This window comes from Leucopleurus acutus (assembly GCF_964270905.1).
Source record: "Leucopleurus acutus genome assembly, chromosome: 5".
In the NCBI taxonomy this organism is placed as follows: Eukaryota; Metazoa; Chordata; class Mammalia; order Artiodactyla; family Delphinidae; genus Leucopleurus; species Leucopleurus acutus.
Genome location: NC_139147.1, coordinates 124839527 through 125080910, shown reverse-complemented (window position 1 = coordinate 125080910; position 241384 = coordinate 124839527). Strand labels below are relative to the sequence as shown.

Sequence of the window (241384 nt, the reverse complement as noted above, 5' to 3'; positions counted from 1 at the left end):
GGGCTACAGTTTTATAATCAAAGAAAAAGAAGACCACCTTCTTCCTCATTCTTTGAGTAGATATCAAGCTTCCATCATCAGTTCCACCTCCACATCAGGTGGAGGAGTTTTCTTGTCCCCACATGGTCGAACTGGGACTGTCATGGTGCAATGGAAATGAGCAAAAAGGCAGTAACATATACTAAAATATGATAAATCATCTCGGGTTTCAGTATAATGTCACCTTTTCCTTATATTTTTGTTTTTAGTGTGCACAGAGAAGCATGTCCTAGGAATCATTAATTTACTGACCTCACTGGGCAGGATGTGTGTCTCATGCCACCACTGTTTTGTTTTGGGGCAAGTCATGCTTCTGTTGCATGGTTTTGTTGCTAAGCAAGCCTGCTTTCTTGAGTGATCATTAACTTACAGTGGTCTCCCATACTTTTTCCTTACAATCCCCTAGTGGAATTAACTATTTAATCACCTACTTTGGCCGTTTACTCTGTCCCTATCAGTATTTAGAGAAAACTTCATGTGCAAATTAAGATAATAACTCCATGTTATTATAATGCCTAGTTCACAAGTGCTCAGTAAACCTTACTGTTTTTTTATCTTTCTGTAATTAAACCTAGACTTCTTTAGTACAGCTCATATCTGCCCTCCCCAAAAACCTAACTCCCAAACCATTGGCCAATATAATGGGCTTCCTGAGGAAGCTGAGGAGCATGTTGAATCATTGGAGAATCAGAGAAGGAAGGCCTTTAGCAGGTGTGCTAAAGAGCTGGGACTTTGTACTGGAGGCGATGGGGAACCATAGATGAGTTTTCAAAAGGAGTATAAAATGGAAAGGCTTTTGTTTGGGTCTTTTCAAGCCTAACTTTCTTGCATCCTGATATATAAGTAAAAACTGTAAAAAAAAAAAAAAAAAAAAAGGCGGGGGGAGGGCTCCACAGTGTACAAATATGATCAGTGTTCTTTTTCTCCACAAAAGGAAATCATCTCAATCCTCTCTGTATCACTTTAATAAATTCAGAATCTACAAATAGGGCTCCTTCCCACCTTTTTCAAAAACTCATAGCAGGTTAAGCGATCCAAAAATTCCCAAAGGAAAATCCAGCTGTGACACACCTGAAGGGAAGGCCTGGTGGCCTTTGTCATTGCATCTTATAGCCACACGATGTCACTGTTCGCAACCTGTACTTTCCAATTGGTCAAATGATGCCAGTCTGTAGCACAGCAGGTCCCACAAAGGCCAACAGGGATCTCCCACGGAGGGCATGGTGTCTCTCACAAGGAGGTCTCAGGGTCACAGCTTTTAGGGTTCAACTTTCAGGCCCATACTCAGCCTTCTTCCAGGCAGCTGGAGCCACTATGAGTTTGATCTCTGTGTCTGTCTGCCCCATGCAAACATGTCCTCACCCCACCGCCACCCCCTGCCCTTTCCATACTTAGCTATTCACACTAGCCTGGTTGGCAGATTTTCATTTTCAACACTTGGAACACAAAGAGTCTCACTGCTTGACTTTTCCAGGGTAATATGGTGACTTACCCACTTTTCTGAGTGTAGCTGCCCTAATTATAGCTAGGAGGCCAAACATCATTGGTCAATTAGGATTATTTGCCTGCAAATAGAATACAAAATCTGATTTAAAAAAAAAATCTGATTCAAACTGTCTTCTTAAGCAATAAGGAAATTGATTATCTCACATAACAGGAAGTCCAGGGGCAAGATAGACTTTGGACTTGTTTGATGCAGTGGTTCAACAAGTTACCAAGACAAGTTATTGGAAAGTACAGGATATCAAGTTTATCAAGTTACCAAGGAAAAGTTTACCCTCTAGGGTGGGTGCTCCTTGAGTCACATGGATTACAAGAAGGAAACATGGCTACTTGGGTAAAATTGGAGTTCTGTAAGGATCAAGAGGAAAATGGACGCTAGACGGATGATCACCAGTATCCTTTACAATCTTCAAAGCAAAAAAGGCTGTTTATTCTCTAATTCCTAACAATAGAACCTCTCTCCCATCACTCCTGGATTTTGTATGTAGCAAGGGGAGGGGAGGAAGCTCTAGAGCACTGTCCTCCAAAGGAATCCCTTCTTCTGAACCCCTAAGGCTTTTCTAGCACCTCTCTGCCAGAAAAGGAAAGGGCCCTGCACACAAGTTCAGTCTTTAGGTCCGCATCCTGCTGCACTGGTCTCAAGAGTCTTCTATGGACCTCATCTACCCACCAGGATTCTAATGGTTCTAACACTCATTTAACATTCGTTCACTTACAAAAACTTACTAAGCACCTGTTACGTACCACGGATTGAACTAGATACTTTCTACGGTGGTGAGTAAACCCAACCTCATGGAGCTTACAGTATAGTTGGCAAGAGAAATATGGAATACAAATAAGCATATAATTATAATAATTGTTATGAAGGAAGAGAATAGGGTTACATACAGGAGACCTCCCTGAGGAGGTGACATTTAAGCTGAGAACCAAAGCCTGTCTTCATTTCGTCGTACTGCTTTCCTCTGTGTTTTGATTTCCCAGTATAATTTTTTAAGGTTTTATGTATGTATGTATTTAATATGGCTGCATCGGGTCTTAGTTGCAACACATGGGATCTTTGTTGCCGTGTGCACGATCTTTGTTGCAAAATGAGGGATATTTTAGTTGCGGCTTGTGAACTCTTAGTTGCGGCATGTGGGATCTAGTTCCCTGACCAGGGATCAAACCCGGGCTCCCTGATTGGGAGCGCAGAGTCTTAGCCACTGGACCATCAGGGAAGTCCCCCGCAGTGTAATTTATAGCCTACATTAGCAATTAAAATAGATCTATTTTCTAAATTTCTAAACTGATTCTCAAAATTTCTCCTGAGTATAGAACTATCAGGTGCCTCCCCACAATAAGAAGTATAGCAAATATGAATGGCATTTGGTGAAGAATTCTTGCAGATTCTTCGACTCACAAGTCTTTTAGACTTAAAATCCTTTATTACACTAATACATTTGCTCTGCCTCCCCTGGGGAGGTATGATCCATGGGGACATGGATCATACCTCACTAATCTTTTTCCAGTACCTAGCTTAGTCCCTGGCACATAGTAGGTGCTCAATACAGTGTTGAATTATATTGTTAAATCTGAGTCAGATTTATACAGCAGCATTCACCTTCAGTAGCCATTTTCCAGTATGAAAGACAACAAGTAAACAGCTCAGGTAAATATATTAATAACAAATGCTTAAGAATCCATACAGCATAACAACAGTTAAATGAATTGAGCCCTTAAAATGTGTCAGGCTCTGGGCTAAGCACTTTCATTTTCTAACTTGTTGACGCTTCACAACTTTAATGTAAGTACCGTTATTATCTTTGTTTTACAAATGATCAAATTAGAATATAGAAGTTTAGAGAAATGACTTGCTAAGGTCACACTGCTAGTATGTGGCTGAGCCAGGATCCAGGATCTGAAACCAGCATTCAGGCTCCATGAACCACTTCTCCCAATGGGCATCTGCTCTACTGTAAGATTGGTGTAGGCACTTATTCCAACTTGCAATTATTTCATCTGTCTCTGTATTAGTTATCTATTGATGCATAACAAATTACCCCTACTCATAGCAGCTTAAGCCAAACATTTATTACCTGGAAGTTTCTGTGGGTCAGGAATACAGGAGTAGGCTAACTGCATGGTCTGGACAGACTCTTTCGTGATGGTGCACTCAACGGGTTGGCCCGGGGCTAGAGTCATCTCAAGGTTCAAGCGGACTGAAGGATCCATTTCCAAGCTCACTCATGCGGTTGCTGGCTGGCCTTAGTTCATTCCTTGTCAAGTGGACCTCTCCACAGGCTGCCTGAGTGTCCACATACATAGCCACTTCCCACAGAGGAAGTGATGAAGAGAATGTGTGAGCACCTAAGACAGAAGCTGAAGTATTTTTTATAACTTGATCTTGGATATGATATAGCATCACTTCTGCTGTATGCTACTGATTGCACAAACCAACCTTGCTAACACTTGGACAAGGGCTATACAAGGATGTGGATACTAGGAAGTAGGGAGTTCTGGGAGCCATCGTGGAGGCAACCTACCTCGTTGCATCCGTTTGCTAATTTTTGTGACTGTCTTCTCCACTAGAATGTAAACTTCACGGGTGGGGAAAAGCCATCAGTGATTCTCGTTGTCATATCCCCTCACACGCTGCCTGCCATATAAGAGATTGTCAATGAATAGTGAATAAATGTGATGATGGTGATACTGTTACTGAATTAAGTTGTATGGACCCTACTCAGGCCATAGCCCGGCCAAGGCTCTCTGCCTTGTCAGGGGAGGGTTCTTTTTCCGTTTGGGTTCGAGTGAATAATGAAACAGAAGCTGAGATGAACACAGCACAGGCTTTATTCAGTGGCCAAAGAACAGAGAAGCGGGGAACTAAGTTCACAGATCATCTTCTCACCCACCTGGCAAGAGGAATTTAATGTTAAAGAGTACTGTAGGGCTTCCCTGGTGGCACAGTGGTTGGGAGTCTGCCTGCCGATGCAGGGGACACGGGTTCGTGCCCTGGTCTGGGAAGATCCCACATGCCACGGAGCGGCTGGGCCCGTGAGCCGTGGTGGCCGCTGAGCCTGCGGGTCCAGAGCCTGTGCTCCGCAACGGGAGAGGTCAAAAAAAAAAAAAAAAAAGTACTGTAAAGACAAAGGGAGGAGGAGTGAGGCTAATGATAGGGGGGCATATGCGTAAGTCTACCAGGGAAGGGGCAGGGCTTTTTCCAAAGGAGTGGCATACCACCCGTTTTGATCCTTTTTGTTCTATAATGTCCAGCCATGGTGGCTGGTAGGGTGTATCATTTAATATGCTAAGGTAGTTAAATCAACATATAATGAGACTCAGGGTCTGTTGTAGGTCAGATTCATCACCATCTTGGTCCCAGCTGGTTCCATCTGTTTTTTTTGTTTATAGATTCCTTTCTTATCTCTGGACCCTTTAACTTAAAGATTTAGGTAAACTCGTGCTAAAGGTGGGGGGTTGAAGGGTTGTGAGCAGAGACCAGGATCAGCTCTGGCAACAACAGGAATTCCAAAGGGTGGCTTCCTATAATCCCGTCCCGCTCTCACACAAATTCCCAGTTGCCATGCATGGTACCATGTAAATACTTTTTTAAGGCAGAACTATATCATGCCCTAAAACATGTACTCATGTATGTAATTTCTATATAACTATAGAAGGTGGACTTGGAAGCAAACACACCAAATCCATGAGAACGCTGGCCTTTGGGGAGGAGAAGAAAGTAATGGTGCTGTGGGTGAAAGTCAGATAGGGCTTTATCTTCTACTGGGATTTTTTTTATTGAGCCAATATTTAACGATGGTCAATTCTGGGTGGTGGGAATATGGGTATTTTTCTCTATACTTTTCCATATTTTTAAAATTTCTCAAAATAAACTAGATATAGATTTTTAGTCTTAAGCAATTGGAACATGTGCCTTGGAATGATCCTTAGGCACTTAAAAAGTGCCTTCCTTTGGCTCTTTGCTCTAATTAAGGGTGTATCTACAAACCCCGCTCTCCAGATGACTCAGACCAAAACCTATTTTCTCCTGAAATTGTCAGACTTTTCTGGTTTGAAGTTCTACAAAATCACCTTGGTTCGCTGCTTCTCCACTTTCTGTGTTTTATGTAGACAGAGCCAGAGCCTCCATGGGCTGAAGGAGAGAGACCCAAGCAGCAGCAGCAGCCTGGCTGGCAACAGGAGGCTGTGGTTCCTGGCACTGGTGCTGACATACAATCCTCTGAGGCCAGAGTCCTGGACCCCAGGCTCGTTTGAAAAGCACTGGTGCCTCTTCCTTTTACACACAGACAACAGTCACGCTGGACCAACACTGGAAGGGTGCATGGAAAGTTTTAAACCTGTAGGTATCAGATTATGCAACTTTTCCCTTTTTTTTTTTTTGGTTTTTTGTGGTAGACGGGCCTCTCACTGTTGTGGCCTCTCCTGTTGCGGAGCACAGGCTCCGGAGGCGCAGGCTCAGCGGCCATGGCTCACGGGCCCAGACGCTCCACGGCATGTGGGATCTTCCCGCACCGGGGCACGAACCCGTGTCCCCTGCATCGGCAGGCAGACTCTCAACCACTGCGCCACCAGGGAAGCCCCTTCCCTTTTATTTTGATGTCCATTCACACTGTTTAAGTAGTAAGTTCAGAAAATCAGTCAATCCATTAACAATTTCCTTTTCCAAAGGAGGCCCGACGAAAACATGGACTATTGTGAATGAAACCACTTTTAGCTGCTGTCTTAACATAAATCACTGACGTCCATGGGCAGGTTGGTGAGAGGCAGCTTAAGAGGTTAGAGCAACATTTAGGTACTTCTTGGGTAACAAGAAGACACTCTGAGAGTGGAAATAATGTCAAAAGCAGGATCAGCCAGATGAGTACGTTTCACACTCAGTTCAATACATTTCACAGTATTTTGTTCAGACTTTATTTCTTTCCATGACAATCCTGTTTGATAACAAGCGACTATTCCTATCTCCAGTGTCCTGGACCCAGGGAATGAGTAGGTAGAAAATGCAGCCCAAACTGGTGCGTTCCTTAATTCCAGGTATCCCAGAACCTATACGCAAGGAAGAAACAGTGGCACAGAAGAAGCCACTGGAGAAATCCGACTGCCTCGCCTATTCTGGGGACAGACTTGGGTACACTTCACGAGTGGGCTGACCCCCCACTACATTCTGGGGCCCCTGGGAAGAGGGGCTTCCCGGGCCTCTAAGACAGGACCTATATTTCTGTTCATGCACAATTAATACTTTTCTAATAACAGGCCTTGTTAATATGAACTTTTCAAATCCCACAGGCCTGGCTCCACAACTTCTGAAGGGCTTTGGGTCTCTCTGCAAAATGGGTGTAAGTATAATCACTGGACTGTTGTGAGAACGACAGGCAATGATACACAAGGCACAAAGCAAGCATTCGATAAATTACACATCATTGGTCTTGTAAAAGATATTCTGATTCCCAAAGTTTTACAAGAAAATATGATTCTTCATTAAACAATACTTTTGAGCTGCTGCCCAACCAGGGTTTCCTGGTCCTAGCCCAACAACTCACAGCTGTTTCTCAGAAGAACTAAGGATTGGGAGAAAGGAATTAGGGAGGTATCTTCAGCTAGCCTTGTCTCATCTCTGGAAATCACCACTCTGAGGCCTTTTACCTTTGCCCCCTAATTCATTCTTTTAACAATAATTTATTGAAAACTCTCTTTTCAGGACACTAGTGCAGAAAAAAACACAAATATGAAAAGTCTTTGTCTTCAGGGAGCTTTCAATACAGGGTGGCAAACAAGAAATCAGTGCTCTCTGAGATCCAGCCTACTACTTTGCAGACAGGTTGACCTAATCAATAGATTGTTCTTTATTGTTTCTCAACTCTCCTTCTCTCACATACTTGCTGAGCACCCTCACTACCAATCCCAGAGGTGAAACGATCCTTTTTAACGTTAACATCAAGCTGCAGGAAGAAATTACACAATGGGGCCTAGATGTCCCTGTACCTCCAAATCTTCAGAGCCCCAGGACCCCCGGAGAATCCCTTCACATGTCTCTATTTTGTTGCTGGGGCCCACTCTCCACAGGGACCACTCACTGCTCTTCTCAGATGGCCCACTCACCCACAGTCCTCCCTCCCTGCAGTGATGCTGTCTCTTCCTTAATGTGAAAAAAATCGAGGGCACCTAAAACATTACTCAGGCCTGCTCTTCATTCATTCATTTAACAAATGTTTATCAGAGCCTAATACAAGCCTGCACTGTGCAGACGTGGGAGATGCTAGAGTGAGAACCCATCAGCCACCGTCCCCGCCTTCTCGGACCTCGGTGTACAATTACACTGCACATTCAGCAAAGATTACAAAGAATACTTGCACACCCTGAATGGAGCTGAGAAGGAGAATTCCAGGTGTTGCAAGCCTTAGGGGCCAGCGTAGTTTTCCTTAAGAAATGATATTTGAAGAACAATCTCAACAGCAAAATGGAGGTTAACTAAGGGAAGAGGCAGGGAGGAGCGTCCAGGCAGAGGGAAGAGCACGTGCAGAGGCCCTGGGTGAGAAGAACCTTGCAACATTTGAGGATCTAAATGAAGCCAGAGGAGGCAGGGGCAACATCAAACACAGGGCCTTGCGCCAACCCTAAGGAGTTTTGATGTTTAAAGGAATAGCCAGCAGCCTTACAGGGTTTCAAGGAGCGAATGCCACGATCGGATTTACCTGCCCCGCGGCTACAGAGCAGGTAGGGTTTGGCCCACCTGGTTTTCCCCGGCGTCCGACCAACGCCGGCTATCCGCTGGTTCTTACCGAGGAGCCTAGGGAGGGGGTGAGAACGCAAAGCCGGCGGCGGGAGCAGCGGGGGGGTTGGGTCGCCGCGGGCGGGGTTGGGTCGCCGCGCGGGGAGGAGGAAGGCGGCCTGCGCGGGGCACCCCTGGGGACCTGAAGCGCGACAGAGTCGGCGCGCTCGGGACTCGCGCCTGCCGAGCTCTTGCTTCCGCGGAGGCTGCGTCTGGTTCTCGGCGACGGGACGAGGCCACGCGGCCTAAGTGGCCGAGTCGGCGGAACCCACCGGTCTCTGGGCCCAGAGCCCCGCCGCGGCCCACAGCGCCCAGGTGAGCCCCACACTTCAGGTGGGGAGGCCCGGCCGCCCCGGAAGCCCCTGCCCGCAGCCCCAGGCGACCCCGCCGCGGCGCTGGCGGCCGCCATCTCCGGGCGGCGGCGGCGGCGGCGGCGGCGCGCGCCGAGCGGTGGGCGGTGTCTCCGTGGCCTGGCGACCCTGCGGTGAGGCCCGGGCCCGCACGGGGGGCGGGGAGGGGGCTCCTGGTGTCTCCCGGCGGCGGGGCCGCGGGCGGGGCAGGGACCGGGGTGGGCGGCGGGGCCCCCCTACCCGGCCAGACCCCGCGACCCGCGGCTCCGGCCTCTCCCCGAGTATAAATTCATACTTGTCGCCGTCGGAAAAGTGGAGCAGAAAAGCACAAGCAAGGAAGCGCAGGAGCCGAACCCCCTCTCCCGGGAGACACTCGGGTTAACATTAAGGTGTATTTCCTTCCAGTCCCCTCTTCCCTGCAAGCATGAGCGAGCTGCAGTTTTGCTGAACGTGGATCGTAAAGTGCCGCAGCTCGGCTTCTTTGTCTTACTAATACATCCCACGCGTCTGCGCGCGGCTTTCGATGTTTTTCTCCATCCTTTTCATTGGCCGCGCTAGTCTGTGTTGGGGCCAGGTTGACCGCGCCTGGCCGAGGCTTGACGCTCGCTGAGTGACAGGACTGTGATTTACATAATGGATTATCTCTCTGATGGTGAGCATACAGGTGGTTTTCAGTTCTTAGCTATTACAAAAAGCAATTCGTTGAGCACTGTTCCGTCTGGTTTTTTGAGCACGATTATTTGTGTAGAGAGAATCCCTCGTAAGGCTTGTGGTATACGTTGCAAAAATGCACCTCGGAAAAGTTATTTCCGTTTTTGTGCCTCGCATTTGGGAACACCTGGCTTAGGGAGCTTTCTGACAGACTTTGCTGGAGATCCCAGTGCTTCACAAGGGATCCGCCGGACGGTGTCAACACCTCTTTAAGTTTGACCTGCCTTGTAGCTGGCCTTACCTAGAGCTTTGCTGAAAAGGAACTGTGAGTACCTTAGTAATTTTTAAAACTGACTTAGGTTTAGCTTGGATAAACCATTACAGTCTCCAATACGACTAAACCTAAGTTAAAGCAAAATTCAAGCTGGGGTTAGTTAGATGAACAGTGGAAACTGTTTTATATTTAAGTCATACTCTCTGATACGTGGATGCTGGGTTGCTAGGGGAGGGATTTTAAAGGATTATGCTGATGGGTATGTCACCAGATACTCAGAAAGCTTCCTTTGAAGACATGTAAAGTTTAAAGTGAGTGAGTGACATTGTCCTTATCAGTGAAAATAAATGGAATTTGTTTCTCCATCCTTTTTATTTACATCCTTAAAACTTTGTGTTGAAACACAGGGGATTTTTCTTTGTAATAATCATTTTCCAGTTTGGTCACATGGTCGTGATAATTAAATGTATGTATGGTGGATAAATTTAGAATATGACATGTGTTTATTAAGTCCAATTTGTAGCTTAGAGATCTGTGTGAGACAGATATTTCTCATTATTCATATGAGTAAGGTAGAAATCGGGGACATGGACAACTGTGATCATCTCTTGGTTATAGGTGTAATCATATTCCAAGAAACACTACTGGCAGGGCACCTGGGTTTTTTTTTTTATATATAGTAATCTTTTATTTATTTCTATATTTATTTTTGGCTGTGTTGGGTCTTCATTTCTGTGCGAGGGCTTTCTCTAGTTGCGGCAAGCGGTGGCCACTCTTCATCGCGGTGCGCGGGCCTCTTCACTATCGCGGCCTCTCTTGTTGCGAAGCACAGGCTCCAGACGCGCAGGCTCAGTAGTTGTGGCTCACGGGCCTAGTTGCACCGCGGCATGTGGGATCTTCCCAGACCAGGTCTCGAACCCCTGTCCTCTGCATAAGCAGTCAGATTCTCAACCACTGCACCAACCTGGGAAGCCCTGGGTTTTTTTTTTTTAAACAGTTTTGTTGAGATATAATTAATATAGCATACAATTCCGCCATTTAAAGGGTATAATTCAATGGGCTTTTTGTGTATTACAGTATTAATTTTTTAAGTTGTGGTAAAATATATATGACATAAAATTTGCCATTTTAAAATGTACAGTTCAGTGGCATAAAGTACATTCATGATGTGTAACCATCACCACTATTTCCAAAACTTCGTCAACACCTTAAACTGATACTCTATAAATAAATGTTGAATGTATAAGTGAATGTTGATAGTTGAGGGAAAAAGGTTTTTTCTGTGATCTTGATTTCTAACCTTTCTAATTTGCTGTGTTGTCTTTTATACTTTATATGAAATATAATTATAATTAATATGGTACCATGCCTTATGTTAGTGTGATAATATTTGAAGTTCCTTATAATGGAAAATTGGGCAGTTCTTTCAAGTTTGCTGAATTACTGAACTTTCTAGCGTCTCTAAAAGTTGTAGAGCAAATTTTGAATGATATCCCAAAATCTACTCTGAGTTACAAAGGATGCTTATTTAAGTTTATATTATGCTGTTGGCTTACTCTATTGCTATGTATTCTCTTTGCTTTGATAGTTGCAGGATACCCTCCGCTTTCATAGGAGATATCCTAAGAATTTTTTTTAAAGATTTTTTTTGATGTGGACCATTTTTGAAGTCTTTATTGAATTTGTTACAGTATTGCTTCTGTTTCATGTTTTGGTTTTTTGGCCATGAGGCATGCGGGATCTTAGCTCCCCGATCAAGGATGGATCCCGCACCCCAGCATTGGAAGGCAAAGCCTTAACCACTGGACCACCAGGGAAGTTCCCCTAAGAAATATTTTTAAGACTAGAAAAATCCACAAATATATAAGGTGCTAAAAAAAAGAGGGATTTATTTTAGGTACAGTGTGTTTTGAATCTTTAGCTTTCATTCCAAAATGCTTAGCTTTTCTTTGCCTGTTGGATCGCTTTTATGGATGCTAAGGTCTTTAATATTTAAAAATTTTTTTAATTAATTAATTTATTTATGGCTACGTTGGGTCTTCGTTGTTGCGCGCGGGCTTTCTCTAGTTGCGGGGAGTGGGGGCTACTCTTCATTGCGGTGCGCAGGCTTCTCATTGTGGTGGTTTCTCTTGTTGCGGAGCACGGGCTCTAGGCGCACGGGCTTCAGTAGTTGCAGCACTTGGGCTCAGTAGTTGTGGCTCACGGGCTCTAGAGCGCAGGCTCAGTAGTTGTGCCGTACGGGCTTAGTTGCTCCGCGGCATGTGGGATCTTCCCGGACCAGGGCTCGAACCCGTGTCCCCTGCATTGACAGGCGGATTCTTAACCACTGCGCCACTAGGGAAGCCCTTAATATCTTTTAAAAAACAATTTGTGGTTTCTGGCTGTTTCCAGACCAAAACGATTGTCAATCTCCCATTTTTTACAAGGAGTGAGCACCCTTGGACATCTATACAGAAAAGGCTAGACTGGAGTAGATCTTGGGAGCAAAAAATAGTTGAAATTATTTTTCAGTAGGTTTGGCAGGGGTACAACTGTTAATCCCAAACATTCAAATGTGGGGGGTTTCCTATGTGTGTGAGTATTATGTGTGCTTCTGATTTTAGCATTAAAGCCCAGATACTGTTTAGTTAATTACACAGGAGTTCTGGACTTCAGTTTTGGCTTGGGCTCTTCTAGTGACCTGAGCAAACTACATAACTTTTATGGATTCATTATTGGCATTAGTAAATTAAGTGGGCTTGAGTAAGTGCGCAAATTACGTTTGCTCTTAGAAAGCAAACTGGCATATCCCTGGATGCTTCTTGCAAGCTTAACACATATACCATACATTTCACCCATTTAAAGGGTATAATTCAATGGGCTTTTTATATATTACAGTATTAATTTTTTAAGTTGTGATAAAATATATATGACATAAAATTTGCCATTTTAAAATATACAGTTCAGGGGGCTTCCCTGGCTTCCCTAGTTCAGTGGCATAAACTAGAGTTTATTCTCTGGTTTTAAGAAATTATAAATCCATAACAGGTAAAAATATGATTGCTAATTTGTGTGATTTAACTTCTTTCCCTGAAAATTAGATATTGCAATTCTATTGTATGTAAAGGCTGTTTCATCAGAAACTGCGTGCAATTTAAGAAATGGATTGCAGGGTTAGAAAAACTCTTTGCAGATGTCATCTTTGTTGCTCTCAGTCTTTCTTTGCTGCAATTCTCCTTTTCTCTTTCCTGGCTGCTAATTGGATTAAAGACTGTTTTGCCAACCATGGCATCTGGAGATGACAGTCCTATCTTTGAAGATGACGAAAGGTAAATGTCTTGCATTGCAATAAAACTAGCTTATGAAAATTTCAAGAAAGTTTTAATCATTCAGGAGAGGTATTTATCCAGGCTACTTTTTAAAGGACACATTTTGTAATATTGCAGAACACATAGTTTTGCTTTTCTGTGATTTCGAGCAAGGGTGGTAAACACCTGGCATGGAGGTAGCCAGCACTAATGTGGCATCCTTTCCCATAGGACCTGGAGGTAAGGTCTCCAAATCCATCTCAGCACAAAATTCTTGGCAGTCACTTCAAAATGATATAAAATCCATTTACTGTCTTTGATTTAGACCCTACAGAGGAGATTAGAGTGAATGAAGAGTAGGATGTAGTTAAGAGACAGACTCTGGAGCCAGAGTCCTAAGTTTACATCCCATCTGCCACTTACTGTCATTGTGACCTTAAACAAGCCCTTGGCCTCTCTGAGCCTCAGTTTCCTCATCTATAAATAGAGATAATGATAGTACCCACCTCATGGTGAGGATTCTTTGAGTTAATATATATAAAGCTCTTAGCACAGTGGTTGACACACAGTAAGTACTAAATAACTGTTAGCTATGATCATTATTGCTGTAATAAATGTTACTTCTCTCAAAGCTAAAGATCTATATCAGTATCAAAATAGTACTTACATGTTACATATTCATTATACATAACAGGTTATTCACATAGGACACACATATAATATATATTTTATATTAAATTGTGCCAGAAACTTGACAAAACAGAATCCTTTATATTTTTAATAAGATTTCCTATAATAATGACAAGATTACTATCTTCCATAACATTTTTATATCTATTATAGAACATTTCTTCCATGACTTCTTTTTTCCTCAGTCTTAGTATTATAAATTAGAACCTTTTTTGTTAAAATTAATCCCTAGTTATTGGTTTAAGTATAAAATGTTTTGAGAATTCTTGCTTTAGAGTGACTGGATCTGAAAAAGTAAAACCAAAATTAAATACTGTGCTTTTTAAGTGACGGGAGGGAGAAGTAGAAACTTTTTACTGACCTTTCCAAGCATTATTCTGTGGCCTAGCTTAGAATACTTTCGTGGATAAACTGACTGATTCTTAATCCTATTATATTAAGGTGACTTTGGAATTATCTGACTATATACCCATATATAGTAATTTCATCTTAAAAGAAGAATGCATAAGAGGGAGAAGATAGTTACATGTACTGTAAGTAGGCTTTCTTAGCTAATATCACTTTAATATTTTATAATTTCAGGGCTTTTTGAAATCTGATAGTTTCACCTTGGAAGGATTAATTGGTTATTCTGTTACTGTTCTGGCCTATTATAATTGCTTAATTTTATTCCCTTAGCCCTCCTTACAGCCTGGAAAAAATGACAGATCTCGTAGCTGTTTGGGATGTTGCTTTAAGTGATGGAGTCCATAAGATTGAATTCGAACATGGGACCACATCAGGCAAACGAGTGGTATATGTAGATGGGAAGGTAGGAAAAACTGTTACTTCGTAAATATGGTGTACAGGGAAGCTTGATTTTGCTAATGTAGATTCTTCATATGTGAATGCAAGGCTTTTCTCTTACAGTGGTTATCTTTATGTATTGGCCTGTATCATTTTGCCATACAAAGTAAACTAATAATAGTTGTGCAATTCATAGACTATAACATCTAATGTTTAAACTTAAAATGACTTTATTTTCTAAAACCTTTGTTTCGTGAAAATATTAAATTTTCTTCCATTTATGTGTTTTCAACTTTTATATTTTATTACTTAGGAAGAGATAAGAAAAGAATGGATGTTCAAATTAGTGGGCAAAGAAACATTCTGTGTTGGAGCTTCAAAGATGAAAGCAACCATAAATATAGATGCTGTCAGTGGTTTTGCTTATGAATATACTCTGGAAATTAATGGGAAAAGTCTCAAGAAGTATATGGAGAACAGATCAAAAACCACCAATACTTGGTTATTACATTTGGATGGTGAGGACTTTAGAGTTGTGCTGGGTAAGTGAGAGCCGTTTCTGCAGAATTTGTTGGCTTTTTATGGTGGCCATTTAATTAGTTCCTCTAACTGTCCAGACCTTTTATGGCAGCTTTGAATAGGAGAGAATGTTAAGTGCAGTTACATTTCTCACGTGTCCTGTGGAAATGAAGTATTCATTGAATCGACTGATTTATATGGAAAATATGAGAGCCAGATTTTATAGTGATGGATTCGAGGATTATAAACTTGGGTTTAAAAAAAGAAATATTGATGTAGACATTTGTTATTATTTGATATTTCTCTTTAAAACCATGTCTAAAGGCAGTTGGAAATTAAAGATTCATCAGTAAAAAGGGAATTTTTCTCTAGATAGCAATAGGTTTAGGACTGCAGCAGATCAGAATCATCAGTCCAGATAAAGTAGATTTAAAAATAAAAAGTAAGCCATTGCTCTTTGAGCTAAGTTCTGCTATTACAGATTGCCACCTGTGTTCTCAGTTTCTATTGGGCCTACAAAACTTGCAAGACAAATATTTACTACCTTTTCACTCTTCTGGTTACTCTTAGTATTTCCTGCTTCTCATATCACTAAGTTAAGACTATGTAGATCATCTCATTAATTCATTGATTCATTTATTAGGTAATATTGAGAACCTCTTAAAGGGCAGTTTGTGTACCAGGCCTTGAGGCTCCATAAATGAAGAGACTTTGTCTGTGTCTTTTAAGAGTATATAGTCTAGGGCTTCCCTGGTGGCGCAGTGGTTAAGAGTCCGCCTGCCAAGGCAGGGGACACGGGTTTGAGCCCTGGTCTGGGAAGATCCCACATGCCACGGAGCAACTAAGCCCGTGCGCCACAACTACTGAGCCTGTGCTCTAGAGCCCGCGAGCCATAACTACTGAGCCCACGTGCCACAACTACTGAAGCCCTTGCACTTAGAGCCCGTGCTCCTCAACAAGAGAAGCCACTACAACGAGAAGCCCGCAACAAAGAGTAGCCCCTGCTCTCCGCAGCTAGAGAAAGCCTGCATGCAGCAACGAAGACCCAACACGGCCAAAAATAAGTAAATTTATTAAAAAACATAGTATATAGTCTAGTTGAATGCTAGAAAATACCTTAAAAATTTTTTTTAAGAATGAAAAATGTTTATCAGGTAATAAATGCACATAGTTGGAAAAAAAGGAAACCAAAAAACTCCTGTATGGTTTATTTATTAAAGAAATTGTGTCAATTTTTCTTGAAGAGGATAGGAAACCACCAAATTGTCTTCCAAAATGGCTGTACCATTTTGTGTTCCTCCCAGCAATGAGTGAGAGTTCCTGTTACTACACATCTTTGCCAGCAGTGTTGCCAGTGTTTTGGATTTTGGTCATTCTAATAAGTGAGTAATGATATCTCACTTTTAATTTGCAAGTCCCTAATAATATGTGGTGTTGAGCATCTTTTCATATGCTTATTTGCCATCTGTGTATCTTCTTTGGGGAGCTGTTTCTATAGAGCTTTTGCCCATTTTTCAATTGGGTGGTTTGTTTTCCTACTGTTGAGTTTTAAGAGTTCGTGGTATATTTTAGATAAGGAGTTAAAAAAATTGGAACCATAATCTTTAGTGCATTATGAGATTTACGTATCATGAGAAAAAAGCAGATTAATTTTTTCAACCATTTTGGCTTCAGTTATATTTAAAAGATGATGTCTAGGTTGCCATTTAAATACTTCCTGTCAGTCAATAATTCTAAAAATGTAACAAAGATATTTAGATACACATTCTTTATCGGATATGTTTTGCAGTTATTTTCTTCCAGCCTGTGACTTGTACTGTCATCTTTATTTCTTTTTGATTTAAAAAATTTTCCTCCTCTTCATTTTCTGTTTCTATTAAGGAATTATTTATTGTGTTTGTTTTGTGTTCCTTTTAGTTGAGTCCTCATTTATGAAATTATTTTCATTTCTAATTTTTACTGAGTTCTATACTTCATTTCTCAGAGTTTCTCTAATCATTGTTTAGTCATTCTTTCATATCTTGTATGATTTTCTTAATTTCTTTCAGCTCGTTTTGAAATAGTATTTTGCAGCTTTACCTTTCATGTAAGCATGTCTTTCTGATACTTCTATTATCTATAATGATGGTAGTCTGTTCTTTTTTCTTACAATTTTGTGTGGATCTAGAGCTTAGTACCTCTCTTTGATAATTCTTATATGATCTTAGTTGTTCTGAATTTATAGAAGGGAGTGTGGTTTTGTGTAGCTTTTTAAACTTCAGGTTCTTGAGTTCCCTTTTCTGTCATTTTTGGATGATGTTAAAAATCATTGGGGCACACTTTCTGAGACGGCTACTGTTTCCTTACCCCGTTTTTTCTAGATTTTCTCTTTTACTCTCGTTTCCCTGGGTGCTCAGTTTGGATTGTCTTCCCACCTTCTCAGTGTGGGGTTTGTACTGGAAGGGAGCTTCGGCGGGTTGGTTTGAGGGTTCCTGGGGCCCAGACTGCTGTAGCCCTTTCAGACCCTTCCCGCTGCTCCCACACCCCATCCACTGTCAGGATGTAAAACCCCTTATAAGTTCAGCTGCTCTTCACACATCCCCACTCCGAACGCTCCAGTTAGAACCGGGACTGCTGTCTGGGGATTCTTAGGTCCACCAGAGGCTCTGCTGCTTCCCTCTGCTTCCTTCTGCATGGTTGCCGATACTACAGCTACGGTCTTGGAGTTGCCCGTGGTTCCCCCACCTATTGGTACTGTAGAGTTTGTGGTGTAGATACTGTCTATCGGGTCTTTGGTTCTGTTCTGTTGCCCTGTCTGTTTTAGCAGGGGAAATTTGGAGACAGTAAAAAACTCATGCCTCTGCTACCACTACCACCATCTTCATCATCAGCTTTCAAATTTACTTCATCCCCTGTTGAGTAAGATGAGGCTGTGAACATATAGTTCCCCCGCCACTCCTCTCCCACCTTTACCACCTTCAACTTCTGTCTTCTCTACCTTTTCTTTGACATCATCAGAGTAGTTAATATTTGTATTCTGTTCTGTAGCCATAACTGTGTTCTCCTGTGTTTTTTCTATAGGTTGATTCTAAAATTAAAAACCAATAAATAACGTTTATATTATTGTGATTTTGTAAATATTTTTGGAGTGGGCCAAGGTTACATTCTTTCTCTGTATTATTGTCACACCCCCTGTGCCACTCAAAGGAAGTTGTTTTTAGTGTCAAGGTCAAGTGAGTTTTCTGTTCTATAATCTACCAGTTTCTCAAAATTATACCTCATTTTTTGTTTACTTCACAATTGGACCTTGATTTTTTTTTTTTTTTTTTTTTTTAGTCATTTGTTTTTCTGGGCTCTTCTGGTGGCTTTTCTCTTTTCTTGTTGGAAATGGAAATATATCTTCTTTGCTCATGTTCCTAATGTCTGTTTGCATTTTTTCCTCGTATTATCTATTGCTTTGAAAACTTCTCATTCTTAATGACAGTATTCTTGGGCGTCTGTTGACTTCCTGTTCGAAACTAGATAGTTGCTTCCCAGGCCTGCTGCCCAGTGGCTGTCCTGGGCTTGCTTTCATGGAACCCTGGCTTTAGTTCCATCAGTTATTGAATCCCACAGCTGCCAGTTTTACCTTTGTTTACTGGAAAATATCCTTAAGTGATTTCCTAATAAAGGGTGTCTAGGAGCTAAATATTATATGAACCTTATACGAAGTTGATACTTTTGTGGAGTATAGAGTTCTAGCTTTAAAATGTGGAGTTTTTTTCCCCTGAGAAATTTTGAAAGCCTTGTTCCATGTCTTCTGTTCTCCATTGTTTTGAAGGAGAAGTTCTATGCAGTCTGAATCCCATTAGTTGTTTCTTTCTGGAAGCTTTTGGGGGCTCATCTTTATGTTCCAGAATTTTACAGTGTTGTGTTTAGAAATGTAGTGGCTCACCAGCTACTTTACTTTTAGGTGAAAAATGGTATTTCAGCATGTTTTTTATTTGCCTCTTTCAGAATTGGGTGAGGTTGAGCCTCTTTTCATGTGTTTACGGTCCTTTTGTGTTTCTTTTCTGATAATGCCTGTACGTGTCCTTTGACCTGTTTTCTCTTGGGTTGTTGGTCTTTTTCTCCTTGATTGCTAGGAGTCCTTCTGTTACTAAAATTAGCTCTTTGTATTGTGAGCTTCAAGTATTTTTCCCAGTCTGTCATTTATTATATGACTTTGCTTATACGTATGCATGTGTTTTTTTAATCATGCAGAAATCTTTTTTACTTTCATGTAGTCAGATTTACTTACCCCTTTTCTTTTATGGCTTCTGGATTAGCAATGTTCTTCAGAGGCATGTTAATAACAGCTGTTATAGAAAATCTGAGTACATGTACACATTCAGTTGGCCCACTAAATAAAATTCCGATTGCCACCACCGTCAGGGTTCATTTGAGCACCCTGTGCTCTGATCCAGGTGGCTGAGCTGGGTTTCCCCACAACTGTGGCCGTAGATGCTCCCCACTCAGGCTGCCATTGGGCTTCCCCTCCCATACCTCCTGGGCCCCTCTGCTCTTCTCTTTCCCTCTAGCCCAGTTCAAAGTCCTTTCTCCACTCTCTAAGTGAGGCTCACATCTCGAGGTGCAGGGAGAAGAGACCGTGTTCCTGGAGTAGACGGCTTGTCAGTGTCAAGGCATCCAGCCTTGACACCCAGGCAGGTTTGTTTTTTTTTTTTTTTAATATGAATAGTACTTTTTTTTTTCTTTTTAAGAAGATGTTGGGGGTAGGAGTTTATTAATTTATTGTTTTTGCTGTGTTGGGTCTTCGTTTCTGTGCGAGAGCGTTCTCTAGTTGTGGCAAGCGGGGGCCACTCTTCATGGCGGTGTGCGGGCCTCTCACTATCGCGGCCTCTCTTGTTGCAGAGCACAGGCTCCAGACGTGCAGGCTCAGTAGCTGTGGCTCACGGGCCTAGTTGCTCTGCAGCATGTGGGATCCTCCCAGACCAGGGCTCGAACCCATGTCCCCTGCATTAGGAGTCAGATTCTCAACCACTGCGCCACCAGGGAAGCCCGTGAATAGTACTTTTTAATGATTTGAAATTTAAATGCAAACAATTACCAGAAGAAAGCATGTAATTTTTTTTTGAATTGAATTTTTTAATTTATTTTTTATACAGCAGGTTCTTGTTAGTTATCTATTTTATACATATTAGTGTATATGTGTCAATCCCAATCTCCCAATTCATCCCACCACCACCCCTCCTTTCTCCCCTTGGTGGCCATAAGTTTGTTCTCTACGTCTGTGTCTCTATTTCTGCCTTGCAAACCGGTTCATCTGTACCATTTTTCTAGATTCCACATATATGCGTTAAAATACGATACTTGTTTTTCTCTTTCTGACTTACTTCACTCTGTATGACAGTCTCTAGGTTCATCCACGTCTCTTCAGATGACCCAATTTCGTTCCTTTTTATGGCTGAGTAATATTTCATTGTATATATGCACCACATCTTCTTTATCCATTGATCTGTTGATGGGCATTTAGGTTGCTTCCATGACCTGGCAATTGTAAATAGTGCTGCAGTGAACATTGGGGCCCTGGCAGGTTTTGACCCCTGGGCTCCGTATGCACACACAGGTCCCGCTTCTCTCTAGTCTTCGTTATAACACCCAAAGCTCGTCTTCTGGCTGCTTAATGAGTGCAGTCCTCCCACCTGCCACTCCCTGGGACGCTGACATTCACAAGTGGCTCTAGGGATCCTTCCCCAAAATGCATATGCATTTGTGACACGCGCACACATGTACACACCTCCCTGGAGTGAGCTGCGGCCGCTTAGCTAATGCCCAAGTGTATCGTGGCAGCATTTTGCTCTATCATGTCAGCACTGTAATCTGAACAGTCTATCAAGTACTATGCCTGTGTTTTTTTCTTATGATCCAGTAATTTTCCTCAAAGTGAAACCATAACAAAATGAATAGAGATTACTGTGCTATCCAGTATGAAATTTAAGGCTAAATTGCTATCTATCCTGTATGAACAGCAGGGTAGCCTTTTCTGGCGGTCTCTTTGTGCCATCATCCAGTCGGGTTAGTGAGAGGCAGGAGGAATCATCTAGTCACTGATGTTAGAGGACATTCTAGGAGGGATAAATTAGGAGTCTGGGATTAGCAAATACACACTACTATATATGAAATAGATAAATGACAAGGTCCTACTGTATAGCACAGGGAACTCTACTCGATATTCTGTAATAACCTGTAAGGGAAAAGAATCTGAAAAAGTGTGTGTGTGTGTGTGTGTGTGTGTGTGTGTGTAAATGAATCACTGTGCTGTACACCTGAAACTAACACAACATTGTAAATCAACTATACTCCAATAAAAAAAAGAAAAGCAATACTTGCTATAATCCAAAAAATAAAAATAAAAAAGGGATAAGGTCAAATATTGCATTACTTAAAGTACGTATGTTTTTAAAAGGCCAAAAACACTCTTTAATTTGCTAAAATATATTGGTATCCTAAATGGAAACACACTGTAATCCTGGGAGTGTGTAAACCCTTCTTTGATTCACAACAAGACCTTAAAATTTTATTAAAACATTTCAGATGATATGAAAAAAAAGACATTCTGTGTGGAAAGGTCCCTCTTCGCATTCATTTGTCTGCATCCTCCTTTAAAGATTTTCTTTAACAAGTCTTCATTAATTTGTATTGGGATCATGATTTTTTCTTAGAAGATTGCTTTCATTTTTATTTCGTCTGCGAACAAAAGATAAACACAGTTTCTTCAAATTTGGAAGAATTTCAAAGCCATGAATGGAATTAATGGAGTTTTCAAAATCCAGTGTAACAGACTCTTCTTAAAATAATGAAGTGTTAACTTTAAATCACAGATTATAATTTTTTTTTCATCTGTTACTTTTACAGAAAAAGACACTATGGATGTATGGTGCAATGGTAAAAAAATGGAGACAGCAGTAAGTTGACCTTTTGATTACCCTCACCATGTGCGTGAGTGACCGTTGAAATGTTGCTGTGTTTCCTAACTGGAGATTTTATAAGTAATGAAGGTCCTCTTGGTTAAAAACAAAAAAGAGATGAAGTAATACTGACTCCAAAATCTGAAGAACTTTCCTGGGCAGTGCCTGGGGCAGTGAGAGTTTGGTAACAACTTATGTGTGGCACCAAGCTCATACTCTACCTTTCCTCTCCTGGACCAGCCTCTACCCTGAAAAGAGTTCCCACATTTACAAAATCCTCCCCGGCGCGGTGCAGCACAGCGCAACCTGCTGCACGTCGGGACCGGGGTCCGGTGCGGAGAATCCTTCGTCCTGGGACACGGGCGCGCGGCTAGAAAGGTGGCCGCCCCCTCGCCCATCACGCCCGTTTCATGAGGACCCTGGTGCTAAACCATTCGTAGACGATCTCCTTTTGGGTCTGGGTTTCGTACCTAGCAGAGCAGCTCCCTTGCTGCAAACTTATTGAAAGTCAGTCCTCTACACAAGGGTTTGTAAAAAAAAAAAAAGAAAGAAAAAAACGTCCTCCCCAAAGGTTGAGTCCTCCTGTGTTTATCCAGGTTAAAGGGGTGCTTTATACCACTGCTTCTCAAACTTGCATGCATAGAATCAGTTGGGATCTTGTTAAGGTGCATATTCTAACATGTCCTCAGGTGTTGCCAGAGCTGCTGGTACACAGGTCACACTCTGAATAGGAAGGCTTTACACCATACATTCAAAAAGCAGATAGTACTTTTCTAAAAGCAAAGATTGTGAAAAAGAAATGATGCACACAATGTCAGGTGACACAAAGGCAGGTAGGAAAGGGCACTGTCACGAACCCCAGAAGACAAGTGGAATTTGTAGAGTAGCAGTGCTAAGAGGCTACCCCACCCATTGAAGCCAAGCACAATGAAATCCCCATCCAAACCCCAGTGTGTTGGGCTTTTGCTGCTTGCACTGTTAGGGCTGTGGTGGGATGAATATAGGAGTGCATCTCAAGTGGGAAGGAAATAATGGTATGTACAGCAGGGGAGGAAGTGAAGCAGGGGAAGCGGTCCTGGACAGCTGGGAGTGTGGAAGCAGGAGCTGAAATCTTTGGGTGGAAATTCCCATGTGTTCTGGGGTCAGCTGGCAAGCAGGTGGTATACCAGCCCTGGTGTCCCCTTTCATGGCTTCAGACGTGAACACCAGGGCTAGAGATCGTGAGAAGCTCTCTTCCCCTGGCACAGTTTAGCTAGTTGCAAGTTGTGGTTGCTGCTGTTATCTCCCTTCTCTATTGTAGGTCTGGGAAGGTGAGGAGATGTGCTTGGAGGGAAGGTCTGGGATGAATGTATTCAGCAGACTAGCTGGGTCTTATAGCCAATCTGCTTCTAAGGAAGTGCCCAAGCCAGAAATCAAAGGTTACAAAGATTAATGCTTTTCTCTTTATTAATCCTAGTTTTAATTCTTGAAGGGAAATGTAACCAGGGCTCACTCAAAATTGATCCTCCAGAGTTTGATCCACCCTCTGGGTTAAACCTACCCATCGAGACTTTTATGCAGAGGCTTGGAGAGCTCTTCAGTATTTTATGTCTCCTTTTGGACCAGCTTAAGTTTCCATGCCTACTGTGTGCCCGATGCCACATCTACTAGTCCTTCCTATTCTCTTTCCTACCCTGGAATTCCCTAGATGGAGTCTGCAGTTTGGGATCACATTCCTTCCACCCTCCAGGAATTCTCCAGTGCAGATGTAAAGAGAGATTTAAGAATGTGGTTGTAAATAAGTAGGGAGTTGAAAATAATGTCCATCCACAATGTCTTTGTTCCTCAGTAATTGACAAGAAACTACAAGTGTTTGGACAATAGCTCTGTCTCACCCAGTTGCCTCCTCATTGTAACTACGACCTAGTTTGCTGGGCAGTCTTCCCCAGCACTATGCACACCTGCTCTTGCTGCCTGTGAGTTACAGCTTATTTTCTCCATTTCCTTTTCATCTCAAAGCACCGTGACCAAGACCATGTATCTGTCAAATTACCAAGAAGCTACCAACAAGGATTGTATTACTCAACCCTTCCTCTGCCCTCTAGATTGATTTTTACAGAAGTATGACCTGAGGGATTTTTTCAAAGCTCAATGTGAAAAGGGGTAAAAAGAACACACTAGACTCCAGGGCCAGCACCCCCAGTCCTTGTGGTCAGTACACCTCCGTGTTGGCCAGATTCTTCCCAGAGCTAAGAAAAAGCTTCCCCCTCTGATGCCTCCTGAGCTTTCTTTGGTTAGATAATGTTAGCTACGGGGCCTTGCTCTGTCTGCTTTGGCTGCCAGGAAGCTCATAGCCAAGTTGTGAGTCTGATGGTGCTTGCTTGCATAATCCACTTTTATCCTCTAAGCCTCCTGTTCTTCATTCTTTCTCTGTACCACTTGGCCCCCATCTTTTTACTCTAGATCAGTGCTGTTCAATAGAAATATGAGCCACAGATATGAGCTTCATATATAACTTTTCTAGTAGCCAGATTTCAGAAGTTTTACAGTGAAGTTCATCTTAATAAAAATTTGATTTAAATCAGTATATCAAAAATATTATCATTTAACATGTAATAAATATAAAAAGTTTCTACTAGTCATTTTACATTCTTTCATACTAAGTCTTCCAAATCCAGTGTATGTTTTACGCTTAACAGAGTATCTCATTTTAGACCCACCTCATTACATGCTCAGTTGCCACATGTGGCCAGTGGCTACTGGCCAGAGCAAGTCTAGACTCAGTAGTGTTTGGTTTTATGTTATTTTTTATGTATTTATTGTAAGCCACCTTATACACTGGGGAATCAGATGTTCACAGTGGTTAAGAACACTCCATCCCTTACTGACTGGGGCCTTCAGCAAGTAATTTAACTACTCTGTGCCTCAGTTTCCTCACATATCAAATGTGGATAGTAATCGTACTCCAATCAGGTTGTGAGGATGCAATAAAATAATGCATGTAAACCATTCTTTGTATAGAATAAATCACTAATAAATGTTTGCTATCAGGTTTATTATTTTTACTTTTGAAAATGGTCTACATTGTCTACATAGTGTATGTTATAGACACATAGCCATTAGGTACACTTTTTTTTTTTCTCTGAAACTTAAGATTCTTAAAGATTGTAGGGGGTACAAATAAGAAACCTTCATAACAGAGACGTAACAGCATCTAAATACAAGCTTATAACTTTAATCTTGCCAAGTTTAACATTGAACTAATATGTACTTCATTATACCTCCCTTTTTGGGTGATGTTAATGCTCTAGACAAAGACAAATGTTTCTGGAACACTAATTCCTCCTTCTTTTGTTTGCCCAGGGTGAGTTTGTAGATGACGGGACTGAAACTCACTTCAGTATTGGGAACCATGACTGTTACATAAAGGCTGTCAGTAGTGGGAAGCGGAAAGAAGGGATTATTCATACTCTCATTGTGGATAATAGAGAAATCCCAGAGATTCCTGAATGACTTCATGTTAATGAATTTTAATCTTAAGAAGTAAAGATCAGGACTTTTAAATTACTGTGGTGATTAAATATGTTCAGTATATACTTTTCAGTACATCTAGTCGCCATGTTTTTATTTTTTAGTTACTTGAAACTGTAATAATGTTCCAAAGGTCAGGAAAAAAAATTATGTATCATAAATATTGCAATTTATTTTGTAAATAATGTAAGATGTTTTAACATCAAATGGAAAATAAGATATGGACCAAAAATCACTAGTGTTTTACAAGAGCAACTTTTACTATAATAAATGCTATAAAATAAAATTGGTGCTGCTTGATTTGTATTTCTTAAAATGGATGTCTTTGTATATTTTTAACCTGTGCAGATAGATTGTCTAGTTTAAAGCAATTGGTATACAATGATATTATTAGTTTAACTGAAATGAGAAACATTTTCTATCTGGAAACAATGTTAAGGAGATGTCAAAGAGTGTCACGTAAGAATTTAATTAAAAATAGGCTTCTGAAAAAAAAAAGTTTCTGAAAATCCAATTGTTTAATCAGCATGATCAGGACAAAAAAAAAAAGGAAGAAGCAAACTTCTTTACACCAGACAGCATCAGTTGCATTGTCAGGCAGTGTTTAGAAAGTCAGAGTTGCACACCTGTGTGGAGGTAGCTAGCACCAGTGTTAGCGCTTTGTGACTGAAGCAGACCCACCCAGGCAGATTCACAGAGACGCCGCCTCAGTACGGGAAGTGGTCCAGATTGTGTCAGTACTCGTTTCTGAAGGTCTTTCAGGGCAGGACCTGGTTTAATAGTAGAGCCTTTTATCGGGGTATTTCATGTCCATTATCACATGGGGATCCTCCATAAGAGGGAGAATTCTCCATTTTCTAGACTTGCTCTGTCCACTAGGGTAGCCATTAGTCATGTAGCTATTTAAGTTAAATTAACTAAAATGAAACAATTAAAAATTCCTCTATCACACTAGCCACATTTCAGGTCCTCAGCAGTCACATGAGGCTAGCAGTCACCACATTGGACAGTGCAGATACAGAACATTTCCATCGTCATACCAAGTCTGATTGGACAGCACTGGCCTGGAGACATTGTCTCAAGCTTAGTGAGCTGTTCTGTACTGGAACAGGCAGGATTTAGACCCAGGTTTTTCTGACGCTAAAACCCATGTGCTGTACTACCTTCTCCCTGCCGCTCACGTATTTCTAAGAGATTTGGGGCAGAACAGAGGCACAACCACGCTCTAACATCAGGCACGAGGAACTGCGGGGCAGGACAGCAGCGAGGGAACGTGGCTCAGACAGGCGGGGCCCCCACAGGCAACATGCGTGGTGGCAGAGCATATTAAAATTAGCCTGTGAGTTACCTACTCTGTCATTTGTTTTATTTGAAGTCTTACGACTGGAAGGTTAGCATACCACATGTATAGAAATCATCCCCCTGCTCTCCCCATGCCACCCCCCCGGCCTTCCTTCACTGCCACTGGAAGATTAGGACATGAATGAACTAAGAGGGATTCTTGCGAGGCTTAAACTCATTTTGGGGTTTGCTTTAAAGTGTTTGGGTGTGGTCATTTTCACTTCCCTTGAATAAAGGACGTTATTTATTTATTTATTTATTTATTTAATGGCTGTGTTGGGTCTTCGTTGCTGTGAGCGGGCTTTCTCTAGTTGCAGCAAACAGGGGCTACTCTTCGTTGCGGTGCGCGGGCTTCTCATTGCAGTGGCTTCTCATTGTGGAGCACGGGCTCTAGGCGTGCGGTCTTCAGCAGTTGAGGCATACGGGCTCAGTTGTGGCTCGCGGGCTCTAGAGCACAGGCTCAGTAGTTGTGGCGCACGGGCTTAGTTGCTCCGCGGCATGTGGGATCTTCCCGGACCAGGGCTCGAACCCATGTCTCCTGCAGTGGCAGGCGGATTCTTAACCGCTGCACCACCAGGGAAGCCCCTAAAGGGCGACTTTTAATGGCCATATTTTATCTGGTACAAAAAATGTTTTGTGCCATGTCCAAAAGCAAAGCAATTATTTTTAGGCACTTTGTTTTGAACTCTAGCTATTAGCAGTTAGAACTGTACTTTGCAGTGTGTTATTATGTTCCTCAGCAAACACATGGGGATACAGTTTGATTCAGTCTTTTGGAGACCAAACCTTGAGAATGTAGTTTGCCTTTGACTTGGTGAACCCATGTTTTTTGTTTTGTTAATTTAAAGCAGCTTGGGGAAATTCCCTGGCAGTCCAGTGGTTAAGACTCAGCGCTTTCACTGCCGAGGGCCCGGGTTCAATCCCTGGTTGGGGAATTAAGATCCCACAAGCCTTGCGGTGCAGCCAAACAAACAAACAAACAAAAAACCCAGCAGGGTCACGAGGAAGGTGTACAGCCTGGGTTTGAAGTTCGGCACCAAAGGTTAAGTTCTTGAGCCTCTGTTTCTCCAACCTAAAAAATAAGGCTATTTGTTTTGTTGTTTTGCTTAATGAGATATTTTAAATGTAGAAAAAATAGAAAATAATAAAACAAACACTTGTATTATTTAACTGGGTTTACCTATCATCCAGTTTAGTAAGTAAAGCATTAAAATACAACTGAAGAGCCATATACTCTTTTTTTTTTTTTTTTTTTGTGCGGTACGCGGGCCTCTCCCGTTGCGGAGCGCAGTGTCCCCTGCATCGGCAGGCAGACTCTCAACCACTGCGCCACCAGGGAAGCCCGAGCCATATACTCTTGCTATTCCCATACCCCTCCCTTGCCAAAGTAATCACTATCGTGAACTTGACGTTTACCATTCCCATGCAAGTCTATATTAACTGTGTAGGTATATATCCCTAAAAAAATACAGTATTACTTAACATTTTAAATGTTATATTCTATGAATCCTTCCTGCAACTTGCTTTTTTTCCATTCAGTATTGATTTTGAGATTGATCTAGGTTGGTACACGTAACTCCAGTTCCTTTTAACTCTTGCATTCAACCATATGAATTTAGCCATCCACTCGCCTCAGTAGTTTTCAGATGATCATTATACCATCAAAGCTCTAATGAACATCTTTGTGTCTCTGTGTGTCCCTTGAGAATATGCTCCAGTTTCTCCAGGGCTTTGCTGTTTAAAGTGTGTCCCTGGACCAGCAGCAATAACATCACCTAGGAGTTTGTTAGAAATTAAGAATCTCAGATCTTTCCAGCCTACCGAATCAGAATCTGGGTTTTAATAAGATCCCATGGTGATTTGTATGTACATCAAGGATTGAGAAGCACTGCTTTAGGTATGCTAAGAAGTAGAATTGCTGAATGAAAGAGTAGTGTAAATCATATTAAAGATTTGCCAAATTGCTCTCAAAGGTGGTTGTACCATTATAAACTTTGACCAGCAGCTTTTTTTTTTTTTTGCGGTACGCGGGCCTCTCACTGCTGTGGCCTCTCCTGTTGCCGGACGTGCAGGCTCAGCGGCCATGGCTCACGAGCCCAGCCGCTCCGCGGCATGTGGGATCTTCCCGGACCAGGGCACGAACCCACGTCCCCTGCATCGGCAGGCAGACCTCAACCACTGCGCCACCAGGGAAGCCCTGACCAGCAGAATTCTTTACCTCGAATCTTCAAAGCTTGATACTGTCAGGATTTCAGAGTTTTGCCAATCCAATCGTTTTTTTAAAAATGGTATGTCATGGGAATTCTCTGGTGGTCCAGTGGTTAGGACTCCACGCTTTCACTGCCAAGGGTGCGGGTTCAATCCCCGGTCAGGGAACTAAGATCCTGAAAGCTGTGGGATGCGGCCTAAATAAATAAATAAATAAAATGGTGTATCTTTTGAATTTTCTCTGATTACTAGTTGAGTGTCTTACATGTTTATTGGCCATTCAGGCTTCCTTTTCCAAGAATTACCTTTTCATTTCTTTTACTTATTTTTCTGTTGTCTTCATTCTCTAATAGATATGTAGTCCTTTGACTGTAGGCTTTCCCTCGAAGCAGTACAAAATGTGCAGTAGATCAGCAAGTATCCCAGTCATCCCTTCCATTTCACACAATATATCCTCTAACAAGCTCTGAGGGCAGGGACAGCATACTGCTGTATCCCCCAGGACCTAACACGCCCCTCACAGATGGCGGGCAGTGAGATTTGTATTACTGCAGCTCAGAGGAGAGGTCTGGGATGGAGATATACCTGTGAGCATCATTAACATATACAGGAGATTTCATGCAATGGAAATGAATAACATCAACTAGGAAGGTTGTAGAGAGAGAAAAAAAGAAGGGCCGGTTAAACCCTGAAGGGCTACAGCATTTAGGCAAGGGAGATCTTCATTAGGTAAGAAAATCCTGAAGCTATCAAACAACAACCTATTTGATTATCTAGAAGTTTAAAAGTTGTATGGTAAAAGATACCATAAGCAAAGTCGATAAACAAACAATAGATATGGGGAAGATACTTATAATGTAGATGACAAGGTCCAACATATATATAAAGAGCTTTTAAAAATTGATAAGAAAAGTCAGGCTAATTGTAAAATGGATAAAGGATGTTAATAGCCTATTTACAGAAAAGGAAATCCAAATAGCCAACAAATATATCTTTTAAATGCTCAAATTAATTTATAGCTGGGGTATTATTTTAACAATGAAAACAGCAAAAAATATTTAAAAGAGCAATGACATATTACTGACTGAGATATGGAAGAAAGGGTACCCCTTCACACTTTGGTGATGAAAATAAGTAAGTTCTTAGGAAAGCAATTTATTAAATTGAAAGTTCCATTTATATAAAGCTCAAAAACAGGCAGAAACTAATATATAGTCTTAGAAGTCCACATAATGCTCACTTTAGGGGGTAGTTAGTAACTAGGAGCACGAGAGAAATTTCTGGGATAAAGGTAATTTTTGATGTGAATGCCGTTTACAAAGATGTATTCACTTTGTGAAAATTAATGAAGCTATATACCAATATGATTTTTACCTTTCTGTCTGTATGTTATGTTCTGTATGAATGCTTACATTTCAGTAAAGATTTTAAAGCGTACTTATAAAGTTTTTAAAAACACAACTCACACACACACACACCTCTCACACACCCTTCTCTTTGGGAGTCTATCCCATAAAAACAAAGCCTTCAGTATCAGCATAAGGATATTTTTACAAGGATGTTTACTGCAGCATTGTGCATAGTGGGGGGAAAAAACTGGAAATTGTGAATGCTTATCTACAGAGAAATGATTGAATAAATTATTATACACCATTAACTACAATTCAGCCATTTAGAAGAATGAACTGGAGAGATTTCCTTATTTTTGAATAAAAACACAGTAGGGCTTCCCTGGTGGCACAGTGGTTGAGAGTCCGCCTGCCGATGCAGGGGACGCGGGTTCGTGCCCCGGTCTGGGAGGATCCCACATGCCGCGGAGTGGCTGGGCCCATGATCCATGGCCGCTGGGCCTGCGCGTCCGGAGCCTGTGCTCCGCAACGGGAGAGGCCACAATGGTGAGGCCCGCGTACCGCAAAAAAAAAAAAAAAAAAAAGGAGGGAGGAGACATGGGGATATATGTTTACGTATAGCTAATTCACTTTGTTATACAGCAGAAACACACCATTGTAAAGCAATTATACTCCAATAAATATGTTAAAAAAATCACTTACCCAGGAATCTAACAAAATATAGACAAGGCTCTCCATAGAAAACTATAAATCACAGTGGATATAAACTGAAGAGGATCTAAATAAAAGATACTCCACTGTCATGGATTTTAAGAGTCAATATTCTGAAGATGTCAATTTGACTCAACCTAATCTACAAGTTAGTGCAATTCCCTTTAAAATTTCCATATTTTGGGCATCTCGACAAGCAGATTCTGAAATGTATACTGAGGCATCATTGGTAACTGTGAATAAAGAGCATGGACACTTAAGACAGACTCCCTGAGTTTGAATACTGGCTCCTACTTTGTGGACAAAGTGCCTCCATTTTCTCATTTGCAAAGTGGGAAAGAACAACTGTACCTATCATACAACATTGTTAAAAGGGTTAAATATATATAGTTTAGATGCATGCCTAGCACACAATATGTACTATGCATGAGTTTAATAATTAAGTAAAATAAAATAGGAAGATGAAATCTACTGGATATCTTCTGGAGTCCAGAAGCAGACTCATGCATATATGGACAGATGGTTTATGACCAAGGGGGATATAGAACAGTGGAGAAAGAATGATTATCTTTCCAAATAAAAGATACTAGGAAAAAACACTTCATACTATATATAAAAAGCAATTCCAGGTAGACTACAGATCTAAATGGATTAGGAAAAAAATGAAGCTTTCATTAAGGTATTCCAGGAGAATATCTTCATGACCTTGGAATAGAGAAAGATTTCTTAAATACCACATAAGGGATATTAACCACAAAGGAAAATAATAATAAGTTTGACATTAAAATTAAGATCTTGTGTTATTAGAAGATAAGGCTTGTAGACAAAATATATACAGAATTTCACATAACAAAAACGAAAAAGCAAAATTAAAAAATCCTTCCTTAAAACAAAAAACCAAAATGGCAGGTAACCAAATTAATAAATGGATAAAGGACTTAAGAAGGCATTTCACAAAGCAGAAAATCCAAATGGCCAAAAACAAACATGAAAAAGCAATTCAATGTCATTACTAATCAATCAGGGAAATGCAAATTAGCTCACTATAAACACCAGAACAGCTAAAATTTTTTAAATGTTGGTTAACCGGGTGTTGGCGAGAGTGTGGAGCAACAAGAATTAAGTACCAGGAAAAAATAAATTGGTACAACTACTCATTTTAGCATTACTTGGTTAAAAAAAAGATTATATAATTCTATGACCCATCAATTTTAATCTTAAGTATATACACCCAAAGAAATATGTACATATGTGAAACAGGAGATAAATTATAATTATCACAGCAGCATCATTTGTAATAGCCTCAAACTAGAATCAACCTGTATGTGTCCCAACGGTAGAAAGGATGTGTAAATTATGGGGTATCCATAACATGGAATACTGTACAGTGATGATAAATAATGAACTGGAGATACATGCAACTAAATGGCTGAATCTTAAAAACATGATGTTGAGGGGAAGAATCCTGATGATTGCCATAAAAGAAGAGGTGGTGATTACCTTGGCAGAGAGGGAGTCTTCACCAGGAAGGGGAATTTGTGGGGTTCTGAGGTGTTGTCAATGTTCTTTCTTGACCTGTGTGGTGGTTACCTGGATGTTTGCTCTATAATATGCTAATATTATTTATGTTATTGTTTTATGCACTTTTCTGTATGTGCCTTTTTCCACAATAAAAAAAGGTAGAAGAGAAGAAGGTGGAGAAGATCTAAAAGGCCAGACCTCTAAGTGTTAAAACTGGGCTTTGCTAAAAGTAGAAAGGTATTAAGAGCTCCAAAAATCTATTAGTTATATTATTTTCATGTAGGAATAACCCAGAAAGTGTTGTCAGACAGACAGTTTTTCCATCATTGGAAAAGGGGACAAAACTGCTACTGCTACTGAAAGAGGAAGAGGCTCCAGGATGTCATGACTGGTGTTTAAATCCTACCTGGGAAGAGATGCAGCATTCTGATGTGGAGGAAGGGCAAGAGGCAGTAGAAATAAGCATTTGCTGATCCTGTTAATGCCCATGAATCATGCTTTATATATGCTGTACCTTCCTGCCTAATATGCTCTTCCCATTACCTGTTCACCTAGCTCCTATCTGTCCTTGAAGACTCAGCTCAGAGGCCCACTTCTCCAGGAAACCACAGCCCCTGCTTCCTCCCTCCTAAGAGCTGCTTGTCCCCTATAGTAAGGGTCACATGGCATGGTACCTCTCTGCTTTCCACTTCATGGACCAATCTTTCACCTTCTGCAGACAAGTGAATCCTGCATTACAGGCTGCCTGGCTAAGATCTGGTGCTGACAGTCAGGGATATGGGCTGCACAAGGCAGAACTGAAAATGCACTGGAAGACAGGAGACAAGCATAGAGCTCTGGAAGGGGTTTCCCTTCCCTGAGATTCCTCCCTTCAGGAGGGGGAAGCAGGGAAAGAAATGAGATTGCCTCTGAGTTGGGACTCAGCACACGTTCCAATCACAGTCTTAAACTAGCTTCTCCCACAGAAGTGAGTAGAGCAGTTATTACCAATCCCACTTTACAAATAGGAAGCTCAGATCCTGAGAAAGAAAGTAAATACCTTACTCCAAGGTCAGAGAGGCAGAGCTGGATTGCAAATACTAGCTTCTGCAGCCCAGGGTCTTGAAATATAGACACGAGAAGAATACTCAGGAATTACTTGTTTAACAAAGTCATCCTTTGTCTTCCCAGTCCAGGGTAGACACAGATGCTGTCCTCAAGTATGGAAATGTATAGAGCTTCCAAAATCTTGTTTTGGGAAATAACCAAAAGACAGGGAGCCAAGGCATTGGGTAACCAGCCCCCACACAAGGAATTATTCCTACAGCCCAGACCCCTAATCTGCTCTGTTGGTTGGCTATCCTCTGCCTTCCACCTCCAACTGTCTGGCTCAGGCGGAGCCCCTGAGGATCAGGGACATGCAAGTCAGCAAGTGTGTAGGGAGCACCTGGTAGGAGTGCTCAGCAGCTACTGAGGGCTATCATGCTATCTATGGGGGGTCTACGGCAGAGGTGGGTAAGAGCCATGCTGGCCTCAGGTCCAGCACTGTCTGGGGAGGTTCGTTTCCCTTTCTTACTCTTAAAGACATTCACATTCACCGATTTAGCATATATTTACCAAGGAACCTACGGGCTGAGGAGACCCCTTTGGAAACAATGGTGCCCACTTCTGCCTGGTAATGCTCACCACTCTTCAAACCCCTGATCTGGTACATGTAACCTGGTACAGGTAATGGTGGACTGCTATCAGACAAAGATCCCTGAACAAACCTGTCCTCCTACAGTCCTATTTCTGCAACTCTCACCAAGTCTAGAGCAGCCCTGGGAATGGTCAGTTCAGAGTTCAATCCCCACCATCAGCCGAGTTTCCAAGAAACTGTGCTCTGAGCACCTGCCCGATGGAAGAGAGCTACAAAGTGGCTAGTCTGGCCTTGGGTACCAAGTAACTGAAGGGACGTTCTTCCAGACCTCAGGATACCTCCCAAAGGCATGGAAACTCAGTGAAGACACCCTCTTGCCTCAGACTCCCAACCAAAGTCCAAAAGGCCTCCCATACTGCTTGATGGGGTTGGGAAACAACGAGAGAAGTCATGGAAGAGACCATGAGCCTTAGCTTACCCTGAGGTTGGTTTGTCTATTGACTTGACCATTTCTTAAAGAGTCCCAGTGCCAAGGTCCTGTGCTGCCCATAAAGAAGAGGCCCACACATCCCAAGAGCAGCCAAAACCAGCTCACCCATTTATTTGACTGAGAACATGAAGGAAGACAACAAAATTAAACAATCTTTAATAAAATTCCTATAGAAAACTCAGTCGCAGGGCAAATACTCAGTTCTCTTTCCCATGTTGTTGCGGATTGAGAGCTCCCAATAGTCTTTGGAGAATAAGCAGTAGTTTTGCTGGATGTTGCCAGTGCTCAGGAAGAGCATCCATTTACACATTCAAACCAGTAGTTCCTATTGCACATATTAACATTTTCTGCCATCTAGCACCCTAAATATATGGTACCTCAACAAATAAATTAAAGAATTCCATGTGGCATGAAACATTTCAATTTGAACTAATATCCTTGAAAAATCACATTATTACAAGTTTTAATAAATACAGTAAGAACAGCTGGCATTTTACTAAAATACTGAATTTTAGGCCTGGAGTTTATTCCATAAATAGTTTCCTTTTCATTTGCTTTCTGTCTTGGATACATTTGCTCAAGTATTATGCTCTATGAAGTGAACTCTTTCATAGATACCATGTAAAAACTGTATTAATATGTGCCTCATTATAGAAGCAGCTGGAAGAACTGGATCACATAGTTAACTAAAAAGTAACTTAGGAAAAAGCTCTGCTTTTGTAAAACTTTAAAACACAGGCTGAAGAAAATCAAAATAACATCCTTTTTATATAGAACTCCCACTAGAAATTTTATAAATATATATGCAGCATAAATTATATTTGCCTCACCAAGTAGATTTTCATCAAGTCTGGCTGGGATGATGCTATCACAGTAGATAAGTATCAACAAAAGAATTAATGTTTCCACAGGTTTAAAAGATTTTTGAAAAATCATAATTTCAAATTATATTATAATTTGTAGTTTCCACATTTAAAAAGGGAAGAAAGAAAGCTTTCTTTTAAGCCTCATTTGGAAAGTAAGAACAGCTACTAGTCCCCAGGTGTGGATAAGTTGGCTGAGTGATAACACTTGGTCACAATATGAAAAAGAAGTATTTACACCTTTCCAGAAAAGTACCAAATACTTAAAAAAAAAAAAACAAAAACAAAAAACAGAAAGACAAAAAACAATCTCTAGTAGCATTCCTTGGCGTGCAAAGTCAGCAGGAAATGATTATCCATAATGTTGACAGTTTGCATGATGAATCTTGGAAGCATTCAAAAGCAGAGGGTGGTCATCAGGGATTGTTCAGATTAGGTTTCTGTGGGATGCCATTGTTTTTAATTTAACTCTGGGTTCCAGGATTTCATTCCCTTTATAACATCTCTGGCAGGGTCACGTTCAATTTAGTGCAAGTGCAAAATGAAAACTAAACGAAACCAACAAATACATTAGGAGCAAAGGCTGATCGTTAAGATCTGTAGTCTTTCCGAACTGTGTGGGCCATCCAGTTCACTTTAGTAGTCCAGCTTTCCCTGAGTGCCTCATCAAATTTTTGCTTAAATTGCTTGAGTGCTTCTTCTTCACTCTTCCCTAAGGCAAGAGAGTCCTGAAAATGAAGGGAAAAGATCTGATTTTATATATTCTCTGTAGTGAGGTGCGAATCTCAAAGTCTGCAGGAGGCTGACTTGGCCACACAGCATACCCCATGTCCTTATTCAAATACCATTTATGGGAGAGAGAATGAACACCAAGGTATGGTGATAATATGACCTCTGCCAGAGGCCTTTTGAAGATGAAATGAATTTATGATTACTGCAAGACAACTACTGAGCTGCTTGTCACTACCACTCCTGTGTAAAACTGTCTCACAGGAAATGACTTTGTTCCATTCCCTTTGAACATCTGAATGAAATAGGCAGGTACGGCTGAGCTCTATGCTCACAAAGTCCAATTTACAAAGAAAAGAGGTTTATACCTTAAGATACTGTATATCCTTGACTGATGTGAGCTCAGGAAGCCCTGCAGTCAACATCAGTGCAAAGAGAGTGATGAAGAGATTCCCATGCCGTCGTAAAATCAGATATGCATCCTCACAACACTGGCGGAACCTTTAGTTGATGCAGCAAATCACAAGAGTATGATGTTAGAACGGAAATAGCAAATTTCATAAAGGAAAATGAGAGATATAGCTAGACTTCCCATAAGAGCTGGAAAATTTATACTGAACTAAAGGTTCGTTTCTGAGTTTTACCCTTTTGAAAATTGTCCCAGGACTAAAATTTACATAAAATAAATCAAGCTCTCTAAAACCACACATATCTTTTTCAAAAACAAAATTAAATAGAAATTATGTGATAAAAGGCAATTTAACACTTAATCTAGGCTTTATAATTCTATGTGTCACAAAAATTAATTATAAAAAAGTGGTGATTATAATCCATAAGGATTTCTAACCATAATTCTAGATTCTAGATTTGTGGTCTGACTCCAGAGACTTAATTTCTTTAATGTCCCCCAAACCAGTGTCAATGAATTTGCATTGTACCTTTCTATCATCTTGCCTTCCCTCTCTCTCCTCTTCAAGCTGGTCATTCAAGATGACCACCCAATCCGATCTCCCTAATTTTGCCAAAGAGGAAAATGGATCCAGAGTTATACTCTGCAGAAACCCATGCGGAACTGGAAATGATACTAGCAATCATTTGGTAAGCATATGGATGAGTTGATCACATCATGTAACATATCTCTCATTATCAAAATATCCCTGAAATATAATTATTTTTGTCCCCATTTAAAATGAAGAAGTAAAGACAAGATGACAAGTAATGTGCTTGGAAACCTACAAACAGCAAGGAATAGATCAGAGATTACGAAGTCTTTCCCTGAACCCTGACTCTCTTACTGCACTTCACATAGAATGACAGCAAAATGCCAGTCCCTCTCACCATCTCACTATCAAATGTCTTAACAGTCTCAGAGAATTTTCTAATACAGGTAAAAGGTGGTACACTATTGGAATAAAACAATAATTTATTTCAAATTTCTAGCTTTTTTTTTTGCGGTACACGGGCCTCTCACTGTTGTGGCCTCTCCCGTTGCGGAGCACAGGCTCAGGATGCGCAGGCTCGTTGGCCATGGCTCATGGGCCCAGCCGCTCCGTGGCATGTGGGATCTTCCCGAACCAGGGCACGAACCCGTGTCCCCTGCATCGGCAGGCGGACTCTCAACCACTGTGCCACCAGGGAAGCCCTCTAGCATTTTTTTTCTCTTCTTTGAACCAGAACAGGATCTGACAGGCAAGTTCCCCCAAAGCCTCCTGTTAGCAGACTGACTATCTCCCCAATCTAAATATACCTCTCAGCTAAATGCTAGTCTAGCTGGTCAGCTGAGAAAACATTAGATGTGTTTACGCTGACACAAGGACAATACTCACCGGCCAAACTTTTCCGTGTTTCCTGTTTTTCCTTGTTGAATCACATGAATGAAATCATAGGTAAGAATAAAAGGCACTCTCTCCCTTTTAATGCCAAATTTAGACTTGAAATTTCCAAGAATATGTCCAAAGTCAATGTGGAAGAGCTGGAAAACAAATGGGATTTAATTTCCCCTTTTTTTCTGGTGGGTTCCAAATAAAAATGCAAGGCCTCAGCAGTCCTAGACGCCCATGCACTACATCAAATAGAGTAGTATTAGAGACACTACACGGCCTCCTGGATCATTTGGGAAAAGAGTGCTCTGACATTCGAAGGTCTTTTATATTCAATAATAACCCTGATATTAAACTGTATATACACAGTGGGAAAGATGAATCTTTAAAAAGAAAAATACATCCAAATAATAAACATGTTTGATTTTAAAAAATCAGTTTTACACACAGAAATAAAACAAAGAGAGAGTACATCCTTGCCCCACCAGTTCCCTCACCACCTTAAGCACTACTACTTAGAGGTAACTTCTCCCCACCCGTCCACGTGTTTTTCCTGATATATGTCTCCATTTTTCTAAATAGTATGTTTATAATTATTTTTTACTTCCTAATTTTGGATTATTATGGAAGGTAAAGATTTAGTACTCCTGTGCTGATGTCATGCCTCATAATGCAACACATGATATCATAATTTCTGGTTAAGTCAATATCCAGTGTTTACTGTTCGAAGTACATAAGCCATGTGGTAATAGTATACTATGATTACACTTCCTTTTCTTGCTCATCTTTTTTCTTGACAAAACTATTTTTTGTCTTATTGTTCTATGATCTGGTCATTAATTCTTCACAAAATCTTAAAAATCTAAAAATCATTTCACAACGGTTTTCCACATGGTCAGGTAATCTGTTAGCTCCTGTCTGGGCTGGCTGTTCTCTAAGCCTGCCAAAGAACCATCACCCCGTGCTCAACCTTCACTCTCCTCCCATTTGCAGTCCCTGTTTCCTGGGTTCCACATCATTTCTCTTTTGGTGTAGACCAGGCTTTCTCACTTTTGGCATTACTGACATTTAGGCCCTAAAATTCTTTGTTGTGAGGTTCTATCTTACATACACTATAAGATGTTTGGCAGCACCCCTAGCCTCTACCCACAGATGCCTGTAGAATACCCCCTCCCGCATCCTGACAACCAAAATTGTCTTCAGGCATTGACAAATGTCCCCCAAGGGCAAAAGCACCCCAGTTGAGACCCTTATTCTCATGGATGCCCTTATTCTGGCACCCTCCTGAAAAAAGATGCAGAAGAGATACAGCTTTTGAAACCTTATGTTTGAAAATGTCTTTGTTCTACATTCATACTGAAAGTCTGGTATAGAATTCTAGGTTAGAAATCATTTTCACTCAAAATCATGAAGGCTAATTCCCACTGTCTTATACAGTTTCCAACGCTGCTATTTTAGAAGTCAAGTCTTTCTAACTCCTGAACCCTGGTATGTGGCTTGCTGTATCTCTGGGAAGGTTTTAAGACCATCACTTTATGCCTGATGCACTGAAATGTCACGGTGAATGGCCTTAGTAAGGGTTTTTTCATCTACTGTAAGGGAACTTTCGTGCCCTTTTGACTGGATAGTCACAAACATCAGCTTTGGGAAATGTTTTTGTATTATTTTTGGGTAAGTTCCTTCCCTTCCTCTTATGTGCTACTTCTTTCTGTAACTTTTATTACGCTAGATGGTGAACCTCCCTGGACGGATCCTCTATCATTTCTGGATCCTCTTTCTTCTACTTATCAGATATCTTGGTCCTCTTCGGGATATTAAAGGGCAATACATTGCCTGGTGCCTAAAAAACAGAATCTGGGCCAAACTGCCAGGATTTAATGCTGGTATGTCCACTCTCTGTTGTGTCAATCTTCTCACCTGTAAATGGGGATAACACTACCACTTACTCTGTACGGTTATCATAAGGATTGAAGGAGTTAACGTACATAAAGAACTTAAAGAACTGTGCCTTCCACAAGTTAAAGAGTTCAAGAAATGTTAGTTGATCTTTAGTTTATACTTCTATTTTATTTGTTCCTCTTTTTAATTTCTAGGAATTCCATTTTCTAATTTTTTAAAATAGAATCTTACTACTTCATAGATGCAATATCTTTCCTGTTTTTACTTCTTAAATCATCCTCTGTTTACTGCAGGTACTGTTTTCCCAGAGTTCTTCTTTCCCCCTCCCCCCATTTTGCTTGATTTGGTCTCTTTCATGATGGAGGCTTTCAACAAATGTCTGATAATCTTTGGCTGACCATTCATATTTAAGAATGGGTCACTAAAAAGATGAATGAAAAATCTACGGACATGGTAGGATTGTTGATCAGTGGGCTTCCTTGCAGAGTATCTGGGGAGAGACCTCAAAAGTCAGCATCTGTAAGCCTTTTCACTGGAACTGATCAGTTTCTCTTGAGAAGAATCATGTAGTCTATTGCGAGAGTGGGAATATACACCTGGTTGCTACTGTTCTTGGAGCAAAGCAAGCAGAAATGGCTGGGAATCATACCATTTATCATGCCAACTTTCACTCCATCCCTATTTTTAATATGGCATCTTACCCTTAGCTTCCATAGAAGCTGTTTGTCCTTGAGTCAGAAGAATTGGTTTCTTCAGAGAATAAACCCTCTAGCCCTTCTTGGAGTTGGGAAGGAGATATAAGCACCTAATTGCTCCATATATAAACTGCCAATCAATCCTGTTTTCAGCCTCTTCCCCTTTCCCCACCTTCAGCAGCACCTAGTGCCCCTGATTCCAGAGCTTTCCTCAGACTGACACACCCTTCCACAAGTAGCCATTTTCTCAGTTATGCCGAGTCACTGTTATTTTTCCATTTTGCTTTTGCTCATCCCCAAATCTGTTGATGTCTTTCACCCACTGTTGGCCTCTTTTCCTATTATTTTTGACTTCTTGGATTTACATATTTCTTATTCCTCAATATATTAGAAAGGCATCCAGAAAGAATGGAGAAAAACCTGTGTTTCAGCTTGATTAACCAGAAGTCGGAGGGAATCCTTTTAAGTGTGAACACAAGGTTCAACTCTCAAAACCTCAAGCCAGAACTACCCAGATCTCCAAGGAGGTGTAAAACTCTGAGTCCCACCTAGGGCCAGAGTTCACAGAGTGACTCAGAGTCTTTACTCTGGAATGCCCCTAGTGTCAGGGAATTCTAAGGGTGGCTAAACTGAAAAAGTCTCAAATTATTTCATCTGTCTTTGCTTAATATTAAAGAATTTACAAACAAAAGTCACTCTGAAGAATAAGAAAATTTTCACTTCAAAACTAAGAGCTTCTTTATATTGTATAACCTGGTCTAGCTCCCTAGCTACCCCAAAATGATATTAGTCATACTCCGTATCGCCTTACTCCCACAGATGATTATATTTGATATTCTAAAAGAAAAAATGCCTCAAGTGGGGTTTGTCTCAACTTTTTCTTTTTTTTAACACTTACCTTCTTTAAAGTTAATACATCCTGCACATTATCTGCTCCTTCTGCTCTTAGGCACATATGCGTCCCAAATACAATTTCTTATATTGAAGGAATAGGTCACTTGTAAATAACCTAAATAATTTCTTAAACATTTAAATAAATGCTTATCACCTAACTTCAAGCAAACAAACCAATATATGAAGCAGATGGCATATGAAACAAGGGGTGGGAAATAAAAGGAAAGACAAAGGCATGACTGAGACTCATAAAGAATCTGAGTTTCATAAGAGATTGTGCTGCACATAAGTACCAGCATCACTGAGGCCCTTGGCACTCTGGGAAGTTGCTTACCTGGCCAGTTTTTTTGACCATGATGTTATCACTATGTCTGTCACCAATCCCAAGGACATAAGAAGCTACACAGTAGCCGGCACAGGACAGGGTAAACTCCTCAATGGCTCGGTCCAGGTCATCCCTGAATAAGAGAAAAAAATAGGAGCAAGGAAGGTTTTCAGCCTCCAAATGTGTGGGATGGAGCCAATCCACACTTCTGTTTCCTTTTTAATGTGAGAACAACTGCAACACAGAGCTGCCAAAACCATATAAGGAGAAGATGCTGGATCAGCCAAGAGTGAGGATGATGATCAGAGGAGCAGGGCAGGGAGGAGTCAGCAGGCTTGCTCAAAGACATCAGGTAACTGGACATCAACTATTCAAACTGCTGTGTCCTGGGGCCACATTTCTGTGGGGGACGGGGGTAGGTTCATATGCATAGTAATGAGAGGAGACCATCAGCTTGGCTGAATGATGCTGGGCTTTGGAACATTTTTGTAGTTTTGACTGAAGACTAGAATTCCATATTTAAGAGTTAAGTATTACAGTGCCAACCATTAAAGTCACTGACTTACATCAGAAGTAACTAATACAGACCCTTTATGGACAAGGCCCTAAAATCAAAATTTGAAAATTAATTCTCACATACAAGTTCTTGGATTTTATTTATTTATTTATTTGTTTGTTTGTTTGTTTATTTATTTACTTTTGGCAGCATTCGGTCTTCACTGCTGCATGCAGGCTCTCTCTAGTTGCGGCGAGCAGGGGCTACTCTTCCTTGCGGTGCACGGGTTTCTCATTGCGGTGGCTTCTCTAATTGTGGAGCACGGGCTCTAGAAGCGTGGGCTTCAGTAGTTGCAGCACACGGGCTTCAGTAGTTGCAGCATGCGAGCTCAGTAGTTGTGGCACACGGGCTTAGTTGCTTCACAGCATGTGGGATCTTCCCAGACCAGGGCTCGAACCCAAGTCCCCTGCATTGGCAGGCAGATTCTTAACAACTGCACCACCAGGGAAGTCCAAGTTCTTGGATTTTGCCAATGATAACATTTAAGTCTGACTTCAAAATCTTCAGCCAAAAATACTTGCAGTGTTTTCCCCTCACTGTGAAATTCCTTAATTTCCTTTGTATTAGAGCTTTTCCAACATAATAATTGTAAGTAACACAATTCCTAGCACTGTATTTTTTAGTTTGGAAAGATCAGCCTACAAACTCATTTACTTCTATTTTAAAAATCTATTGAAAATTTACTTAGGTTCATACATTCACATAATTATGGAAGTTCATGCACTTAAAAAGTTATATGTTATTTGTTAAACACTTAAATTCTTAGATTTTTAAACTACTGCCCAGCTCTGAAATTTGATCTAGATGAAGCAGAATTCAATGCTAATCTTCTGTAAGATTTTAGGAAGGCCTATTTGTCATTTTGATCTAACCTGAAATGAAGCAATAAATAACACTAATATTTCCTCTAGGACACTGATGATTTTAACTGTGAGAACAGTTATTTGTTTGGCAGTTTGTTCAGAAGAATGATAATCAAACAAAATACACTAACCCAGAACACTAACCCAGAATTGTATTCTTTAAGCCAGTTCAGAAGGGCATCTTTGTTGAAGGCTGCTGCTGCAGCCACATTGCTACTGTTCAGCTGAATGTCAGCAATTGTTTCAGAGGTGCTCACAACTTCAATGAGGCCAGAGTGGTCTCCTGTTGCTAAACAGCCATAAGGCAGCATCCTGAAAAGAAAAAAAAGGGGCATAAAGAGTCACATGTGTATGCTATCCATAAAATGAAACACTGACAGAGTATGTTTTTTCTTTGATTTTTAAAAAAGTTTTATTACTATTGATAACCTTGCCATTACTGTATCAGTCATATAGACAAATATTAGTTCCACTTTCTATTAGAGTGTAAATACCTTAGTGAACAGATGGAGTAATTTACTAAACTCCAATGTGCTAGCTAAATGTATAATTTGTTATCTAATTATTCTGGTGAAATATTCTATTTGTTTGTGTAGGTGGACACAAGCACATCAGATAAAGGAAAAGTCTTTCATTTTTACCCTAAATTTTGGGGAAGGAACCACCCTTTATGTAGCATCTAGTAGATGCCACACAGCAGGCTAAGCACTCTACACGTTACCTTGGTTAACAACAACTCCATCCTTCCAGTTGTTCAAGCCCAAGACCTTGTAATCTTTCACTTTTCCTCTCATGCCTAATATTTACGTACCTTGAAAATGTACAGAGTCTAAGTAGTTCTCTGTCTCCACCCTTCCTTAAACTACCACCCTAGTCCAGGTCACCATCAACCCCTATTCAAAATTCAAGTTTCCTAATTAGTCTACCCGCTTCCGCAGCATAGTCTGTTCTAAATGCAACAGCAACATAATCCATTTAAAATATACTCATATTATGTCATTCCCCTGATTGAAATTTCAGCCATGACTTCCCACCTAAGTGAAAGCCAACCCGCTTGTTGTAGCTCACAAGGCCTTCAATCTCGTCCCCCTTCACCTCTCATAGTATCTTCCACTTGATCACTTGTTCTTACTATACTGGCTCCATTGCTATTCCCCAAACATATCAGGTACAGTATTCCCTCATTCCTTTATCTGTGTTATTTTCTCTACTTGGAACATTCTTCCCCAAGACATCAACATGGTTTACTCCCTTACCACTTTGAAATCTTTGCTGAAATGTCACCGTCTCAGTAAGGGATTCCTGAATCATCCTATTTAAAATAGCAACACAGTGACATACTAACTGCCATCTCTTCCCTCCTTTATTTAATCCTCTATAGCCCTCAACACTATCCAACATCCTGTACATTTTATTTATGTGTTTGTTTATTGTCTGTCTCTACCATTAGGATGTAAATTCCATCAGCCAGGGATAATTTGTTCACTGTGTATCCTCAGTACCTGAGAATGTGTTTGGGCACAAAGCAGGCACTCAATAAGTATTTCTGAATGAATTAAACAAACAATAACAAAATCCCTATAAATAGGTAAATTCCCAATTTTATAAACGAGACATAAAATTAATTTGCAAAAAAGTCATACATTTAACCAAGTGGAAGATCTAAGACTTAAAACTAGGTCTGAGTGGCTCTAAAACTATCTTTTTAACCTAACACAGTCTACAGAGTCACTGTGTAAGAGGTCTCTCAGGCTGCTTCTTGTGCCAAATAATTTTTGCTAAATCTATAGGTAGGATTTTGCTTTGCTTTGCATTTATATGATCCCTAGTGCAAATAAGCATTTTCTCAGGTCTCTTTTAGCCATTTTATGTAGAATTTCTTTTGTGAATTAGCTAATCACATACTTGGTCTATTTATTAGAGTTTTAAACATTTTCCTTAGAGATTTATATGAGTTCTTCATATATTAATATTATCCTTTTCTCACTTTGGTTGTCAACATTTTCTTCAGTTTTCTAAAAATGGTATTATCACTAGAGCAAATACAAAATGGAATAAAATACCTCGCAAAGTTCAAATAAAAGTCAGGTGACTACAGAAAATGCAATGGATGCAATTCACGGGTTCTATACATATATGAGTGCAGCTATGTGCCAAGCATTGTGTTAGCTGCTGGTGACACAGAAATGAGCCAAAAATGCAGTCCCTGCTCTCACTGATCAGACAAACCACAAATGCACAATGTGCATGTGATCAATGGATAAATAAGAAGTGCCAGTAGAACGTGTCAACAGTCAAGAAAGATCTCTGTGAGGAGGAAGGGCATGAGGGACAGAGGGAAGTACAGGGGGAGCAGGTGAGGGGAAGAAAGAGTCAGTGTTGGAAAGACCATGCAGACCTCTATCTGCCACATAAGGACTTTACCAAAGAGAAAAAATGTGTGAGTGTGAGTGAGTGTGTGTGTGTGTGTGTGTGTGTGTGTGTTGGGGGAATGAATGAGCGTGGTAGTGTGTGTAATAATCAGATAAAAGAGGAGAGTTTCATTTAATAGTTCCTAAATTTCCTTCCAACCAACAATTCAATTTTATGCCTCTTTAAGCACTTCCCTAGTTCTAGCAAAATACGGTTGGAAGCAAAATTGTGAAACTTCATGCTGACAGCCTGATATACCAATAGCCTGCTTTACATATGCATTATTAATTTATTTCTCTTTTTTTAAAGTTTATGCTTCACTAGAAAAGGTAGCTATGGAGCATGAAAGTTTTTAGCAATACCCCTATCCTTATCGTGACACAACACATGTGAAGTAAACACTGTCTGGTTAAAGTGCACTTTGGCTCACTTTCCTACATCTCCTCCTACCCCACTTGCAGTCAAACTGGGCAAAAGTCCAACAATTTCCTCTTCAAAAGCAGACAATGATGAAAGCATTTAGTGTCTTGAGGATGGAATGCTCACAATGGGAAGGAAAAAACATCCTTGTCATAGAGACAGTTTGACAGAAGTCAAGCTGGGGACAAACTCTTGGAGCCCTGACCACCTTACGGGGGCACCCTTTGCACTCAACTTCTTATAAAGGCCATGACAACGCTTAGTAATGTTTATCTTCCTTTCTCAGACTCTCTGACCCAAGGAGCAATTTGTTATCTTTCCATTAAAGCAAGAATTGTAAAATGAGATAAATTCTACAGCAGTGGGGATGGCAGCCCCATCACCCTACTCTGAATGAGTATGTAGAAAGTTTTCTCTGGCCTTGACTCCAAGTCTCAGTGGTACCTTAGCCCATTGCTTCAAAAGGAGGCAAGTATAATTCTTTTACCTAAGGTTTGCATTGCTTCCATCTTCTTCCTTCATCCTTCTACCTACTGAAACCAGTGTCATTAGAACTGCTGTGTAGCTCTCTTAAAAGGGAAGTAAACCCCATTAGTGCAACTCAAATATAAAGTCACAGTGAAGACAACTCTCCAAAATTCAATGTCATCTGTATGGTGGGGGGGGGAGGGCACAAGATGGGACTGTCAAATCTACCAAAAATCCAGGTAGATTTACATGCAACCTATCAGACTTGACAGAAAAGTCTAATTACCTATTTGTTGACCAAAGGTCAGGGTGTTCTAACATATTGATGGCTTACAAATGTTCTAATTTGGCATGGAAGATACCAAAAGAATATTTTGAGACATCAGAGAAAAATGAAAATGAGAAATATGCACTTTCATTCATGCTAACATGGCACTTTTGCAGGTGCTAAAATATTCTGATCAAAACAGTAATTTGTAGAAGGTATCTGAAGATTTGACATTGAACCTAAAAGAGTGTGTGCTACATGAACAGGTTTAACCTAAACAGCTGGCCAAAAGAAAAACACGTACAACAGGAACACTGGGGCATGTATATTTATAGAAACAGTAAAAAATGTTTGGTGGGGAAAAAAAGCTATTGGTTTGAAAATGAACTCAAAAGAATTGAAGTCCTGCATATTTTTTTAAACATGGGGTCAGAGTACAAAAAGTCAGCAAAGATCTCACTGAACACACAAGTTCCTTTTTCTTGTTAGACACATATTGCTTCCCCTCAGACAGATACCAGGTTTATTTCTAGCACTCCCACATGTGGCTGCCTCCCTTTGCCTGAGGTCACAATGAACTTTATTTGATGCTAAATGTGCTTTACAGTTAAATAGAATGGGTAAAACAAAAAACTAAGAGAAAAGAACTTAGTTGAGGCTTTCAATTACTCTGACTGAACTGAAGACAAAGTCTTTAGCTCAGCCTTTCATAATTAACAAGACATCATATGGCCAGAATCTGCTCGTAGCAAAGGAGACCACTATGTAGCTTATGTGCTGACCTTGGAAAGAACCAACAAGTTGCGAGCCTATGCTTGAAAAGTTTTCCCCATTTTTTACGGACAAATGAAGTAAAATCATTTTCACTGCGGTTTACTTTATAAGAAGGGTCAATAAACGTTTACTGGACTGAACCAGATAGTAAATATTTTAATTTTAGGTGCTATAGACTATAAGGTAACTAACTCAATTTTGCAGTTATAGCATAAAAGCAGCCATAGACAATATGTAAACAAATGGGTTGTGGCTGTGTGCCACTAAAACCAAAAGAAAAAAGAAAAAAGGTAGGCCAGAACCCTCTGGGTTTGTGTTCCCCAGGGAGAGTTTCTTAAAATCACCCATTCTCCTCTTATCTACATAGTATTTCTTATGAGTAAGTGACTGACCAAAAGTTTTGCTACCTATTCAAAACTACCTATTCTATTTTTACAGAGCCGTATTAGAAATTACTGCTAATTTAAAAGCAAAGCTCTTTGTCATTTATGGTACTCAAAGGTCCTTTATATATGAACCACAATCTCACTTCTGTATTCCAATACTTCTGTATTCGGTATTCCTACAAGTCCCATTCAAGGAACAAAACCCACAGCAAATTGTTCTTTCTACCTCAATAGCACTAGAAAAGTGTATGCTGGAAAAAAAATCTAAAGACTAAAAACCTCTTAAAAAAATCAATGGACAATTACATATTTGGGGCACCAGAATACTTTGATAAACAAATAGTTACTAGATAGGTCTTACCACAATTTTTCTCACTTACACTACCAAAATAACAGAACTGAAATCAAGTTTAGTGTCTGACAGACCCCAATTTGAATCTAGCTCCACCACTTATTATTTTTGTAACCTTTGACAAACTGTTTAAAGTCCCTTAAGGTTAAATTTCTCATCTGCTAAAAAGGAATAACACAACTTCGTAAAGCTGTAAATTACATGTCATTACACATGTGAAGAACCTAATACAAAACCTGTTTCAGTCAATAAATATCAACTGTTTTAAGTTTTTAAATAAATTAAACTTGAAATCAAGAAATACTTATAATCTTGCAGGGATAAAGTCAATCACAAGTGTAACTGTTTCTAGCAACCTTGTGGACAAAGTTGCTGTAGATACTAAAACATATTAAAAAATAACAGATAAAGTAAAAAAGTTTTTTAAAAGTTATGATTAATAAAGAAAAAAAGGAGACTTCTATATCTCAGAAATATAGATTATTCATAGTAATGGCTCAGGAAGTTACTGACTTGGTTAACATTTTAATGCCCATGAGAAAAGAGACATGGTCTTGAGTCTGAGAGGCAGGATCTGGACATGGCAGGAGCTGGGGCTCTAAAAGGGCTGTCAAATGTATAAAGGGAACTAGAAAAGGTCTGCTCATTGATGAGACGATATACCATGAAAGTCTGCCATCTAACCTGGGCCCTGGGTGGGCAATAAAAATGGGGGGGGGGTGTTCATGAAAGTGCAAAAACACCCAAGCCTTCCCATATTCTTATGAGATTCAAATATAATATAAATACTTATGAAGTATGAGAGCCTGAAGACAAAGAATTAACATAAAAACTGATTGATCGTGCATAAAGAGCTTGGGCAAAAGCACAAACTAGACCAAAATTCATTTTGGGGGGCAAACTTTCACACCCTAGGGAGGAAAGGACCCTTACAGAAAACACAAAACTCACAAATAATGAATTCAAGACCAAATATTATTAACTACACAAGGAAATGAATAAGATTAAGCAGATAAATGAAAAGGTGACACCCTAAGAGATAAAACAGAACAATATGAAAGAGATGCTAAAATGATGAAAGACATGAAGAGGAATAGAAAGCATAAGCAGAGTACAGTATTAAAAAAAGAACAGGTATACAAAACAAAATCAGATACAATTCCTAAATAAAAAGTCATTGAAATAAACATACTACACTGATACACAAGAGATGAGACAATACTGAAGAGATAATTAGTAAAATGCAAGACAGAATAAAAGAAACTACAAAAAAATGCTGCAGAAAGAAGGAGAGAAATAAGAAAGAGGTTAAGAGAAATGCAAGGCAGAACACGGAAAACCAATATACATCTATTAAAGTTGCAGGAGAAGACTGTGAGAGTGAGAGAACTGCAGTGTTGAAGAATATGGATACATTCTGTAGAAACTAAAAGAGGTGATTTTCTTTGATTGAAAAGATACAATAAGAATGGGGAAGTAAAAATAAATAAAAAGAAATCCATACACAGACAAATTACAATAAAACTGCAGAAATGAAAGGCAAAGAGAAATTTTTTTCTGCAGTGTCAGTTTAGACTGACAGCAGGCTTTTAAAAATAACAACAGACGGCTTCCCTGGTGGCGCAGTGGTTGAGAGTCCGCCTGCTGATGCAGGGGACACGGGTTCGTGCCCCGGCCGGGAAGATCCCACGTGCCGCGGAGCGGCTAGGCCCGTGAGCCTTGGCCGCTGACCCTGCGCCTCCGGAGCCTGTGCTCCGCAATGGGAGAGGCCACAACAGTGAGAGGCCCGCGTACCGCAAAAAAAAAAAAAAAAAAAAAACAGACGTCAGAATACCATGGAATAACATCTTCAAGGTTTCTTTGGAAAGCAGCTGTATAACCAGGTAATGTCAGCAAAAACAGGGGTTAAGGACATTTGAAAATCCACTCTTCCATAAAAACAACAAAAAGATTGGCAAAAAATTGTCAAGGATCAACTATTTCAGTAATATGGAAATACAAAAATGGTTTGCAACAATCTGGGGAGTGTTTCTTGAAGAAAATTGCTGAATCTCAGTTGAGTTTTACTGTTACTTATTCCAATCTTACCTACTTCCCAGTTCTGCAGTAGACTTGGCAACAAATGGCACATAATCATTGTGACTACAGCAATCTGGTAGCCACTAGAGGGGGCAAAAATGGGGTTGGAGCTCCTTCAAAGCCTCATTTCTACGTAACTGTCATTCTTTGAACTCTCTAGTAGTTTCCAGGAAGATCCCACTCACACTGTTTCTTTGACCTGACTCAGACCTTGCCTACTGTGAACTGCCTTTTAGCTGGAGGTGTTTCTCAAAAATAATCTGAATCGTTTAACACTGCAGCTGTCTTAGGGATAAATAGTAGTTGGGGTAAACAATAAGCTAACTAAAAAACTTAAAGAATAAACTGTGGAATGAGATGTTCACAGGGGACACTGAAAGACTACAACATTCCCATAGGAATCTAGAAACCATGTGCATGGCGATGGTTGTATGCATTCCTGGGGCTGTGCAAATGGACAGGAAAGAAGCTAGAAGGCCCTAGCTCTCACCTCTTGATAACTCTGAGGCTTACACAAGTTAAGGCTAAGGCACAGCTCTGAACTACCTGGCTGACTCCTGACGGAATGCCCCAACATGCACACAGAACCCCTCAGTAAAGACTGAAAGACTTAAGAATTCCAGGCATTTAGGGAAATCTGTGGTCAATCATTAGCTGACCAATAAACTAACCAGGCAGAGAAATCAGTGACAACACATGACAAGAACAAAAGCCTTACATAATTAAATGAGAAGTCACGAAACAAACAACAAACAGCAACAACAAAAAATCCTGAACAAGGGAGAGAATCTGATTTGCAGGCTTGTGAAATTTAAAACCCCTATTTTAAGTATGTTCAAAGAAGTAAAAGGAACCATGTCTAAAGAACAAAAGAGAAGTACAAGAATGATGAATTACCAAACAGAGACTATAAAGATATCATTTAAATGAACCAAATACCATGACATTTTTCACAGAACTAGAACAAATAATCCTAAAATTTATATGGAACCACGGAAGACCCCAAATAGCAAAAGCAATCTTAAGGAAGAAAAGAACAAAGCTAGAGGTATCACACTCCTAGACTTCAGACTATACTACAATGCTACAGTAATCAAAACAACATGGTACTGGCACAAAAAAAGACACATAGATCAATGGTGCAGAATAGAGAGCTCAGAAGTAAACCCATGCATGTATGGTCAATGAGCCTACGACAAAGGAAGCAAGAATATATAATGGAGAAAAGACGGTCGCTTCAGTAAGTGGTGCTGGGAAAACTGGACGGCTACATATAAAAGAATGAAAACAGAACATTTTCTCACACCATATATGAAAACAAACTTAAAATGGATTAAAGACCTAAATGTAAGACCTGAAACCATAGAACTCCTATAAGAGAATGTAGGCAGACAATTCTCAATTTCAAACTTACTACAAAGTAATCAAGACTGTGCACAGAGACAGACATGTAGGTCAATGAAACAGAATTTAGACTCCAGGAAAAAACCCTCACATTTACAGTCAATCCATGTTTGACACAAGTGCCAAGATAATTCAATGAAGAAAGAACAGTCTTTTAAACAATGGTGCTGAGACAACTGGATACCAATACAAAAAAAATGAAATTGGACTCCTACCACATACCATATAAAAATTAACTAAAAATGGATTAATGACCTCCTAGATAAGGGCTAAACTAAAATTTTCAGAAGAAAGGATAGGCATAAATCTTCATAACACTGGATTAGACAATGGTTTCTTAGACCTGACACCAAAAACACATGCAGCTAAAGAAAAAAATAGATAAATTAGACTTCATCAAAGTAAAAAATTTTGTATATCAAAGGACACTATCAAGAAAGTGGACAACCCACAGAATGGGAGAAAATATTTGCCAGTAATTTATTTACTAGAAGTCTAGAATTCAAAATATATAAAGAACTCACAACTCAAAAGACAAATAATCCAATTCAAAAATGAGCAAAGAACTTGAATAGATATTTCTCCGAAGAAGATATACAAATGACAAGCACATGAAAAGCTGGCCAACATTATTTGTCATTAGGAAAATACAAATTAAAACCACAATTAGAAAATTAACAAAATTGCAAGCAGAAATTGACAAATGCCACTTATAATGGTTGGTTTTAACATATCTCTGAAGTGACAAACAGGTAAAAGTTTGATGAGAATAAAGACTTGGGCATAATTAACAAATTTGATCTAATGGACCAATTTACAATCTTATGGTTAATAATTACAGCATCTGGAACCTTTTCAATCACAAATGTGACAGAAAAACTAGACATGTGGTAAGGCATAAATAATCTTAAGAAATATGACCCTGATCTTATACAGACCACATAATCTGACAATAGTCAGGTACAATAACAACAGGAACAACAACAAAAAAAGTCCAGTGCAATTTGGGAGTCAAAATAATTTAAACTAGTTCAGGAGTTGAAAAATACAAATGGAAATAAAACATTTAGAACTGAATTCCATATAGTGTATTATGAAAATGCATAAATAAGTATATTTTAAAACTTATGGGATGCAGCTAAGGCAGTGGTTAGAGGAAACATGGCTTTAATTTGTATATATGAAAAAAGTGGAAATTAATGTTCTATGTGTTCATCTCAAAAAATCAGAACAACAGAATTAACACAAGTAAAAGGAAGGAAACTATAAAGATGTAATCAATGATAAAACAGAAAATGAAAACATAAAACTAGAAGGCCACTGTTTTAAAATACTAAGATGGAAACCTCTAATACGGCTAATAAGGAAAAAATATTGCATACAAAATAATTTTACAAATGCAAAAGGAGAAAAAAGTTAAACATAGCAGAGGTTTTTAAATTACAAGAGGATGTTATAAAAAAAAGTATGGTAATAAATTCAAAAACAATGATGAACTGGACAATTCTTAGCCTCAAAGTGACTCAAGAGGGAAAACAACCCAAAGAGTCCAATAACCATTAAGGAAAATCAGTAGTCAAAAAAACCTAGATTCCAAAAAATCAATACCAGGACCAAACTTTTGCAGAGACAGACGAGAAGAAAGCATATCAAGTTTAAAATTTGGAAAATAAAATATAAGACAGCATCTTTAAGATAACTGTACAGGGAAGGATTTTTTAAAAATAATAAAACAAAAAGCATAAACCTTGAAGCAACCTAGGTAACTTATAGCAGAGAGAAAACACAATACTTATAAACATTGAAAAATTACTCAACCAAACAAATGCAAATTAAAATTCTATGAGATACTGTGTTGTATCCATTAGATTTGCAAAAAATTAACAAGTCTGATTGGCAAGGAGATATTTCTGGGTAGTAACGTAACACTGGTACAACCATTCTGGAAGCCAGTTGGGCAATGGTGGTAAGGTTGAAAATATGCATGCCTTATGACCTGGCAATTCCACTTCTGGCTATATAAACTGAAGAACTCTTCCAAATGTAAAAGAAGTGTGTAAACTTTAGGTTTAAAAAATAAATAAAAAACAAAAACAAATGAACACAAATAGCTTCTAATAGGGGAATGGATAAATTTTTGTATTTATTCAAAACATTAATAGAGAAGTGACAACAACAAATTAGAACTTCACATATTAATCTTGATATATCTCAAAAAATGTAATAAAAAAAGTAAACTTCAAAAAGTTACATGTGATACGACAGTATTTACTGGAAGTTCAAAGCATTCAATGGATACATAATATATAATTAAAGCACAAAAACATACATATTACAGTTTAGAATAATGGTAAATCCTGAGTTGTGAGAAAGTAGAAGAGGATAAGAATGCATTGATTTTATCTGAATATTTAATTCCTTTTTTAAAGAAGTAAATATGGAAACATGTTAACATCTGTCATTTAATAGCTAAATGTATACTTAAGTCTGGGTTTAAGAACACAAAAAATGTTGTCAATTATCATCTACATTTCATGTTTGAAATATTCCACAATTAAAAAAAGAATTAGGTAAAAGATGAAGTTATTCATTAATAACTAGCATAGAAAAAAATTTTTTAATTGTATGGCCCTGTATTGTATCATGAAATATGCTTAATGTTTTTTCCCCCTTGATTAAAAAAGGAGTACACCATAGAAAACTAGCTAAACAGGTATACCAAAAGGGGGGACAGGGAGGAGAGATTGTATCACCTTTAATCCTACCACCCAGAAGTAATGTCTACTATACATTTTAGTTTCTGTCAACATTTTAGTGTGTCATTTTTCAGGGATTTTTAACTGGTTGAAATCATTCTATAAAAATATTTTTTTGCATCTCACTTATCTCATTTGACATTTGAAGATAGTACTTTCTCTAAATTGTTAGCAATTCTCCATAAACAATACTTTTAAATACCTGAGATGTTTGGTCATATGTGAAAGTTAATCATCTTTTAAACTGTTGTTCTATTGAGCAAATGTTCAAAAGAGTGTCCCAATGGTTTTTTTTACTGTAAATAAGTCAAGGATGAATATCTCTGTGCATAAGTCACTGTTCACATTTCTAATTTTAAATTAAATTCTGGAAATATTGGATATAGGGAATAAATAAACTTGATTCAGAGAGGTTTATATTCATTCAAAATGGTATATGACAATATTTGTGATTTTGTTACTTCAACCGTGTTCCAGACTACATTTCACTTAACAGAATTTTTGCAAGGAAATCAATGCTATATAATTGTTCTTTTAATTCATACTTCTACATTAGAACTGACAGTCTGCGCATAATTATTAGTTTTTTTATTTTATAACTTGAATGGCCTTTTCATATCTTCTCCCCATATGTTTATTTCTATGAACTCTTTAAATATTTAGAATTATTATCCCCCTGTCCTGTTCATTATGAATATAATGCCCAGAGGCTTGACTTTTGTTTGTTGACATTCAAATCTTATATTTTTATGTGGTCTTGTTTGCAATTATCTTCACCTGCTCTTTATCTTGAAAGATTTTATAATAATTAAACTTTAAAATCCGTTATGTTTCCTCTTTCTTTGTCTCCATAAACCTGTTCTACTCATTGTCTACCCCTAACAATGGTGGCCAGCAAAAAACCCTGAAAGCCCACCTAAACACTTTCCTTTCGGGAAGGTTAGAAGAATCAATGTTACTAAGTTAAGTCAGAAGAGAGGCAGGCCCTTCTCTGTCTTATCACTCCCATGACCACCAGTCATCCTTCCTGAGACCACCTTCAAAACCACAGATTGGGATATGACTCTTGCTGTCACATGTATAGTTTTACACTTGATGAGGTTTCAATAAGATAATGTATTTGAGAGCACATTGTAAACTATAAAGCGTTATATAAATATAATTATGAACGACCAATAATAATAGCAGGAAGAAATCAAAAAATCAAGTTTTTATAATTTTTAAATTCTATTGTAGAAGGACTACAACATGAGATAAAAATAAATTCACTAGAAATCTCACCTAAGATCCAGACCAGCTTCTTTCCAGAGTAAATCCATCAAGCGCAGCATTTGGAGTGTCAACATATCCTGCCGTAAATCTAAGGGGAAAGAACCCTGCTATGTTATAAGTGCTTTCCACTTTATGCTTAATAACATTTATTCAAGATTAGCTAATTCAACCAGAATTAACTGGCTGGGAAGAAACATTGACAAATAACTGCTCTGTTAATTTTTTTCCAGAATTTTAATGCTGACCATATTCAATATGTTAAATACTAGGTTTGTTGGTTAGCATGCTCCAGTAACTACTTCAGAAATTAAGTTTAAAAATATTTTTAGTTGTTTACCATGTGCAAGCATTATACTACTTGTACGGGTGCTGTAATACTGCTATAATACAGTAATGCTGTGTTACAGCATCCATACAATCCACATTGCTAACTTTTCTTCTTCTTGTTTGTCTTTTGGGATGCAGAAGAAATTCTTAAGAATCACATAAGTAACTGTATGATGGGTTCACAAAACTGTAATAGTTGATTTTATTTATTATCATGTCCAAGGGTAATTTTTAGGTAAGAGGTGGTGAAAGTACAGACTTCCACATAATGACATTTATACTATCAAGTGGGGTTAAATGTCTAGGAAATACTAAAACTTCTTTTAAAAATAGTTGTAAGGGCTTCCCTGGTGGCGCAGTGGTTGAGAGTCCGCCTGCCGATGCAGGGGACACGGGTTCGTGCCCTGGTCCGGGAAGATCCCACATGCCGCGGAGCGGCTGGGCCTGTGAGCCATGGCCGCTGAGCCTGCGCATCCAGAGCCTGTGCTCCGCAACGGGAGAGGCCACAACAGTGAGAGGCCCGCGTACCACAAAAAAAAAAAAAAAAAAAAAAAAGTTGTAAGCAGAGGAATGGATAAAGAAAATGTGGTAATATATACCATGGACTATTACTCAGCCATAAAAAGGGACAAAATAGTGCCATTTGCAGAGATGTGGATGGACCTAGAGATTATTGTACAGAATGAAGTCAGAAAGAGAAAAACAAACATCGTATAATATTGCCTATATGTGGAATCTAGAAAAATGGTACACATGAACTTATTTGCAAAGCAGAAATAGAGTCACAGATGTAGAGAACAAACTTATGGTTACAAAGGGGGGAAGGTGGGGTGGGATGAATTGGGAGACTGGGATTGACATATATACACTACTATGTATAAAACAGATAACTAATGAGAACCTACTGTATACCACAGGGAACTCTACTCAGTGATGTGTGGTGACCTAACTGGGAAAGAATCTAAAAAAGAATGGATATGTGTATACGTATAACTGATTCACTTTGCTGTATACCAGAAACTAGCACTATAAAGCAACTATATTCAAAAAAAAAAAGTTGTAAGCATATACTATGCTAAACACATATACTTATGTTATCTCACTTAATTCCATTTAATAAACCCAACACAGAGATGCTATAATCCTCATGGACAAGAAGATCCTGAAGCTCAATGAATTTTATGTGATTTGCCTGAAATCACAAAACTAACAAGTGGTAGCAGTCATGACTGCCTTCTGGTTGGTGTGATTACTTCACAGGCATTTCCTTTATGAAGTATGGGTAAGATATTTTAATTAAAACACAAAACTATGAAACAGGATGTATGAATATATTATTGAAAATATTCTCTTGCATTTCAGAAGCTTTTTACCAAAGGAGTAGACAGCTTTGTATTTTGTAGGAAAAAAGGAAGGCTTATTAGAACAACGTATGTAAGTAAGCTGTAGAAATCATTCTCCAAAGCGAAAAAAAAAAAGGGGATTTATGACATGCCAAATTCAAATTTATGACCACTGATAGCTACCTCTTGGCTGCCATCTGTTTGTTATACATTTACACATCACCTTACAGATAAAACAAATGGACAGCAAATGAAAAATACTAAGGAATTTGGCACTGTAAAAACCTCCGTACATACCATCACCATTTTTAAAAATCACTCCAACTGAATCCTCACCAAACACCTTGTTGTTGTACACCAGCCACAAAGGCTTCATTTTGGAATCCATGTATTTACACTTTTCAATACTGAAAGGAAGAAAGGGGAAAATTAGCCCACTTCAATTTAAAGATATGGCAAGACTGTAACGTTGCCATGATATACTAGGCTTGGGAAAACCCCTCACCTGTTCCAGGTATACAGAAGTCAGAACGAGAACATTTCCTCTTGGCAGAAAAGCAACCGCAATGCTAGGCTTGGCTGGCATGTAGTGACGCCAGGTGAGCTGGACTGAAAACCCATATTTGCCCTTCTCATGGCTACATTTAAAATTCCTCCTTTCCTTCCCTTATTCTTCCTTAACTTTATGTTATTATACATAAACAATAAAAATCAGAATGTAACATTGGATTGTAACTCCATTCTTGATTTCTTAAAGAGGGATCAATTTTGCATACTGATATACTGAACATAATTATCACTTTCCCATTATTACTTTTGTAGGAAAAGTAAAAATGAGAAATAATTTTCTAAATTCATTCAAAAATCTCATTTTGAAATAGGAAAGTTTAATTAGTAAATAATCTATGATGGCTGCCAACATTTTGCTTACATAGGATTTTCAACTCTTAGAAACCAGTAATATAGAAAGCAAATTTAATTACATACAATTGAAAGGAAATGAACTTGCATTAACTTTCACTAATCCCACAGGTAAATTTAGCTAGAAGGCATATGTCCTATTAACACAAGAATAACTTTTGAGAACTTTAACATTTTCCTTTTTTAATTATATTCCACTTACTGAGGCTAACAGCTGTCCCTACTGCTCCCCTAAGGCAGTCACTCAGAAATCGCTTCTGCATTGCTATTTAATGGGAGATTCACTAAGCACAGTACAGAAGGTCACTTACTAGAGTTCTGAGAGGATAACACATGGGTTCAGAGGTGATTGCAGGTCAGAGAGGGCTTCCCGATAAGCATTCTGTTTTAAACAAGTGTGCATTGCTTCTTTCCCTTTGGCTCTATTTAGCTTCATTGCATTCAGTTTGATTAAGCTATTTAAAGTTTTTAATTTATTGAGTGCTTCAACCTGAAAAATAAGTTTCCCCACCACCAAAATTCATTTATGTTAAAAATAATATCATGTGATAATATTAATCAATACCATTCCCTCACCACCCTCCTCCCCACAATACACAGGCAGGACAACCAGCTAACGTAAAAACAGTGCTTGCTTTATGACAAGAATATTAGATACAACGAAAAAAATTAATTGTTACCTCTTGTTACTTAAAGCAACATTTTTCAAATGTTCTTGAACCTTTTCTTAAATAAAATCTTATAAATTAGAGAAAAGTAAAGAGACATAGATTATAGGTAAGAAGATAAGTATGAAACTTTACTCAGAACTCTGCAACTAACTGAGTAATAGAATTTGAAATACAATTAATCTGAACCACTGTAATTGGGCAACTCCATAGTACGAAAGGAAAATCGATGTACAAGTAACCCTGGGGTTGACATTCAACCTTACTACCTTTGTCATCACTCTTCTATAACATCTTCTCAGTATATTCTCTTTCCACTAAGAGTATAAAGTAAATTTGTGTGCAATAAAATAGATACGAATATAGACAACAGTAGCTATTGTTCAAGTCTAAATTAACTGGTTTTTATAATAAGGTAACTCTGGCTATCAAAACTTATGCAAAAAAAAAATCATGCAAGTAGTACAAGGGGAATCAACAATGGCCAACTGAATCAAAACCATGTGTTTGGGGCTTCCCTGGTGGCGCAGTGGTTAAGAATCCGCCTGCCAATGCAGGGGAAACGGGTTCGAGCCCTGGTCCGGGAAGATCCCACATGATGCGGAGCAACTAAGCCCATGCGCCGCAACTACTGAGCCTGGGCTCTACAGCCCGCAAGCCACAACTACTGAGCCTGTGTGCCACAACTACTGAAGCCCGCGCGCCTAGAGCCCCGTGCTCCACAACAAGAGAAGCCACCGCAATGAGAAGCCTGCACACCACAACAAAGAGTAGCCCCTGCTCGCCACAGCTACAGAAAGCCCATATGCAGCAACGAAGACCTAGTGTAGCCATAAATAAATAAATAAATAAATAAAACCATGTGTTTAAAAGTCAACTTTACTGGGCTTCCCTAGTGGTGCAGTGGTTAAGAATCTGCCTGCCAATGCAGGGGACACGGGTTCAAGACCTGGTCTGGGAAGATCCCACATGCCGCGGAGCAACTAAGCTCATGCGCCACAACTACTGAGCCTGCGCTCTAGAGCCTGCGAGTCACAACTACTGAAGCCCACACACCTAGAGCCCATGCTCTGAAACAAGAAGCCACTGCAATGAGAAGCCCGCGCACCGCAACAAAGAGTAGCCCCAGCTCGCTGCAACTAGAGAAAGCCCGCACACAGCAATGAAGACCCGACACAACCAAAAATAATAAATAAAATAAATAAATTTATTTAAAAAAAACAAGGAAAGAGAAGTCAACTTTATTGTTTAGTAACTCAAGTTCTTTCCATGTAATATTATGTCAAATTCTGTAAGACCCAGCCTCAGCCAGGTATAAAACATAAAAAGGAATATTTTATTTTATCATTATGTCATTAAAACTGGAAACAACAAATGATAAAAACAGAATACATATATCAACATGTGAATTGTGTATAACAAGCGTATAAAATATGTAGGCAAAAAAAAATATGTAGGCACAAACATTATGAACACCATGGCTTGCATTTTGATGAACAGGAGATTTATTTTACACCATATTTTCATTTTTGAACTTTGCTTCTATGCAAGGAAACCACTACGACTCTGTAGGGAGGTGAATTTGGCATGCAGTTTCTACAGACAGGCTGAGGGCTTGCTCACAGGAAACTGGGAAGGTTCTATGTAGCCTGGTGATAAAATTGAGATTGCTGAAGCTTGCCAAGTTAGCCATCTGTCAAAACCACAGAAACCCCATTTCTCAATAATTTCAGGAGCTGTACAAACACTGGTGAAAAGGGAATTCGCTGAAAAATGGGCTATGCAAACAAGAACTTTTAAAAGTATTTCAAATTTGAATTTCTTCCATGTTTCTACACTTGTGAATTTTCAGGACCTAACTCTAATTATGTTGATATCCATTTCCTGGAACAGCGTTCGGAATATCCACATGGCCATAAGTCAAATACTTTAAGTGTTTCAACACCTTGTCACACTATAGGTTTACAGTGATAACAAGAACTGCCATGTAAAGGGTACAATCTTCCCCTGGCTGTTCATCAGTCAAGAAAAGAGTAAGAATAATGTGATCAGATATATGTCATATGTTTGCTGGTATAAAAGTCAAACTGAGGTTCCCAGAGAACCAAAAAACATCCAGTGCTGTCTGCTCATATGAATGAGGCCAAAGAAGTAGGGACCTCATCAAGTGGGGTCTTAATAGACTTTGTTAAAATTTGGATTTTATTCCCTATGCAATGAATATTACTACAGGGATTTTAAAAAGGGAATACATCTACATTTTAAAAAGATCATTTTATCTGCTGGGTAGAGAATAAAGGTACATGTGTGTGTGTCTGTGTGTGCGTGTGCACACATGCGTGCGTGCAGAAGAATGGAAACAAGGGGCACAATTTAGGAGGTTAATGAAGACATCCAAGTAAGAAAGGATAGTGGGTTGGACAAGGATGGTAGGCATGAACACAAGAGAAATTGATAGGTATGAGATATCTTTAAAAGGACTATAAAATTAAGGGGACTAATAGTATCTGACTATAAAATTAACGGGACTAATAGTATCTATCTCATATTCTTGTGAAGAATAAATGGCCCACAATAAGCGGTGAATAAATGTTAGCTATTATTACCATCATTAAAGGGCTTTCCAAAAAGGAGGGATCAGATACAGTTATTTTAACATGAATAAAAAACCGTAAATATTTTTTTTACATCTTTATTGGAGTATAATTGCTTTACAATGGTGTGTTACTTTCTGCTTTATAACAAAGTGAATCAGTTATACATATACATATGTTCCCATATCTCTTCCCTCTTGCGTCTCCCTCCCTCCCACCCTCCCTATCCCATCCCTCCAGGCGGCCACAAAGCACCGAGCTGATCTCCCTGTGCTATGCAGCTGATTCCCACTAGCTATCTACCTTAAGTTTGGTAGCGTATATACATCCATGCCTCTCTCTCGCTTTGTCACAGCTTACCCTTCCCCCTCCCCATATCCTCAAGTCCATGCTCTAGTAGGTCTGTGTCTTTATTCCTGTCTTTCCTCTAGGTTCATCATGACATTTTTTTTCTTAAATTCCATATATATGTGTTAGCATACGGTATTTGTCTTTCTCTTTCTGACTTACTTCACTCTGTATGACAGACTCTAGGTCCATCCACCTCACTACAAATAACTCAATTTCATTTCTTTTTATGGCTGAGTAATATTCCATTGTATATATGTGCCAAATCTTCTTTATCCATTCATCCGATGATGGACACTTAGGTTGTTTCCATCTCCTGGCTATTGTATATACAGCTGCAATGAACATTTTGGTACATGACTCTTTTTGAATTATGGTTTTCTCAGGGTATATGCCCAGTAGTGGGATTGCTGGGTCATATGGTAGTTCTATTTGTAGTTGTTTAAGGAACCTCCATACTGTTCTCCATAGTGGCTGTATCAATTTACATTCCCACCAGCAGTGCAAGAGGGTTCCCTTTTCTCCACACCCTCTCCAGCATTTATGGTTTCTAGATTTTTTGATGATGGCCATTCTGACAGGTGTGAGATGATACCTCATTGTAGTTTTGATTTTCATTTCTCTAATGATTAATGATGTTGAGCATTCTTTCATGTGTTTGTTGGCAGTCTGTATATCTTCTTTGGAGAAATGTCTATTTAGGTCTTCTGCCCATTTTTGGATTGGGTTGTTTGTTTTCTTGTTATTGAGCTGCATGAGCTGCTTGTAAATTTTGGAGATTAATCCTTTGTCAGCTGCTTCATTTGCAAATATTTTCTCCCATCCTGAGGGTTGTCTTTTGGTCTTGTTTATGGTTTCCTTTGCTGTGCAAAAGCTTTGAAGTTTCATTAGGTCCCATTTGTTTATTTTTGTTTTTATTTCCATTTCTCTAGGAGGTGGGTCAAAAAGGATCTTGCTGTGATTTATGTCATAGAGTGTTCTGCCTATGTTTTCCTCTAAGAGTTTGATAGTTTCTGGCCTTACATTTAGGTCTTTAATCCATTTTGAGCTTATTTTTGTGTATGGTGTTAGGGAGTGATCTAATCTCATACTTTACATGTACCTGTCCAGTATTCCCAGCACCACTTACTGAAGAGGCTTCCCTTTCTCCACTGTACATTTCTGCCTCCTTTATCAAAGATAAGGTGACCATATGTACGTGGGTTTATCTCTGGGCTTTCTATCCTGTTCCATTGATCTATATTTCTGTTTTTGTGCCAGTACCATACTGTCTTGATTACTGTAGCTTTGTAGTATAATCTGAAGTCAGGGAGCCCGATTCCTCTAGCTCCGTTTTTCATTCTCAAGATTGCTTTGGCTATTCGGGGTCTTTTGTGTTTCCATACAAATTTTGAAATTTTTTTGTTCTAGTTCTGTGAAAAATGCTAATGTTACTTTGATATGGATTGCATTGAATCTGTAGATTGCTTTGGGTAGTAGAGTCATTTTCATAATGTTGATTCTTCCAATCTAAGAACATGGTATATCTCTCCATCTATTTGTATCATCTTTAATTTCTTTCATCAGTGTCTTATAATTTTCTGCACACAGGTCTTTTGTCTCCTTAAGTAGGTTTATTCCTAGATATTTTATTCTTTTTGTTGCAGTGGTAAATGGGAGTGTTTTCTTGATTTCACTTTCAGATTTTTCATCATTAGTGTATAGGAATACCAGAGATTTCTGTGCATTAATTTTGTATCCTGCTACTTTACCAGATTTATTGATTAGCTCCAGTAGTTTTCTGGTAGCATCTTTAGGATTCTCTATGTATAGTATCATGTCATCTGCAAACAGTGACAGCTTTACTTCTTCTTTTCCGATTTGGATTCCTTTTATTTCCTCTTCTTCTCTGATTGCTGTGGCTAAAACTTCCAAAACTATGTTGAATAAGAGTGGTGAGAGTGGGCAACCTTGTCTTGTTCCTGATCTTAGTGGAAATGCTTTCAGTTTTTCACCATTGAGGACGATGTTGGCTGTGGGTTTGTCATATATGGGCTTTATTATGTTGAGGAAAGTTCTCTCTATGCCTACTTTCTGGAGGGTTTTTATCATAAATGGGTGTTGACTTCTGTCAAAAGCTTTCTCTGCATCTACTGAGATGGTCATATGGTTTTTCTCCTTCAATTTGTTAATATGGTTTATCACATTGATTGATTTGCATATATTGAAGAATCCTTGCATTCCTGGGATAAACCCCACTTGATCATGGTGTATGATCCTTTTAATGTGTTGTTGGATTCTGTTTGCTAGTATTTTGTTGAGGATTTTTGCATCTATGTTCATCAGTGATATTGGCCTGTACTTTTCTTTCTTTGTGACATCCTTGTCTGGTTTTGGTATCAAGGTGATGGTGGCCTCGTAGAATGAGTTTGGGAGTGTTCCTCCCTCTGCTATATTTTGGAGGAGTTTGAGAAGGATAGGTGTTACCTCTTCTCTAAATGTTTGATAGAATTCGTCTGTGAAGCCATCTGGTCCTGGGCTTTTGTTTGTTGGAAGATTTTTAATCACAGTTTCAATTTCAGTGCTTGTGATTGGTCTGTTCATATTTTCTATTTCTTCCTGATTCAGTCTTGGCAGGTTGTGCATTTCTAAGAATTTGTCCATTTCTTCCAGGTTGTCCATTTTATTGGCATAGAGTTGCTTGTAGTAATCTCTCATGATCTTTTGTATTTCTGCAGTGTCAGTTGTTACTTCTCCCTTTTCATTTCTAATTCTATTGATTTGAGTCTTCTCCCTTTTTTTCTTGATGAGTCTGGCTAATGGTTTATCAATTTTGTTTCTCTTCTCAAAGAACCAGCTTTTAGTTTTATTGATCTTTGCTATCGTTTCCTTCATTTCTTTTTCATTTATTTCTGATCTGATCTTTATGATTTCCTTCCTTCTGCTAACTTTGGGGTTTTTTTGTTCTTCTTTCTCTAATTGCTTTAGGTGCAAGGTTAGGTTGTTTATTCGAGATGTTTCCTGTTTCTTAAGATAGGAGTGTACTGCTATAAACTTCCCTGTTAGAACTGCTTTTGCTGCATCCCATAGGTTTTGGGTCGTCGTGTCTCCATTGTCATTTGTTTCTAGGTATTTTTTGATTTCCTCTTTGATTTCTTCAGTGATCACTTCGTTATTAAGTAGTGTATTGTTTAGCCTCCATGTGTTTGTATTTTTTACAGATTTCTTCCTGTAATTGATACCTAGCCTCATAGTTTTGTGGTCGGAAAAGATACTGGATACAATTTCAATTTTCTTAAATTTACCAAGGCTTGATCTGACCCAAGATATGATCTATCCTGGAGAATGTTCCATGAGCACTTGAAAAAAATGTGTATTCTGTTGAAAACCCGTAAATATTAAAATCATCTATGAAAACCTACGGTAGTTCCTCTGGCAATGCAAATGAGTTAAAAAACTGTAGTGGGGGCTCTCTGGTGGTGCAGTGGTTGAGAGTCCACCTGCCGATGCAGCGGACACAGGTTCGTGCCCTGGTCCAGGAGGATCCCACATGCCGTGGAGCGGCTGGGCCCGTGAGCCATGGCCGCTGAGCCTACGCGTCCAGAGCCTGTGCTCCACAATTGGAGAGGCCACAACAGTGAGAGGCCCGCATACTGCCAAAAAAAAAAAAAAGGCATAGTGGAACTGAAAATTATAATACTACAGAGAGCTGATATAAAATTAGGGTGTGATACCACAGAGGCATAGGAATGAACAGCAGGTTAGGAGTGGTGAAACAAATGGCCTTCAAATGAGATAGAGAAGTTAGGAAAGGTAAAATGGTAGGGGAGTCTTTGCCACAAGGAAAAAACAATGTAGTACCAAAAAGTAAAGTCTGGGAGAGAATATTTAATACTACAGAAAATTTCAGTTAGGTGGACTGAATATACTGATTTCAGTTTATATCAGCTAGATGAAACTACCCTGCTAATACTTACAGCTTACATACTGTAATACTTACAGTCACATACAGCTTATGGTCTACATTTACACCATGACAATAATAAACACCTCACTTCTCTAACATGTACTCATAGGCTTAGACACACTAAAAAGTTAATAAATCCCCCAATACTTTCATCAATGCTGAATGATGCCTGTGAACTCTCCTGTATCAACCAGACTGAAACTGACTCTCCCCTGGCTTCCCCAAAGGGACCCATGGCCTTTTACCATAGCAACTGCACACTGGGGGAAAGGAAATAATCAGAACTTTCAGGGACTTCTGGACACTGGTTCTGAATTGACACTAATTCAAAGAGATCCACAACATCAGAGGTCCACCGAAGTAGGGGCTTATGGAGGCCAAGTTAACAATGGAGTTTTAGCACAAATCTGTTCCATGGTGGGCCCAAGTCCATCCTGTGGTTATTTCTCTAGTTCTGGAATGCATAGCTGAAATAGATATACTCAGGAGCTGGTAGAATCCCTATGTTGTTTCCCTGACCCGTGGAGTGAGAGCTATTATGATGGGAAAGGCCAGGTGGAAGTTATTACAACTGTCTCTTCCCAAGGAAACAGTAAAAACATTCCTGGAGTAACTGTACATATTAGTATTATCATCAAGGACTTGAAAGATGTAAGGTGGTGATTCCCATCACATCCTCATTCATCTTGCCTATTTGGCCTGTGCAAAAGATAGATGACTCTTAGAGAATTACAGTGGATTGTTACAGCATTAACCAGGTGGTACACCAGATGTAGTTGCACTGCATAAACACACCCCCTGATACATGGTATGCAACTACTGATCTGACAAGTGCTTTTTTTCTCCGTATGTGTCAATATGGACCTCCATAAGTAATTTGCTTAAGTTAGCAAGGCCAACAATACACTTTCATTGTCCTAACTCAGGGGTACATCAATTCTCCAGCTCTATGTAATAGTTTAGCTTGCAGGAACCTTAATCGACTTTCCTTTCAATAAGATATCATGCTGATCCATTACAGTGATAACATTGTGCTGACTGAACCTAGTAAGTAACATGTAGCAACTACTCTAGACTTAAAGAAATTTGTCTGTTAGAAGGTGGGAAATAAATCCGACAAAACTTTGAGGCCTTCAATCTCAGTGCATCTTCTAGGGTTAAAGTGGTATGGAGCATGTCAAGATATCCCTTCTAAGGTGAAGAATAATTTATTTGCTTACAACCAAAAATAAGGTACAACACCTAGTGGGCCTCTTTGGATTCTGGAGGCAACATATTCCTCATGCACTCTGGCCTATTTACGGAGTGACCCAGCACCTCAAAAGGTGCCGGTTTGTTTGTTTTGTTTTTTTGGTTTTTTTTTTGCGGTACGTGGGCCTCTCACTCTTGTGGCCTCTCCCGTTGCGGAGCACAGGCTCCGGACGCGCAGGCTCAGTGGCCATGGCTCACGGGCCTAGCCGCTCCGCGGCATGTGGGATCCTCCCGGACCGGGGCACGAACCTGTGTCCCCTGCATCAGCAGGCGGACTCTCAACCACTGCGCCACCAGGGAAGCCCGAGGTGCCGGTTTTGAGTGAGGCCCACAACAAGAGAATGCTCTGCAGCAGGCCCAAACTGCCATGCAAGTTGTGGCCACATGATCCAGCAGACCTAATGGTGCTAGACCTGTCAGTGACATATAGGGATGCTATTTGGAGCCTTTGGCAGGCTCCATAGGTGAATCACAGCACAGGTCCTTAGGATTTTGGGGAAAAACAAAATCTACCATGCCCTACTGATAACTACTCTCCTTTTGAGAAACAGCTCTTAGCTTGCTTCTGGGTTTCAGTAGAGACAACGCTTAACCACTGGCCATGAAGTAACCATGCAACCTGAGCTGCCTGTCATGAACCAGGTGTTATCTGACCCACCACACATAAAGATGGGCAAGCACAGGGCACTCCATCATCAAGTGAACGTGGTTATATACGAGACTGGGCCCAATCGGGTCCTGAAGGCACAAGTGACATGAAGAAGTGGCCCAAATGTCTGTGGTTTCTCACTCCTGTTATACTACCTTCTCTATCCTATCCTGCAGCATGGCCTCATGGGGAGTTCCTTATGATCGGCTGACACAGGAAGAGAAGACTTAACTGTGGTTTACAGATTATTGGATTACAATAGGTAGGCACCATACAAAAGTAGACAACTGTGGTACTAGAGCCCCCTTCTGGAACATTCCTGAAGGACAGTGGTGAAGGGAAATACTCCCAGTGTGAAGAACTTCAGAAAGTGCACCTGTTTGTTCACTTTGCTTGGAAGGAGAAATGGCCATATATGCAATTATATACCAATTCACGAGCTGTGACCAACACTGGTCAGAGACTTAGAAGGAACATGATTGGAAAACTAGTGACAAGGAAATTTAAGGAAGAGGTATGTGATAGACCTCTCTGAATGGGCAAAAAAATAAAAGATATTTTTGTTCCACTGTATGCTCACCAAAGTTTAACCTTGGAAGATTTTTATAAAGTGGATAGGATGACCCATTCCATGTATACCAGCCAGCCTTTCCTCAGCCAACCTGGTCACCATCCAATGGAGAACAGTGGCAGGGATGGAGGTTATGTATGTGCTCAGCAACATGAACCTCCACTCACCAAGCCCACCTGCTATGGCCACTGCTGAGTGCCTGATGTGCCAGCACCAGAGACCAACACTGAGCGCCCAATATGGCACCATTTCCTGGGGGTGATCAGCCAGCTATGGAATGACAGGTTGATAACATGGGACTGCTTCCCTTCTGGAAAGGGCAGTACCTTATTCTTACTGGAACAAACACTCTGGATATGAATTTGCCTACAATGTTTCTGCCAAAACTACCATCAATGGACTTATAAAACACCTTAGCCACCATCATGGCATTCCACATAGCATTGCTTCTGATCAAGGAACTCACTTCACAGCAAATAAAGTACAGCAATGGGCTCGTGCTCATAGAATTCACTAGTCTTACCATGTTCCCTACCATTTAGAAATAGCTGCCTTGATAAAACAGTGGAATGGCCTTTTGAAGACAATTACAGTGCTGGCTAGATGTGAATACCTTGCAGGGCTGGGGCAAGGTTCTGTAGAAGGCTGTATATGCTCTGAATCAGCATCCAATATATGATGCTGTTTCTCCAATAGCCAGGATTCACAGGTCCATGAAGGTGTGAAAATGGAAGTAGTACCCTCTCACTATTACCCCTAATGACCCACTAACAAAATTTTTGCCTCCTGTTCCTGAGATCTTATGCTCTGTTGGCACAGAGGTCTTAGTTACAGAGAGAAGAATGATTCTACTGGGAGACACAACAATTCCATTGAACTGGATGGTAAGACTCCTGCCCAGCCATTTTGGGCTCCTCATGCTTCTGGATCAACAGGCAAAGAAGTACATTATGGTGCTGGCTAGGATGATTGATCCTGACTGCAAACCAGAAATTAGGGAAGAGTATGTCTAGAATATAGGTGATCTCTTAGTATTACCAAGTCCAGTGATTAAGATCAATGGGAAATTACAAGTCAATCCAGGTAGGACTACTAATGGCCTAGACTCTTCAAGAATGAAGCTTTAGGTCATCCCAGCATGCAAAGAACACAACCAACTGAGGTGCTTGCCGAAGACAAAGGGAATACAGGATGGGTTAGAAGATGGTAGTGATAAATACCAGATATAACCACGTGATCAGTTACAGAAATGAGGACTGTCATTAATATCTTATTTTGTTATGAATATGGGTGTATGCACACACATATACACACATATATAACAAATATCTTTGTTTCCTTCTCACTCTTATTCCCTTAACATGTAACATAAGATACATTAACTTTATATCATTACTTAAATCTTAATATTTAAGTATTATTAATTTTACAACATACTATTTAATTTACAGGGAATTAAGGAGAAGAACAAACGCCACTCAAGGAGATTATCTCCTCCTCTGAGAAAGAAGTTAATGAGTAATTGGTGGTACTCAGCCTCCTTGTATCATGTTAGGTGGAATTTTGACCTTGTTATTGGCTTTATTTAGAGATTAAGTAAGGGTTTAAGGAGCTACATATGGATGCCAAGTTGACCTGTGATGGCTAATTTTACGTATCAACTTGACAGGGCCACGGAGTGTTCAGATACTTGGACCAACATTATTCTAGGTGTTTCTGGATGAGATTAACATTTGAATAGGTAGACTGAATATAGCTGATTGCCCTCCCTTATGTGGGTGGGCCTCATCCAAACATTTGAATAGAACAAAAGGCAGACCCTCCTGCAAGAAAGAAGGAATTCCACCTGCCTGACTGCCTAGAGCTGGGACACTGTTCTTTTCCTGCCTTCAGAGTTGAACTGAAACAATGGCTCTTCTTGGGTGTCAAGTCTTTCTGCTTTCAGACTGGTACTCATACTGTTGGCTCTCCAGGTTCTCAGGCCTTCAGACTCAGGCTGGAACTACACCAGCTCTCCTGGATTTCCAGCTTGCTTGACTGCAGATCTTGGGACTTCTTGGCCTCCATTATCACATGAGCCAATTCTTTATAATAAATCTCAATCTCACCCACCTGCCGCCTTCACTCTCTCTATATAGACACAAACACAATTGTCTCTCTGTAGAGCACTGACTACAACACTCTCCAACTAGCTAACCAGATCATCAAAACCCACAACAAGTGTCACCTGCACTGTGACCTCTTGCCTAATGCCCTAAGCTAGAATATGTGCCTCTTTTTTCTGCTACCATACATAATACTACCATTAATAACACTGCCATCATAATATCACTAATTTGTGTACCTACTCTGTGGAATATAAAATCCTTGATGACAGCAACATAGCTAATATGACTTCACATCACCAACAGCAACACAAACCCTAGCATATAGCAGGTTCTGAGTAAATATATATTAAACCATTTTAAAAAATCTTCTTGAGTTATGTTAGATAATACTCAATTTAGGTAAAACTATTGCTAGAGAACAAGAGCATATCGTTGCTATCTGTCAATGAAGGATTCCAGCATTAAGAAGCTAATACAGGGCTGCTTTACCTGACGGCAGAAACGCTCTCATCTCATCCTTCAGGGGACCAAGAAGACACCAACAAATCAAGCTTGGGCCAAGGTTATGTTTCTCATTTGCAAGAAAGCTCTTTAAAAACCATTACTATTTGTAATTACTTAGAGGTATAAGTCAGGATTATCTCCAAAATAAAATACACAACTGGATACTGAGACAACTGTCAACAATAACGCCCGATGAAATTCTGTGTTCAATAAAACAGCATCATGATTCTGTTTAATGGCTTATGTTTTATTTTAGCTTCAAAGATACATTTATACTGATAAAATGACATTGTTGTCTATTTTGTAAAATGGATCTATCTTTGAGTTTTGATTTAAAAAAGAGAGGTTTTGGGCTTCCCTGGTGGCGCAGTGGTTGAGAGTCCGCCTGCCGATGCAGGGGACACGGGTTCGTGCCCCAGTCCAGGAAGATCCCACATGCCACAGAGCGGCTGGGCCCCTGAGCCACGGCCACTGAGCCTGCACGTCTGGAGCCTGTGCTCCGCAGCGGGAGAGGCCACGGCAGTGAGAGGCCCGCGTACCGCAAAAAAAAAAATAAAATAAAATAAAAAAAAGAGATGTTTTGCTTAAAAGGTTTGAAAACTCCCGGTATAATAAAAAGAGATTTAGTTTTATAGTTGGACAGAGAGCTAAGTCTGAAACTTACTCTTTTACTTAATAGTTGTGGGTTTTTAGGCAAGTTACTTAATCTCTTGGAGAGATTGTTTTTTCACCTTGTCAAATCCAGACAGTAACAGTAAATACTGTGGCACATTATTAGGAGAGTAAAATAGCATACTTTAAACACTTAGTATACTTCCTGGCATACAGTAAGCATTTAATATCTCACCTATTAGTATCACTAATAACTCATCACCTGAAATGATTAGAAAATGAAGGCCTAGGAAGAAAATGAGGGAATGTGGGAGAGCATCACAATTTCAGGCATGTATATATAGTTTGAAAAAGCAGCTTGAGGATTCTGAATTCTAGAAGCTGTAACACCGACAAACTTAGGTGTCAAAATATCTCAGTTTAAAACAAATGGCAGAGCGTATGAATCATAAATACTATACTAACTGGAAAGAGTAACTCAGGGGTATGGAAAAACAGCATCTAAAGATTTCATAATCTTTGTTACCATCAAATCCATTGTTAAGCATGTCTAAATAGGTATTTCCTACTAAAATTTAAGGCATGGTGTTAATACTATAAGGAATCCTAATTTTTCAGATAGCATTCAATTAATAATATTCTGCTGAATTTGTTGAAATTTCATTTCTTGGCTTACATTTTGATTAAAAATGTATTAACTGGGTTCAGTTATTGAAATTTCTATGAAATACTGTGATAGGAGAACTAGCATATGACACAATTTATCAAATACCATGTGACAAAGTGAACATGAAGATTAAAATAAGCTGATACCTGCTTGGAAAGCGCTTTCATGTGACCTACGCTTCCCCGGCAGTATGCTTCAAGGATGACACCAAATTGTACTGAAACAGCAGGAATGTGCACTTCTGACCTGCAGAAAGTTAATATTATGAAGATTTATCAAACACTTCAGGTCACCAAATAAAAATACTGACTTCTTTATTCTATTATGAAATTAACTTATTATGCTAATCAAAGAAAGGGAGAACACATCATCTTGTACACAATCACAGATGGGATGCTCAACTTTTAATTCTTTAAACACTACAGTTCAAAAAGATATGTGATTTTATCATTAGTTAATTGTTTACTCCTAGAAATCCAAAGTTATCACATCTTATTTGTTTTTTTGGAGTGAAATGGTAATACTACCAATTTACAGACAACTCAGATGAAACACAGATCTGACTCAGATCACACAATTGGCTAATCCCTCAATTAGCTTCTATGTGATTTTTTTTTTCACTTAAAGAATGGTGTACACATTTGAAAAAGGAAGGAATACCTTATTTTGTTATTCCTTGAGGGATTTAAAAATAAGAAGATTGAAATGGATGAGAAAAGAAGACAAGTTAAAAACAAGAAAGGAAAAACTATGGATAATAAAGAAATCAAGATTCAGAAATATAACTCCTAAAATTAACATCAAAATACTATACAGCTTATTTTCCTTAAGAAGCTTAGCCAAAAAGGAGAAAAGCTATTTTTTTCTGTTAATGATTAGCTTCAGTACTCTGAAGTCCAGATGGAAAAAAATCACAAATGTCCAAGTATAGCGTGAGAAATGAGGAATTGACAACCTTCCTAGGCAACAGAAGAACTTTAGTTCTCTTTCCCTATTTTACTCCTATATAAACTTGGTTTAATAAGATTCATGTATTTCTGAAAATGACCTAGTTAATAAAGAAGCTAAAAATAAAGTTGCTGTTGTTATAGGAAAACTTTAAAATCTTTATTTATGCAATAGTAGTAATGATGATACCACTACCCAATAAGTACGTTTTTAGTCCAAAAATATTAACACAATAAGTAAACTTTACTAGAAAATAGCAGTACATTATAATAATAATTATTATTAATTATAATAATTATCATAATAAAAACTATTAATTTCAGTTATAAATCAAGGAGGCATAAAGGGACACTTATCTCAGTTACTTTGCCAAATCATGAAAATTGAGAGTCTGGGTATCAAGAAATAGGAGTAGATACCAAGAAAGCATAAATGTTATGGATGACTCAGAAACAACTAAAGCAGCTAGACTGTTTTACTACATGCCCTGTATTATGCTGGTTAATATTTACAAAAGCACGTGGTGGATTTGATTTGAAATATAAAAGACTTACCTAAGGTGCCAAAATAAAAACTGCCCTATCCTCCGATTAGCAAGTGCTCTTTCTAGGAGGAATCTAGAGAGGGCACAATCAAGAAAAGGCTCATATTTTAAAACTTGCACCAACTGTAAAAGATATTGAGAGAGTTCTTCATCACTGAAAAAAACAAAAGACACAGTAAGTCACTCAACAATCGGTGCTGGAAAAAGACCCATTCCTATCAAACTTATCAAATACTAACTTACTGAAACACAATGGTTCTTTTGGGTCAAGCTTGGGGCACACTTACATTCACTGTTTCACTGTTACAATAACATAAGAAAAGCTGAGAATTTCTGATGTGCAGAAGAGTGAAAAGGAGCAAAGAACAGATATATGGGGCATTTTTATTAAGTTAACTAGGTTTATACAACTGATGATTGTATTTATAATCAGCCGAGAGTTATAATAAAATTAGGTAATAGTTTTCTGATCATGCTGAAAAAGTTACGTGCTCAGTCAACCAACCAGCTTTTTAAAATACAAATTCCATCAGTACTTCCACTTATTTTCCTTTCATATCATTGGGATTAAGTAATTTTTGCTCCAGAAAATGAATGAACAATTAAAATCTTCAAATAGTTTGAAGGATAAAGAGTGTATTTGTAAGTGGGAATGGATTCATTGAATTGACATACTATTGTAATTAAATGAGCTGAATTAATTAATGTTCGGGCTCTCTATTTTGTATCCATCTCCAAACCATTCACATGTAAACACACTCCCATCAAAGGCAATTCCAGTAGTCAGGTAAGATATGCATCCCAAGTCCTCTACTTGGTGACTATAGTCTTGGACAATAAATGGTTAAGCAGTAGTCTAAAGCAGACCTGGGAATGAAACCTAGGATACTGACCTGGGACTGAAACCTAGGATACTATACACCAGAAAAAACCTCATACCAGAAAATTTAACATAGGAAGACACATTAGAATTACCTATATGGAACATGGGGATCACAGCAATCTCCTCCTAGGGATCAATATATTTAAGAAAAACACTTAGCTCAGTCCAAGGGGGGCCAGGTAGCCCCTCCCCTTCAGATCTCCAATGCAAACAGAGAGACTGAGGAACAACTGGGAGCCTCATTTTTTAAAACTATCTATAAAACCATCTTAAGTTTATTGTAAAATCCATGCCCACTATAAAATCTATAAGTAGTGTAAAAGATAGAAGTATAGAAAAGAAGAGGCTTCCTCTTTCCTTACACTTCTTATTTCACTCCCCCAAAATAACCACTGTTAAAGAGTTTGTATAATTTATTTTGGAGAGCACACAATTTAAAACATAAATGATTTATTTTAAAAAGAAGAAAAGGAAAAAAATGTATCACAGTATCCATAATTTTCTGAGAACTTTTGTTTTTCAAATGACCATATGGTATAACCCCTCATTTTGAGGCTAGTAAGAAAATGGATAAACCTGAAAATGCCCATTGTCTAAGACTGTCTCAATAATGACATTTCATCCAAGAAATCCCATAGATTCTCACACATGTACTACCCTAAAGAGATTGTACAAGCATGTTCACTGTAGCATTGTTTGTTAAGAGGGAAATTTTGAGAAAATTTAAAATGTTCCTCAATAGAGAAATGGAGTAAATACGATACATTTCTATGAAAGAATATTACACAGTAGTGAAAGGAATAAACTACATTTATATGTAACAGGAGAGACTGACCTCAAAAACCTAATGTTGAATAAAGGAAAAAAACTATGTAAAACAATATATATGGCAAGACACAGCTGTGTGATTTTTAAAGGTACAATATTATCCCATATCTGTATTTTATAGATATATAAATGTGGTAAAAACAGAAAATTATGGTATAGAAGGATATACACCAAATTCGTGATAACAGTTGCCTCTGGGAAGTGAAAATAATCAGGATTGAGTAAGGAAACTATGAGGACTTTAGCTGTAACGTTAATTGCTTTAAAATACAAACTTAGGGCTTCCCTGGTGGCACAGTGGTTAAGAATCTGTCTGCCAATCTGGGGGACACAGGTTTGAGCCCTGGTCCGGGAAGATTGCACGTGCCGCGGAGCAACTAAGCCCGTGGGCAGAAACTACTGAGCCTGTGCTCTAGAGCCCGTGAGCCACAGCTACTGAGCCTGCATGCCACAACTACTGAAGCCTGCGTGCCTAGAGCCCGTTCTCTGCAACAAGAGAAGCCACCGTAATGAGAAGCCCGCGCACCGCAGTGAAGAGTAGCCCCCGCTTGCTGCAACTAGAGAAAGCCTGCACGCAGCAACGAAGACCCAATGCAGCGAAAGAATTAAAAAAAAAAAAATTTTTAAGTTTAAAAAAATAAATAAAATACAAACTTAAAAAAAGTCAAAAATATTAACATTTAAAAAAAGAAAAAATATTAACATTTCTTAATTGTGGGTAATGGGCAGAAAAGAGTTAACAGAGGAGCAAGCCTGACTGCTATCCTTTGATAAAGCATGCTTACAAGGTTAGCCCTTGACCGGCATCTGGGAATGTAGATTTCGGAAGGCTTCCCACCACCTTAACAGATAAGAGTGGCTTACTATGCCTAAACTGTTTTTGCAAACAGTATGTTTTATGCTCAACACGCATTTTTGTTCCGGGAGTCTAGAATTTGGGAATATGCTAGGCAGAGGGTGCTCATGTGACTAGCACTGCCCTCCCCGCAAAAAAAACCCTGGCCACCAAGTCTGTAACAAGCTTCCCTGGTAGACAGTATTCAGGTGTGCTGTCACAACTTGTTGCTGGGGGAATTAAGTGTATTCAGTGCGATTCCACTGGGAAAGAACTCTTAGAAGCATCTCCCTGGTTTCCTCCAGACTTTGCCAGTACTGCTCTGTATACTTTTTATGTAATAAATCTTAGCCAAGGGTGACTATATGCTGAGTCCTATGAGTCCTCCTAGTAAGTCATGGAACCTGAGGGTGTTCTTGGGGACCACCCCATGCAGTTTTTGCTTGCTTTTTTGTTTTATCATATAGAGTGGGGACTTCCCTGGTGGCCCAGTGGTTAAGACTCCACGCTTCCACTGCAGAGGGCGTAGGTTCGATCCCTGGTCAGGAACTAAGATCCTGCATGCGAGGCAGCCACGCCAAAAAAAACAAAAAACAGAGAGAGAGAGAGAGAGAGAGCGAGAGTCGGGGAGGATCGGAGGAGATGGGGCGGGTGGGGGGAGAAAACAGGAGAGACTGTGGGAGAGAGTGGGAGGAAGGAGGGAACAGATGCTTTGAACTCGGTCATTCCTATCCTTTTCCTTTCTTACAAGACATTCAAGCAGACATCAACTTCTCTTCCCACCCACACGTTATTCCTTGACCCAAAAAAGCCTCCTGCAGGAGATACCTCATCTGTTGCAGACAGCCCACAGCATATTCTCGCACGTACTGATCTGGATAGTTGAAATCTAGAAGCTCCAGGGCCTCCCGGGGGGGCAGTTTAGGCCAAATCTGAAGTAGTGCCTGAAGCTGTTTAAAAATTGAAACTGGTTCAGAAATTATAGGAGAGAAAAGTAATCTACCTTTCCTTGGTACACAGGAGCAGAGATGGGTCAAAAGAAAGGAGAAGCATACTTGCAGTTACTAAGGCCTCAAAAATCCACTGTTGCTAATACAGATTAATAAAGATTGTCTCTGTTGAAAGATTCTATCGGTAAGCAAGTGAAAAAGCTATTATGTACTTACCTGGAGGTAGAATGATACACTGAATATATGAATTCTACAATCATTAAATAATTTTTTAAGGGAAAAAAAGATGGGGGCAGAAGGTAGGGGGAAAGGTGAGAGGAAGGGGAGAGGGGAAACAGCAGAGGGAAATAATCAAGAAATACTTAAAGGTCAAATTCAAAGTACAAATATAAGCTGCAAGGCTCAAACTAATGAAAGGCAATTTACATATAAAAAAGTGCATTATAACAACATAAAATTATCTTGAGGAAGTTTACTTTTAGTTCTTAATATTTTTAAGAGTATCACTTTACAAAACTTTATTGACTATAACATGTTTAAATCCATTAAATCACAGTACCTAGTTATTTTATATACACAAGATAAATACAGCCAGTTTCCCACTTACAGATGTCGCTTAGAAATGACCTAGATATAGGATAAAAAAGAATCCCATGGCGGAATGAGCTGGGAGTACTGGTGAAGGGTGGGTTCAGGTGGACATGGCCACATCTTTGGAAACCCTAGTTCCAGAAAACCCAAATCTCTAGAAAGGATTCTTACCTGCCTCCCATCAGAACACAGTGAGACTCATCAGGGTTGATTTTTTTTTAAGGGTCAATTTTGGGAAGAGTCCCTTCCTCCTCATGGTTTTGATATATTTATAGCTTACATTCTTATCAGGGATGGTAAGTGGGAAGAAAAGTGGTTATGGAGGAAAGCAAAACATTTTTTGATAATTATGATTTGTGGCCCTCCAAAGCTCAACCTTCTCGGACAAAATCTTATTCCTTAATATCTGATTTATATTGCTGGGTTTTCTTGGGTATCACTTATGTAGCACTGACATCAAGTCCAAGGAAGAAACACAAAATGTATGCAAGATGAGAGCTACAAGAATATGGCAAATAGATGGCAATGGTTGGAGGCTTTTCTCTCAGTTGCCTGCTCAATCTCAAAGTCATGTTGCAAGAGATGGCTTGCAGTACCTGCTGCCTGCCTTGTCGTTTGTCACTTGAGCATCTGCGAGAGACCTGGGCTTTGAAAATTACATAAAAATAATTTACATTTTATTATTTTAATTCTCCAAATTATTCAACCTCTCATTAACTTGTCAAGTGCTCAAAAGTCAATATCTAAATGAGTATCTAGCAGCTAAGTTAAAAGGTATCTTCTCATATGAAGCAAATTTAGAAGTTAAGTTCTCTAATGATATAATTTTTAAAAAATTAATTTTCAATTATTTTACATTAGCAGAAAAAATAACCCTTTTGAGTAATTTTTAAAAGTTGACTGCATTGCCTTTTTAATATATATTTACATAAATTACTAACATGGATATGAAATGTGATACATTACAATTTACATAATGAATTACATCAGTTATTCAACAAATACAACAAAATGTTAGTTTTTACATTTTAACCTTTACCTTAAATTTTGGTTCAATTATTCTTAAACTTGTACTGAATAAAAAGATTGTCTTATACTTGCTCTTTTAATATACAAAGTACATATATGCATACACTACATAGGCAAACATACACTTATCTGTGGTATCAAAATCCCATGGGGATGGGGCTATTGGGGAAAATATGTAAAAAGGGTCCTAAGGAGTGTAATAATTGAACAAAAGTTTGAGCAATACTGCTTTAAAGATATGAAACACCTACATCACCCCACGTTTTATCACTGATGGGGCTCCCTGCCCACTTTCCCCAAGGCCTTAATGGACTAGTATTCCTCCTTATGGATAAAGGGGACTGTTTCTTGAGGGTCTGAAATGATAGCTAAAAAAAACCTCCTAGCATCCCCAGTTAACACGTGGAATATACACTGCTCCACAAAAACAATACTGTAAAGGATAGATAATGTTATGTAATACCAGAGGTTCAACTATGGTATAGGTTAAAAACAGCCCTACTATTGAAAAGTTATAACTTTTGCTAAGATTATTAACTTATTAAATCAATAATATAAACATAAAATTAAATAAATTACCAAAACTCATCTCTTCAGTTTGGAGAAAGCTATGGAAGCAAACAGGGAAGGGAAATCTGACTCAGCCATATAAATAGTGAAAGCAGTGCTGACTAATTAATTACCTGTCTGCTGCAAGAGACTATTGAAACCCCTTCTGCAGTATGCCAACAGAATGTTTTCCTGTGGATTAATGGGAGGCTACCCTTCTATAGAATTTTCACCAGTGGCATATGCCTGCAGAATATGTGCACCAGGTTCTGACTCTCCACTTCTCTTAGGTAGTCAATTCATTGAAAATACAGTTTATATTCTCTTATACCAGTTCAGTGTAACTGGCAATGGGATAGGGCTGGGGGAGAAGCCAAAACACATTACTTTTTATTCCGTTGATTTTCTTTTCTAGACTACTAAAGGGGGGGATTAGGATCGTGAAATTCATGCCTTCCTATACTTCCTTACACACATTTAGGTTTTTCTATAAGAATATTAAGTTACACTACAGACTTTCTTCTACCACAATGGAGGAAGTTAAGTTATATCTGAAAACAATGCTTTAGATTTACTCATGGAAATGAGACAAGTATAGTAAACTAAACTCCTCAGTGTAAAAATTTCTGCCCCTGGGGTTCGAATAAAGAAATATTAAGCCTGAATTGTCTCATTCCATTTTCTGACAGTTGACATACAAAACCTCCCTCTCAGATATCTTAAGAGAACAGCAAGAAATTTTTTTCTATTCTAATTATATGCAAAATAATAATACGATGCATTTCTTGGATAGGCACTTAGAAATGAATGCTATTCATTGAGAAGTAGGCAAATGTGCCAGTTAAAAAATGCTTATATTCAACCATTAGGGGGGGTTCATAGAAAACTAACCTTGAATTTAAATAAATAAATGGTTAGAAGACAACTGTGTCAGAACAATTAAAATCTATCTAGATGACAAAAATAGTTCCTTTTCAGAGTAATTAATTTTCATGTGGTCTGTGTAACCAGTTTAAACAAGGCACATCATATAATTTTGTAACATGATTCCAAAAAAATTGTTAGACCCTAGGAATAAACTCAAAAGAAATACTTTCTAAACTTAATTTACGAAGTAAAACAATAAAATCAAAGATTAAAAAAATATATACCTGATTAAAAGAAATATACATTTCTTGACTAAATTTTTAAAGTCATTATAGATTTAATAAGACAAGAAAAATTTTTAAAAGATCAGTTGAATTCAAGTAAGGTGAATAACATTATTTTAATATGCCAAATGTATTCATTCTGATTAAGAAATAATTTCAAGAATCTTTCTGTAGAGCACTGATAACCAAGTGAATTTAATAATGCCAGTGCTTTTTCACATAGTCTTGAAAATTAAATCAAGTAGCTAAAATTTGGTGGCTTTTTTGGATCAAACATTTGTTCCCCCTTTGCTTTTCTGCTTAAAGACAAATATTCATCAACACTGACCAACTTTAAATAAACAGTAAAATTGATCTGAATGGCTTATGATCTAAAATGTTAACTTTTACAAATAGAGGTAATTTTCAAACAATACATATTCATTTTAGGACACTCACTGCAAAAGGTCTTAAGATTAAAACCTTGGAGTTCATTGATGAAACTGTTAGAAGTAGCCCAGAACCTACCACATGCTGGTAGTAATTACAGATGATTACACCAAGACCTAAGTCTTAATTATCTTTAGTAAAAGATATAGAAAACCTACCCGGAATCTGGGATTTTGAAATCTTAAAACTTTCTGGTTTACCATTTAGACCAGAATATGTAAGAGTTGAAAACCTCAAAATTTCTCCTGCAGAAAATTACCCAACCTTTGGAAACATACCTATATAGGAAAGGACAATTTACACGAAATCAACAAAGTAACATATACTGCTGAATGGAGTTACAGAAATGATCTTTTGTTACCTGAGCAACATCCTCAAGTTTATTCCACTTGATTGACAGCAGTAATTTTGGCAATGACTGTGGGAAATTCTCTCTGCAGTCTTGTCGCAAAGTCCAAATAAGATCCATTTCATTCTCACACAGCTGAGACAACGGATCCCTGTCCAAGATTTCTTTCAGTACAGCAAGAAACTTCTTTCCACCTCGACTCTAAGGAAGTAAAATTACTCATTACAGAACAAAACTGTGTAAACATCACGGGCAGACCTTGAACACAGGGGTTAGAGGCACCAACCCCCAAGCAGGAGAAAATCCCGAAATTCATAGATTCAACCAACCACGGTTCACGTAGTACTGCAGTGCTTGTTTATTGAAAAAAATCCACTTGTAAGTGGATCTGCACAGTTCAAACCCATGTTGTTCAAGGGTTAACTACACAATGAATTTTTCAACAATTTATGAGCTTTAAAATTTGAGATATTAACAATCTAATTCCGTAAAAAGTTGGATACCCCTTTTAAAGTTTTTACTAAACTGAATATTAAATTAGTAAGCTAAGGATGAAGGAAAAAATTATTCTCAGTTTTTTAAAAGAAAAAAGAATACTGTTAAAAAATCCGTATGCAAACACTAGGTGGCAGAATTGTAATTTGGATTAAAAAGAAGTCATTATTTGAACTGAGTTTCTCATCTTCCTTTTTTAATTTTTATAAAGAAAAAAGCAAAATCAAAGATGAACCAAATTTATAGTTTTAAAAAAAGTTAATAGGTGCCTTCTTGGCTCTGAGGCATTAAAACATTTAGAGTAAGGACTGAAACTTGGCTAAAAGTAAACATAAAAAAAATACAGTTATCCCATTTTCTTTCCCAATCCTTATAAGAATATATTAAAATAAAGAAAATGGACCATACTATATTTTGGATCCAGACTCTTAATTACACTAACATTAAAAGAAAAAGGGGGGCTTCCCTGGTGGTGCAGTGGTGAAGAATCCGTCTAGCAACGCAGGGGACACTGGTTCGAACCCTGGTCTGGGAAGATCCCACATGCCGTGGAGCAACGAACCCGTGTGCCACAACTACTGAGCCTGCACTCTAGAGCCCACGAACCACAACTACTGAGCCTGTGTGCCACAACTACTGAAGCCTGCATGCCTAGAGCCTGTGCTCCACAACAAGACAAGCCACTGCAATGAGAAGCCAGCGCACCGCAATGAAGAGAAGCCCCTGCTTGCTGCAACTAGAGAAAGCCCGCGCGCAGCAATGAAGACCCAATGCAGCCAAAAATAATAAATAAAAGAAATTTATTAAATAAAGAAAAGGAAAAGAAAAAGGTACATTTCCCCATACTTAAAGAAAAACTAAACCATTTAGGCGAAAGCATATCCCTTCCTTATCCCCCATCCTCACAAAAAAATCTCCAGAATTATCTGACAAGATTCTGTAAGGATTTATGTTCCATTAGCATATTATTTTGTACTTGAAATTATTTTAACTGGGATTTCATATAAACATTAAAATAAATAAAAGTCATATCACTAATTTTCTAAAGTAGTGAGATTCAAAATAGTATATGCATATGTAAAAATAATTAGGATGACATGATTGTCTATGTAGAAAATATGAAAGAATCAACAAAACCACCACTGGAACTAATAAGCAATTACAGCAATTGTGGGATACAAGGTCAATATATAAAAGTAAATCCTTTTCTTATGTATTAGCAATAAATAAGCGGAATTTGAAATTAAAAATGCAATAATATTTACATTAGCACCCCAAAATAAGGAAACAGTAAGAAATTAACAACATACATACAAGATTTATATGAGAAAACTACAGAACTCTTATGAAAGTAATCAAGGAATTAAACAAATGGAGATATATTCCATGTTCACGGATAAGAATATTGTCAATATTCTTATCCATGAACTGACAATCACAATATTGTCAGTTCTTCCCAACTTAATATCAACAGATTCAATTTAAACCCAATTTAAATCCCAGTAAGTTATTATGTGGATATCAACAAACTGATTCTAAAATTATATGGAAAGGCAAAAGACCCAAAATAGTCAACACAGTATGGAAGAAGAAAGACCAAGGTTGAGGGACTTCCCTGGTGGCGGTTTCACATTTCCTTATTTTAAAACTTACTACAAGGACTTCCCTGGTGGTGCAGTGGTTAAGAATCCGCCTGCCAATGCAGGGGACATGGGTTCGAGCCCTGGTCCGGGAAGATCTCACATGCCGCGGAGCAAGTAACCCTGTGCACCACAACTACTGAGCCTGCACCCTGGAGCCCGTGAGCCACAACTACTGATGCCCGCACGCCTAGAGCCCATGCTCTGCAACAAGAGAAGCCACCGCAATGAGAAGCCTGCACACTACAAGGATGAGTAGCCCCCACTCGCCACAACTGGAGAAAGCCCACACGCAGCAAAGAAGACCCAACGCAGCCAAGAGAGGCCCATGTACCGCAAAAAATAAATAAATAAAACAAACAACGCTGAAGGACCAACACTACCGGACTTAGATAAAAATAAACGTGAAAAGCAAAACTATAAAACTCCTAGAAGAACACAGGAGAAAATCTAGATGACCTTGGGTTTGGCAATAACTTTTAACCTATAACACCAAATGCATAATCCGTCATTGAAAGAATTGATACCTTGGACTTCATTAAATTTAAAATTATCTGCTCTGCAAAAGACGCTGTCAAGAGAATGAAACAATAAGGCACAGACTGGGAGAAAATATTTGCAAAAAGACATACCTGATAAAGGACTGTTATCCAAAATATACAAAGAACTCTTACAACTCAACAACAAGAAAACAACCAGACAAAAAAATATGGATTAAAGACCTGAACAGACACCTCATCAAATAAGATATACGGTTGGCAAAAATATATATATAAAATGATGCTTAATATCATATGTCAGCAGGGAAATGCAAATTAAAACAAAAATGAAATATGACTGCATACCTATTAGAATGGCCCAAATCCAGAACACTGACAACATCAAATGCTACTAAGGATGTGGAGCAACTCTTATTCATTGCTGGCGGAAATGCAAAATACTACAATCCCTTAGGAAGACAATTTGGCGATTTCTTACAAAACTAAACATACTCTTACAATACAATCCAGTAATCATGCCCCTTGGCTATTTACCAAAAGGAGTTGAAAACTTATGCCCACACAAAAACCTGTAAACGGATGTTTATTTGGCTTTATTCAAAACTGCCAAAACTTGGAAGCAACCAAGATGTCCTTCAGTAGGTGAATGGATAAACTGTAATACAGACAGACAATGGAATATTATTTAGCACTAAAAGAAATGAGCTATCATCCCACAAAAAGACATGTAGGAAACCTTAAATGCATATGACTAAGTGAAAGAAGCCTATTTGAAAAGGCTACAGGTAAAATGATGCTGACTACAACATTCTGGAAAAAGGCAAAACTATGGAGACAATAAAAAGATCAGTGGTTGCCAGGGATAGAAGGTAGGGTGAGGGAATGAATAGGCAGAGCACAGATTTGCAAGGCAGAGAAACTACTTGGTATGATATTATAATGATGGATATATGTCATTATACATGTGCCCAAACCCATAGAATGCACAACAGCAAGAATGAAACCTAAGGTAAACTATGGACATTTGAGTGTTATGATGTATTAATGTAGATTCATCCTTAGTAATACACGTACCATTCTGGTAAGTGATGTTGATAATGATTGAGGCTATACATGTGCAGGGGCACGGATATATGGCAAATCTTTGTACGGTCCTCCCAATTTTGTTGTGAGTCTAAAATGCTCTTAGCAAAAATAAAGTCTTACACACACACACACACTCTCTCTCACATACACATACTGTCTCTCTCTATGTATGATTACAGTTTTATATTCAGAGCCTCAATCTAAAAAGGTATGCTTTATTTTACAAAATTGACTGAGTTTCTTTTTTCTTTGCAAAATGATCATGAGAAGTTATCAGAATTTGAAAATGTAACTCCTACACTTACATATAAAAGTGAAACCTGTTACTGCAAACAACAAAAAGTATAAATTGTTCATGCCGGAGAAAGGCAGACTGCTGTTAGGTTAAATAGCGCAAAACCTAGCAGACTACTGTAATTTCATGGATCAAAATTAGATGCTACAGATCTACTGTAAGTAAATATCCTGAAGACCTAGGAATAAATGAAGAGGGAAGAGCAGGGGGTTAGCTGTATAATTGTAGTGTGATTGTTTACTGAGCTATGAAAAGCACAGCACTGGATAAATCCAAGGTAAACAACTACCAGAAATGTGGCAGTAAGCCAAAAAAACCCACAGAATCTTACATCCTTTTACAAAACTCAAAACAATCAGCAATGAAAAATTACACTGTAGTGTAACTGATGAACTTACACACATGTTAAAATGCTTGCGTTAAAATAGTGGTAAAAAGCAATGAAAGTTAACACCTATATTCTCTGCTTTGTTTTTATGTTTAGATTTTTCATAATTATATACACATTATGATATAATAGTGATTACTAACCAAAATAAAACACAACATATATATCTTGCCATAAGCAAATGAAAAAAAAGACTATGGCTCTTTCCCATTCCTTACTGGGGTGGTGGGCCTGGAAAACTCATCTGTCATATTCAGAGGGGCTAGAAACTCAAAACAGCGTGTTAGCCATGTGCTTGTCAAGGATGGAATTAACTACGTGTTGGCCAGACTGACCAACACACAGCTGGGGATGAGACAGCCCATGTAGTCAGGGCTGGTGGGAAAGAGACTGAGAAGATGTTTATATGATTGGGAGATTGATTACAGAGGATTGAGCAAATAAGTAAATATGTTAAGGTTCACAGGAATCCAGACTTCTCACTGTCAGAAAAGGTAATTTAAAATATGTTAAAGCAGAGGCTAGAAAAAAATCCTGTGGTGGTGAATCCAAATTGGATTCATAGTTTTTAACAGACAAAGAAATATATCTCTGTGCTTATATATGCTCAAATAGTATGCAGTCAAACACATACTACCTAGTTCTGTTTCAGGAAAAGGCCTACATGCAACTGCATGCCAAGGGTAATAAGCATACCCAGTGCCCAGAACTTGGATTCTAAATACTTTTAACAAGTAAAAGGAATCAGATCTTCTGGGAAAAATGACTGAATCCAAAGCTAGGGTAGAGAAAATACCAGATGAGCCTTGGAACACTTTGTTGTACCAGAAAGAAGGAAACGCTCAAAGAATGATAAAGACATGTCAAAAAGACTCAAGACGGAACATGAATGGGTTGCCACTGGCCAAATCTAGGTAAAATCTGAACATCAAAATTAATGACAGTTACTAATTATAAGTCATTAAATAAAACAGAAATCACAAATCCAATATTTTTTTTAAGTAAGTAAATAAATGGGGGAGAAGAAAAACCTCGACCCTATGGTATGTCAACTAACAAATCCAAAAGGAAAATAAATTTGAAAATCAGCACAGCAAACCACTGTAATAATACTGGTTCAGGCAAGATATATTAATATTAAAACAAGTGGGTGAAAGTTAGATGTGAAACAGTATGTTTACTTAGTCTCAAAATATGCCCACAAACTACTTACTTATTAACTTTACAGTAGAAAAACCTAGTAGACACTATCCTAACCAAGTGATAATAATTAACGTCAACAGTAATAGGACAGGTTGACATTGTTTGCCTTTGAGTGAAATGCAGTAAGAACAAACTACCACTTCAATCTATTTATGCTAAAAATGCGTAGCTGGAATCTGATCATGACAAAACATTAGGCAAATCCAAACTGAGTGACATTCTACAAAGTAACCGGCTTGTATTCTTAAAAAACATCAGAGTCGTTAAAGATAAGGAAAGACTGAGGAACTATTCTAGAATGAAGAAAACTAAACACACGTTAAAGAAATGCAACAAGTAATCCTGAGTTGGATCCTGGACCTATAAAGGACATTATTGAGACAACTGGCTAAATATGAATGGAATGTGTGCATTAGACAACAGAACTCTATCAATATTATTTTCCTGATTTTTATGAATTGATTCTGGTTAGTTATGAGAATGTCCTTGTTTTTAGGAAATATACACTGAAGAATTAAAGGATAAAATGTCATGATGTATGCCACCTCATCTCAAATGATTCAGAAAGAACTGAATATACACACTCAAAACAATAAAACAAATGTGGTAAAATGTTAACTGTTACGGAAGCTGGATGAAAGTTGTATGGGAATTCTTCGTACACTTCTCCCAAGTTTTCAGTGAGTTTGAAATTTTTAAAAAAATGTTTGCTCTTTCCTTCCCTAAAATTGAAGGCTGTAAAGACCCCAAATCATTCTACTAAGAAAACATTCTAGGTAGATCCCCAGAACCTCTGAACTAAAGGCTGAGTCATCATCTTCATTAACAAAATCCAGCCATTAAGATTTGGTTTCTCAGCCCCCATGCTATCTTGTTGTAGGAGGATGGTCCTGTACATGGTAGACAGTTTAGCAGCCCCTGAACTCTACTCACTACGTGCCAGAAACAACCTCCCATGACTTGAGATAACTAAGAAAATTTTGAGACAATGCCAAATGCCCCACTGAAGGCAAAACAGCCTCAGGTTGAGAACCACTGGATAGGAAGATCAAAAGCTGCCAATTCAATAATCATAATTCACAAAGATCACATTTTTTTCTATTCTACAGACCCACGATCCTTGGCAACCACCTGTTTAAAAAAATGCCAACACTGGGACTTCCCTGCTGGTCCAGTGGTAAAGAATCCACCTTACAATGCAGGGGATGCAGGTTCGATCCCTGGTCAGGGAACTAAGATCCAACATGCCATGGGGGCAACTAAGCCCATGAGCCTCAACTAGAGAGACTGCGTGCCGCAAATTACAGAGCCCATGGGCTCTGGAACCCTCACGCCACAACTACAGAGCCCACGTGTCCTGGAGCCTCCATGTCACAACTAGAGAGAAGCCCGTGCACAGCAACAAAGATCCCATGTGCCGCAACTAAGACTTGATGCAGACAAAAAAAAAAAAAAAAAAAATTGCCAACACCTATTAGGCTTAACACCATCAAAAGAACAGAAGTAGTGGGAAGCATATGGAAAAACTGGAATCCTTTTGCAGTTGGTGGGAATGTAAAATGGTACAGCCACTGTGGAAAACACTGGCAGTTCCTCAAAAAATGAAAAATAGAATTACCATATGATCCAGCAATTCTACTTCTGGGTATATACCCAAAAGAATCGAAAGCAACATCTCAAAAATATATTGTACACTCATGTTCATAGCAGCGTTATTCACAATAGCTAAAATGTGGACGCGAACCAAGGGTCCATTGATGAATGAATGGATAAACAAAATCTGGTACATACACACAATGGAATATTATTCAGCCTTAAAAAGGAAGGAAATTTTGACATGCTATAACATGGATGAACCTTAAAGACATTACACTAAGTGAAATAAGCCAGTCACAGGAAGATAAAATAGTGTATGATTACATTTATATCAGGTTTCTAGAATGGTCAAATTCATAGAGACAGAAAGTAGAACAGTGGATGTCACAGTCTGAGGGGAAGGGAAAATGGGGAATTGTTTAGTGGATACAGAGTTTCAATTTTGCAAGATTAAAAAGTTCTGGATATCAATTGCATAACAATATATTGTGAATATACTTAACATATACTTCACAATATATTGTGAATATACTTAACACTTGTGAACTGTACACTTGAAAATGATTAAGACAGTAAATTTTATGTGTACTTTACCACAATTAAAAAAAATTTTTTTAATTCCAAGAGCAGGTTTAAGTTCCTTAGTAAGGTGTTGGTAAATTCAAAAATAAATTGTATGTGTGTACATATTATATGTATACATGTTTAATATATATATATACCTATAAATGTACACACAATTCAACAAGTCAACTTACCATGATCTTATTAAGGAATGTAACATGCTCTTGGCATATACATGAAAGTGGATTAAACAGTGGAATGAGAACTTAGTTCTCTTCATTCCTTTCATTCAAAAGACCATGAAGTGCCTTAAGTATTTAAAAATACTAATCAGTGGGACTTCCCTGGTGGTCCAGTGGTTAAGAATCCACCTTCCAATGCAGGGGACGCGGTTTCGATCTCTGGTTGGGGAACTAAGATCCCACATGCCGCGGGGCAACTAAGCCTGCATGCTGCAACTACTGAGCCCGCACACCACAACTAAAGAGAAGCCCGCACCACAACAAAAGATCTCGCATGTTGCAACGAAGATCCGTGGGCTGCAACTAAGACCTAACGCAGCCAAATAAATAAATAAATATAAAAATATAAATCAGTAACAGTTCTAGGATACAAGGGAAAATGCATAACATAGGAATCCTTTAATGAGAGAAAGTAGATAGCATCAGGGATCAGATCTGCTGAGATTCAAGCGGTAGTGAAACACACAGTTCCAGGAGGCATTCCAGCTCAGAATCAGAGGATACAAGGGATGAGAGGAGGCCAGGGGGAATCGTCAGGGGAGTTATCACAGGATCTGCATATGGAGCAGCTGCTTTGGTCAGGCATGCCCCTTGCTCTGTTTATGCTGAGCTGAAACAGCAATGGGATCAGCCCTAGACTGAGGTGAGGAGCATGGGTACTGAGTCATAAGGAGCCACCTGATCTCAGAAGGTATGGAAATCTTCATACAGGAGACCCATTTTCAGCACAGTCTACCCTAAGTCTTACAGATATTGAACACAGATTACAGCGAATAAGCAAACAACCAGGGAGTCACAAGTACAAAAGAGCTAAACTAAGAATCACCAAATATTGAGAAAAACCCATATGAAGATAGATAGATGTCAAAAGCAGAAGCAAGACCACTTCAAAAACAAGATTATTTAATTCCTCAGAGAGAACTAAGGTGACATTATAGCCATGAAAAAGGAATTAACAGAAATCTTTTAAAAGATAAATAAAATTTTAAAAAGAAAACAGAAACAAACTCCAACCTGACTAATAAGAAAAGAATGCAAGTTAAAATAATGTGCCACCATTTTTATGTTCACAGTGTGGGTGTGTTGTAAATTTTAACTCTTTTAGGGTATGCAATTTGGCAGAATTCTTATTAAAAAGGGACATACCTTTCAATCTATAATTTCATTTCTAGGAATCCATCGTACAAAATACAGACATGTATATAAAGATGTACAAAGTATTCACTGCAACACAGCTTCAGTGGAAAATAATTAGAAATAAGTAAAACATCCATCAGTAGAGGTATGAATATTTAATAACTAATGGCTACCAATAATTAATGCCATGAAATATAAACAAGGCTTTATAAAGAGAGCAGTGGAGCTCTTCATACAGACATGACAAGATCCATAAAATTCGTTACATGAAAAAGGACGAAACTACATATATAAAGATCTCATATATTTTTAAAATATATAGATGTTTACACACAAAGCTAAACTGTTTATATAGTTATCTCTGGGCGAGAAAGGTAAGTGGCAGTTATTTTAAAAACTTTCATTTTTGGTTTCACACGATTTATTAATGTACCCACCAAAAAAAAAAAAAAAAAGTACATCAAACCTGGGCAAGAGGGACTTCCCTGGTGGTCCAGTGGCTAAGACTCCACACTCCCAATGCAGGGGGACTGGGTTTGATCCCTGCTCAGAGAACTAGATCCCACATGCCGCAACTAAGAGTTTGCGTGCCACAACTAAAGATCCCACATGCAGCAACTACAAGATCCCACATGTCACAACTAAAGATCCCACATGCCGCAGCTAAAAAAGATCCCACATACCACAAAGAAGGTCTTGAACATGGGATTATTTAAAAAAAAAAAAAAATCCGGGCAAGAATATTGCATTGTCAGTAAGGAGGGAACTCTCTGATTTAGGTAAGGTAGCAGTAGCACAGCAGAAATAATAAAAATTAATTTACGCTTCTGATGTTCAAGGAGCAATATTAAGACTAATAAAAGGTAACTAAAAATAGGCATGAGAATGAAGATAGGCCTATATAAGTGTTATTTCTTAAACTGTAATTATATGTTTCAGTAATTGCCAGACAAGCTGGTAAGTGTATACTTATAATAAACTTATTTCATTAAAGAGAGCTACGCTTGACACTTGAACATGGGGATTAGGGATGCAGACCACCTGCACAGTCGAAAACCTATGTATAATTTTACAGTTGATACTCTGTACCCAAGGTTCTGCATCCATGAATTCAATCAAACTGCAGATCATGTGGTACTGTAGTACCTATTTAATGAAAAAAAATCTGTGTTTAAGAGGACCCACACAGTTCAAACCTGTGTTGTTCAAGGGTCAACTGTACTCTTAAAGTATTTGTAGTAGCAGATAATTTGCAATGAAAGGCTACTGAAATTTTTGAGAACTCTAATGGTAAAGCAGAAGACAGCCTGTGGAAAAGCCAAAACAATTCTTGAGAAAGAAGAATGGAACTGGAGCAATCACGCTCCCTGACTTCAGACTATGCTATAAAGCTACAGTAATCAAAACAGCAGGGTACTGGCACAAAAACAGACACATAGATCGATGGAACCGAACAGAAAGCTCAGGAATAAATCCGCACACTTATGGTCAATTAATCTACAACAAAGAAGGCAAGAGTACACAATGGAGATGACAGTCTCTTCAATAAGTTGCACTGGGAAAACTGGACAGCTACATGTAAAAGAATTAAATCAGAACATTCTCTAACACCACATACAAAAATAAACTCAAAATGGTACTATAAAAATCCTAGTGGAAAACATAGGCAAAACACTCTGACATGAATCTGAGCAATATTTTTTTGGATCTGTCTCCTAGAGTAACTGAAACAAATGCAAAAATAAACAAATGGGACACAGTTGAACTTAAAAGCTTTTCCACAAAGGAAATCATAAACAAAATGAAGAGACAACCTACAGAATGGGAGAAAACATTTTCAAACGATGCAAGCAACAACGGATTAATTTCCAAAATATACAAACAGCTTATACAGCTCAATATCAAAAACAAACAACCAACCCAATAGAAAGATGGGCAGAACACCTAAATAGACATTTCTCCAAAGAAAACGTACAGATGGAAACAGGCACAAGAAAAGATGATCGACATCTCTAATTATTAGAGAAATGCAAATCAAAACAACAATGAGGTACTACCTCACACCAGTCAGAATGGTCATCAACAAAAAGTCTACAATTAATAAATGCTGGAAAGGGTGTAGAGAAAAGGGAACCTTACTACACTATTGGTGGGAATGTAAACTGGTGCAGCCACAATGGAAAACAGTATGGAGTTTCCTTAAAAAACTAAAAATAGAGTGGCCATATGATCCAACCATTCCACTCCTGAGCATATATCCAGAAAAGATGAAAACTCTAATTTGAAAATATCCATGCACACCGATGTTCATAGCAGCACTATTTACAACAGCCGAAACATGGAAGCAAACTAAATGTCCAATGATAGACGAACGGATAAAGATGTGGTATTTGCATGTACACACGTACACACACACACACACACACACGCCACAATGGAATATTAGTCATAAAAGAATGAAATAATTCCTATTGTATAACACAGGGAACTACATTCAATATCCTGTGATAAACCATAATGGAAAAGAATATGTGTATATATATGTATAACTGAATCAGTTTGCTGTACAGTAGATATTAACCCAACATTGTGAATCAACTATACTTCAATAGATTTTTTAAAAAATGAAATAATGCCATTTGCAGCAACATGGATGAACTTAGAGATTATCATACTAAGTGAACATACAAATGAACTTATCTACAAAATAGAAATAGAAAGAGACATAGGAAACAAACATACAGTTACCAAAGGGGTAAGGTGGAGGGGATAAACTAGGAGTTTGGGATTATAGATACACACTACTATATATAAAATAGATAATCAACTATATTCAAACTATTGACTATAGTTTCCTGTGTATAGCACAGGAAACTATATTCAATATCTTGTAATAATCTATAATGGAATAGAATGTGAAAAATATATATAAATATATATGAAACCGAATCAGTTTGCTGTACACCTGAAACACTGTAAATTAACTATACTTCAATTAAAAAAGAAAACAAGGGCTTCCCTGGTGGCGCAGTGGTTGAGAGTCTGCCTGCCGAAGCAGGCGACACGGGTTCGTGCCCCGGTCCGGGAGGATCCCACATGCCGCGGAGCGGCTTGGCCCGTGAGCCATGGCCGCTGAGCCTGCGCTGCTTAACGGGAGAGGCCACGACAGTGAGAGGCCCGCGTACCGCAAAAAAAAAAAGAATAAAAGGGAAGCAAACAAAAAAAGAAGACAGCCTGGGCCAGATGTTTCTCCAACTAACCAACATTAAATAGTGCTTTCATTCTGTGCAAATAACAAAAGGATATACATTATCTCCATTTGCCTCCTGGCTTCTATCTAATTACCATTCTATATAGAATGGCATTACTAAAGTCACTCGAAAGTTATAAACTGGTGACATGAAAAGAAAAAAACAGATGAAAACTCAGCCAAGTCTTAAAGTGAACGTCAAAAAATTAAATTAAAAAATATAGATGGTAGAAATATTATATATATTGTAAACTAAATAAACAAAGTCATCTGTTTTGTAGTCTTTGGGCAGAAACTATGGGAATGGTGTATGTAGCAGAGCCTGCTATTTGTCTCTCAATATGCATTCTCCCCTTCTTACTTTATTAACTACAATCTCTTACTCTTAGCCAAGCCCAGGACTGCCCAGCTAACGACTACATTTACAAGCCTCACTTATAGTCAGGTATGGCCATATGACTAAGTTATGGCTAATGAGACGTGAGCAGAAAGGAAGCATATTAATGATATCCTCAAAAAGAATGGGTACGGCCTCTAGTCTTGCTTTTCCTGTTCCTGTGGGCTGGAAAGTAGTAATGTAGGAAGCTGAAGCACCAATATTACATGAGACAAAAACTACATATTAACATGAAAGAGCGCCAAGATGCAAGAAACCTGGGTCCCCAGCATTGTGAAACCTGCCTTGAATATACCTGCTCTGTTATATCAGGGAAATAAAGAAAATTACAGCCTCCTCATTCAACTGAATAATATTTAAAAAGATGGTATTGTTAATCTATGAAGTGTCATAGCATCCCTTACAGACTACCTGCTGAACCTGTGCTTGTATCAGAAAAGGGCTTACCACCTGAACACAGACCAACCACAAACAGCTGCCATTTAACAAAATATTAGCATGTTCATACTCACGCACACTCAGACTGTTCTTGCATATGAGTATGGTCTCCTGTATGACATGAAGGTAACTAATAATGAATACAACTTTGTAATAAGGGCTATTTTAAAACCTTGATACTTACTGATACATTAGCACTATCACTGCTTGCAATCTCAGCTGCCTTTTCAATAATCTGTTTAAAAAAATTAAGAAAATTAAAATTTGGCTCTTGTATTCATAAAATTTTAAGTGTAAATTACTACACTTGTACATACACTATAAGGAGCTACATATGATCTGGCATTTCTATGGTTTATAACGTAAGCATGAATTTTAAATGCAAAATGGTATTATGCAGTGATTCCCAGTCTTCAAACTCTTGACAACCAGGAAGCAATGGTATTACTATAAAGGACTGTTAACTCCCAGGGTACACTAGGATTGTCTATAGATAAAATAAGCAGTGGCTTGTATATGTGAACAAAATTTTAATATAGGTAAATATTTTCTGGTTAAGAAAATGCAAAGTTATGTAAGAGTTATAAAACAAAGAATAAGTTTTTGTCATTTGTCATGTTTTCTTCTGAATTAACATATCAAAAGTAGAAGTAATGTCAAGGGAGAACCTAAAAATATTTTTTAAATTCATTAAGTTCAAAAGAGGCTCTGATTCTTGAAAAGATGGGGAACCCACTAGTCTACTGGGAAGACTCAGCAGGTAAAAAAATCTGAAGATCCATGTCCAGTTACTGAGTTGACTAATTCTCCACAAATAATTTAATTGAATCCTTATGTGTAAAATGTACTGGTAATTTCCATCCTATTTCATAAGGTTCTTATGTGATAAAATGAGATTATATTTAATAAAATTAAGCAATAACCATAAAAGTTGATTTGAAAAGCAAAATGTATACAAGTACAGCAAAAAACGTTAAATAAAAATACAAGTAACTTTCACTTTTTATATCTGCATTATATTTTTAATGATCATATATAAAATTGTACAATTAAAAGAAAACCAATAAATATAAATATATTATACATATTTAAAGACTAAAATCTCCATCCCAAGTAGATCTTCAAAGACAGACTCTCCAAGGGATCAGAAAGGCAAAAGGAAAGTTTAGTGGCCAGTTGTAGACGACTCTGTTGACAACAATGCTGAAACAGAACATTTTAAAGAAACTGGACTTATCTTGAAATATTAAATTAAAAATACTTAAATTTGGCCAAGATGTTATATTTGTAAAAACACTTCAAAAAGCACCTCATTTGATCCAAAAGAAACTATAAATGACTGCTAAACACATACCATAATTGAACACAAAAAAAGTCAGAGCTTGGACTTTTAACTGTATCACAAGTAGCTATAGTTTATGGATAAATTCCTATTCTAAGGAATAAAGCCATAGCAGAAATGTAATGGATGCATCAAAATGTACCTTATTCTACTCTGTGTAACACTAACGTATATGGCTCTTGACATGCGAGATTTCTACTATTGTAATAATCACAAATTTTAATTATGTTGTATATTACTGATCGGAAGAACATTTTTTAAAAAATGAAATGAAAAATTACTTCTAACGTGGATAAAATTCAACTAAATTGAAAGTAAAGAAACATTTGAGTTACATTAATTTAATTTACATACTATATTTAAAATCTACTCTGTATAGGTCTGATAGTGCTGAATGTTAAATACAATTAAGTGTATAGGTAGATTAGTTGAAATTTTAGTATAATAGCAATTTTTAAAGGCAGCTTGGTCTCACATGGATTAAGTAAATCAAATAAAATTCCTGTTTATTATGTGAGAATTTGCTCAAAGATTTCCTCACGAAAATCAGCATCAATCATACCTGAATCAAAGAGGCCAAACCTGAAGGTACAACATATGACAGCTCAGCTCTCTTAACATATAAATGATCACAGCCCAGTTTTCAACCCCACCAGACACTCTCCATATCCCCAAAACATGCAGCTTGTAGACTAAGGAAATGTGTTGAGAAATAGAAGTCCTTGCTATAGATTCTACAAAAATAACAGCACCTTAGGAAGTCTTATTATATTTTCAACATAAATAATCTGTTCTTTGAATACCAACTCTAACACAGTAGTGATTGTCTTTAATCTGAACCAACATGCTGGGCATGTTTCACATGTTTATTAGAGTTACATATGAATGCATTTATAGCCCCTGTAATTGAAAAGGACCTCAGAGAACAATTATGATTTCCTCATTTTATAAATGAGGAATCTGAACTCCAGAGGGGCCATGTCTCACTTGGTCAGTGATAAAGCCAGTACTAAATACAGTTGGCTTCCTGCTCAGTGGTCTTTCCACTGAACCAAGATGTAAATGTATTTGATGTCTTGAAAGAGAAAGACATATATCGCTTAAATGATAAACATATAGAGCCGAGAACTAATAATCCAATTATTTCATACACAGTGGACCTTTAAATAATTAGCTTACCTTATCAAAGGGAGGATAGTAATAAGGTTGTTTTTTATTCTCTGGGAATCTGATGTGCAAAGCTGTTGCATTTTCAGTATATGGATTTGTTTGAACAGTTCCCATTGGATTCAACATTTCTTCAAGTTCATCTAAAACATGCAAATAATTTTGATTCTTAGGAAATGTTTTTGAAACTAAAACAAAACTTTAATGGATTTCAATCCATTACTTTAAAAGTGTGTCACCTAAGGAAGTTTGGCAGACAGTATCAGTAAGCCTCTAATTTTCTTAATGCTTGGCACAAAATTTGAATATGAGTTTATATACATCTTTAAAATGAAAAAGTTAACAGAAATTAATACCTATCTCACCTCTTTCTTCAAATGTGTTCAAGTATTCTCAATCTACAAAAAAAAAAAAAATTGGAACTGCTCTCGTCCCCTCAAAATTAGGTGGTCCATAGGAATTTTTATTATTTCATCGCTATATATCAATTTCTTAATCACATATGTTCTGATTTCCATCGTCATCACAGTACCCAAACTGATATTTTGAGAGTCATTAATAACATTCCTTTTGACAAACCTAATGTTGGTAATGTTCCTCTATGATCTCATAACTGCTGATGTAGTTAAACACCTTCTCTGGTAGTTTCTCAAACATTCCATCCAAGTGGTACTTCTTTAACCTCACCAACTGTGACATTCTTCAAAGCACTCCTTCCTCTTCTCTACCACCCTAAATATGTTCCATTCACAGACTGGGCATGTGAATCAGAATTTCAATGTTATCTTAAACCCTAGAGCTCATCTAACTTTCTCATTTCACAGAGAAGTAAACTGTTGAAGAGACATTAAACTCTAAGAAAACAAGAGTTAGCAGTACAACTAAAGTCTCCCCTCTGCAAACTAATTTCTCTTTTCTTATAACTGATTTTTTGCACAGTTGTCCTTTTGTACTTCCTAAGGAAATAAAAGATAAAAGTACATTCTGTCCAGGCCTAATGTCCAGGTAGTACGCACACTGAGAATTATCTCCCAAAGCTAGAAAATCTTTACAAAGTACTGGGTGGTCCAAAAGGTTTGTTCAGTTTTTTCCGTAAGATGGCTCTAATAGCACTTAGTTGTCTTTAACTTCATTCGAAACAATTTTGTTAGACTGTATGTGACAGCTGTCATATCAGCGTGCATTTAAAAAAAGACATCAAAATTGGTGAATTTTTGTGTAGACATTTTAATACTGAAGATGGAAGAAAAAAAGCAACATTTTCAGCATATTATGCTTTATTATTTCAAGAAAGGTAAAAACGCAACTGAAACACAAAAAGATTTGTGCAGTGTATGGAGAAGGTGCTATTGACTGTTCGAATGTGTCAAAAGGGGTTTGCGAACTTTCGTGTCGGAGATTTCTCGCTGGACAATGCTCTGCGGTCGGGTGGAACAGTTGAAGTTGATAGCTATCATATTGAGACATCAATTGAGAACAATCAGCGTTATACCACACGAGAGAGAGACGACATACTCAAAATATCCAAATCAAGTGCTGAAAATCATTTGCACCAGCTTGGTTATGTGAATTGCTCTGAAGTTTGGGTTGCACGTAAGTTAAGCAAAAAAAACCTTCTTAACCATATTTCCGCATGCAATTCTCTACTGAAACGTAATGAAAGCATTCCGTTTTTAAAACAAATTGTGACGGGAAATGAAAAGTGGATGCTGTACAACAATGTGGAATGGGAAAAATCGTGGGGCAAGCGAAATGAACCACCACCAACCACACCAAAGGCCAGTCTTCATCCAAAGAAGGTGATGTTGTGCATATGGTGGGACTGGAAGGGAGTCATCCATTATGAGCTCCTTCCGGAAAACAAAACAATTAATTCCAACAAGTACTGCTCTCAATTAGACCAAGTGAAAGCGGCACTCGACAAAAAGCGTCTGGAATTAGTCAACAGACTGATCTAAAACGCATAATCTTCCATTAGGATAATACAAGACTGCATGTTTCTTTGATGACCAGGCAAAAACTGTTATAGCTTGGCTGGAAAGTTCTGATTCATCCAGCTGTATTCGCCAAATATTGCACTTTTGGATTTCCATTGATTTTGGTCTTTACAAAATTCTCTTAATGGAAAAAATTTCAATTCCCCAGAAGACTGTAAAAGGCACCTGGAACAGTTCTTTTCTCAAAAAGATAAAAAGTTTGGGGAAGATGGAATTATGAAGTTGCCTGGAAAATGGCAGAAGGTGGTGGAACAAAAAGGTGAATATGTTGTTCAATAAAGTTCTTGGTGAAAATGAAAAATGTATCTTTTATTTTTACTTAAAAAACCGAAGGCACTTTTTTGACCCATCCAATATTTACAAGTTTCAGCTCCTTAATCAACCCTTTGCTTATCTTGTTTAATACTCTCACAACTCACGGATTCCATTTTGACCTGGACTGAAGGAATTCTCATAATTTATACACTTCTGAAGCTGATTTCTCAGCAAATTAATATCCTATATTTGTGCTATCTAGTAGCATTATATTTATTAGTCCTATCAAATGCAACCTATCTAAAGTCAAGTGTACCAATTTAGTATTATCTGCCCCAAACATATGGAGAACAGAACACTGCACAGAATATGCTATTTTATTTAAGAATAGGGAGAAAAGTAGAAATTTATATTTGTATTTTCTTCTATATACATGAAGAATTCTGGAAATACAAAAGCAACCAATAAATGTGATTATAAACCTTCTAATGATGACCTAGGTACTCTAGAAATTAGAGTATTTGTAGTTCCTGTGTTTCTGGCTTGCTCGTACTAGGATAAATGTGAATTCTAGACCCAAACATGCAGAACAAACATCTCTAACATTTTGTTAGAGATAAATTCAGGTCCATGATATGCCAAGTTAATTGCAAAAAATTGTCAATTTTTCTAAAAATATCAGTTAAGTTGCTTACTGATTTTGGAGAACATGTGTGAGTCTAAATTAAGATTTTCAAAAAAGTTTACTGCTGAAATGAATAATTTTTACTCTAACTGTGAAACTACAGTTCCTCTTAAGAAGAGCACACTGCTCTCCTATATCTGGGGAATAATGTGATTAGTGAAAATTACTGGAGGTATATGCAGGAAAGGGTAGGAATAAAAGAATATACACAAATAAAATGCTAGGATATGAGCAGTTTATAAATATGTTCATGGATAACTGATTATCCAAAAGCAATTTCTCAGGTAGCAGCTACTAAAATAGAACATTTTTAAATGTCTGTCACCCACAAAATAATTTTTAAATGCAAGTAAGGGCACAATTTTACTATATATATTAACCAACTATGAAGACCAAAAAAAAAACCCTCACTATTATAATGCAAAGATAACACTGAAAATTTCCCACATTTGGGAAAGCAGTAGGAACAATGGAAGGAGTCAGGCAATCTTTTGCACAAATCCTAGGTTTGAAGAACCAATTATGTAAGACTGACTTATGGCTGAACTTCACTTTTCTCATCTATAAAATGGGACAAAGCCATCTACCTCACAGGGATACTCTGAGTAGTATTTGAGAAATATAGGCTTATGAAAGGTGTTCCTCTTAGCTCAAATTTCAAGATAACGCCAACTAAAGAGGAAGTGTCTTTACTATCCTTCCCATGTTAGTTAATGTTCCTTCTAGTGCAGAAGCAGAAATTCAGTACAACTAGGAACCACAGAGATTGTTATAAAGAAGACATTGTTCCTTAGAAGAATGTCTCAAAAACCTGTAACAATAAAACATTTAAAGTGAGAAAACAGTTATCAAAATAAATACATTCAGATACAAATCACTTTTAAGTATATTAAAATAATCTTGGGAAATCTGTTTTAGAATAAACAATAAAAATATGGTTTCTTAACTGGACTGAAAAATGAGTGAGTCATAAAAAAATGTTAACTAGTCCACATGCCAAAAATTATTCTTTAACACTAAGGATTAGGATGTAAATCTTACCAGGAAATGAAGACCAGCTGTGCAATATTATATCTCCAGATCTCAACTGTCCTTTAAAGTCAAAAACCATCGTATTTACCCAGGCTACAGGATAATCCTGTTGAAAAGATACCATTGCATAAATATACTAAGAATAAACTTTAAGGTGTGAACACGCACATACCCTTTGCTTCAATAATGTTAGTTCTAGAAGTTTCTAGCTTTCTAGATGATTTCCTTCAAAGCCATCCAATATAAAAACAAGATGTACATGGAAAGATGTTCAACATCTTTATAATGGTTAAAAAAAATCCTAAAAGCCAATTAATGTCCCAGAATAAAATACAGTATCCAAAAAGTAGAATATTTATTGTGCAGCCATTGCAAATGGTGAGGAATTTTTAATGATTCAAGAAAATATGTGCGATGTTAGATTATATGTTTTAAGATCTTTCAGTCTATATAAATCTTAATTTAGCAGAAGGCAATGTCTCTAGGTATTGTAGAATTTATTTATATTTCTAAAAAGGAGGCACCAAGCTAATAGGACTTTTATGTAGACACTCAGACTAATTAATCTGGTCACAGTCTATGAAAAAACTATAAATACTTGAACACTCTGAGTAAAATTCTCCATCAGTGGAGGGAAAAAACTAAGGAAATAACTCTTATGTGACTTTTTAGACAATAAAATTCATTTTTTAAAAAACTATATGATAATAACCAGAGGAAAGGCTTATATTCTCATGTTAAGAATAAAAGGATACAAATTCATGTAGATAAATATAGTCACCAGACTTTTTAAAATGCATAAAATTCATGTCTCCATCCTCCAAAAAGAAACGTTCCATAAAGAAGAAAATTAAAAAGACTTGAATAAAAATATGAAATGGAAGATGAGAACATAAGAACACGTTCACCATCCTTTATCCACAATTTCAAAGTCCAAGAAACTCTGACAACTAAAGGTTTGTTCATAACTCATTTAACAGTAAAACATGACCAGAAATAACATGAAGCTAAACGACAGCCTTCATTTGTCTCATTTAGTGTGAATATTCATATATTTCACTGCTAGAAACTGATGTGTTTGATTACAGAGTTGTGTCCCAGACCCTACAAGGTGTGTTGAGTGATCTATGATCTTTCTAAAATGCATAAAATTTTGAATTCTCAAACATATCTGGCACCTGAAACTTCAGTTAAAGGACTGTGGACCTGTAATATTTTAAATCTCTTCATTCTTTTTAAACTATTTTCTAAAAAGGATTACATTTATAATAGAACACTTACAGTATGACATATACTAAAATAAAGTTGCCAAAAGAAAAATGACAAGGACATAAAATGGAGACTTACTGTCTTTTTTAGAAATCAGTTCTTAGGGACAAAAGTTATATGACATAATTTCATTTATATTACTCTATTATTTCAAAGTTTTTAAATTATTCCATTATGTTATTATTAGTCCATTATAAAAAATTTTCAGAAGTTAGTATATAATTACCACTTTTCCAGATTTCCTGATGGTCTGATATTTAGAGGGATTAATAGCTTTAGTTGATTTCTTCGTTTTCACTTTATCCAAAACTGCATAAACAGCGAAACATAATCGAGCCATTCGTGGCAGATCACAAGTATTGATATCAAATTCCAGTGGTTCATTCCAAATATGATCGTTTTTCCCTGATATCTCTGAGCTTACGATGGTTTTACACAGGAGTTCGGTACCATGAAAAAGGCCAGCCCTAACATGAACCTGTAATGATGGAGACAAATACAGAATCATGAATACTGCACCACTAAAACACCTTTATTTGGGAGAATGAAGAAATGCATACTGGCAGAAGCAGACAAACTCTAGGAAAGCATATTCGTCCACAGAACCATTAGACTATAATTCATCAGCATATAATTCACCACACTGTTAGTATAACCTATTTTTCACTTACTAAGCAGACCAGCTAAAAAATGCAAAAGGTCTCAATGGTATAAATGGGTCTAAAGAAACCAAGACCATAAATATAAAAACTACTATCGGGCTTCCCTGGTGGCACAGTGGTTGAGAGTCCGCCTGCCGATGCAGGGGACACGGGTTCGTGCCCTGGTCCGGGAAGATCCCACATGCCGCGGAGCGGCTGGGCCCGTGAGCCATGGCCGCTGAGCCTGCGCATCCGGAGCCTGTGCTCCGCAATGGGAGAGGCCACAACAGTGAGAGGTCCGCGTACCGCAAAAAAAAAAAAAAAAAAGTGTATGTACCATGTGAAAATAGAGAATGGAACTGAATAGATATCTGGGCTGGAAGCAAAGGCTTGAGAACCATAAGCAAAGGTAGGACAGTTTTTTCAATTTTCTTACAAAGAAGGTATTAGTTATTGTTTTCCAAGATCTGAAGAATATGAGCAGGAGGTAAACCACTAAGAGGTATTGAGGTAGGGTCCACATGCCTGAAGCAAACAATCCATCTGACCTCTGAGGACCTTGCCATCAAGATCTCCACAGTACTTTCTCTCACTCCCTGAAGCCACACAATCCACGATCTCACCCTGAATTTGACTTTACCACACCCTAGCACCTCCAAATCAACAACTCCTACATCTTACTCTCTAACTATCTCACCTTCCAACTCACTCCAACACTCCCAAAGGAACACTTCCCTGCCCTCACTAAGGCCTCCATTTCAATAATCAACACCTCCCCATTTCTCCATTAGCTTTGTTTGCCTTCACCCTCACCGAAACCCTCTGCCAGTGCCTGTCTCTCCTTTGCCATACTCATCTGAGGCTCATGTCCTGGATAAACCTGATTACCTGCCTCTCCTCCATGCCAAATATTACTGGGCAGACCAGCACTATGACCGACCAAAGCCAAATGTAAAATTATTCTTTCATCACTACAAGAACTATTTCTTACCTTTCCTTCACTGCTGAGAACTTCCACAGAGTTACTCTCCTCTGAAAGCCCTATTTAAGCTACTTGTTTTGTCTGGTTGTCTATTACTTGAAGATGACATGTTCTGAAGGATATGTCCTATCTGTCAATCTACTCTATTCAGAAGTTATGAAACATTAGGGCAATAAAATACTAAACAACTATTATTTATAAGGAAAACAAGTAATGAGGAACACCAAATTATGTACCGACTATAAAAATCAGAATCCAATACTTACCAACTACAGACAGATCATTGTTACTAAATTCTGAAGTCATGTGGGTGGGGCAGATTGAGGATAGGGTGTATGTTACATGAAGTAGAAGGCTTAAAGTTTATTTTCTTCCTGAAAAATGCAGGTTAATTCATAGACACCTGACACTCCACAGATCTCCATGCAAAGGTGTATGGCTGATGGGATGGGGTTGTCATCTATTCATATGTAAAACCCACGTAGGAAATTCATGTCTATAAGACTACTTTAATTCCACTCTAGGCTTTGATCGTATATATATATATATATCTGAGCTTAAATGGCCACAACAAAGTCTCTGCTGCCCAATCTTTATCCAAACCCATTTTTGAGTAAAAATACATATATGGAACTTCCAGAAAGTCATGCAATATATTTATTTCTTTGGAAAGTCCAAATATTACCATTCAACTAAATACTCACATGGTTGAGTATAGCACTTAGACTGAATTACACAGAATGACTTTGGTATCACACAGAATGATTTTTTCTGAATTGCACTGTCAATATTATATTTTAAGTCTACCCAGTGAAAGACTGGGTAAGAGACGGATATGTGAAACATTATTTTACCTACTATAATGATGTTGGCAGGGATTTTGGTGCGCACTTTATCACCCACTGTGTCTCCTTCATAAGGAACTGCTAAACATCTCTCCATTTCCAACGTAAGGATGAACTACAACCATATGAATAACTAGATTATTTTTATCTCAAGAGATTCTAAATATTATAACTGATCATGTTTCCTTTGCTTTGGCTACTATCTATATTGCCAGCAGGGAGTGAAATCGGTAGTCCACATCAAGCAGTTATACAGGATCCTATTATATAACTACCTGCTGCAAATCTTGCTCTTGGCTTTTTCAACTAATAAATATCCTCGATTATTTTTTAAAAAGTCACACTTTGTATATTTTTTTGTGTATATATGAGAGACTGGGTGTGCGTGGGGGGGTGGGGGGACACGCAAGCGAGTTTACCTCAAACCATTTGTGAAATGAGATTGGATAAATCATAAATAAAACAAAACATACATAAAACTTTCGTATGATAGGATGGAAGATAGGCATTTCAGAATAAAAATGATATTCAATTCTTACTCTCAGTGACATTAAAGACTTATGAATTTATCACCTTTTGGATACAGAATATATAGTTTATTCAGAAAAATCACAAGTTTAAAAATAAATATTTTTCCATGTTTTTGTGATAAAAACAAGCTACTTAAATTGCTGAGCTTAAAAACATTTGCGTCTCTTGGTTTTTGACAGTTTCTGAGAAATAGAAACAAATGAGCCCACTACATTATAAGTACTCAATAAATGTTTATACTTAAAAACCAAAACAAAAAATGCTGGTTATAGTTCTATCAACCAAATTCTGGCAAAATTCAGATATATGGAACACAGTAAAATTATGGATCGGTTGGATACAAAGCTAAAAACAGAACTCAAGTATAATGACCTAGGAAAGTCCTATACTAGCTGTAAACAGCAACAGCCAAGGGTGTGGTGTGGAAAAGAATAACAATAAAGAATGAATCTAACTTGGGTGGGGTAACAATAAACAAAAATGACCCTGCTCATTCTGAAGAAAACTGTTGAAATATCATTCTCTAATAGTCAAAGTGTGATATATTTAAGACCAAGTCATCAGGACTATGTCTGATTGCGAAATCTCCTGGTAATTCACTAAAATGACTGAAGTTCATACATGGTTAAAAACAAACAAGAGAAGAAAAAACTATCTACATTTAAAATAAAGTGAAAAAATCTGTGTTTTCTGAGCTTAGAATTTCCTGTAGTAGAAGACATTAAAAAAAGGGTTTTGTTTTCAGAAAAAGCAGTAAGAAAAACCATTCTCTAAATTTATATCATGTGAAATTTTGTCAAAATTGTCACATTTCCTGATGCTTTGTCTCAATCACCTTCAGGCTCTGAAAAGTTGAGAATTTTAAAGGACCATCATGTTTAATTACAGTCACATGTTTCATTGTCCAACTTCAGTAAGGTTCCAAAGACACTTTTTCACAAGTCCCAGAATACTTGGAGATGAGAGAAGGCAGGCTTTGTTATGTAAAGGACGTTCAACTGTGCCACAGCAAGGGTGTGCCAAGCCTGCAGAGACCGCATTCCTGAACTCACCAATTAAAAATGTTATGTTGGCCAAGATGTGAAACTTTTTCCCAACATCAACACCTAATTTCCTTCTTGTTCGACGATATGGCCAAAATCCACTACATTTACCCTTCTGATATTAGACATCCAAAAAAAGATCAGTAACATGAATAGGCTGAAATTCCCAGGGTTTCATGAAGTATATTACAATCAAAAGGCAGGTTTGTTCTGGCTTAGTGGGAGGAGTCCTGTGCTACCTTTAACTAAGGATATAAAGATGTTAGACACAGTTACATTAAAATGTATTCATTCATTGCACAAATATTTATTGAGTGTTCTAGGTACTGAAATAAGAAGATTAAAAGATTAAGATAGTTTTTTCTTTCCTAGGTTATATCTATTTTAACAGGTTAGGAGTGGCGAGAGCCATATAACTAGGCTTATGAGGTGTTATGATTTTTAACTAGGAAGAGTCAAGTTATGAGTTTTGATACGGAGTATATCTGAGCTTGGAATTCTCTGGGTTTATCACGCTTAGGGTTCGTTGGGCTTCTTAAACATGTTATATTTATGTCTTTTGCCAACTTTGGAAAGCTCCCAGTGATGATTTCTTTAGTTTAGTTTTTCTCAGCTTCATTCCTTCCCTTTTCCTTTTGAGATCCAGATTACACACGAGTTAGACCTTCTGATATTGTCAAACAGATATCTGAGACTCTGTGAGGTTTTTTCTCCTCCAACCATTTTTCTCTCCATTCAAACTAGAAAATTTTATTGATTAATCTTCAAGTTCACTACTCTTTCCTTTCACACTACTTCCATTATTGAGTCCATTGAGGGTTTGTTTGGGTTTTTTTTTTGCGGTACGCGGGTCTCTCACTGTTGTGGCCTCTCCTGTTGCGGAGCACAGGCGCCGGACGCGCAGGCTCAGTGGCCATGGCTCACGGGCCCAGCCGCTCCGCGGCATGTGGGATCTTCCCGGACCAGGGCACGAACCCGTGTCCTCTGCATCGGCAGGCAGACGCTCAACCACTGCGCCACCAGGGAAGCCCCATTGAGGGTTTTTTTTTTCACCAGAGTTTTTTAATTAGCTGGCCCTCCTTATCCACAGGTTCTGCAACCACAGATTAAACCAACCACTGATCAAAAATATTTTGGAAAAAAACTTCCAGAAAGTGATAAAAAGAAAAACTTGAATTTGCTGCACTCCAGTAACTATTTACGTAGCATTTACATGGTATTGGGTATTATAAGTAATCTACAGATTATTTAAAGTACAGGATGTGGGGCTTCCCTGGTGGCTCAGTGGTTGGGAATCCACCTGCCAATGCAGGGCACATGGGTTCGAGCCCTGGCCTGGGAGGATCCCACATGCCACAGAGCAACTAAGCCTGTGCGCCACAACTATTGAGCCTGCACTCTAGAGCCCACAAGCCACAACTACTGAGCCCGTGTGCCACAACTACTGAAGCCCACACACCTAGAGCCCATGCTCCGCAACGAGAAGCCACCTCAATGAGAAGCACACGCACCGCAATGGAGAGTAGTCCCTGCTTGCCACAACTAAAGAAAGCCCAAGTGCAGCAACAAAGACCCAATGCAGCAAAAAATAAAGTAAGTTTATTAATTTTAAAAATAATAATAAAGTACAGGATGTGCATAGGTTGTACAAGAATACTATGTCATTTAATATAAGGAACTTACTTGAAATTCTGAGGCTTTTGGTGTCCTCTGGGGGTCCTGGAACCAAACCCCTGCAGATACTGATGGACAATTGTATATGCTGGCTGAGACTTTCTATTTTTCCATTCCTTTTCATTGTTTGTGTTTCGCCCTTAGTTGTTAGAGCATTTTTATAATAACTACTTTAACAGCTTTGTGAATAATTCCAACATCTATGTCATCTCAGCACTGATGGCTGTTGAGTCTCATGGTCCATACAACTTGAGATTTTCCTGGTTCTTTATATGCCAATTAATTTTGAAATATATCCTACACATTTTGACTATTATAAGACACTCGGTTTTGTTTATATTCTACAGAGAATGTTGATGTTTGTTTTAGGAGACAATGGTTAGGTTCAGGCTGCAAGTTCCAACAAACCTTCTGTGAGTTGTGGTTCCAATACCAGTTCAGTTTTCAAATCCTTTGCAGGGCTATCTGGATCTGTCCTGTATGTGCACCATACAGTGACTAGTCGGAGACTTGGGTGGTGGTTTAGGCCACAGTTCAGTTCTCAAAGTATACAGGCAGTTATGACTCTGATCCATATATGTACAGCTCAGGAATAAACCTAGAAGTTTCCTGAGCTCGTCCCACTCTGAAATCATCCAAGTATTTTTTGGTTGCCTGGGGCTCCCCTCTTCTTGTCACCTAGCCAGAAAACTGAGGCGTTATTCACCCACATTTCCTACAACTATGCCAAAAAGAGAAGGACAGAAAGGGAAAGGGGGGAGGTCAATCAGGACATGTCCCATTCTCTTAGGGCTACAACTCCTCTAGTCAAAGAGGAAGGCTCAACTCTGCATTTTAGGCCTGTCCCCAATGCTGTTGCTTCTGCCACTGCCGCTCTGCTACTGCTGCCACAGGACTTCTTGGGATACTAGGGCAAATAAGAACAGAGAAAAGAACAGAAAACAAAAAAGAGAGGGAAAAAATGGGGAGATCCCCACTCTCTCTGAGAGTTAGAAGAACCCATTCCAACTAGTGCTATAATTAGAGGGCTTTCTGAGTTCTACCTGCACTAATACCATCTTCTAGATTTTGAGCAACACTGATATAAGGCTTCTGCTGAATATTAAGATGCAGACCTGAAAAGGGAAATGCCACGAGGTGGGGAAAAGATCAACCAGGAAGCTGTATACTACAGAATTCTAAGCACTTTAACAGTGAAAGACATTCAAATGCCAGCCAGGCAGAGTAGTGAATCTTCACCGAACACCTAGGGTTTCATTACAGACTCCAGAGAATCATGTGCCCAGTAAGATCTCTGGGACTGCCATTACAATGCATTTCACTACCGTGATTACGTTTTACTATATGACATAGGTTACTTTAAGGAAGGGAGGGATTTCCCTGGCGGTCCAGCGGGTAAGACTGTGCTTCCACTGCAGGGAGCGCCAGTTTGGTCCCTGGTCTGGGAACTAAGTTCCCACATGCTGAGCGCCATGGCCAAAACAAAATAAAACAAAGGAAGGGAGATTATCCTTCAAGGGCCTGACCCACTGGTGAGCCCTTAAAAGGGATCAGGATCTTCTGGCAAGAGATTCAAAGCAAGGAAAGGATTTAATGCTTAAGAGAGCCACACAGCTAGGACCTGAAAGGTGCTTCTAGTAACTTAGAGCAATCCCTAGCCAAAAGCCATCAAGCAAAGAAAACCTCAAGCCTACAACTGCAAGGAACTGAATGTGGCCAATAACTTGAATCATCCTGGAAGCAGATTCTTCCCTAGAGCTTCGGGAAGGAATGTAGCCCAACTAACACCTGGATTTCAACCCTGTAAGACCATAAGCAGAAAACCCAGCCACACCATGCTCAGACTTCTGAACAACAGAAATATGAGCTAATAAATAGGTGTTGTTTTAAGCTGCTAGGTTTGTGGTAATTTGTTACACAGCAACATAAAACTAATTTGAGGGGTTATTATGAACTTAATGCCAAAAAATTTATCAACTTAAATTCTTCAAAAGACAAAAATTATCAAAGCTGACACAAAAGAAACAGAAAATATGACTATCTATATATCTATTAAAGAAATTAAATTTCTAATTAAAAACCTTCCCATAAAAAAAACTCCAGGCTCAGGTGGCTTGGAGTAAATCCTACCAAATATTTAAGGAAGAAATAATACCAATCCTACATAAACTTGTTCAGAAAATTGAGGAGGGGAAGGTTTCTCAACTCAATTTATAAGGTCAACATTTTCCTGATTCCAAAACCAGAGGAAGACATTACACAAAAAGAAAAGTGCAGACCAATATTCCCTGTGAGTACAGACATAAAAATTCATAACATAATATTAATAAATCAAATCCAGCAATATATAAAAGGGCTACTACATCTTCAATGTGTAGTACATATTTCAGAAATGCAAGGTTGGTCTTAACTTCTGAAAATCAATCAAATTAACTGACCAAAATATAAAAACTACACAATCACCTCAATAAATACAGAAAAAGCAGTGGACAAAGTGCAACTTTTTCTATCCCTTTCAGGATAAAATCTCTTGGCTAAGTAGAAACAGAAGAGAACTTCTTGAATAAAGGGCACGTACGAAAAACCTACAGGTAATATTATACTTAAAGTTGAAAGACTAAATGCTTTTCTTTAAGAACAAAACAAAAATGTCTACTGTGATGGTTAATTTCATTTGCCCGTGTGACTGGGCCTTGGGGCATTCAGATATTCTGGTTGTTTCTGTCAGAGTGGTTTTTTTTTTCCCTGATAAGATTGACATTTAAATGGTGGCCTGACAAAAGCAGATTACCCTCCTTAGAGTAGGTGGTGGTAATCCAATCAGTGGAAGAAATGAATAGAACAAAAACACTTGTCCTACTTAGAGTAAGAAAGAACTTTTGCCTAACTATCTAACCTCAGCTCTTCCTGGGTCTTGAGCCTACAGAACTTCAACAGGAACTTCATGATAGGTGCCTCCTGGTTCTCAGGCCTTCAGACTCAGACTAAACTATCCGTTCTTCTGGATTTCCAGTTTGCCAACTATTTACATGAGCCAATTCCTTAAATAAATCTGTGTGTGTGTGTGTGTGTGTGTGTGAACACAAACATGCATGCACACACACACCCTATTATTTCCCCCCCCTTTGGAGAATCCTGACTAATACCATCTACTCTCAGCGGTTCTATTCAACATCATACTGAAAGTCCTAGCCAGTACATTAAGAAAAGGAAAAAGTTTGGAAAGAAAGTTCCCTGCTCCGCATCTACCCCTTGTCTTCTTTTTCCCCCCAGATTTCTCTTCAACTTTGTAAAGGAACTCCTAACCTGTGTAGCAATTAAAAAGAATGAGGTGTACCTACAAGAAAGTCATGCCATAATTGCATTAATTTACTTAAATTCAACTATGTAACCCCACTGGAAAGAGAAAAAGGTGGAGGAGGGGGAACTAGAGAATTAGCTGGAGTGGGGGGGGAGGGTACTTTAAACTAAGCCTATTATTCCTATGAATATATGACCACAAACAATAGAATGAATCCAGCTTGAAATAGCTGATGGAAGTTGTTAAAACCTATGAAAATAAAATGTCACTCACAAATAATGTGTCAATGACAAAAATAAAGCATAATGCTCAAGAAAAATAAAGCATGTAGTAAATGCTTATTTGGTCCTCCTTCAGGAAGAAACTAAGTAACAACAAAAGGCTGTAGAGAAATAATAACTACAAAAGCATTAAATAAGTAATAAATACAATAACCTAAAAAATGGGAACAAGTAGGAATTTCCATTTTTAAAATGTAAATTATACATGTATACATACAAACTACTAAACAAAATCATACATATATGTTAAAAAAAACACTCCATATGACTTGAGGTATATTTGCCTATACGTGATTTCTGCCTTTAGAAATATAATACCCGAGGGAGGAACCAAGATGGTGGAGTAGAAGGATGTGCTCTCACTCCCTCTTGTGAGAACACCAGAATCACAACTAGCTGCTGGACAATCATCGACAGGAAGACACTAGAACTCACCAAAAAAGATACCCCACATCCAAAGATAAAGGAGAAGCCACAATGAGATGGTAGGAGGGGTACAATCACAGTAAAATCAAATCCCATAACTGCTGGGTGGGTGACTCACAGACTGGAGAACACTTATACCACAGGAGTGCACCCACTGGAGTGAAGGTTGTGAGCCCCACGTCAGGCTTCCCAACCTGGGGGTCTAGCAACGGGAGGAGGAATTCCTAGAGAATCAGACTTTGAAGCCTAGTGGGAATTGACTGCAGGACTTTGACAGGACTGGGGGAAAGAGAGACTCCACTCTTGGAGGGCAAACACAAAGTAGTGTGCCCATCGGGACCCAGGGGAAGGAGCAGTGACCCCAGGGAAGACTGAACCAAAACTACCTGCTAGTGTTGGAGGGTATCCTGCAGAGGCGGGGGGTGGCTGTGGCTCACCGTGGGGACAAGGACACTGACAGAAGAAGTTCTGGGAAGTACTCCTTGGAGTGAACCCTCCCAGAGTCTGTCATTAGCCCCTCCAAAGAGGCCAGGTAGGCTCCAGTGTTGGGTTGCCACAGGCCAAACAACCAACAGGGAGAGAACCCAGCCCCACCCATCAAGAGTCAAGTGGATTAAAGTTTTACTGAGCTCTTCCCACCAGAGCAGCAGTCAGCTCTACCCACCACCAGTCCCTCTCATCAAGCCTCTTGATAGCCTCATCCACCAGAGGGCAGACAGCAGAGCAGAAGCAAGAAGAACTACAATCCTGCAGCCTGTGGAACAAAAACCACATGCACAGAAAGAGAGACAAGATGAAAAGGCAGAGGGCTATGTACCAGATGAAAGAACAAGATAAAACCCCAGAAAAACAACTAAATGAAGTGGAGATAGGCAACCTTCCAGAAAAAGAATTCAGAATAATGATAGTGAAGATGATCCAGGACCTTGGAAAAAGAATGGAGGCAAAGATCGAGAAGATGCAAGAAATGTTTAACAAAGACCTAGAAGCATTAAAGAACAAACAAACAGAGATGAAAAATACAATAACGGAAATGAAAACTACACTAGAAGGAATCAATAGCAGAATAAGTGAGGCAGAAGACAGATAAGTGACCTGGAAGACAGAATGATGGAATTCACTGATGCAGAACAGAATAAGGAAAAAAGAATGAAAAGAAATGAAGACAGCCTAGGAGACCTCTGGGACAACATTAAATGCAACAACATTCACATTATAGGGGTCCCAGAAGGAGAAGAGAGAGAGAGAAAGGACCAGAGAATATATCTGAAGAGATTATAACTGAAAACTTCCCTAACATGGGAAAGGAAACAGCCACCCAAGTCCAGGAAGTGCAGCGAGTCTCATACAGGATAAACCCAAGGAGAAACACACCGAGACACACAATAATCAAATTGGCAAAAATTAAAGACAAAGAAAAATTATTGAAAGCAACAAGAGAAAAACGACAAATAACATACAAGGTAACTCCCATAAGGTTAACAGCTGATTTCTCAGCAGAAACTCTACAAGCCAGAAGGGAGTGGTGTGATATACTTAAAGTGATGAAAAGGAAGAAACTACAACCAAGATTACGCTACCCAGCAAGGATCTCATTCAGATTCGATAGAGAAATCAAAAGCTTTACAAACAAGCAAAACCTAAGAGAATTCAGCACCACCAAACCAGCCCTACAACAAATGCTAAAGGAACTTCTGTAAGTGGGAAACACAAAAGAAGAAAAGGACCTACAAAAACAAGCCCAAAATGATCAAGAAAATGGTCATAGGAAAATACATATCGATAATTACCTTAAACATGAACGGATTAAATGCTCCAACCAAAAGTCACAGGCTTGCTAAATGGATACAAAAACAAGACCCATATATATGCTGTCTACAAGAGACCCACTTCAGACCTAGCGACACATACAGACTGAAAGTGAGGGGATGGAAAAAGATATTCCATGCAAATGGAAATCAAAAGTAAGCTGGAGTAGCAATACTCATATCAGATAAAATAGACTTTAAAATAAAGAATGTTATAAGAGACAAGGAATGACACTACATAATGATCAAGGGATCAATCCAAGAAGAAGATATAACAATTATAAATATATATGCACCCAACATAGGAGCACCTCAATACATAAGGCAACTGCTAACAGGTATAAAAGAGGAATACGACAGTAACACAATAATAGTGGGGGACTTTAACAGCTCACTTACACCAATGGACAGATCATACAAAATGAAAATAAATAAGGAAACAGAAGCTTTAAATGACACAATAGACCAGAGATATTTAATTGATATTTATAGGACATTCCATCCAAAAAGAGCAGATTATACTTTCTTCTCAAGTGCACAAGAAACACACTCCAGGATACATTACATCTTGGATCACAAATCAAGCCTCAGTAAATTTAAGAAAACTGAAATCATATCAAGCACCTTTTCTGACCATAATGCTATGAGATTAGAAATGAATTACAGGGGAAAAAAACGTAAAAAAAACAAACACATGGAGGCTAAACAATACGTTACTAAATAACCAAGAAATCACTGAAGAAATCAAAGAGGACATCAAAAAATACCTAGAGACAAATGACAATGAAAACACGACAATCCAAAACATATGGGATGCAGCAAAAGCAGTTCTAAGAGGGAAGTTTATACCTATACAACCCTACCTCAAGAAACAAGAAAAATCTCAAGTAAACAATCTAACCTTACACCTAAAGGAACTAGAGAAAGAAGAACAAACAAAACCCAAAATTAGTAGAATGAAAGAAATCATAACGATCAGAGCAGAAATAAATGAAATAGAAACAAAACAAGAGCAAAGATCAATAAAACTAAAAGCTGGATCTTTGAGAAGATAAACAAAATTGATAAACCATTAGCCAGACTCATCAAGAAAAAGAGGAAGAGGACTCAAATCAATAAAATTAGAAATGAAAACGGAGACGTTACAACAGACAACGCAGAAATACAAAGCATCCTAAGAGACTACTACAAGCAACTCTGTGCCAATAAAATAGACAACCTGGAAGAAATGGACAAATTCTTAGAAAGGTATAACCTTCCAAGACTGAACCAGGAAGAAACAGAAAATATGAACAGACCAATCATCAGTAATGAAATTGAAACTGTGATTAAAAATCTTCCAACAAACAAAAGCCCAGGACCAGATGGCTTCACAGGTGAATTCAATCAAACATTTAGAGAAGAGCTAACACCCATCCTTCTAAAACTCTTCCAAAAAATTGCAGAGGAAGGAACACTCCCAAACTCATTCTATGAGGCCACCATCACCCTCATACCAAAACCACATCGAGATACTACAAAAAAAGAAAATTACAGACCAATATCACTGATGAATATAGACGCAAAAATCCTCAACAAAATACCAGCAAACAGAATCCAACAACACATTAAAAGGATCATACACCAGGATCAAGTGGGATTTATCCCAGGGATGCAAGGATTCTTCAATATACGCAAATCAATTAATGTGATACACCATATTAACAAACTGAACAATAAAAACCATATGATCATCTCAGAAAAAGATGCAGAAAAAGCTTCTGACAAAATTCAACACCTATTTATGATAAAAACTCTCCAGAGAGTGGGCATAGAGGGAAACTACCTCAACATAATAAAGGCCATATATGACAAACCCACAGCAAACATCCTTCTCAATAGTGAAAAACTGAAAGCATTTCCTCTAAGATCAGGAACGAGACAAGGATGTCCACTCTCACCACTATTATTCAACATAGTTTTGGAAGTCCTAGCCACGGCAATCACAGAAGAAAAAGAATTAAAAGGAATACAAATTGGAAAAGAAGAAGTAAAACTGTCAGTGTTTGCAAATGACATGATACTATACATAGAGAATCCTAAAGATGCCACCAGAAAACTACTAGAGCTAATCAATGAATTTGGTAAAGTTGCAGGATACAAAATTAATGCACAGAAATTTCTTGCATTCCTATACACTAATGATGAAAAATCTGAAAGAGAAATTATGGAAACACTCCCATTTACCACTGCAACAACAAAATACCTAGGAATAAACCTACCTAGGGAAACAAAAGACCTGTATGTAGAAAACTATAAGACACTGATGAAAGAAATTAAAGATAATACCAACAGATGGAGAGATATACCATGTTCTTGGATTGTAAGAATCAATATTGTGAAAATGACTATACTACCCAAAGCAATCTGCAGATTCAATGCAATCCCTATCAAATTACCAGTGGCATTTTTTATGGAACTAGAACAAATCAACTTAAAATTTGTATGGAGACACAAAAGACCCCACCCCAAATAGCCAAAGCAGTCTTGAGAGAAAAAAACGGAGCTGGAGGAATCAGACTCCCTGACTTCAGACTATACTACAGAGCTACAGTAATCAAGACAATATGGTTCCGGCACAAAAAGAGAAACGTAGATCAGTGGAACAAGATAGAAAGCCCAGAGATAAACCCACGCACCTATGGTCAACTAATCTATGACAAAGGAGGCAAAGATATACAATGGAGAAAAGACAGTCTCTTCAATAAGTGGTGCTGGGAAAACTGGACAGCTACATGTAAAAGAATGAAATTAGAACACTCCCTAACACCATACACAAAAATAAACTCAAAATGGATTCAAGACCTAAATGTAAGGGCAGATACTATAAAACTCTTAGAGGAAAACATAGGAAGAACACTCTTTGACATAAACCACAGCAAGATCTTTTTTGATCCACCTCCTTGAGTAATGGAAATAAAAACAAAAATAAACAAATGGGTCCCAATGAAACTTCAAAGCTTTTGCACAGCAAAGGAAACCATAAACAGACGAAATGACAACCCTCAGAATGGGAGAAAATATTCGCAAACGAATCAACGGACAAAGGATTAATCCCCAAAATATATTAACAGCTCATGCAACTCAATATTAAAGAAACAAACAACCCAATCCACAAATGGGCAGAAGACCTAAATAGACATTTCTCCAAAGAAGACATACAGATGGCCAAGAAGCACATGAAAAGCTGCTCAACATCACTAATTATTAGAGAAAGCAAATCAAAACTACAATAAGGTATCACCTCACACCAGTTAGAATGGGCATCTTCAGAAAATATACAAACAACAAATGCTGGAGAGGGTGTGGAGAAAAGGGAACCCTCTTGCACTGTTGGTGGGAATGTAAATGGATACAGCCACTGTGGAGAACAGTATGGAGGTTCCTTAAAAAACTAAAGGATATGATCCAGCAATCCCACTACTGGGAATATACCCAGAGAAAACCATAATTCAAAAAGACACATGCACCTCAGTGTTCACTGCAGCACTACTTACAATAACCAGGTCATGGAAGCAACCTAAATGTCCACTGATAGACAAATGGATAAAGAAGTTGTGGTACATATATACAATGGAATATTACTCAGCCATAAAAAGGAACGAAATTGAGTCATTTGTTGAGACGTGGATGGATCTAGAGACTGTCATACAGAGTGAAGTAAGTCAGAAAGAGAAAAACAAATATTGTATATTAACGCATGTATGTGGAACCTAGAAAAATGGTACAGATGAACCAGTTTGCAGGGCAGAAGTTGAGACACAGATGTAGAGAACAAACGTATGGACACCAAGGGGGGAAAACCATGGTGGGGTGGGGATGGCGGTGTGCTGAACTAGACGATTGGGATTGACATGTATACACTGATGTGTATAAAATTGATGACTAATAAGAACCTGCAGTGTAAACAAACAAAAAACAACTAATATTAAACTTTCTTTGGGTTATCTGTATGGAAATATGTTAATATAAATGTTTCAGACATTACATGAAATTTCTAAAAATCTTATATGTTCTGGTATAATGTTATAAGTCATAATTCTAGTTATTACTTTAAAATATATATCTCAGAAATAACTAAATTTCCTTGTCAATTGCATTATTATGAACTTTCATCAAATCTTTAACCGTGGTCATTTTTAAGTCTTTTGTCATTTACAGACAGTTCTGAGTATAGTCTGATGCTTTCACAAAAATGTTCCTATAAAGGGGTTTCATCTTCAAGGAATTCATGGAAAAGACTCTGACAAGTACAGGTTTCGGGTAACTGACTATACTGCTGAACTGAATGAATAAGCATTTTCAGAACTCTAATGGAAAACTGATGAATTAATAAAAGTGCTAACAAAAGATCAAGATGAAAAAAAAATTAATTACATGGGACTGAGTGAACTGATGAGGATGATTATAATTTTTGTGACTTTCTGTTTGAATAATAAAAAAAAAATCCCACAAGGACTCAGAGGCAAAAAATATACAAATCAATTTTCACTGCAAAGTAAAGGAGCTGTTACAGTGGAGGATTACTGGACTGAATGTCAATATTATGACATTGTATAAGTGTGTTTAGTGTTTGCTAACTGCAATCATTGTTGCTTTTGTGGTCATCCATTTACAATGCTTGGTGTCAGTTTATCTCTTGTAAAAATAAAATACAGTGTGTGTGCATGAAAAAAATAAAATAAAAAGTCAAAAAACCCCAAAAACCATAAAAAAAAAAAGAAATATAATTCCCGAGGAACTCTACTAAATATTTAATAATCCAGAGGACCATCCAAGATATAAAGTGAAGAAATCAAATTATAGAATACATATATATAACATCATCCCTTTTCTTTAAGAAACCGACCAATCAACAAAATAAACACAACCATATGTTTATATATATTTGTATAAACCATATGTGTGTATATATTTGTATAAACATGGAGGTCACTCAAGGCCTGTTGACCTTGAATCCCATATGATGGTAAAGAGATGGGGAGGAGAGATCAGCAATTTTTTTCTTAAATAATGTTTGGAATTTTTTTGCCTGTTTCAACAATCATGCTATACTTTTGCCACTGGAAAAAATTAATAAAGAAAATTTAAGTTAAAGGGAAAAATTAAATTACCACTAAAATAGAAAACAAAGGCTAATTGGCCATAAGCATACTCATTAAGAATTAAAATCTAGCTAAGAATAAAAGTGAAAAAAATCCCTTATTTTAATGACAGCTACCCAAAGAATCTTTAATGTCCATTTATAAAAGCAAGCCACTGGTAATCTTTGGCAAGGTGCTCCTGAATATATCCTCATGCCAGCAAACATCTTAAACTAACTGAATCTCTTTCTTGGATCACAAAACTATTCATTTAATTTCCTGCCAAGCTAAATAGGGGAAAATGTATGCTTTACACTTTCAGACAAAATGCCTTGTTAAGTCTTAACTGTAGGGGTGGTGCAATAAATCCTCATGTGTTAACAAGTTGTGGTCTACAACAGAGTCATGTATTTTATTTCAGGAAAAAATATTACATTTTCTGTGTTTTCAGCAAGTTTAAATGGAAAAAAAAGGGGGAGGGGGTAAGAGAGGCTATTGTGCAGCTCTAAGCAAAGCTGAGAAAGGAGAGTAAGCCTGCCCAGAAATATGTGACCTATAGGTTTGGCTTAAATTTCACTTGCTGAATTCTTGATCTAAACCCATTTCTTTTCCATAATATATACTGGGAAAATGTCAATCTATCCAGTACATCTCAAACTATTCAAAGAATATTTTAAAACAAAAATTCTTAACTGTCCTATATACCATACTCTATCGCCTGTAGTTAACCAATATGGGTAAAATTCGTCTCCAATGTGACTTTCACTGAGCGTATCAGTGACTTATTCAAATAATGGAGCTGAAGATAAATTCAAATCTTAACAAGTACTCACTTTTACAGTTTCTTCTGTATTAAGTTTATTTCCCTTAACCAAGACAATTTGGAAAGGGTTGTTATTTTCCCAAACATGCTGTAAAAAAATGAAATAAACAGAGTATTTTAATGAAAGAAATGAATATTCTATGCTAGCAATGAAATCGTCTTATCAGTTCTCATTTCCATTGGTAAAAGAATGAAAATACACCTCTGAACTAACAACTGAAAATCATATATATTAAAATAACCATCACAACCACTAGCACTTAGTTCTCAAGGCAGAACAGGCAGCATTCCAGTATTGCTAAGAAATTCACTAAACACCATTAAAAAATAGTATTAAAAGTTTTGCATAAATTAAGAATTGACCAATAAATTAATATAAAGATAATAACTTAATCATCAAGGAATGGTTAAACATTCAATTTCTTAAGACTGAAGAACTATTTTAAAACTGTCGTGTTCTGATGAATACAAACTTAAGATTTGCTTTATACAAATATATTACATTCTAGAAAAAAGTGATGGCTTTGTTACATTTAAAGTCTAAAAGTATTCAATAAGAAAGAAAGAAGAAAACAGACAAATTATACCAAAACACTATTATAGATAAACTGAAAGAAATGAGATATACCAGAAAATCAACTGTCTCTGCACATCTAACTTTTCTACTAGAATGCTCAACTTGCTCTTTGAAGTCCCATTTAGCTCTAATCTCAACATATCTCAAATTTGAGGGCATTTTTCTTTAGCACCAAAAGATAATCGAAAACATAAATGGCCTGTTTACAATCATATGTAGCCTGAGTAAGGAAAAAGAAGGGTAGCTAAAAAGATAATTACTAATAAATGGTGATGGATCTTTGGCAAATATGCATTAATATTCTGGGGAATATTAATATTAATTCATATTAATATTCTGTGGAAAATAGGCTTAAGCATACAACCTAACCAAAAAAATCGCGTGCGTTCTGGGGTTACCAAAGGTTCATACGTGAAACTTACAGAAATAATTCGAGTTTTCTTTGGTGGTAAAGGAAGAGGAAGGTTAGATGAATTTCGATTTATGGCAGCCTCTATGGCAATCATTTCCTGTTCATACAGCTTCTTGATCTTGCAACATTCCACAAGTATAAAATGGGGCAAGGTCCTATTCATTACACAGTTCCGGATATACTACAGTGGCAAGAAAGAATAAGGTAAGGATTTTCAAGCAAAACTTAAATCAACAGAAGAATAAAATTAAGCTGAACAACACTAGAACAAATGCACTGTGAAAGAGTATCTTAAATAACAACTCAATGTCAAGAATATGAGAAATAAAAATCACAACATAAAATTGCTACAATTAATTGAACATCTACATACCTGAGAACTGAACTAGATACTTCTTATATGTTAGAGCTAATCATCATAACTCTAAAAGACAGATTTTCCCCTTTTAATAGACGAAAGAACTGAAAATCAGAAAGCTAAATTACACAGCTAGTATCTTTAACACCTGGATTTAAATCCATTTGTCTGACTTCTTTTCTGTTTGCTAAACTTTGGAGAAATATGTGCCACAGTATAGATGTTTTATTTTCTCTTCTCTGCACTTAAGACCTGACAGTATGACCAACTGGCACACCTTTCCAGGGGCAGGACTTGATCGTCATAGACTGTGATGCCACACTGCCACCTCTGACCAGTAAGTCAGGAAAGGTGAATATGTAGTACACATGTGGCCATTTTTTATAAGTCTTGAGGTGGCCACATTTCCATGGATCCCTGAGGCAGACCTGGTACCTTTTCAGCACAGGGCTCCAGGCACCCATTACTGCCTTTCCATCAAAAACTTAACTGGCCATTTGAGCTTGATGCTCTGTTTCATTTCCATGAAACCAGAATGATTCTCCAGAGGCATAAAAGAAGAGGGGTGGTTATTCACATTACCAAAGATTCCTAACATAATGAATAGAAATCCAATGTACTCCTCACTATAATAAATTTCCTATACAGATATAAAGTGTGACTCAGTATATTGTATTCAATTCAGAACCACTGAAAATACACTTCTGGAAAAAAGAAAATTTCCAGAATGGCCTATAAGTGGGAGTTAACATGATACTATGATAAATAAATTCATTCAAAAACTTTTCACTATGAAAGATGTATCATTTCATTTCCTTCAGGTTCCTTCACCTTCATTGTATATTTTCTTTCTCACATGACCTTGTACAAAAAACACACGTCTTTAGTTTTCTTTGTAATAACAAATTCCAGTTTGAGCAAAACAATGTACTTTCTTCCTATTAAGGTTTAAAAAAAAAGTGTTAAATTAAAGAAGCAGTAGGCTACTTAAAAGATGGCAGAGGGCTTCCCTGGTGGCGCAGTGGTTGAGAGTCCGCCTGCCGATGCAGGGGACGCGGGTCTGTGCCCCGGTCCGGGAGGATCCCACATGCCGCGGAGCAGCTGGGCCCGTGAGCCATGGCCGCTGAGCCTGCGCGTCTGGAGCCTGTGCTCCGCAACGGGAGTGGCCACAACAGTGAGAGGCCCGCGTATCACAAAAAAAAAAAAAAAAAAAAAAAAAAAAGATGGCAGAACATGAAGGGAAGAAGTCAGTACTTAGATGTCACCACCAAGCACTTTTCATCTTCCTTCTTCCTCTCATGGGCTAGAGTTCAAGCACTTACTGTCAGAATGTCACAGATCCCAAAGCTGTGCACAGAGGTTATAACTGCTGCTAGACTTTCTACCTACTAAACCAAGGATTAAGGGCTACACTAAAAATCTGAAAAAAAAAAAAAAAAAAAAAAAAAAAGAAGGGGAGGACACAAAATCCCCTGTTACCTGGTAATAAATCAGAGCTCCTTCTCAAACAGACATCACTTAATAACTGGCATGCCTGTATCCCTCTTGCTTAAAACAAACAACAAAAATCACAAATAAGAGTAATCAGAGGTTTCCATGGTGGCACAGTGGTTAAGAATCCGCCTGCCAATGCAGGGGACACAGGTTCAAGCCCTGGTCAGGGAAGATCCCACATGCCGCAGAGCAACTAAGCCCATGCGCCACAACTACTGAAGTCCGGGAGCCTAGAGCCCACGAGCCACAACTACTGAGCCTGTATGCCACAACTACTGAAGCCCATGCGCCTAGAGCCCGTGCTCCACAACAAGAGAAGCCATGGCAATGAGAAAGCCGCACACCGCAACGAAGAGTAGCCCCCACTTGCTGCAACTAGAGAAAGCCTGAGCGCAGCAAGGAAGACCCAATGCAGCCAAAAATAAATAAATTAATTAATTTTTAAAGAAAGAGTAATCACATATTTTCCTAAAATTCTGTTACTATTTACCTCTAACTTGGCACTTAACCCAGTATTCTTTATGTAACAACCATTTTTTGGTCTCCAAATGTAATTTTAACAAAAATATCCTCAAGTTCCTTGAAGGCAAAGCTTCTTTAAATAGCATACCTTATGCTGGGGGAAGGGGTGTCGCAATGCACATATCTTATTTAAACTCCACTATACTCCAAAAATAACCTGAGGCACATCAATTCCCTGCATAAAACATCTACACAAAGAATTCATGACTAAATGTAAATAAATGGTAAATTGACAGTTAAAACACATACCTGGAACTGAATTAGTGGGTGATCACCAAACACATATTCTACTCTCCCACTGACTTGCAACACATAGTCATAGGGGCTAACTTCATCTTCTTTCCCATGAATAGTCAAACGTTTTTGGATTGCCAATTCATTTATTTTGATAGGATTCATATTAGGAGATACTTGAAAGCTAAACACATCCTAAAAAGGGGGGTAGAAAAAAGAAGCAATTTTGTATTTACACTGGAAAAAAAAATCACTCTTTACATTTGTACTTATTATTAAGTACTACAGTGTACACAACTATACATAATGTTTACACATGTACATCCTTTACATTTAATTTCCAGTAAATTTTCTTTCCCCCTACCAATCCTGGAAAATCATTTTTTAACCTAAATGAATACCTTGTTACAGTTCATCTCATTTTTAGTTTAGTGTTCCCACATGCTGCTTCCCAATGCTGGTTATCAGCAGTGATGGTGAAATGGCCAAATGAGAATTTAAAGAATTTGAGGGGGGGTGGGCGGGGTGATGCATGTATGATGGAGTCGGTTGCCAAACATCCTTTATTTTGAGATTCTGTCATTCCTATTTTTTGATGGTAAAATGTTTATTCACTTATGAAATAGTGCTGGCAATAAATTACGGTATGGGGTTTGGGTTTTTTTTAAAGCAATAATAGCCTAAATAAAAATCTATAAACTCGGGCTTCCTTGGTGGTGCAGTGGTTAAGAATCCGCCTGCCAATGCAGGGGACACGGGTCCGAGCCCTGGTCCGGGAAGATCCCACATGCCGCGGAGCAACTAAGCCCGCGAGCCACAACTACTGAGCCCACGTGCCACAACTACTGAAGCCCGCGTGCCTAGAGGCCATGCTCCACAACAAGAGAAGCTACCGCAATGAGAAATCCGTGCACCACAATGGAGAGTAGCCCCCGCTCGCCGCAACTAGAGAAAGCCCGCACCCAGCAACAAAGACCCAACACAGCCAAAAATAAATAAATAAATTTATTTTTTAAAAAAATCTATAAACTCTATGTGACTTTCTAAAATTATTTCATGACTTAAAAATTTACTATTCTGTATGATCAAAAACTCTAAGAATTTTTGGTTTAATCCCTGGGAAGTATTTAGCCGAAAGAAAAGGAGACTAAGGAGACATATGATAGCTATATTCCAATTACCTGAATATCTGGCATGTAGAATAAAGGGAGATTGAATGGATACATATTAAATAAGAAAGTATAACCAGATAAGCAGAAGTCACAGAAAGCTAGTTTGAATTTAATTTTTTAAATTCAAAATTTAAATGTGTGCTTGCTCACAGTGAAAACATGCTACTTCAGTAGGCAGAGGGCTCCCATAGCAACTGGATGTATTTGGTTAGAGACACAGGATATAAAGGATGGTGAAAAGAATTATTATGTTATATAAAGAGTCTGCCTAGATGATGTCTAAACTCCTTTCACCGTTAAGTTCTATGACTGCTTGAATCCAATAAGATTTTACATCTATATTTCTCTTCTAACTTCAAAACACTTCTTTTCACATATACTTTGTTACAATGATGATCACATTAAAATTTGTATATCCAGTAGAGGTTTGACCCATATGTGATGAAATTCAAACTGACCTAGATGGACAAATTGCCCGGAGCAGGTATTTTCAAGTTGAATTCTAATCACCTTTTAACAGTAAAATTCCCTATTTCAACTCTTTCAACAATGCAGAATTCCTTAAACAGTATTTTAAATTTGATCTTTACACTTTATGATATCCAATTCTTGGCTTAAATTGAACTTGAGTCTCAACATATCTCAGTATAGAGTGGCAAATTGTTTTCTTTTTTTTTTTTTCTAGACAAACTTCCTTTGCAAAATGCCTGAATGTAGGATCCTTTTTTTACATCTGACCTAACAAATACTTAATAACATGTTTTTGGCAAGGAGGCCGACTTGATAAAATGAGAAACACCTGGAAAAAATCCTGACTCTACCACTGACCAGCTATGAAGCAGGGCACAAAAGAACTCAAACTTCTCTCCCTTTCAGTTTCTTCACTATAAAATGGGGTTAAAATAACAACACTTTATTGGGTTGTTGTGAGAAGTAGACAATATATTTCAAAAATACCTTTCATAATTCCTGGCATAGTAAAGTGCTCAACATAGAAGGACTACTGATAAAGGTTTTCTTATTGTTATCACAGTAACTGAAGAACAAAACAAAATATCCCTGTACTCCTACCCTAATTCCAAGGCCAGAGACTAGATGATAAAATGAGCACACTTCATACAAAGGCAGTAGCATAATCTAGTTTGTAAAATTGCTATGAACATTCAGATACAGATCAACTGTATATACACTCTATTATAATGCCCAATTCCGAACCGGCACTTAGTTCACGTACTCACAGAATGCAAATGTAAGAAAATGGAAAAAAAGAGCTCTTTGATCAAACCTTTCATTTTATAGACAAGAGAAAAATCACAAGAGAAAATAAAATTATATCCACATTAAACAACATTATCTATACCAGGGGTTGGCAAACTTTTTCTCTAAAGAACTAGGCTTTGCTAACAACATATGAGTATCTGTCGCATATTCTTCTTTCTTTTCTTTTTAACATCCTTCAAAATTCTTGGAGTTTTTTATATCCCACAAAAAATATAAAAACCATTCAAAACCACTGCAGTTTGCAGACCTCGATCTAGACAAAAATGCATCAAAAAACCATATATGTGCAAAGGATGTGTCACTTTAGGTTGTCACATATAATCCTAAATATATTTCCATCTTAAATCTAAAAATGATCTATGTCAGTCTTTACTAGGTGAGGAACAGCCTCCTCTAACATTGGTGCTGCATTCTGGTAAAATTCACAAATTTATTGTAAAGTATTTCTTAAAATAATATAATACTACCTGACAATTTTCAAAATGAACAGCCACAATGAGCTTTCCTCCGTAAAGTTTATCTTCTAGATTTTCAGGGATGGATGGTTCATGCTCTGGTGGATAGGTTTGCTTTAGCCAATCCATCCAAGACAATCCCACAAGCGACTGAATCTTTTCCTCACTGAATCTGCGCATTTTTATTCGGAATTCATTCACCTCAGGATCCTTCAAGGCATCAAATTCATGCAAACCTAAACAAAAATTTTAAACGTGTCATTTTGAGTAGCTAAGAGAATACAAAATATACTCAAAAAAAGATAATTTGGATGCTTGGTTTTTATGAAGCCAACAAAACTGAACAGGAAAATATTATGAAAGATAAAGAGAATATTATGAAAGATAAAAAAATATTCAAGATAAAATAACGAACTTCATGTATAGAAGATGAACATACAATTAGATTTCTAAAGAATACAAACTTGAAACCTCTTAAAGAAATATAGCTGGTTACCAATTTTAAAAAGATAATCACTGAAATTCACAGTACTATTTTAAAACCACATATGAAAAAGCCAGTTTTTCTTTACAAATCAAGTAAATCACATTTAAAATATTTAAGAAAGGCTAAGAATCTGAAAACTTTACAAATAAGCCTAAAACTCAAGTTATTACTTAAAACTCAGTAAACTTCAATTTTATAAACTTTCAGTTTACTGTGATTTTTCAACAATGGTTATAGCATATCAGCTAGTCAAAAATCTCATAAACATAAAACTACTTTTTGTTGTACTGAATTATGAACCACTTCTGCCATGAAAATAACTATATAACAGCCTGTATAAGCTTATAATTATTCTAATAAATAATTCTAGATATCTAAAATAATAGAACATGTATAAATTTTTATATGTGCATTAATTTTTACCTATCAGATTGGCAAACATTTTAAAGTTGGACAAAACCTTAAGCTGGAAGGGACAGAAGAGAAATAGGCATATTTAATATTTATTAGAACACACACACACACACACACACACACACACACACACACACACACACACACACACAGTTTTGACCCTGGTATTCCACCAAGAGGAAGTGCAACCTGAGCGACTCAGGACCAACTAGTGAAAGTCAAATATGTTCCCCAAACCAGTCACGTTAAGATGCCCAGCTTCTCGTGAGCCCACCTTGCGCTTCCTCCTGCCAGCAACTTCCATCAGGCATACATGAAAGCCATCCACTTTCTCTACGATAAAAGTTTATCACTCCCCTGCCTGACTCTGAGTCACTGCCAAACACAAAATTCCTTTATTATAGCAAGCTCTGAGTAAAAAGTCTGTTCTCATTTGCATGATTGTTTATTTCCACAAATCTATGGAAATAATTGTACAGATAACATGATATCAGTACAAGCATGTTCACTGTAGCTTTGTTTATAATAAACAAAAAACTGGAAACAACCTAAAGATAATCATTAAGACCTGGTAAAAAAAATTAAGATATATCCATATACCATGATAGAGTGGTGCAAGTGCTAAAATGAATGAAGTAGATCTGTGTTGTTAGGATAAAAGTCCCAGATATATTAAATATATAAAGCAGGAACACAATAGGTCTCTCAAGATTCCTTTTATGCAAATTCAAAAGAAAGAATATAGAATGCATATAAATTTTTGCCTTGAAAACTGAGATAATATTAACAGCATTTCATAGTGTTGGAGAGGGAAGCACAGTGTGGCAAGCTGTTACTTTTCATTCTGTAGGGCCAAATCAATACTATATCATTTGAATATATGCACGTCAATGAGTGTTATCTTGATAGTAGACTTACCTGCATTGTATATTTACGTCTATTAAAACAGTCATTATTTCTAAAATAAATATTAGCACTGATTTGACGTATTAAATATAGAAAATTTAAAATGTTTAAGTTCCATAATACAACAAAGGTAAAATCTTGAGGGTAAAATATGATTTCTTGGATAGTTTTAGATCTGGAATAAAATATATTACTCTAAATCAGCTATGTGAATGAACTGTAATTTAAGCAACTACCTTAAGTATCTTAGAGCTTCTTCCTTTGCACTGTTCAAACTATTCCTATTCACAGATCATCGGTACTACAGATAAGGACATGGAAATGGATACCTAATAATAGATACATCTAACAAAAATCAAACTCTTTATCTCCCTTTATCTACTAAAAGTCATGTCTAATCCACTTTCTAAATGTCTCTCAACTCCGTCTAGTTCTCTTAGGTCCTATAGCCATTACCTTAATCCTAGCTACCATCATCTCTCCCATGGATTAATTATTACATCAGTTTTTCATTAATTTCTCTACTCACAATCTTAATCCCTCCAATCCATTTCCATTCCCCAACCTAAATAATTTTTCTAAAATGAAAATCTGATGATGTTACTCCCCTACTTAAATCCCTTCAATAGCTTCCCAATTGCTCTTACGAATTAAATCTCTACTTTTTACACGGCCTGGATGGCTCTGCATGCTCTGAAGCCGGTTGCCGCTCTGGACTTCCTGCTTATCCTAGCTGTCCCTTAAGCAAATCATAGTCAATTTCTTTTATTCCTTGAATAGGCCATCATTCCTATATGCCATTCCCACTTGGTTTTCCTTCTTCCATCTCCTTTCACCTACTCAACTCCTAATGAGCGCTTAAGTCACAGTTTAGCTGTTTGTCGGCAAAGAGGAAGGCCCTGACTCACCCAGTTGATTTAAGTGACCCTCCTTGACTTATAACAGCTTATACATTGTATTGTAACTGTCGGTTTACTGATCCATTATTTCCCACTGGATTGTGAGCTCCAAGCAGACAAAGACCACATTACCCAAGTTCAGTGCTGTGGTTCACAAGTATAAACACTCAATATAAACTGTTGAATTGCAATTGCTATTGTTTTGGTGATTTTTTTTCAATAATATAAATAAGGGACTCTTTTCATATAACTATGAGAGACAACTGAAAAGTACAGATTTCTTTCATACATCCCAGACTCACTAAATACCAATCTCTGACAATCTGCTTTTTAAGAAACTGATGAATGGTTACCTAATCTATAACAAAGGAGGCAAGTGGACTTCCCTAGTGGTCCAGTGGGCAAGACTCCACGCTCCCAATGCAGGGAGCCCAGGATGTGATTCCTGGTCGGGGAACTAGTTCCTGCATGCATGCCACAACTAACACTCTGCATGCTGCAACTAAGAAGCCCGCATGCCACAACTAAGAAGTCTGCATACTGCAACTAAAGATCCCACATGCCACAACAAATATCCTGTGTGCCACAACTAAGACACAGCACAGTCAAAATAAATAAATATTTTAGGGCTTCCCTGGTGGCACAGTGGTTGAGAGTCCACCTGCCAATGCAGGGGACACGGGTTCGTGCCCTGGTCTGGGAAGATCCCACATGCCGCGGAGCGGGTGGGCCCATGAGCCACGGCTGCTGAGCCTGTGCGCCCAGAGCCTGTGCTCCGCAACAGGAGAGGCCACAACAGTGAGAGGCCCACATACCACAAAAAATAAATAAGTAAGTAAATAAATAAATATTTTAAACAACAACAAAACAAAGGAGGCAAGCATATACAATGTAGACAAGACAGTCTCTTCAATAAGTGGTGGTGCTGGGAAAACTGGACAGTTACATGTAAGAGAATGAAATTAGAACACTCCCTAACACCATACACAAAAATAAACTCAAAATGGATTGAAGACCTAAATGTAAGGGCAGATACTATAAAACTCTTAGAGGAAAACAGAGGCAGAACACTCTCTGACATAAATCGAAGCAAGATCTTTTCTGATCCACCTTCTAAAGTAATGACAATAAAACCAAAAATAAACAAATGGGATCTAATTAAACTTAAAAGCTTTTGCACAGAATGAAACCATAAACAAAAGAAAAAGATAACCCTCAGAATGGGAGAAAATATTTGCAAACAAAGCAACCAACAATTAATGTCCAAAATATACAAATGGCTCATGCAGCTCAATAACAAAAAAACAAACAACCCAATCAAAAAATGAGAAGAAGACCTAAACAGACATTTCTCCAAAGAAGACATACAGATGACCAAAAAGTACATGAAAAGATGCTCAACATCACTAATTATTAGAGATATGCAATCAAAACTACAATGACATTATCACCTCACACCGGTCAGAATGGCCATCATCAAAAAATCTATAAACAATAAGTGCTGGAGAGGGTACGGAGAAAAGGGAACCGTCCCACATTGTTGGTGGGAATGTAAACTGGTACAGCCACTATGGAGAACAGTATGGAGGTTCCTTAAACAACTACAAATACATATGACCCAGCAATCCCACTACTGGGCATATACCCTGAGAAAACCAAAATTCAAAAAGAGTCATGTACCAAAGTGTTCATTGCAGCTCTATTTACAATAGCCCAGAGATGGAAACAACCTAAGTGCCCATCATTGGATGAATGGATAAAGAAGATGTGGCACATATATACAATGGAATATTACTCAGCCATAAAAAGAACGAAATTGAGCTATTTGTAATGAGGTGGATAGACCTAGAGTCTGTCATACAGAGTGAAGTAAGTCAGAAAGAAAAAGACAAATACCATATGCTAACACATATATATGGAATTTAAGGGGAAAAAAATGTCATGAAGAACCTAGGGGTAAGACAGGAATAAAGACACAGACCTACTGGAGAACGGACTTGTGGATATGGGGAGGGGGAAGGGTGAGCTGTGACAGGGCGAGAGAGAGGCATGGACATATATACACTAACAAACGTAAGGTAGATAGCTAGTGGGAAGCAGCCGCATGGCACAGGGATATGGGCTCGGTGCTTTGTGACCGCCTGGAGGGGTGGGATAGGGAGGGTGGGAGGGAGGGAGATGCAAGAGGGAAGAGATATGGGAACATATGTATATGTATAACTGATTCACTTTGCTATAAAGCAGAAACTAACACACACACACACACACACACACACACACACAAAAACTAAAAATAGAACTACCATATGACCCAGCAATCCCACTCCTGGGCATATATCCAGAGAAAACCATAATTTGAAAAGATACATGCACCCCAATGTTCATTGTAGCGCTATTTACAATAGCCAAGACATGGAAGCAACCTAAATATCCACTGACAGAGGAATGGATAAAGAAGATGTGGCACATATGTACATTGAAATATTACTCAGCCATAAAAAAGAACGAAATAACGCCATTTGCAGCAACATGGATGGACCTAGAGATTGTCATACGGACTGAAGTAAGTCAGACACAGAAAGATAAATATCATACGATACTGTTTATATGTGGAATCTTAAAAAAAGGGGGGGTTACAAATGAACTTATTTACAAAACAGAAGTAGAGTCATGGATGTAGAAAACAGTTATCAGGGGATACGGCAGGGGGAGGGATAAATTGGGAGATTAGGATTGACATATACACACTACTATATATAAAATAGATAACTAATAAGAACATGCTGTATAGCACAGGGAACTCTACTCAATACTCAGAAATGGCCTATATGGGAAAAGAATCTAAAAAAAAAAAAAAGGAGTGGATATATGTGTATGTATAACTGCTTCACTTTGCTGTACATCTGAAACTAATACAACATTGTAAATCAACTATACTCCAACAAAAATTAAAACAAAAAAAGAAAGGAAGGAAAAAAAAATGAAAGAAAAAGGAAGAAATGGATGAAGCCTGAATTGGGGAACTACTATAAAGATCTCTTAAAAGTAGAAACTTTACCAAAAATAAAAAGTTAGGCTAAGGAATTTAATTTTAAGCCTAGTTAATTGCCTATATGTCTTGTGGTATGAAAATTTGATAGCAAAGCTTAAATTTTAAGATAAGAGTACTGTATAGTTTACAGTCAAATATAAATTTTTGATATTAAAAAAGTACTGAATGAACAATTTCTTCATATTAAAGATACTGTTAAAATCCTACAGACTATGTATTTCCTTCACTTTAAGGTATGCCACAGCTTTAGATAGGTGAGGAGAAAAAGGAAGTGTTCAAATACTTTTTTCAGGATGCTGACAAAATCCTCTGATCAAGATTTACTACTGGGTATTTGGAGAAATTAATGCAGGAGTAACAAGTACCTTCTCTACAGAGAATAATCAGAACCCCAGCAGTAGCTCTATAAATAATTATTGAGAATAAACAGAAAATGAAATAATTAGGCATATCATCTTTCAGGAAAAGGTATTTTTAGACCCGTCAGGGCAGTTATGTCTGTAAAGGTTCTATTGTTTTCGCTGGGGAGGAGGAGGCAGCAAACTTGTTCCTGAAGTTAAATTGAAATAATTGTTCATTGTTTTCCCAGGAGGCATGACCTCACAAAGTCCCGGTTGTAGTCATCACATACAAATCAGCAACTGCAAAAAATGACTTGTTAGGTATTTAAAGTAAAATTTCATTCTAAAACATCAGAACAGACTTACTCAACTTCCTAAATGACTGTTAACATTTGAATTTGTGTATATGATCATAAGGCCAGCTTTCCTAAACTGCTGAGGGTCTAAAGTACAATTTATAAATTTTAAGAGCTTATAAACTGTTTAATTCAATGCAATAAAACACTCGTGGCATTTTCTTAAGTCATTCAAATTGCAGGGCACATTGCATAAAAAAATTTTTGTACAATAAGCTTTATACACTAAATGAAATATGAAATATGGTACATTGTTTATAAAAAGAGAAATTCAATTCTAATATATATTAGATCTCTGTGCTGTTAGTAGGGTGAAGTTAGAGTTGTCAAATTTAAAAACAAAAAAACAAAAAAAACACAGTATGTCTAGTTCTATTTGAATTTTAGATAAACAGTGAATGACTTTTTGGCATTAAGAGTATCCCATGGATCTACTGTATTTTTATTTGGTAAATCTGACAAGCTTAGGTACAGATAATGGTGGCTAATGATTCCATATGCTTTGGAGATCAAGACCCAAAGAAAGCACAGTGATCTAAGTTTTGAAAAGATGGTAAATCTCAAAAAGACACCTATATTCTCATAAAAGTTAACTCTCTCTGTGATGCTAACCTTTTGAATTGTCAAATATTTCAGCTTCCCTAAATATCAGCAGAAAAATACAGAAAAACAATATTTTCACAAACATGCACACAAAACTGCTTAAAAAGAACTATATCAAAATATTATCAGTGGATATTCTTGTCCTGGATAAAACTAAGTGATTTTTTTATTCTTTCTACTTTTACATATACTCTAATTCAAAGGAAAAATTTTTACTAATGGAGAATAATTAAAAGTTTAAAAAAAATCTTAGGAGCTCTGAAAAACAGAAAGGCATGCTTTCTATTGAAGCTATTAATATAGTTTTGAACAATCTGTATGTTATACAATTACAAGCCTATTTAATGGGGGAAAAAGTCATTGCCAAAGCAAACTAGGTAACATCTGAAATAATCAAACATTTTTAAATACCAGGGTGTCATTCAGTAAATAAACAAGCTTCTGTTCTAAGTACTCAAAGGGAAGAGTTTAGTCCCACTGTGTAATCATTAGCTAGCCTGAATTAACTATAGGTCAAGATCAAAGAATAGTATCTTAAAGGTACTTACTATCTTAAAGGGGATGGTACTATATTATCCTATAAGAGTGAATGTGATCAATACAGGTAGCCAATCCAGATCCAACACTCTTCAGATATTTTTGGTTTTGTACTTTAAGCCTCCTCTTCAGTAATCCCCCTTGCAGTATGCAAATTCAAGTTAATACCCTGTCTAAGGCAGGATACCACTGGCCCTTTAGACATCTAAGATTACTACAGCAAGAGAGACTGCTCCGTGTTTACTGTGTTACTCACAATTCTCCCTGAAATTAATATGCAAAGAATAATGTGGGCATGATATATCTTGACTTGCTATAAAAGTAACTTCTACTTAAAACATAACTTGACTTATGGAGTAAAATTTATGGAAACATCAATCAGCTTAAAGTCTCGGTTAGCATAGAGTTGTGCATAAATTATGTTCATACTAGACGGGTAGTTCACAAGAAACTTAGGATGCATCTCTTAAAAAGGGCTTCTCAAAGTACCTGAGGCAAAGGAACAACTTTTTTATTTCAAATTTGCAAAAAAACAATACTTTTATAAAATAAAAATAATTCACTAGACATACAGATTGCCAACAAGCACATGAAAGATGCTCAACATCGCTAACTATTAAAGAAATGCCAATCAAAACTACAATAAAATATCATCACTGGTCAGAATGGCCATCATTAAAAAGTCTACAGGGCTTCCCTGGTGGCGCAGTGGTTGAGAGTCCGCCTGCCAATGCAGGGGACACAGGTTCATGCCCTGGTCCGGGAGGATCCCACATGCCGCAGAGCGGCTGGGCCCATGGGCCCGCTGAGCCTGCGCGTCCGGAGCCTGTGCTCCGCAACGGGAGAGGCCACAACAGTGAGAGGCCTGCGTACCGCAAAAAAAAAAAAAAAAAAAAAGTCTACAAATAACAAATGCTGGAGAGGGTGTGGAGAAAAGGGAACCCTCCTACACTGTTGGTGGGAATGTAACTTGGTTCAGCCACCGTGAAAAACAATATATGGAGGTTCCTCAGAACACTAAATATAGGGTTGCCACTTGATACAGCAATCCCACTCCTGGGCATATATCCAAACAAAACTATAATTCAAAAAGATACATGCACCCTTATGTTCATAGCTGCACTATTCACAATAGCCAAGACATGGAAAGAGCCTAGATGTCCGTCGACAGTTGAATGGATAAAAAAAATGTGGTATATATACACAATGGAATACTACTCAGCCATAAAAAATAATGCCATTTGCAGCAACATGGATGGACCAAGAGATTATCATACTAAGTGAAGTAAGTCAGAAAGAGAAAGACAAACACCATATGATATCACTTATATGTGGAATCTAAAATATGACACAAAAAAACTTATCTACAAAACAGAAACAGACTCATAGCCATACAGAACAGACTTGTGGTTTTTCAAGGGGTAGGGGAGGGGGATGGATGGATTGGGAGTTTGGGACTAGCAGATGCAAACTATTATATATAGAATGGATAAACAACAAGTCCTACTGTATAGCACCGGGAACTATATACAATATCCTGTGATAAACCATAATGGAAAAGAATGTATATTTATGCATAATTGAATCACTTCTTTATACAGCAGAAATTAACACAACATTGTAAATCAACTATACTTCAATAAATAAATTAAAAAAAATAAGTCACTGGAAAAGAAAAAGATAAAAAATACACACACCCTTGGATGTTGTGGCAATATCACATCGCTAGAGAAGTTTATTCTCGATTTCTATACTTACTTTATCTCAGACTGGTTAACAATGTACAGACCAGCACTGGCCCATGGACCACACCTTGCAAAGCAAGGTCTCAGATCATACTTACTACATGTTTATACAGATAGCAACAAACATGTTAAAAATTCAAAATAAGAATTTTTTTAATTACCTCTTCCTATAAGGACTCCAATTTTTGAGTCTAATTTTTCCCCTGGGTCACAACTTCTTGTCACTAATTTGAGAACTGGAAGAAAAGGTCTGACATCACAGAGTCTTCTTGTTTCATCTTCAAGCTCCTCATATACAGCAGTTTGATTCACACATGCAAACATATAGGAGTCAATTTCCATAAGGAGGTTAAACATTGGGTAATTATGAACTTGTTTCCATAACATCTGCAGGAAAAAGTAATAAGACATTTTCTGAAATGGAAATACTTGCTCAAGTGTACAAAGATATATCTACAAGGATGCTCACTGCAGCACTCTTTGGAAAACTCAAAAACTGAGGACAAGCAAACTGCTTAGCAATAAGGGATCAGTTAAGTGAATTATGGAATATTACAGAACTGTGAAAATAAAACAGAAAAACACAGTAACATGGAAAGCTATACGAGATATATTAAGGTTGGTTCCTTTTAAAAATAGCAATTGTAAGAGAATATTACAGAACTGTGAAAATAAAACAGAAAAACACAGTAACATGGAAAGCTACACGAGATATATTAAGGTTGGTTCCTTTTAAAAATAGCAATTGTAAGAGAATATGAACGGTATTTAACCCATTTTTGTAAAGTAATATAATGGTATAATGCAAAAAAATGCATTTATATAAACAAAAGTATTAAATGTGAAAATCTATGAAGAATAAGAATCACTGAAGACTTCCATATTTAGCATTCTGGTGGACATAAATAATTTCTAATTAAAAAGAAGAACATTTAAATTATGTATCATCTATCACCTCCATACAAAATTTACATTATTTTTGTCCTGAATTCTTTTCTATTCACCAGAGTTATCTCCATTAACTAGCACTGTCCTGTTAGGATGAGCAGAATCAATTTCTCATGATCTCCCCTGAAGTCTCCTGGATGAGATCACATAAAAGGTCACCACACAAACACAAGGTGGATTACATATTTTAACTGCAACCAGGACAAAAGTCAACAGCTGAGGGATAAAAATCGTGGCCAATCCTCAGATTCAGTTATATGAAACAAACAAGAGAAACTGATGCTAGGCAAAAAAAAAATTAAAAAAATAGGTAAATTGGACTTCATCAAAATTAGAAACTTTTCTGTACCAAAGCACACTATTATGAGAGTGAAAAGGTAGCTCACAGAATAGGAGAAATTATTTTCAAATTATATGTTTGATAAGAGATTACCATCCAGAATACATTAAAGAACTCCCATGACTCAACAACAAAAAACAATTGAATTAAAAAATAGGCAACGGTCTTGAACAGACAATTCTACAAATGGTCCATAAGAACATGAAGAGATGCCTGAAATCATTAGCCATTAGGGAAATGCAAATAAAAACTAAAATGAGAGGGCTTCCCTGGTGGCACAGTGGTTGAGAGTCCGTCTGCCAATGCAGGGGACACGGGTTCGTGCCCCGGTCCGGGAAGATCCCACATGCCGCAGAGCGGCTGGGCCTGTGAGCCATGGCTGCTGAGCCTGCGCGTCCGGAGCCTGTGCTCCGCAACGGGAGAGGCCACAACAGTGAGAGGCCCACGTACCACAAAAAAAAAAAAAAAAAAAACTAAAATGAGGTACCACTTCACAGCCATAAGAATGGTTATTACTTTAAAAAAAAAAACAAAAAAGGAAAACAAGTGTTGGCTAGCATTTTGAGAAACTGGAATCCTTTTGCATTGCTGGTGGGAAAGTAAAATGGTACAGTCATTGTAAAAAAAAAAAGTTTAGCAGTTTCTTAAAAAGTTAAAACAGAATTACCACATGATCCAACATATGGAGAGCAGGGATTCATACAGATACTTGTGCACCAATGTTCAGAGCAGCATTATTCACAAAAGACAAAAGATGGTTATAACCAAAATGTCCATCAAAAGATGAATGAATAAACAAAATGTGGTATATCCATACAATGAAATAATATTCAGTCTTAAAAAGGAATGAAATTTAGATACCTGTAACAACATGAATGAACTTTTAAAATATTATGCTAATTGAGAAAACCAGACACAAAAGGTCGACTACCGTGTGATTCCACTTACATGAGGTAGCTCGAATATACAAATTCATATAGACAGAAACTAGAATAGAGATTACCAGGGACTAGAAGAGGGGAAGTTTATTATTTACTAAGTACAGAGTCTGTGTTTAGGATGATGAAAAGTGCTGGAAATGGATAGTGGTGATGGATTGGGCAACACTGTGAATATACTTAATACCAAGAAACTGTGTGCCTAAAAATGACTCCTACGGTAAGTTTTATGTTATACGTATTTTACAACAATAAGTTTTTTTTAAAGGAGCATGGTTTCAATGGTTAATTCAGCTTCAGCTATAGCCACAGGCATCCATACCTGTCACTTGTGACTATAAAAATAAGTGTACTATCTGCCCCTGTAGGGTGCCCAAAACAATTAAAAAGTGATCCCTTTTCACTTAAGGGATTATGTAGTTCTAGAATTCTTATGTCTCCCTGATGAAGAAGCTTGGAAAAGAGTTATAAGGCTGTCCAAAGTCAAGCATTTTAAAAAGGTTTGTCATAAATACTTTTTCTTAAATATGTCATAAACCCCAATTTCCATATTGGGTTTAGCTATTTGAAAAACATTAAAGAGAAAGTTTAGGAAAATAATTTTACTTACAAGTCATAATCTTCACAAATCAATAGTACTCATCAATTTGCTTGAAAAAAATCATCCAACAAAACATGCAAGCCTTGTTATGTGAAAGAATTTGCTTTCAAATGAGGACACAGCATTGATTACTGGGGGAAAAAAATCTACTGAACAGCAGAAAACCTTTTTTTCCCCCAGAGTGACCATGAAAAATAGTGGGGATGGGGACAGAAAATGGGGATTAGAAAGGGAAGGAAAAGGAGAGAAGAGACAACCAACGAAAAATCACTTGAGGAAAAATAAACGTGATAAGCTCAAAGACAATTCATACAAAGATCGTACCTCAAAATAAAACTTTCTAGAACAATGTCAAATTCCTTTTGATAACCTGAACAAGCCTTTCAAACTAGCTAACATAAGCTAATTTGTCTTCATTCAGGTATCACACGTGGATTTTTTAAAAATTAAAAGTGAGTGGGAGTGAGAATGAGAATGTTTTATATAGCCAATAAACAAGATCCAAGACACAGTATGGATCAAAATCTTTAAAATATAATGACTTATAAACTTCTCTCAAATTTACCATATGATTTACATTAATAACATTCTAAAATGGAGGAACATTTTCCCCTAAGTGATATAGTAAGTAAGCTATGTTTATAGAAATTCAGCCTGATAACATACCTGTTTAATATAGGAAATGGTAGCTTCCCGAGGTACCTCCAACTGGATATAAATCCCAGTGGGCAAAAGGAAATCCACGGGTATGGAGCCATCAGATGCTATCTGTGAATCCACTGCCCAGATGTCAAGGATGTCTGCCATAGCAGGAGGCATTATGAAGCGGAAGCACACTCATAACCATGGGGTTCTAGAAATCAGTAAGTAAAACTTAGTGAATTAATTAGCCAAATTTTATACTAAAACATGATAAAGCTCACCAATCCATAATTAGTCCTTGGATTTCAATATAGCCAACAATGTAACAGGAGGTCAATTAAGTTAAGCAAGAGTAAGCCACCATAACTTAAAAATACTTTTGGTTATCACTACATAAATTATGTATATATACCATACTGATTCAAATTCAACATAATAAGTATATGACTTATTATGTGAAAGATGAAAGGTTTAAGGAGTACAGGCTCCTGAGAAATCCAGTTAACAACCACTCAACAGGGGATTCTCTCCAGACTTTACTTAGAGAATTGATATCCGCTTCTTCAACCAAATTTTTCTTGGCAAACTCCATGAAAAATGGCAATCAAGAGGGCCTTCCTTCAAAAATAATTTTCTATCAAGCTCACGAGAGAAATAAAATGTCATGAACTTAGTCCCATGACCCACCACCAAAGTATTAAAAAGACCAAATCCCCCAAACCAGCTGGCAAGGCGCTTTATGCTATGACTCTGGCCTGTTTTCCTTTGCTTCTCTGACTACTCCACAATCCAGGCTCTTGTGCCACAAGTGCTTTTTGCCTCCTGCTGCTAGACCTATGTTCACAGATATGTTGACATTGCCCGTACCAAACCACTATTCCAACAAATGCACCCTTCAACTGGACCATTTAAGTCTCATCTATTCCTTAAGGGCTTCCTTCAAGAAAGCACAACAATAATCCTGGGAAGAACATGGGCACTGAAGTTAAAAAAAACAAAACAAGGTTCAAATCCCACTTATTCAAAACATTCAAGTATCGTGTCAAAAGAGACAGACACCAACCTGAAGCATTTTGGGGCATCAAAAACAATAACGACATCCATGGATTGAAACACATGAAATATATACAAATGTGAGACAATGAAGATAGAGAAAAACCCTTTATTGGTCAACTTTGGAGACTGATTTGAAACAACCTGGGAAATTTAAATATGGATTAAATATCAGATAATTGTAAGGAAACTGTTCATTTTGTGAGGTATAATAATGGAATGTTATGTTTCTAAAAACCAGTCTTTATCAGTCAGAGACACATAATGAAGTATATATATATATAGGGATAAAATGACACTATGCTTGGCATTTGCTTTAAATTATTCCATTTTTGAAAACGTGAATGGGCAGCTGATTTCAACAAAGATGTAAAGGTAATTCGATGAGAAAAAAGAAAGTTTTTTCAACAAATGGTGCTGGAATTACTAGACATCCATATGCTAAGAAAATGAAGCTCAATCCATATCTCACATCAAAAATTATAAACTCAAAATGGATTGTAGGTCTAAATGTAAATGCTAAAACTGTAAATCCTCTAGAAGAAAACATAGGAGAAAAACTTGTGATCTTGCATTAGGCAAAGAATTCTTAGATACGACACCATAAGCACAATTCATAAAATAAAAAACTGATAAAATGAACATCACCAAAACTAAGAACTTCTGCTCTAAAGGAAGACACTGTCCATAATATAAAAAGACAAGCCACAGACAGGAGAAAATGCTTACGAATCATATAAAGAACTTGTATCCAGCATACATAAAGAACTCTCAACATACAATAATAAGAAAACAGCTCAGGGCTTCCCTGGTGGCGCAGTGGTTAAGAGTTGGCCTGCCAATGCAGGGGACATGGGTTCAAGCCCTGGTCCAGGAAGATTCCACATGCCGTGGAGCAACTAAGCCCATGTGCCACAACTACTGAGCCTACGTGCCGCAACTACTAAAGCCCATGTGCCTAGAGCCCGTGCTCCACAACAAGAGAAGCCACCGCAATGAGAAGCCGGCGCACTGCAACTAGAGAAAAGCCCACGCGCAGCAATGAAGATGCAACACAGCCGAAAATAAATAAATAAAAATTTAAAAAAAAAGAAATCCTGAATTCCTAAATTTGTTTATAAAAAAAGAAAAACAGCTCAGTTTTTTTAAAATGGCAAAAGATTTGAACAGAGGCTATCAAAGGAGATAGATGGATGATAAAAGGGCTCAATATCATTAGTCATATAAATTAAAACAACAGTAAGACACCACTACACACCTCTTACATGGCTAAAATTAAAAAGACCAACCATACTAAGTGTAGACAAGGAAGAAGAGGAACTGGAACTCTCATACACTGCTGATCGGAATGTTAAACACTAGAGCTGCTTTGGAAAACAGTTTGGCAGTTTCTTAACATACACCTACCATATGATCAAGTCATCCCACTTCTAAATATATACCCAAATGAAATGAAGGCATATATCCATGTAAAAACTTGTATATAACTGTTCATAGCAGCTTTATTTATACTAGCCAAAAATTGGGAAAAATTCAAATGTCCATCAACAAGTGAATGAATTTTTTAAAAAGTGGTACACTCATACAATAGAATACTACACACTCAAAAAAGCAAAAACAAACAAAAATCCACTACAGACACATTCAACAATGTGGACGAATCTCAAAATAATTACGCTGAGTGAAAGAAGCCTGACAAAAAGAGTACATACTGTATGACTCCATGTATATAAAAGTCTAGAAAAGGTAAACTCGTCTATAGTGACAGATCAGTGGTTGCCTTGTGTGGGAGAGGGCAGGGAAGCAGGAAAAGGTAAGAAGCAGGGATTACAAAGGGACACAAGGAAACTCTTGGGAGTGGTGGATATGTTTATTTACCTTGATTATGGTGATGATGGTTTCAGGGGTGTGTACATATGTCAAAATATATCAAATTATACACTTTAAATATGTGCAGTTTACTTTAAGTCAATCATCCCTCAATAAAACTGTTTTTAAAAGTGACAGAAATAGATGAAATGAGAGGCAAAATGTTGGTATTCACTGAATCTGGGTGATGAGGAGTACACTGTATTACTCCTCTGCTTTTGTATATGTTTGCTATTTTCGTAAAAAAGATTTTGTTAAATCCCATCTAAGGACGTCCCTGGTGGCGCAGCAGTTAATATGCCTGCCAATGCAGGGGACACAGGTTTGAGCCCTGGTCCGGGAAGATCCCACATGCCACGGAGCAAGTAAGTCCACGCACCACAACTACTGAGCCTGCGCTCTAGAGCCTGTGAGCCACAACTACTGAGCCCACGAGCCACAACTACTGAAGTCCGTGTGCCACAACTACTGAAGCCCACGCGCCTAGAGCCCATGCTCCACAACAAGAGAAGCCACTGCAATGAGAAGCCTGTGCACTGCAACGAAGATCCAATGCAGCCAAAAATAAATAAATAAAATAAATTAATTAAAAAAATAAAAGATTAAAAAAAATCCCATCTATACCATTTACCAGCTATGTGAATTTTGGTAAGTCACTTAAACTTCCTGAGCCTCCATTAACTAAAAAAGGGATTCATAATAAAATGCTCCTCCTGGGAACACGGTGACAAATGAAGGAGCTAATATGTGAGAGCCTGACACATTGCAAGTTCTGCTAAATGACAGCTTTCTCCCTTTACTGAACATCCTGGCCGTTACTGATTCCTCCCTCCTAAGTCTTACACCCCATAGCCTAGATCCACCACACTGACACTGTCATAAGGGTCCTGAATCTTTCAGATGTGCAAGCCTTGTTTCTGTAGGCAGAACAGAACAACGATTAAATATTTTGTTCTCAGAGTCTAACAGCTTAGTTGTAAAACCTGGCTCCATCACTCGCTAGCAGAGAGATCTTGGGCAAATCATATGCCTTCTTCCTACTTAAATTCCTTTATCTGTGAAATGGTGAAAACAACAGTAACTACCTCATAGCATACTTATTAACACTGAGTAAAGAATGCCTGGAATATAATAAGCTCCATGTTTGTTGCTATTTATTAATTTTTTTAATTCAAAAACTGTTAGTTCTTTTGAGCTGTGAGCCACATATATTCAACTACTTTTGTTTCCCCAAAAGTGATTAGCAGATAGTAGCCATTTGTAATCGTTTAATGAACTTAAGACCAAACAGTATTATCCCTACTCCAACAATTAAAAAAAAAGGAAAAAAAAAAAGCTCACAGGATAATAGAATTTATAACACCTAAAGGTAAGTACTTACTATGTGTCAGCATTCTAATAAAGTCTTACATGTGTTACTATATTTTATCCTTACTACTACCCTGTGGTAATACTACTACTCCTCAAGAAGCACCTGAGACTTAGAAAATCTGAGATCTCATGGATAAAAAGCAGCAGTCCTAGGATTTGAAGTTGGGTCTAACTCTAGAGGGTGAGCCCAACACCACACTCTACATAATGACTACTAAAGCACCATAAAAAGAGTCCGAGACATTTAACCATAATAAACCACATTACGTTGACTGTAAGCTCCTTGAGGTCTTGTGCCATGCTTCTTAAAATACTGTCTCTCACCACAGTGTACAGAAAAATCATTATACGTTTATATGTAGAAATTCTAAACTGATAAACTTTCACAGACAAGAACAAAATTACACAAAGTTACTACAGATGTCATTAACTGTCGCTGATCCTAGAAACGCTTTAGGCAAATCACTGCAGAACAGCCTTTAGAGATTGTCTTCAGTGGAGGAGCTTCTCAACTTTCCAAGTATTAGGCATTCAAGAAATATTTGAGGAACGAAAACATGCTACATCTAATTTTAAAGACCATGCTTTGCTTACCTTAAAATACCACCATGCAAAGACAAACAGGGAAAAGCCATCTCCTGAACACCAAGTACTACATGAGTTAGGAGTTGTCAACAAAAGCTGACAGGACAAACTAAAGTTAGCATTTAAAACTGAGATGAGTTTATGAAACATCAGCCAACTGTCACAGAATTACAATCAAGATAAACCTGTATACTCCCCTGGTTTCTTCAGCATAGATTTTTGGCAAGATTCTCATAACTGAAGCCAAATCACCTGATGAATATCCATAGTAATACAGGAGCACGAAATTATAAAAACAAAAACTCTGAGACCTCACCCTTACCAGACAACTGGAAATGATGAGACTTCCTGAGACTCTGGAGCCCAGAGCAGCAGCCTTTTCAAGGAGACATATTGTACCTCACTACCCAACAGCATCAACTCCCCAGATTCAAATTCTAAACTTCTTGGGTATTAGAGGCAAAACCACTATGGCAGATTTAAGAATTTCTTGATGAAGTAGTCATACCTAAAATGAATTACAAGAATGAATTAATGGGCCCCTACCTTTCTTACTTTCTAGATATGTCATTCAACACTCCCACACATACTATCCTTAATCCAGCCTTGCTTAACTGCTGATACTTGCCAGCATTTCCCATACTCTCTCCTGCCTCCTACCTTTAACCTATCATCCCTCTCCCTAGGTGGTCCTCAGCTACGTATGTCCTGACCAACTCTTAGTCTTCTAGACTCTTGGAATCCACCCCCAATACTCTTCTGTGCACTCAAGCACCAGGGCATATCTATGTCAAAGCAGGAGCACACTATATTGAAGCTTGTTGCTTAGTGAGAGCTTCCCAACCTCCTACTATTTCTGGCTCAATAAATATTTACTTCTGTCTGAATGAATGAATTCGAATTCTATGCAAATCACTAGAACAATTATATTGGATCATTAAAAAAGTGATTTTTTGGGTTTCCCTGGTGGCACAGTGGTTGAGAGTCTGCCTGCCGATGAAGGGGACGCAGGTTCGTGCCCCAGTCCAGGAAGATCCCACATGCCGTGGAGCAGCTAGGCCCATGAGCCATGGCCACTGAGGCTGTGTGTCCGGAGCCAGTGGTCCACAACGGGAGAGGCCACAACAGTGAGGAGTCCGTGTACCGCAAAAAAAAAAAAAAAAGTGATTTTTGTTGTTGTTGTTCCTTTGGCCACACTGCACGGCATGAGGGATCTTAGTTCCTGACCAGGAATCGAACCCATGTCCCCTGCTGTGGAAGCACAGAGCGTTAACCACTGGACCGCCAGGGAAGTCCCCCTTAAAAATGTGATTTAGGTACTTTCCAAGTGGTCCAGTGGTTAAGAATCCGCCTTCCAATGCAGGGGATGTGGGTTCAATCCCTGGTCAGGGAACTAAGATCCCACGTGCCACAACTACAGAGCCCACGCGCTCTGGAGACCACGTGCCACAACTACAGAGCCCACGTGCTCTGGAGCCCATGTGCCACAACTAGAGAGACACCTGCAGGCTGCAACAAAGACCCGACGCAGCTAAAAATAAATAAATAAATAGCATTAGGAACTGGCAAAGTAAATTGCAAGGGTCAAGTATTTCTCTCCTGCCATCTCAAAATGCATCGTAAAGTTTAATCCTTTAGCTTTACAGTTAACCATGCTCTTTGCTTACTAAAGCAACATCACACCAATCTCCAAAATCAATCCCCCTATCTTTAATTTTTTTAAGTTATTTTATTGAAGTATAGTTGATTTACAATGTTGTGTAAACTACTACTGTACAGCAAAGTGATTCAGTTACACATACAAGTACATTCTTTTTCATACTCTTTTCCTTTATGGTTTATCATAGGATATTGAATATAGTTCCCTGTGCTGTATAGTAGGACCTTGCTGTTTATCCCTCTATCTTCTGTTTCAAGGACAAAATTCTCATATTGAAAATATCAACTTTTTGACATAAAATCATCAGAAAGATTCTAATGATTCATCAAAATATTGATGATGCTTGAAAAGCTATACTGTGTTTAAATGAGACCTAGAAATGTTTTTCTCAAAAAGGAGTGAATTATCAAAGGGAATACAGTAGTCCCTCTGTATCCATGGCTTTCACATCCGCAGATTCAACCAACCACGTATCAAAATTTCACAGACACAGTATGACTGTATTTATTCATTTATACTACACCATTTTATATGAGGGACTTGAGCATCAGCAGATTTTGGTATCTGTGAGGGCTCCTGGAATCAAACCTCTGTAGATACTGAAAGTGAACTGTAATGAAAGGTTATGTCTAGGTACATAAATTTCTACCTTGATATTACCATATTAATAACTTACTAATAACTGAGTTAGAATGGTTGTCAGACTTTATAAACACTACAGGTAGACATATACCATGTAATTACAGCCTAACATATAGGCTGTACTTGTGTGTCACTTTAATAAAAGCACTTTTATTAGACCACTTCTCAAGGTTTTCAAAGTACTTTAAGTTAAATACTACCTAAGCGACTGGTTGTCAATCTTCATATTCAATATTCTTTCTAAATAAGTATTTTATAAATACTTTAAAAATCTGAAATGAAATTATTCATATAATTTACATACATATATAGCCAATTTCAAAATATACTCATATAATGTCCTAATTATAATATAAAGGGAAAATAAAAGAAAATAAGACTGTATATTTCAGTATGTGAATACTTGGACATAACCATACCCCTACACAATGAAGTAGTCAGAGGTTTGAATCTATACATAGAATCACCATGGATGTGACAACTACAAATGCAGACTGATCAAATGCCATAAAAGCCACTGGTGCCATTGATTTTACAAATCTTTATCTTCCAAGTTTATATCTTCCAAAATTAATGTATTAAAATCATGTAGGGCTTCCCTGGTGGCACAGTGGCTGGGAGTCCGCCTGCTGATGCAGGGGACACGGGTTCGTGCCCCGGTCCGGGAAGATCCCACATGCCGCGGAGCAGCTGGGCCCGTGAGCCACGGCCGCTGAGTCTGCGCGTCCGGAGCCTGTGCTCCGCCACGGGAAAGGCCACAACGGTGAGAGGCCCACGTACCACAAAAAAAAAAAAAAAAAAAAAAATGTAAAAAATGCTGTGTATTATATTTTTATGTAAATAAATAAAGTTCAGATCTAGGCTCAGATAATAGTAAGACTTTTAACCATTACATAATAGTAGCACCTCCCCCAGTCACTGTATCAGCAACAGGTACAACAATATCACCCCCTACAAATTTCAAAAGCATCTTATAGGGGGGGATTTCACACTGTCGTTTCAGAACCCCTGCTCTAGGACAATTCCTGCTATTTCTCAAAGGATTAATGGGGTCTCCACAATTCAACTAGACCTAACTGTAGTCTGTATTTAAAACAATAATGAACATAATTTCCCATACATTTCTACTTGACAATCAATAGTGTTTCCTGTATTTGGCTATGTTATCTTTGGCTAATTCTTGAAGGGTAAAAGAAGCTCTAAGTCAAGAAAACTTTAGCCCCCTAACCAATCAGAGGAATGTAAGGCCAGTATAATTGGCTCTTAGTTTTCAAGACCCTTACTAAACATACTGATGGGGTAGTCTAACTAAAACTACAGAGGAGTGTATGGCTGATTCATTTTGTTATGAAGTGGAGGCTAACACAACAGTGTAAAGCAACCATACTCCAATAAAAAATTAAAAAAATAAAAAAAGAACATAAGCCATCTATTACCTGGCAGAAAAGTTAAAGAAGGATCTTTTTTCTCCTGTATTTCCCAGCTTAGAGTGTGCATAAAGGAACTGATGGCTACAATTCACTTTTATTTCTGTCTGATACAGGAGAATAATGGTTCTCTTCTCAATTCCTCCTAGTTCCTTTCTAATCAGTAAAGAAAGAGAGGTGCACCAGTTCTAACATTTTAGAAAGAAAAAATGGCCCCCCAAGTTAAGAGATGCCTCATTCCTCTATGTCTTGATGATTTACAGTTTTTAAAAAATAATTCATAGAATTGTTTTTAGAGCAGTTTTAGGTTTCTGGAAAAACTGAGCAGAAAGTCTCCCCCACAGCTTCCCCTATTATTACCTCATATTAGTGCAACACATTTGATACAACTGATGAACCAATGTACTATTATTAAATGAAGTCCATAGTTTAAAAAAAAACAAAACAAAACAGGGCTTCCCTAGTGGCACAGCGGTTAAGAATCCGCCTGCCAATGCAGGGGACATGGGTTCGAGCCCTGCTCTGGGAAGATTCCACATGCCGCGGAGCAACTGAGGCCGTGCGCCACAACTACTGAAGTCTGCGTGCCTAGAGCACATGCTCCGCAACAAGAGAAGCCACTGCAATGAGGAGCCTGCGCACCGCAACGAAGAGTAGCCCCCACTCGCCGCAACTAGAGAAAGCCCGCGCGCAGCAACGATGACCCAACTCAGGCAAAAATTACTTAATTTTAAAATTCCTTTAAAAAACAAAACAAAACAAAAAACTACAGGGTAACTTGTAGCACTTAAGAGCTTCTTGCATAACACTTTTTAAAAAAAAATTTTATTGGAGTATAGCTGCTTTACAATGTTGTGTTAGTTTCTACTGTACAGCAAAGTGAATCAGCTATATGTATACATATACATTTTTTTCTTTTTTTAACCTTTAATTTTATTTTTTTAAATTGATGTATAGTTTATTTACAATATAATGTTTCAGGTGTGCAACATAGTGATTCAATGTTTTTATATATTATACTCAATTACACTCCATTTGAAGTTATTACAAAATAATGGCTGTATTTCTCTGTACTGTACAATTTTTTTTAATAGATCTTTATTGGAGTATAATTGCCTCACAATACTGTTAGTTTCTGTTGTACACCAAAATGAATCAGCCATATGTATACATATGTTCCCATATCCCCTCCCTCTTGAGCCTCCCTCCTGAGCCTCGCTCCCATCCTCCCTATCCCACCCCTATACACATAACTTTTAAGGTAAGTATTGAGAGAGGGGGTATACTTACAAAATGTGCTGTGCTGTAATTAAAAATAGTATGTCCTTTATCTGATCTAAAACTGACACTGTTGCTAAACAAATAAGATAACAAACCACGTGGTAACAGATAAATCTTTTATAAAGATATTCTGAAGAAAATGAAATTACTGCTACATAATTGAAAATAAATATATTCTAGTTCTGGTTCCTATTTCCCTTAGTCACCCTTATTTTATAGGAGCATCACACACAAGAGTCCAGCCTGAGAAGTAACTCAGAGTTTCAGGTTGGAAGGTACCTTAGGAGTGACAGACCCTTCCTATTTTAAAGATAAGGAAACTAAGGCCCAGATGAATCAAGTAAATTAGCCAGGTAACACAAAGAGCCAGGACAGAAGTAAGTTTTATTTCCAAGCAATTAACATACTCTATAATTATTTTTTCTTTACCTTTTTTTTTCCCCCTTCTTTTAAAGGAAATGTTCTTCACAGGGTTGCCTTAGCACAACAATCCTTCACAGGGTGACTCTAGCACAGGGTTAACCTAGTACAGCAAGCACAAGACTACAAGACGGTACCTCAGTCTGGTATCACTCTTTTGTTTGAGCATTAAGCAAATGATCAAAGGCTGAGGACAAGCATGAAACTACTTATGAAAACAACTTTTCAAGGAAGCTATCAGAGGGCACAGGAACTTCAGTAGTGACAATTAGCTCAACTAAACACTTAGACTGTAATTACAAACCCATATCCTGTCAATTGTTCACTAGCAGAAAGAGAGGAAAGGGTTTAGATATTCTCAACTTCCCTAGCAATGTGCCAGCAGAACTACAGGATTTTACTTCTTTCAATCAAGTGATAAGTAGAAACCAACATAAACCTGTTAGACAGATGAACAAGTAGTTCACACAAAAACTTCTTTGGAAAATCATGGAAGAAAAATTTAAGAGAGATTGAAAGTGAATATTTTAAAAATATTAAATGCAACAGTATTTACCTAGTATTTATTTCTTTACTATTATAAGATATAGCTAGAAGACAGGTTAATGTTCATAAAAGAACTGGAAGGGGCAGTGCACTTATCATGAACACCACATTTATTATCTCAACCCTCAGGTTTCAATAACAGACAATTTAAGTGACGGGATTTTGATTTATCTGGGTTTCTGTCCTTCCCCTCCCCCCACTTCTACTGTTCAAAGACAAGAAATCAGCCTTGTTTGCTGATTTGTTTACAATGAAGTATGCATTATACTGAACACTGAAAAACTGAATATAGAACTCCATTTGTTAAAGATGGTTATTTTATCTGAATTACTGTAATTCCATGTAAAAGGTCTCTCTAAAGTAATTCTACAAATTATTAAAGAATAACTGCTAAAACAGTACTGTATACCTTATCATTTATATTGAAATAACATTCAAATTTATCCTCTTAAAATAGAAGGTGGGGGCTTCCCTGGCAATCCAGTAGTTACAAATCCACGCTTCCACTGCAGAGGGCATAGTTTTGATCCCTGGTAGGGGAACTAAGATCCTGCATGCCGCGTGGTGTGTGTGTGTGGGGGGGGGGGGGGAGAAGGAGTGTGGTGTGGCAAAAAAGGGGGGCGGGGAGGGGGGAGGGGGAGGAGAGGGGAGGAGGAGGGGAGGAGAGGGGAGGAGGAGGGGGAGGAGAGGGGAGGAGGGAGGAGGGGGAGGAGGAGGGGAGGAGGGGGGAGGCGAGGGAGAGGAGGAGGAGGAGGAGGAGGAGCCACTCTAAATAGCCTTTAGAAAATATTTGCAAATATGCACTGAGCCTTGAAAACTTTTTAAACTTACTAACCCAGTAATTTACCTATTTAAAAACTTGAATTCAGGAAAATTTTCATACACAAAGCAAAAACATACAAACGTGACAAACTTGCAAATAACCTAACGGTCCAAATATCAAGAAATAGTTAAACAAACAATGATATACCCATTTGATGGCATATTAAGCAGCTATTTATACTGAAGTCTGTCATACGTGTACAATACTATGGACATGTTTATAGATGATATGGATAGAGTAAAATGTAAAGCAGTACAAAAAGTATAATTAGAATTCTGTTAACTGTAAAAAAGGGAAAAATCATACGTACAATCTAATGCATGGAAATTTAGGCTGGAAAACCAGAGGCTGGGAGGGGGAAAGGGAGGAAGGGGGAATTAGATGAAGTTAGTCCAAAGTATAACCTCCCAGTTATAAGATGAATAAGTACTAGAGATGTAATGTACACATAATGAAAATAACTAACACTACTATACATTATATATGAAAGTTGTTAAGAGAGTAAATCCTAAGAGTTCTCATAAGGAAAAAAATGTATATTTTTTCTATTTCTTTAATATTGTGTCAATATGAGATAACAAATTTTCATTAAATCTACTGTGGTGATCATTCCATGATGTATGTAAGTCAAATCATTATGCTGTATGACTTATACAGTGCTGGATGTCAATTATATCTCAACAAAACTGAAAGAACAAAAGAAAGAAAGAAATTAAAGATGGAAGGAAATATACTAATATAGTTCAAAAGTAACTACAGGGGCTTCCCTGGTGGCGCAGTCGTTGAGGGTCCACCTGCCAATGCAGGGGACATGGGTTCGTGCCCGGTCCGGGAGGATCCCACGTGCCGCGGAGCGGCTGGGCCCGTGAGCCATGGCCGCTGAGCCTGCGCGTCCGGAGCCTGTGCTCCACAACGGGAGAGGCCACAACGGTGAGAGGCCCACGTACAGCAAACAAACAAAAAAAAGTAACTATAAATAAATGTTTTTTCAATGTTTCATTAATGAGAACATACAGATTACATACTTTTTTTAAAAGTTCTATTATTCAAGACACTTAGAATAGTCCAAAGAACTCAGGTTAGAGCTAGGCTAGCTATTCTTAATATGTCGGTGTTCATCAGTATTTCCAAAGTCAGATTTTCATTCTTAGTAGTTAACGTTAATATAAACAGAATACATTTATAAATACTTAACATGCCTCTGTAAAACAAGTATATTTCTTATAAGCCAGATTTATGTCAATCTCTATGAATGCAGAGCAATTTTTTAAAACCACAACACAATATATCAAGACAGCTTCTGTGTCTAACCTAGACACTGACAAGACTAACTCCTGTATTGCTTAAGCAATTCCTCTCTTTTAAAACTTTTCCCAACAAGCAACCTATAACGCACAAACAGCTGGTAATCACAGTAAATATCCTGAAGAGGTAAGTATATATCTAAAACTGAAATAGTACAGGGAATTCCCTCAGTCCAGTGGTTAGGACACCAAACTTCCACTGCAGGGGGCGCGGGTTTGATCACTGGCTGGGGAACAAAGATCCCACAAGCCACATGGCATGGCAAAAATAAAAATTTGTTTTTAAATTTCAAAATCGTACAAATTTAAATGAAATATATAATATTACTAAATTCCCCTCCAAAAACCAGATTACTATCCTAAGATCTTAAAAGACACAGCTCCAAAGCATAAACTTCAAATTCAATAAAGGAATCATTTCATAAAATTATCTAGTATGTAAATGTTACATTTTCTATTTTGAATATTTAAAATAAACTCTAATCTTAAGTCACTGAACCCGTCATTCTGTCATTCTCTTTAATCCAGTATAAAGTTCATTAATATCCAGATCCACGAAGATTTATTAATGAAACACTAAGTAGTCCTTTTTGTAATATTGTTTCACCAACATATTTTTTTGTATAGCTTGGATTTCATAACCTTAGATAACTGATTTATGAATAAGAACTTTCCACCCTGCAAAGCTAAAGGATTAAATAAAACAGCACATACAGAAAAGAATTTTGCATAGCACTTCACATAAAAAAGCACTCAAGGGATTTCCCTGGTGGTCCAGTGGTCAAGACGTTGCACTTCCACTGCAGGGGACGTGGGTTTGATCTCTGCTTGGGGAACTAGAATCCCGCATGCCGTGTGGCAAAAAACAAAAACAAACAACAACAAAACACAAAATCTCAATAACTGATGACATATTAATTTACAGTGAGACCAGTTTCTTTCCAACAAAAGGAACAGCCATGCCTCCTATTCACAGCATAAATCATCAGTTTTGTTTGCTTGATGTGAAAGAAATTAAAACAGTAATTCTTAAAAGGTGGTCTCTAGTGATCTACAGGTGGTTTGCTCACATGCATTTCCCAAAATTAATAAAATTTTCTACAAAAATCCCACAACACAACTCTATGCTAGCAGAGCTGTGCTGTTCAATTTCCCTTGGGTAACAGTTAATGGGATGCTTCCAAATCTTAGCAAATATACTTTTACTTCACTTCTGCTACAGCATTTACTTTTGTTAAGTATTTATTGTTAGTATCATGTTGTATCATTCACCTTAGGATCAGTGGCTCAAAACTAATTCAAAGAGACCAAAATCAGAGAGGCAAAAATTAAAGGTACATTCCTTGTAACAAGACAAACACAATTTCACAACTGCAAAAAAAAAAAAAAAAAAAAAGGTTCCAATGATAACGTTAATGATAATACTCACAGAGAAAGCAGAACGAGCTACTGCAAAATTCCTTCACCAAGAGGGGAGAGAGCAGAAGCAAGAAGAACTACAGTCCTAACAGTCTGTGGAACAAAAACCACATTCACAGAAAGATAGACAAGATGAAAAGGCAGAGGGCTATGTACCAGATAAAGGAACAAGATAAAACCCCTGAAAAACATCTAAATGAAGTGGAGATAGGAAACCTTCCAGAAAAAGAAATCAGAATAATGATAGTGAAGATGATCCAGGACCTCGGAAAAAGAATGGAGGCAAAGATCAAGAAGATGCAAGAAATGTTTAACAAAGACCTAGAAGAATTAAAGAAAAACAGAGTTGAACAATACAATAACTGAAATGAAAAATACACTAGAAGGAATCAATAGCAGAATAAGTGAGGCAGAAGAACGGATAAGTGACCTGGAAGACAGAATGGGGGAATTCACTGCCACGGAACAGAATAAAGAAAAAAGAATGAAAAGAAATGAAGACAGCCTTAGAGAACTCTGGGACAACATAAAATGCACCAATATTCACATTATACAGGTCCCAGAAGGAGAAGAGAGAGAGAAAGGACCCGAGAAAATATCTTCAAAAGAAAGCTGGAGTAGCAATACTCATATCAGATAAAACAAGACTTTAAAATAAAGAACATTACAAGAGACAAAGAAGGACACTACATAAGGATCAAGGGATCAATCCAAGAAGAAGATATAACAATTATAAATATAAATACACCCAACATAGGAGCACCTCAATACATAAGGCAACTGCTAACAGCTATAAAAGAGGAAATCAACAGTGACACAATAACAGTGGGAGACGTTAACTGCTCACTTACACCAATGGACAGATCATCCAAACAGAAAATTAATATGGAAACACAAGCTTTAAATGACACAACAGACCAGACAGATTTAATTGATATTATACAACATTCCATCCAAAAACAGCAGATTACACTTTCTCCTCAAGTGCACACAGAACATTATCCAGGATTAATCACATCTTGGGTCACAAGTCAAGCCTCAGTAAATTTAAGAAAATTGAAATCATATCAAGCATCTTGTCTGACCACAATGCTATGAGATTAGAAATCAATTACAGGGAAAAAAACGTAAAAAACAAAGACACATGGAGGATAAACAATATGTTACTAAATAACCAAGAGATCACTGAAGAAATCAAAGAGGACATCAAAAAATATCTAGGGACAAATTACAATGAAAACACAATCCAAAACCTATGGTATGCAGCAAAAGCAGTTCTAAGAGGGAAGTTTATAGCAATACAAGCCTACCTCAAGAAATAAGAAAAATTTCAAATAAACAATTTAACCTTACACCTAAAGGAACTAGAGAAAGAAGAACAAACAAAACACAAAGTTAGCAGATGGAAAGAAATCATACAGATCAGAGCAGAAATAACTGAAATAGAAACAAAGAAAACAATAGCAAAGATCAATAAAACTAAAAGCTGGTTCTTGGAGAAGACAAACAAAATTGATAAACATTTAGCCAGACTCATCAAGAAAAAGAAGGAGGGCCTCCCTGGTGGCGCAGTGGTTACGAATCTGCCTGCCAATGCAGGGGACATGGGTTCAAGCCATGGTCCGGAAAGATCCCACATGTTGCACAGCAGCTAAGCCCATGCGCCACAGCTACTGAACCTGCACTCTAGAGCTGGCAAGCCACAACTACTGAGCGCAAGTGCCACAACTGCTGAAGCCTACGTGCCTAGAGCCGGTGCTCCACAACAAAGAGAAGCCACCACAAAGAGAAGCCCACGTACCACAACGAAGAGTAGCCCTTGCTCACCACAACTAGAGAAAGTCCGTGCGCAGCAACAAAGACCCAATGCAGCCATAAAAAATAAATAAATAAATAAATAAAATTTTTAAAAAAAGAAAAAGAGGGAGAGGACTTAAATCAATAAAATGAGAAATGAAAAAGGAGAAATTACAACAGACACTGCAGAAATATAAAGCAACATAAGAGACTACTATAAGCAACCCTATACCAATAAAATGGACAGCCTGGAAGAAATGGACAAATTCTTAGAAAGGTATAACCTTCCAAGACTGAACCAGGAAGAAACAGAAAATAAGAACAGACCAATCATAAGTAATGAAATTGAAACTGTGATTAAAAATCTTCCAACAAACAAAAGTCCAGGACCAGATGGCTTCACACGTGAATTCTATCAAACATTTAAAGAAGAGCTAACACCCATCCTTCTAAAACTCTTCCAAAAAATTGCAGAGGAAGGAACACTCCCAAACTCATTCTATGAGGCCACCATCACCCTCATACCAAAACCACATTGAGATACTACAAAAAAAGAAAATTACAGACCAATATCACTGATGAATATAGATGCAAATATCCTCAACAAAATGCCAGCAAACAGAATCCAACAGCACATTAAAAGGATCATACACCAGGATCAAGTGGGATTTATCCCAGGGATGCAAGGATTCTTTAATATACACAAATCAATCAATGTGATACACCATATTAACAAACTGAACAATAAAAACCATATGATCATCTCAGAAAAAGATGCAGAAAACGCTTTTGACAAAATTCAACACCCATTTATGATAAAAACTCTCCAGAGAGTGGGCATAGAGGGAACCTACCTCAACATAATAAAGGCCATATATGACAAACTCACAGCAAACTTCATTCTCAATAGTGAAAAACTGAAAGCATTTCCTCTAAGATCAGGAATGAGACAAGGATGTTCACTCTAGCCACTATTATTCAACATAGTTTTGGAAGTCCTAGCCACGGCAATCACAGAAGAAAAAGAATTAAAAGGAATACAAATTGGAAAAGAAGTAGTAAAACTGCACTGTCTGCAGATAACATGATACTATACACAGAGAATCCTAAAGATGCCACCAGAAAACTACTAGAGCTAATCAATGAATTTGGAAAAACTGCAGGATACAAAATTAATGCACAGAAAACTCTTGCATTCCTATGCACTAATGATGAAAAATCTGAAAGAGAAATTAAGGAAACACTCCCATTTACCACTGCAACAAAAGAATGAAATACCTAGGATAAACCTACCTAGGAAGACAAAAGACCTGTATGCAGAAAACTATAAGACACTGACGAAAGAAATTAAAGATGATACCAACAGATGGAGAGATATACCATGTTCTTGGATTAGAAGAATCAATATTGTGAAAATGACTACACTCCCAAAGCAATCTACAGATTCAATGCAATCCCTATCAAATTACCAATGGCATTTTTTACAGAACTAGAACAAAAAGTCTTAAAATTTTTATGGAGACACAAAAGACCCCAAATAGCCTAAACAGTCTTGAGGGAAAAAAACAAAGTTGGAGGAATCAGACTCCCTGACTTCAGACTATACTACAGAGCTACAGTAATCAAGACAATATGGTTCCGGCACAAAAACAGAAATATAGATCAATGGAACAGGACAGAAAGCCCAGAGATAAACCCACACACCTTTGGTCAACTTATCTATGACAAAAGAGGCAAGGATATACAATGGAGAAAAGACAGTCTCTTCAATAAGTGGTGCTGGGAAAACTGGACAGCTACATGTAAAAGAATGAAATTAGAAAACTCCCTAACACCACACACAAAAATAAACTCAAAATGGGTTCGAGGGCTTCCCTGGTGGTGCAGTGGTTGAGAGTCTGCCTGCCGATGCAGGGGACACAGGTTTGTGCCCTGGTCCAGGAGGATCCCACATGCCACGGAGCGGCTGGGCCCATGAGCCATGGCCGCTGAGCCTGTGCGTCTGGAGCCTGTGCTCCACAACGGGAGAGGCCACAGCAGTGAGAGGCCCGTGTACCGCAAAAAAAAAAAAAAAAAAAAAAAATGGGTTCGAGACCTAAATGTAAGACCAGACACTATAAAACTCTTAGAGGAAAACATAGGAAGAACACTCTGACATAAATCACAGCAAGATCTTTTTTGATCCACCTACTAGAGTAATGGAAATAAAAACAAAAATAAACAAATGGGACCTAATGAAACTTAAAAAAGGCTCTGCAAAGCAAAGTACACACAAAACGAAAAGACAACCCGCAGAATGGGAGAAAATATTTGCAAACGAATCAACAGACAAATGATTAATTTCCAAACTATATAAACAGCTCATACAGCTCAATATTAAAAAAAAAAACCCCAATCAAAAAATGGGCAGAAGACATAAACAGACATTTCTCCAAAGACATACAGATAGCCAAGAAGCACATGAAAAGCTGCTCAACATCACTATTAGGAAATGCAAATCAAAACTACAATGAGGTATCACCTCACCCCAGTTAGAATGGGCATCATCAGAAAATCTACAAACAACAAATGCTGGAAAGGGTGTGGAGAAAAGGGAACCCTCTTGCACTGTTGGTAGGAATGTAAATGGATACAGCCACTATGGAGAACAGTACGGAGGTTCCTTAAAAAACTAAAAATAGAATTACCATATGACCCAGCAATCCCACTACTGGGCACATACCCAGAGAAAAACCATAATTCAAAAAGACACATGCACCCCAACATTCAATGCGGCACTATTTACAATAGGCAGGTCATGGAAGCGACCTAAATGCCCATCGACAGACGAATGGTAAAAGAAGATGTGGTACATATATGCAATGGAATATTACTCAGCCATAAAAAGGAACGAAATTGGGTCATTTGTAGAGATGTGGATGGATCTATAGACTATCATACAGAGTGAGGTAAGTCAGAAAGAAAAAAACAAATACCATGTATTAACGCGTGTATGTGCAACCTAGAAAAATGGTACAGATGAACCGGTTTGCAGGGCAGAAATAGCGACACAGATGTAGAGAAGAAACGTATGGAAACCAAGGGGGGAAGTGGCGGGGCCGGGTGTGGTGGGATGAACTGGGAGATTGGGATTGACATATGTATACTAATATGTATAAAATGGATAACTAATAAGAACCTGCTGTATAAAAAATAAAATTCTAAAATTCAAAACGAAAAAAAGAAAATTCCTTCACCAAACTACACACTAGGCGCTGCATAATATCAATGGCATAGAACATGACAGAGCAATTACTACCTCGTGTGTACTTTAGTAGACATTTTGCTTTATGAAGGCCAAAACCCCTGGAGTATCTATCACAGCTCCTGAGAGAGAAGTGTTCAGTGACTTTTTGTTCTATTTGTGAATGAAAAGCCATGCAACCAGAGCAAGGATTTTTCATTTGGTTTGTTATTTTGTGAGCCATGATGTAGAATCAGAAATAGCAGCTGCATGTACTTCTCATGGAATTTAAGTTACCAACACAACATCCCTGTGTCAGTCTTTACTTGTAGTCAATGCATTCACAAGTGATCTAACTACAGATACAAGCATCTGACTACGGTCTACTACAGTTGTATCTGAGGGTTTACATATTTTTTAGCATGTAAATATCAAGCTATTTTTTATCACAAATGAACTTCCTTTATATTATAGTTAAAGCATATTTTTCTTATGTGTGTAAGTAGATTATGTTACCTATAAATTTCTTTTCAGTATAGTAAAACAAGTATTACAAAACATACTACAAAAAGGGGGTTGGGTCTAACAGGGTTTAGAATCTTTATTATAAACTTCTTTAAGATTCTTTATACATATTGCAAAACTTCTTAGAAAGGTACTTTCAAGAAAGGTTTTACCAATTTGTATCCCCACTACATTAATGGGTGTACGCAGTATCCATCAACAGAATTGTAATAAAGCTTTTTAATCTTAGTCAATTATTTGAAGTTATCTGAGTTAATCTGCATTTCTGATTACTTGCAAAATCAAAATTTTTTTAAAGACTACAAGAACTCCACGGGGAGGGAGAGAACAGGCGGAGTGTAGGAGGGTAAGACACCATTCCCAAAGAACTGTCTTACAACAGATTTTTGAGTTCAGGCCTTGCTCTTTGCCTTGCTGCTGCTGATGTATTCCAGTATACAATAACACAGCAGGGCTTCCCTGGTGGCGCAGTGATTAAAGAATCTGCCTGCCACTGCAGGGGACATGGGTTCCATCCCTGGTCCGGGAAGATCCCACATGCCGCGGAGCAACAAAGCCCGGGCGCCACAACTACTGAGCCCGCGTGCTGCAACTACTTATGCCTGAGTGCCTAGAGCCCATGCTCCGCAACAAGAGAAGCCACCACGATGAGAAGCTCGCACACTGCAACGAAGAGTAGCCCCTGCTCACCACAACGAAGAGTAGCCCTGCTCGCCACAAGTAGAGAAAGCCCTCAGACAGCAAGGAAGTCCCAACGCGGCCAAAAATTTAAAAAAATAATAATAATAACACAGTAGACTGAGCCCAGTACTATAGGGGTGAGTGGACAGATAACATGAAGGCTGCCCCAGAGCTCTTCTGGAGAAAGAAGGAGACCCAACAAAAGCATTACTTGGGACCACCCACAACATCGTGACTCCCTCTCCCTCTCCCAAGTCCTTATACACTCAAAGCAGTGGGCAACTGCTGAAAAGAGAAGAGGGTTATTTTCAATCTCTCCATATTTTGGTTTTAGGCATGTGGCTTATCAATAAAATTTGTCTGAGATGTTAAAAAATCAAAAATTTTTTATATTTACTAGAATTTGTATTTCTGTATATGTTTGATCACACTGATGTAATTTATGTTAGAGGTCATTTCACTTCAACATTGTCTTCTTGCATTTCATAGTGAATGATACTGCATGAAAATGTTAGAACTGAGTTGTGATTTTATTGACTTGTTGCTTGCTTACCTTAGGCTTTGAAACTTTTAATATATTAAAGTCTACTATCCAAATAAACTGAATACTTCAGTATCTTAGAGATTATTTGCTTTGAAAATAATTCTTATTGTGATAAAATAGAGCACCCCACAATAAAATCCTGTTTTCCAAGAGAAAAAAAATTCCAAATACACTCCAGTTCCAAATATTCATCTGCAGTAAATTTAAATTAAACTACAGTTTATCAGATAATGTAATGCCCTAAGTGGACTTCACAGAATGCTGACATATCTATTTGTCATTCATGTTATATTAAAAAATTATTAGGAACTACGTTTTTTCCATTTTAATTGTATTGCTGCTGCTATTTTTTCCTTAAAAAATTCCATTCTCAGCATACTCTGTGTACTAACATAATGTATTCAGTATTCAAATAAAAGACATTCTGTTTTTAAAATAAATTAAATCAAATTAAACCAACTGTTGTCACCCATGGCCCATTTTGGAGTGTCAGTGTTTTTCATTTCTAACTGGTATGGTATCTTTCTCTACTGAGGATTTTTATGTGGTAAGAATTTAGGCCTCTCCAAAATCAGTCAAGGCTAATCCCAGAAGCCTATCATCTGAGAACTTACAATCTTGAAGGTCACACAGAGCAGCAGAGTCTGAGCAGTAGTCTATGCTTTAAGACAGGTTTAGAAATGCAGTGAATCTCAAAATACATGTGGAACGTCAAACCACAGTGTGCTCTACAATTCATACTTTTTACCCTACCTTTCTCTTGCTCCTTCCACTGATAATCTCTGAACAAATAATAAGGTTTGAAACAAGCCATATAAATTAGAATTAGTTAAAAGGTACTAAAGAATTTTAAATAACTACCACATTCCCAACAACTTTTTAAGTCACTGTTGTCAGATAAAAGTATAAATAGAAATTTAGATACATAATCCATAACAATGACACCAATGGGGAGTGGAGACATGACATTATTGGTATTATTTCTTCAGACCAAATGGGCTAATGAAAAAATTTAATTCAGCAGATTCCCAGGTCTAAAGAATGTTAACAATCTTCCTACAAAGATTATAAAAAAAAAAGTCACATCACCCCACTATTCCAATAGATTGTATACTGCTAACCTCTTTAAGATACTCAATTTAAAATTATTTAAGTGGTTTTGATTCAAATATTTAATTTTTATTAAATAATGCTAATTAATTTTTTTCAGTGTTCCTAGTTTTCAGTCTGCTCTCCTGTATTCTAATCTAAATGTTCAATCATACTTACCAACAAGAAAGAAATAATAAATTATTCTAATTGGATATATATTACCAAGAAAGATATATTTCATCCCTACAATGTTCTCCCTTCACCCTGTCCCTTCTCTTCCACTTCCAAATGAATAGTATTTGGGGCATGGGAACTGTTAAACCTACTTCAATCACTGGTAGACCGTTACCATGTTTTAGGGTGATTATTTTCCTAAATATATCATATTAATAGGACAAAGACTTACTACTAATATCTACTATAAAATATGGTGACCTTCTGTAGCCATTGAAGATACAGCTGAGGGAATTCTCCTAAATGATGAGCAAGTACTTTCTTTCTATTTTAAAATATTTTTCTTGTTTAAAATAATATATAAACAGAAAAGTAGTAAACGAATTCCTGTAAAACAAACCACAAGCCAGGTCAAGAATTAGAACACTGCCAGCACCTCAGAGACTCCTTGGATGTTTGTTCCAGATACCAACCCCCTCCCTCATCTCTCAGGAATTCTGACTTCTGTGTAGCCCATTTTTGCATTTTAATCATTTTAGGCAATAGCACTAAAGTGAAGCAAATAATTCTGGCTTACTGGATACAATTTTGTACCTATCATGGGATACATATTTTAGACAAAAGTTTCATAGTTTGGACAACTGCTTCTGTTTTTCAATCCAGTAGCAATGGAACCAACAGACTAACTGGGGTGGGGTTTTTTTGGTTTTTTTTTTTTTTAATGACAACAAACCTTCATTCAAGACATGGTATTCAATCAATCCTCGTACTTGTTTATAACAAGTGACATGAAATAATCAGCAATGACTGTATAGCAAAGGATACCCACATATAAGTGCTGTGAGAGTGAGTCATGAGCCAGACTGTGCAAGTGAGTAGTGATGCTGGTGAGTAACTAACCAACATCCAGGAACTGATCCAGTGCCAGAAAGCCATCTGAATGGCAAACAGTAACATGAGAAGAATGTTAAATAGCTTACAGCTGTAGAAAAAGCACTATCCCAGGCTCTGAACCTTTTAGTTATTTCCGTCTGCTGTCATTTTGAACATAAGTTGTAGGATGTAAAAATGAGAGTCCTAAAATACTAGCATTTCTCCCAAGCCATTTCAGGATTATTCTTCTGCACACTGGTGTAAGTTTGGTCTATGCAGGTACTTGTTTGTCTGTTTTAAAACTCTTCTTTGGAGACCAATTTTCCTCATAAACTATCCAGCCATGAATGACAAAATGCTTCTGTGTGGAGTTTTCACAGCCCCTTTACTACCGACACTAAACAGGGAATACAAAAAAAAAACCTAGGAAAAATTGAAGAGATATCTGTCCCTGGTACCAACTTTTCTTTCACTGCCTATTCTCTCTACAGAACACATCAGGAGAGGCAGGCTGATAGTGTCATCTCAGTGCTAGGCCTCAATCAAGAGAGAGGAGAGCAAAAATGATTGAAATGCAAGTTAACAAATATTTACTAAGTACTCGTTCTGTTTAAGATGCCATATCACACACTTGACTGGGGGAGGAGGGGATCAAAAAAATAAAACGGAGAAGTTTGCAACCCAGTGTGTACCAGAGCACTGAGGTCTGCTGAAAGAGACTAGTGGGAGGAGGTATGTGTTCTGTTTCATTCACAAGGTGCTCCTTCTCAGACTGCTGGGGAATATAAAATAAAGACAGATACTGAAGCTTACATGACTGCTTGCAGTGTTTTCCACCTCAACCCACACAGAATCTCAACCACAAGAGATGAGGATGGAATATTGAAAAGGGGAAGTATGGAGTACCTGTTTAAACTTCACAAAGTGGGACAGAAAGTAGTATTAGCTGGGGATCAAGAGACCTCACCTGAAATGGTGAGGTAGCACCACAGTATCACTGTCACGAAACCCCTTCATTGCCTTACTGGGAGTTACGCGGCTTGGAGGATAATAATTCACCATAGGTCACTATTTCCAGGTTCCAAAGAAATCCGAAATCTTCATCTATTTATGCTTCAAACTCGGCTTTTGGATACTGTGCTGTATTTAATTTACAAGACTACATTGTAGGTAATCTAATAAATCACATTTTGTTTCAAAAACGTCAAACAGCATTATTTCTAAAATGGCATTATTTTTTTTCTTGTGATGAGAACTTTTAAGATCTACTCTCTTAACTTTCAAATGTACACAGTATTATTACTATAGTCACCATGCTATACATTACATCCCCATAACTTACTTATTTTATAACGAGAAGTTTGTACTTTTTGATCCCCTTCACCCATTCTGCCCTTCCCCCACCACTCCCCTGCCTCTGGAAACCAACAACCAACCTGTTCTCCGTATCTATGAGTTTGGGGTTTTTTGATTGTTTGCTTATTTTATATTTCACATATAAGTGAGATCAAACAGTACTTCTCTTTCTCTGTCTGAATTATTTCACATAGCACAATGCCTTCAAGGGCCGTCCAGGTTGTCACAAAAGGCAAGATTTCCTTTGTTTATGGCTGAATAATTTTCCTTTCTGTGTGTATCTATATCTATCTATAGATAGATATAGATACACCACAATTTCTTTATCTATTTATCCATCAATGGACACTTCGGTTGTTTCCATGTATTGGCTATTGTAAATGATGCTACAATGAACATGGGGACGCATATATCTTTTAGTGTTTTTGTTTCCTTCAAACAAATACACAGAAGAAGAAATGCTGAATCATATGATAGATCTATTTTTAATTTTTTGAGGAACTTCCGACGATTTTCATAGCGACTACAACAATTTACATTCCCACCACTGCAAAAGGGTTCCTTTTTCTCCACATACAACACTCATTCTGCATTTAGGATTTTCTCCCATTTGCTAAGTTGCCTTTTCTTTTTGTTGACGGTTTCCTTTGTTGTGCAGAAGCTTTTTTTTTATTTTATTATTATTATCATTATTATTGGCCACACCATGTGGCTTGTGGGATCTCAGTTCCCCAACCAGGGACGGAACCTGGGTCACGGCAGTAAAGTGCCGAATCCTAACCACTAGACCACCAGGGAACTCCCTGCAGAAGGTTTTTAATTTGATGTAGTCCCACTTGTTTATTTTTGCTTTTGTTCCCTTTGCTTTTGATGTCAAATATAAAAAATCATCACCAAGACCAACAACAATGAGGTTAAAGCCTATGTTTTCTTCTAGGAGTTTATAGTTCCAGGTCTCAAACATTTAAGTCTTCAATCCATTTTCAGTTTATTTTGTGTATGGTGTAAGATAGTGGTCCAGTTTCGTTCTCTTGCATGTGGCTGTCCAGTTTTCCCAACACCTTTTATTGAAGAGGTTGCCATGTTCCATTGTATATTCTTGGCTCCTCTGTTATGGTCATAAATTAATTGACCATACATGCATGGATTTATTTCTGGGCTCTCTATTATTTTCCATTGGTCTATATGTCTGTTTTTAATGTCAATGTCATACTATTATGATATCTATAACCTTGTGACATAGTTTGAAATCAGGAAGTATAGTGTCTCCAGCTTTGTTCTTTCTCAAGAATGCTTTGGCTATTTGCGGCCTTTTGTGGTTCCACAGAAATCTTAGGGTTCTTTGTTCTATTTCTGTGAAAAATGTCATTTGAATTTTGGTAAGGATTGCATTGAATCTGTAGATTGCTTTGGACAGAATGGATATTTTAACAACATTAATTCTTCCAAATCATGAGCATGTAGTATCTTTCCATTTGTGTCTTCTTCACTTTCTTTCATCAATGTCTTAAAGTTTTCAGTCTTTGACCTCCTTGGTTAAATTTATTCCTAGATATTTTACTCTATTTCTTGCAATTGTAAATGGGATTGTTTTCTTATTTTTTCTTTCTAATAGTTCATTGTTAGCATACAGAAATGCAACAGATATTTGTATACTGGTTTTTGTATCTGCCAACTTTACTAGATTCATTTATCAGTTCTAACATATTTTTGGTGAAGTCTTTAGGGTTTTCTATATACAATACAGAATATCATGTCATCTGTAAATAGGGACAGTTTTACTTCTTTTCCAATTTGGATGCCTTTTTTTTTCCCTTGCCTAATTACTCTGGCTAGGACTTCCAGACTATGTTGAATAAAAATGGCAAGAGTGGGCATCTTTGGTCCCTGATCTTGAAGGAAAAGCTTTCAGCTTTTTCTTTTCACCAGTGAGTATGATGTTAGCTGTGGGCTTGTCCTATATGGTCCTTATTATGTTGAGGTACGTTCCCAAAATACACAGTTTGTTGAGTTTTTATCATAAATGGATGTTAAATTTTGTCAAATTTCTCCACCTATTAAGATGATCACATGATTTCCATCCTTCATTTTGTCTGTGTGGTGTTATCACATTGACTGATTTACAAATGTGGACCATCCTGCATACCTGAAATACATCCCACTTGATCATGGTGTATGATTCTTTTAACATACTGCTGAATTTGATTTGTTAATATTTTGTTGAGGACTTCTGCATCTATGTTCATCAGGGATACTGGCCTGTAATTTTCCTTTGTTGTGGTGTCCTTGTCTGGTTTTGGTATCAGGGTAATGCTGACCTCATAATATGAGTTTGGAAGTGTTCTTCCTCTTCTATTTTTTGGAAGAATTTGAGAAAGACTGGTAATTCTTCTTTATATGTTTGGTAGAATTCACCAGTGAAGCTACCTGGTCCTGAACTTTTGTTTGTTGAGAGGTTTTTGTTACAGATCAATCTCTTTACCAGTAATCAGTCTGTTTAGATTTTCTATTTCTTCATCATTCCGTCTTGGAAGGTTGTATGTTTCTGAAAATTTATCCATTTATTTTAGGCTGTCTAATTTTTAAGTAAAAGCTACCATTAGAGGTCCATTTGACTTCACGTCTCAGCTTCAAAACTGACATCATGTGGAAACTGAGGGAATACTCTCAAGGAATTTAAAAATGTATTGGTTAAAACATTCGCAATGAAAGAGAGCTTTAAGAATCCAAATTATCTAACAGAACATGGAAAACTAACTCAAAAAGACTTATAATTACATGATAAAGAGTTCTGCCTAATGACCTGCGATGAATTTAAAACAAGCCCCCCAATTCTTTTACCTTCCTCCTATTAAGAAGTGAGGGCTATGTTCCCTCCCCTTGAATCTGAATTTGGTGACTGCTTGACCAATTAAATAAAGTAGAGGTAATACACTAGTAGACCCAGGTTTAAGAAACTGGCAGCTTCCACTTGTTATCTATTCCAACACTTGTTTGTGAGATGCTCATTTTAAGAGCCATATATAGGTGTTTTGACCAACCCCAAATGACTGCCAGCACCAACAGCCAGACTTCTTAGTGACTAGGCCTTTACAACTCTGACCCTCAGACTTTGAGTTTCTCCATCTGAGGCCCAGACATCATGAACCAGAGACAAGCTTACCCTGCTGTGCCCTGTTCAAGTTCTTGACCACAGTGCAAAGGCATAACAAAATGGATGTTTTACATCACTAAGTTTTGTGATAGTTTGTTACAGCAATAGATAATTGGATATACTAGGTTAAGAGAATAAATTATACTACAGCCAAGAATTGATTCATTTCTTTTTTTTTAAATAAATTTATTTATTTATTTATTTTTGTCTGTGTTGGGTCTTCGTTGCTGCCTGCAGGCATTCTCTAGTTGCTGTGCGCGGGCTTCTCATTGCGGTGGCTTCTCTTGTTGCAGAGCACGGGTTCTAGGCGCACGGGCTTCAGTAGTTGTGCCTCATGGGCTCTAGAGCGCAGGCTCAGTAGTTGTGGTGCACGAGCTTAGTTGCTCCGTGGCATGTGGGATCTTCCCAGACCAGGGCTCAAACCCGTGTCCCCTGCATTGGCAGGTGGATTCTTAACCACTGCACCACCAGGGAAGCCCTCATTTGTTTATTTAAACACACACACACACACACACACACACACTTCCTTAAATACATATTTTTCTCAACGGCATTTCTCATAAGAAATCTTTTCTACTTATATACAAATAGCTTTATTATATTAGCAAATAAATTAACCTCTGAAATTATAATCACTCAGACCAAAATCCTATTGATATTTAAATGGAACTGAGAAATAAAAGCTAAAATTAAATTACCAGTTATAATCTTGTCTAGTAATCTAGTGTCATTTCCCTCAAAAAAGGAGGTATATTTCCATTACTCAACTTTGATCTATCAAACTTCAGTTACAAAAACTATGAAGACAATTTTCTTGAAATCATAACTACTGAAAAGTAGAATCCAAATTTATGAACAAACTGATACAAACTCTAGTCAGCTTCCTTAATTAGATGTTTGTATGTAAAATTCTTATGTTTTCCAAAGAAAATATAGAATACTTAAACAAGTTCTTAATTTAATATTTCAAAACCAACTAATATATTTGTCTACAACCTGGCACGAACACATAACCTCAGAATTATTTCATCTCCCATAATAAGCTTCCATTCACTACAGGACCATGATGAGGTTTGTACCCAGGACCTGGATAAAGTTACAAAACTATAAGCAGCCTGGCTGTGATAACAAGGAACGAACAGTGATGAAAAGCAGCTTTATCACCTCATATTCCTTAAAATTTGCATTAGAAGAAGGTGAATGTAGGGACTTCCCTGATGGCACAGTGGACAAGACTCCACGCTCCCAATGCAGGGGGCCTGGGTTCAACCTCTGGTCAGGGAACTAACTAGATCCCACACGCGTGCTGCAACCAGGGGTTTGAATGCCGCAACTAAGGAGCCAACAAGCCGCTTAAACTAAGGAGCCTGCCTGCCACAACTAAGGAGCTGGTGAGCCACAACTAAGAGGCCCTGGAGCCGCAACTAAGGAGCTCGCCTGCCACAACTAAGACCCAGTGCAACCAAATAAATAAGGAAGGTGAATGGAGACACAATGGAAACACTTTCCTTGTGCCTTTTAATGTGACTCACTAAAGAAGTAGGATGTGTGTGTTATAAATCTTCTGAGTACAGATCTTTTATTTTATACATTAAGAACTAAGACCTACAGAAATAAGATGACTTTCTGAAGACTACTGTGGTAGAGACCGCTTATCTCCTTCCACAGTTATGGGACTGTGGTGGTGCACTTGGCACACTAGATATTCCAACCTCCTGTGCAGTAAGAATGATCATATACTAAGTTCTCTCCAGTGGAATGTTGAGTGGAAATGACCTGTGTCACTTCAGGTTAGAGCATTTAAGAAAGTTTGTATGCCACCTACACCTTCTCTTTCCTCTTTCACTGGTCACAAAGGAAGAAAGAGTCATGAGATGAAAGAAACCACCTGGAATAGAACCACCTACCAAAGAGGACCGTCCACTTTGGACTGTTCCATGAGTAAGAAATAAACATCTATTATGTTTGAGATATTATTCATTTTCAGTCTGTTACAGCAATTTGGACTTCACTAGTTTAGTCAAACACATAGTTTAGGTAGCTGCAAGGACGTGATTAAAAATCACATATGAACACAAAAGACCGCAAATAGCCAAAACAATCTTGAGGAAGAACAAAGCTGGAGGTATCATGCCCCCTGAAATAAAACTACATATACTATAAAGCTACAGTAATCAAAACAGTATGGGGGGGGACCTCCCTGGTGGTCCAGTGGCTAAGGCTCCACACTCCCAATGCAGGGGGCCCAGGTCTAATCCCTGGTCAGGGAACTAGATACCACATGCCACAACTAAGAGTTTGCGTGCTGCAACTAAAGATCCCGCATGCCGCAGCAAAGATCCCACATGCCACAACAAAGATCAGGCATGTCACAGCAAAGATCCAGTGCAGCCAAATAAATAAATATTTTTATGAAAGAAAAAACCAGTATGGGGGAATTCGTGGCCGTCCAGTGGTTAGAACTCCACACTTTCACTGCCAAGGGCCCAAGTTTGATCCCTGGATGGGGAACTAAGATCCCACTAGCCATGCAGCATGGCCAAAACAAAACAAAACAAAACAAAAAAAACAGTATGGTACTAGTACAGAAACAGACACACAGATCAAGGAACAGAATAGAGAATCCAAAAATGAACCCACACTTATACATCAATTAATCTACAACAAAGGAGGTAAGGATATACAATGGGGAAAAGAGAGCCTCTTCAATAAATGTTGTTCAGAAAACTGGACAGCTACATGAAAGAGAATCAAACTAAACTACTTTCTTACATAGTATACAAAAAAAAACTCAAAACGGATTAAAGACTTAAATGTCTGAAACCATAAAACTCATACAAGAAATCACATGCTGCATGCTCTTTGACTGGTCTTGGCAATATTTGGGGGGATATGTCTCCTCGGACAAGGGAAACAAAACCAAAAATAAGTGGGACTACGTCAAACTAAAAAGCTTTTGCACAGCAAAGGAAACTATCAACAAAATGAAAAGGCAGCCCACTGAATGGGAGAAGATATCTAGAAACAAGATATCCAATAAGGGGTTAACACCCAAAATATAAACTCATACAACTCAACATCAAAAAACAAACAATCCAATTACAAAATGGGCAGAGAACCTGAACAGATGTTTTTCCAAAGAAGACATACTGATGGCCAACAGACACATTAAAAAGATGCTCAGGGCTTCCCTGGTGGCGCAGTGGTTGACAGTCCGCCTGCCAATGCAGGGGACACGGGTTCGTGCCCTGGTCCAGGAAGATCCCACATGCTGTGGAGCAGCTAGGCCCATGAGCCATGGCCGTTGAGCCTGCAGGTCCGGAGCCTGTGCTCCGCAACGGGAGAGGCCACAACAGTGAGAGGCCCGCGTACCACAAAAAAAAAAAGATGCTCAACATCACTAATCATCAGGGAAATGTAATCCAAAACTACAATGAGATACCACCTCCACCTGTCAGAATGGCTATCATCAAACAAAAAACCAAGTAACAAGTGTTGGCGAGGATGTGGAGAAAAGGGAACACTGCATTGTTGGTGGGATTGTAAACTGGTGCAGCCATTATTGGAAAATAGTATGGAGACTCCTCAAAAAATTAAAAATAGAACTGCCATATGAGCCAGCAATTTCACTTCTGGGTAATCTGTCCAAAAATAATCAAAATATTAATTCAAAAAGATATATGCACTCCAATGTCTACTGCAGTATTATTTACAACAGTCAAGATACGGAAGCAACCTAAGTGTCCATCAATAGACAAATTGATAAAGAAGATGTAATATCTGTATCTATAGTGGAATATTACTCAGCCATAAAGGGGGGAGGGGATCTTGCCATTTTTGACAACATGACTGGATCTAGAGGGCATTATGCTAAGTAAAATAAGTCAGACGAAACAACAAATGCTGCATGATCTCAGTCACAAGTGGAATCTAAAAACCAAACAAATAAAACAAAATGAAAACAGACTCATAGATACAGAGAGCAAACAGGTGTTTGCCAGAAGAAAGGGGGGTGAGGAATGGGCAAAATAAGTGAAGGGGATTAAAAGGTACAAACCTGCAGTTATATAATAAATAAGTCACAGGTATATAATATACAGCATAAGGAATAGGGTCAATAATAACTTTGTATAGGGACAGATGCTTATTAGACTTATCTTGGTGATCATTTCATAATGTACGCATATTTCAAATCACTATGTGGTACACCTGAAACTAACATAATATTGTACATACTGTTTCAATTAAAAAAAAGAAAAACCTCATATATGCTCCCTCAGTTACATTCAGTCCAATGCTCTGTGTACTCTACCACTGTGTTTTCCTTATCACCCTTCTCCAACCAAACAGAAAACGGAATTATGAAGAGGAGTGGGCAACAACATTGATGAGGCTAACATTATGATGTCCCCAAACCATTCACTATTTAAACTCAACAGCTTTAATCCTTGTTTATCACTTTACACATACATTTTTTAATCCCCTGGTAGAAAAGAACATGTTGACAGCTCTCTTTCTCCTCCTGACTAGTCATCTGACTAAAATTACTGTATTTTTCATAAGTAAGTGTAGAGACACAAAGTATGTTGAATTTGAGGCAAGTAGAGCCAAGAGCATTTTCCAAGAGAAGGGGATATTTTAACACAGACTTGAAGAGGAAATTGGCTAGGCCAAAGGGAACAAGAACATACGCAAAGACCTAAGAAACCTTAAGTATTTGAGAAATTCAAAGATTACCCTTTGGAACAGAGCGAGATGGAAAACAGAGGCAGAATGGTAGTGGAGGGGCTGGCCAAATCTCCATTCTGGTAGGCCACATTAAGGTATTGCTCTTCATGCAAAAAACAAGAGGAGACTCAATGAAGAATGTTAAACAAGTGAATAAAAACTGATAGAATAAATTAATTTTAATACACTTCAGTGAGAAAATGAATAGGCAAAGAACATAAACCCAACAGAAAAATGGGCAAAATAATTAAATAGAAATTTCACAGGAGCCAAAAGTCCCATAAGCATATGAGGCAGGGGTAGAATATTCAAACTCATTAGTCACCAAAGAAATGTAAATTAAAACCACAATGAGATACCATTTCATAGATCACTGCTGGAGGGAGAATGAATTGATTCAACCTCTTCCAAGAAGTTTGGCATCAAAAATTCCATTAGAAGGGGCTTCCCTGGTGGCGCAGTGGTTGAGCATCCACCTGCCAATGCAGGGGACACAGGTTCGTGCCCCAGTCCGGGAAGATCCCACATGCCGTGGAGTGGCTGGGCCCATGAGCCATGGTCGCTGAGCCTCTGCGTCCAGAGCCTGTGCTCCCCAACGGGAGAGGCCACAGCGGTGAGAGGCCCGCATACCGCAAAAAAAAAAAAAAAAAATTCCATTAGTGGACTTCCCTGGTGGCAGAGTGGTTAAGAATCCTCCTGCCAATGCAGGGGACACAGGTTCCATCCCTCGTCCGGGAAGATCCTACATGTCGTGGAGCAACTAAGCCCGGTGCCACAACTACTGAGCCGCACACCTAGAGCCCACGCTCCACAACAAGAGAAGCCACAGCAATGAGAAGCCTACGCACAGCAACGAAGAGTAGCCCCTGCTCACTGCAACTAGAGAAAGCCCGCACACAGCAACGAAGACACAATGCAGCCAAAAATAAATAAAATTAGAAAAAAAAAAATTCCATTACTAGGTATACATCCTAGGAAAACTCTTATCCAAGGTTGTCACAAGTACATGGGTATTCAATGTGAAATTTTTCAGTCTCCAAAAACTAGACACAACCTAAATGTGCATTAATAGAATGGATCAATAAATTATATAAAATTAATACAGCTATACACATCACCATGAATGAACCGTCCTAACAATGTAAAATCAAAAAAAGAATATTTGATTCCATTTACTTAAACATAAACATAAAGTCAAATATTGTTCAGAGATGCAAACAGAGATGGTAAAGTTATAAAGAAAAGCTTAAGAAAATAACAAAAAATTCAGCAAAGTATAGCTTGGGGAGAAGGAGGGAGATACGATCGAAGAAGGCACTTATTACTGATCTGGCTGTTATGCAGAGTTTTTCATTTTTCATCATTCTTTAAACTATAAATTTAAGTTTTCACGTGCTCTTCTGTATAGATGCTAAATTTCACACTTTTTTAAAATGGATTAACAGCAATAACAGATGTAAAGCCCCTCGGCAGCATCTGGCATGGAGAATCCATTTGATGGGAACCCACTCCCCATTTTACTGTGACTATGACCTCAGTGTTACTGATAAACCTAAGTTCTAGATTTTTGCTATCATCCACAGTTGCTTCTTCTCCTCTATTCCTACCTAAGAATCCTGACCGTCCTCATGCCCCTAACTACTTCTCCTTATCACCTTTGTCTTTAACTCTGGATTCTAGGAGGGAAGTGACATTAGCATCTACAGCAAGGAATTGTGATCCTGTTCATCTCCATTCCTGCCACCCTTGCTGAAACCTAGAGAGTGAGTTCCTGAATGACAGTTACAGGCTCTTTCATCTTTGCAGTTCTTTCTGCACAGTGCTTGATACAGGACTTCAGTAACTATCTGCTGATTGATGAATAAATAAATACATTATAGAGCTAAGCTACTAGTGAAAATAAGATTAAAGTTTAAAATCAGGCTGGTGCTTCCTCATGTTCTCTAAGCCCTTTCACAGTTTTAAAGACTCTCTTGGCTGCTCAGGAACAACAGAAAGACAATTCCAAAGTTGCTTTAAAATCTCTGCCCACAAAAACAGTAGATGTGTAGTCATCAACTGTATATAATAATCTCCATTCATTAATAATTCTTAAAACTCTGAATAAAATATTTAGATCCTTCTTCAAAGTAACAAAAATGATTTTCCATTTCAATTTTTACAATTATAATTTACTTTTATTTTAAAAATTACATTTAAAATGTACTCTATGTATAATGCATAAAACTAGTTCATCCTCTACGTAAACAAAACGATGATATTTGATAACATGTGACTGTTTAGCAAGCTCTTATATTGGAAAATTGTACTGAGATCAACAAGGCAGCCATTTATATTGCCTTTTATACACTACTTCCCCTGTCATGTGGCAGTCAAAAGGCTAAGTGAGATGCTTACAGCAAAGAAAACAGTTTTGAAAGGTCATGCTACACAGATAGCCAGAATTTCTTTCACAATATCCTTACTGTCTGTGGTAGACTATATGACAATCTAACCACAGTTATTTTCTGAGTAAAAGCAAAAAGCATGTTATCAAAGAACCAGAAACAGTAGGCACTCAACAATATAATCTTTATGAACATTTTTCTAATGCAGAAACATCCAGTGCATATTAAAGAAAAAGAATCCTGAGTCAAAGACAAAGAACTGGGGGAAGAGGAACTAGTAAAAACTGGAAGGCAAGTTTAAACCACTCAGTTTATTCATAATATTCATATAACATGATAAGAAGCTTCTAAAGTAAACTTTTTCAAATTAAAACATGTGATTTACCAAGGAAAAGCATAACTATAACAATATTGAAGCATGAATATGATCTATTTCAAAATTTCCAAATCTTAATGACAATTGCAAACAAGGTACAAAGCTTCAAAATCCTCTCTGCAGGAGCTGTAATCCCATCAGCACTTTTTTTTTCCCTTAATAACTTTTATCAGTCTATTATCCATCTGAACAAGGAATGTCTTTTCCCAACTGTTACACAGACAATGTGTCAGTCAACAGCATGATGAAAATTTCTCCACCTCCTTATAAAATTTCCAATTTTCAAGTGTATCCTAACTCATTTAATCATCTTGTCCTATCCTGGGAGATCATAGTTATTCCTGCCCAGTAATCAAAACACATAGCTTTCTCCTAAGCCAAGTGAAGGTACTTGGTACATTAAACACCACAGCCAGGTTACATAGACAGAATAACCATAAGTTTTTGGCAATGAATTCTTTTCAAGGGTCCATAATTTTAATTCCTGTGAGGATCTCTCACTAAAATTTAACCAGGTGACAACTCTCTTTACCAGTTCTGACCTTATAGCAGAGAATGAGGATGTGTTAATTCTAAACCTACTAGAAAATGATCTAAGATAAACCTTCTTTTAAGGAAATAAATATACTTAAAACATTCCACTGTTCAAAAACAAACTATAAACCAAATCCAGGCAAAGATGTGGAGAAATTATAACCCTTGTATGTTACTGGTGGGAATGTAAAATGGTGCAACCACTGTGGAAGAAAATATAGCAGTTCTTAAAATATTTAAACAAAATTACCAAATGATCCAGCAATTCTACTTCTGGGTATATATCCAAAAGAATTAAAAGCAGGGAGGAAGTCACACAGGTATTTGTACACCCACGTGCATAGCAGTATTATTAACAATAGCCATAAGGTGGAAACAACCCAAATTTCCCTCAATAGATGGGCGGATAAACAAAATATGGTATGTACATACAATGGAATATTATTCAGCCTTAAAAAGGACACTGTGATACATGCTACAACACAGATGAACCTTGAGGACATTATGCTAAGTGAAATAAACCAGCCATGAAAGAACAAACATTGTATGATTCCATTTATACGAGCTACTCAGAATAGGCAAATTCACAGAAACAGAAAGTAGAATAATGGTTATCAGGGATTGGGCTGATAAAAAAGTTGTGGAGAGGGACAGTGGCGATGGTTGCACAACACTGTGAATATATTTATGCCAGGGAATTGTACATTTAAAAACCGTTAGGGACTTCCCTGGTGGCACAGTGGTTAAACAGTCCGCCTGTCAATGCAGGGGACATGGGTTTGATCCCTGGTCCAAGAAGATCCCACATGCTGCAGAGCAATTAAGCCCATGCGCCACAACTACTGAGCCTGTGCTCTAGAGCCTGCGAACCACAACTACTAAGCCCGCGTGCTGCAACTACTGAAGCCCGCGTGCCTAGAGCCCATGCTCTGCAGCAAGAGAAGCCACCGCAATGAGAAGCCCGCATACTACAACAAAGAGTAGCCCCCACTCACCACAACTAAAGAAAGCCCGTGCGCAGCAATAAAGACCCAATGCAGCCAAAAAATAAAAATAAAAAATAAGTAAAAAAAATAAAAAGTTAAAATGGTCAATGTTCAGGAAGAACACATTGAGCTCTTTCCAAATGTCCACATTTGTACATATCCCAAATTTAATGATTCCTTCATTTATGAAATTTATAAAATTCCTTCATTACTTATTTCAGAGGGAAGTTACTGATAGGATGAAATATGATGATAAAATAAGAATAATAAGGTCACACAGAGTTGTAGATGCTTAACATTTATTTAAGCTCACTCATGCTGAGTACTTGTCATGATGCACTCTTAATAAATGCCATTTTACTGGGACACAATTTGGAATCATGTGTTTTGGAGGATCTTTGAATATGTTAAATCTGAAAATGTCAAGGGTGAGGCTAATGTATTTTTACTTCACTAGCTTTAGGCAGCTAAGGAACACTGGATTTAGAGACAATTTGGAGTTCTATAGCTGTGGGTTTTTTTTCTTAGTATTCAATGTCAATGAGCAAAGTAACCAGACCTCTTCCTTCAATTTAGAGGGAAAAGTCTTTATTTTATTTTCTGGCTGCACTACGTGGCTTGCGGGATCTTAGTTCCCTCACCAGGGATTGAACCTGGGCCCTCGGCAGTGAAAGCTCGGAGTCCTAACCACTGGACTGCCGGGGAATTCCCAGGGAAAGGTCTTTAACTGATCATGAGTGTTGCTTCTATACTCCTGACACCATCTCTCAATCAATCATGATGTGATTTGGAAATCCCCTTTTTATTAAAGTTTTTTAAAAGGGAGTACTCTTGGGTATTTCATTTCTCAATTTACAGATAGAAGCAACAGCAAGAGAAGGCCCCCTTGACAATGTGAAATCAGTCAACTTATTCTTTCAATCCATCTCAGTCCTGTATCTGCTTTGAGTAAAGAAAAGTGAGCAATACTGTGCAGATGAAACTGAACATTCAGATGCTTTGTACGCATGAAGAAGCTTACCTAATTCATGTATAGCAAGCGTTAACTTATCATAAAAAAATAAAGTCTAAATGGTCAATTTTGTTATGCACACTTTACAATTTTAAAAAGCCCAGGGCTTCCCTGGTGGCGCAGTGGTTGGGAGTCTGCCTACCGATGCACGGGACACGAGTTCATGCCCCGGTCTGGGAAGATTCCACATGCTGAGGAGCGGCTAGGCCCGTGAGCCATGGCTGCTGAGCCTGCGTGTCCGGAGCCTGTGCTCCGCAACGGGAGAGGCCACAACAGTGAGAGGCCCGCGTACCGCAAAAAAAAAAAGCCCAAATCCAGGGACTTCCCTGATGTCCAGTGGTTAAGACTCCACGCTCCAAATGCAGGGGGCCAGGGTTCGATCCCTGATCGGGGAACTAGATCCCACATGCTGCAAGTAAAAGATCCCGCATGCTGCAACTAAGACCCGGCGCAGCCAGATAGCCGGATAGATAGATAGATAGATAGATATTTTTAAAAATTAATTAATTTAAAAAAACCCAAATCAAAATAAACTTAATTATCAGGAACTACAAGGCCTTCATGCATCCAATCCACCTTTCTCTCTACTCTTCCTACTTCCTTGTGGGATTAAAAAATCTGTTTTATTGTACATCCCCTTCTCTTATCATTGCCTCAGACACTTCAAACATCTGGCCTCACGGTTAGCCACAAGCTACACTGCTCAGCCATAGCCTTGCCTTTCACCCCTCCTGTATCCTCATCCCTGGATCTGCACCTCCACCATCAAAAAGAAGAAAACCCAAAGTCTACAACCTGACTCTAGCTCTTCTACCTTCACAAAGTCAGCTTCTACTTCCTCCTGCCTCACTTACTCCATTCCAGTCACACTGGCCCTCTTACTGCTCCTAGAACACATCAAGTACAGTCCACCCTCAGCTCCCCCACCCCTAAGTCAAATATCTACCTGGTCTGCTCCCTTAACTTCACTTAGAGCTGTGAGCCCAAATGTCACCTAATTAGAGAGAGTTTTCCTAATCACACCTTATAAAACAGTAAGCCTACCCTTCCCCCGTCAATATCTACCTTTCCCTAATACATTTCCCTAATATATTTTTAATGGTACTGATTACCATCCAACACAGTATATATTTACTTACTGTTTATCTTCCCCACCCTCATTAGAACATCAATTCCATGAGAAAGGAGCCTCTGTTTTTGTTGACTGTTATAACCCCAGCAGCTAGCACAGTTCTTGGTATATTAGGAGGTGAATATATTATTCAATAAATATGTGTTGAACCAATCATGGCCTCCAATCCCTTGTGCATTACCTTTTACCAAGCCTGTATCTCCATAGACAGTTATTCCAACCACCAATGCCAAATTTCTCATTTCCATCTTAAAGGTTATGCTAGCTAAATTCACACTGCCTGCCATGTCAAGTTGTTTATGTTGAACTAGCCTTTATGATTGGTCAACAATCCTTTCTATCCTATCCTGGTGATCATATTAAGTTCCTCCACCATGGTCTCTGACCTGGTCAATTCTAACAGTCTCTTAACTGACCTCCTTGCTTTTCCTGTACTCCTATAGTCCATCTTTAATAAAGCGGCCAGAGGAATCTTTAAAACATGTATCATATCATGACACTTTTCTGTGTAAAACCTTTCCTTAAAAGGTTTCCTTGAGTCTAAACTCTTTACCATGGCCATAAGAACCAACATGGCCTGGCCCTGCCTACTTCTTTAACTTCATCTCATGACTCTATGGTTCTCATCCACTCTGTTCCAGAACACTGGCTTTCTTTCCATTCTTCAAATACATCAAGCTCATTTCTACCTTGAGATTTTCATGCTAGCTTTATTTTCAAGTGACTGAATCCTTGTCCTTCATACCTTACCTTAAAGTCACCTCCTCAGAAGTAGCCAATAAGTCACTTTATCAACTGCCCTCCTCAGATCACATTACAATTTGGTATTTTTATTGTTCGTTTCAACGATCGGCTGCATGAGAAAACTTATCAGGACTTCCCTGGTGGCGCAGTGGTTAAGACTCCACACTCCCAATGCAGGCAGCCCGGCTTCAATTCCTGGTCCGGGAACTAGATCCCACATGCATGCCGCAACTAAGAGTTCACATGCCACAACTAAGGAGCCAGCGAGCTGCAACTAAGACCCAACTCAACAAAATAAATAAATAAAAACACACCTGGCACAAAGCAGGTGTTCAATGAATATCTGCTGAAGTTGGAAATTACCCTTTAACATTTTTCCTAAATGTTTTCTCCTTCCAGAATCCCAACCCCACCACTGATTAACGATTTGCCTTGTAGATAACCTCAATCCCCATCTTATTTTGAAAAGCAGGATAAGAAATGATACAGTTTTCTTCCTCTTTGCCTAAAAACTCCTTGATTCATCCTCTCTTCCCTTCCTCTGGTTTCTAAGCAGAATGGCTGCTACTCTTTCGTAAGAGTTAAGCCCTTTGCCCAGGTCCTTGATCTCAAACCTTCTTACCTCCTTCAGGCAATTAATCACTCTAATATTTAAACTATTCTACATATTTAAACTACTCTGATGGATCATTCCCTTTCACGTAAAATATACCAAGTGCTAATGCTAAAATATCTTCTATGTGGCTAACTCTTCAAAATGATCACTGTCTCCTTTCCTGCACAAACTTCTTGAAAAACATTCTATTTTATACTTCATGCTTTTTTGTATTTTGTAAAACCACTTACTTAACCTCTTATAATTCATCCTGGTCTACTCAATCTGTTCTCTCAGTTATCAAGAAACTCTTAATAATTATTATCTTATTTTACTACATAATGAACCTAATAATTATTATTAGGTTATATTAATGCCCTAGAGGGGTTCTTGAATTTAATTAAATTTAATGCACTTCTAGGGTATTAAAATCCTTAATCTTTCTAAGCATCTCATCCCTCTCAAGAACCTCTCCTTGAAATTCTTTATTATGCTTCAAAGAAAGACACAATACCTTCATACCTTTCCTCTTATTTTTCCTCTACTGATTCTTTTTAACAATATTTAAAGTTCTGTGCTTTACCTTTTTCTCTCTGCTAGGATACTGGAAATGTTATCTACTTCCACAGCTTAAACTCTATGTGAATTGCTCCAAAATCTGTATCTTCGGGCCCTAAATTATCTTTTTTCTAAATTTTAGTCTCATATTTCCACATTTAAGGAGATATTCTGAAAGTTCTACCTGTACCTCCAAAATCAAAATGTGTCTCACAGAATTCATATGTTATAGTCCCATCTACTTGCCCCCTAATAACCAGTCTTTCCTTGTGGTTTCCTTACTTATGTTATGGTACCATCATACTTCTAGCCACTCAAAATCTTGGATTCATATATATGATTTCTTTCTTCCATATTCCCTGCCAAATCTACCTTTGAAATCTATCCTGCCAAATGAACTCACAGACAACCAGCTTCCACTCCCACCACTCATTCAGGTAGTCATTATTTCACTTTTGCATCACTTATCACAGTGACAAGTGCCGCTAAGCACCTAACTTGCCTGCTAGACTATCAGCCCAGTCTAACACACAAGTTAACATTCCCCTGGCAGGGAATATCTGCCCTCGTTAACAGTATAACTAGGGTAGACCATGTAATTTATCATACAGAAGACAAGAGTAAAAAATGGCATAAGATAGTTCAGCAATTACACAATGTTTTACGTCAATTATATCTAAATAAAGTTGGAGAAAAAATATTTGGGCATTAAATTATCTACAAGAGGTTTAAACAAAGATATATATTGTCACACTATAACTCCAGTGCTTGGGGAAATGACTGCTGCATCCTAAGTACATACCATATATCGGTTTAATAAATCACTTTAGAGCTAAAATATTCACTTTATCACCTTCTCTTCACTCTTTACTCTACTGCAAACTTATTTTCAGCCACAAACATTGTCCTGAAATGGCCTCTGCTGGGGTCAGCAATGACCTCCTAACTGCCAAATCCAAAAGGCTCTCAGTTTTCAACCTCTCTAAAAAGCTTTAAACACTACTGACCTCTCCTCTCTCCTTCATGAAGTTGGGTTTAATCTGTGGTAAACATAATCCTAAGTACCTGAGTATCTTAAAACAAGGCCTAGGACTTCCTTCCCATCCCCACCCCAGAATAACTAAAAGATTTAGGATCTAAGCAAGATTCACATCTTCCTTCTATACTTAACTTCTGAAAAAATGATGTAAGTAATTAAAGATACGAAATTGGATACTTACCTTGAAATGATAGCCCCCATTTCAGTCTTTTAGGAAAACAGATGGCATTACTTATTTTTTAAAAGTGAAGTTTTCGTGGAAGACTTTTTCAGATTAGAAGATACGCTGCCAAAAAGGGTGAAGATAAAAGATATTAACACCTAAATGGACTAAATTAAAAATAATTTTACTACTTATATGACATAATTGCTTATAACTGTATTTTTAAATATGGGGAAAATATAGAAAACACATGAACCACAATATTTAAGTTACAGAACGTTACAGCTGAAAGGGAGTTAAGTGGACGTCCTGTGCAACTATCTGGATTCTCTTATGTAGATTACCTCCTCTTTCTTGAAAACTTTTCTGTAATATGCTAGTTTTCTTTCTATTTCCCAACCCATTCCTCCAACTGGATCATAAGCTGCTAACCATGAGCAGCTTATTTCATTTTTCCCCTTTTCTTCTTTAATGTAATATTTGACACACACAAAATATATGGAAAGATGAATGTAAGCAAGCATTAAGATGAACACTGTAAATTGTAAATCACCACGCCACGTAAGAACATCAGTAACATTACCTACATGCTCCTCTCCTCCCAACCTTTATCCTAAATATTTATTATTCCACTACTTTTTAAAACATACTTTGTCACATATATATTATGTCATTAAACAATATTTTGTTTAGTTCTGTATCCCCTGCTCCCTTTTTCAGCTTGATAACTTGGTATGCTAAGTTATCACAGCATACCAAGTCTTCGGGGACTTGAATTTTTTCACTCAATACTTTTCTAAGCTTTATCCATGTTACATTTTCATTGCTCTATATGGTATTTCACTATATAAATATGCCACAGTGTATTTATCTACTCTGTTGACAAACATTTGGATGGTTTAGTTTTTTGCTTTTATCAACATTACTATACAAGTCTCCAGGTACACTTACAGAAGAATTTCTTAAGGGTTAGGCTTCAAACCCAGAAGTGGAGGTTGGTGAGTTATACATAGGACATCCAAATTCCCAAGTTTACCAAAAATGCCAACATGTCTTCAACTGAATCACCTTACCAATTCTCCAGCAGTATATGAATCGCTAACACACCTTCTCCAATACCTGGTAGAGTCAGATTTCTTAATTTGTAGCAATACAGAACACATAAAATGGCATCACACTGTAATCTGTTTGTACTTGATTAGGTTGAAGATCTAATAAGGTTGAAGACCTTTTCACAAGTTTATTAATGATCCATGTTTGTTTCTGCATTCCTTTGTTCACAGTTTTTAGGCAATTTTATTGGATTGTCTTTTTCTTATGAAATAATATGCTTTGTATATTCAGGACCAGGACTGGCTACATAATTTGCAGTGCCCAGTACAAAATAAAGAAGCAGGGCCACTTATTCAAAAATTAATTTCAAGACAGTAACAGCTTAGCGTTAAAATACGTGTGGGGCCCTGTATGACTGCACAGGTTGTACATCCATAAAGGTGGCCCTGTTCAGGACACTAATTCTCTATTACATATATTACAATTTTCCTCCCAAGTTTGTGGTTTATCTTTTCATCTTCCTTACGGTGTTTTTAGATGGACATTAATTTTAATGTAGTCAAAAATATCAATCATTTTTTGAGTCAGTTTTCTGGTTCACTGAGAAAATCCTATAGCCTTCATAAAACTTTATGGCTTTGCCTTTTCATCTGAGCCCTAATTCATGAGTGCTTTCCAAGGATCAGTGAGCTCACAGCTCTCTCCTCTCAGCCATTATGCCCCATTCTTCACAAACAACATTTCAGGACTTTATGACCTTTGTGATAGTAGCATCCTAATCATTATCATTGAATTCATTTCTGGGCAAGCCCACACAGATTGGATTGGAGGGACTTCCCTGGTGGTCCAGTGGTTAAGAATCCGCCTTTCCAATGCAGGGGACGCAGATTGGATCCCTGGTCAGGGAACTAAGATCCCACATGCCGCAGGGCAACTAAGCCGTCGCGCTGCAACTACTGAGCCCGCATGCTCTGCTGCCCGTTCACCACAACAAAGAGCCCACACACCTCCCACGTGCCGCAACTAAGACCAACGCAGCCAAACTAATTAATTAATTTTAAAAAACCAAATTGGACTGGAACTTGTGCCACATGCCAAGTCTGGAATTGTTTACATTTGTCAGTAATACTCCAAGTCAGAAATTTTAATAAAAAATTTCAACCATCTGGTTAGAACATTTTACGTTTAAAAAAAAGGGAGAAAAGGCTGAAAAATCTTCAAGTTTCATTAAATTAGCAGGAATCAAAGGAGAGCATGATTGTTGTTATTAAAGTTGAAAATCTTTTTCATTTGGAACCTTCAAAATAAAATTTGGCTAGGAAGCAAATAATTTAATTCTAGTCTTGGCTTCTTTTCTTTTGAAATAAGGTCAATAATATGCTTTTAAAGTGAAAGGAATGTTATAAAACAAATTTTAGAATGATGTCAAAGTGTATCAGACTGTTTACTTTTCCAAAAGTAAGGTAATTAGTCAACTCAAAAATAACCAATTTGCTGGTACAGGATGTTGACAGCTGAGGAGGCTGGGGTGGGGGGGGCTGGGATAAATGGGAACTCTATGTGCTTCCTGCTCCATTATACTGTAAAACTAAAACTGCTCTAAAAAAATAATATCTATTTAAAAGGGAAAAGAGAAAAGGAAAGCAAAAAATAATAACCAATTTGACACAATACAGGGCAAAAACTAATGGGCAAAACTAATTCTAGGGTGTTAGCTGTCAGAATAGTGACTACCCCTGGGAAGGAAGCAAGCAGAAGTGAGTGGGGTGGGAGGTGGTACACAAAAGCAGAGTTTCTGGTCTCCTGGCAGTGTTCTATTTCTTGGTGATGGTGACATACATGGATCTGTTTACTTTGTGATAAATCATGATACTATATATTGATGATTTTTTGCCATTTACTGTATGTGTTATACTTCACTGAAAAAAGTTAAAAGAAAAAACACACAGTGAACCACTATATCGCATTTGTTAGACTGACAAAAAGATCTGACAGTATCAACTGTTTGAGATTATGTGGAATAACCAAAACATTTTACCTTCCTGGTGACAGTGTAAATTAGTATGACCTCTAAGGAAAAATCAATCTGGCATTATCTAACATATCTCATTATTTTTAAGATGAAGTGTTTTCCACATTTTAACACCTTTGATATAGAAATGCATCTTACAGTCACTATCAGGTAGCAGGAATGCCTCATGTGAACTTGATTCTTTTTCCTGATGTCCTAATAAGACAACTACAACCTTTAATATTTTAGTACACAAACCATGTAAGGACCATTTGAAAAAAGAATATATATCCTGGCTGTAGTCTGAAATCTTTGTTGACATCTTTTGGTAAAAATCACCAAAAAACATCCAGAATGAGTGTCAGAGGCTTATAAAAAAATCCACCTCACTACACCCTTAAGATTTATACACTCTACTGTACATATGTTACACTTGAATTAGAAAAAAAAAAGTATAAATAAGGATAACAATTTCTGCTTCAAAAACCCCATGAAATAGTTAAGTTCACAGAACACGGGGGTGGGGGGGGAGTCTTAAAAATATGGACAGACTCCCGACCTCACGCATTAGAAAAATGCAAATTAAAACTACACAATTTTCAACCTGTTTACCATGGTACATTGTTGGCAAGGCTGTAAAGAAATACACGTCATCCAGCATAACAACAACATAATGGTAAGTATGTGAATTATGTAACCTTATTGTGGTAAATATTTTGCAATATATACCTGTATCAAATCTACACTGTACACCTTAAATTTACATGATCTTATATGTCAATTAAATCTCAATAAAGCTGGGGAAGGGGGAGAGAAACACACATTATCTCTTTTCATTGGTGGGAGAGTCAGGGTCCAAACATAAGGGCAATTTAGCAATATCTATCAAAATTACAAAGATATATGGCCTTTTATTAGTAATACCACATCTGAATTTATTCCATAATTATATACTTGCATATGGGCAAAATGCCATATGTACAAGGTAGTTCACTGCAATACTGTTACAATAATAAAAAACCAGAAACAAGCCAAACGTCTACCAACAGGGAATTGGTTAAATAAATTATCCAAAGGGAAATCATACAAGTTAAAAAACAAAACAAAACTATATACTCTATGGAAAGATCTTTGGTAAAGATCTCCACTGTTAAGTAAAAAACACAATGTACAAAGGGGAGGGTAAGAAGACCAATCTGCAGAACAACGGGTATAATACGCTACCTTTGGAGTTGGTGAGTTTTTTGGATAGAAAAAAGTGTCTGTACTTTTATTGCCTTTATTTATGTAAAGAAACTCTAGAAGAATCCCTAAGAGGATAATAAATAGTTTCCGGGACAGAGTGGAGTGTTGGAGGAATGCAGTAAATAGGAACAGGGTGGCTGAGGGCTAGAGGTGGGAAAGTTTCTACTGTTTAACTTTCTTATATTGAAAAGGTTTTTAATCCCATGGGAATCTATTACTATTATACATAGATTAGTAAATTAATAAACCAAAATAGGGTCCAAATACTATCAACATACACACACGATGACAAAAACTATTCTTTTACTGTCTCTGTAACTGAGGCAACAACATTATCTATCTCACTGAAGTCTGTAGTGTGAACACATCTATCTGGCCTAAGTCATCAGTCCAAGATCTCTAATACTACTTTCCTTGAGAAAGTATGTTTCCTCCAAAATTCCATTTTGCTTCTCTCAGAGTCAGGGTCAACCTCCTCTCCCCTAACAGTTATATAAAGCCTCATGTCTCTTCTGAACAAAAGCCTCACCTAAGGATTCTCACACTCTCACCTGGTAAGTCCAGGGATTAGTCTTTTCTACTCACCAGTAATTCACCCTAATAACTAAATCATGGTCTAATAAATAAGGGAATGTACAAAAGGGAGGCATCTAGTGTTTGCCGCCAATAGTATCTCCTCCTTAAACTAAAACAATAAGATAATCCCTATACTGAATTGTCCTCCATACTGAATTATATCATTCATCTCTCATTTACCTAAAATGCAAGACACTATTTGACTAAATGCTGGTAACGACAAGATTAAGTATGAGAGAGTTTGGGGTGCAAGCCTCTGTGCAGATGCTGCTGTCTGTCCATCAGGCCAGCTCCTACGCACCTACACCAGTTCAGGTGGCATTTTCTCTAGAGCCCTTTCTGATCCCCCAAGGCTTACTCCCATGGGATCCTGCTATGACTTGTATGTAACTCATTTATTATAGTGCATTACAAATATTAGTTTGCTTATCTCCCCTGCAGGACTGTGGATCCCTCAGAGCAAGTAGAGAGTCATATTCATATTTACAATCCAAGTACCTGCAAAATGCCTTCGATTAGGGCAGGTAATCAAAAATGTTCACTGAATGAATTAAAGAAACTACACGTGTAGCTAAAATCCCACTTAATGTTCTGCTTAACCCCAAAGGCATTTTACTTCATTCAGTCCCTGTTTTGAAGAAAACAGCAACTCCAATAACACTTTTCCTTACTGAAATATATCAGTATCTTAGATGTAAAGCTTTCATACATATAGAATCACTGAAAATACTAAGAAAACATCTCAATCACTTTAGAAGTGTTACATAAACCTATGTAAAAAGTTAAGTATGTCTACTAGGGCTTCCCTGGTGGCACAGTGGTTGAGAGTCCGCCTGCTGATGCAGGGGACACGGGTTCGTGCCCCGGTCCGGGAAGATCCCACATGCCACGGAGCGGCTGGGCCCGTGAGCCATGGCCACTGAGCCTGTGCGTCCGGAGCCTGTGCTCCGCAACGGGAGAGGCCACAATGGTGAGAGGCCTGCGTACCACAATCAATCAATCAATCAATAAAAAGTTAAGTATGTCTACTAAAAGTTAATAAAGGGACTTCCCCAGCAGTCCAGTGGTTAAGAATCCATGCTTCCATAGCAGGGAGCACAGGTTGGATCCCTGGTCGGGGAACTAGGATCCTACATGCCACATGGCATTCCCCCCCGACAAAAAAAATGGTAATAAAGTAGAAAAACAGCTGCTGTTGGAATGCTAAATTTTTATGAACTTTTGTTCTTTTGTTTTAAAGAAATTATGAGATATAATGATAACAAGAAATAAGTATATATAACATTTTCTAAGAAGGTAGACAGCGTTATAGGGACCAAGCATTTCTCCCAGAGTCTCAAACACTAACTGATACAGACATTCCAATAAGGGCTGTCCCATGTGGCTTGAGGAAAAGGAAGCAGAGAACAGAATAATCAACTATTCAAATACACCTAAGAATTGTGTGACAGACAGGTGTTTACAATTCAAAATGGGTTTTCAAATTTTATCAAATACTGGCAAAAGCTGGGAAACAAGGAGAAAAGCAAACTTTAAGGATGCCTTTTAAATACATCCTAGTTAACCTAGTTAACATAAAAGATAGTTATTCTTTTGTACTCTGCTTTTTTTTTTAACAATCCTGGAAATTACTTTGTATCAGTTCACAGAGATCTTCCTGATTCTTTTTTTACATCTGGACTGTACTTCACTGTGTAGCTATACCACTGTTTATGGGTATTTAGATTGTTTCCAATATTTTAACAGTGTAAACTATTGATATCCTCCTGTTCTGCTTCCCCTCAAACAACATCTCAGACAAAAAAACAAAAAAAAACTGGCTCTACCAGCCGAAACATATCAAACTCAACCAACACTCCCACTGTCCCTGACACAGCCTCAGTCTAAGCCAGGGGTCCCCAACCCCCAGGCCATGGACCGGTACCACTCCATGCTCTGTTAGGAATCGGGCTGCACAGTGGCAGGCGGGCAAGCAAGCAAAGCTTCATCTGTATTTAGAGCCGCTCCCCATCGCTCGCATTACCACATGAGCTCCACCTCCTGTCAGATCAGCAGCAGCATTAGATTCTCATGGGAGAGTGAACCCTACTATGAACTGCGCAAGCGACGGATCTAGGCTGCGTGCTCCTTATGAGAATCTAATGCCTGATGATCTGAGGTGGGGCTGAGGCAGTGATGCTAGTGCTGGGGAGTGGCTGCAAATACAGACTATCATTAGAGAGAGGTCTGACTGCACAGAGACCATAATAAATCAATTGCTTTGCAGATTCATATCAAAACCCTATCAGTGAGTGGTAAGTGAAAACAAGCTCAAGGCCCCACTGATTCTGCATTATGGTGAGTTGTATAATTACTTCATTATATATTACAATGTAATAATAATAGAAATAAAGTGCACAATAAATGTAATGTGCTTGAATCATCCTGAAACCACCCCCTTCCCCAACCCTCTGTGGAAAAATTGTCTTCCATGTAACCGGTCCCTGGTGCCAAAAAGGTTGGGGACCGTTGGTCAAAGCCACTATCAGCATTGCTGGGCTGTTCTGCTTCAGCACCCTCCTAATCAGTCTCTCTGTCTCCACTCTAGCTGCTCTACAGTTTATCTGTGTCAGAGTAACTACAATGTACCTCACAGAGCAGAAATCAGATTACTCCGATTGTTTGCTTAAAAACCTTACAAAACTTCCCACTGTAACCCTACCTGAGTTGCAACGATGCACTACAAAGACCTTTTATGATCTGGTACTTGTCTACCTCTGACCTCATCTTCCATTCTTCCTCACTGACTTCTTTCTAGTCATAATGATTTGCTTTTTGTTCCTCTCACACTTACTTTGTTCCTAACTTAGTGCTTTTGTACTTGCTATTCTTTCAGTTTAGAATGTTCTGCCCCAGGTCATCTACCACCTTCTAACATCCATGTCTCAATTCAAAAGTTACCTCTTCTAAGAAGTTTCCTGTGTACCACCACAATTAAGATTGTAACCTGGTTCATTCCCTATCACTTTACTACCTTCATAATACTTAACAGTACTTGCAATTCTCATTTATTATTTACATGTTTTTTTCTTCCACAGGAAAATACGAAAAGTCTTGAGGATAGCTTGTAATCCATGTAACTTTAACTCTCTATTATTTTTTAAACTTTTCTATTAAGTCTGAAATTGTTTCAAATATTTCTCCATGGAATTGCCTATTCTGGACATTTTATATAAATGGAATCATACAATACATAGTCTTCTGTGACTGGCTTCTTTGACTTAGCATAATGTTTTCAAGGAACATCGATACTGCAGCATGTATAAGAATTGCATTCCTTTTTAAGACTGAATACTATTCCACTGTATGGATAAAATGCATTTTGCTTATCCATTCATTAGCTGTGGACATTTGGGTTGTTTCCACTTTTTGGCTATTATGAATAAGACTGCTTTGAACACTCATGTACAAGTTTTTGTATGAACATGTGTTTCAATTCTCTTGGCTATAAACCTAGCAGTGGAATTGCCGTGTCATATAGTAATTCTGTTTAACATTTTAAGGAACTGACAAACTGCTTTACCAAAACAGATGCGCTACTTTACAATCCAACCAGCAATGTATGAGGATTCCAAATCCACGTGCAACATTTGTTACTGCCCATCTTTTGATTATAGCCATACTTGTAATGTGAAGCACATCTCATTATGGTTTCAATTTACATTTCCCTAATGACTGATAATGTTGAGCAATTGTTCATGTGCTTATTAGCCATTTTTATATATCTTCCTTGGAAAAACATTTATTCAAACCAGTTTGCCTATTTTTAAGTTGGATTATTTAAATTTTTATTATTGAGTTGTAAATGCTCTTTATATTATTATATATATTCCTTATCAGATATATGCTTTTCTAATATTTTCTCATTGGCCCTCTATTTGAACATTCGGCTCTGAGTTTTCTTATTAACTTAATCTCTAGGTTCAAAAGAAAGTCTGTCAGAACTTACAACCATAATTGACATATTAAGAACAGTTTAAAAGAATTTGGTATCACTGACAAATGGTTACCTGAAACCCACATTTTATAGGAAATACAATAATTTCTTTAAGGACTTGAAGTCACAGATTATTCATCTGTTGTCAATGTTAAATAGTATTGTAAGCAAAGAACACCCTTGATATACAAAATGCTGACAGCCAATTTAGCAAATAAAATCAAAAACACAATCTTCTAATCTCCTTATATTTAAAAATACATATATAGTAAAATAGCTTCCAAGAGTACTTCATATGTAAGGTTAGAAATTAACATATTTTAGAAACTATTATTTCTGACTATGGGAGAAGAAACAAACTTCTCAGTCTGGCATACAAGGCCTTCTGTGATCCACCTCTTCCTACCTATTTTCTGAAACTCCCTCCCTCTTTACATTACAGCTGGCAGATTTTTAAACACCTGTGACTAAGCCCTGGTATCACCTCCCACAGGAATATTTCCTTGCCCACCTCTCTCCTGAAGACCAGTTTAGAAATTTCTATTCCAGTGGTTCTTAAACTTTTTGGTTTCAGCTTCCCTTCACACTCTTAAAAATTACTGAGAGGCTTCCCTGGTGGCGCAGTGGTTGAGAGTCTGCCTGCCGATGCAGGGGACACGGGCTCGTGCCCTGGTCCAGGAAGGTCCCACATGCCGCAGAGCGACTAGGCCCGTGAGCCATGGCCACTGAGCCTGCGCGTCCGGAGCCTGTGCTCCGCAACGGGAGAGGCCACAACAGTGAGAGGCCCGCATACCGCAAAAAAAAAAAAAAAATTACTGAGGACTCAAAAGCTCTTGTCTATGTAGGTTATATCTATCAATATTTACTGAATTTGAAATTAAAACCAAGGATTTTAAATTTTTATTCATGTAAAAGATAGTAAACCTATTAAATGTTTACTTAAAAACATTTTATTTTTAAACATATTTTAGTTTTAAAAACCACTTTTTTCAAAGAAAACCTTTCGTGAGAAGAGTGATACAATTTTACACTTCTGCAAATCTCCTTAACGTCTGCCTTAATAGAAGACAGCTAGATTCTCATCTCTGCTTTGCACCCAGTCCATTGAGATAACACAATTTATATTGCCTCTGGCAATCTCCATCGTATACTGGTAAACAAATAAGGGCAGAAGAAAAGCAAATAATGTCTTAAGTTATGAAAATAGCTTTGACCTTGCAGATCTCTGAGAAAGAGCTCGGGGACCTCCAGAGGTCCCCAGACTGTACTTTGAGAACCACTGCTCCATTCTTTTTGTTTGTTTGTTTGTTTGTTTATTGGAAATCATCACTGCTCCATTCTATGCCTCCCATAATACCGTGAAGAGGCTCTATTTGCATGTAACACACAGTATTAGAATTATCTGTTCATTTGTCTGTCTCTCTTAAAGTTCCTTCAAGCCATGAGCTTTCTTCAACTTTGCATCCCCAGTGCCTCATAGAGCATAGAGCATATATCTTCTCAATAAACATTCCATGAATAAATGGTAAATATAGGAAAATATTCACACACTCTAATAGATAAAGGTATATGTGAATGAAGCAGATTTTCCATGGCCAACTCTTCAGCTAACAGAAATGTATAAAAGAAAAATCTTATGATAAATTGACAACAATGCTAGAAGTAGAATAAAGGATACATTCAGACCTGGCATAATCATACTAGATTAGACTTTACAAAGTTCAGCCCTGAGGGAAAAAGAAAAGAACATCCTAAAAAGCATCTTAGACTATAAACAAACACCCACTGCTCCAGCCTTCTGACGAAATAAAAGTATCACCTCTGCAACAAGACAATCAAACCACTGTTTTAAAAAAAATAGGGGAGGGGGGGTTGCTGTCAAGGTAGGGAGAGTGCCAGTGATGGATGACTAAGGATCAAACAGGCATTCCCAGCTTATGAATTTCTTAAAATTTTGTCAACCAAATTAGAATATGAAAAACATATTTTCCTGTCTTTATTTGCATTGTTTGATTTCAAATCAATGCCTCCTTACATTTCTATGAATGAACATCACCCTCCCAATCCAATTAAACAACATCATAACATCATTGAAGATAGGACACATATTTGCCTCTCTCACTTATACCTAGCCCAATACCTCAATGCTCAACCAATATCTCTAGGTTTGTTCATTAACTGGGTATCTGAAAAAGTACCTGTGCCAGGGAAAAAGAAATCCTTTTAAAGTAAGGCCTGGGATGGGGTTAGGGTGGGATGTCACACTAACCAAGTCGATGAGAAAAGCTCTTGGAACAATTCTCAAGCATGAAGGGTAAATTCAATGCAGAGCTAAAGGAGCCTGTGGCCCTAGGGAAGCCACTGCAGCCTGCACACCCTAGAGGTGGCGGCCTCCTTCTCTAGGTCTCCATTCTCAACTGTAAAATAAAGCTCTAAAATGCAGAGTCTCTCTGCCATAATTTTCAGGAAGTCTCTACCTTGCATGCCTAGGAAAGCCCCAACCTCTTGGAATAACAAATCTGACATTCCAAAGGTCTGAATTTTGACCAGAGTCAGCTCACTAGTATTCCACATCATATTAGCAAAGCATTCAATTACTGTTAAATCACTTACAACACAGGTTAATACTGTTACCACATTTTCTAGACAAATTACTTGACCTCTTAAAGAGAAAAAGCCATGTGAATATTTTAGAAAATAGTCATTAAAATAATTTCCCAGTTCCTATTATGTTTTATAAAAGCAGATCACTTAAACTTTTAGTAGTTAAAATCACGACATATTTTTCACTGGAACCACAACCCGTAAATATGGTACCACACAAAGACATTCACTTTGGCATACTCTTAGAACAAGGTTCACAGAACAATAATAATGGCATAGTTTAGAAAACAGACTTTTCCGGGAGTCCCCTGGTGGTCCAGTGGTTAGGACTCAGCGCTTTCACTGCCATGGCCTGGGTTCAATCGCTGGCTGGGGAACTAAGATCCTGCAAGCCACATGGCATGGCCAAAAAAAAAAAAAGGGAAAAAAAACAGGCTTTTTTTCTGAAGGGGAGAGAAACTATTATCCATTATGTTCACTACAATTTCACTACATTCTCATTTTTATTTATTTATTATGTGACCTATTCAAAAAGCCTCAGGGACTTCCCTGGCGGTTCAGTGGTTAAGACTCCAAGTTCCCAGTGCAGGGCGCATGGGTTCAATCCCTGATCGGGGAACTAAGATCCCGCTTGCCACCTGACGCGCCCCCCCCCCAAAAAAAGAAAAGCCTCATACGGCCTTTAAATTAAGTGGATACAACAATGATTATTATTCTCATTTGATATTCTCACCAACTGTTAAGAACATCTCTATAAAATTAGCTAAAATCTGGTCATTAAATGCATGACACACAATTCCTTAAGAATTCTTAATTTCTGCAATTTCTTTCCTAGCATACTTTGAGCACCAGCCTTTAGAAAACTCAGTAAGGGGACTTCCCTGGTAATCCAGTGGTAAAGAATACGTCTTACAATGCAAGTGATGCGGGTTCAATCCCTGGTCACGGAACTAAGATCCCACATGCCGCGGGGCAACTAAGCCCGCGCACCACACTGCTGAGCTCATGCACCTCAACTACAGAGCCTGTGTACCGCAAACTACAGAGCCAACACGCTCTGGAGCCCGCGCGCCACAACTAGAGAGAAGCCCGCCCACCACCACAAAAGATCCTGAGTGCTGCAACTAAGACCCAATGCAGCCAAAAAAATATTAATTTAATAAATTTTTTTAAAAAAAGCTTGGGGCTTCCCTGGTGGCGCAGTGGTTGAGAGTCCGCCTGCCGATGCGGGGGACGTGGGTTCGTGCCCCGGTCCGGGAAGATCCCGCATGCCGCGGAGCGGCTGGGCCCGTGGGCCATGGCCGCTGAGCCTGCGTGTCTGGAGCCTGTGCTGCGCAACGGGAGAGACCACAGCAGTGAGAGGCCCGCGTACCGTAAAAAAAATAAAAATAAAAATAAAAAAAGCTTGGCAGTTTGACTCCAGAGCCAGTTCTTTTTTTTTTTTAATATATTTATTTATTTATTTATTTTTGGCTGCCTTGGGTCTTTGTTGCTGTGTGCGGGGCTTTCTCTAGTTGTGGCAAGTGGGGGCTACTCTTTGTTATGGTGCGCGGGCTTACTGCGGTGGCTTCTCTTGTTGTGGAGCACAGGCTCTAGGCGTGCGGGCTTCAGTAGTTGTGGCTCGCGGGCTCTAGAGCGCAGGCTCAGCAGTTGTGGTGCACGGGCCCAGCCACTCTGCGGCATGTGGGATCTTCCCTGACCAGGGCTTGAACCCGTGTCCCCTGCACCAGCAGGCGGACTCTCAACCACTGTGCTACCAGGGAAGCCCCCGGAGCCAGTTCTTAAAAAAAAAAAAAAAAAGAGGGGCTTCCCTGGTGGCGTAGTTGTTGAGAGTCCGCCTGCCGATGCAGGAGACACGGGTTCGTGCCCCGGTCCTGGAGGATCCCACATGCTGCGGAGCGGCTAGGCCCATGAGCTATGGCTGCTGAGCCCGCGCATCCGGAGCCTGTGCTCTGCAACGGGAGAGGCCACAACAGTGAGAGGCCCGCATACCGCAAAAAAAAACAACAACAAAAAAAATAAAACTCAGCAAGTATTAAAATCAGCATTAGGAAGTCCATTTCCCATTTCAAAAGGATTCTTCCCCTTACAAAAAGAATCAGGATTTCCTTAATTCAATCAGCAGGGCAACAGTTTCTATATAGACTAAGAGATAGAAATGTTAACACACAATTATAAGCACATCAGTGGTTTGTTTATAAAATCTTCAGTGATTTTCAGACTTGAAAAGAAACATTCAGAGGACTATCACTGTTTCATTCATTCAGCCACATGATAACTATACATGCTCAGCAGAAAGAGGCACCCCAGGAATGAATGAGTTGACACATTACATTAAGTAGAGGTACATTAAGAGTGGGGGAGGAAGCAATGTGCAGAACAATGTTTAGAGAATGCTATGTTTTTGTTTCTTTAAAAAAAAAGAAGGGGGATATATAAATACGAATATATTTGCTTATACAGCACTTAGGAAAAATGCATTTGTAATCACTGGTTGCTTCAAGGAATGCAAATTGGGTAGCTGGGAGACAGGCAGAAAGGAGACTTCACTGTACACTCTTTGTTTCCTTTAGAATTTTGAATCATAGGAGTGTACTACTTGTTCAAAAACAATAAATTTGTTTAAAAACCCACAAAATCCAGCATCTTGAGGCATCTAATTCCTGTACTTGAGGCATCTGATTCCTGCCAAGTACAGGAAAGGGCATTTTCAATCCCCTCTACCAATCGGATCTTTCACGTCTGAATGCAAAAACACACACCTCACATGTGTCTCCTTGCTTTCTTTCCATCCTTTTTCTCCTTTCCTCATCAGCCAAGATTATCTCCATCTGTCTTTCCCCACTAGCTCCCTTACTGCCTACAATCTATATTTTGTCCCACCCCTCAATTAAGAAAGTTTTATTGCCAAGTCCTTCAAGACCAAATTCAAGTCTGGCTTCCAGGATGCCTTCCCTTACTAGTCTAGCTCACATTGACCTTGGTCTCCTCAGAATTTTAGGGTTTTTTAAAACACAATTAAACATTACCCTATATGTTGTCTCTTTTTTTATTTTTAATAAATTTATTTATTTATTTTTGGCTGCGTTTGGTCTTCATTGCTGCGCGTGGGCTTTCTCTACTTGCGGCAAGCGGGGGCTACTCTTCGTTGCAGTGTGTGGGCTTCTCATTGCGGTGGCTTCTCTTGTGGAGCACGGGCTCTAGGCACGCAGGCTTCAGTAGTTGTGGTGCGTGGGCTCAGTAGTTGTGGCTCGCGGGCTCCAGAGTGCAGGCTCAGTAGCTGTGGCCACGGGCTTAGTTGCTCCACTGCATGTGGGATCTTCCTGGACCAGGGATCGAACCCATGTCCTCTGCATTGGCAGGAGGATTCCTAATCACTGCGCCACCAGGGAAGGCCCTATATGTTGTCTCTTAATGTTGATTTTTACTGTATATGTCTTGTACCCTCAATCAGAGTAACGGCTGGGAAAAGATGGATTCATTTTCTCCATATGACATATGGTAATTCAATTCTGAAATTATTAGAACTTTTTATTCACCTCTAAAGAAGTTCTAAAATTTCATTTCACCATTTCTAACCATGAAACTTAAGATTGACATCTATATCCCATCCAAAAAATTAAAGGGAGAAAAAAAAGCCAAAATATATTACTTATTCAACTACTAAAACTCTCTCACTTAAAAGAAGCTCAAAAAGCTATTTCTGATGTAAAATGCAAAACTATGAAACTTCCAGGAGAAAATCTACGTGACCCTGGGTTTCACTATGAGTTTTCCAGCCAACATCAAAAGCAGGATCCAGGGACTTCCTTGGCAGTACAGTGGTTAGAACTCCGTGCTTCCAATGCAGGGGGCACAGGTTCGATCCCGGGTTGGGGAACTAGGATCCCACGTGCTGCATGGCATGGCCAAAAAATTTTTTTAAAGGAGAAAAAGAAAAACAAAGTACGATCCATTGGGGGGAAAATGGTAAGTTGGACTAATTAAAATTAAAAACTTCTGTTCTGTGAAAGACACTGTTAAGAAAACCAAAAGCCAGGTTACTTACCATTGCAGTGGCACAGTTAAGCAACAAGAAGCTGGGATGATTTAGAGTTGGAAACATTGGTAGAAACTCATGTTTAGTTTAACATGGAATGAGATGGTTAAAAATATTTATTTAAAATTTTAAAAACAAGGGACTTCCCTGGTGGTCAAGTGGTTAAGATTCCATGCTTCCACTGCAGGGGGCATGGGTTTGATCCCTGATTGAGGAACTAAGACCCCGCATGCCACGCAGCATGGCAAAAAAATTAAAAGTTAAAAACTAATAAACACAATAAAAGAAATATCCATAGAAATTATATATTCACAGGTTCAGATATTCACATATTTCCTTGCTCTGTCAGCCAAGAAGGCCTTGAAGCAACGATACCCTAGTAGTAATAAGCACACAGTGCTCAGATCTTAAGTTTCTAAATACCATCCTCCAATGAAAGGAACCAGGGCCCCTTGGAGAAATGACTGATCCTAGGAGTGAAGAAGGAAATAAACAAGATAAGCCCTGAACATCTTGTGGTACAAGAAAGTGCTAAAACAACAACAACGTCAAAAGGACACAGAAGCCAACTGAAAAAGTTCCCAGTGGCCAAGCTGTAACATTTTGAACAACAGAATTAAGTAGTATTGAATTATAACCTAAAGTATAAAAATCCACAAGTCCACACTAATATAAATGACTAAACAAACAAATAAATGGGAGTTGGGAAGGAGATGTATATCCCATGCAGAAGAATTTCAAGTAATTTATGTAGATACACACCCCCCTCAAAGAGATGGAGCACCACTCCCCTCAACTTAAGTGTGGGCTGCACATAGTGCCTTTCATTCAAAGAGCATAAGATGAAAAGGCGAAGAAAACAATAACTTTACAATGGAGAAACCTGACAAACACCATATCAGCCAGGTGATCACCCTCAACATCAACAATGTAAGTCATGTTGATAGTATATGATGAAAATGCACTTTATCTCTGTAGTCTTCCTCCCAAAAAGTCATAACTACAGTCTAATCATTTTTTAAAAATCATCAAGAGAGATCCAATTGAAGGATACTGTGCAAAAACACCTGATCAGTATTCCTCAGAACTGTCAAGGTCTTCAAAAATAAAGAACATCTGGAAACTGTCAGCTAAGAGGACCTTTAAGGAAATACAGCAACTCAATGCAATGTGGTATCCTGGACGAAATGCGAAAACAGAAAAAACACGTTAGGTAAAAACCAAAGAAATATGAATAAAATATGGACTTCAGTTAATAGCAATTTATCAACACTGGTTTGTTAAATGTAACAAATGTACCACAGTAATGTTGATAATAGGAGAAACTGGATGCAGAGTATATGGGAACTCTGGACAATCTTTGTAATTTTTCTGTAAACCTAACATTGTCCTAAAAAAATTTTTTTTAACTACCTCTGCCTTCAGATTCTCAAACATGCTTTTATCATTCCGTAATTCACAATCCAATCTTAACTTCTCAAGAATTACCCCTTGGGCTTCCCTGGTGGCGCAGTGGTTAAGAATCCGCCTGGCAATGCAGGGGACACAGGTTTGAGCCCTGGTCCAGGAAGATCCCACATGCCGTGGAGCAGGTAAGCCCGTGTGCCACAACTACTGAGCCTGCGCTCTAGAGGCCACGAGCCACAACTACTGAAGCCCGCGTGCTACAACTACTGAAGCCCACGCACCTAGAGCCCATGCTCCACAACAAGAAAAGCCATCACAATGCGAAGCCCATGCACTGCAACGAAGAGTAGCCCCCACTTGCTGCAACTAGGGAAAGCCTGCATGCAGCAACAAAGATCCAACGCAGCCAAAAATAAATAAATAAAATTTTAAAATTAAAAAATAAAAGAATTACCCCTTACTGTAACATTTTTCTCTTAAAAATTATACTCTTGGGGAGGGTCTAAATTTATTATCCTTTTCTATACAATTTACCCCTTGCCTTTTTAGGCTTGCTTTTATATTATTAACATATATATAAGAAAGAATTGTTTTTTCTACTTTGTCAACTGGATGCTCAAGTGGAAGTCAGCTTTGCCTTTTTGCTGGCCTTTAAAAGTTTATCACCATTTTGCAACCATGATAATAATAATTCAGGTACAAAAAAAACCCTCAAGGGATGCTAACACTGGTGAAAGTTTGATGAGAAACAGGGTCTTTACTTGGACTCAAAGTATCCTCCCACGAAAATACTTATCAATGACAAAAGCAAAAATTAATAACTTTAAATGGAGAAATCAGGCTGACATCACTTTAATCAAGTAATCAAAGTTAAAACGACCAACAATGGAATGAACTGCCATCATGCATATGCTAAGGGATATGCAATATCATTTTCATGGTTCTCCTGACAAAAATGAATAATCTGGATCTAACCATGAAGAACAACAAACCCAAAAAAGGGACATTCTACAACATAAACTGATCTGTATTTTCCAAATATATCAAAGTTATTACAGACAAGAAAAAAGGAATTGTTCCATGTTAAAGAAAATTACAGAGACCTGACAATCATACTCATAATGTGATACTGGACTGGGCAATGGTGGCAATAGTGTAGAGTATAATTAATACAACTGGTATAACTGGAATATGGATTATAGATAATAATATTTTATCAATGTTATATTTCCTAAATTTGAGAACTATAATATGGCTATGTAAGAGAATGTCTACTGATAATGCACAGTAACTTGGGTGGATCTTCAGGGCATTATGCTGAATGAAAAAAAGCCGATCTCAAAGGTCACATACCAGAGAATTTACACAGCATTCTTTTTTTTTTTTTTTTTGGCCACGCCACTCGGCTTACAGGATCTTACTTCCACAAACAGCGAGATTGAACCTGGGCCCCTGGCGGTGAAAGTGCCGGGTCCTAACCACTGGACCGCCAGGGAATTCCTTACATAGCATTCTTAAAAATGACAAAATCATAGAGATGGAGAACAGATTATTGGTTGCCAGAGGTTAAAAAGGGTGGGAGGGATGGAAGTAGCATGGGAGAGGCTTGTGATATAACTGTTGTATCTTGACTGTGGTGGTGATCGCACAAATCTATACATGTGATGAAAATGCACAGAACTAAATACACACATAAATAAGTACATGTAAAACTGGTGAGTTTTGAATAAGGTGGATGGATTGTATCAAAGTCAATTTCCTGGCTTTGATTTTTTCTATAGTTATGCAAGATGTTACCACTGGGGAAATATGAGTAAAAGGTAACCAGGATTTTTCCATATTATTTCTTACAACATGTGAATCTACAGTTATCTCAAAATTTAAAAAAAATTAAATGGTACCTACCTTTTTTTTCAAAATGTTAAAATTTTATTTACAAAGCTTCTTTGTTGTGCAGGAAAAAATGCTGTTACAATCTCACTGTAACTGATAGATGGTAGACTCACCAATCACACCTATCCATGCTCCAGCAAGAGTCTTACACAAAAACCTAACAATGCTTACAATTTCATTTGGGTGAAGTTCCCACAGAATTGAACTTCATTCCTTTTTGGGATGACTACAATGTACATAACAATGTTTAGAGTATGCTACTGTTTTACTTTTAAAGAGGGGAGATATATAAATATGTGTGGGGGTGTATATATGTGTGTGTGTGTATATATATATATATATTTGTTTATATAAACCGAGGAAAAACGGTTGCCTCAGGGAATGAAAATTAGGCAGTGGGGGAAAGGGTGGAAAGATTAGCACTTCTCTAGGTTCAATGTTCCTAAGGCCCAAGGCTTTCTTCAGTTTAGGTCAAACATTATCAAGTGCCTACTATATGCCAGGCACTGTGCTAAGTATTTTAGTGGTGGTTGCAGGGTGAAACTAAATTATACAAGACACTACAACAGATGGTTCCCCACCCTCAGACAGGGGTAAATAATTAGATATGGGAATTTCAAAGGAATGAGGTGAAATCTAAGACAAAGGTACAGGATACAGAAGTGGGGCTCCTGGTGCAACCTAGATGGTTTTGTAGAGGAGTACACTTGAGCTATAAAAGGCTGAATAAGAGCAAAGCTGGGGGTGGAGGGTGCAGAAAGCTTTCTCAATGTGGATGGATTTTGTACCTATAGCTGTATGTGTTATTAACATATGATGAGGTGTTATTATCCCATTTTGCAAATGAGGAAATGGAGGCACAGAGAGAACAGATAACTTGCCCAAGATCACATGGCTAATAACTTGGAACCATCTGGTTCCAAGACTGTAATACAAAGCTTGAGGCTGGTTTTAGTATCTGCCTTGGAAAGACCTGGGCTATTTCACTCCTATCCTTTACTCCTCTCTCTTTCACTTTTTCTCTTCCTTCATTCTCCTAGCTCTCCAGATTTTCTCCTACTCATCCTCCTCCCTTGTCTCAATCATTATAATGGCCCTTCTCTCTCTCTGTGCCCACACATACCTTGCAAACCTTGATTTCAAATCTGGCCACTTCAAAACTAGTCAAAAACTATAGCAAAAGATTAGAAACAATTTCAATGTCAATTCATATACAAATAGAGAAAATTTATGTTATATTGATACAACAGAATACTAAGAAACCATGGAAAAGAATAAAGCCGTTCTGAAACTACAGATCCATAATATCAAATATCTTTTTAAGTAATAAGAAAAGACACAAAGAACAATGAGTATGCCACTCTACCATTTGTGAGGGTGGGGGTTTACGCGTATGTATATTCATAAAGGCATAGGTTATCTAAGGAACAACACACAAAAACTTAAAAGAGTGATTTCCTCCTGAGAATGAGGAGAGGCAGAAGACTTACATTTCACTGTATTTGTTTTAAATTTTATATGATATGCATGTATCAACTATTAAAAATAAATATGTATCTAAATAAAATAGTTAAACAGAAATAGAACTACCACACGATCCAGAAATTCCAATCCTGGCTATATATCAGAACAAAAACATTAATTTGAAAAGATAGACACACCCAATGTTCATAGCAGCATTATTTACAATTGCCAAGATATGGAAGCAATGGAATACTATTCAGCCATGAAAAAGAATGAAATCTTGATATTTGCAACAACATGGGTGGACTTGGAGGGCATTATGTTAAGTGAAATAAGTCAGACAGAGAAAGACAAATATTGTATGATATCACCTATAAGTGGAATCTAAAAAATACAACAAACTAATGAATGTAATGAAAAAGAAACAGACTCATATATACAGAACAAACTAGTGGGGAGATGGAAGTAGGGAGGGGCAAGATAGGGGTAGGGGATTAAAAGGTACAAACTACCATGTATAAAATAAGCTACAAGGATACATTGTACAACAAGGGAATATGGCCAATATTTTATAATAACTATAAATGGAATATAATCTTTAAAAATTATGAATCACTATATTGTACACCTGTAACATATAATATTGTATACTGACTATACTTCAAAAAAATTTTTTTTTAATTTTTTAAAAAATTTTAAAAAATAGGGGGCTTCCCTGGTGGCGCAGTGGTTGAGAGTCTGCCTGCCGATGCAGGGGACATGGGTTCATGCCCCAGTCTGGGAGGATCCCACATGCCGCGGAGCGGCTGGGCCCATGAGCCATGGCCGCTGGGCCTGCACGTCTGGAGACTGTGCTCCGCAACGGGAGAGGCCACAGCAGTGAGAGGCCCGCGTACCGCAAAAAAAAAAAAAAAAAAAAAAAAATAGGGACTTCCCTGGTGGCACAGTGATCAAGAATCAGCCTGCCAATGCAGGGGACATGGGTTCGATCCCTGATCTGGGAAGATCCCATGTGCCACGGGGCAACTAAGCCCGTGCGCCACAACTACTGAGCCCGCCTGCCACAATTACTGAAGGCTGCATACCTAGAACCCATGCTCTGCAACAAGAGAAGCCACCGCAATGACAAGCCCACACACTGCAACGAAGAGTAGCCCCTGCTCACCACAACTAAAGAAAGTCCACGCACAGCAACAAAGACCCAACACAGATGAAAATAAAAAATAAATAAATAAATTTTTAATTAAAAAATAAATAAAAGTTAAAGGCCGGAAGGTGGTTGTCTCCTTGGAGACTATTACTTACTTGCTTAGTAACAATGGGCCTGCATTCACTCTGAGTCACGAAATAGTAACAGGGATTCTTGAGAGCCTATTCACCTAACCTGGGTGAGCACATAATGCCACCAGTGTAGGACCAAAACATGGCTAATAATACAGAGAATTAAGTACACATAAACTCTTTTTTTTTAATAGTAATCTTTTATTTTTTTATTTTTATTTTTTTGGCGGTGTTGGGTCTTCGTTTCTGTGCAAGAGCTTTCTCTAGTTGTGGCAAGCAGGGGCCACTCTTCATCGCGGTGCACAGGCCTCTCACTGTCGCGGCCTCTCTTGTGGCGGAGCACAGGCTCCAGACGCGCAGGCTCAGTAGTTGTGGCTCACGGGCCTAGTTGCTCCGCAGCATGTGGGATCTTCCCAGACCAGGGCTCGAATCCGTGTCCCCTGCATTAGCAGGCAGATTCTCAACCACTGCGCCACGAGGGAAGCCCTAAACTCTTTTTTAAAAATAATCTTCTGGGGAATTCCCTGGCAGTCCAGGGGTCAGGACTCCAAGCTTTCACTGCCAACGGCCCGGGTTCAATCCCTGGTCAGGGAACTATGATCCCACAAGCCATGTGGTGCAGCCAAATAAATAAATTCATAAAAATAATCTTCTGGGGCTTCCCTGGTGGTGCAGTGGTTGGGAGTCCGCCTGCCGATGCAGGGGACACGGGTTCGTGCCCCGGTCCGGGAAGATCCCACATGCCGCGGAGCGGCTGGGCTCGTGAGCCATGGCCGCTGAGCCTGTGCTCTGCCATGGTAGAGGCCACAACAGTGAGAGGCCTGTGTAACGAAAAAAAAAAAATCTTCTGAACAAGATCTCAACCACAGAGTTCCTATTTCCTGATTTTCAGTATTATTCTAAAGTACAGTTGCTAGAGAAGAGCTTTGCTATAGAGAACATGAACTAATCTTTGCAGGTAACCATTTATTCTATTGAACTAAAATATATAACTAGGTAAAAAGTCAATGCAGGAAGAAGAAATGAAGATTCTAGTAAGCTGGTGGCCCAATTTATATCCTGATGCTGGGGGAACATACGTGTAAAACTCATTACTTAAAAATAAATTATTGAGCCAGCATGTATGGGAAGTAAAAGTAGAGGGCATACTATCTAGAAGGGGAGACAAGCACACTAACACACAAAACTATTAAATAACTGAGCATAAGTCAAGAACGAACTCGTACTTAGTGATTCTGTTTAACCAAAGGATAAAATCACGGGCCTGACTTTGCAGATGACCATTCCCCACTACCTCCAGCCTGCACACAGCCATCCAGCCATCTCCTCCATCTTGGAATTCTCTTGCTCAAAACCTGAAATGCTCCCAAACTAATGAACTAACACCATCAATTTCAAGCTCCCGCTCATCTGTTAATTGTTTTACCTTGGGAAGGTTCCCTTAACTTTCATTTTCTTATTTGTAAAATGGGATGGTTAAATTACATGATCTTTAAAGTCCATTTCAGATATAATTTCGCTTGGTCAAACAACTCCATACCTCAAAACACCCCAGCTTTTGTTCTAGTCAAACAAATCTCCAAGCTTCTTCCTACAAGGTCCAACACAGACTCTACCTCCCTCTTGAACTCATCCTATATATTATCCCTTATTCTACACATCTCTCCCTTTCCCTCTCCTCTCAAGCTATATATGGCCTCCTTTTTCATTTCTCCAAGATGCCAGGCTCCCTGTCACCAAAGTTTTCCCCTGTGCTGCACACCACCACATCCCACCTACCCTCGGGTTTGCTGTCACATCAGACCCAGTGCTCCCTTTTTTTAAAATAACAATTATTTCATAATATCCCTTTAACATTCTGAAACATAATTTACAAATAATGCAAATTAAACATAATTTTAAATATGTATAGGTTAGGAACAGTCCTAAGTATTATAAAGTAGAAATAAAAGGAACATAATTCAGTACCAAATAATATATATATGATAATGGTAAATGCTCTGGTACAATTACTTTAGATGGGAGTGGAGCAGCAGAATGCTATTTTTTGTTTGTTTTTGTCTTTTGTGAAGTTATACTTTTATTAATGCTGTTGCTTGCAATGTGCCATTGATGACAATTTAGACACAAGTTTTTTGTTTGTTTTAAAATAAATCTACAGCTTGGCTTGGGTTGTTATTCTTTTTATTTTTATTTATTTATTTGTTTGTTTATGGCTGTGTTGGGTCTTCGTTTCTGTGCGAGGGCTTTCTCTAGTTGCGGCAAGCGGGGGCCACTCTTCATCGCGGTGCGCGGGCCTCTCACTATCGCGGCCTCTCTTGTTGCGGAGAACAGGCTCCAGACGCGCAGGCTCAGCAGTTGTGGCTCACGGGCCTAGTTGCTCTGTGGCATGTGGGATCCTCCCAGACCAGGGCTCGAACCCGTGTCCCCTGCATTAGCAGGCAGATTCTCAACCACTGTGCCACCAGGGAAGCCCTAGACACAAGTTTTAAACCAACTGGACAGGACTGTATCATTACTTTCAAACACTGTTTGGATACTATATAGACCCTCAAAAAATGCTATTAGTTTTTGTTTGTTTGTTTATTTAGTTTATTTATTTTTGGCTGTGTTGGGTCTTCGTTTCTGTGCGAGGGCTTTCTCTAGCTGTGGCAAGCGGGGGCCACTCTTCATCGCGGTGCACGGGCCTCTCACTATCGCGGCCTCTCTTGTTGCGGAGCACAGGCTCCAGACGCACAGGCTCAGTAGTTGTAGCTCACAGGCCTAGTTGCTCCGCGGCATGTGGGATCTTCCCAGACCAGGGCTCGAACCCGTGTCCCCTGCATTAGCAGGCAGATTCTCAACCACCGCACCACCAGGGACGCCCAATGCTATTGTTTTTGATAACAAACCTTGGAGGACTATTTGATCCTTCAAACCATACATATGAAAGTATAACTGATTTATAAAGACAACAAAAACTAGGTATCAAGAATCCTGAGTTCCAGGGACTTCCCTGGTGGCCTAGTAGGTAAGACTCCACTCTCCCAATGTAGGGGGCCCAAGTTCAATCCCTCATCAGGGAACTAAATCCCACACGCATGCTGCAACTAAAGATACCGCATGCGGCAACTAAGACGCGGTGCAGCCAAAATAAATAAATACGTATTCTAAAAATAATAAAAATAAAACTTTAAAAAAAAAAGAAAGAAACCTGAGTTCCAATACCAGTTTTGCCAGTAACAAGCCTAAAATCACTTCTGATTTTTTTTTTAATTCTTTAAAGTGACTTCACCTGTCCAGCTCTGCGTTCCAGCCTGGGTAAAGAGAGCAGACAAGGCTGGCACAGTCCCTGGGTGGTGATCAAGCAGGTGGAACTCTAAGCTTACTTCAACCAGAACAGCAGCTCAGCTAGGATTTGTTTATATATTGCAGCTAGCATCTGTTTAGAGAAGGCTTCTCAGTTAGTTCTTGTATGATAAAAGGGACTGTGGCGGTTTCTTATAAAAAGCTAAACATGCATTTACGATACAATTCAGCAACTGCACTCTTGGGCATTTATCCCAAAGAAATGAAAACTTATGTTCGCACAAAAAACAAATGTTCATACTCGCTTTATTTTTAACAGCCAAAAACTGGAAACAATCCAAATCTTTCAGCAGGTGAATGGTTAAACAAACTGTGGTTCATCCATATCATGGACTTCTACTCAGCAATAAAAAGGAACAAACTACTAATACATGCAACATTTGGATGAATCTTCAGGGAATTATGCCAGGTGAAAAAAGCCAATCTCAAAAGGTTACATACTGAATGATTTCATTTACATAAAGAACCACAGTGAGGAATGGAGGTGGGCAGGGTGGGTGCTAGAGGTAGATGTGGTTATAAACATGCAACACAAGGGATCCTTACGGCGTTGGAACTGTTAGGTTCCTTGACTGTGGTGGTGCACACAAAAACCTACACAGGTGATAAAATTGTGTAGAACTTATTACACACACATACGAGTAAAACTGGAGAAATCTGAATAATGTTAGTAGATTGTATAAATGTCAATATTCTGGTTATAATACTATACTATAGTTCTACAAATGTCACCACTGGGGGAAACCTGGTCAAGTATACAAAGACCTCTATTACTTCTTACAACTGCATATGAATCTACAATTATCTCAATTAAAATTTCAATTAAAAATAAAATCCTGGGCTTCCCTGGTGGCGCAGTGGTTGAGAGTCTGCCTGCCAATGCAGGGGACACGGGTTCGTGCCCCGGTCTGGGAAGATCCCACATGCCACAGAGTGGCTGGGCCCGTGAGCCATGGCCGCTAAGCCTGCGCGTCCACAGCCTGTGCTCCGCAACGGGAGAGGCCACAACAGTGAGAGGCCTGCGTACCGCAAAAAATAAAATAAAATAAAATAAAATCCTGAAAAAAATAAAAACAAAATAAAATCCTGAAAACCTAAATCCACGTAACCAGAGGCTCCCTGAAAGCTGGAGCCTAGACATTTGACAATTCCTTGTGCTTTTCAAACTGTCAGTAGTAATGAACTAGTGGGGTTCCCCCACAATTGAAGCAATCCAGTACTTTCCTAAAATACAATAAAAAGAACTAATAGAAAAATGAAGACAAAATACAAACCCATATTTTCTTATTATTAACTTTTGATTTCTGAAGGCTATAACAGTGGGCATGGCAATGGGCACTGGGATCACACTTTTGAGCAGTGATGCATCAAGACAACTAAGCCTACTCATGAGTTCTTACCACACCAGTTCCATCTCCTGAAAATTCAACAGAGACACCATCTGGCTAAAGAGATACTTCTCATGTTCTTGAAAAAGATCTTAAAATACTTATGTGGGGGGAAAAAAAACCTCCTATCTATTCATGAAAAAGCCCATCAGAGCCAAAAAAACAAAAACAAAAACAAAACTCTTCAGGAACCAATCTCTTTATAAAAAACAACATATGTTAAATGTTCTTTGATGCCTGATAGATTAACTCAGAAATCACTATTTAAAATACTGGGAATTCCCTGGCGGCCCAATGGTTAGGACTTCCAGCTTTCACTGCTGAGGGCGCAGGTTCAATCCCTGGACGGGAAACTAAGATCCCACAAGCCATGTGGGGGTGGGGGTGGGGGTGGGGGGGACACCACAAAATACCTGAGATTAAATTAAGGCAACTCAAGGTGTTCTGTGAAACTCTTTACAGGAGACTAGTCTGTACTGGGTTTCACAATAAGAGTGCTCCAGATATGAAACTGTCTCTTTTCCAACACTATAATTCTACATCTGACTATCTTCCACCTTAATTTAAGTTCAAGTGGAGATATTATAGAAAGTATTTATTAGCTCAAATAAATAATAAATTCATTAAATAATAAATAATAGAAGAGACACTGCTTTGGAAAAGATCCCCAGTGTTCTCCTTACTTGTGCAAGTAATAAATCCTTCTCCTGGGAAAAATAAACAAATACTAGGGGTTGTGGGAAAAAAACATGAAAATTAAATCCAAGAGTAATTCCCAAGTTTCACACTCCTTTTAAAATAAAACACTTGCCAATGATATTAACAAACAGCTCACTTTTTTCCCTCTCTTTGCCAATACTATTAGAGATTTATCAATACACAGCAAAATGTTAACAACTAGGTGATACACAGAAGGAAAACCTAGGGCATGGATACCCCTGATTAACAGCCCTAATACGTAGCAAAACACATTTATTAGTGAAATTGAAAAAGGAAACAGAATTATTCAGCAATTAAAAGGAAGTACTGATACCACAATATGGATGAACCTTGAAAACATGATAAAGAAGCCATTCACAATGACCTCATATTATGATTCTATTTATATGACATATCCAGAACAGGCAAATCTATACAGACATAAATTATTCATTGCATAGAGCTGGGAGCAAGGATGGGATTGAAAATGACAGCTAAAAGGTTCCTTTTTGAGGTGATAACATTTTTCTAAAATTGATTTTGGTAGGTTTGCACAACTCTGAATATACAAAAAAAATTGAAATGTACAATTGAAATGGATGAACTGTATTATACGCAAATTATATATCAATTAAGCTGCTGCCAGAAAAAATGGGGGAGGGGAGGAAACAGCAGCAGGCTCCACAGAGAGTAGACAGTAACTGCTTACTAAATATATAACAAAAAATAAAGAAAAGGCTCTTTCCCGGCTGGAACCATGGAAGGTGCTGAAGAGAAGAAAAAGAAGGTTCCTGCTGTGCCAGAAACCCTTAAGAAAAAGCGAAAGAATTTTGCAGAGCTTAAGATCAAGCGCCTGAGAAAGAAATTTGCCCAGAAGATGCTTCGAAAGGCAAGGAGAAGCTTATCTATGAAAAAGCTAAGCGCTATCACAAGGAATACTGGCAGATGTAGAGAACTGAAATTCGAATGGCTAGGATGGCAAGAAAAGCTGGCAACTTCTACGTACCCGTGGAACCCAAATTGGCATTTGTCATCAGGATCAGAGGTATCAATGGTATGAGCCCAAAGGTTCGAAAGGTGTTGCAGCTTCTTTGCCGCCGTCAGATTTTCAACGGCACCTTTGTGAAGCTCAACAAGGCTTCAATTAACATGCTGAGAATTGTGGAACCATACATTGCATGGAGGTACCCAAACCTGAAGTCAGTAAATGAACTGATCTACAAGCGCGGTTATGGCAAAATCAACAAGAAGCACACTGCCCTGATGGATAACGTGTTGATTGCTCCATCTCTTGGCAAATACGGTATTATCTGCATGGAGGATCTGATTCATGAGATCTATACTGTTGGAAAACGTTTGCGTTCAAAGAAGCAAACGACTTCCTGTGGCCCTTCAAATTGTCTTCTCCACGAGGTGGAATGAAGAAAAAGACTACCCATTTTGTAGAAGGTGGAGATGCTGGCAACAGGGAAGACCAGATCAACAGACTTATAAGAAGGATGAACTAAGGTATCTACCATGATTATTTTTGTAATCTGGTCAGTTAATAAATAAACAGTGACTGCTTTCAAATTGAAAAATAAAATAAATTAAAAAAATAAAGAAATGAAGTGAGGGGATTTCCCTGGCAGTCCAGCACTTAACAGACTCTTGAGATTCCACTGCAGGGGGCACAGGTTCCATCCTGGTCAGGGAACTAAGACCCCGCATGCTGCATGGTGCAGTCAAAAAGTAAAATAAAAATTAAAAAAAATGAAGTGAAAGGATTAAGTGCTTATATAGAAAAAAGAAAAAAGTACAGAATTCTTTCACATATACCTAGTGACAGAAATGCAGAAGCAAAACTGAATCAAGTCTACTGAGTACAGAAATGGATGAAGGAAGTAATAACTGGTCTTAGAATACCTTATACAGATCAACTAAAGAGCTATGCATATTATCTCTGTAGGTCAAGGCTAGCTATCATTCATGGTACAATATACATCAGTTTCCCTTTCCATCCATAATTCCAACCTCTACTAATTATTTATGTAATTTAAAATAAGGGAATATGATATTTACATAAACAGTGTGTGGAAGAGTAGAATACATACACATGTATATACTGGAAAAAGCAAAATCTCTCTGAAGGGCGTATGAGAAACTGATGGCTTTGGTTGTCTGTACAGAAGAGAGGAAGGGTGTTTCAAATTTTGAAAGTAGTATCTATCATGTAACCAAAAAAGTTAAGAATTTGAATAAAAAATACCTTTCAGTGAGTCTGAAAGCCCTCCAGCTTGACACAGATCCATTAAGCAACTACTCTATAGCTGCTTGGTTAAAAAAACATGTCTAAAGCCATGCAATGGTACTATATCATCCATTCTTCTATCTCCATCTTCTCACCAGAGTTCCAGAGAGTGAAACTCTATGTAAGTGGAAACACAGAACACTGGAGATATTCCTCCTGAACAGTAAACACAAGAGACCCAGTTTCCTAGTCTAGCAACTAAGTGATCCCTAAGTCTTCTCTTAAATTCTGAGGACCTATGAGATTAAATGATATTTCGCCAACCACATTTGTGTATGGTGTGAGGCAGTGTTCTCATTTCATTCTTTTACACGTAGCTGTCCAGTTTTCCCAGCACCACTTACTGAAGAGGCTGTCTTTTCTCCGCAGTATATTCTTGCCTCCTTTATCAAAGATAAGGTGACCATATGTGCGTGGGTTTATCTCTGGGCTTTCTATCCTGTTCCTTTGATCTATATTTCTGTTTTTGTGCCAGTACCACACTGTCTTGATTACTGTAGATTTGTAGTGTAGTCTGAAGTCAGGGAGCCTGATTCCTCCAGCTCTGTTTTTCTTTCTCAAGATTGCTTTGGCTATTCGGGGTCTTTTATGTTTCCGTACAAATTGTAACATTTTTTGTTCTAGTTCTGTGTAAAATGCCACTGGTAGTTTGATAGGGATTGCACTGAATCTGCAGAGTGCTTTGGATAGTATAGTCATTTCACAATGTTGATTCTTCCAATCCAAGAGCCAATCACATTTGTGTCTCCAGGTTTCCCCTGTTCACATATCCCCTCCCCAACTTGAACAGATTTCAAAGAATCTCTTTAAGGAAAAAGCCTGTGTAGCACAAATCTGAAAACATAAATAGGTGTTAGAAAAATATGTGGGGACTTCCCTGGTGGCACAGTGGTTAAGGATCCGCCTGCCAATGCAGGGGGACACAGGTTCAATCTCTGGTCCAGGAAGATCCCACATGCCGCGGAGCAACTAAGCCCATTTGCCACGACTACTGAGCCTGCACTCTAGAGCCCACGAACTACAACTACTGAGCCCACGAGTCACAACTACTGAAACCCACATGCCTAGAGCCCATGCTCTGCAACAAGAGAAGCCACCGCAATGAGAAGCCCGCACACCACAACGAAGAGTAGGCCCCTCTCGCCACAACTAGAGAAAGCCTGCGTGCAGCAAAGAAGACCCAACACAGCCAAAAAAATAATTTTGAAAAATAATAAACTGGGGGCTTCCCTGGTGGCGCAGTGGTTGAGAGTCCGCCTGCCCATGCAGGGGACACGGGTTCGTGCCCTGGTCCGGGAAGATCCCACATTGCCGCGGAGCAGCTGGGCCCGTGAGCCATGGCCGCTGAGCCTGCGCGTCTGGAGCCTGTGCTCCGCAACGGGAGAGGCCACAACAGTGAGAGGCCCGCGTACCGCAAAAAATAATAATAATAATAAACTGGAAAAATATGTGTTAAAGTCAAAAATGATAACTGTCTTGGTAAACTTCAAATATAAAAGAGATACTTATAGAAAATGTAAAATGATCCTATTTAAAATAAATTATATATCTGTAATATGTTACCTTTGTAAAGAGGAATTAAGAAAATATACATGTACCTACTACTTTCTGCCAAAGAAATAAAGGAAAGATAACCCAGGAAAACAGATAGATACATAGATAGATATGAAAATGTACAGAGAAAGGAATGCAGGCTATATGCCTGAGTATAACAATAATTATCTCTTATCATCTCACACCAGTCAGACTGGCCATCATCAAAAAATCTACAAACAATAAATGCTGGAGAGGGTGTGGAGAAAAGGGAACCCTCTTGCACTGCTGGTAGGAATGTAAATTGATACAGCCACTATGAAGAACAGTATGGAGGTTCCTTAAAAAACTAAAAAGTAGAACTACCATACGACCCAGCAATCCCACTACTGGGCATATACCCTCAGAAAACCATAATTCAAAAAGAGTCATGTACCAAAACGTTCATTGCAACTCTATTTACAATACCCAGGACATGGAAGCAACCTAAGTGTCCACTGACAGATGAATGGATAAAGAAGATGTGGCACATATATACAATGGAATATTACTCAGCCATAAAAAGAAACGAAACTGAGTTATTTGTAGTGAGGTGGATGGACCTAGAGACTGTCATACAGAGTGAAGTAAGTCAGAAAGAGAAAAATACCATATGCTAACACATATATATATGGAATCTAAAAAAAAAAAAAAGGAAAAAGAAAGAAAATGGTCAGAAGAACCTAGGGGCAAGACGGGAATAAAGATGCAGACCTACTAGAGAATGGACTTGAGGATACAGGGTGGGGGAGGGTAAGCTGGGACAAAGTGGAAGAGTGGCATGGACATATATACACTACCAAACGTAAAATAGCTAGTAGTGGGAAGCAGCCGCACAGCACAGGGAGATCAGCTCCGTGCTCTGTGACCACCTAGAGGGGTGGGAAAGGGAGGGTGGGAGGGAGGGAGACGCAAGAGGGAAGAGATATGGGGACATATGTATATGTATAACTGATTCACTTTGTTATAAAGCAGAAAGTAACACACCATTGTAAAGCAATTATACTCCAATAAAGATGTTAAAAAAATAATAATAATTATCTCTGAGGAGGGCAATGGGAATGGGGAGAACAGAGGAGGTTGGAGTAGAAAGGTCTGAAAGGGGACTTTCACTTTCTCTTGTACTTTCCTTCTTTATTTGAATTTTTTACAACTAGCATATGGTTACTGAATAACTAAGGACATTTCAGGAAAGGTGAAATGTACCTAAAAGCTAATTCCCATTAACTTTATTTTTTTAATAAAACCTGAAAGTAGCAGGAGTGCTATCTTTTTCTAAAAGCATTACTTTTCCTAACAGAAGAAATTACCCAAAATGTGAATCTCTTGCACACCACACACATATATGTACCTAAACACAGTCCTGTTAAACAAAATTTAAGAAACTTTCCTGCTCCTCCTGATGTTTCTATTCCTTCTAGAAACCCAGTAACTTGCAAAGTGTTCAATATCGGGACTTCCCTGGTGGTCCAGTGGTGGAGAATCTGCCTTACAATGAATGCAGAGGACGCGGGTTCAATCCCTAGTCAGTGAACTAAGATCCCACATGTCGCCAAGCAACTAATCCCACATGCCACAAGTACTGAGCTCACGCACCTCAACTAGAGCCCACGTGCTGCAAACTACAGAGCCCACGTGCTCTGGAACCCACGCGTCACAACTACAGAGCCTGCGCCCTGGAGCCTGTGCGCCACAACTAGAGAAGCAAAAACCTGCATGCCACAACTAAAGAGAAGCCCACGCAACACAACGAAGATCCCTCATGCCGCGGCTAAGACCCGATGCAGCCAAAAATACATTAAATAAATATATAATAAATAAATAAATCTTTAAAAAAAAATGTTCACTATCTCTCTAATGCAAATTTCCCCTTCTCAAACCCACTGTCATAGTTAAGCATCCCTCACTGCTCTTCTGGACTGCATATATTGTAATACTTCCCCTCCCTGTCTCCCTACCTTTGAAGGGAATCCTTCCAAGTCTGCCCTCAGATCACAGAAGTATATTTTATAATTCTACTCCAAGGATCTTGGGCTACTTGTACAAATGCAATCAAGGGACAGTTGAGCAATTCTCCAAATAATCTGATGATTAGAGGCAACCAAATTAATCTATTTTTTAAATTTCAGACAAATTTTAATAGCTACTAAAGCAGTCTGATAAAAAGATTGAAGCGTATGGAGTAGAAACTATTGACTAAAATAATTATCCTGCTCATTCTGGATCGGTTTGATATCTCCTTCAAAGAGACAGTAATAGATTTGGATCCTGGTGTGTAGCAAAATGTGAATAAATCTGAGAACTGCCACCAGTGAGGATTTGATATTAAAATTACTTTTCTTTTAAATTAATTAATTTATTTATTTATGGCTGCATTGGGTCTTCGTTGCTGCATGCGGGCTTTCTCTAGTTGTGGTGAGCGGGGGCTACTCTTCGATACGGTGTGCAGGCTTCTCACTGTGGTAGCTTCTCGGTGCGGAGCACAGGCTCTAGGCGCGTGGGCTTCAGTAGTTGTGGGACGTGGGCTCAGCAGTTGTGGCTCACAGGCTCTCGAGTGCAGGCTCAGTAGTGTGGCACACGGGCTTAATTGCTCCACGGCATGTGGGGTCTTCCCGGAAGGCTCAAACCCGTGTCCCCTGCATTGGCAGGCAGATTCTTAACCACTGCCCCACCAGGGAAGCCCTAAAATTGCTTTTGACAACTCAATACAGGAAAGAGGTAACAACTGAAATGAAAAATTAATATTCCTTTTTTTTTTTTTTTTTTTGCGGTACGCGGGCCTCTCACTGTTGTGGCCTCTCCCGTTGCGGAGCACAGGCTCCGGACGCGCAGGCTCAGCGGCCATGGCTCACGGGCCCAGCCGCTCGGCGGCACGTGGGATCTTCCAGGACCGGGGCACAAACCCGTATCCCCTGCAGCGGCAGGCGAACTCTCAACCACTGCGCCACCAGGGAAGCCCCAAAAATTAATATTCTTGATAGCAGCCCTTCCCTCAGAGGGAAAGCAGCAAACAAGCAATGCCACCATAAAGGATTTAGCAAAGTGCCTGCTATATTGTAAGCATTCCATAAACCTTGGCTATCATTATTAATATGCCTAACACAGGGTTAGACCTCCATCTTACCCACCTATGCATTAATTGTACAGGTATAATACAAGTCAATGTAGAAGACAGAATAAATACAATTTTCTTAAGCTTTAATGACACTTAAACTAAACATTAGAGTGTCCACTGTGTTTAATTTTGTAATACCTTACAAAATTACCTTTTTAATCATCAAAATAGCTGAATTTCTTTACTTTGTAGTTACATGCATTGATTACATAAATTCAAAATCACAAAAGGAAATTCAAAGGCACATAATTCAAAAGCACAAACGGATATACAATAAAGTCTCCCTACCACAAATGTCTCTCAGCATCCGAGGTTACACTCCCCAGAGGCAACCAACATATAGCAGTTTTGGGGTATCCTTTCAGAAAGCCTGCATCTAGGGAGTTCCCTTGTGGCTTAGTAGTTAGGATTACGGGCTTTCACTACCGTGGCCTGGGTTCAACCCCTGGTTGGGGAACCGAGATCCTGCAAGCCACACGGCATGGCCAAAATAAAAATAAATAAATAATAAAAAGGATTAAATTATATGTTTATGTACCAATTATCTTCAGAAAAGTAAGCCAGAAAAAGTTGATGTTATTCATTAGGTTTTAACTGAATGGAGCACTTCCTTATAATATCAACTGCATAGTTGGGAAATTAAACACTAACTTAACATGTATTCAGTTTAAATTGGTATGTATTTTTAAATTCCTGAAAAAAATAAACAATTTTGTACATTAAAAAATAAAGAATTTTTCCATTTTAAATAATAATGCAGGGAATTCCCTGGTGGTCCAGTTAGGACTCTACGCTTTTCACTGCCGAGGGCGCAGGTTTGATCCCTGGTCCTGAAACTAAGATCCCGCAACCTGTGTGGCACGGCCAAAAATTTAAAAAAAATTTTTTAGGGATTCCTGGTGGTGCAGTGTTTTAAGAATCTGCCTGCCAATGCAGGAGACACAGGTTCAAGCCCTGGTCCGGGAAGATCCCACATGTCACGGAGCAACTAATCCCATGTGCCACGACTACTGAGCCTGCACTCTAGAGCCCGTGGGCCACAACTACTGAGCCCACGGGCCACAACTACTGAAGCCCACGTGCCTAGAGCCTGTGCTCCACAACAAGAGAAGCCACCGCAATGAGAAACCCGCACACCACAACAAAGAGTAGCCCCCACTTGCCACAACTAGAGAAAGCCCGCTCACCACAACTAGAGAAAGCCCGCGTGCAGCAACAAAGACCCAATGCAGCCAAAAATAAGATTAATTAATTAATTTTAAAAATAAAATAAAATGACCTTAGCAATTTTCTAAAAAAAAAAAAATTGCTACCTTTTAAGATTACATTTTAAGGCAAACATTATTGACACTGTCAATATACGAAGACTTCAAGAAGGATTGTATTCCTTAAAAATATTTTTCTTTTCTAAAATCAGATCCCAACCTCAGCATACAACTAACTAGATGTAGTCAGTCCAAAACTTCTCTTAAGTTATTAAATAGTTCATTTTCAAAATGGATAATACATCGGTGGCTTTAGGTCTCCACACCCACTCAGGAATGACGAAAGAATACCTGTAATTTTGTAACTACACAGTTCTCATCTATAGAAACCATTGCTTATAAATGAATTTAAAATAGTGATTAGCTCAAAACAATTATTATGGAATTTATAAGACAGGATTTTCCTGTTCTAAGTGCTTGCATTTTATTTTGTAAAATAATACACAATTTGGGAAATAATGTTAAAGGCGAACTGGGTAACTAAAATAACATTTGTGAGTCACTGAGATTACTGTCAAAAGAAACAAGTTCAGACTTCTAAGAGGGAAAAGTGACCCACCTGCCCCAATTTGAGCCCACTCACGGCTTGTCTATGGGAAGAGGCATACTCAGTAAGAGCTCAACTCTTCAGCTGTAAAGAAAATAATCACTAATTCCCCATTTGCAGATTGGACGTGCTGTCATAATGGCTTATAATGGCACAACAACCAGAAACTTGCCTGAAACAAGTTAACTGGGCTCCAGAGTTAGAAAGAAAACCTCCATTGTGTCCTATGCATCTCCTTCTATGTGTCTGAGTACTACTAATGGTAGATGTAATGTTAATGCTCACATTCCTTTCTCCTGTGAATATGAAAAAAAAGCCCAAATAGTATTAATGCTTCTCAATTCACTATTTTTTTAAGTTAAGGGATTAACAACTGTAGTCTATTGGTTCATTTATTCAAAGTAAATTTATGAAAAAAAAAAGTAAATTTATGTTTAACTTCCTCTATTCCCAATAATTTAGGATCAAGCTTAGCAACATGTTTTAATATAACACCCAAACAAATTTCCTAAGCAGAAGAGGAAAAAAAAACTGTGTTTTCTTATTTTAAAACTCTGTAGGGCTTCCCTGGTGGCGCAGTGGTTGAGAGTCCGCCTGCTGATGCAGGGGACACGGGTTCGTGCCCCGGTCCGGGAAGATTCCACATGCCGCGGAGCGGCTGGGCCCGTGAGCCATGGCCGCTGAGCCTGCGCATCCGGAGCCTGTGCTCCGCAACGGGAGAGGCCACAACAGTGAGAGGCCCGCGTACCGCAAAAAAAAAAAAAAAAAAAAAAATCTGTAGAGATGATCTACACAAGCGGACTAGGACCTCTAACTATACAAAGTCATACATTAAGTATTTTTGTTACTTACACATATATGACAAACCACAAAACCACAGTCCAATTGTAAAGCCAAGGGAAAAGAAAAAGCTCATCTTACATTCAAAACAAAGGTATGGGACTTCCCTGGTGGTCCAGTGGGTAAGACTCCGCAATCCCAATGCAGCGGGCCGGGGTTTGATCCCTGGTCAGGGAACTAGATCCCGCATGCCTGCCACAACTAAGTGTTCACATGACACAACTAAGAAGCCCACATGCCCCAACTAAAGATCCCGCATGCCACAACTAAGACCCGGTGCAACCTAAATAAATAAATAAAATTTTTTTTTAAAGGTACACTATATCACATAACTAATTCATTGTTTAACTCTTAACTCTAATCCATAAAACAGGACTATACACATAAAAACTTGTTTAAGAGTAGTGAGTGAAAGTTAATGCTTAAATGATTAGAAAATTGCTTCCTGTTTTCAAATACCCAGGTACTGTAATGAAGGTGGTGATTATTACACTAAAAAGCAACACTTTAAACTTATATAGTCTCGGGCTTCCCTGGTGGCACAGTGGTTAAGAATCTGCCTGCCAATGCAGGGGACACAGGTTTGAGCCCTGGTCTGGGAAGATCTCACATGCCGCGGAGCAACTAAGCCCATGCGCCACAACTACTGAGCCTGCACTGTAGAGCCCACGAGCCACAACTACGGAAGCCCACAGGCCTAGAGCCCATGCTCCACAACAAGAGAAGCCATCACAATGAGAAGCCCACGCACCACAATGAAAAGTAGCCCCTGCTCACCACAACTAGAGAAAGCCCGCGCACAGCAACAAAGACCCAACACAGCCAAAAATAAATTAATTAATTAAAAAAATAAGAAAGGAAAGAGCCCTCTTCAAAAAAAAGAAAAAAAAAAAATATATATAGTCTCTTTCAACCTTCCTCTGAAGGACCTAACAAATAAAAAAACTATTGAGGCAATCAGCTATAAGCATAAATTCTACCCCAGTGTTCACAGCAACATTATTTACAATAGCCAAGATATGGAAGCAACCTAAGTGTCCATCAACAAATGAGTGGATACAGAAGAGTGGTGTATATATATATATATATATATACAATGGATTACTACTCCGTTATAAATAAAAAGAACAAAATTTTGCCATTTGTAACAACATGGATGGATATCGAGGATATTATGTTAAGTGAAATAAGTCAGAAAGAGAAAGACATACTGTATGATAACACTTATATGTGGAATATAAAAATTAAAACAAACTAGTGAATATAAGAAAAAAGACTTACAGATATAGAGAACAAACTAGTGGTATGGAGAGGAAAGGGGGGAGGAGCAAGATGGGGTAGGGCAGCGGCCCCCAAACTTTTTGGCACCAGGGACCAGTTTCGTGGAAGACAATTTTTCCACGGCCAGGGCAGGGACAGGGGTGGGGGGCAGGAGGGGGTTCAGGTCATAATGCAAAAGATGCTTTAGGCAGTAATGCAAGCCACGGGGAGCGGCAGATGAAGCTTTGCTCGCTCACCTGCCACTCATCTCCTGCGGTGCGGCCCAGTTCCTAACAGGCCTTGGACCACTACCGGTCTGTGGCCTGGGGGTTGGGGACTCCTGGGGTAGGGTATTAAGAGGTACAAACTACTATGTATAAAATAAATAAGCTACAAGAGAACATTGTACAAGACAGGGAATATTTTATAATAACTATAAATGGAGTATAACCTTTAAAAATTGTGAATCACTACGTTGTACACCTGAAACTTATATAATATTGTAAATCACCTATTCCTCAAAAAAAATAAATTTAAAAATAAATAAATAAGCAAAAGCATAAATTCTAGAGTCATACAGACCGGAGTTCAAAACCTGACTCTCCCACTTAAAAGCTGTGTGCCACCTGGCATGTTAACTTCCCAAAGCTTCAGTTCACTCATCTCTTTTTTTTTTTTAATAAATTTATTTATTTATGGCTGCATTGGGTCTTCGTTACTGTGTGCAGGTTTTCTCTAGTTGCGGCGAGCGGGGGCTACTTTTTGTTGCGCTGCGTGGGCTTCTCATTGCAGTGGCCTCTCTTGTTGTGGAGCACGGGCTCTAGGCACAGGCTTCAGTAGTTGTGGCACGTGGGCCCAGCAGCCGTGGTTCGCGAGCTCAGTAGTTGTGGCACACGGGCTTACCTGCTACGTGGCATGTGGGATCTTCCCAGACCAGGGCTCGAACCCGGAACCCCTGCGTTGGCAGGCGGACTCTCAACCACTGCGCCACCAGGGGAGCCCTCCTCATCTCTTAAATGAGGATATCATTAGTACCTTCATTACAAGTTTGTTATGAAGATAAAATGAATAATGCACAAAGAGGAGTTAGCATAATCTGACATATAGGTGAGCATTCAATAATGCTAACTTTGGTTATAGTTTAATCCTATATAGTAAATCACACAGAGTTTTTCTAATAGGCTATACTGACAGTCACAGCTTTAAATGACAAAAGAACATATTGATAAAAGGAAGCAGGTAACAATAGAATACATAGAATTAAAGAAGTCACTGATTAAAAAATAATTGCCTGGCTCTCAAGGAGAAGATAGTAAATTCTTCATAAGTTAAAGGTAAAACAATTGTTACTGGTTGGTACAGCAATATATAGTTCTCTATAACACACACACACACACACACACACACAGTAGACATTCCTTGTAGGTAGAATGAGAATCTAAAACCCAGAAGCCTCTCAGTTAGGGAAAATTTTAATAATTTAATAATGGAATGTTGAGTAAAGTACATCAAGAGTTAAGAACTAATGATTTCCAATGAAAATGTGAAATTTCCACAGCCATCAAAAGAACAAAAATAAAATAATTATAATTGATCATAACATTGTCCAAAATCAACAACCATCTTCTATGGATGTTTCCTTAGGCTCACAGTGCAAAAAACAAGTGTGTTAAGAGAATTCCAGTTGGTTTTCCCCAGGACATGCCTCTAATAATTAACTACAATGAATCTCATTGGAGGAATGATGTCCATGTAGCTGATAAACATGAAACCTAACTTTTGAAAATATACAACTGCAGAAATAAGTTTTAAATAAATTTGTGTTCAGATAACATAAGGGCAGCAATTTGTATTGATTTATAAAGTCAGAGGAAAACACTGATTTTAATAGTATGATATCTAAATACAAGATCTACACTATATCAGTAGTTCAAGAATAAGCAATTTTAAATGACCATATTTCAACTATTTAATAGAAATTAGTTACTGTGTAACTACATGTAAGTAACATGTCAGAGGTAGTAAATAGCAGCCTGGCTACAAGAAATGAGCACCTCTATTTCAAATAGGTCTTCATTTTAACTCCTATGAAAATGTTTAACAGGTTAAGTGATTAAATAAACATTAAAGGGAACTTCAAATTGCAGTAAATTTATAATTCTGACAATCTGCAATACTCATTTAAATCACAAAAGCTCAATCATTTAAGCTAGCAAAGTACAAATGTCTCAAAATGGAGTTTGGCCTCTTGTTGACAGTCACCTCAAATTTCTTCCAGTGGCTCAGCAGGTAAGGAATTCATGGAATTCAGGGCTTCAAGGTCTAGTAAGCATTACTAAACCTTACTGGTTAAACCATCCAGTCAACACCAAGTTATGTGGGGCAATGCCTGTAGATTATCTAACTCCTTTGTCCCTTCCCACATATTCTCTACTTCATAACTACCATTACTTCTAAACGGTACAAAGAGGTAAACATGAAATTGGTAAATATTATAAATTAGTTATTAGAAATGCAAAGAAAAACTATGGTCAGGAATGTGGTTAAACTGCAGTTTAAATAAAGCTTCTGGATTACCCATGGATTTCTTTTAATCCACATAATCCTCCTCCTGAAGGCATGGATAATCAGGTTCGCATTTCCATTGAAGGCAAATGAGCATTTGCCCGGTGGTCTCCCAAGTAGCCAGAGCAGCAGGAGACAAGCTACAGGGTCAGGGATGCAGCAGTCCCTCCAGGGTTTGCAGTTGGGGATTGTGAGCTGCTGACCTGTGCTCTAACAATACCACAACACAGGGGATTGCCAGATTAACTTTATTTTGGCGGTAAATTCCCCCTATTAAAGGCTCAACCGATAATAACCTCAGGTGACCTACTTTAAATAATCAAGAAAATAAGGAAATATACATTCTTGGTGAAGAAGTGGGGGAAAGATAGATCATGGAGCCAGGACTCAGGGGAAGGATGTGTAAATTTTTTGAGGAATTGAGGGAATTTCTAAATTATTGACTGCTTTAGGCTGGAAAAAAGTTAAACGAATAATGGAAAGCTACCTTTGCAATACACCATAGCTATAAAGATAGCACATCTTTCCCTCAAACCCTAGGAGAGTTGAATACCTGAAACAACTAAGTGCTGGAATAAAATGGATAGTCTAGCAGAGGTGACAATGCTAGAGAGAGAGAAGAGAGAAAAGCTGAGACTTCATAACATAATCCTTGGCAAAATTAATCTCCAGTTTACCCTAGCTTACCCTGCGATTGCAGTAAATGGGATTCTGGGTTTATCAAAGACACATGAGAAGATATGTTATGCCATCCTTTATGATTTTATCACAGACTTCGCCTCCAAATTTCTTTGTTAGATGCTCCCTATTGTAACTTGACATCATGGGATTTGCCTCACTTGACAGGTTCCAGAAGTTATACAATAATTTTTTTTTAATTTAAAGCCTTTTAAACATTCCTCCATCTACAAAGGTTATTGCTTTATTGCATGTAAACCCGTTATGTTGAAGACTGGAATTCTTTCATTTATATTTCTAAAAGAAAACCAACAATTAGGTTGATCAATTATCCACTTATTCCAAGTTCTAACATATTCTATGCATGAGAGACTTTCCCTTTAAAAAAACAAATAAATCCAGGGAATTCGCTGGCGGTCCAGTGGTTAGGACTCTGCGCTTTCACTGCCAAGGGCCTGGGTTCAACCCTTGGTCAGGGAACTAAGACCCTACAAGCCGTGTGGTGGCCAAAAAATAAAAAAAATAATTCCAAGTGTTAAAAATGAAGGGGAGGCTGACCGCAAAGGGGTAACATGAGGGAATTCTTTGGGGTGTTGGAATTATTCTGTACATTGTTAATGGTGGTGATAGTTACAAGAATCTAGGCATGTGTTAAAACTCATAGGACTGTACATGAAAAAGTTTTTGTAAAATTTTAATATTCAAGGTCACTCTCCTTTTAGAAATGCCTTTTTTATTTAAAAAAAAAAAACTATCAACTCAGAAAAAGAAAGGTGTGAATTAGAGATACACAATCTGCATTATCAGAGCAACTGGTAGGTAACACACTATACACACCCAACCATACATCTAATACCTTTCATTTTTCCTCTCTCAACTGGAAGCTTGTGACTCAGGATTATTTAACCTGGAGATGATAACATAAAGGTTACCATGGAATATATGAGAGAACAACTTAAAAAGGAAGTACACCAGTTTAGAATCACTCCAAAGGGTAAAGCTGGACCCAGTGGCTGGAAAATACAGGAAGCCAGACTTTGATTATGAGAAAGCAGAAAGGCCTCTTCAAGAAAGGATAGTATCCTTTCACACAAGGTGTCCCAGCAGACATCAAACTACCAAAAGCACATAGGCACTCCTTAGAAAAATAGCCCATACAAATCAGGCAGTGGAGAGAAGGCAGAGGGAAAAAAAAAGTGTCAAAATTTGGAGAGGGAGATGAGAAGGTAAAAGGAGTGAGAAGCAAAGTTGCCCCACACAAGCCTGAAAATCTGTAATATTCTCCTTTATCTTCCTTTTCTTCTTCTCTTCTACTAAATTTCCAGTATTGTTCTTCTAGTCTAGGATTTCCTTCTCCAACATATCTTTTTCCTATTTTCTACTCTGACAATGGAATTCTACACCTTGATTTTGCCATACCCTTCTTTCTTCACAAACCTACTAGATAGTCTTTGGGGCTTCAGTCTCAGGCAAGGGGAAAATCCTAAATTATTTGCCTCTTTCTACAACATGACAAGGCTTGCAAGTGAGCAGTTAGCAGAAGCCAAATGATAGGCACTTATCTCTCCAAGATATGGTTAAGATATGATAACTGAATCAAATGGTTCAGAGGATATTTACATAAATGCACACAAGGGGGGGCTCAGATTTTTAAAAAATAATGTAATTGAAATAAATAAACACACCTGTTCTCTGTAAAAATTGCAACTGCTACCCTATAGGATTTGGTATGCAATACTGGATTAAACTACCACATTCTATAGAACCAGTCCCCTCCAGTCAAGACCAAAATTCAACGCTTCTAAAGAACAAAACAAGGCTGGAAAACTTGTATGGCTTCTTATTCACAAAAATACTAATGATCCAGTATACAATGAACAAAATCCACATTTGTTTTTGTTATTAACGGCTTGACGTCTAAATGCTTAGCCTTTTCAGGAGGTACAGTACCTTAATGAAGACTGAGAAAGTAAGGAATAGAATAACTAATAGAATAACTCTAGGCCCTGTGATCACTTCCTCATTTGCACAAATCTGGGACCAAAAAAGGGTCAAGTGTGTTCAGTACATGTTATACTTGGAATCGGAAGATTTTATAATGTATTTCATTCACACATTCATTCATTCAACATTAGTTAAATTTTCCAGACACTGTTCTGGTTACTGAGAATACCCCAGGGAAAACCAAGTCCCTTCCATCAGAGAGTTTATAATATGTTGGAGGGAAAAGACCATAAACAAACAAGAAAATAAGGAAGACAATTAGCTGATAATGCAGGTAGAGTTTGGACTTACTTTTTAGTACTTTTTAGCCCCTGGAGCAGGAGAGTAAGTAAAGATCACTCTGACTGCTGTCTGAAAATGGACTGTAGGAGAGCAAGGCCAGAGGCAAGGAGACTAGTTAGGAAGCTACTACCTAGGAAAAACTGGGGTGGTGACAATAAAAAATAAAGTGAAGTAGGGACTTCCCTGGTGGTCCAGTGGTTAAGAATCCATCTTGCAATGCAGGGGACGCCGGTTCAATCCGTGGTCAGGGGAACTAAGATCCCACATGCCACGGGGCAGCTAAGCCCACACTCTGCAGCTACTGAGCCCATGTGCCACAACTAAGACCCGATACAGCCAAAAAGTAAATAAATATTTTTTAAAAATAAAAAATAAAGTGAAGTAAATATATTCGGGATACATTTTGGAGGCAAAATCAACAGGGTTTGCTGAAGGACTGGTTGTGTGGGGAAGTGGGGGAGGAGTGAGGCAAAGCGCTGAATTAAGGATGACCACCAGATTTTTCACTTAAGTAGGTGGAACAGGGGGGTAGAGGGGTGCTCTTATGAAATGCAGACTGCTGGGGAAGGAACAGGTTGAAGAACGGAAATCAAGAGCTCCACTTTGAACACGTCAAGTTTAAGATAGACAAATGAAGTGAAGATATGTAGGCAGGTAGAAGAAATGTGAAGTTCAGAACTGGAGAGAAAAATCTGAGAGTCAACAGCACGGTGACAGTATTTAAACCACAGGACTTGATGAGATCACTCAGAGAGAATACAGGTAGAAAAAAGTAGAGGGATGGGCTTGGACACCCTTAGGCATTAGGATGTTCTGAATTCACAAAGAGAAGGAAAAGTCAACAAAAGAGATAGAGAAACAAGAGTGAAGAGAAGGAAAACCATAAAAGTGGAGTATCCTGGAAGGTTCCTTTATATAATATGATACTCTAATCCACCACCACCCTCCCATCCTGCTGGCCACACACTCTCAAATTCTATAAAAAAAAAAAAAAAAAAACTGAGGCCCAGAAAGACTGGGTGACATCCCCAAAGTCTCAGCTACCTGGGACCCAGGACCAGGCCTAAGAGCCAAGGTGTGACTTCTGACCCCTAGCCTTTTCACAGTGGCTAGCAGCGCTTCTACTGTTGGGTTCACCAGTGAGACAACAGGGAAGGTTATAATCTAGGAAGAACACAATGAGACTACAAGGAAGAAGATAATTTAGATTACAAGGTTAATTTTTAATTTTTTTCTATGTATTTTGTTTACATTCACAAAGCAAGTTGGATCAAAAGTCTTTATGGATGAGTCTCTAAGAAAAGTAAGAAATACAGACAAGAGGTGAAAAAAGGCAATAAATCAAAACCCAACTCGATTTTCTCCACTTCTAAAAAACACTGTGGGTCTTCCCCAGTGGCGCAGTGGTTAAGAATCCACCTGCCAATGCAGGCAACATGGGTTCGAGCCCTGGTCCGGGAAGATCCCACATGCTGCGGAGCAACTAAGCCCGTGGGCCACAACTACTGAGCCTGCACTCCAGAGCCCGAGAGCCACAACTACTGAGCCCGCCAGCCACAACTGCTGAAGCCCACGCGCCTAGAGCCCGTGCTCCACAACAAGAGAAGCCACCACAATGAGAAGCCCGCACACCGCAACGAAGACCCAACGCAGCCAAAAATTAAATTAAATTAAAAAAAAAAAAAAACCACTCTGAAGGTAGAAGACCCTCATTAGGATGTGAATCAGGGGTTGTACAAAAAAGTTTTTTGATTTCAGTCATTTTTGCTTTAGCGAATACAATCCCAGTTTTAAAGCTTAAGATTTTTACTTTGTTCCACACTTGCCTCTGGAACTAGGTTAAGATCTTTATCCGGACCACCCTTTCCTATGCTACTTTATCATGACTTAAGCAGTTCTGCTTTTACCATAAAAATCTTACAGTGTAACCTAAAAATCCCCAAATGATTAATGAACTGCTGAGAATTCTGACTCGTTGGAGATGATTTTATTAGGAATCATATTTCCAAACACCCATTCAGTGCTTCAAAATAAGTACTCATCTAATTTAACTATGATGACTTCACCAGAAATAACACTGCCCACGATGATGTTTACAAAAGCACTTGTCACTCCCTTCGTATGTAGCAATGCAAAAAAAGGAGTCTGTTTCCATATTCTTCTCTGTTTATACTCTGTAACAAGTGACAGTTTAAGTGTCACTTAAGATTATTTAAACAGCAAAGCACTTCAAGTCTGATATGTCCCACCACCTTGCATCTGAAGCGAATTCTAAACCTCGCTGTTTTATTTAAACAGCAATTCCCACTCGGTACCTGAGACAGAGTATTCCAAGGCAGCCTTAGAAAAAAAAAAAAAGAGACTCCAGCATTCTAGGATGAGGCTATAGGATTCGTATTTTGGCCACTGTTAAGATAACAGGCTCCTGTATTAAACAACTCCAGTGGAGGTTACTGCAACATCAAAGCGCTTCGGAAATAAATGCCCCCGAAAAGTACACCCGCAGCCAAGAATCGGCAGTAGCTAACAAGGGAAGATGCTGCAGCAGAGTTACTCTTAACAGCCTACCACTGACCAAGCACTCGTTTTTCGGTCATGTACATCATCCTGTCCTAGCTACACAACAACCCTGTGAAGTACGTATAATTATTCCCACTAACAAATCCGGATACTCTGGCCCAAGGCCCCAGGGCTGCTCAGTGGCGGCGCCGGGATTTGAAAACACGACCCTATCCCAACAGTCCAGGATCCCCGCCCCTAAAATACACCCTGCGCAAAAAGGTACCTGAGGATCAGGAGCTCGCGGGTGTCCGCAAAGACACAAGGGGCGAGGACGCCGCCTCTCCCCAGACGCCCCTCAGGAACGCAACCCAAAGGGCCGCGTCCCTGCCGCCCGGAGGCCGGGGAGAGCCGCTCACCTTGGAGAGCCCCGGGAGGGCCGCAGGCTAGCGAGGCACCCCGCGGGCCGGCGTCCTCCGCGTCGGCAGGAAGCGCGGAGCGGCCACTCAGTCGCCGGCGCCGCAGGCTGCGGCGGGCAAGAGCGCGCCGCCGGCCCGCGCGGGGGCACCTCAGAGGCCCGCCGCGACCGCGCCGCCCCTCAGCCGCGCCGCATCCGGGTCCCGCTCCACTGCACTCACCTGCCCGGCGCTCCGCCGCCGCCGCCGCCGCCGCTGCCGCCGGCTCTCGGCTCCAGGGGCGCAGTTAGCAGCCCAGGCCACCGCGACCATCCAGCTGCGGCGCTCCCATGCCCGTCTCTCTCAGTCGCCACCCGCCTGCCCCGCGCGGCGCTACACCAGCCCCTCGCCCACGGCCATGGCCAGCTCCGCCGCCGCCGCCGCCGCACCGACCGACGGAGCACGCGCGCGCTGCCGACGGAGCGCGCGCGCGCGCGCCCGCCCGCCCGCCTCAAGGGCCCGCCTCCCAGCAGCCCTCGCCCCGCCCCGCGAGCCGCTCCGGCCAATACCAGGTCTGCGGGCTGGGCGGGGCAGAGTTGGTCGCGGCTGGGAGGGGAACCGCCGCCTAGTCGTCTCCGGTTGGTGCCTGCTGGGAGGCTGAACCGCCGCCTAGATTTCTCCGGCTGCCCGCCCAGCAGCGGCGCTGCTGTGCGGCAGCTCCTCTTTGAGGCTCCCGGAGGACTCGGAATCGGGAATCCCCAGCAAGCCGCTTTCAGGAGAGACCCACCACCTGCCCCGGCCTTCGTAGCCGCCTCCGAGAGATTTCTCTGTTCCTGGTTTCCTTGCCGGCCTTCTCTTCACAGCCACTCTCCCCAGTTCTGCGACTCTGAACTGATATCTCGGTTCCTGGGCCCTACACTTTGCTTTTCCCTCTCCCCCTGTGTCACTCCTCTTCTGGGGGTGGGGCCGCTAGGTCGGCTGACCCACAGCTGGCCCTTCAATGCCTGCACTGGTTATAAAGCAAAAGTCCAGCATTCCAAGCCCAAGATTCTTTTTCTGTGTGTTCATTTTTGCGATAATTAACATTTATCTGCAGAGGCTTACAGTTTACCCAGCCCTGTTCGCATACCTTATCTCCTGTTATCTTTTGACCTCAACCGGGAAATCTCATGGTCCTCTTAATGGCACACTTCAATTACACTTACTGAAAACCAAAAATTTAACTTATTGTAAAGCTACTATATTGTAAGGTTATTGTAATTTATTGCTACTGTAATAGCTCAGGCAAATAGTTGAGTAGTCTAGGATGGAATCTCAAGTAAACCTAATATAAAGCAAAGGTGGCAAACAAGCCTGTGATGAAAGAATAGTTTATTTGATCAAGGATCCTGATTTAATTGACTATTCATAATAAATCTAGAGCCATACCATATTCAAAAATATGTTCCAGAAGAGTTAGACTTAAAAATATACAAAACAAAGACTTAGAGGAAATTTTTTTAAAGAATAGTAATATAACTTTAGCGAGGGGAAACTTTAAGCAAGACAGGAAGCTCAGAATCATCAAAGAAAAAAAATTTTCTACCTAAATATTTTGAAAGTTTTGCATAACATCACACTAAGACAAGTTAAAACAAAAAACAATAGACGGAATAGAACTGCACAAAACATATGGCAAACACATTATTATATCTCTAACATAAAAGAGTCTCTATTGAGAAAGCCAATTAAAACAGTAATCCATTTTTCACTCATTAGACTGGCAAACATTAACAAGACCAATCGATACATAGGAAACAAGCTCTGATGGGAGTGTAAATGCCACAAACTTTCTAGGAGTAATCTGAGAATACCTATTTAAATTTAAAATACATATACCTATCCATTGACCCAAAAATGCATTAACTCTGCCCTATAGAAAAACTAAAGAAAATACTAATTGTAAGGATGGATCCAAGGATGCTGTGGTGGGTTGAATGTTGGCCCTCCAAAAGAAGCCCACCTGGAACCTGTGAGCATAGCCTTATTTGGGAAAAGGATCTTTACAGATGTAATTAAGTTAAGGATCTTGAAATGAGATCATCCTAGATTTGGGGTGGGCCCTAAATCCAATAACAGGCATCCTTTCAAGAGAAAGGCAGAGAAAGATTTGAGATAGAGACACAGAGATAAAGGGGATGTGAAGAATGAGGCAGTTGGGAATGATGCATGTACAAGCTAAAGAATGCCGAGGATTGCTGGCAGCTACCAGAAGCTAGGAGGGGGCCACAGAACAGGTTTGCAGAGCCTGCTAACATATTGATTTCAGACTTGGAACTCCAAATCCGGGAAAGAATCAATTTCTGTTATTTTAAGCCCCTCAGTTTGTGGTTACCACAGGAAACTAACACAGATGCTTATTGTGTTACATGAAGTGCAAAACAAACACAAACAAACTAGGAACAATGTGATTGTCCATAGGTAATGGAATATATGAACCAATTGTACTCCCTCCATACTCTGCAATATTATACACTGATCAATGATGAAAATTAGTTAAACCTATCTGTATTGACCTAGAGGGATGTCCTTGATATATTGCTAAAGTGGAAAATGCAAACTGAAAATGCAAACTGAAGAGGGATAAAGAGTGGTATGATCCTGTTAGTATATTGCTGACCATTTATAGATATATCCATGGGGGCATAGAGAAAGGGATTGAAGAATTTACACTAGGCTGATCACATTGGATAGCTCAGAGGGCTGAAATGTCTTTATAGATATTTGATATCTTACTGTTAAAACCATTGTTTGGGGGATATCAGGATATATGTATACATATAGCTGATTCACTTTGTTGTACAGCAGAAAGTAACACAACATTGTAAAGCAATTATACTCCAATAAAGATGTGAAAAAAAATTCTATGTATTATGCATTTAATAAATACAGCTTTAAAGAAAAAAATACTTGTGACTAGTTTTTAAATCATGATTAAAGTGGTGAACATAAAGAAAAGGTTCTATCTGTTCAATTTTAGAAGATTCAAATGTTCTCTACTTCCCCACTACTGAGTTCTGAGTTATACATTCAATGCATAATCTTTTGGTGTTTTTTAGGGGGTGTTTTCCCCCTGTTTTCCTTCTTCTTACTTATGAGTACTTCCTTACTTCTGGGAATTTCCTAGGCTCACAAACATTTTTTATTTTTCCTTTTTAGAATTTGAGTGCTTCCTCTTCATTTTATAAGTAGTAAATATGCATGATTTGAAATCCAAAATGTACAACTGAACGTTCAGTAAAAGTCTCTCTCTCAGCTATTACTCGCTCTTCACAACCAAAGTTGTCAGCTTCTTGAGCATCTTTCCAGACGTATTGTATACATTTATAAGCAAGTACAGGTATATTTCTCCTTTTTTTTTTTTTTTTTTTTTTTGCGGTACGCGGGCCTCTCACTGTTGTGGCCTCTCCCGTTGCGGAGCACAGGCTCCGGACGCGCAGGCTCAGCGGCCATGGCTCACGAGCCCAGCCGCTCCGCGGCATGTGGGATCTTCCCGGACCGGGGCACGAACCCGTGTCCCCTGCATCGGCAGGCGGACTCTCAACCACTGCGCCACCAGGGAAGCCCTATTTCTCCATTTTTAACACATATGGAAGTGTTTGATTCATGCTTGGTTTTTTTTCCACATAATATCTATCAGGTTGTTTGATATCAGTGCTTATAGAGTTTATCTATTCTTTTACATTGTTACTGCTATACAGAATAGAAAAAACTGCCCACGTCATAAATTTTCACAAACGGAACACACCTGTGTAATTACTTCTCAAATCAATAGAGAACATGACAAATATCTCAGAACCCACTTGTGATCCCTTTCAGTCACTGCCCTACCCCCAGGGGTTACCACAATCTCTATCACTAGAGATTCCTTCTTCCTGTTTTTGAACTTTAATTAAACAGATTCATACAGTGTGTGCTCTTTTTGAGTTTGGCTTCTTTTGCCCTACATTTCCTCTACATTGTTTTGATATTCATACACTACTGCATATAACTGTATTTTGCTCATTCTCATTGTGATACAGTATTTCATTGTATCTGCATTTATTTTCAGGCTATATAATGTTCCATTGTAAGGATATATCAATACTATATTCATCTGGTCCCTTATTGATGAATATTTTTAGACTATTTCCAATTTTTTGATATACAAACAATGCTGCAATGAACAACCTTGAATTTATAACATTTTGTGCATATGCAAGTGTAACCACAGAATAAATCCTTAGAAGTAGAATTATTTGGTCAATAGGTATAGGTATTTGTAATTTGAAGGATATTGCCAAATTGCCCTCTCTCTGGGATGTACTCTTTACACTCCCACCAGCAGAATACTTGAGAGCTTATTTTCTTAGAATTTTAGAGCTTGGAGCTTGGAGACTTAGAAATTACATTGTATAGCCTACTCACCTTACACAGGGAGAAATCTAAGCCCTTAAAGATGAAAAGAGTTGCACAGAGTCCTAGAACAAGTTACTTACCATCCCCAAATTCTGAAGGAGGCCTGGATGCTCGTCTCCATATCAGAGAGAGCCAACAAAGCCTCAAACATCCTGTCCTGCCATAGCTATTGGCATGCTGCCTCTCTCTCCTCCTCTTCCCCAACTGCCTTCAAAGACCACTTCAAAAAGGCGCGCGCACACACACGCACACACACACACACACACACACATATCAAGGCCAGGAACCTTAGGAGAAAGGAGACAGAAAGTGAAAGGCAGTGGAGGACAGAGGGGACTCGGGGAACAAGACACATTCTCCTGGAAAGCAAAGTAAGATATATATAAGGCTTTGAAGGGAAATTCAATAAAACAATTACACACACAGGTGAGCACACACATACATACACACGGGTCATAACTGAATTATGTGACTGTATACAACTGTAAAAATAATGAGGCAGGGGCTTCCCTGGTGGCGCACTGGTTAAGAATCTGCCTGCCAATGCAGGGGACACAGGTTCGAGCCCTGGCCCAGGAAGATCCCCCATGCCGCGGAGCAACAAAGCCCGTGCACCACAACTACTGAGCCTGCGCTCTGGAGCCTGTGAGCCACAACTGCTGAAGCCTGCACACCGCAACAAGAGAAGCCACCGCAATGAGAAGCTCGCGCACCGCAACAAAGAGTAGCCCCCACTCACTGCAACTAGAGAAAGCCTGCGCACAGCAACAAAGACCCAACGCAGCCAAATATAAATAAATAAAATTAATAAATTTATTTTTTAAAAAAATAATAATGAGGTGTTTCTATATGAACTGATCTGGAACAATCTCCAAAATATTATTTAATGAAATAGGCAAGATGCAGAACAGTAAAGTCAGCTACGATTTGTATATGCATAGATTATTATCAGAAAGACAGAAGAAACTATGAGTGGTTGCCTGGGAAAAGGAGAACTAGAGGTTGGGAAACAAGAGTGGAAGGGAGAATTAATTTTTATGGTTATTGTCTTTTATGCTATTTGAAATTTTATCATGCTCACATATTACCTATTATATAAATATAGATAGATAAATATATGTATAGAGAAAGCATATAAAAGAGTTGTAATTTAGCCAGAAGTTTGACCATCATTGAGTAAGGAGAGGCAAAAAACAAGAAAGGAAGGGGTGGAGCCCTAGTAAGGGAGCCAGTGAGGCAGTGGGTGCACTAGAAGGACAGGAAGGACACTCAAGGACTAGCCTCGCAAATTGAGAATGCTTATCACACTGTAAGTTAAGCGCAATTTGTCTTCAGCCTTATTAACTTGCAAGTCTAGATTGGTGTCATTCACTAAAGAAATATAAGTTGAATGTTGAAAAATAATTAATCAGGCACTTTTAAAACCAATTAGCTCTGGTATGCAGTGTTAGCTGGATCAAAGATTGTACCCCTGGTTCCCAAGAGGTTTGGGTGTGACTCTGCCTTGTGGAATGTGAGCTCTTTATCAACAAAGGCTCTGCCCTGTTTTTTGTTGTGGACAAGCCACCTGAAACTGCAGTTTAACCTGTTTCTATAAAAAAGGATGCAATGTAATTAAATTAACATTTTAAATAACCTGCTACCTTGAAGAGCTGGAATCCAGAAATTTCTGGCCCATTAAGAAGGCATCAGAGGCAGAAATGTCTCAAACTGGCCAGTGGCCTATTTGCAGTTTCACCCTGATTCACCCACTACTGAAATTTTATTGGAGAGCCTATACTCAGCTCCTGTGGTAGCTCACAGAGCCTTATATTTGCAAAATAAAGCCCTAACTTCAAAGGGAATTCCTTTAGCTAAAAAATGAGCTTCATTAGAGCCTTTTTTCCTTTAAGCAAACACCAAACCAAAGAGTTGACTTTACTTCTGCTTTTTAATCAAGTCAATATTTCAAAATGTAAGTAGAAGAGACAGTTTGACTTTTTGTAGCAACTTTAAAAAATATATTTAATTATTTATTTACTTATTTTGGCTGCTCTGGGTCTTAGCTGTGGCACGTGGGATCTTTGTTGCAGCATGGGGGATCTAGTTCCCCCGACCAGGAATGGAACCCGGGCCCCCTACATTGGGAGCGCAGAGTGTTACCCACTGGACCACCAGGGAAATCCCTGTAGCAAATTTTGATACTTCAGTCAAGCCGAGCTCACATGTCTAGAGCAGGATTGAAATACATATGCAAATGAATGGGGAAAATAGCAGGTACAGGATGGCTCTGGAAAACAGAAACCTGGATCGCCCAATTTGAAAGACTGGGGACAAGAGCAAAATGTGAAATGACTCCTCTAGTCCTCAATCCCCCAGATTGGTCAAGGGGTGGATAAATGTTTCTCTTACAAGGATCAAGATTTACACATTCTGGGGACTTCCCTAGTGGCACAGTGGTTAAGAATCCACCTGCCAAAGCAGGGAACACGGGTTCGAGCGCTGTCCGGAAAGATCCCACATGCCACAGAGCAACTAAGCCAGCAAGCCACAACTACTGAGCCTGTATGCCACAACTACTGAAGCCCGTGCTCCACAACAAGAGAAGCCACTGCAATGAGAAGCCCACGCACCACAACAAAGAGTAGCCCACCACTCGCCACAACTAGAGTAAGCCCGCTCACAGCAATGAAGACCCAACGCAGCCAAAAATAAATAAATTTATTTTTTTAAAAAAAGATTTACATATTCAGAGGGTTCAGGGATGTTCCATCCGGACAGAACTTCCACAATGAAATCAGCAAGTTTTTGTCAAGTGTCTCCTTAATAGATACCAAGAGAAATTCATAGAAGACAGTGTTTTTAAATTCCAATAATACACAGACTGTTTGGAGGGTTAAAAAAAAAAATTGTCCCAGACTCTTGAGAATGTTCTCTTCTTCATTCACCAGCAACAGTCCCAGGCACTGGATAAATGGTGGTGATATGGGGGTGAGCAAAACAACATGATTCATACAGCATCTGCTGCAAAGGAAGAAACAGTCATTAATGAAGTCAGCTCATGATTAACTGCAAATTACACCTACGTGCCATAAGGTGGGGGGGGGGGTGCCTGACACTTTGAAAGTAAGTAATAACGGAGGAATTTACTGAGAGGAGAAAGCAAGTTTCTCTAAGGAAGGGAAAACTTGCCTCAGTCTGAAGGAAGATGAGACCAGGCAAAGAGTGGAGGCCCAGAGTATCGTAATCAGAAAAAACAGCCAAGGCAAGGGTCCTTTGCACGGCCACTTGAAAAACCAAAAAGACGAGCTGGAGTGCAGGAAGCATGGTATTCTTGCCAAGTTGGTTCACTGAACCTGCGCCAGGATCCTAACCCAGGCTGAGACCCCTTGTCTCAGACAGGGAGGTTCTTTTTCCAACCAGATTCCCACAACCAATAACGAAACCTATACTGAGACTAGAAGAGCACAAACTTTATTCAACAGCCAGAAAATGGAGAAGCAGGAACCTAGTTCACAAATCAACTTCTCATTCCAATTCTGGTGGAGACACCAAATATACTGGAGGGTCAAAGTAAAAGGGAGGGACTTCCCTGGTGGCGCAGTGGTTAGGAATCCGCCTGCCAATGCGGGGGACACAGGTTCGAGCCCTGGTCCGGGAGGATCCCACATGCCGCGGAGCAACTGGGCCCGTGTGCCACAACTACTGAGCCTGTGCTTTAGAGCCCGCTTGCCACAACTGCTGAGGCGCACGCGCCTAGAGCCTGTGCTCCACAACAAGTGAGGCCACTGCAATGAGGGGCCAGGGCACTGCAACGATGAGTGGCCCCCGCTCAACACAACTAGAGAAAGCCTGCATACAGCAACGAAAACCCAATGCAGCCAATAAATTAATTAATTAATTTAAAAAAAAAAAGTCCACAGAATAGGCCTTAAAAAAAAAAAAGTAAAAGGGAGGGATTTGGAAAGAGTAGGAGGGATATTCATGAGTTATCCTAGAACAGGGGTGTGGTTTGGACCTGGAACTGATGCAGATCTCCTTTTCAGTCCTTGTGTGGGCTTTTCTGGTTGTGGTCATGGCAATTGTCAACTGTCATGGCCTGGTGGCTGTGTCATCATGCTAATGCACCACAATGAGCATATAATGAAGCTCAAGATCTACTGGAAGTCGAATCTTACACCATCTTAGGCCTGATCAGTTCTTGTTTTTTTCTCCTTGCATCTCCCTCCTGAAACTTAGATAAGAATAATTAGCTTGCATTTGAGGGAGGGGCAGGAGTATGATTCTGGGGCAACAGCCTTGGTAACAGTATGAGATCCTCAGGAGAGATTACCACCACTTGATAATACTTCCAGTTCTCTTCCCCTGCAGAGCACTTGGGAGGACTGTACTTCCCTGCTCCCTTGAAGTTAGATGGAATCCTTACAGTTGAGCAGAGCCATAAGGCTTGCTTTGGCCAAGGAAATGTGAGCAGAAGTGGCATCTGCTACCTCTCAATGGAAGCATTTAAGAGATGGAGTGTGAGGGAATTCCCTGGCAGTCCAGTGGTTATGACTTTACACTCTCACTGATGAAGGCCTGAGTTCAATCCCTGGTCAGGGAACTAAAATTCCATAAGCTGCAGCATGGTCAGGAAAAAAAAAAAAAAAAGAAGAGCGAGCAATGGGGTGTGTTTTTCTCCAGATCCTCTTTCCCACATGCTGATGTAAAGGTACCACAAGAAAGGATCAGTGCTGTGGATCTTGGAGACAACACATGAAGGATGGCTACCCTGGAGAGCTGACAGGAGCCAACTGAGTGTGAACTAGAAATAAACCTTCGCCATATCCAACCACTGAGATTTAGTTGTTTGTAACTGCAGCAAACCTATATCTTACTGATATAGACCCAAATTTGAGAAACTCCACAAAGGAAACACATAACCCAAAGGAAGACCATTAAAGTAATTCAAAATTTACACACTTTCTTTCATCTACAACTATATCTACATCTCATCTGCTTTCACGGACCTTTATTCAGTTATGAATTTCCATATCTAGCTTTTCAAAACTGCACCTGATTTGTACCATCTGATTTTCTGTATGATGTCATAAACATTGAAGACTGTTTTTTTCATTTTATAAAGCTGAATAGAAAACATTTATCACATGCCTCTCTACTGTCTATTAACACCAAGCTAAGTATCTGAATTTGTTCATTTCACATTCCTAATAGACCAAATGAAGGTCTATTATATGCATTTTCCAGATGAGAAAACTGAGGCTCAGTTGTACTTGTATCTCCTACCAGATTGTATATTCCTTGGAGACAGTGGATGGTATAGTGTTTATTTCTATACTTCCCACAGTTGACACAGGGCCTAGCTCTGAATGAGTCTTTAGCAAATGCATATTAGATCCCTTCACCCAAATCTACATAGCAAGTCCTGAAATAGGGATTCAAGCCCAATCTGTTCAGGACAATAGCCCCAGTTCCTTCCACACCACACTCACACCACCCCAGTCTCCCTGAGTGCTATTCCTCCAGGATCTTAATTAATTCAGTGATTTCTACGAATATGCAGTTTATGGCCCAACCATATGTGGCAGCAAGAAAAAGTTTTTTTTAATTTTGTATTCAACTTTGAAAACCATTAAGTCAACTGTTTTTTTGTGTGTTTTTTTGCGGTACGCAGGCCTCTCACTGTTGTGGCCTGTCCCATTGCGGAGCACAGGCTCCGGATGCGCAGGCTCAGCGGCCATGGCTCATGGGCCCAGCCGCTCCGCGACATGTGGGATCTTCCCGGACTGGGGCACGAACCCATGTCCCTTGCATCGGCAGGCGGACTCTCAACTGCTGCGCCACCAGGGAAGCCCAAGTCATCTGTTATTTGAAAAAGAAAGAATAGAGAAAACACACTTAACTGTACATACGATTAAATGGCCTTGAGGATGTAACACAAGCCAACCAAAGCACAGAAACCCAGAGTTCACCCTACAGGAGCATGTTGAAATTGTGTCTCTACTTCCACTCTGGGTTTTTGAATGAGAATGAGCTTCCCATGTGTTATTTTCCAGTGATGACATGACAACATCTGGAGCTCTGGATTGATCTGAACAGGAAAGATACTATCTTATCACACTTCAGTCCAAGCAGCTTCATGCAAGTCTCCCAAAACTTTCTGACCCACCCTCTAGTAAAAGAAGCATTTTACTGCAACCCAGTAAGTAATACATAAGGAGGTGTGTGTATGTGTGTGTGTATTTATATTATACACTGAAATAAAACTGTGATGGAATAACACCCTTATCATGTGTGATGCACTCTGATGTTTTCTAGGTCATTTCTATTTTCTATGCTATACTGTTTAAAAATTGTTTTAAATATGTTTTAAAAATTGTAGTTGCAATCCACCAAGTTAATTTCACGATCCATTTAGTCTTGCAATTTGAAAAACACTGGTCTAAGTTAGAGTGGGCATCATCAGAAAATCTACAAACAACAAATGTTGGAGAGGGTGTGGAGAAAGGGGACCCCTCTTGCACTGTTGGTGGGAATGTAAACTGATACAGCCACTATGGAGAACAGTATGGAGTTTCCTTAAAAAACTAAAAATAGAATTACCATATGACCCAGCAATCCCACTACTGGCACATACCCAGAGAAAAACCATAATTCAAAAAGACACATGCACCCCAATGTTCATTGCGGCACTATTTACAATAGCCAGGTCATGGAAGCAACCTAAATGCCCATCGACAGACGAATGCATAAAGAAGATGTGGCACATATATACAATGGAATATTAGCCATAAAAAAGAATGAAATTGGGTCATTTGTAGAGACGTGGATGTATTAGAGACTGTCATACAGAGTGAAGTAAGTCAGAAAAAGAAAAACAAATATCATATATTAACACATATATGTGGAACCTAGAAAAATAGTACAGATGAACCGGTTTGCAGGGCAGAAATAGAGACACAGATGTAGAGAACAAACATATGGACACCAAGGGGGGAAAGTGGTGGGGGGCTGGGGTGGGATGAACTGGGAGATTGGGATTGACATATATACACTAATATGTATAAAATAGATAACTAATAAGAACTGGCCATAAAAAAAATAAATAAATTTAAAAAAAAAGAAAAACACTGGGCTAATGGAGATATAGAAGTTGCTACTCCTTGAGTCAGGGATACATATATCTTATTTACCTGAATTTTTAGCACTTATCACACACCCCCTTTTATTTATTTCTGAATAAATGAAGGAGTGAATACCTACCATGTGCATCTGAACCAGGAGCTAGGAATGCAATCATGAGCAAAACTAAGAGGCAAAGCTGAGGGAATCCTTGCCCTGGTGGAGCTTACTGAGGGAGACAGACTTTCAACCAAAATGAAATTAAATTAAAAGTAATCTTTTAGGGACTTCCCTGGTGGTCCAGTGGTAAAGAATCTGCCTTCCAATGCAGGCGACGCGGGTTCGATGCTTGTCCAGGGAACTAAGATCGTATATGCCGTGGGGCAACTAAGCCCACGCACCACACTTACAGAGCCCATGTGCCCTGGAGCCTGCGCGCCACAACTAGAGAAGAGAAAACCCGCACTCCATAACTAGAGAGAGGCCCGCGCGCCGCAGAGAAGAGCCTGTGCACTGCAACAAAAAACGATCCCGCGTGCCTCAACGAAGATCCCGCGTGCTGCAACTAAGACCCAATGCAGCCAAAAATAAATAAAATAAATAAATAATAAATTTTTTTAAAAAAGCCAACATCAGGTATAGTGCCTTCCATGATGTGGGTGTTCAATACTCAGAGTCAGAGTCTTACAGATAAAAAGGACCTTTAATAATAATTTTTTTAAAAAATTGCTATGAGAATGTCAGTCAGATATAGGTGACAATGTATGGGGTCAGGGGCGGCATCTTTTGGAGTGACATTTAAGCTGAGACCTAAAGTCCATGTAGAAGTTAGGTACTTAGGGGCTTCCCTGGTGGTGCAGTGGTTAAGAATATGCCTGCCAATGCAGGGGACATGGGCTCGAGCTCTGGTCCGGGAAGATCCCACATGCCGCAGAGCAACTAAGTCTGTGCACCACAACTACTGAGCCTGCGCTCTAGAGCCCATGAGCCACAACTACTGAGCCTGCGTGCCACAACTACTGAGCCCGCGCGCCTAGAGCCCGTGCTCTGCAACAAGAGAAGCCACCACAGTGAGAAGCCCGCACACCGCAATGAAGAGTAGCCCCCGCTCGCTGCAACTAGAGATAGTCCGCGTGCAGCGACGAAGACCCAATGCCTCCAAGAAACAAACAAACAAATAAATAAATAAATCTCTTTAAAAAAAAAAAAGCTAGGTACATAGGATGTGAGTGGAAAGAGCATTCCAGGAAGAGGAAAGAGCACTCATGTCAATGAACAGAGGCAGGAAAGAGTTGGGCACATGTAAAATCCCTCCCCATACCCACTCTGCAAAAAGGGGCCTGGACCTGTGTTGTTTGTGTCCCAACTTTTCCTTTGGAAGCCCTGACCGATTATTCTACATGGGCCTGGTAGGACTGCTTTGTGGGAGCTTTGCGCTTATCCCACACGCATGAGTTGGGGCCCAGCCAATCAGACCTCTGGACCTTCCTGACAACAGTGATGAATGTGATTAGTTCAGGGAGGAACAGATGACTTTATTTTACTTTTAATTTTTTTTTTTTTTTTTCGATACGCGGACCTCTCACTGTTGTGGCCTCTCCCGTTGCGGAGCACAGGCTCCGGATGCACAGGCCCAGCGGCCATGGCTCACAGGCCCAGCCGCTCCACGGCATGTGGGATCCTCCCAGACCGGGGCATGAACCCCTGTCCCCTGCATCGGCAGGCGGACTCTCAACCACTGCGCCACCAGGGAAGCCCTATTTTTAATTTTTAAATAAATGTATTTATTTATGGCTGTGTTGGGTCTTCGTTGCTGCGTGCAGGCTTTCTCTAGTTGCAGCGAGTGGGGGCTACTCTTCATTGCGGTGTGTGGGCTTATTGCACTCTTCGTTGCGGTGTGTGGGCTTATTGCAGTGGCTTCTCTTGTTGCAGAGCATGGGGTCTAGGCACGTGGGCTTCAGTAGTTGTAGCACATGGGCTCAGTAGTTGTGGCTCGCGGGCTCTAGAGCACAGGCTCAGTAGTTGTGGCGCACGGGCTTAGTTGCTCTGTGGCATGTGGGATCTTCCCGGACCAGGGCTCGAACCCGTGTCCCCTGCATTGGCAGGCAGATTCTTAACCACTGTGCCACGAGGGAAGTCTGAGCAGGTGACTCTAACTGGACCAGTCGAGGTCACCTTTATAATTGGCATGTGGAAAGGGTCTCTTTTTCTCTGTAAGATCAAGTAAAGCCAGACCTCTATGTCATTGTGTGAAGAGAGTGGGTTAAAAAGATGAACCCGACATACAGAAGAAGAGAGTGCTATAAGCAGGAGCATTAGCGGGAGAAAGAACATCAGG

General features: G+C 38.6%; 2 protein-coding genes and 1 pseudogene across 5 annotated transcripts; 2 read left to right on the top strand and 1 right to left on the bottom strand.

Moving 5' to 3' along the window:
* Positions 1-8115: 8115 nt before the first annotated feature.
* FAIM (Fas apoptotic inhibitory molecule) lies at positions 8116-25560 on the top strand. Of its 2 annotated transcripts, none has more exons than XM_082839492.1 (5): positions 8116-8253; positions 14239-14371; positions 14660-14888; positions 21739-21788; positions 25134-25560. In XM_082839492.1, the coding sequence occupies exons 1-5, from the start codon at positions 8213-8215 to the stop codon at positions 25281-25283; spliced, it is 603 nt and encodes a 200-aa protein (XP_082695618.1). In that variant the 5' UTR covers positions 8116-8212; the 3' UTR covers positions 25284-25560. The 2 variants fall into 2 exon arrangements, with proteins under 2 accessions (XP_082695618.1, XP_082695619.1); XM_082839493.1 differs by lacking the exon at positions 8116-8253 and adding an exon at positions 8469-8623.
* A 9064-nt stretch (positions 25561-34624) lies between these two features.
* On the bottom strand, positions 34625-227912 carry PIK3CB (phosphatidylinositol-4,5-bisphosphate 3-kinase catalytic subunit beta). Of its 2 annotated transcripts, XM_082839733.1 has the most exons (24): positions 227752-227912; positions 181231-181335; positions 139164-139350; positions 135832-136057; positions 126343-126566; positions 123438-123617; positions 120825-120995; positions 119836-119913; positions 102574-102825; positions 101088-101184; positions 97122-97252; positions 94785-94835; positions 81382-81570; positions 77150-77271; positions 73786-73929; positions 72430-72529; positions 58677-58855; positions 57742-57851; positions 55784-55862; positions 43328-43495; positions 41774-41897; positions 37958-38103; positions 36500-36632; positions 34625-36130 (listed from the first exon to the last, which is right to left on the bottom strand). In XM_082839733.1, exons 3-24 carry the CDS (start codon positions 139314-139316, stop codon positions 35993-35995), a joined length of 3195 nt encoding a protein of 1064 aa, XP_082695859.1. In that variant the 5' UTR covers positions 139317-139350; positions 181231-181335; positions 227752-227912; the 3' UTR covers positions 34625-35992. The 2 variants fall into 2 exon arrangements, with proteins under 2 accessions (XP_082695859.1, XP_082695860.1); XM_082839734.1 differs by lacking the exons at positions 139164-139350; positions 181231-181335; positions 227752-227912 and adding an exon at positions 138507-138588.
* LOC309962447 (large ribosomal subunit protein uL30-like) lies at positions 208740-210096 on the top strand (annotated as a pseudogene). The gene has a single exon. The product of its transcript is annotated as a large ribosomal subunit protein uL30-like (transcript).
* Positions 227913-241384: the final 13472 nt, after the last annotated feature.

Excerpts from the sequence above, each read along its gene's own strand:
- FAIM (XM_082839492.1), top strand. The coding sequence starts at position 8,213 with ATGCCACGATCGGATTTACCTGCCCCGCGGCTACAGAGCAG. Across the intron at positions 14,372-14,659 it reads TGGTATATGTAGATGGGAAG|GAAGAGATAAGAAAAGAATG; the intron begins GTAGGAAAAACT and ends TTTATTACTTAG. Across the intron at positions 21,789-25,133 it reads GTAAAAAAATGGAGACAGCA|GGTGAGTTTGTAGATGACGG; the intron begins GTAAGTTGACCT and ends TTGTTTGCCCAG.
- PIK3CB (XM_082839733.1), bottom strand. The coding sequence starts at position 139,316 with ATGCCTCCTGCTATGGCAGACATCCTTGACATCTGGGCAGTGGATTCA. Across the intron at positions 101,185-102,573 it reads TCAGGAAATCTGGAAAAGTG|GATTATCCTGTAGCCTGGGT; the intron begins GTAATTATATAC and ends TCTTTTCAACAG. Across the intron at positions 43,496-55,783 it reads GAAGCTGGTCTGGATCTTAG|GATGCTGCCTTATGGCTGTT; the intron begins GTGAGATTTCTA and ends TTTTCTTTTCAG.